The 266,804-nt window shown below is 59.1% G+C and overlaps 16 protein-coding genes, 5 long non-coding RNA genes and 1 pseudogene across 58 annotated transcripts in view; 11 read left to right on the top strand and 11 right to left on the bottom strand.

Moving 5' to 3' along the window:
• The first annotated feature begins 11,088 nt into the window (after positions 1 to 11,088).
• Positions 11,089 to 33,895, top strand: LOC105261353. 17 transcript variants are annotated; one of them, XM_019822407.3, is made up of 10 exons: positions 11,214 to 11,330; positions 11,496 to 11,672; positions 13,930 to 14,001; positions 25,170 to 25,268; positions 25,590 to 25,728; positions 27,560 to 27,789; positions 30,500 to 30,648; positions 31,263 to 31,379; positions 32,919 to 33,120; positions 33,632 to 33,895. In XM_019822407.3, exons 1-7 carry the CDS (start codon positions 11,277 to 11,279, stop codon positions 30,620 to 30,622), a joined length of 894 nt encoding a protein of 297 aa, XP_019677966.3. In that variant the 5' UTR covers positions 11,214 to 11,276; the 3' UTR covers positions 30,623 to 30,648; positions 31,263 to 31,379; positions 32,919 to 33,120; positions 33,632 to 33,895. The 17 variants fall into 17 exon arrangements, 3 of the variants coding, with proteins under 3 accessions (XP_019677966.3, XP_019677967.1, XP_019677968.1); XR_006591721.1 differs by lacking the exons at positions 11,214 to 11,330; positions 11,496 to 11,672; positions 13,930 to 14,001; positions 27,560 to 27,789 and adding exons at positions 18,689 to 18,893; positions 21,879 to 21,994; positions 29,967 to 30,142; XR_006591720.1 differs by lacking the exons at positions 11,214 to 11,330; positions 25,590 to 25,728; positions 27,560 to 27,789 and adding an exon at positions 11,089 to 11,205 and having other exon boundaries at positions 11,462 to 11,672.
• A 13,917-nt stretch (positions 33,896 to 47,812) lies between these two features.
• On the bottom strand, positions 47,813 to 58,441 carry RHBG (Rh family B glycoprotein). The gene is made up of 10 exons (XM_023247170.2): positions 58,158 to 58,441; positions 52,644 to 52,830; positions 52,192 to 52,342; positions 51,913 to 52,060; positions 50,335 to 50,501; positions 49,939 to 50,076; positions 49,683 to 49,816; positions 49,239 to 49,360; positions 48,390 to 48,463; positions 47,813 to 48,189 (listed from the first exon to the last, which is right to left on the bottom strand). The coding sequence occupies exons 1-10, from the start codon at positions 58,342 to 58,344 to the stop codon at positions 48,121 to 48,123; spliced, it is 1,377 nt and encodes a 458-aa protein (XP_023102938.2). The 5' UTR covers positions 58,345 to 58,441; the 3' UTR covers positions 47,813 to 48,120.
• Positions 58,442 to 67,217: 8,776 nt separating this feature from the next.
• On the bottom strand, positions 67,218 to 74,164 carry TSACC (TSSK6 activating cochaperone). 3 transcript variants are annotated; one of them, XM_019822418.3, is made up of 4 exons: positions 74,093 to 74,164; positions 73,282 to 73,332; positions 68,736 to 68,858; positions 67,218 to 67,491 (listed from the first exon to the last, which is right to left on the bottom strand). In XM_019822418.3, the coding sequence occupies exons 1-4, from the start codon at positions 74,109 to 74,111 to the stop codon at positions 67,268 to 67,270; spliced, it is 417 nt and encodes a 138-aa protein (XP_019677977.2). In that variant the 5' UTR covers positions 74,112 to 74,164; the 3' UTR covers positions 67,218 to 67,267. The 3 variants fall into 3 exon arrangements, with proteins under 3 accessions (XP_019677977.2, XP_019677974.2, XP_019677976.1); XM_019822415.3 differs by having other exon boundaries at positions 74,006 to 74,159; XM_019822417.3 differs by having other exon boundaries at positions 67,218 to 67,448; positions 74,006 to 74,156.
• On the bottom strand, positions 71,406 to 71,503 carry LOC111558499 (annotated as a pseudogene).
• Positions 74,165 to 74,301: 137 nt separating the features above from the next.
• On the top strand, positions 74,302 to 88,911 carry CCT3 (chaperonin containing TCP1 subunit 3). 2 transcript variants are annotated; one of them, XM_003999621.6, is made up of 14 exons: positions 74,302 to 74,506; positions 76,304 to 76,365; positions 77,429 to 77,479; positions 77,567 to 77,629; positions 78,391 to 78,487; positions 81,178 to 81,295; positions 82,844 to 83,030; positions 83,905 to 84,054; positions 85,036 to 85,168; positions 85,336 to 85,417; positions 86,246 to 86,426; positions 87,611 to 87,856; positions 88,143 to 88,274; positions 88,582 to 88,911. In XM_003999621.6, exons 1-14 carry the CDS (start codon positions 74,476 to 74,478, stop codon positions 88,684 to 88,686), a joined length of 1,638 nt encoding a protein of 545 aa, XP_003999670.1. In that variant the 5' UTR covers positions 74,302 to 74,475; the 3' UTR covers positions 88,687 to 88,911. The 2 variants fall into 2 exon arrangements, with proteins under 2 accessions (XP_003999670.1, XP_019677973.1); XM_019822414.3 differs by lacking the exon at positions 74,302 to 74,506 and adding an exon at positions 74,748 to 74,885.
• Positions 88,912 to 92,540: 3,629 nt separating this feature from the next.
• GLMP (glycosylated lysosomal membrane protein) lies at positions 92,541 to 95,397 on the top strand. Of its 2 annotated transcripts, XM_003999707.6 has the most exons (6): positions 92,541 to 92,715; positions 93,128 to 93,385; positions 93,581 to 93,778; positions 93,894 to 94,112; positions 94,524 to 94,777; positions 94,902 to 95,397. In XM_003999707.6, exons 1-6 carry the CDS (start codon positions 92,596 to 92,598, stop codon positions 95,065 to 95,067), a joined length of 1,215 nt encoding a protein of 404 aa, XP_003999756.3. In that variant the 5' UTR covers positions 92,541 to 92,595; the 3' UTR covers positions 95,068 to 95,397. The 2 variants fall into 2 exon arrangements, with proteins under 2 accessions (XP_003999756.3, XP_044905130.1); XM_045049195.1 differs by lacking the exon at positions 94,524 to 94,777.
• Positions 95,398 to 95,646: 249 nt separating this feature from the next.
• On the bottom strand, positions 95,647 to 102,295 carry TMEM79 (transmembrane protein 79). 4 transcript variants are annotated; one of them, XM_045049202.1, is made up of 5 exons: positions 100,901 to 101,995; positions 99,306 to 100,108; positions 98,898 to 99,111; positions 97,903 to 98,027; positions 96,471 to 96,608 (listed from the first exon to the last, which is right to left on the bottom strand). In XM_045049202.1, the coding sequence occupies exons 2-4, from the start codon at positions 100,063 to 100,065 to the stop codon at positions 97,928 to 97,930; spliced, it is 1,074 nt and encodes a 357-aa protein (XP_044905137.1). In that variant the 5' UTR covers positions 100,066 to 100,108; positions 100,901 to 101,995; the 3' UTR covers positions 96,471 to 96,608; positions 97,903 to 97,927. The 4 variants fall into 4 exon arrangements, with proteins under 4 accessions (XP_023103359.2, XP_044905135.1, XP_044905137.1 ...); XM_023247591.2 differs by lacking the exons at positions 97,903 to 98,027; positions 100,901 to 101,995 and adding an exon at positions 102,005 to 102,295 and having other exon boundaries at positions 95,647 to 96,608; XM_045049200.1 differs by lacking the exon at positions 97,903 to 98,027 and having other exon boundaries at positions 95,647 to 96,608; positions 100,901 to 101,989.
• Positions 102,296 to 102,365: 70 nt separating this feature from the next.
• Positions 102,366 to 127,840, top strand: SMG5 (SMG5 nonsense mediated mRNA decay factor). 5 transcript variants are annotated; one of them, XM_045049192.1, is made up of 22 exons: positions 102,366 to 102,608; positions 106,234 to 106,332; positions 106,844 to 106,967; positions 107,370 to 107,488; positions 109,593 to 109,682; positions 110,544 to 110,728; positions 111,362 to 111,440; positions 113,503 to 113,628; positions 113,700 to 113,768; positions 113,855 to 114,123; positions 114,780 to 114,917; positions 115,045 to 115,629; positions 117,298 to 117,473; positions 118,467 to 118,542; positions 119,125 to 119,300; positions 120,336 to 120,494; positions 123,686 to 123,745; positions 124,300 to 124,459; positions 124,877 to 124,967; positions 125,840 to 125,914; positions 126,236 to 126,374; positions 126,568 to 127,840. In XM_045049192.1, exons 1-22 carry the CDS (start codon positions 102,535 to 102,537, stop codon positions 126,649 to 126,651), a joined length of 3,153 nt encoding a protein of 1,050 aa, XP_044905127.1. In that variant the 5' UTR covers positions 102,366 to 102,534; the 3' UTR covers positions 126,652 to 127,840. The 5 variants fall into 5 exon arrangements, with proteins under 5 accessions (XP_044905127.1, XP_023103360.2, XP_044905128.1 ...); XM_023247592.2 differs by having other exon boundaries at positions 102,367 to 102,608; positions 113,915 to 114,123; XM_045049193.1 differs by having other exon boundaries at positions 102,368 to 102,608; positions 107,332 to 107,488; positions 110,639 to 110,728.
• A 253-nt stretch (positions 127,841 to 128,093) lies between these two features.
• On the bottom strand, positions 128,094 to 130,450 carry LOC111558357. The gene is made up of 2 exons (XR_006592021.1): positions 129,893 to 130,450; positions 128,094 to 128,696 (listed from the first exon to the last, which is right to left on the bottom strand). It is a non-coding gene; the product is annotated as an uncharacterized LOC111558357 (long non-coding RNA).
• Positions 128,796 to 133,280, top strand: PAQR6 (progestin and adipoQ receptor family member 6). 3 transcript variants are annotated; one of them, XM_045049198.1, is made up of 8 exons: positions 128,796 to 128,944; positions 130,186 to 130,261; positions 130,687 to 130,814; positions 130,890 to 131,095; positions 131,217 to 131,343; positions 131,736 to 131,832; positions 131,912 to 132,062; positions 132,373 to 133,280. In XM_045049198.1, exons 2-8 carry the CDS (start codon positions 130,211 to 130,213, stop codon positions 132,645 to 132,647), a joined length of 1,035 nt encoding a protein of 344 aa, XP_044905133.1. In that variant the 5' UTR covers positions 128,796 to 128,944; positions 130,186 to 130,210; the 3' UTR covers positions 132,648 to 133,280. The 3 variants fall into 3 exon arrangements, with proteins under 3 accessions (XP_044905133.1, XP_044905134.1, XP_023103362.1); XM_023247594.2 differs by lacking the exon at positions 128,796 to 128,944 and adding an exon at positions 129,451 to 129,582; XM_045049199.1 differs by lacking the exon at positions 130,186 to 130,261 and having other exon boundaries at positions 128,800 to 128,944.
• A 150-nt stretch (positions 133,281 to 133,430) lies between these two features.
• Positions 133,431 to 134,308, bottom strand: LOC101085947 (bone gamma-carboxyglutamate protein). The gene is made up of 4 exons (XM_003999711.6): positions 134,173 to 134,308; positions 133,995 to 134,033; positions 133,829 to 133,898; positions 133,431 to 133,705 (listed from the first exon to the last, which is right to left on the bottom strand). The coding sequence occupies exons 1-4, from the start codon at positions 134,240 to 134,242 to the stop codon at positions 133,576 to 133,578; spliced, it is 309 nt and encodes a 102-aa protein (XP_003999760.1). The 5' UTR covers positions 134,243 to 134,308; the 3' UTR covers positions 133,431 to 133,575.
• A 1,376-nt stretch (positions 134,309 to 135,684) lies between these two features.
• LOC101083648 (solute carrier family 25 member 44) lies at positions 135,685 to 168,526 on the bottom strand. 4 transcript variants are annotated; one of them, XM_045049196.1, is made up of 8 exons: positions 168,361 to 168,524; positions 163,400 to 164,037; positions 157,365 to 157,492; positions 155,610 to 155,797; positions 139,058 to 139,163; positions 138,331 to 138,431; positions 137,258 to 137,453; positions 135,685 to 136,130 (listed from the first exon to the last, which is right to left on the bottom strand). In XM_045049196.1, the coding sequence occupies exons 2-8, from the start codon at positions 164,022 to 164,024 to the stop codon at positions 136,077 to 136,079; spliced, it is 1,398 nt and encodes a 465-aa protein (XP_044905131.1). In that variant the 5' UTR covers positions 164,025 to 164,037; positions 168,361 to 168,524; the 3' UTR covers positions 135,685 to 136,076. The 4 variants fall into 4 exon arrangements, with proteins under 4 accessions (XP_044905131.1, XP_003999673.3, XP_044905132.1 ...); XM_003999624.6 differs by lacking the exons at positions 155,610 to 155,797; positions 157,365 to 157,492; positions 163,400 to 164,037; positions 168,361 to 168,524 and adding an exon at positions 152,969 to 153,165; XM_045049197.1 differs by lacking the exons at positions 135,685 to 136,130; positions 137,258 to 137,453; positions 138,331 to 138,431; positions 139,058 to 139,163; positions 155,610 to 155,797 and adding an exon at positions 155,993 to 156,088 and having other exon boundaries at positions 168,361 to 168,525.
• On the top strand, positions 136,129 to 142,253 carry LOC123382890. Its single transcript, XR_006592020.1, has 2 exons — positions 136,129 to 136,949; positions 137,791 to 142,253. It is a non-coding gene; the product is annotated as an uncharacterized LOC123382890 (long non-coding RNA).
• On the top strand, positions 153,764 to 158,248 carry LOC109495831. The gene is made up of 4 exons (XR_006592019.1): positions 153,764 to 154,838; positions 156,012 to 156,098; positions 157,010 to 157,890; positions 158,057 to 158,248. It is a non-coding gene; the product is annotated as an uncharacterized LOC109495831 (long non-coding RNA).
• Positions 168,527 to 173,497: 4,971 nt separating the features above from the next.
• SEMA4A (semaphorin 4A) lies at positions 173,498 to 188,983 on the bottom strand. 2 transcript variants are annotated; one of them, XM_019822421.3, is made up of 15 exons: positions 188,758 to 188,983; positions 187,886 to 188,050; positions 186,204 to 186,364; positions 185,241 to 185,303; positions 184,935 to 185,033; positions 184,608 to 184,713; positions 183,719 to 183,835; positions 183,278 to 183,402; positions 182,932 to 183,104; positions 181,748 to 181,898; positions 177,181 to 177,361; positions 175,690 to 175,808; positions 175,443 to 175,600; positions 175,127 to 175,227; positions 173,498 to 174,739 (listed from the first exon to the last, which is right to left on the bottom strand). In XM_019822421.3, exons 1-15 carry the CDS (start codon positions 188,813 to 188,815, stop codon positions 174,147 to 174,149), a joined length of 2,370 nt encoding a protein of 789 aa, XP_019677980.3. In that variant the 5' UTR covers positions 188,816 to 188,983; the 3' UTR covers positions 173,498 to 174,146. The 2 variants fall into 2 exon arrangements, with proteins under 2 accessions (XP_019677980.3, XP_044905236.1); XM_045049301.1 differs by lacking the exons at positions 185,241 to 185,303; positions 186,204 to 186,364; positions 187,886 to 188,050; positions 188,758 to 188,983 and having other exon boundaries at positions 184,826 to 184,968.
• LOC123382917 lies at positions 186,258 to 191,786 on the top strand. The gene is made up of 3 exons (XR_006592068.1): positions 186,258 to 186,387; positions 186,834 to 188,081; positions 190,779 to 191,786. It is a non-coding gene; the product is annotated as an uncharacterized LOC123382917 (long non-coding RNA).
• Positions 191,787 to 201,535: 9,749 nt separating this feature from the next.
• Positions 201,536 to 226,775, bottom strand: LMNA (lamin A/C). The gene is made up of 13 exons (XM_023247978.2): positions 226,563 to 226,775; positions 218,037 to 218,627; positions 207,920 to 208,076; positions 206,260 to 206,385; positions 205,841 to 206,011; positions 205,623 to 205,748; positions 204,690 to 204,910; positions 204,365 to 204,587; positions 203,853 to 203,960; positions 203,626 to 203,745; positions 203,109 to 203,198; positions 202,181 to 202,450; positions 201,536 to 201,892 (listed from the first exon to the last, which is right to left on the bottom strand). The coding sequence occupies exons 2-13, from the start codon at positions 218,390 to 218,392 to the stop codon at positions 201,866 to 201,868; spliced, it is 1,995 nt and encodes a 664-aa protein (XP_023103746.1). The 5' UTR covers positions 218,393 to 218,627; positions 226,563 to 226,775; the 3' UTR covers positions 201,536 to 201,865.
• Positions 212,200 to 213,853, top strand: LOC102901005. The gene is made up of 2 exons (XR_006592067.1): positions 212,200 to 212,464; positions 213,384 to 213,853. It is a non-coding gene; the product is annotated as an uncharacterized LOC102901005 (long non-coding RNA).
• A 14,720-nt stretch (positions 226,776 to 241,495) lies between the features above and the next one.
• Positions 241,496 to 251,319, top strand: MEX3A (mex-3 RNA binding family member A). Its single transcript, XM_019821388.3, has 2 exons — positions 241,496 to 242,084; positions 245,681 to 251,319. The coding sequence occupies exons 1-2, from the start codon at positions 241,631 to 241,633 to the stop codon at positions 246,787 to 246,789; spliced, it is 1,563 nt and encodes a 520-aa protein (XP_019676947.2). The 5' UTR covers positions 241,496 to 241,630; the 3' UTR covers positions 246,790 to 251,319.
• A 789-nt stretch (positions 251,320 to 252,108) lies between these two features.
• On the bottom strand, positions 252,109 to 258,312 carry RAB25 (RAB25, member RAS oncogene family). The gene is made up of 5 exons (XM_003999627.6): positions 257,995 to 258,312; positions 255,174 to 255,369; positions 253,792 to 253,985; positions 252,897 to 252,977; positions 252,109 to 252,471 (listed from the first exon to the last, which is right to left on the bottom strand). Exons 1-5 carry the CDS (start codon positions 258,035 to 258,037, stop codon positions 252,344 to 252,346), a joined length of 642 nt encoding a protein of 213 aa, XP_003999676.4. The 5' UTR covers positions 258,038 to 258,312; the 3' UTR covers positions 252,109 to 252,343.
• A 1,096-nt stretch (positions 258,313 to 259,408) lies between these two features.
• LAMTOR2 (late endosomal/lysosomal adaptor, MAPK and MTOR activator 2) lies at positions 259,409 to 262,331 on the bottom strand. Its single transcript, XM_003999628.4, has 4 exons — positions 262,119 to 262,331; positions 261,709 to 261,871; positions 259,799 to 259,888; positions 259,409 to 259,597 (listed from the first exon to the last, which is right to left on the bottom strand). The coding sequence occupies exons 1-4, from the start codon at positions 262,184 to 262,186 to the stop codon at positions 259,541 to 259,543; spliced, it is 378 nt and encodes a 125-aa protein (XP_003999677.1). The 5' UTR covers positions 262,187 to 262,331; the 3' UTR covers positions 259,409 to 259,540.
• Positions 262,332 to 263,100: 769 nt separating this feature from the next.
• The window catches only part of UBQLN4 (ubiquilin 4), a 13,977-nt gene continuing 10,273 nt past the window's right edge, over positions 263,101 to 266,804 (top strand). For all 5 annotated transcript variants that reach the window (XM_045048522.1, XM_023248093.2, XM_045048523.1 and 2 more), the window contains exons 1-4: positions 263,101 to 263,259; positions 264,683 to 264,834; positions 265,188 to 265,405; positions 265,981 to 266,243. In XM_045048522.1, coding sequence (XP_044904457.1) covers positions 263,152 to 263,259; positions 264,683 to 264,834; positions 265,188 to 265,405; positions 265,981 to 266,243 — 741 coding nt within the window. In that variant the 5' untranslated portion in view covers positions 263,101 to 263,151. The remainder of the gene's footprint in view (positions 263,260 to 264,682; positions 264,835 to 265,187; positions 265,406 to 265,980; positions 266,244 to 266,804) is intronic.

Here is a 266,804-nt window from a genome sequence, read left to right on the forward strand (position 1 = left end):
TGGCTGACCCTCTTCTCGCGGCTTGTATGCGGGCAGCTCACTTGAGGTGAGCCTGCTCCAAAGTATCCTGAAGGGTTTTTCATCTTTCTTGATCCGGACGTGACTCCCCCCTAACAGAGCCGAGGAGGGCTTCGGCTTCCCAGGTCCGTGATGTTGCGGGCTCATAACGCGAGCTCGTGTTTACCCGAATGTCCAGGGCTTACTGGTACACATCATCGCCAGGCGACGTCTTCCCCACGTGCTGCACCTCCGGGGCCTAGCATCCTTCAAGGACCAGCCGTCCACGCTTCCCTGAGGAAAGCTTTCCCCATCCCACAGTACCCCACGCGTGGTGCTCTCTTTCTCTCTCCAGAGAATTGCGGTCTTATTTTCTGCGCACACGTCATGTCCCGCAACGTACGCCCGCAGTTCGTGTCCTCGTCTGCCCTCTTTGATCGGGGCACGTGCCTCAGTGCTCTTGGTGGCCCTCAGAGCTTTGCGCATACAGGTCCTCACCACACATCTGCCAAACGGGCAAATCTTATAACTTGGGAATTGATATTCCGTCCCAACGCGTGCAAATACTTTGCCCATCCCTGTGGAACTTCTCGAACAAATGCTTTCAAAGCTTCCTGCGGTCCTGGGGCTAGCACACTGGGTGGTACCTCACTGAATGTCCACAGCGGCCCTGCGAGGGGGGCATGACCTTTTACAGGTAGGGGGTGGAGGGTCCGCCCCCCACCCCACGCCGGGGAGTCACCCTGCCAGTGAGAAGCCGCCGCGCTGGGGCCGGTTCAGGCTGAGGTCCTCCCGACTCCCGTGACTTGTTTCTGGCACCTGCTGCTTTTCAGAAGCAAAACATGTGCCTTTGGGGGGACCAAGTGTGTCTGGGGCAGTTGCCCCAGACAGGCAGCCGTTGGGCGGAGCTGGGGAACCCTGCCTCTGCAGGCTGTCTGGGAATCACTTCAGCTCTTTTTATTTTTTTCAGGTAAGCTCTACACCCATCATGGGGCTTGAACTCGCAACCTTGAGATCAAGAGCCGTAGGCTCTACTGACTGAGCCCCGAAAAGGAGACTGGGCCCCAAAAAGGAGAGAATAAAAAAGAAAAAAAAATTTTTTCAAGTAATAGCCCCTTTAGTTTCTTGAGTGGGTTAGAAAACAGCTAAAAGGGTTGGTTGAGGGCCAGGGTGGGGGAGAAGTGGGCACATGGACAAACCTGTGGAATACCCCCTGAATACCCCTCTCACCTAGAAGTCCTTGTTCACAAGCCACCTTTTCAAGGAGCTCCCCCCACCCCCACCCCCCGCCCCGTTTCGGGCCTCATGTACTTCCCTTCCCATGTGACTCCTGGGGCCTGGGTTGCACCTGCACAGCCCCCGGGTTCCAACCATGAAACCCCCTCCAGGCTCCCCTGAAGCCCCTCTCCCCCCAAGTATGAGGCCCCTGTCGTCGACAGAGCAATCACAAAGAAGAGAATAAATGTCTATGAAACAAATGACTTAGATGGAAACAAGTTGGTGCTCGTGTGCATTTTCATGTGCCGGGTGGGCTCCGAAGCTAGATCCCCCCAGGGACCCAGGTGGGAGAGACTCAAAGAGGCCAGGCCAGGGCCGGGCGGGCCAGGGCCGGGGGTGCCCCCGGGCAGCCAGCCCCACACCTCCACGGGGCCGGCCGCCCCTCTCCCCGATTCCCAGCGCCGCGGGCTCCCGAGAAGAATACGGCTCAGGAGCATAAGTGACCTTTCACACCTCAGACAAGCCAAGTTTGTTTTCTCCTTTTCTGTCCAGCCCGCAGCAGGAGGGAGGGGGGAACGGGCTGGGCCTTGTCGAACTTTCTCCTGCTACAATACCCCAGAGGGGTTGAAGTGGAGGCAGTAAAGGATCTATTTATTTTTGGCTCAGGAGGGACAATGTAAGCAGATGGTCTTTGATGGGATTAGCGGCGTAATCTCTAAGACCCTGGTAAATTGGAAAATGATCCATTATATTCCACGAACCTTTGGCGGCTTGGGCTCCTGGGGAGGGAGGGGCAGGGCCCAGGGGCACCTTGTTAGAAAAGACCCCCCTCTGGGAGCAGCCCAGTCCCGCCCAGAGAATTTGGGAAGGGGCTCGTTAGCTGCGCCACCCGGGCCCCTCTCCTCCCAGGGCTCTCAGAGCCTCCTCCTTCCCCGTCGCCCTCCCCCCTCTTTTGAGCGTGTTGAGGTGTCCGCGCTACCGCCCCTGCCCCCCACCCTTTCCATTCCCAGGGTGTCCGGGGACTCTTCTTTGTGGAGAGAATGATATTGGGTCTCCCGCCTTGGAGGGGCAGAACATTCTTCTTAGACTCCAATTTGTATCCCTCGAACTGTACTTCCCAGTCTGCCCCCCCCCCCCCGCTCCCGACCGGACGGGAATAGCCCAGAGGACCCCCTCCACGCCACGCCGGGGGGGAAGCGGGGCAGAGGCTGGGCCAGGGAGAGGGGGAGGGGCAGACCCTCCCCCCTCCCCCAGGAGGGACGGGGGCGGGGAAGGAATGTGGAAGGGGAGATGAGGTGCTAATGAACCAGTCCGCCCAGCCCTCCGCCCTCTTCACTCACCTCCGTCCCCCCAGAGCCCCGGCGCCTCCAGGAGCAGGAGGCCCTCCGTCCGGAGGACCTGGGCGGGGGCGGGGCGCCTGGGGGACCGCGCAGCGTCAGGTGCGGCGCAGTAGGTCCGGGAGCTCTCTGCGGTGTGCCTCTGCGCAGTACCCTGTAGTTTATAGAGAAACTTGGACGTTCAGAAGGTCATGTGGATCTCCTCACCACGGAATGAGGGGGGCATCGGAAAACTTGGGAGGCAGGTCGGGAGAGGGCCGGCGGCTTGCGAGACGGGCCCCGCTCCGTGGGTCCCGGCTGCCTTCGCTTCACTAGCAGACCCGTGGGCGTCGGTCAACACGTGAAATGTGTGTGTTAACCGCCGCGCGATCTGGTTTTGGGGAGTCCGGTCCGAGACCTCGCCTAGTTACATCCATCCTTGAACAGGTGTCTGGTCGTAATCGTATCACATGTATACATTTAATTTGGGGGGATTAAAAGGCAAAGCAGAAACAACCAAAATACGCAGTTTTCCGCACGTAGAATCTCCACGATTCTTTAAAACTAAATGCACAGATAAGGGAAGCTGGAGGGGGACAGACAGAAAGGCAGCAGGAGTTGCCTGGAACAGAATAGAAATTCAACGTTTCTGAGTGTATTAACTTTAGCTGTAAGAGGTGTAGCAGGTGACTGGTGGGGGTTCCAGGAGGAATTACACTTGTACAATATTTTGTTTCAGGCTATTTCAATGTATTAAGATATAGTTTACTTTATTTTAGCATTTTTTGAAAGAGGGACACTTTGTAATGTGTGTATTTTTTAAATATTCTTTTTTTTACTTTACTTTTTTTTTTTTTTTTAATAATCTCTATGCCCCACCTGGAGCTCGAACTCAGGACCCTGAGATCAAGAGTAGATCAAGAGTCACCCGCTGCGTCCACTGAGCCAGGCGGGAGCCCCTAATGTATGTATTTTTTTTTTTGAGATAGCTTGAGCTGACGGGGATTTGCAGACTGGCTGACACAGGAAGGCAGAGTGGAGGGCCATTGAGCTACAGCCCCCCCCCAGCCACCTTTCCCACTGCCCCCCCCCCCAGTGAAAACCTCACAAAGTTGACCGGACAACCCTGAATGGCAAGAAAGCTACAATCTCGTGAATTTCTGTGGATGGCCAAGCTGGCACACAGGCACACACTGGGCACGTTAGTTAATTTACTGAGTTCACGGCCCCAGGAAGTAAGTTTCCTCTGGTCCATTTTCCCTGTTCAGAAGAGAGGCTCAGAGAGGGTAGGTAACTGGCTTAGACTCACACAGCCAGTGAAGTGGTGGGGCGACCATGGCAGACTGTGCCCTTCCCAGCACCCGCACCCTCCACGGGCCCTCGGGCCTTCACATCAACCCTCTGCCGGGAACAGCCCGCCTGGACATTCACCTCGGGGCGGGGACCCTCCTGGGCAGCCGTCCTGCTCCCCGTTCTCCTGGGTTCTCGCGGAAGCACCCACTCTTCAGCCTCACTCCCACAGCTCGTGGTGTCCTCTCAAGTCTGTGTGCACCCTGCCCCGGATTAATGCCCGAGACACTTACTGACCGAGTCCAGAACGTTCTGGGGTGAGATTGAGCCACCAAATCCGGGTCGGTCTGGTTCCCTCCCGGCTCTGGTCACCTTCGCACTGGAAGGACGCTTCTTTTATGGAGGACGGAAGGGGTGGAGGAAACGACGAGGCCAAGGCCACAAGGCTGGTGGTGGCCACAGACACGGGGGGGGGGCGGGGGAGAGGCTGGCGGGGGGCATTTATTCAGGTGTTCTGAGAGTGAAATGCCCCCCCCCCCCCAGGCGGCCGGGACTTGCTCTCAGGTGGCAGTGATCCCAGGATCCCACCTGGATCTGGAGGGCTTGGGCGGGCTGGGTCCCCCTCTTGGCTATCTGCTCTGTGCCCTGGAATGTTAGAGCTCCCCGGGGAGCGCGGCTCTCCATCCCCTTCCCCTGCCCGGGAGAACCACAGACAAGGTCCGCGAGGTCTACGCGGCCCTAACTCTCTGGAGCCGGGCTCCCTCAGCCCCTGGAAACCTGGGTCTAGGAACTACGCAGCTTCGGAAGGGAAGGGACGGGAAGGGACACCCGGCGCCGCGGGAGGAAGGGAGGGTAGCAAGGCCTCCGGCCAAACTCCGTGAGCCTCCCCCCTCCCTTCCAGCGCCCTGTCCGGTCCCTGTGTCCTCCGTTATTTCTCCGTGTCTCTCTCGCCTCCGTATCTCTTCCCCTCCTGTCCCCTCGGTCTTGGCCCCTCTTGCCCCCAGCCTCTGTGTGTCTCATCTTCCTCGTCCCGGGCTCCCGGGGCTCCCCAGGCTCCCCCCGTTGCCCCAGCTTCTCCGGACCCCGAGGCCGGGACGAGCGGGATGAGCGGGGAGTGCGGTGGCCGCGGACCCGCGTCCCTACGCTCTCCACGGTTCTGGCTTCGCGAGCCAAAGCCTGGCGCCGCGAATCCCGAGACGGCGTCTGCAAAGGCCTGGCGGCCAAAAACTCAGACTCGAGGGAGGACCGGGGGGACCGCGGTGGCGGGGGGGGGGGGTGCGGCGGGGGGGGAGGTAGTTCTCGGCTTTATTCCCCCGGGACGGACTCCGCGGCGGCGATGGGGGGCGGGGGCGGACCCGCACAGCCTCGAGCCCGCTTTTCGCCTGACCCGGGTCGGGGGAGCGGGCGGCCAGAGGCGACCCCGCGGCCCCCGCTTCCCGGCTCCGGAGACCCCGCGCCTCCTGCTTCCCTCGCCCCCCCATCCTGCGCCGCCCCCTCCCCGCGGCCTCGGATCCCGCGGGCACCCCCCCCCCATCCTGCAGCCCCTCAGTTCCAGTGCTGCCTGCTTCCCGCAGCACCCGACCCCCGCTCCCCGCACCCCTGAAAGCCTGGGCCCCCCCGGATCCTGCAGTCCCCCCGGACTTCCCAAGCCCCCCCTTTCCTGCAGTCTTCCGACCCCGCGCCCTCCCATCCCGTGCCCCCCTCCCCCGCTTCCCGCGGCCGTTCCCGCGCCCCCTGGATCCAGCAGCACGCCCCCCCCCGCCAGGATCCGTCCCCCACGTTCCCACGGACCCCCAACTCCAACGCCACGTCGCTCCGTCTCCGCCCCTCCCCTCGGGCGCCTCGGAGCCTTTTTTTTTTTTCCATTTTGTTACCTTGCCTTTATCATTTAATTTAACGTTTTTAATATCCTTGTTATGTTTCCCTTTTATTTCATTTAGGGTCATTTCATCCCTTTGGTTTTAACGTTTTGCCTCATTTCACATAGTTTTTGTTCTCCTCCTCCTCCTCCTCCTCCTCTGTTTCCCTTTCCCTGTTTTCTTTTTCTTTCTCTGTTTACTGGTCGCCTGGGCCGTCGCGTCCCCGGAGCTGGCAGAGCCTAGAAGGACCCCCGCCCCCAGCGGGGACTTTGTGGGAAGCGGGCAGCCAGCCACCTGGAAAGCACGACTCGAGTCGGAGGGCAGGGGGCGCGGGGCCTGGCCCCAGGCAGACAGAGGGACAGGCGCACGGTTCACACTGGGACTCAGGGACCCCCAGACACACCCGCAAACACCGACATCGACAAATGTCAGACACGCAGCCTCAAGCCACGCAAACACGCCGCCCTGGCAGAAGCAGAGCCGGGACGTAATGGACAGGGCACGCACATCACTGCGCGCTGTGGAGACAGGACTCAGACGCACTTAAACCTGCGCGCACACCCTGGGCAGCCCAGGGGGGTTTCAGCGCTAACAACCCATCACAGTGTGACACCCCCCCCCCCCCGCAGCCTCGGGGTGCAGAGGGAACCTGCCGGTCTCCGCGGCAGGCACCGCGGCCGCATACACAGCCGCCCAGAGTTCATTACCTCTGCCTCGACTGAGGTGGTAGGGGCTCCAAAGGTGGGGACTACTGGCCGCCTGTTTGGCCCAGGGTTCCGGCCCAAATCCGGGAGGCCCAGCCCCAGAGGTGAGCATCGGACCTGGAGAACCTTCTGTGAAGCAGACAGGGGCCAGCACGGCATCCGGAAAAGGCACTGTGTTAGAGTGGCGGGCATGGGACCCGTGTGCCCGTTCGTTCGTATTCCCGCCTCGCAGATCACGGTGCTGCCGTTTGGTCAGGTGCCCACAGAGGGACCATGATTTCCGTGAAAAGGAGCAGAAAAGACGTGTGCGGTTCTAGGAATAAAAGTACAGATATAGTTACCAAGTAGACACCTAGGGAGATGTCAACAGAAAATCTGTCTCCAGCCCATGGGTGTGGTGACCAAGCGGGCACGCTCGCCGGACCTCTGTGGCGAGGTCTGGGGTGACTGGTGCCGTGGGAGCTGCGTGGGGAAAGGCTGGTTTGTGGGGAAAACACACGTATCAGATATATCATCAAATCAACAAAAAGGGATATTTGGGCAGCCTTGGGGATGAACTCTGGGGTAAAAGACCAGCCGGACCGGATCCCAGAAGTCCTGGGTCTGGAAGGGTCCCTCGGGTATAGCCGCACACGAGTGGTGGCCAGATATGTGGCCAATGGCGATGGCGGCAGAACCTGACCCCAGGCAGGTGTCGGGACACACAGACCCTGCTGGGCGAAAACACAAAGCTGTGGGTGCCCTCTCCAGACCTGCTCCACCCATGGCCCCTGAGAACCATACCAGGCAAGGGGCAGGCAAGGTTACAGATGTCCAACTGGATTGCCAGAGACATGCATTTTGCAGGAGAGAAGAGGAGATGAGAGATGTTCACGCGCACACACACAGCTCCATAGGTTTGGAGGTCAGTCATTGTATGTGAGAGCCACAGACGTGGGCTAGTGCATAGCTCAAAAGGGAAATGCTAGTGAGTCCCTGTCTGGAATGCTGGGTGGCTGGAGGCCGGGTCTCCACGGGACAGCCCTGGGAGGGGGTCCAGCCACCGTCCAAAGACTCCAGATCCAGGCAGGGGGATACGCCTGCTGAAGCCGCCGATCCGTTCGCCAGTTTCTGGACTGAGCCTGGAGGAGAAACAGGCAGATGTCAGGGCCACGTCCCAGGTCGCTAACGTGGGACAGAGAAAGGCAAGCTGGGCCCCTGGGGCCGGCTGGCTGTCAGCCTCCTGGTCTGCCCTGCCTTTGACTGGCTCCTTGGTGCCTTTCTTGTAGGTGTTGGTCTCTGCCTCTCTGGGCTCCTCTCTCTGCTGGGCGTGTGTGTGTGTGTGTGTGTGTGTGTGTGTGTGTGTCTTTCTTTCAGTCCCTCTTCCACTCCTTCACTGTTGTGTATTATACGCCAGAGGAGCAAACAGACCCAGGAGAACACATAGAGACAAATGCATTTCATAGACGTGGAGGTCATTGGCCATAAAGCCCGTCCATCGTGCTGGTCTCTATATACTTTATGTGATCACACATTTTCGTGTTTGTGTAAAAATCTAAGTGCAGCCTCGACATTTTGTTTCCCTGCAGGCTTCTGGCTACTGGCTCTTTGGGTGTCTGTCTCTGCCCGCTTCTTCCAAAGATCCTTCCCCTTCTTCATTCTACCACAGCTTAGGACATCTCCCCAGTATGGCCTTCTTTGAAGCCGGCCTCAGGTGGGGAAAGGTTCTGTTGAGACGGGGGGGGGGGGGGGGGGAGCTAGGTGGCCACTTTAGCAGTACCTAGAGGGGGACATTTGGAATTGCTGGGGCTGCGGGTATCTCTGGGGACGTGAAAAGGCCTTTGTGGCCACTCAAATGGAGAAGTCCCCTTGATCCACTCGGCGGTGGAAGGCCTCTTCCGAGGGGAACGGAGGAAAGGACGTCGGTGAGGCTATGAAGTCCGTGGCTCCTGCCCGGCCAGGCAGAGGGAGGGGGACCCCGAGTCAGTGGGGCGAGTCCTGGGAACGACTGTAGAAAAAGGAGAAACCCCTCAGGTCCCGCTTCCCAGCCCGAGAGGCGGTGTACAGGAGGCCTGAGTGAGACAGGGCTGGAGCTGGGGAAGGGAGACAGTGATGTGGCTCTTTAGAACCCGAGGCGGCAGGGGACATCTAGGTGGGGAGCCCCACGGAGGCCGGACACCCTGGGGGAGGGGAGGGGCTCCAGTGGGACTCTATCCTCCCCGTGGGCGCTCACCCAGCAGCTGGACCGAAGCAGGTGCCAACACCCCGTGCTTAGTGCCCTTGACTATTTACTAGGTGGGGCAAACAGGGCGGGCACAGGGCCTGGGAACGGGGTGGGCTTTGGCAGCAGCTGGGAGAGCGCCCAGCCCCAGGCCTACGACCAGAACGTCCGGGATGAGCCCATGCCCCCCCACCCCCAGATAGGCAGGCCCTCTTTTTCTCCCCCAGTCAGGACGCCCCCTCCGTGGGCCCTCCCGAGTGTGTCCCCGCTCCCCCACTCCCTTGAGCCGGGCGTCCGTCTCTCCACCTGTCACTCTTCACAGCTTCCCTGGCTTCGTCCGCCCCCCTCGGTCCCAGGTCTCTGTCTCTCCACCCTCACCCCACCCTACCTTTGTTAATTCAAAGACTTCTTCCCAGCCCCTCCCTACTCTTCCCAGAAGAAAGCTGAGCAAAATGTCCCCCTCCCTCAGCCCCCTCCTCCAGGCCTGCGGCCCCTCTCCCAGTGTCAGATAATTGCTGGCGTGCGGCTCTGATGCCAGAGCTGGAAAGAGAGGGGGGAGAGAAATAAATAATAATTTGCTTCCATTCAGCGTATATAGGTTACTTGATTTGCATATATGCTAATAATGCTATAATTACCCTGCTGTTCTGGCCTAGGATCAAGTTCTATAAATACATGGGTAGCAGAGTTAGGCCCAGCAACACCACCCCAAATTATAAAGTATGTGTACCCTAAATCCACAAGCCTCTCTTTGTTACAACACAGCCCTCGGAGGTCCTGGCTCCCGGCCCCTCCCGTGTTCGGAGGAGGGGAGACCGGCCCGGATGAGAAAATATTCTAGATCACATGTGATTTGTATGTACTGATGCTATTATGAATCAGGTGTGACCAGTTTTAGGAAAATCGAAGATCTCCCCCCCACACCCAGTTGTTGAATTAGTTGTTATTACCCGGATGCCCTCACCTCCTGGGGGGGGGCCGTACTTTGGGGTGCAGGTTGGGGCGCAGGAAGAAGACACCTCCCTACCCTTGGGTCTGTTGAGATGTTTAGGAAAGTGCCGGCTACTGGGTGCGTTCCCCAAAGCTGCCCCCGCACCTCAGCCCCCCCACCCCACCCCACCCCCCACCCGCGTCCCCCCGCACGTCAGGGGGACGGTGCTCGCGGAGCCGTGCAGATGTTTGGGGGACGGCAGAGGTGGGAGGAGGCGTGGGGAACATAAAAGACGCGATCCACAGCTGTCTGCTTTTAATTATAATTATCCCCTTTCGCTTCCTTTCTGGCTAATGAGGGGGGGGATTCGATCTTTTTCTCCCTTTTCTCCCCCTCCCTCCTTTTCCTGGAATTGAGGGGTGGAGTGAGTTCAGGGTCCTCCTCCCCGCCCCCCAGCCCCCCGCTTCCTGGGAGAAAGGCAGACTCCAGAGCGTGGGGATAGTGTGAAGAGATTTGCGGGAACAAAGGGAGGACAGGTTTGGGTTGCTGGACACGTCCCTGAGTTGGAGAGACCCCCTCCGCCCCACTGGCACCCTCCCGCCGGCCCCCCAGCCCCCTAGACAAGGAACTCAATGTCTTCCAGCCGGTGAGAAAAGGGGCTGAAGGGAGCCCAGGCCTGGAGGGAAGGAGGAGGGAAGGGGTGGGGAGCTGGGGGCGCAAAATTAGTCTCAAAGGATCTTTATTTCTGAGCTAGTGAAGCAGATGTAATCAAGGGGAGAGCAAAGTAATCATAATGGGAGGAATGGGGGGAGGGGGGGCTGAGGCTGGAGTGGGGGGCAGTCTGGCCTTCCCCCACCCGCCCGCCCGGTCTCCCTGCTCCCTGCTCGGGGTGCGGAAGGAAGCTCCGGGCCTGCGGACTCTGACCTAAGCCCTCGGAATCCCGCCTTCAGAGCTCGGGGACGCAGGCCGGAAGGTGGCTGGGAAGGCACCGGGCAGGGGAGAGGCCCCCGCCCCGGCGGCTCAGGGAGGCAGTGGGCAGGGGGGACACCGAGAGCAGCGGGGGAGGGTGAGAGAGGGGAGCGGGCAGGGACTCGAGTGGCCTCCAGGTCTGTGGGACAAAAGTTGGAGGGAGATTTGTGTATGAGAGAGGAGGGGAGGGGGCCTTGGGGAAGGGGGGGGTTTTGACAATGAACTTGAGACAAACTTCATTAGCATGCAGGCCTGCTGTCTGTCACGTCGAGCTCAGACTGAGTTCCCAGGCCGGGCCGGGAGAGTGGGAGGGAGGGGAGGGAGGGGCGGGGTGGGGGTGACAGAGAAGACGCGGCCATTGTGCGATCCTGGGCGCCCCCCCTCCGCGTCCAGCAGATATTGGGACCCCGGCCCTGGAAACCAGCCCTCGAGTGGCTCTCCCTCCTCTGAGAACAAGATAATTTATCTCCCACTTTGAATCTGTGGTCCCACCCCTCCCGTCTCCCGTCTAGACTTCCGAGCGCTGGCCTTCGCCGCCCCCACCCTGCTCCCCCCTCCCTCAGCCCCCAAGTGTCACTTTGTCCTTCACAACTAAGATGGGGACTTGTGATTCGTCCAGCTGACGGAGACGAGACGGGGGTCGGGGGACACCCTGAGACGGCAAAGTGTCCCTCTGCCGTCACTCCTCACCCCCCAACCCGGGACGCTCCCGAGTCCGGAGGTCAGTTCGACCTGGCGGGAGACTGGGGACCGCGCGCTCCTGTCCCAGCCTGTCTCTCTCTTCCTCTGGGGATGAGGGTGGCCGGGAGGAACAATAGCTTCCCTCGCCCCTTCTTCCTGCCTCAGGTTAGAAAAGGCGGCGGGAGGAGGTGGGGACGGGCGAGTGACAAAGACCCCTTCCCACACAGGCGTGGGAGCCGGAGAGGAGGGGGCGTCCTCCGGGCGGGCTGTCATTTCGGTGGCCGTGGTGTCTCCAGACAGGGGCAGCACCCCCTCTTTGCCGCCTTCCAGGGAGAGCGGCGGGAGAAAGAAAGAGCGAGGCGAGCGGAATTCTTGAATGGACGGACCGATGCTACGTCACCGTCACCGGGCCGCACCCCCGCGCCACGGGAGGCTGGGAGCCGCGAGAGAGGCAGTCGGGCGGGCGGCAGGGGCCGCCGAGCCGCCTCTCCTCCTCCCAGAAGCCGGGTGAGTGGCCATGGGAGAGGGTCCTCGCCGCCTCGGCCATGCGGGCTGGGGTGGGATGGGATCCCCTGAAATCGGTCGGGGCGCCCCACCTGGCCCAAGGGCTGATGGAGGCGGGCGCGATCATCAGAGAAAGGAAAGGCTGATAAAAGATTTAAGGGGGGGACCAGAAGGGGCGGGGCGGGTGCGCGCAGGGGTGGCTGGCAGAGCGGGGTCTCCCCTCTTGGGTCCGGGGCGCCCAGGGCAGCGAGCCGAGGCAGCGGCCCTGCCCCGCCTCCAGAGCCTGGGGTGGGGGGGCCCTCCTTCCGCTCGCCCCGGGCGACCGCGAGACAGCTCACCAAGTTTGTCGATGGGATTCAGGGGAGCTTTAGGGTCACGGTGCTACTGATCCCATTAATCTGCCCCTCCCTCTCTCCAGCAGACGGCCAACATCTTAATGCCGGGACCAGAGGAGGGGCGGGAGGGGAGCGGAGTGCGGATGGGAGGGAAGAGAAAATGGTTCTGTATCTGGACTCCTGACCTTTCCTTTCCTGGCCCCGGGCCTCTCCGCCCTACAGACCTCAGCTCTTAGGAAAGGACCAAGTCTGAGGGGCTGGGGGCACGAGGGGGAAAAGGAGCCACGTTCCCACACAGGGGGAGACCAGAATTAGGAAAACAATCCAAGAGCATTTTGTAGGATTTAGATTAATTCAATTCCCCCTTCGTCCCCGCTGGCAGGTGGGAAGGGGGCTGAGGGGAGCCGGAAGGCAGGTGAGGTGTTGGGGCCCGAGCTTTGGGGAAGGCAGGGGTAACAGCCCTCCCCATCCCCTCCCCTGCCCATCTGACGCCGTCCTTAATCTCTTGTTTTTTCAGAAGGGCCAGGGGATGTAGACAGAAGGCACTGGTGTCCCCACCTGCACGGGGCTTCCTGGGGGCAGGCTGGGACCACTGTGGGGCAGTGGGGGCGGGAGGCCCCCAGACCACTTCTGGTCCCCCAGAGGCCAGATTTCTGGGAGAAGCCGAGGCTGTGGGTCACCAAACATACACACGCTCCATGACCCCCCCGAGCACGGACCTTGTTACCGTGTTTCCCTGGGCACTGTGTGTATGTTTTGGGGGTGGGGTGGGGTGCAGGGCAGGGCTCAGCAGGGAGAGGCACACACAGGGACCCCACGACTCTCTCTGATGAGGGCGGAAGGAGCCGGAGGCCCCCAGCTGTGTCTGTGTCCATTTTCCAGGGGGTCTGCAAGCTGGAGGGTTGGTGCCTCTTTGGCTTGAGGATCATTTCAGAGGAAACATCCCTTTATGCATGGGTGGGCTGGCAGAGCTGAGGCTGGGAGCGAGGGGGGGGGCATTCCAAGCACTCCTTCTAGAAATCAGGCTTGGAGGTAAGACTTACTCCTGACCCCTAGCCTTCCTTTTTATGATTTCCTCTGCATTAAGGTAGATTATCTTCCTGATTAAAAAAAGAAGGTGAGGAAGTTGTGGAATTGAGTTTGAGGCAGAAGGATTCACCACCTTCCCCCCCACACACACACACATGCGCGCACACACACCCACACGCACACACAAATACACTTCCCTTAGTGTTTCAGGAGCCGGGTCACCCAAATCATTCCCCTAAATAAAAATTCAGCCCGAAAGCAAAATACTGGGCCGGGAGAGTAGGTTCCACACCCAACATCGAAAGGAAAAAGCTGCTTTGTATTCTCACCTCTTGTGTGTGTGAGCCGGGGGGGGAGCAGAGGAGGAGAGGGGAGGCCAGCTCCTGGATCTGCTCCTGCGGATAGGAGCTCTAGAAAGCTCCCCCGCGATATCCTGAGGGCAGGGCGCTTTACTGCTTGTAATGCGGTCGGATCTGGACGGAAAAACAGAGGCTTGCCCCCGGGGTCTTCCCTTCTGTCCTGAGCAGAGGGGGCTGCGAGGAGAGAGTGTCCGGCTGGGCGAGGGGCTCCTCCTCCGGGAGGAGCGAGCAAGCGAGGGCCCTTGCTTCGCTTCGGACCGAGGCACAGCAGGCTGTGAGTGGGGGCTGAGGACACGGGGTCCAGGCAGCTTGGGGCTGGAGCGTCCCCGGGCTGCCCAGGGCCCTGCCCTCCTGCACATCTAGGCTTTTCTCTCCCAGCTGCCGCCCTGTGCTGCCCGGAGGGCTGGTGATGGACGAGGGCAGGACTGTGGAGGAGGGAGAGATGGGAGGGGGGAGGGTGGCAGGGAGAGGGGGGGGGGGACGGAGAGAACCCGAGCCACTCCAGGACTGTAACCTTCGCATTCTCCTCCTTGACAGGGCTGGGCGTCCGGAAGCAGCGGCCTCGGTCCGGTGTCACCGTCATCGTGGGCGACCACCTTGGCTTTTAGGGTATTTATCTTATTTGTTTGCTTTCAATGGAGGGGCAGGCGGGGGAGCTGGCCCTGTATGGCCTCTGTGTCCTCTCGTTCTCCCCACCTCGTCAGGTCACCCTGCCTCTTCCAGCTGTGGGCTCTGACTTTGCTCCACTCTGATGGCAGTAAGACCTGTGGAGCCTTGATGATGGGAGGGAGCGAGGGAATGAGGGGCCCCCCTGCGCCCGGTTCCGCGAGAGGGAGGAGAGGCGCTGGGGATTCAGGGGGTCCTTCCCCTTCTCTCAGCGGCTCCTAAGGGCGGCAGCCGGGGGACCCCGGGGAGGCGCGGAGATGTCTGTACCTGGTGACAGGTGAGAGAGGAGAGCGGTGTGGGTTGTGCTGAGCGGGATCCGGGAAGCAGGCACGTGAGGGTGTATGCCTCCGGGAGCATCCGACGCTCCCGCTGGGAGGGCCGAGGACATACCCTGGCGTGTGCCCAGGCTTCTGTGCGTGTGTGTGCAGGCACGGCGCCCTTACACACCCACACTTTTGCCCCTCAAGGAGGCCATTTGCGGATGGTGGACCCTCTGCTATCTCTGTCTCCTTGTCCTCACCTCCCCGGCTCCATAGGGCTCGGAGGCGGGCGGGCGAGCGCACCGCCTGTGGGTTTAAGGGAGGACCGGGGGCAGGAGGGGGCAGCGCTCACGGAGGCCGGAGGAATTCTCAGGCTGGCCTCTCACCACGAGAAAAACACTGTCTTGGGGGCAGGGAAGGGCGGCAGCCCCGGCGACAGGGTCCTCCAGATTGTGTCCCCAAGCCCTCAAACCTCCTCTGCCCTTATGGAGGTAGGCGGGTTGGTGTCCCCCAGAGCATCAGCATTTCTTTTCGTGCCAATTCTTGCTTTCCGAGTCGCCATCCCACAGACAATGCAAATATTCCATAGCAAAAGGATAATGGGTGGCAATGTTCATAATAAGGATGCACTTAAAAGGCAGAAATAAATACCTGAACCCACCTCCTCCAACCGCGGCTTCGGCTTCCATCTGTGTCCTCAAGGCAAACTCCTCTGGTGACTGAGACAAAGAAAAAATATGCTTTTTATTGAATTACCTGAATATTTCACGAGCGTGGCCTAACGCCAAAATGTATTCTGGACCCAAAGTGTAAAAATCTGTCCAAAAGCTGCATCCCGAGAGCACAATTGAGGCCATGTTTTTCTCTACGTGGGCTCTTCAGGCACAGACAATGGGTGGGCATCCGGACGGGGACCGTGGCGATGGGGGTGGGGCAGGCACTGGCAAGGGACAGGCTCCAGGCTGACTGAGACACTTCCACACTCAGATCAACGCCAGGGACTTGGGGGGCTCTCCCCCCAGCACCCCCAGAATCTCCCTGGAAGGACGGGGGTGGGGTCTGCAGGCCATGGCTCCAGAACAGCGACCGCAGTGGAGAGTGCTGTGGGCTCGGGTGGAGGCCTTTTTGGGGAGACTGAGGCTGACAGGCCAAGCAAAAGGGGACCTCAGGCCCCCTCTTGCTCTAGCGGCCGCCTCCCTCAGGCCTGCTGCTTCTGGTCCGAGATGGCGGAAGGGTCCCCTGCGGCCAGAGGAGCCGACACAGGCGGCGAGGCGGCCCCACCCCTCCCCTCCCACGCGGATCCCACTCGGGACACGCATTTTGGCAACACCCTCCCTCTCCACCCACAGCGCGTGAGAGCAAACCCAGACTGGCAGGGGCACCCACAGGTGCAGGCTGTCACTCCTGGGCGCCCACCCGGTGTCAGACCCCCGAGACCCCAATGAATGGCTGTGACGTCGCCTCTGTCCCAGGGGGCGGTCTCCTCTGCTCCCCTTCAAGTAGTTTCCTTTCGGAAGCTGGAATGCGGGCGCTGGTTGTGCAAACCAAGCCCGGCTAAGGCGCCAGTGGAGGTGGGGGGGGGGGTGTCTCTGCTTCCCTCAAGGCTTACAGCCCCGTGCCCCTGGGAATGAGCCCGAGGGGACCCCACTCGCCGCCACCCCTGAGCGGGAGCCCTGGGAGTTCCAGTCTGCCCACACAAAACCGAACAGAACGTGGCTTCATCGGGAATCTGGACAGATAGGGTGACTCCGACTTAAACTAATCTCCATTTTCTTTTGGGGGGGACTCCTTAAATGTGGACGCTGTCGGGGTTGAGGTGCTTCTGTAGAACCCACGGCAAGAGGCAGAGGACCTAGCTCTTTATCTAGCTATTTGGGGGAGACTGGGAAATGTACCCATTTCTTCCCAGACCTCAGTTCTTCAGAAGGGCCAGCTGAGTCTGATGTTGGCCAATAGGGGTGGGGGTGGGGGCTCTCCACGGGGCAAAGAAACCTTTCTGTGCTACCTCCCGTACCCCCACAAAATTATAGCAGTGTTGAAAGAGAAGGAAGGTTCATGCCGATCCCCACTCGGAGCTCACAGCGCTGCTGGGTGGCTCTGGGGTAAGGGGGGGGTGGGGCTAAGCCTGGGCCCACGGAGGGGAGGGGCCCCGCTGGCATTGGTGACAGAAGAGAACGGAGCAGAGCCTCTTGGCTAGCGGGAGAGCCAGCTCTTCCCCACCTGCCGCCCCGGCCTCGCAGGCACTGGGCGGCGAGGGGGCTGGGAGGCCGAGAAAGAGGTGCTTTTAAGGGACCTTGCGGGGAGGGTGGGGGCAAATGCGGAAATATCTGTAGGGGAAGCTGGTGTGTGTGTGTGTGCGAAGTGTAGGCCCTATTGAGGGTTACTGGAACGTCTGGAGGGTATTGGGTATCTTATAAGGGGGTGTGAGGTCGTGTACCTAGAAATATTGGGGGAGGTCTGTAGGTGGGAAGCTGGAAGGCTGGAGGGGCCTATAGTTTCTCTGGGGCCTGTTTTGGAGGGTGCATTTAAGGAGTGCGTCTAGCAGCACGCCAGTAGGGTAGGTTTATCTGTGAGTGTTTGGGGAAGCGTCCACTTTTCTGCAACTGAACTGGGGCAACAGAGACCCCAGTGCACGCCCCCCCCATGCTCCATTTTGAGTTCGAGGGGCACCTGGGAGGGGCAGGCAGAAAGAAAGCAGGCAGTGGGCACTTGATCTCTTTTCTTCTTTCCTCACTGTTGGCTGCTGTGCTCCCAGTTCTGAGAGGGTAAAGAATTGATGCTGTGGAAGCTTCTAGAAAGCCTTTCCCTTAGGTAAGGGTCCTGAGACCCTCTGGAGGCTGACAGAGGGGGGGAAAAAAAAGCTGTGCCAAGCACAGTCCCGAGACCTGGGGAAATCAGGCTGTCTGCTTCAGCCCCATACTGCCGCTTGGGTAGGGAAACTCAGGCCCCTGGCCTTTATCCTCTTTCGAAATGTCCCCCACCTCACAATAATGTAGTGGTTATTTTATTCAGACATTCTCCAACCTTTGAGGGGTGCATAAAATGAAACCCATTGGCCACTGGCTTGCATCTAACCAAGGCGAATAGTGTTCAGGCTCGGCTTTGTCCTAGACTGTGCAGAGAGGCGAGGCCCTGGAGTGGATAAAACAGTCTGGCTGGGCCTGCTGGGGAGACCCCAGGTCCCCCGGAGCACTCCTCTGTTGGCACAGCGTTCAAGGACGGCAGGTGATAGGGATCGGCCCTTACCAAGCAGACACACAGGCTCTAGGTATGTAAGTCGTAGGAGTTTTTAGCAAAGGGACGGAGAGTAACGTGGTTGGAGGGGCGTGACAACTCCGGAAGGGAGTTCGCAGAGCCGAGGACCAACGCGACTCAGCTAGGGCCCCGCAGCTCTCCCAGAGAGCTCCGCCGGGCAGGGAGAATCCGGACTCCCCCTGCGGGGAGACGCGAGCTGCCCCGGGTTGGGACGCTGCGTTTTCTGATTCTCTGGGCCAGATGGGGAGCCAGGTCAGGGAAGCCCGGAACTTCAAACCCCAGCTCTCCAGACACCCGGAGCTGGAGCGGAGGTGGGGGCCAGGGCTCGCCGTTGGAGGCGCACCAGGAAGGGTAAGGGAGAGAAGGCGGTGGCAAGAGCCTCCGTGGGGCTGGGTCAGATCTGTGGATGCTGCCCGGGTTAATGCCAGCTGGGACCCTCCAGCCTCCTCCACCTGGAACCTTGGTGCAGCGAGCAGGTTCCGAGAGATGCCCGTCCCCGCACAGCAAAGAGGGAGGCCCTGTCTCGCTCAGACTAACTTCCAGAATCTCTCCCTCCCTGTTTGGGGTTGAAAACCAACAGGACAGGTTTCCGCCCGTCCGGAAAGGTTAGGATCCCAGTCTGGAAGGGATCAGAACACAAGCACAAAGGATATCCTGAGCGGAGGCGGCAGGTGGGGGCAGAATCTCCAGTTATCTGGTTCTTTTTGATATTTCACCGATCTCTCTTCCCGTCTCTGCCCCCACCCCCACCCCCGGACCTGGTGGAACGTGTCTGGGGCCCAAGTGGAAAATGTAGGACCTCCAGAAAGAGGGAGGCTTGAGATCAAAACCCCAAATGGCAGCGGATGGGAGATGGCAGGCGGGTCTCGGGGTGGGTGAGGCCGCAGGAGGCTGGGAATCCGCACACAGAGGTAGTAGTTCCTCCCCCACCCCGTTCTGAGGGGGAGGGGCGCCCCAATTGCGCGCTCCAGCTCTTCCAAGGCAGGGGAGGGGCGGGGCCGGCGGGGAGACGAGGTGGTGACGTCAGACGTGGCGGAGCCAATCGGAGGCTGGCCTGGGGAGGGAGCGTGAAAGGATGAATGAAAAGTCCGGAGCCGGAGCGCGCCCGGGCCAGAGCAGCGGCCGCCGAGGAGGCGGGAGCTGGGGAGGCGAGGCCCGCCCGGCCGCGCTGGCCGCGGCTCGGCGGAGGCTGAGACCCGCGGGAGCCTGCACCCCGCGCCCGATGAGCCCTGGCGCCCCGGACCCGGGCCGCGGCTCTCCGTGGCGGGAACGCGCCGGGAGGACGGCGCGGGAGAGCTCGATGGGCGCCCTGGGCTCCATGTAAGTGGCCTGGCCGGCTCGGGGCCGCAGGTGGGCGAGCGCCAGCGTCCAGCGTGCCGGCGCGCCCCGAAGGGCCGGCCGAGCCCCACACCCTCCTCCGGGCTGCCCGCCGGGACCTCCGTGACGATTCCCGTTCTCGATCGGAATCCCCGCCAAGCCCCAGGGGCACCTCCCGCCTCGGGCCCCCGGCCATTTTCACAGCCTTGGGGGCTTTGTGGACCTCTTTGTACAAAGCCATTTCTGGGGGGGGGGGCGCGGTGGGGCCTGGGGCTCGCTCACCTGCACCGCCTGCCCCATCTCGTGGGTGCTCTCCCGGAACCCCTCCCGGGTGGGGTCTCTGCCCTTTTCTTCTCTCCCCGAGGCGCGCTTGGGAGGCTCTGGGGGCGCCCACCCCGCACCAGCCTGCCTCCCTCCAGGTTGCCGGGGTTTCCTGTTCCCTGCCGGGACGCTGCCGGGGCTTCCCTCATGATTCGCTGCTCGCCCCCCCCCCCTCGTTTCAGCGGGCAGCGGGGTTCCAGCCCTTGGCGAGCTGGGGGTCCCCGCGGCTCCCACGCAGAGGCTTGGGCTGTGGGGCGCGCCCCGCAGCCTCCAAGGGAGGGCGGCGGGGACCCCGTGGGCTGGCCGAGGCCTCCGCCGCGGTCCCTGCGGTCTTCCCGGGTGGCGCGAAAGCCCGCGAGTCCCTCTTCGTGCGGAAGGACCCGCCGAACTCGCGCTTCTGGCTCGGGTGGGGAAACCGGGCGTTCGAAGCTTCTCGGGTCCGGGGGCGATCCCTGGGCCTCCACGCCGCCGGCGCCGCGTCCTTCCCACGCCCTTTTCGGTGTCCGTGGTGCCTGTGTCCTGTACTCCGGGTCCCTTTCCGTCTTGGGCTCAGTTTCTCTCTCCGCCCCCACCTCCACCCCTGTGCCCTCTCCCACCTCCACCGGCGGGCGTCCGGGGGCGGGGGCGGCGGCGGCGGCGGCGGCGGCCGGGAGGCTGCGTGGAAGAGGCAGCGGCAGCAGCCAGGAGGCGGGGTTGGTTGTTATCTTTGGTTATCTAGCTGTATGAGTGGTGTGGAGTCTTCATAAAGCTAGATAACCGAAAGTAAAAATAACCCCATACACTGCGCAGAGGGCCCCGGGAAAGCTGGCCGCACGGACGGGCGGGGGGCGGGCTAAACGAGGGGCTGGGGGCGCGAGGACCCCCGGGCCGCGCGGGCGAGAGGAGGAACCGGTGGCCCGCGGGCCTCAAGACCGCACCCCAACCCCGGGCGGCGCAGAGGCGCCGCGCGATCTCACGCTAGCCGGGTGCTCTGGGGGGGAAGGCGAGAAAGGGGCGGGGTGGTTACTCAGGATGGGGCGTCTCCCCCCCCCCCACCCCCGGCCAGCCGTCTGCGGAGTGGGTCAGTGCGGGGTGGGGGGGGGTGGTGGGAGGGGGGAAGCCGCTCCAAGGGAGGGATCTGTTGAAATCTGGTTGCAGGGTTATTTGGGACAGTGCCTCAGGCTCCGGGCCCAGGCCTCTCCCGGGGGCGCTGGCTTATCCACAGCTCTTGCTGGGGTGGGAGCTTTGGGGGAGCGCCCCCCCCCCCAAGGAGAAAAGGAACGAGCAAGGTCTTTGCTTAAATCGGTTCCTTGAAGCCACATAGGCCTACCCAGCTGGGCTGGGAGCTGAGAATGGCGAGGTGGAGACCAGGGGAGGTTGAACGGGAGGTACAGCCTGGGTTCTGGGCCGGTGGGGTGCTCGCTGTGTCTCAGCCTCCTCGCTTCCGTATCCGTTACTCCTTCCCACCCAGGACCTGAGTCTGGTGTCTTGAAAAGCTTCTCGTGTCAGCATTGTCTTCACTGACCAAATGGCTCGAGTTGGGGTCTTCCAGGACACCCCACATTCCCACGCCATCCTGGCTCTTAGAAATCGTCTCCAAGAGCACATAGCCTGGAGGAGCTCGAACACAAAGGAATTTGTAGCTTAGTATTTATGCTGCCCAGAGAAAGCAAAGAATTAGAGAGATTAATCAGGGCCTTTCCTAAAAGAATCCATTTATCTGGCCTGACCTAAATATTTTAAGCAAAAGTGTTTGGGTGCAGCTGAGAGGAGAGTGGTCCAGAGTGACTTGGTAGAACAAAAGTGAACGAAACAAAACTGGAAGTGGCCCTGCTGCTTTTATCTCCCCGTCCCACCCCCCACCACCTGGCCTTCCAGAACGCGGGACGACTGGACAAAATGACCTTGTACTGCCCAGTTCCCGGTGTAAATTTACAGCTTCCTCCAGGAAATGATTTTACAGCTAGGAGATTATGATTCAATTACATATTATGTGGGAGAAATATTGGGGAATCCAAAGGGAAACCGTCGGGCTTCAGAGAGCCTGGGGCACACGTTTCCTCCCTTCAGAGATCTGGAGGAAGGAGCGATGAACCGCCTCTCGCCTCTCCCTTTTTCAGCTGTTTGGAATTTGGTGTTTTCGGAGGGGGGCAGCGGAGACAGGATTAGGGAGGAGAGAGCGGGTTCAGGCAGGGTCCGGGAGTCCCTAACACCACACCACACCTCCCGGTAACAGCCTCCGTCTACGAGCCTCTCTCGGATCCTCAGAGGCCCTAAGGTAGCTGTCACTAGCCCCATTTTACAGATGAGGAACCATAGACCCCCGTGCGTTGCTAATGTCGCTCCGTAGTTTCAAACCCCAGGGGAAGGACTGGAAGGTAAGGTGGGGATGTATCAGAAGAGAGGGGATTAGCGCAGCAGGGAAAGGGAAGGCCCGGGAGGGAGGAGAAAGGAGAGAGCCTCGGGCCTGGTTGTGACGGGGGAGGAGGGGGAGGAGGAAGAGGAGGAAGGTGAAGCACGAGAAAGACAGGTGCTTTTTTTTTTTTTTTTTTAAACTCTTCTTGCAGCTGGTTGGAAATGCGTATTTGGATCTGCTGAGACTCATGCGCACAAGACTTCCAACTTCTGTTCTAACCACAGTGGATTTATATTGTTATCGTGGGGCCTCATTAGCACGTCTGACCACAGGGTCTCCGAAGGAGGACGAGGACGGGAGGCCTGAGGAAGCTGGCGGGTGGAGGGCTTACACCCTGCAGAACAAGGATCTCCGGGGAGAGGGGACGGAGGCCGGGAGGGACGTGGGGGTGAGTGCGTGCTGCCTGCCTTACGCGTACATGTGGTGGTGCGCGTGGGTGTGTGGGCAGGGCTGCGGGAGAGGGGTGGGTGGCTGTGCCGGGGGCTGTGTCTGCTCATGAGGGTGACAAACTCAGTAACTGCTGTGAGGCTGGGTACGTGTGTGACCCCCGTGGGCAGGAGGCTGGGCTGTCAGATCACGGATGCCTGACTGCACCTAGGTTTAAGTCCACCGGAGGAACAGACATTCTGGGATCCGGGAGGCTCCTCGAAATGCAGACATCGCCGTGACACCATGGAGTCCTGCTGCCTGCCTCCCCCAACCTTTATGGCAGCTGAACCCGCTAGGAGCACTGGTGGAGTGGGGGTGCAGGGGCCTCGCTTGAAAGGGGTTCACAAGGGCCTCACCGGTTACCGGTTAGGAAATTTCTTTCTGGCTATCAACACACTTCTGTCTGTGTCCACGAGTTTTTAGTTCTATTCTTCAGATCTTGCAACATCCACCCATTCCTACTGGGAACCAAGTTCTAGGCTGGTTTCTTTACCCATTTCGGTCCTCTGCCTTCATTCCAGCGCCCTCCTATTGAATTCTGAGTCCCAGAGTTCAAAGGCAATTTTCTCCTCAGTATCTGACTCAAGTTTTACATCATCACTCACACCCTCACCTGGGTCAATTTTTCCCCAATTCGAGGCATTGCAAGGTCTCTCCGGTCGTAAGCATCATCACCATCACCAAGCCTGGGGAGGGACAGAAATGGAAACAGCCTGTGTGACTGAATGGGGGTCTGTGCTTCTGCGTGTCATTCAGCAGCTACGATATCTCTGAGCTTCAGTGGGATGTTCACATAAGGGGGAGAAGAAGATGTGCGCTCAGGATTGTTACACGGAGCAGACAAGGAATTGTATGTAAACGATCTTGTAATATGTTGTGGTATCCATGCGCAGAGAGTAATTCTCAGGGTACAGAAGGGTTAAAGGCCACAGTTTGGAACAAGGTTTTGAAAGCGCACGGTTGATCTCAGAATGCAAACAGGGTAGCTTTTCAGTATGTTCTTGACTGAGGATCTCACAACATTTAAACTTGAGGAAGTTCCTCCTTTTCCAGCCTCGGAGTTGAGGAGGGACTCCTGGGGACCTGGGTAGGCAGTGTCTGAAGCGTGGGGAGAAGGAACAGCCTTCGAGAAGCCTGTTAAGAGGCTAGAGTCCACAAGGACAGAAGGGCCATTGTGTTTTCTGTTCTTTACGGATCTTACCACCTACTGGTAGAGAACTCACAACTGGTAAACTGAGTTATGGAGATAGAGAATGTGGCACGGGTAAATGGTAACTCCAAGTGTATTCCGTTAAGTTTCCAGTGTGACAAAAAACACAGGTGTTAAATTTAAGGACCGGTTAGGTAGCGGGTAGAATTAACCAACCAAATAGAGACCTGCCTACCAGCATATACAGACTGAGCAACTTTAAGAAGAGGTGTTTTCTCTCCTCTTGCCTCCCAGCCCCCACCCCTACCCCAACCCCCAAGTCAATTCCCAAGGCTAGTAACCCACCAGAGAAGCATAGGCCCCTCTGCGTTCTTCTGGGTCTGGAAGTCCTTCTTGAAGTCTGCAATTCCCAAGGTTTGGGAATTGGAATATTCTGATATTTATTTATTCCCCACCTTCCCACCCTAATGCTCTGGGGACAGATTGACCTTTCCGCCTTCCTTCCTTTGCTATCAAGACCTCAGAGATCATGGGGGGTTATGGCGCTGGCTCATCCAGGGGCAGGTGTGCCAACTTCCCTGCAGGATAAATGAATTTAGGTTAATGTTTTAAAAATCATTGGAGGGAAAGAGTAGACAAAAGTATGAAAACGATTCTTGGAGCTTTGAGGAAAATGAGAAGCAGGGTTATAGAAGGTAAAGGTGAGTAGCTGCATGTTCAGGTGGGAGAGAGCTGGGAGAAACAGGGGAGCCCTTCATTGCCACCCAGGCTCTCCCAAGGCTCCGAGTGACACCCCCCTCCTCCTGCCCTAATCCCCCCATTAAGGCTGCTCTGAGTTTGTTATGACAGCGGCTGAAGGCAGCTGAATTGCTGTTTGCTGTGTCTGCTAATTGGACTGAAGGGTTGGAATCTGGACACTGAAAGAGACCATTGTTGCTGTTTACCTTCTACAACTGCCTCCCTGGGGACCTTCTGGGTGAAGGGGAGCAGCATGCCCCCAGGGTCATTGCACCCATGCCCTGTCTCTGCACAAGGGCCTGGGATGGGGACACAGTTCATCTCCCTGCCTCATCTCATTGGGACGGTTTGAGCTTCCACAGCACCAAAGAGACAAGCTCGATGCCTGAGTCGGTCTCCAATCCAGATCAGGCCTGGGGCCACCAGGAGGTCCCAGGAGATGCTTTCCTTCCTGCTTATTCCCTTCCTCTTCAGGGGCCCTGGCTTTCCCTCTCCCTCCAGCTCATCAGGCTTAACCCCTGTACTTTTTCTTATGTGCTTTCTTCCAGGCCAGTGATTCTCAACTTGGTTATGCACTAAAACCACCTGGGGAGCGTTAGGAAAAAAAACCGATGTTGGGGTCCAGCCCCAGGCCAATGAAATCAGAGTATCTGGGACTGAGGCCTAGACATTGGTATCATTTAAAAGTTCTCTCCGTGTTTCTAATGTGCAGCTAGGATTAAGAACCACCGATGTAGGCTTACCTCTCTTCCCTGGGACACACACACACAAACACACGCACCTGTGCACACATACACAGGCACACACATGCCCTTTCCTATTTCCCTGCCTTTCCTCTCGAGCTCTTGATGGCTATAATACAACTGAGCAGATTGCTTCAACTATGCGTCTTTCCCAACCTTATTTCTAAACTCCTTGTAGGAACCTTAGAATTTAGGATGGAATTTAGAGGTCGGTACCCTGTCAACTACCTCAACCCGAGCTCTTCCCCAAGAGCAGGAACGATGACTGTATCTCCCTGTGGATTTCCAAATAGGATCCAGATGGAGACTGAGTTAACCTATGACCCTTAAGTCGTTAGGGATGAAGCGGTGTGAGGTTCAGAGTTGCAGGGACCCTTAGGCTCCTCCTCCCCCCAGGTAGCACTGGCAATTTGGACATCTTCCCAGAGGAGAGACTTTCCCCGGGGGTGTCTGCGCCCTTGCTTACCGTTTCCCAATGTTTCCGCTTCTTCTCTTCCTTTTAGCTTCTCACCTGGGGCGGGTGGGTGCTCGTCACCCTCCCGCCCGCTTTCCTCCACTCCTGGGCCAGAGCCGCGTCCAGCACCACGGACAGCTCCCGGGCGGTGAGTAGCCGGCCTGCAGGCCCCCTTTGGGAGGCTTACGAGGGGGTCTTCTCTCGGTCTCTAGATTTTGTGATCTGTGGGGACTGTTTGCAGGCAGCTGCGGGGTCTCAGGAAGAGGGAAAAGCTGAGGGCAGTTGGCATTCCATCTCCAGGAAATTGGGTCTGTCCTCTTCGGGGAGTGGGAACTGAACGGTGTGGGGGTGGGGTGCTGTTGCAGCGGTGGGAAGGATGAGAGGTGGATGCGGGAAGTGTGTACCCTAGACTCATGTAAGGTCAGCCAGAGCCAGGATGAGCCTCCGCCCTATATCCCTCATTTTACAGATCCCAAGAGAGTGGAAGAGTCATGCCCAAGGTCACTCAGCTGGGTGGTGGAAATGCCAAGAGGCAGCCTCCTCAAGTCCAGCCCGGCCCTGCCCACTGTGTCTGATGTGTCCTGTAGGAACCTCCCTGCCTGACTCGCGTGCGTGCGCAGGCCTAATGCTGGTCGGGAGGGTCACAGGTTGTCCTTGCACGGAAAGGGACAGAGCACGTGTCTGGGCGTGTGAGGTGTCCACACAGGCCGGGAAGAGGTGGGCCCAACTGCTCTCTCTGTCAGAGGTTTGCAGGGGAGGCCTCAGAGAGAAGCACGGGGGAAGGCATACCTAGCAGTGGCTGGCAAACCCATGGGGAAAGGGGCAGCCATCTGCCAGGGCACAGAGGCCAGCGGATGGCCACAAGGAGTCTCCAGAGGCCAGCAAGAGCCACGCAAACTGGAACGGGGCCTGGGAAAGGCCCTTCTGTGTGCCCAGGCCTGCTCCTCCGACACCGGGAGCCCAGAAACAAAGGGGCTATTCTCGCTAGGATGTGATGCCGCCATCTCCGGCTGGCAGTGCCAGGTGGTGGGGGCATCAGGGGGTGTCAGTCTATTATGCCCCCCCCCAACTCTTAGGTCCTCTGGGGCTGGATGTTGGGGAGGTGGGTGTTCCATGCTATGTTGCCATGGCAACCGCCCCAGCCCCCACCTTCCAAAGCACAAAGAGAGACAGCTTTCACCCCCACCCCCAGGAAGAACCTGGGTCTGGTTGGGAATCTTCCCTTGGGAATCCTCCTTTCTGAATCACAAGCCTTGGCATGCATGAGCATCAGCCTCCTTTCAGCACTGGAGCCGCACAGGCAGGGAGGCTGGTGCATCCAGAGACTCTGGGAAGGTTGTGCGAGGGAGCCGGAGTCCCCTGTACTTAACCCTCTCCACCCTCAAGCTCTCCTGTCCCTCACCTACAGCCGAGGCCATCCTCAGCCTTCTAAGGTGATGGGGCCTTGACCTTCTGCTCTTTCCCAGAAGCGAGGGACACCCTGCTACCCCCAGCCAGCCTCCAGGCTGTGGGAACGGGAGAAGAGGAGGGGGGTCATTCCTGCCACCCTCCGCCATTACTCATTAGGCATTCTGCCCCCTCCTTCCGCTCGTTAAGCCTGATTTGCATACATTTGCATAATACAACTCATTTGCATTCCAGGAGGCTCATGGTAGGAGCCAGAAAAAAAGGGGAGGGGGTTGGAGACGAGAGAAAAGGGGAGAGATTTTGTTTTCATCAAAGTGTGTGTGGGGGGGGAGGTGGCAGGAAGAGGACAGACATAAAAACTCACACTACTTTCTTTCTTCCCTTCTGCCGTCCCTCCCTGAGCTGGACTCAGATGCCAAAGAGAGATGCCAAGGGGCCGGCTTTTCTGTCCTTTTTTGTCTTGCTTCCTCCGGCCTTGGCTCCCCAGCCTGGCCCCCCACCTTGTTGGGCTCGGGCTTCAGAGAGAGAGAAAGAGAGAGGCAGGGGTAGGAGGCAATGCTGTGGGAACGGAAGCGGAGGGCGAGTGAGGTCGCCGTGTGAGGCAGCTGGCACCCCTAAGATGGCGGGCTCTGACAGGTGGACGGACGTGGCGGGGGCTGAGGCCCCGGGAACCCAGGAAGGACTTGCTGGCTGGCCGGGAACGTGGCTGAGGCTCCTTGCTAGTAGAACTGGGGAGAGCGGGCGGGAGGGATGAGGCATGGCAGCCCCAGAGGAGAGTGAGGCTGGCACAGGAGCAGGGCTGGTGGGGCGGCCTCCCGTTCACTCACAGACCCCATGAGCACCCGGTGGTCAGAGGACTTGACGGAGGATCTTATGGACTGGGTGATGCACAAAGACGGGGGGGGGGGTGGTGAGAACTGGGGGGAGGGTAAGGTGCGGGCAGGCAGGACCGCCTGCCAGTTTGAGGGTCTCTCTGGGGCCTTGAAGGGCTGTCGTGTCCTCGAGGTGGAGCTCCAGGTTTTCCCTGCTCAGCCTGGCGGTCTGGCTTCCCTCGTCTCTCGGCCCTTGTGAAGCTACACCCTGGAGACCACCCACGGCCCCGCCAAGGGCCCACCGCCCACCCCCACCTCAGGCCAGGAGACCTCTGCAGCGCAGTCCCCGCTGGCCCCGGTCCTGCCTCCTCCTGTGGCCTTTGGCCCTCCTGTTACGTCCTCGCTCATGCGTCCTGGGTTCTGCTCATTCAGTCTTCCAGGTCTTCATTTGTGAGTGCTCCCCAGGGCTCCACGGTCCTGCTACGTTTATCGCGTCAGCCATTGTGGGCTCTAGACTTCTAGAAACCTGCCCGCTTCACAGGTTCTGGCTTCTCTGAACTCCAGATCTGTCCCCTCACTGCTCTGTGTGTGCTCCTGCCCTTAGCTCCTGGGGCAGAGGCTGGAGAGGTGCCCCTGCTTGGGTTCCACCCAGGCCCGAGCAGCAAGGAGGGCTGGGAGCACTCCTGTGCTTTTGGCTTCCCTGGTGGCGAAGAAGCCAGCCTCCCTCCCAAACCGCAAGGTGGCCACTCCCCAGACGCGGTACAGGGTCCCGGTGCTCACTGGCTCAGCATGTGCTCCCGCCTCCCCCCTCCACCTGCGGTGTCACCAAACTGCTAGGCCCTCGGGTCCCTCCCCCTCCACATCACCCACGTGAGGACCATCCCTTCCTCCCGGGCAGCGCCTCTCGCACCCACACCTTCCTTTCGCTTGGCCCCTGCCTCCGTGGCTCGTTCCGTCAACAGGCGTGTGCCGAGTGCCGCTGGGTGAAGGCGGAGGGGGGGTTCGGGGCTGCTCTGTGGAACCAGCAGTCTGGCAGGGAGGGCGGACAGGCACCACGGGATACCGGGAGGACCGTTGTCCTGAAGACCTGAGCCAGGCTCCGGGGAGCATGGGGCCGCGGGCAGGCAGGGAGGGCCTCCTGGAGGGGCCGAGGGGCAAGTGGTGACAGGTGAGCAGGAGGTCGTCAAGTCCAAGGTGTGAGGGAGTGGGCGGTGGTGAGGGGCCAGCTGATGTGAGGGGAGGGAGGAAAGAGCAGGCTGGGCTAGGGGACGGGGCTGTCGTCACAGGGACTCTGGGCTGGGAGGAGATGGGGCACGGAGGCTGAAGTTGGTTACCGAGAGAGCCTCATGTGCCCCAGCAGGGGGGCTGGACTTGCAGGGTGCTTAGCTGACAGCCTCAGATATGCCGTGTATGGGGGGGGGGGGGTTGGACGGCGAGCAGCACACAGCCCCTCCCAGGAGGGACAAGGACACCGCATCCACATCCAGATGCCTGCTTAGCCCAGTGCCCAGCCGGAGGTTTCACTGGCTCCTGCTTAGTTCTGCAAATGAGGGAACAGAGGCCTGGGAGCCCCCTAGGAAGAGTCTCTGCCCCTCCCCCAGACTCACCCCACCGTCCACATGCGTGCCCCCCCCCCCCCCGCTTACACAGTGGGTAGGCCAGTGGGGGCTCCCTGGGAGAAGCACGGGTGCCCCGAGGGCAGCACAGGAGATGGGCCGCTGGGGACTGAAGAGCAGAGAGGGGGCTCAGTCCTGGAAAGTCCCTGGGAGACGGGGTGCGGGAAGGGGTGCGGGCTATCAGGCGGGGAGATCCTTCCTGGAGAAGGTGGCGGAAGGCTGGAGAGGCATCTGAGGAGCCGCTGTGGCCACCGGGGGAGGGGGAGAGGGAAGTGGGGGGGCCGGCCCCCGCCCCTCCCCCAGGCCCAGCCTTTGCACAAAGACTTCTCTGTGAGTGGCCACGGAAGTGGCCTTGTCAGGTGAGGGGGCTTAGCTCCCGGGGCTAAGGGGTGGGTGGAAGGGGATTGGAGGAGGGGAGGGCTGAGGGGCAGCCTCAGGCTTTAACCAGATCTGGGAAGGAAATGGAGAAGCTGACACCTAGCCAGAGCCTCACAGTGAGGCCAGTGAGGCCCTGTCCGAACCTTCCCAGGACAGGCTCCTCTCCACGGTCCTGTCAGGCCCTGCCAGCCCCCAGCAGCAGGGTCCTGCCGCCCGCCTCCTTCCTTGCTGTAACTCCCTCCACCCCGGCCCCTCTAGCCTCCCTTCCCGCCCTTTCACGGGGCTCCCCAGCTCCTGCACGGGGCTCCCCCCCCCGCTCGCTCGCTCCCTCGGGGAGGGCTGTGTTGGGAAGGTAGAAAGAAGCCAGGGCCCCAAAAGAGGCGCGAGCCTGCCTTAGACTCCACACCCAGTCTCGTCCTCCCCCGGGAAGGTTTCTCTCCTTGCCTGACCTGAGTGCCGCCTGCTGTCAACCAGCGTGTGGATAGACCCCTGCCCCACCCCCAACGCCTTGCTGCGCACACTGTTCCTTGTAATAAGTGTGTGGCTTTGGGCCCCGGGAGCAGCAGAATGGCAGCGGGCACCTCGTCGGGCTGCAGGCTGCTCACAGATCGGATAGCAGGGCTCCATCCGCAGGACGGACAACAGAAGGAGGCTTTGGTTGTCGACTCTGGATCAGACAGGCCGGTCAGGAGACCCTGGCTTCCCTCCCTTGCTAGCTAGGTGACCTTAGGCAAGTCACTTACTGTCTTTGGACCCTAACTTCCTTCCACGGTTACTCCGAGGGATCAGCTGGGTCGGTGTGAATGAGGGTGAGGCCATGTGCAGGTGGACAGTGCTAATTCTAGAGGGACACAGTTAGAGGGGCCACTGAGGTGGGGACAGTCTGGAAGGGCTTCCGCGGCTTGGAAATGAGGGCACGGATCGCTGGGGAGCAGGGGGCCGGGAGGGACTCGCAGTCTGTGATGAAGGCCTGTCTGAAGGCGGGGCTGGGCTCCGGGCGCTGCCCAGAGCTCTCGTGGGCTCAAGCAGGCAGGTGTCTCGGTGGCCATCCTCCTCAGGAAGAGCTTCCCCTTAGGGCCGGTGTAGACACCGTCCAGCAGCCCTGGGAAGAGCGAGGGTGGGGTGAGGGTCCCCCACAGTGTCCTAACCCTGCTTGCTTCCCGCAGCCCGCATCTCGTTGTTCTCCAGAGGGAGCGCTAGCCGGACATCGTGACGCTCCGGCGAATGGGCCCAAAGGGGTCCCTCCAAGCCCTGCCGCCCAGCCCAGGACTCTCTCAAGTCCCCGATGATCTTATGCTCCTCAGCATTGTCAGGAGTGAGCTGAATTCAGACTTACTGAGGTCCCCCAGCCTATGGGCCAGGGAGACTTTGAGCAACAGGGGCTTTTGTCTCGGAGCGGTCATTCCTTGTTGTACAAGCTTGAGCTGGGAGGAAGGATGGTTTGGGCATCATCCCCCACTGATAGCAGTGGAGCCTGTAGGCCTGCAGGGAAGGACCAGGCTGAGGCTGGCATATGGAGGGAGAGCCCTGGGCACAGGGGCATGAGCCTCACCCGGCCAGGGCTACCTTCTGCCGGGTTTGTCCATCTGGCACCAGCTGGCTTTCCAGCGCTGCCCCCACAGCCAACCGGACTCCTTCTGCTTCTGTTGCCATAGCAACTGGCTGCCATCTTGTACTCGGGGCACTATCTCCTATCTGGATTTTCCCATGGGGTTCCTGGAGGATGGGACGTAGGTCTCCAGCGATGTATCCCTTCCTCCTGATAGCCATCCGATAAGAACGGCCACGATGGGGGCCAACGACACGTCAGGCTCTGTGCTAAGTACTCCCTAGGTGTTATTTAATACGGCAGAGAAAGCCTCCATGTGATCAATTTAAAAGGTTCCCAGTTTCTTGTTTCTATGACAGACCTTTCCTCTCTCCAACCAGGAAGCACCACGATCTTGCTTATTCTGCCTTGCAAGGTCCTTCCCAGTGTCTAACTGAGACCTGTTCTGCTGAAGTACCAGTTCTCTGACCCTGGGCTTGACATGGCTAGATGGAGAGGTAAGGAACGGACTGTCACCTGCTTTAGTCACTTTATTGGGCTTCGTGGACTCCAACTGATGGCCTAGGGAAACACACATGGGTACCTTGGTGAGGTCTGAGTGCCCCTTAAAGACTTGGGGACACAAGTCTGCAATCTTTTGTTCAGAGGGGCACCTGGCTGGCCCAGTCAGTAGAGCATGCGACTCTTGATCTCAGGGTCATGAGTTCAAGCCCCACATTGGGTGTGGAGGCTACTTACAATAAAACAATGATAATAATAATTAATGAATGAATAAAATCTTGTGGAGAGAAGGGGAGTCAGTGTCACAAAACGCTTTGAAATTTCCCTTCCTTGCCCCCATCCCCACCCAAAGAGAAAAGCCAGAACCAGAGGCCATCGGAAAGGGCTAGTCTCTCAGGCCCTCAGCAGGGGGGAGTCCCCTAGGAAGGCAGGCTCCCCGCTCCTGCCACTGGGGAGGTTCCAACAGGGTCCCTGGGAGATCCTGAGATGGTGAGAATTCCCTCCCTCTGGAGCTCCAGCACAAGGCAGAGAATGGTCACCTTGACCTAGAGGGGCATCTCTAAGGGGCACTGAGCAGGGGCCAGCTTTGCTGAGGGAATCTCCAATGAGGGGCAGGTGGGGAGAGAAAGGAGGCCATTCTCAACTGAGGCAGGGTGGGCTGGCAGGGAGGGGCTGGGGATAATTTATGATATCATTGTTTCCCCGCCCCGCTTTCCCAGCCCCCCTTCCCAGCCCCCTGCTACTGTACTGTTGCTAGGAGATGCTGGCTGTCCGTGTCTGGGCTGGGAGGGCGGAGCCGACAGACCCTGCTCCGTCTGGACTCCTCCTCCCCCCCTGCGGGGGAGGGCCTGCTCTGAGCTTCACCCACCACCCCTCCCCAGGCCCCGACACGCACCTTCTCTTCTGTTGTCCCCCAAATCTAGCCAGCCTGGGGCTCGTGGGGCTCGTGGGGCTCCCGGGCGGCCTGAGGATCTGGGGCAAGGAAAGGGACAGTGAGCAGTGGAGGGAGAGGCTGGCAGACTCAGCGGGGGGTGCTTAGGAGAGGCCGGCTCACCTCAGGGCCTCTGGGAGCCAGCCCGGGGCAGGACGAGCGCCAGGGGAAGCCGGAGGCCTCCAGGAGCCCAAGTTCGAGGGAGACAAGTCTTTCCCTTTGGGGAGCTACCAGTACAATGGGTGAGGCAGACCCCACCCACACCCCTCCACGGTACCGCCCCAGTCAAGGTCGGGGGCCTGTAAAGACCATGTTTAGGGGCAGGGGTGGGAGCGAGAATGGAGGTAGGGCAGGCAGGGACATAAGGCTGGGCCTTCTGGTCTGAGCGGAGCTGGGCAGCACAGGGGCTCGGCCCCCCCTCCTCTTCCGGAGACTCTCTTTTCAGATTTTAAAGCCCTTGGAGAAGTCAGATGGGGTGAACCTCAGGGACTCCCGAAGCTGCTGGCTCCTGACCCCGGCCGGGGCAGGGGAGGGAGGCCGTGGCCACGGTCGTGCCCCTAACGCAGATTTCTGTGTGGCCCCTGCTCGTCCTGTTCATTCCTAGGTGCTGAGGCTCCTAGGTCTCCCCCACCCCAGGAAGGAAGGGGCTGACCTCGATTCCACACCCACTTGCTCACGCGAGCCCTCTCGCAGCCGTCTCCTCTGTCAATCTGCTGCCAGGCCCGGAGTGGTTCTGTCCCCCGCTTGGCAAAGCTGCAGTCAGGGCCCCACGAAGGATGTGTGGGTCACCCCGCGTCACGGGGCTGGTAAGTTGGGCTTCAGATGGGGCCTGGTGGGTCCCCCGCACAGGCTGCGTCCCTCCCCGTGGCTCCAATAGAACACCTCCTAACACACTGAGTGACTGAGGGGCGGAGCCCGTGGGCAGGGAGCCCGCGGCAGGTGGGAAGCCGCAGGATGCTACGGCCGTCCTTGGGGGTGAAGACGGGACTGGAGAAGAGACCACAGTTGCTGCAGAAATCACCCAAACCTTCCCAGGTTTGTCCTTGGCCAACGGAAGCATGTTCCCCACCTGGTGCCGAGTCCCTTGGGCCTTTACCTCTCCCCTGCTGGGGACCTGAGTCCCTCGCCCTGTCATGGCCTTGGGCAGAGCTCCTGGAAGACACGCCCAGTCTCAGCCCTCCCCAGCCCCCTGCCTTTCTGGTGGAGGGGAGCCCCGAGGGCCGCTGGACACTCTCCCTGGAACTCTGTCCTCTGCTTCCTGCTAAGGTCTCCATCCAAAGAGAACGTTTTTTACTCTTGCCATTTTTTTCTTTTCAGACCGAAAAGAAGGACGTATTGCACTCAGCTGGCATGGGTTCCCTCTGAGAAGCCCTCCTGGATTGATCGAAGTGGCAAGACCCCAGCTCCAGCCTGGGCTGCCCGTTACACCCGGAGCCACCCGGGAGAGGACTTCGTCCCACCCTTGCTCCCGTGGCCACCGCTGTCCACCCTGGTCCAGCCCAGTTCCTGTGGCGTCCGAGCTGAGAGTCCTCTGAGATGGCGGTCCCGTCTCAGATCTAATAAAGACTCCTGAATGTTGAACCAGTCCGGGTGGTGGTGATGTACCTGGGCAGGGTTGGGAGGGGAAGGCTCCCTCGGAGAGACCCCTGCTGGGGGAGCCCCTGTTGCAGCAGAAGGGGGCGGGGAGCCTCACTAAGACAGAACTCCCCGCTGTGGGCGTGGGCGGGGGGCAGTGAAGACCTCCTCAGCTCCTCCTTCTGGCAGCCGTCCCAGGGCTCCTGGCAATGCCATCAAGGCCCTGGTCAGTCCCAGCTCAGAGTGCTGGGCAGATGCTCCCAGCAGCTCCCCAAATTGTAGTTTGAAACCTGGATTTTTTTTTTTAAAGCTTATTTATTTATTTTTTTGGGAGGGAGGGACAGAGAGAGAGAGGGAGAGAGAGAATCCCAAGCGGGCTCCGTGCTGTGAGCGGAGTCCTACGTGGGGCCCGAATTCACAAACCGTAATATCGTGATCTGAGCCAGAATCAGGAGTTGAATGCTTAACCGACTGAGCCAGGCAGGCGCCCCCAAACCTGGAATTTTTCTAAATAAAAAGGCTTAAGATCGTGTGCATGGCACACTTTCAACAGCACAAAAGGGAAAGTATGTCTCCTTCCCACCCCCCGTCCCCGGCCACCCACCTCCTGTCCCAAGGAGCAACCACTGGTCCCCGGGTCCTCCCGGAGACAGTCCATATGCATCTAAGCACATATGTCTACAACCTCCCCCACCACTTTCATTTAAACACTGACCACAGCATTTTTAGCCCCCGAGGCCAGGACTCCTAGCCTGAGGTCAAGGTGAACCTCAGAGGAGGCTGGCATCTGCTGGAATTGCATGCAGAATGCTGGCTAGGCACCTGTACCCTGTTTCTTGGAAGAAGGGACACATTAAAGCCACCTGGTCTAGTCCAGCTCTCCATTTTACAGAGGAAACTGACGTCGGGGAGGAGAAGGGCTACGTCCAGGGTCCTCGGCATGGTGGGGGCCCGTCGGAAGAATGCCAGGCTCCCTGCACCTGCGCACCAAAGAGCCCCAGGGTCTCCTGCCAGGACAGGGTCTCTGAGGGCTGACTCAGGCCCAGGATGCAGCCAGGAAGAGGCATTTCCATTTGTATCACAAATGTGGCTTATTTAAGAGACTGAGCTTGGGCCCCCCAGGCCTGGCTAGTGCTTCTAAGGCTCCCAACCCTCCCTTTGAGACCCTCCATGCTGTCCAGCCTTGCAAGGACCCCCTGAGCCCCCCACCCCGCACCCCGCACTGGGTCAGTCTCTGGGGAGGAGGGGTGAACAGGGACAGAGTCTGGCCTGGGGTCAGCATGATGTGCCCAGTTCTGGCCTGAGCACCGGTCTTCACAGCCTCCTTCTCCTCTGGGTATTGGGGACCCTGTGCGGGGAGAGGAAGCCAGTGGCCTCCCGGCTCGCAAAGGAGGTTCCCGGTGAAGGCAAGGCGCTGGGACAGACCGGGTGGGCTGCCTTTTGGAAACAGAAAGACCCAGACCCAGACAGGGGCAGAGTGGGTGGGGGCTCTCCTTCGACAGGGATGCCAGCACTGGGGTGGGAGGGTCCAGGCGGGACACTTTGGAATGTGCTCTCAGAGTCCCACCGAGCTATGCAGATGAGGCCTGTCTGTATGCAGATGAGACCGTCTGTATGCAGATGAGGAGAAAGGGCATTCTCTTCTCAGGGTTACCATAGAGCCCAGCCCACCCCCGGCCCTCCGGGCCCCAGCTGCAGGGCAGCCTGGGAAGAGGCCAGGCTGGGGAGAGACAACCTGTGGTAGGTTAGACTTCGGGAAGGACTGACCCAAGGCAAATGGGCTGTTCTGGGGAAGGAGCTGGTGATAGAACTGAGAATGCAAGAGGGACGGCTGGGAGAGCCGGGGCCGAGATGATGGGGCGAGCCATGACAGAACCCGGCAGACAGCTACGAGCAGGACAGGAAGGAAGGGCTGATCTTCCACTCCACGCCAGGTCCGCTGGGTCTCCTGGGGTCCTGGCGATGCTCCTGTGAGCCTTTCACAGACAGAGAGGCCCCGACAGGCTGACGGACGCGTCTAGGACACAGTTTGCAATGGCGGGGCCCTGGCCCGTCCAGCTCCGTGGCGGGCAGCCACAGCCTGGAACCCTCCTACTCCTTCCGGGGAGGGGGGGCAGGCAGGCACTCGGACGGTTCCCTCTGCCCCGGGAGAAGGGGACAGTGCTCAGGGTTAGGGGGCTGTGCCCGGCCCAGCCCAGGGGCGCTGGCTGGGTCTCCGGCCCAGGGAGGGCCTGTGGGGGGCTGGAGGGGGTAGCTGAGGGCAGATACCAGGGAGGGGACAGCAGGTTGAGGAAAGATGCCAGGGATAACCCAGTGGGGGAAACTGAGGCCAGAGAGATTGGGAGGGTTGCCGTCCTCACTGAGCAGATCCAAGCCCGAGCTGGGCCTGGACCCAGGGCCCCTTCCTGGGGGTGCAGAGGCCCAGAGTGGGGGTGTCTTTGAGAACGGCCTCTCCTCTTCCCCCGGCGGCCCCCGGCCCCTCCACCCCCCCACCCGATGGGGTAGCCAAGGCCTTTGTGGGGAAGTGGCAGGGAAGAGAGGCCCCTTGTCGGCCCTTCATCTCGCCGGAGGTTCCGCCGATGCCAGCCCCCCGGCACCGGCTGGGCTCTCCTTCCTGGGGGTGCCAGCCGCCCCCCGCCCGCTGCCACTGCCCGCTCCCCAGCCCTGCCGTTTCCTGGAGCCTCAGGGCTTTGGCCCCGGGCCCGGCTGAAGGATGGCGGGTGCCCCGGCCCCAGCGCCTCCCGCGTCTCCCCTCTCACACGCTGGCACCAGAGCCGTGGGAACGCCGGGCGGCAGCTGGGCACCGGTGCCCAGCTCTGCCCACCCCCAGCCCAGCCGACCTCGGGGAGGGGAGAGCGGAGCGGCAGGCAGGCTGCCCCAAACAGCCCCTTCAGGACGGGCCCTAGAAATCCTTCGCACTAATTATGAATCTGGGGACAAACAAGGCATTTGCAAGTCAATTAGTGACAGAACTTTCCCAGGAAAGAGTTTCGTCCAGGCTCGGCTTCAGACGGGGCCACATGCTGGGTCATCTTGTCCCTCCTCCTGTCTCTGCCCTGCTCGAAGCTCAGGGAGAGAGGCCGCCCCTCTGCGGCCGAGGGTGCCAGAGCCCAAGTGGGCAGGAGGCTGGAGGGCAGCTGGAGGTCACTCGAGGGCTGCCGCAGGGAGGCGTCCTGTCAGGGTCCACCTGCCTGGACAGGGTGACGTGGGTGGGTTGACAGGAAAGTGGACGTCATTGTGAAAAGGCGGGGGGGGGGGGGAGGAATCTTCCCTGAGCACAGAGACACCAAGAGGAGGCTGAAGCAGGAGGCACGCAGCCCAAGGGGGCTCAGCCGCATCCATGGGAACTTCAGGTGGGCCTAGGGCCATCTGGGGCCACTTGTCACAGAGAGGGAGGTAGGGCGTGGTGTTGCTCTCCGAGGCCTGGGAAAGGCGCTCTCTCTGCCTACGGGACCCCTTAATTGGGGGACGAGGGGGAGGGAAGGGCTGCTGGGGCAAACGCCCCTAGAGCCGCCCCGCTAGCCATCTGAGGGAGATTAAGGGATTACAATTAAAAGGCGTTTGCAGACGAGCAGGTGGGTTGGGGCTGTGCTAGCGATCTAATTGCCCAATTGCTGTGCCCGGGCTCTAATGAGTGGGGGTGGGCTTTTCGGGGAGGGGAGGGCGGGGCCTGGGGGGTGGGGCCTCACCTCGAACACACCTCGGCTCGCGGGGGTCACGCCCACAGGCTCCCCTGCTGCCCTCCCTGAGGACTCAAGAGGAAGCAGCCTGACGGGGCTTCCCGGGCTGGACAAGGGCGTTCGGGCCAGAAATGAGCAAAGAGGGTGCTGAGCTCCCGACCAGAGGCGCCGTGAACACGGGGGACGGTTAGGGCGGACTCTTGTCAATCAAGCGCTGTGCTAAATACTCTGTAACGTAGGTAATCCCCGCGACCACAGTAGAGCCTGTCTGCGCCTCTGCGGGGGTCCCGCTGACCAGGGGCGGCTCCCTTCACACCCACCCTTGCCAGGAAGGGACAGATGGACAAACCCTCCCTAGACTCGGAAAGGCCCCAGGCTGAGGGTCCAAGCACGCCCGGTTCCGCGAGGGCCACCCCTTCCGCTCCTGTCCTGCCCCTCGGAGAAGTCTTCCGCTCCCCGCCATCCGGGGCTCCCCGCTCTTGAGGGTTCTCTCTGGCGAGGGGGTGCCTAGCACACATTTAGGAATTACGTGAGTGGCCTGCAGGCCGGCGGCCCTTCACGTTTAGACACTAAAGGCCCTGATGGAGAGCAGCTCTGGGGGGATCCCCAAGCAACCGGGGTGTGAACTGTCTCTGGAAGGGACCTGGGGGTGGACCCTGAGGCACGAGGGGGACTGCCTACTGTGCGCCGTGGCTCCCGAGTGTGGTGAAGAGATTACTTATTCAGAAACAATTACATTTAATTTAAAATAGTAATGATTGCAGCTTTTTAAAAGGTTTATTTATTTTGAGAGAGAGAGCACAAGAGGGGAGGGGCAGAGAGGAGGAGAGACAGGATCCCAAGCACACGCCGCGGCCATCAGTGTGGAGCCCAAGGCGGGGCTCGAACTCAGGGAGCCTCGAGATCATGACCCGAGCCACACTCAGGAGCCGGACCCTTAGCCAACTGGGCCACCAGGCACCCCGACTATTGCATTGTTTTTCAAGGCTGGGGAAAAACGTTTTGGCGTCTTTTACCCCAAAGTCCAGGGCAAGAGCAAACCTCAAGACTCCTCATTTGGGAGGAAGGACTGGGATTTCAGTTCCTCCTGTCCCCCTCTTCCTTCCTCTGGCCCGCCCTTGCTTCCCCACCCAGGCCATCTGGGTCTGGTCCTTGTGCCCCACGCTCTGCCCAGGCCTTTCGAGACCGGCCCGGAGCAGAAGCAGCATCTCCGCGCACGCGGGCCGGCTGCCGCCCCTGTGAGGGGCCAGTGGTGGCCTGGTCGCTCCGCTACTGAGGGCACGTGCCCAAGGGACTCTTGCTGCCCGGCCCGCGTGGGTCTGCCAACCTGCTGTGTGCCCACTTGCCCTCTCTGCATCGGGCCACGGGTGCCTCCCTGCCCGGCCGCGCTGAGCATAAAGGAGGTCTGGCGGAGGGGGTCTTAGCATCTCACCTGGGACATGGGGCTACAAACGGTAACGATTTGCCGGAGCTGCGGGGGGATCAGCTGTGATGACGTCTGTGGGGTGCTTGGCACCCCACGGGCGTGAAGCGGGGGCTCATAAATGGTAGCTGTTCTTACAGTTATTAAATGGGAGGGCCCCGCAAACGGCCCGAGCCTGCGGCAAGGACTCCTCATTACTGCTCTGGCTGGGGGTAATGAGGCCTGTGGTAATGGCCCCTCACACTCCCAGGCCCACTGACAAAAGGCCCAACAAAGTGGGAAGTGAATGCCTAATGGGACCCTTGGGGGCTCCGCCCAGGGCTGGGGGGCGTCGGGAAGGACCCTCTGGCTGCAGCTCCAGGTGCCGAAGAACCCGCAGGCCAGAGACCCTGCCGATAGGCCGCCCCTTCTCTGACCCAGGTCAGCTCACCATCGGGGCCTTGGCTGAGCGGGGCGTGCACCCCAGCACCCCTGACCTCTCGAGGCTAGCCTGGGAGACCAAGAACCCAAACGAATAAGTGAAGTGCGCCTGATGTCAGCTGGCCACGAGTGATCTGGAGAGAAATAGAACCGGAAAAGGGGACAGGAAGGGCAGGGGTCAGAAGGTGAGTTGCAGGGGCGCCTGGGTGGCTCAGTCGGTGGAGTGTCTGACTTCGGCTCAGGTCACGATCTCACGGTTCATGAGTTCGAGCCCCGCGTCGGGCTCTGTGCCGACAGCTCGGAGCCTGGAGCCTGCTTCACAGTCTGTGTCTCCCTCTCTCTCTGCTTCCCGCATCCCCCCCACCCCCGCTCACACTCTGTCTCTCAAAAATAAATAAATGTTAAAAAAATAAAAAAAAAAAAAGTGAGGGGCGCCTGGGTGGCACAGTCGGTTAAGCGTCCGACTTCAGCTCAGGTCACGGTCTCGCGGTCTGTGAGATCGAGCCCCTCGTCGGGCTCTGGGCTGATGGCTCAGAGCCTGGAGCCTGTTTCCGATTCTGTGTCTCCCTCTCTCTCTGCCCCTCCCCCGTTCATGCTCTGTCTCTCTCTGTCTCAAAAATAAAGGTTAAAAAAATTTTAGAAAAATTAAAAAAAAAAGTGAGTTGCAGTATCAGATAAGGTCCTTAGGGACAGCCAGATTTTGTTCAACGGCTTCTTGTGAAAAATTGTAAATAGACACAACACCGGTCAGGACAGTAGAGCAGCCCCGGCCTCCATGGCTCCTGGAGGCTCCTGGCCACAGCCTCCCCTACTCCCTCCCCGCCACCTGCCTCCCTTGGTAGGCCCAGAGTTGTTTTCAGCAAATCCCACACCTCTCCTTTGGCAGAGGGTTCGGTCTGAGCGGGGACAGAGGGACAGACGGGCGAGGCAGCACTTGGTCACTCGGGAGGCGGGCTCCCAGGCAGACAGACTGCTACGGTATGTGGACGGGGGGCCTCCAGTCTCGTCTTTGTAACTGGCCGTGTGACATTTCACGAGTCTCCTAACTGCTCTGAACGTCAGATTTGCCGTCTGTGAAATGGGGCTGATCCTTTATCCCACAGGGGGTTCGTAGGAGGGGAATGAGTGTCCCTGTGTGTGTTTCATAAAAGTACAGCGACACGGCAGAGCCAGGGTCTGGCCCCAGAGAGACTCAGTGACTTGGAGGTGAGACAAGGCCCCAGGGTACCCAAGACCAGGTGGGGGCTGGGAAGTCTCCTGCAGGAGGTTACCCCTGAAGGGAACTCAGTTCGGCAGGCCTCCGTGAAGGGGAGGGGGCTGAGCCCAAGCTTGGCCTTGTGTGCTGGTCTGCCTTTCAGCCCCACCCCCCATGGATGGGCCACAGGATTCCAGGCTGCTGGAGACAAGGAGGGCCGGAAGGCCTGAATGGCCACTGTTCTCTGAAGAGGCTTCGTCCCCTTTAAAGACCCTTATCACCACCTCCACCTCCCTCCCAGGGTGATTATCACCCAGAGGGGCCTTTCCTAGGGGACATAAAGAGACCCTCAACTCCCATCAGTTAGGCAGGATAATGGGCCATTCACTCAGAGGGGACCCCAGCCCCACACCTGGCCCTCTCGGGCAGCCCTACTCGACCGCCCCATTGTCCCAGGCTGCCTCGCACGCACACATGGGCGTCAGTGGCAGGGGGAGCCCGAGTCCCCAGCTGGAGCGATCCTGGCCCTTCCCCCACCTCTCCAGCCGCCTGGACTCTGGGCTCGATCTGGGGGAGGTGGGCCTGCCATTCATCACACCCCCCCCACTCGGAATTTCACTGCTCTCGAAAGCCCTTACAGAGTGATGGGAAAATGGGAGGGAATAATTAGGAAAATCATTAGCGTCTCAAGGCCCATCTGAGAGGGATTAAGGGATTAAAAGCCTTGCAGCCAATCTCTCCTACTTTAAGGTTGTTGTAGGGGTTTTGTTTTCAGGACTTTCTTTTTCCTCTTTTCTTCTGAGTTGGGGCAGACTGAAGTCTTGGTGGATCCTTCCTTCAAAAGCTATAGGAAAAAGTCAAGACATTGAAGTCCCGGTGGGGAAGAATGGGGGAGGCAGGTGTCTGGGGAAGGGTCCTCCCCAAGCTCTCCTGGGCCGCCTTGGGCCCCTTCTCAGGGCCTGAGTGGTCGGGGAGGGGGTGCTGAGGTCATGTTTGCTGGTCTGCCTCTCAGCGCCACCCCCCATGGAGGAGTGCCCAGCCCTGCCTGTGGGCCACCTTCCACCTGCCCCGAGTGCTGGCTGAGGGTTCAGCAGGCCCCTCTGCCCCCCATTGGGTCCGTCCTGCTCTGGTGGCCTGAGGCTGGAGGCCCAGGGGGAGACAGTGAGGCAGGAAGATCGGGCTGTAAGCACCACGCAGCGCTATCCTTGGGCGGCCCAGGATCCAGTTGGGGCCAGCAGATAGACGGCTCCTTACAGCACGCTGTGAGGGGGACTGAGATGTAAAGGGGGGCGGGGGGTCTTCAGAGGAGGCAGACCCCGTGCAGTCTGGAGGGGTTAGGGACAATCCCCCGGAAGAGGTGGCTGTATTTATTTATGGGCATTCGGTCATTGTGAGGTAGGTGTTCTACTCGAACACATCATCTGCTTTCACCGTGGGTCACTGTCTCCCTGAAAGGGTCCCTGTGTCCCGCGGCCACAGGAGGAGGAATTCAAATCCCACACCACCTGGCTTAAGGCCAACAGGGACGCTGAGGCCTAAGGGCTGCTGGGGCGCGGAGGCACGCGTCAGGTGGACACCCAAGCTCGCTAGTCTTTCTGCCTCCAACCCAAGCCATCCCCCCACCCCCAGAATGTTCCGGAGAAGAAAGATACAGGCCTCACGTGGCTCCCACAGCTCCCTCCCCCGATACACACAGCGGCCTCCCTGGTTCCAGTTCTGGGTCTCCCTCCACTTCTCAGGAAGCTACCCGCCCCCCCCCCCCCAGCCTCTGTGCCCACTGACACTCGCCTGGAAGGGCCTGGGGCCAGGCAGGGCGGCCGCGAAGCCGAGCGGCCCAAGACGGAGGCGGCCAGAAGCCTCCCGCAGCCAGCGCCTTGCCAGGGGTGCGGGGGGGGGGGGGGGTAGACGCTGGCGGCCGTAGCCTGCCGCAACATCAATAATCGCTTTTATTAATGGTCTTAATTAGCAACTGCCGACAAGAAGCCCGGTGCTAATTCCACCAATAATCTAGGCTCGCGGGGCGTGGACAGAAGGGCGGGTGCAGGATGGATGGCAGGCGGCCACCGCGTACGGTCGGTCCGGCTACGGCGAAGCCTGCCTGAGAGGCGAGAGGGACGGGGAGGAAGGGGGACCCTGCCCCCCACCACCTCCCACACCAGGGGTCCATAGCCCCCCGTGGCGCAGCCTCCTCAGATGGTGTTGGGACAAAATGAAGCGTGAGGAATGGGGGTGGGGGGAGGGGAGACCTCTGTCTGCGCCTCCAGGGCCAGAACCAGACAACAGCCCGTGGGATGAAGGCGAGTCTATAAAAGCCTGAGTGAAATGAGCTAGAAGGCGATTGGGAACAAGCCCCACAGTGTCCTGGAGCCACATTCCTCGCTCTGGGGAGGGGGAGATGGTTGATGCGAGCAGGGACACTGGGGGGGCCGCCTCTCCAGCTGAGCCCTCTCCTGCCAAGAGGAGCAGGGTGGGAAAGGCGAGTTTCAGAATCTAGACGATGTCCTAGCACAACAAGGCCACTTCCTCTCTCAGCCCCCGAGCCAAGCTGGGCCCGCTTGGGGCCCCAAAGACCAGCGAGCGGCCCCGAGAGCCCTGGAGGCCCAAGCCAAAGAGAGAGGGCCGCTTGGGGGGGGCGAGGAGCTCCGGTCACGCCTCTTCCGGGGACCGCCCGCCCCAAGGGTGCCTCCTGCAGGTGCCCACGCTGAGGGAGGGTGTACCCGGGGTTCGGGGGGTGGACGCTCCGGCCACATGTGGACTTGTGTTGAGGATGTGGGGCCAGAGGAGTTTCCCTGGGGCTGGGCAGCCCAGATCAGAATGTTCTGGAGGGGTTCTGGGTGGGGCCGGAGGCCTGGACAGAAGAGCGGCTGGCTGAGGAGTTGCAGCAGGGCCCGTGTCCAGAGGTGGGGGTCTGGGGGCAGGCACCCGGCTCCCAGCCCTGGTCCCCTGAGCCTGACTTTCCTCTTATCCACTGGTGTTCCACGTGCTAGTCCCTGAGGCCAGGCTCCCTCCCTCCCCCCTCACAATGGGGTTACTGCACCTGCATCCCCAGGGGAGCCAGGGGCCTGGAAGGGAAGAGCTCCTTCTGAGATGGGGGGGCCCCCCCCAGAGGAACAGGCCTATGATGTGGCGGTAGGACCCCCGCCTCCAGGAATACCAGCGGTTCCACCAGCCTCCTCTCCCTCCTCCTCCTTACTGGGACGGGGATCTGGGCTTCCTGGGACAGTTCTTTTGGGTGTTGCCCGATAGATTGTGCCCTGAGAACATGACGAGTCCCGGAAGCGTCACTGTTTCAAGGGCCCAAACGCCATCTCTATACAGCTTCTCACCTGAGCGGCATCAGCCCCTGGTCAGGAATCTTCGTAGAGGTTTGGGGAAGACGAACTCAGGAGGCCCTGCACCTTGCCAGGCTCAAGCCCAGGTACTGCACGCGCCCAAGAGCAGGGCTCCAGGCTCCTCGCCAGGATAGACTCTGCTCCTAACAGAGCTCCCGTGCCCACTGTCTATTTTTTTTTTTCAAGTGAACTCTGTACCCATCATGGGGCTCGAACGCAGGACCCTGTGATCAGGAGTCACATGCTCTACCGTCAAAGCCAGCCAGGCATCCTCACTGGGCGTTTCAGTCCAGGGTTCGACCGGTTCCATCTGTTAGCCGGACACAGGCCCCTGGGCTGGGGCGGAGGGTCGGACCACTTTCACTTGTGGGAGGGGACTTTATGTGGGACCCCTGTGCCTACATCCCTGGAGAAGCTATTTTAGTCCTGCCTTGGTGAGCCCTTCTCCCAGGCAGAGGCGGGGCCCCTAACTGTGGCGACAGCAGAAGGAGGCAGGAAGGGAGGCCTGCACTAGGCCTGGGGCTCCCTGGTCAGAGAGGATCCCTTGGGGAGTCTCTGTCCAGTAAGCTGCTTTGGGGAAACCATGAGCACTTCCCCCACGGCTCTGGACGGGAACGGGCTCCAGGAACACCTGTAAGAGTCCACTGGGTCAATGCAGTGTGAGGAAATGGACGCAGATGGGGACTGGGGTTTGGCTAACACGTAGGGAGGGTAGGAAGGACAGCGACCGCAGCCAGGTTTAACCCCCAAGAGACGGGTTCAGAGACAGGGACGGACTCCTGCAGACCGCGGAGCTAGTGAGAGGGGGAGGTCAGCTAGGTGCCCACCGCGGTCTGACCCCAAAGTCAAGCCTCTTTGGGGCAAGGGGTAGGTATGGACGGGACCGTTTTGGCCAAGGCTGGTGATCAGACAGTGCCGTGGAGACAATGGCGCTCTGTCCCAGGGCGCTGGGGACGCCAGCTCATCCCTATGCAGTGACTGCCGGCCCCTTTCAGGCGGTGGAAGCCGGCGGCGGAGGGGAATTCTCACAGGCCGGTGGCATTTGCATAGCCGGCTCGCCCGCCTGCCTGCCGGAGACATTGGCCCGCATTGTTCCCACCGGCGGTGGTGGCGCACGGGCCCGGGACGCGCAGGGCGCGGGCGGCAGGGCCAGACAAAGGGGCCGGGGCGCAGAGCCGGGAGGCGGCGGGTAGGGGTCCTGACGGTGGGAGAGAAATATCGGGGTGAGGCGGGGCGCCCGCCGAGCCCGTCTGCCCCGGTACGGCCACCGGCCCCCACTTTGGACACCCAGGCCGTGTCTAATTCCTGCCTGAGCCGGTGCCTCGCGCCGTGATGTGAATCCCAATGGCGCAGCTCAGGCCTTTCCCAGGCTGCGTGGTTCAGGCCAGGTCCTCCAGAGGTCAGAGGAGCCGCTGTGGCCAAAGGGTTCCAGCCCCACAGACACAGAAGCATGGGGCAGAGGGGGATCTTGCAGACCCCTTTGTCACAGACACACAGTTACCCGAAGCCAGAACAGTGGCCACTTCCCAAAGCCCGTCCCTCAATGCCCCAGGTCTGCTGTCTTCCACGCTGACCCCAGTGCGGCCCGTCTCTCCCATCAGTGGGGCCCTGGAGGAGAGCGAGGCCCCAGTGTCCTCGTCCATCATTGTCCCCAGAGCTCAGGCACTGGGGCCGGACAGAGTTCATGAGTGGACAAGTGTCTGGTTGTCCTGCATTGAGAGTGATAATGATGGTGATCAGAGGGGCTGTCCCTGAGGGGCAGGGGCCTCATTGTCCTCAAGGGGTAAGGAAGGTGCCCCCTTGGCCCCTGTCCCTGCCATCTCCTTGACCTGCTCATTGTCACCCTGTTGACCCAGCCTGAATGGATGGGCCACCGTGCAGAGGACCAATGGTGCTGAGCCGGCTGTAGGGAAGATGGGGGAGGGGCTCCATGTTGGTTCAGCAGACGGGTTCCAGGGACACCTGTATTTCCTGCCCTCTGAGCTCCCTCCCTGAAAGCAGTGATGAGACCGTGATCCCTGTCCCCCATCCCCAAACCACAAGGGACGGCTTGCTTCAATCAGGGCTCGGTCTCTGGGGTGCCCACCAGCTTGCTTTGCCCCAGGCACCGGTGGGGAAGGGAGAGGAGAGAATGTGTGACAAACCAGGCATCGGGTTCAGGAAATCTCGGCCCCGGACAGAGTCCCCTGAGCCCAGGTGTTGGGTCCTGTAGCAGAGCTCAGCACTGTCTCCAGGCCACAGGGGACTTTGTGGGGATGATGGAGCTTGGAACGAGTTGCAGGACCTGTAAGGCCGTGTGTTGTGGGGCAGCCCACGCCCTGCCCTCCTTTCTCAGGGGCCTGGGGTGGGCGTCCCACGTCTCCTCCCTTGGAAGCATGTCCCTTCTCCGCTGAGGTGGGAGCAGTGGCCAGCCTGGGCTGGAGCTGTTCATGTGCTCGTGCCGGGAGGAGATCTGGCTGTGGTCAGTCAAGGAGGAACAGGGAGCAGAGGGGAGGCGCCGGCATGAATGACTCCCCAGACCGGGCCAGGGCAGGGAGGGTCTCCTCCCACCGCAGAGTCTCCCTTTCCTGGCAGCCTTTCAGATCCCTGTAAGGACTGCTGGGGACTCTAGTTCAGCACAGGGGCTGGGAGCTGAGGCCCCAGAGGGGGAGGGGGAGGTGGCCTCGGCTCTCCCAAGCCCCCTCCCTCCCCACAGGGGCTGACAGGACAGGGGGCCCTGTTGCAATCTGGGCAGTCATCCTCTGCTGGGCACAGGGTCTCCCCACAGCACTCCCGTCCCAGCCAGCAATGGGGGGTGGGGGGCGCTGCAGGAGGAGGAAGCCCATGGGCTGGGGCATAGTGGGGCCCTGGGGGCAGGGATGGGTCCCAGGGAGCGCCTGTGCCTCTGTGGCCCTCTTCGTTCCTCCCCTTCCCCTCAGCTCCGTGCTTGGCCTCCTTCCCCAGCCAAACTCAGGGCCTCCAACCACAGTGAGGATGAAGCCTGTTCCAGGGTCAGGCCCCAGGAACCTCTCCCCAGTGGCTGGCTCCCTAGGTCCCAACGGGCTTGGTCTTGAGGGACAGGTCCGTGGACAGACTGGCCCGGCTCCCACCAGAAGCCTGGAGGGAGGGCAGGACAGGGCCACGGGGTCCCAGCTCTTCCGGGAGGGGAGAGGCCCTCCGGTCTGCTGCAGGGGTGGTGTCTCTGATGCGTGAGATCGGAAGGCCCCAGAACCAGCCTGACATACAGTGGGGACTAAGAACTGGGAAGCAGTGTCTCCCAGAATGGTGAGGAACAGAGCAGAAGCAGACAGGAAGGCAGGAAGGCAGGAAGGCCGTCAGGCTGCAGGAAGGACGCCGGATCCGTGGAGGGTGGAGGGTGCAGGGTGGAGGCTGGGAGGCCACAGAGGCCTGTGCTGGGTCTGGAGCGCCCTCTGGTGGCCAGAAGACCTCAGGCGGCAGAGGCGCGGCCTGCTTTCCCTGTTCTCTGCAGCCCCTCTCCTGAGACTCTGGGGGGGGGTGGGAGTGGGGGAAGAAGGGGTTCCTGGGTGCTGGCTGCTTCCAGCTTCTGAAGACTCGGTGGCAAAGAACTCCCTGTTCGCCTTCGTTCAGAGACCGCCCAAGTCAGGATGGGAGTGGCGGCCATTCAGCAGGAAGACCTCTCCAGCCCGATTTTCTGGGAGGGAAGAGCTGCCTGTCCCTGGCGGCAGGCAAGCCCAGGCTGGGCACCCACCTCGTGGAAGCTGGCATGCTAGAGGGGGCTCCGTGGGCCCAGGGGGACAGGAGCTTGCTGGCACTGAGGTCCTCCCCACCCGAGTTTCCAACATGGTGCGTTAGAGCGAGAGAGCGAGAGACGAGCTCCCCAGATTCCCAGCGCACAAAAACGAGGCGTCTGAATCCTTGGTGCCAGTGGTGTTTATCACCGGGTCAGCCGGGCTGGAACACACCTCTCTGTGACCGTGTGGCCGTGGGCGGTGGGCTGGCCGTGGGTTGGGCACCTCGCTCACGGGCCACGGGGTGGGGCTGGGGGTGCTGAGGGGCCTCCCCCCGCCGGGTGCAGCAGGCTCCCCCACTCCCCCACCTTCCGCGGCCCTGTCCCCAGGGCCATCTTTGTTCCTGCAGCAGGAGGGATGGACCCAGAAAAGACCTTCCCTGCGGTCACCATCTTCTAAAAAGAGAGTGTCCTCTCACGGGCTGGAAGCAAGTTAGGCCCGGGTGTCTGTCTCCTCTGCCCTCAGAGATCCCTGGGCTTCGTCCTCGCGTTCCCCAGGCACCTGGAAGGTGGGGGGGGGGGGTGGGCAGGTGAAGGGGAAGCTCCAGGGGGCTGGGGACCAGAGCTGGGGGGAGGGTGTCCCCCAGCAGAGCAGAGCCAACCAAGAAGGAAAGAGGCAGGTGGGACCATAGGAGGTGCGGCAGGGTGGGAGCTTTGGAGGATGAGATGGCCATCGGTCCAAGGGGCTGGGGACACGCTCACCTCCCAGTAAATCCGGTCCTCGTAGCACTGGGAGTCTGGAGGGGGGTCCAGGAAGGGCAGCCTCAGCAGGAGCCCTGGTGGTGGGAGGGGAGGGTGGGTGGGGCTCCTGGCACTCCTGTGGGGGAGGTGGCCACCCCAGGCCCGAGGGCACCGAGGGGCTGAGCGGCCTGACACGCCTGCCCCGGCCGAACCGCAGCTGTATTTGGGGAGCCCCTACTGTAGCCAGGCCCCCACGGGTGCTCGTCACCACAGCAGCCCTGCTGGGCGCGACCCTCACAGTACAGTGAAGGCAGCGAGCCTCAGAGAAATCCTGGGCACCTCACTCGTTCGGACAGTTGGCAATGGACCGGATCATGATTCTGTCCCGAACACGGCTCCTGAGCTTCCTGGGGCCCCCTGTCCGGGAGGGGTGCTGCACGAGTTTATTGAACAAATAAGTAAATAAACGAGGGGACGGAATCGAACCAGTTCGAGAATGAAAATCTCAAGATGATACTGAATCAGAAGGAGTAAAGCCAGACATCAGGGAGGACTGTCTGATGGGCATCGGCGGGCAGTCGGTCTCTGTGGAGGTTGGGTGTTCCGGCCCCTCCCTGCCCCTGCCCCTGCCCCTGCCAGGGGAAAGACTGCTCAGCTTCCCCTTCAGGGCCTCAGCCTGAGGTTGGGCTGCCCTCTGGTGGGCAGAGTAAGCAGTACAGGGAAGCCAGAAAACGGGAGAGGGACCCCACTCTGCCCCTAGCCCACTCCCCATCTTCTCTTAGCCCCAGGAGGGAGCAAGTACCCACTTCTGGGGAAGGTTACCCTTGAATTCTGCAACCACACCCCCCACCCCCAGCCAAGGTCACTCACCTCCAAGGCCCCCGCCCACAGAGGCAAACGTCAGTGTGACAAGCAGCCCGAAGAGTTGGTACATGGCCTGAGCCGTGGCGGAGCGCTGGCCCTCGGCTACGAGCGGAAACACACTGCCTAGGCTGCAGGGAGAGGAGGTCGGGGGGGAGACAGGGCTCCTCAGTGCGTCACGCAGCAGCCAAAAGGGCCTCGCGGGAGCCTGGGACACCCACACGCTTTTCAAGACTCAGGTTAGGATCACTTTTGCTTGTTCTCTCCTCTGACCCCTGACGGTGCAAGAATTGAGCCTAAGGGTCATTACATCCTTCTGTCGTTATTCACGAATGAATGCATGAAAATAGACACAGCTTTTTGCGCTGGTCCACAGGAGGAGGAAGAGAGTGAGGGAGGTCACCCCAGGGGGGGTAATGACCTGGGCAAGGGTCAAGGGTGGGGAGGACTCACCCATCTCCATAAGCTTCGTGGGTGGCCAGCCCGGCCACAAGGACCCCCAGGAGGGCTCCCAGGACCCCAGGCATCCCGTGGAGGTTGTGGACGCCACACGTGTCTTGGAGTTTGAATTTCGCCTCAAGGACGGGCTGGAGGACAGGACACCAATAATGAGTCCTGTGCGCCCCTCCCCGCCAGGCTGCTGGAGTCACGGGGGGAACAGGTGCTGGGGGACCCCCTGTTCTGCCCGGGGCCCGAGAGGCATCTATACCGTGAAGAACTTGTACCCCAGCGTGGAGACGGTCCCAGCCAGGAAGCCGGCTGCCAGGGCCCCAAAGGGCGTCAGCATCATTTCACCTGATGTCCCCACTACGACCCCTCCGGCCAGCGCTGCGTTCTGGATGTGAACCTGGGGAAGCACAGGGGAGCGGGGCATCGGGGGCCGGTCCAGGTCGACGCCCCCATCCAACCCCACCCCGTCCACCGCAGCGGCATCTAGGGCTTCTGGAAGTCCCTCTGCCGTCTGATCGCAAACTCTCCTGCTGTTGCGTGGTTGCCTCTTGCTGTTGCCCGTGCCTGCGCCCTGTCCTGTTCCCCTGCAGACCGGGCCTCGCAGGGTCCTCCCCCTGCCCGTCCCTCTGCCCCTCCCCAGCGCCCTCTCCCGCACCATGTCCAGCCGGCCGTGCTCCCCGATGAGGGCTGACAAGGCAAAGGTGCCGAGGGTGCTCGCGGTCAGGGAGTAGTACGTGTTCAGGGTTGTTCGGTGCTGCCCATCCCCCAGCATGGTGGGCGCCGAGTTGAAGCTGGGCCAGAAGGTCCACAGGAAGATGGTCCCTAAATGACGGGCAGGCCGGCAGAGTGAGAGGAAGCAAGTAGCCCCTGGGTAGCCTGGGTGTCCTCGCTCGCCAAGTGGGGGCCAAGCACCTCCAGGCGCAGGCCGTGCGTGGTGGCTCAGAAGGAGCACGCAGCCCAGGCCTAGCAGCCACTAGGTGCGCAGCCAAGGGCCGGCTACCAAAGGGCACGGACACGGAGCCACTCGACTGAGAACCACAGACGGTTGAGATCGGGGTATTTTTAAGCATCAGAAAAGGAAAGAAAAACAGGCAAAGGGCCCTGCATGTCAGGCACTGAACTGAGCTCGGTATTCGTATCAGGGAAACAATATGCTTTAAAACCTCAACCGCCTCCCGGAGACCTGGGCCCTGCAAGGTGCAAGTGAGGCCTCCGCCTGCGGGGCACCTGGATGGGCTCCCGGCCAGTCCTGGAGGGTGGGGAGGGGCAGAGGGACAAGGTGAGGGGAAGGCTGGGGACCCTGTAGGCTCGGGCCACCAAGGCAAGGAGGCTTGAGGGACTGCCCCTCGTCCTGAGCGGTCTCAGGGTGCGTTGTGACTTCTCCCTGCAACCCCGCTGTCTGCTGCGGAACCCAGCACGCTCACACGTGTGTCCTCAGAGGGCAGAGCAGGGGGACCCAGGAAGAGGCAGGGCTCCCTGCCTGGAAGGAGGGGACAGAGGAGAGCTGGTTTGTCAGGCTCCTGGGGAAGCACGCCTTCTTGGGGAAGCCCCTGGACTTCTAGCCAAAGCATCCACCTCATTTCACAACAAACCCGGAGGTGAGCAACAAATATAAATACAATACAAAGCCAGCCTCTCTTTTTAGCGTGGGAAGAGGCATGGACCCACGGAAAAGAAGGTATCCATCTCCTTTCCTGCCTCATTTGCGAAGGCAGAGAGAGGAGCTGAGGCCAAGGTAGAGGTAGGTGCTTGGAGGAAACAGGTGGTGGTGATGGTGCTCGAAGGTCAGACCCTACGGCGCCCAGGGGTGACCCGCTACCTCTCCCCCTGCTCCTGGGCGTGCAGAGGCCTCTGGGAAATCGCCTGGGAGGCATGTGAAGGGCAGAGTCTTGGAGGCAGCAGGTGGACAGCCTGCAGGGGGGGCAAGACCTTGCTGTGCCAGGCTGGCCTGGCTTCTGAGGGGGGAAGGGGGCGGCCCCAGAGTTTTAAGCAGGGATCCGTGCAGTCAGACTTGATTTAGAAAGGCCCCGGGGAAGGGGTCTGGGGCAGGCGCATACTCCAGGGCTGAGTTCTAAGAACCTGTCAAAGAAACTGTTGGGAATGATGAGCCCAGATCCCGGGCTCTCGGCAGGGACTTCCCAGCAGGGACCCCAAGGACCGTAGGCGGCCTGACATCTTGCCCGGGGTCCTCCCTGGCCCCCCCCCCACCCCGGCCCACCCCGGCAGGCCTCACCAATCATGGCAAAGAGGTCCGAATGGTAGACGGAGCCCTGACGATGCTTGCTCTTCTCCAGTTGGGGCCTGTAGAGGACCCGGGACAGGACCAGCCCGAAGTAGGCCCCAAAGGTGTGGATGGTCATGGACCCTCCCGCATCCTTCACCTGGGGAGGGGGCGCGGAGGTGGGTGGCCGGCCCTCTGCGCCCCCCGCCCGCCCCCACTGACCCGTGCTCTCCCTGCTCGGGGCCTGGCCCTGGCCCTCGCCACCCCTCACCCCTGCCCCACCCGACTCACCCCCAGGAGACTAAGGAGCACGAACTCGTTGACGCCAAATAGCAGCACCTCCAGCAGGGCCATGAGCAGCAGCTGGGCCGGCCCCGTCTTGCCCAGGACGGCACCGAAGGAGATGAGCACGGCAGCGGCACAGAAGTCCGCGTTGATCATGCTGGGGACCGGGGGTGTGACGCAAGGGTGAGAGGGGTGGGGAGGGCAGCCCCACGGCCGGGGCGGCGGCGGGGGGGGGGGAAGGGGTCTCGACGCAGCCTGGGGAGGTTCTGTGCCGTGGACCGCACGGCCCGCGAGGGGTGTGAGAACCAGATCCCGAGCCCTGCCCTGGGGGTGGCAGTGCGGACGGGCAGGGCGCTGGACACGGTCTACGGAGGCAGGCCCGGGGCTGGAGGGCCGGCTCCCCCGGGGGCAGGGGATGGGGCGGGGAGGGGGGAGCCGGGGAGGCGGCCGCTGCCCACCTCTGCACGCCAACATGGATGTGGCCGCCGTGCAAGGAGTGGAAGAAGCCCTGGATGAGTGTGGACCACTGCAGGGCGAAGGCGGCCAGGAGGAAGGTGAAGCCGATGCTGCTGAAGCCGTACCGCTGCAGGAAGGCCATGAGGAAGCCGAAGCCCACACACACCATGACGTGCACGTCCTGGAAACCTGCGGGGGCATCCGGGCCGCTCGGCCACCGCCGTCCAAGCAGCCGCCCGGCCGGTGCCCCTGGTTCTCGCCAGCCAGGGCCACCGCCTCCGGGCTGGAGCCGGGCCTGGGAAACTCCCCAGGTGTGGCGGGGCCTCCCAGCCTGGGGTGCCCGGGCAGAGCTGGCCGGCTGGGGGCAGCGGGACCCACGCCGGTCCCGCTGTCCCCGTGTCTCCCGCCCTGTCCTTGGGTCTCCTACAACCGACCGGCGGGACGTCCTGCCCGCGCTCCCTCCGGCTGCAGTTCCTGCCCCTCCGTGCTCAAAATCATCTTCTTCGGGCTCCTTTCAAGTTTCCCTTTCTGCTGGGAAGTCCTTCCTGATGTCTAACCTCCATCCCTCATACTTCAGAATCTATACCTCTCCGTTTTGAGGATTTTAAGGGTTTGGGGTTTTTTTTTGTTATGTTTATTTTTGAGAGAGAAAGAAACAGTGCATGAGCAGGAAAGGGGCAGGGAAAGAGAGAAAGAGAGAGAGAGAGAGAGAGAGAATCCAAAGCAGACTCCAGGCTCCAAGCTGTCAGCACAGAGTCTGATGTGGGGCTTGAACTCACGAACCGCGAGATCATGAGCTGAGCGGAAGTCAGACGCTTAACCAATTGAGCCGCCCAGGTGCCCCGAGAATTTTAAGGTTTTTAAAAATAATTTATGAAATAGCCTTAATTTTTTTATCAAAACTTTTTCTTTATTTTTAGAAAGGGAGAGAGAGTGAGCACACAAACTAGGAGAGGGGTAGAAGGAGAGAGACTTTTTTTTTTTTAACATTTATTTATTTTTGAGAGAGAGAGACAGAGACAGAGAGACAGAGCATGAGCAGGGGAGGGGCAAAGAGAGAGGGAGACACAGAATCCGAAGCAGGATCCAGGCTCTGAGCTGTCAGCACAGAGCCGGATGCGGGGCTCGAACCCACGAACCGGGAGGTCATGACCTGAGCAGAAGTCAGAAGTTTAACCGACTGAGCCACCCAGGAGTCCGAGAGACAGAATCTTAAGCAGCCTCCACGCCCAGCACAAAGCCCAATGTGGGGCTCGATCCCATGGTCCTGGGATCATGACCTGAGCCTAAATCAAGAGTCGGCCATTCAACCCACTGAGCCACCCAGACGCCCCTAATTTTGTCTTAAATAGCTTTAATTGTTAACAGAGATTACCTCCTTTAATTGTTAACAGAGATTACCTCCGGGAAAGGAGCCGAAGGGAGGCGCAGGGCTGCAGGGGCACAGCTGAGCCGCAAACCACGCCCCCTGGAGTTGTGTGATAAGGCGGCTCTGGGAAGGGGGATTTTGCTTTTGCATTTGTTTCTTTCTATAATTTGAATATGTTAATTTTATAGATGCATTAGTTGAAGTCTTTTGTGTGTCAGTGAGGTTTCTGGGCAGGGAGATTGGAGCCTGTTTGCTTTCTATTGTGTATGCATAAAAGACCAAGCTAATACACACGATACACAGTAACATTGAGAGTGAGACACATACAAATACCTGCTTCAGTATCAGTTTGTTCCACACGCCTCCCCCGATCTTGCAAAAAAGGGTTGAAACATAACCTAGTGTGACAATTCAGCCAGCACATCTGGCCCTGTTCTCTCAGCCTCGGGTCTATGTATAGAGTAAGTCCATGCTCTGTCTTTGGCTTTAATTCAGAAATGCTGGAGAAAGGGTATCGTGAGTGCTGTTAGAAATCGGGCAGGGCAAATAAGTTATTGAGAAACAGGGTCAACTCTGACCCTAAATTCACTCCCCTTTTACAGCTCCACGTGAGAAATTTCTCTTGGAGCTTAATGCTAGCATATATCACTTCTCCCAGGGAACCCATCTGAGGTTTACTAAGAGCTCAGGCACCAGGCTCTGGGGAGGGTGCCGGCACCATAGCAGCCACACGCCTGCCCTCACGGAGCCTGGTGGGCAGACGGCAAAGAATCGGAGAATCACTCATGTGAGCCTTCCTTGCCTCCGATGAGAACATGTAACCGGCCGCGTTTCCCTTTTCTTCTTGGCTGCCTGGAAGCTCAGAGCTACCCTGGCATCGCAACCGAAACAACTGGGGAGGCACTCCCAGTGTCCATTATCTCTATCCCGCCCTCCTGCTTTTATTTTTTCAGACTCATGTTCTTGTTGTACACACACACCTCAAATCTCTTGTAGAAAGGGGCAGATCATAAAGAAAAAGGTCATGGTGACTTTTTTCTTTAATCTGAAGAAGCACCTAGCAAGCCAAAAATTTATTATTGAACTTTAGAATGCCATCAGTAATTTTGAGAGGACCAAACGTTTCTTGCCCTTTTTGTGCTGGGTACTGGCTGACAGGAAGTGAGTTTGCAAGCCCCTGGCAGAGGCTTGGGTGGGTACTGGGACTGCGGGTCGGCACCTCAGCTGCCGGCCCCAGCTGCCAAAGGGGGGTAAGGGTCTAAAGGTCCACTGGCTTTGCTCAATGTCCCGACACTGTGCCCTTTCTCCAGCCCTGTGCACTCCCAAATCACCCAGATCTCCCTTCCCTCAGATCCTAGCACCCAACAGAAAAGGAGGAGGAGCACTTCTAACTCAGCCCGCAGCCTAAGTTCTTCGAGACCTCTCTGCCTGGCTTCTTTCCTCCTTGCGCCAACAGTAAAGGGGATGCCGCGTCTGTCCTTTTGTCCAAGGGCAGCAGGGTGGCAAAGGGGGCTGGGTGGCAGGGCTCCCTGTCCCGGACATGCAGAACTGCTCCAGAGCTGGTCATAACTGGCAGTAACATTTACGTCTCCCACCCCGGGTTTGTTTGGCATCACAACTCAGTCCCTTGACCTTTCAAATGGAGGCTAAACATTAAGAAAGCTCCTTCACTGGGGAGCATTCCACAGACTCTCCATTGGCTGTGGCCACCGACCATGCAGCCTCGGTTGAAGAGAAGACAGAAGCCCTCTAGCGATGCCTACTGCCTCCCCAACCCCACTGGCTAGCTCCCGAACAAGATAACATGGGGCAAGGGGACAGTTAAGGCTGGATTGTGTGACGGCTGACAAGCCATTTCGCCTCTGTGAGCCTCGGTTTCCTCATCTGTAAAGTGGGGCTATAAAACGTAAGGAGCAGAGAGTGGTGAGCTGAGGAGGCCCCCTCCCCCGCCCCCCCTCCCCCACCACACTCTACCCACCCCCGCCTTATGAGGGAGGTGGGCCACATTCTCCCAGAAGAGGTCACCGACCAGTCTGGTCCCTGTCACGTCCCCCTTCCCTGCTTCTTCCAAGAAGATCCCGATTCCAGCTATCCTAAATCCCTCTCACCAAAAGTAAGGTCTCAGAGGTATGTGACCCAGGACCTGTCCACACTGTTTTCTTAGAACCCTTTCTCATGTTTGCTTCTGTGTCCCCTGTCACCCTGTCTTTTCTCCTCTTTCTTTCTTTCCATGACTTGCCTCGGGAGGCTTGTGATGTGGGGAAAGGCCACAGCTGGGCAGCCAAGAGACCAGGCTCTGGCCTGGCTAACTTGCTGTGTGCTCTTGGGCAGCCCCGTGGCCTCTTTGGCTCTCTCTCTCTCCACATCTGAGGGGCTCTGAGGGCCCTGCCTGCAGCGACGACAGACCGACCCCGGGAGCAGCAGTGTCCCGGGCACCAGCTGCGCTCTCTTTCATCTCCCGAACCAAAGGGCAGTGGCTACGCCTCCCTCTGACCCTGACCCCCTTCCCTGGACACAAGGGCAGGGGAAGACCCGGCTCATCAAAGCCCCAGACTCCAGAGACCTCAGGCTTCCCTCCACCCCAACCTTCCCCCACACCAGGGTCCCAAGTCCACGGGGATAGAAACCTAGGGCAGCGGAGAGGTAGGATCCCCACTCCCCTCCCCTTACCACAGCCCAGGGAGAGCTGAATGCCCAAGGAACCCCCCCCCCCCCCCGCAGCAGAGGGGCGACAGGCGGGGGGCGTTGCGGGGAGACGAGCAGGGCGCGGAGGCTTGAGTGGGGCCCTTGGAAGAAGCAAACGGAGGACGTGGCAGGCAGCCAGGTCACACCGTGGACAAGAGCTTGCTTCCCTCAGCCTCTGGGCTATTCCCTCTCAACTCCCTGGCTCTCTGGGCAAATGCAGGACCCAGGGGCCTGCTGTCCCAGCTCCCGGGGCTCACCTTGTGCAGACAGGGCTGAGGTGGAACACAAGAGGGAGGAGCTGGAGCCCCTCTGCCGAGGACAGCTGGGGGGCTGGGGGTCTAGCACTTCTTGCTTAGGCCCAAGCCTGCATCTCACTCCCTGTGTCCTCAGCACCGTGTTGGAGTTGGGACTGGGAGACGGTCGGTTGGGGACAGCCTGCTGCCAGCTCGGTATAGGAAAAGCAGGGTAATAACAGCCTGGGATTTTATAGGAGACTCTCACACTGTAGGTCTTGTTGGAATGTGCATCCTCCAAACTGAAGCATCCTTCTCCCCATTGCCCAGATGGGAAAAACCGAGGCTGACATAAGCCCTACCCAAGCCGTGGTGATTAAATGAGGAGCTGTAGTATCCTGGGTCCCAGCTGCTCAGGGCCTGAGTAGCAAGGTAGGCCCCCAACCTTAGAGGGAGAGCCTACGGTCCCCCAGCAGGCGGCAGGGGCTCGGCCCTCTCCTTCCTGGGCCTCACCAGCAGACAGGAGAGCTGTGTTGCTTGGGATGCCTGAGTCTTAGTTCCTTAGCTCTGCCACTCACCCGATGGGCGATCGTGAGCAAGTCACAAGCGTTCTGAGCCTCAGCTTCCTCCCCTATGAAATGGGCCAATGACCCTGCCATGCTTCCTGCTCAGAGCTGGGGGCAGCTGTTCTGGGCTGTGGTGGGTGGTTGTGTGATCCTCTCTCGGACTCTGGAAGGGCCAGTTTTGAGTGACTGGGGCAGGAATGCCTGAGCCCCACCCGCCTTGGCTGCCTTCATAGCTGATACCTGCACTACCACTCCTGCACAGCCCTCCTTCCCTCCCCTGCCCAGGAGGACTGTCTTTGCCGTGATCAGGGTGGAGCCCCTAGAAAAGGCAGTCGCCCTACGAAGCCCAATGAGGCCAACTGGGGGGGGGGGGTGAGACAAAGGAAGCAATTAAAGCTCAGATCTGGGCTTGAGTCCCAGCTCCCTCAATTCTGACAGTTCGAACCTGAACCAGCCACTTCGAGTCTCAGTTTCCCCATCTTTGTCTGCCTGATAGACAAGATGAGACCTGGGACACCGCGGACACCAGCGACAGGGTGTTATTATAAATCTGGGGCACCTTCCTCTCAAAGCCAGAGGGTTGCTCTCCTAGGAGTAAACGTGGACACCCAAGACACCGCGGAGCCTGGGCTTTTCGCTCCCCGCGCCCTCACCCGCACTCACTTGGGTAGCGAAAGTAAAATTCATTGTCCGAGCTACTGCGGTTGCCCGAGTGCCAGAGGGCGGCGTCGGTTTCGGGGTTGTAGCGGACAAAGACCGCAAAGAGGATGGCGGTGGCGCCCTGGAGGAGGAGGCACAGCAGGGGCAGCTGCAGTCGCCGGCCCGCGGCGCGGCGAGGAGACCCGGCCATGGACGAGGGCTCCGAGTCCCTGGCTCCGTCCGGCTCCGGCTCCGGGCGCGCGGGACACACGCTCCCGGGCAGGGCCGGCAGGTTCCACTGGCGCCAGGGCCCGCCCACCGGCGCCAGGGCCCGCCCACCGGCGCCAGGGCCCGCCCACCGGCGCCAGGGCCCGCCCACCGGCGCCAGGGCCCGCCCACCGGCGCCAGGGCCCGCCCACCGGCGCCAGGGCCCGCCCACCGGCGCCAGGGCCCGCCCACCGGCGCCAGGGCCCGCCCACGCCGAGGCTCAGCCCCCACTCCCACGCCGAGGCTCGGCACCGCCCCGAGATGCAACGCAACGCATCTCGGAGCCCCAACCCGGTCCCGCGGGTGCGGAACAGGGGCGCCGAGGGCGTGGGCCCGTGGCCTGAGGCGGGGCAAGAGCCGGCGGAGAGGGGGCGTCCGGACCCTCTTGTCCTGTCTCCCTTCACCTGGCTGCCCCTGGCTGTCTTCGAGTTGGGACAGGTCCGTGGAAATGGCCCTGGAAAGGCTCCCTGTGTTCTGCCCTGATGGGGCACAACCGAGGGACCCGGGGTGGCGGGGTTGGGGAAAGGAGAGGCCCCCTCCCCCTCAAACGTAGTGTTAGTTTACAGAATGTGTCCCAAGAAATAAGAGGCTCTTTAAGGCCCCCGGCCTGGCCGTCCAGGGTAAACACCAGAGAGAGAGAGTTGAGCGGTTACTCAATCTTTTCCCAAGCCAGATGCAAAACGGAGGTGCCGTCCAGGTATCGATGATTAACCTGACTGGGGGAGGGGGGTTCTGAGCCCTCACCTCGCCCCAAGCCTCCTAAGCCTCCCAGCTGGGTCTGCACCCCAGCCAAGCAGCAGCTGGCCACGCTGACAGCTAGGTTCCCTGCACACTTGCACCGGGATAAGGGGCCCGGGGCAGCCTGAACAGCTAGATGCAGGAGGGTCTTCTCCCCCAGGAGTCAGGAGCCACTGGTAACACAAGCAAGGCCTACATCCACGGAGGGGGTGGGGGTCCTGGGAGACAGTAAGGAGACAGACTCACTGACATCTGTGAGCCAGGCTTTGGAGATGAACCACACAACCACAACCCCTCCCTCCAGGAGCCACCGTCCTGTGGGGAGACAGACACCTGGGAGGAAACCGAATGCCCACCGGAGTGAATGTGTGACCCTAGCAGTTGCAGAGGCCCTAGGGGCCCGGGAGGAGAGCCCACTGTGGTGAGGGTGAGCGCAGGCACAGACCTGGAGAACTGCTTCCTGGGAGGTATGTCTGCAGGTAGTCTAGAAGGACCGCCTAGAAATGGGGCAAGTGAAGAAGAAAGGGGATATTTCTAGAAGGGACCTGTGGAGACAGAAGCCTGGCCCTGTGAGTGTCCAGTGTGTTCAGGGACTGAAGCTGGGGGTGGGGAGTCTAGAAAGGCCTCGAAGGCCCTGCTGAGGCACGCGGCCTCTACCCCGTGGGGGCCGGGTGGCTGGAGGACTCTCACAGGGGGGCGACCCCGCTGCTATCAGTTCTGACACCTGCGTGCCACAGGGGCTTCAAGGAAGAAAAGCTGAAGGCCGGTCTCTTTGGAGCTGGTGGAAGGGGAGGCTCTCCGTCCACCCTGCTGCCCAGCCCAGTCTGAGGGGGCTACTGTGTGGGAGGGGCTTGTCCGTGTTAGCAAAGGAGTCCCGGACCCCTGCCGTTCCCAGAAGACGTGGTCTAGGCTCAGAGGGGCCAGCCTCTCCCCCAGAGCAGATTCGAAGTGAGCTCCTCCTAGGAATGGCGCTTGCCGGGTCTCACGAAGGGGCGGGGGGTGGGGGGTGATGGTGGAATCCCTGACCCTCCTCCTTGCTTCCCCGGCTGCCCTTTCTGCAGCCCCTCCCCTCCTCCTCCCCTCCCGCAGTCGGCTTGAGCCTCCAGCCCAGTGCGAACCCTGCGGGACAGCTGGATTCTAGGCGTCCAGCTTCCTGACCTAAGTAAGCGCCCAGCCAAGCGGGCCCGCGAGGGCAGGGGTCACCTCGATAGCACTGCTCCCAGCCGACCAAGCAGGCTCTCTGGCCCTCAGTGGCCCCTGGCCCCTGGCCCAGAGGCTCTCTGTCACTACTTGGTCAGCAAGAAGGCTGTTTTTTAGCTCCTTCGGCAGGGGCAGGGGTGGGGGTGGGAGATGTCTGGTCAGCAGTCTTTGGATAATGATTCTTGGACAATTCATCTGGGGTATCCTTCTAGGCCCAGCCTTCTGCCCCAGGACACAGCTTGCTTCCTGGGCCCTGTCTGGGAGGGGGGGGGCGCTGCTCTGGGCTGTCCAGGCAGGGTCTGGACAGGCTCTGCCAGGGGAAGAGCCTTCACAAGCTGCAGAACCCGAGAGAGCGTCTTCTGGGAGCCTCCTTGCTGATTCCAGCCTCTTTGACCTCTGTCTCACCTGTTGTCTCTCTTAGTCTCTGAATGCCTCTGGATCTCTGATTTCTCGCTCCTCTGTTGTTCATTCATTCATTCAACAACTGTTTAGTACCAACTCTGGGCCGGGTCCTGGGGCCGTGACCTGAGAGTCTCATCAAAATGTGTAACACAGTTGGGTCCTGGAGGCCCCTGGGCCAGGCAGGGTTAACCCTTTATCTACTGGATGTCGAGAAGTCGAGAGGGGGCCCCTGGAAAGGCCAGAATACCTGGGCCAGTTTGTGGAGGGTAGGTATTTGGGCAACATCTATTTACCAACCTGCATGGAAAGATCGTTCTATTTCAACAACTTCGTGGTACCAGCTCATGTCACCCCTCGTCCGGCAGAGGGCATGACCCTGACAGTCCTCCCCTTCTGAAGGTTCCCCCCCCCAGCCCACCCCCTCCCCCAAGGGCTCTCCTGGCGGGCCTCCACCTGTGAGGGCTCCTCTGGCCCATCACCTAGAATGAAGACGCTCCATCCATGGTTTTCTTCTGGAACCCCAAGTGATGTCAGGGCCCTTGTCTGTTCCCTCTTCCTCCTCTGGCCCTGACTCTGGTGGAATGGGGGGCTTTCTTCCTCCTCCCTCCACCCCAGACTCCCCCAAGAGGCTCCTGACTGTGTTACCAGCTCCCATCCTGCTGGCTTGGGGTCTGCCCGGTCCCTGACCTTCCTTGTCCAGTCTCCAGCTGGGATCAGCAGGCCTCCTGAAGGGTGGCCACGGGGGAACTGCAGTCTGCCGCCTGCACTGGCCCAGCGTGGTCAGGCTGTCCGTGGGGACCGGGGTTCGGGTTACTGAGTAACTCAGGGCTGCTGGAAGCTGCTTGGCCCTGGGTCACCTCCTCCCGACTCCCTGCTCTCTTGCCTCAGGAATCCCCAAAAGAGCCACCTGGTTCCTTTAGTTCCACTGAGCTATCCCCAGGGTTATGGGAACAAAGGAGAGAAGTGACAAAGCGCCAGTCTTTAAGACTCTCGTTCGTTCGTTTGTTCGTTCACTCACTACATCTTCAGGGAGGGACCTCGGGCAAGTTACTGAGCCCTCTTTGAGTTCGTTTCCTCACCTCTACGAACTGTTTTAAGGATTCTGCACAGTGAATGTGGAGAGTGCTGGGAGCTTCTCAGCCGTCAACAGATGTGACGATTGTTAGGGTTCTGACGATTGTTAGGGCTGAGCGGAGAGAAGAAGTGACCGTGTCTGGCATACTGTGGGGCACGTGGTGCCTCTGAGGACAGGAACAGGCAGAGGGGCAGACAGTCTCCATGCATTCTCCTGGCATAGCTGGAGGGGCCAGGGGCCTGGGACAAGCACACTGGGGAAGGGCCATGAGACCAGCAGCCCCAGCGACACAACAGCTCTCGAACCGAGGAGATTTGGGGAAAGGCAGAGCCTTCCTTCATTCAGCAGACGTACCGAGCACCTGCTGCGTACCGGGCACTGTGCTTGGGCCAGACAGCCAGCGGAACAAGACAGCCCCTGCCCTCAGGAGGATGTATATGCATAGGTGGTCAGGCTGCAGAGGGCTGTGATGGGGACAGAGCCTGGGCTCACCCGTGGTGGTGGTGGTCAGGGAGGGCTTCCCGGAGGAAGCAGTGCTCTCTCTGAGATTTGGCCTGATTTCACAGCTTGGGTGGAGGAGGATCCCTTTCTGGCCAGCACTCTGGTGCGAAGAGAAAAGGGGCTGTGCTAGAGGGCCCCTCGATGCCCTTGTTCTGGGGCTGCGCAAGCCCCAGGCCTCAGTCTCTCCTGAAGCCACAGGCGCCGTGGGCACCGTGCAGAACACTGTGCTCACAGTCAGGGCTTTCTCCCCCCGGGACTTCGCTGTGTTGGTGTCCACGCGAAAGGTGGTCAGATCACTCGTGTTTAAGCTTACTTCGTTTGTAAAATAAAAATCAGGGGCTCCTGGTGGCTCAGTCTCCCGCTCTTGATTGTGGCTCAGGTCATGACCTCATAGTGGGTTTGAGCCGGGAGTCTGGCTCTGCCCTATCAGCACAGAGCCTGCATGGGATTCGCCCTCTCCTCTCTCTCTGCCCCTGCCCTGCTCTCACGTGTGCATGCTCTCTCTCTCTCTCTCTCTCTCTCTCTCTCTCTCTCAAAATAAGTAAACTTTACAAAATGTGTACTTAAGACAGATTTTTTAGGGACACCTGGGTGGCTCAGTCAGTTAAGTGACCGACTCTGGATTTTGGCTCAGGTCGTGATCTCACAGTTTGTGAGTTCGTGCCCCACGTGGGGCTCTGCGCCACTGACAGCGTGGAGCCTGCTTGGGCTTCTCACTCTCCCTCTCTCTCTGTGCCCCTCCCCCTGCTCATGCACATGTGCGCTCTCTATCAAAATAAATACATAAGCATTAAAAATATAAAAAAATTTAAAGCGACAGTACTTAGAAGTTTGTCAAGAGGCAACGATCTCAAACCCCCAGTTTTCTTCATTCACGAAACTCTCTCCACGTTCCTGCTGTGTGCCAGGGGCTGTGCCGGGCTCTGGGGACTGTCCTCCACACTCCACCGCCACCGCATGGGACAGAACGGCACTCTGTTCTCCGCCAAGTCAGAGGAGATGCTGTCCCAGCTGCTAAGGCCTCACGGCAGCCCTGATTCTGAAGTTTAATCCTTGCCTGTGCTGTTGCAGGTCTGTAGGTCAACCCCCCATCAGTGAAAGTTCTGGAAGACAACAAAATGCAGAAGGTAAGGGCTCTGTCCGAGCTGCTTACCAAGCCTCGAACCTCCGCGTCCTCCCGTTACAGGGAGAGGACTCACCTCACCGGGGTTATTGTGAGGATTGACGTCCACAAAGCACGTGACACCCAGTATGTCTGCAGCAGCGGGAGTCGTGTCCTTACCGCTGTTACTAAGGAAACGTAAATAAACCGTTCGGGCCATTTCTTTTCCTTGGGCTAGCGGCCTAGGGGAGATTTGTTTACGGGGGAAACTGGCCCTCAGTCGCGTTACAAAGGACAGGGTGAACATAAAAGGAGGGCTGTTCTGTGAACTCTCACGTGCCTGGGTGGGGCCTCTTAAGAGAAAAGCCAGAAGGAACGTGGGGTGCAGGGGGCTCACTCGGGGTCGTGGCTCACGGGGATGTGACCGCAGCAAAAGGGGGCGGGGGGCAGAACATCATCCCCACCCCAGTTGCTCTTCCTCAGTTGGCCCAAGGACTCCACCAGCGCCACGGAACCAACCAGAACCGCACTCCACCCTGGACCAGCCAGGAAAGCTGGCTCGGGTCCCACCGCTTCCCTCTGCCAGGAGCCGTTCTGGGGACCGTACCCTCGCTCCCCCCTCCTGGGCCGGCCCCATCCTCCCGGCCTGTCTTCCCCAAACGTGAGGCTGTTGGATGAATACCTCTCTTCTCTGGATAGGGAGCAACTGAGTAGAAATATTCTTTGCATACGACCCAGGAAAGAACAGTAATAAAGCAGGTTTCTGCCCCGGGCCTGGTGAGACGCCTGACCCAGGGCAGGGGGCAGCCTGGCGAACGTGGGGAGGTGGGCGCTATAGTTCCGACAAGGGCTCGTGGCCAGAGAGGGGCTGGATGGGGCCGGAGGCACAGGAGAACTTGGCCCCATCTAGGACACATTGAGGACGAGGGCTGCGTGCTCTGGGTCTCCCTCCTGCAGCCCCGGCCAGCGTACTGAGCCCCTGACTCACAGGGGGGCCGTGAAATCTGGGGCTCTTACTGTTGCTAAGCAAAGTCATAGCCACTCAGCCCCTCATTTCATAGGTGTTGATTGAGCCGCACATTGCAAGGTCAAGCAGGCCCTGCTTTGACCCTGAGGACACTGGCAGTGAATAAATAGACACCGACCTTGCCCTCAAGGAGATGCTTTTCTAGTGGGGGCATCTCAATAAACACACACACATAGCTATATAGAACGCTGCGAGAGGTTTGATGTAAACACGGCTGAGAGAGAGGACAGAGTGACGGAAGGGGGTGGGGTGGGCATGAGACCGGCTGGCTGGGGTACGCCTCAGGAGACTCGCATTCCTCCGAGGTGGAACAGCATGGAGGGCAGGGTGGGTAGGGTGGTGAGCAAGGGGGCGGGGCAGGGAAGGGCGGGCGGCACACGTAGGGATCCAGGCCCTGGGAAGGAGTGTGGCTTTGTTGTGAGGATAATGGGGAATAGCTGAGGAGTTAAAAACAGAGAAGTAATATGATCTGATTTATTATTTTAAAGGATCCTTCTGGCTGCCTGGGAGGCATGAGCTGTAGGGATAAGTGGAAGCAGGCAGCCAGTTGAGAGGCCACCACAACAATCCAGGCAAGAGCCGGTGGTAGTGGTCCCAGAGGAGAAGGCAGAAGCAATTGGGCTCTGGATCGGTTTGGAAGCTAGAACGGATAGGGTTTACTGAAGGATTGGACAGGGGGTGAGAAAGAAGGGAGCCTAGATTCACATTTTTGCTTGTGAATGTCCAGTTGTCCCAACACTGTTGAAAAGACTATCCTTGGGGCGCCTGGGTGGCTCAGTCAGTTGACTTCGGCCCAGGTCATGATCTCACGGCTCAGGAGTTCGAGCCCCACGTCAGGCTCTGTGCTGACAGCTTGGAGCCTGGAGCCTGGAGCCTGCTTTGGATTCTGTGTCTCCCTCTCTCTCTGCCCCTCCCCCGCTCGTGCTCTGTTTCCCTCTCTCTGTCAAAAATAAATAAACATTAAAAAAGAATTTTTTTTTAAAAAAGGAAAGACTATCCTTTCTCCGTTGGATTGCCTTTACTCCTTTGTCAAAGAGGAGTTGCCTATGTTTATATGGGTCTGTTTCTGGGCTCTCCATTCTGTTCCGTCGGTCTATTTGTCTAGCCTTTCACCCATACCACACTGTCTTGACTAGTGTAGCTTTACATTAGTAAGTCTTGAAGTCAGGGAGCATCAGTCCTCCAACTCCGTTCTTCTTCAGTATCGTGTTGATTATTCTGGGTCTTTTGCCTCTCCATGGAAACTTTAGAATCAGTCTGTCAATATCAACAAAATAATTTGCTGGGATTTTGACTGACATTACGTTTAACCTCTAGATCAGGTTGGTGACATCTTACCAATATTGAGTCTTCCTATCCATGGACCTGGAATATCTTCCATCGAGCATGACCTAAAAACAAATTTATTGAATATATTAGACAAATAATATTGTCTAAATTTAAGGCGAACAATGTTACTTTGGTACATTTATATACTGCATTATGAGTGTCTTTGTAACTATGTCACATTACAAACTTATAGTGTGATATTATTGTCTATATTCGTTACACTGTGATTTGATAACTGTGGCTTATTTAACACTCGTTTGCCCCCAACTCCCCGTCCGCTGGTAACCACTATCTTACTGTCTTGTTTTGTTTTTTTTTAGGTTCTGCGTTGTGATATCATATAGTACTTGTCTTTCTCTGACTTACCTCACTTGGCATAATGTGCTCAAAGTCCACCCATGTCTTTGCAAGTGGCCGGATATCCTTCCTCCTCGTGGCTAAACTCCACTGTGTATATGTACCATAGCTTTTTTATCCATTTGTCATTTGAGGAGCGCTTAGGTTGTTTCCCTGCACTAGCTACAGTGAATATGCTGCAGTCAACATGGGAGTGTAGATATCTCTTCAAAATCTTGTTTTCATTTCCTTTGGGTAAGTGAACTTCTCCGTGCCCCGCTATTTGAAAGCTTCCAATGGCTCTCTAGTGCCTCAAATAAAATCAGGGCTTCTAATGGCTGACATTTGTACAACTGCCCAGGGAAAACTGTCTTGTGAGTTCTCAGCTGCTCTATATTCAACCTCACATCCTATTTGGGGAGGGGGGAGTCTCTTCTCTTTCTTTTTCTTTTTTTTTTTTTAATAATTTTATTTATTTTTGAGACAGAGAGAGACAGAGCATGAGCAGGGGAGGGGCAGAGAGAGAGGGAGACACAGAATCTGAAGCAGGCTCCAGGCTCTGAGCTATCAGCACAGAGCCCGACGCGGGGCTCGAACTCACGGACCGCGAGATCATGACCTGAGCTGAAGTCGGACGCTCAACGGAATGAGCCACCCAGGCGCCCCTCTTCCCTCAATTTCTAATGACTTATTCTACTATGCCAAGGTCTTTGTCCAAGCCTCCCAAGTGACATGAAACCAGCTTACTTCATCTATCTATGGCACCCACCCCGCCTCTCCATCGCAGGCCATCATAAGCTCACCTCCTGCAGCCAGAGTCCAAGGATGACCCAGCGGCATCCTCCTCGAGGCCTCTCCCCACTTCCAGTCCCCGTTTCGGTACCACTACATTTTGCAATGGATTACCTGTCTTCGTTGCCTTGTTGGACAGTAAATCCCCCGAGACTGACTCTTCTGTGAGATGTATCCCCAAGTGCTTTGTCCAGCACTTTGTACCCGGTGAGCCCTCATTGTGAACATGTGAACTAACCAACCGTGGACGGGATGCATATGCCCAGGTTCCACCGGGAGTTTGCTGGGGATAAAGGAAAAAACATGCACAAGAACTCTGTTCCACAAGTCATTTACTGGATGGGGGCAGGCGATTTTGCAACAGATTACGTGGTAAGGCCGGGAGGGCAGAGTTCTTGCTTCCCCTCCCAGGAGCCAGATGTGTCATAGATGCTTGTAAATTTTCCAAAATAGCCATCTGTTGTTGGGTGAGCTGGGTCTGAAGCTGGAGATTGGCATACATACGTTCCAGAAGTCCCAGGCATTCCTTGGGCTTGGGGTCGACTCCTGAAGGGAGAGCAACAGAGGTGCAAGGGGCACAGAAGAGATCCTGTAATTGTACGAGGCAGGAAGGGCTCTAGCAGGATGACCGTCTAATCTTTCCAGGCACAACTCGACCCACACACACCTTTGCTTGGCTGTCACCTTCTTGGGGCGGGGGGGGGGGGGGAGGGGGGGTGGCTACCTGGCTACCCTATTTTAATTTGCAGACAATCACAGGACTTTGTTAACCTTCTCCCTTGCCTTATTTTTTCCACAATATTTAGGATCATACAGCATGTTTGGTAATTACTTATTTACTTGCTAAGTTCCCCTCTAGAATGTAAGCTCCGGGAAGACAGGGGTTTTTGTCCTGATTTGCTCACTATTGTATCCCCAGCACCTGGTGCATAAGTATTGAAAAAATATTTGATGGGTGAATGAAATGACCTGAGAGTGAGGCCTGACTCCCCTTTCAGCCTCCTTCTCTTGCCTGACACAGCATCTCATCAGCAGTGACCTGCGGTCCTCCTGTGGTAGCATTTCCACCAGCCTTGCTGCATTGGCCCAGTTTTTTCTAATGTTTTCAACTATGTTACATGCAGTCAGCTCCTAGGTAACCTTGGTGGTTATTTACCTATTGTTCATGTTTTTATTGGTCTTGACTTCTTTGCTAAACTCTGAGGTCCTCAAAAATTGGCGTCATGACTGTCTAGTGCCCGGGTAGGCTCCACACAGGCACCCTAAGTACCCACCAATCTCCCCCATGGGAGGATGAATATAACTGAAATTCAAGAAACAGAGGCGCCTGGGTGGCTCAGTCGGTTGAGTGTCTGACTTTGGCTCAGGTCATGATCTCATGGTTTGTGGGTTCGAGCCCCTTGTCAGGCTCTGTGCTGACAGCCTGGATCGTGCATCAGATTCTGTGTCTCCCTCCCCTTCTTGTGTATGTGCTCTCTCTCTCTCACTGTCTCTCAAAAATAAATAAACATAAAAAGAGAGAGAGAGAGAAAGAAACTGAGCTAATAACTACCATTTCCTTCCCTGGCCCCTTTTGAACTAACATTCCTAGCAAGCAATAAAATTTTCCTCTCGGTCCTCCCTAGCCCTAGTAAAGGTGCCCGTATGCAAGGAAACCACACAACTTGTAGAATCGGGAAGAAAATGACACCAGTAGACAAGCTACCGGTGAAAAACCTAGAAGTGGTTTGAGCCAGAGCTGGCACCAGATCCAGGGCAGAAGGCTCGGGCCCCTTCCTCCGTGCAACCCCTCCCGCACTGAGCCCACTTGGGAAGCCTGGCCTGCACCCTTACCTGAGGGCAGCTTTGCTGTCCGGACGTTCAGGAATGTGGCCAGTGGGGAACTTGCTTGAAGATTAATAAAGCTAGGGGAGGGTTTGGCTCGACAAAGAGGCACAGCATTACTTTCCTCTTTGGCTGAAACAAAATCAGAGGGAACTAATCAGAGCTATTTCCAACAAGGGATGGCCTTTCTAGCTAGATCCCTGCAGTTGGTCTATGAACACAAGTGCCGAGGCCCTGCCCTGGATAGCTCTGGAGAAAGTTAGGTGAGACAAACAAAAAAGAAACCACAGTGGACTAAGGGAAGGCAAGCAGGGATGGGTTCAGATAAAATCTAGTTTGCTTCCATTTGGCAAGTTCTCATGGCCCCGTGCTGCACGCTTACTAGCGTGCTAGGCGACAGGGCATCACGAGATACCTAACACACGGTTTCTCGGGTACTTACTACCTCGTTGGGAGACAACCGGGGCACTGATGAAATGTGACATAACAACCAAAGGACGTAAACAATGCGTCAGACAGTCTGGGTGAAAATGAGGCCTTTCATCTCGTGGCTATACCAAGTGTGTGATTAATGTCGAAATGGATGTTTCCGGAAAAGTGCAAGAGCTCAGTAGGAGCACTGTAGTCAGAGAAAACTCCAGGCAGGTAGAGGATGCTTATTGGACCTTGAACACAGGATGCTTTCGGGGAGTGGAAAAGGTGTTTCGAATGGGAAAAAAGAGGGCAGGAGCACAGGAGCGCACGGTGGGCCACAGAAGACCCTTCACAATAGCGAATCTGAGACTTTAGGCCTTCTCTCTTTTTTTTTTTTTTTAACGTTTATTTATTTTTGGGACAGAGAGAGACAGAGCATGAACAGGGGAGGGGCAGAGAGAGAGGGAGACACAGAATCGGAAACAGGCTCCAGGCTCCGAGCCATCAGCCCAGAGCCTGACGCGGGGCTCGAACTCACGGACCGCGAGATCGTGACCTGGCTGAAGTCGGACGCTTAACCGACTGAGCCACCCAGGCGCCCCTAGGCCTTCTCTTGAGTATGACAATGCCATTGAGCCTTTCAGGATTAGAAAATTGTATAAAAACTGTATCTTATTAATGCAGAGGTATTAAAATGGGCTGGACGTGAAAGAAGTTTCTGAATGGGAACATAAATAAATCAGCTTTGGCAAAAACAGTTAAGTTAGAAGGAAAAATTGATTTGTAGGGAGAAGGTAATGAGTCCTACACAGACGTACGTTATCTTTGTCTAGTGAGCAACACTTCCTCCGGGAAACTATTCTTTCCCCAGACCCTAGGCCACACAGGTGGGACCACAGCAGGCCCTGTTCCCCAACGGAAAACGGTGTGACCCAATCCAGGCCAACCACGGTATCTCATCCTCCGTGGCAACTGTGATTGATCCCGGGGGTAAGTGCAATGGGCAAGTTGGGCCAGGCTCATTCTCTGGGGTCGACACATGGATTCTGTAGTCAAAGAAGCTTGCTTTCTTGTGATTTGCTACGCTGGGAAAATGCAAAGCTGGGGCAGATGAGAGCTACCGAATTCGGCTGGCATGCCGTAAGGAGCAGATACAAGCAAGACAGGAGAAAAGAGTACAGGAGGGAGGTGGATGGACGGACGCCGCTAGGCACAGAATTCTGCAGTTCGGTCCCTGAGGCTCTGGCTTTTACAGGCCTTCTTCCTATTCTGTGACCATCTCGACACCCCTCCCAACTGCACGAGCCTCTGAATTTCCTTTTTTACTCAAGGGAGTCTGAGTTGGGTCCCATCCGACTAACACAACCCACGCTGTGGACACACAGTCCAGACAGAAATGCCTAGAGAAACAGTCGGAGGTGGCACCGAGCTCAGGTGAAAGGTTAAACTGCCAAGCTAGCCACAAAGCGGTGATAAAGAAGCTGCCAAACTAAATTAGCTCTCCAAAGTAAAAGACTGAGAGGGAAAACTGGACGCTGGGGAGCCCCTCCTCGGCAGTTTGGAAGATGAGAAGGAAATGGCAAAGCAGAGAAGCGACAGGCGGAGGCGAGCGGCCGGCCCTCCAAAGGAGCCCAGGATTCACTGCCAGACTGAGGTCAAAAAGGACAGAAAAAGTTCACCCACTCGCTCATTTATACTTACGAGACAGCCGAGTGCCTGTGAAGCGTCCACCGCTGACACCACAGCACGCTAAACACACGTGCTCGTGACCCTCACGCAACTGACGGTGTTGCAGTGTAGACAGTCACTAAGTGATCGAGCACGCACCTTATCGCATCCCGTAAGTGCTAGAAGAGCGCCTAACCTATAACCTTGTCTGTGCAGCTGGGGAACGTGTTCCCCAGAAGCGATCCTGTCTCGGCTGGGATCCAAAGGATGAGGGTACGGGACCTCTTCATGGACAACAGGCCTGGGGGCAGAGGTGTGGCAAGTAGGTCGTATGAAGGAAGATATATTCTTGTCCTGAACTCTGACTGCGACAGAGCAATGGCCTGCTAAGGGGAAGAGGTAGTCACACATGTGGGGGCCGGGCCGAGGCTTTCTATTTGGAAGCTCACTGAGCCTATCGAAATTGAAATCTGTTTTATTCCCGATTACTCCTGGCGAGGGAAATCGGGGTTTGTTTTTGTTTTTGATGCTGGGTTTGTGGATTTTCCAAGCCCCACTGAAGGTCCTCCTTCTCCTCCTTTTTTTTTTAAGAGAAGTAAAAATATGCAGCAATGAATTCGTGTGTCATCTCATGCAGGGGCCATGCTAGTCTCTGTATCATTCCAGCTTTAGTGTATGTGCTGCCTGAAGAGCACGGCCCTCCACTTCCTTTTCCCTTGGTCTCCTCAGCCCTTTGACGGCTCATGCAGAACGGTAAGGAGACAGAAGCTGAAATTCAGGTCTCAAAATTATTCTCACCACGGGGCACCTGGTGGCTCAGTCGGGTTAAACATCTGACTTCGGCTCAGGTCACGAGCGCATGGTTCTGAGTTAGAGCCCCGCGTGGGGCTTGTCAGCACAGTGCCCATTTCCGATCCTTTGTCCTCCTCTCTCTCTGCCTGCCCCCTGCTCATGCTCTCAAAAATGAATAAACATTAAAAAAAATAGTTTAGGGGTGCCTGGGTGGCTCAGTCGGTTAAGCATCTGACTCTTGACTTTGGCTCAGGTGTTGATTTCACAGTTCATGGGTTTGAGCCCCACATCGGGCTCTGCATTGACAGTGCAGAGCCTGCTTGGGATTCTCTCTCCTCTCTCTCTCTCTCTCTCTCTCAAAATAAATAAATAAAAACAAACAAAAAAAAAAGTTAAAAAAAAGATTATTCTCACCATTGGAAAAATATAACTTCAGCTTCCATGCAAATACACTTCCCAATAATTCAGGCCCTTCCTAGGTATATGAGGACAAATTTTCTACCAGGCTGTGAGGTTTGGGGAGTACTTACAACCCATACCACAGGAACCAGATTTCTGACTACACAGTAACGGAGAATGAGGTTGGGGAGCAGTAAAAGGAAGCAGAACATAGAAAATCACAGTAAAAAGTGTTTACCTACACTGGGGCGCCTGGGTGGCACAGTCGGTTAAACGTCCGACTTCAGCCAGGTCACGATCTCGCGGTCCGTGAGTTCGAGCCCCGCGTCAGGCTCTGGGCTGATGGCTCGGAGCCTGGAGCCTGTTTCCGATTCTGTGTCTCCCTCTCTCTCTGCCCCTCCCCCGTTCATGCTCTGTCTCTCTCTGTCCCCAAAAAAATAAACGTTGAAAAAAAAATTAAAAAAAAAATTTAAAAAAAAAAGTGTTTACCTACATTGTGTCGTTCTCACAATGACCCTAAGAAGTAGGTAGCATTAGCCACATTTTATTTGAGAAAACCTAAGTTAGGAAATTTGCTTAACATCCCACAACTAGCCGTGTGGCAGTGCTGGGGTTAAATCCAGGCCTGTGGGCTCAAAGTCGTGCTCTTCACCAATGCACAACATACTCTGTGAAAAGAGCTGGTCCATTACATGTAAGCTATGACATAGTAGGCCTCTCGGATAGAGTCATCTACTCCACTCACAGCCAAGTGGATGGGCTCTGGAGTCAGATGACCCCAGGCCATTTCCCTGGCCACTAGTTGGACCGTCCCACTTAAACAGAGTATCTGTTGACTCTAGTTAACACGATGTCTCCTGGGATCCCTGCACTTCAAGTCCTGTTCTAAGTATTAAGAGGGGAAACAAAGGAAGAATAATGTATTCATTCAGCATACAGTCACTGAGCATCTATCATCTAACAGACCCAGTTCTCAGCACTGGGAACACAGCAATGTTCCCATTTATTTTTTATGCAAGCTCAACTCTGAACATGGGGCTCGAACTCACGACCCTGAGACGGAGAGTTACATGCTCCACCGACTGAGCCAGCCAGGCACCATCCCAGCAATGTTTCCATTTGATGGGCAAGTGCAGGACAGATACAAATCTTTTCCAATTAACCAAGAAAAAGGAAAAAACAAAACAAAACCATACATACAACTAGAATCACTTCCCAAATTTCTGAGTAATTTAGGAGGTCTGCTGTTTAAGGGAAGGGGAGCAGGGCCTCCGACACACACCTTTTCTGTTAGGGTGACTAGCACGCTGCTCCATCTGAACAGGTGTGGCGCCTGGGGAAGAATCATAGCGTTACATCATCAACAACCCATGCTATTATGTTACTATTGACGGCACGTCTCCGGCTGTTCCAGTTTGGGGAGGGAAAAGTGTGAAAAATGTATGGTTCCATTTCACGGCCAAACATAAGCGCTTGGGTTACAGGTCCCTTCAGTAGTGTGGAAATCAGTTCTATTATTATCACTGCTTCCTTTTTTTTTTTTTTTTCTGGACAAAATACTAATTTAGCCAAACCCAGACCTTAAAAGAGTCCCGCACTAACGGGCGACTCCTGTCTGCGTCCTCTCCACGGTCTCCTTCGGCAGCATCAGCCCCTATCCTGTCCTAGGAGGCAGGTTGGAAACCTGACTCCCATCACGTCTAAAGGGCCACCGTGGCCTAGACGGAGGGCGGGGACAGAAGTCGCAAGGCTCCACGGGGAACCCCTGGGACCACGCTTTGGGTGGGAGACCCGGAAGCCGCAGCCTGCCTCAGCAGAAAGCGCCTGCGTGAGAAGGGAGAGGGCACACTCGGCCAGGAGCCCAGGGGCAGCTAAGCACGACTCGCAGTGCGCCCCAAGGAGGCTCCTGGGCCAGCTCCTGGGCCCAAGCTCCCGAGTCGGCCCGCGCCGCTATTCCTCCCGCAGCTCAGGCTGGAAAGGGTGGAGACGGTCACGCTTCTCCTGACCTTCGCGGCCCCAGAAGACCGGAGGCGCCGACCAGCTCAGCGACCTCACCCTCTCTGTTACTCGAACGCCTCCGGCCCGGCACCCACCCGTGTAGTTGATACACATGCGCAGTGGCGCGCCGGCCAACCGCCCCAGCCTCCGCGCTTGCGCCGACGTGCGCGCCGCACGCGGCCGGGAGCGGCCTCTCTCCTGCGCAAGCGCCGGCGCCCTCCCATTTCCAACATCGCGCGCTCTCTATCTAGCTTGCCCTGCCGTTCCTGCGTAGGGAGCGGGGCTAAGAATGTCGATTGGCCAGTTTTGGTGCCGGTCACTGAGCTGGGTGCGGTGATTGGCGGCGACCCGGAGGGTAGCGGGTTGAGGTGTAAGCCCTGAGGAGGCAGCGTTTGCTGGGCTTCTCTCTGGTTCGCTCTCTCCAGAAGGTTCTGCCGGTTCCCGCAGCTGTGGGTGCCCGGCTCCGCATCGCGCCGCCATGATGGGCCATCGTCCGGTGCTCGTGCTCAGTGAGTTGGGGGGAAGCCGAGGCAGGGGCCCCCTTTTCGCCCCTTCCCTCCACACTTGGCCGTGTTGCCCCAGCCCAGCCCCGTCCTGGTCGGCCGCGGAGGCTTCCAGTCCTCGTCCCTTTCGAAAGCCCCTTCTGCCTCTTTTCTCTGTGCGCCTGAGCCCTTCCCTGGCCCCCGCCGAGCCCCTGGTGTGTGGGGACGCGGCGCCGCCCCGCCCCCTCCTCGCGTGGCTTCAGGGTGCGGAGGAGCAGTTTTTCCGTTTGGCCGGTCGCGGAGCGGTGTGTCCTCGGCCGACGGGGTGGATCGTGGCGCTTCCGTCTTTAGTACCGGGGTTGACAGTGTTCCCCGGAGGATTGGGAGGGTTCAGTGGCCCAAGTAGGTAAGCTGCAGAGACGGGGGAGCCTGGCGGACAGCCAGTGGGGTCCTTGGTCGCTTTTCAGAAGCAGCCCTCCAGGATTTCCCTTGACCGACCCCGGTTGGTGAAGCAGCCCCGTTCCCTCGCTGGCCTGGCTTAGTTGCAGCGAGCCCCTCCGTGTCCCCCGCGTGGTGGTCTTTCCCACGGAGTTGCCCCTGGTTTCTGTCTAAGGAGTACCACCTCCCTTGTCCTCCCCTGGCTTGTTTCCGTTTTAACTTCTGGACCCCATGTGCGAACCCGCCCTGGGCGCCTTTCTCCCTCCCTTACCATTTTCTGTATACGAAATGCAGTAAAGCGATTTGATCCATTTTTTTCATACCTGGGAAATAACTATTACCAAAAAAAAAAAAAAAAAAAAAAAAATGCACTTAGGAGAGACAAGGCGCCGTTCCTTCTGATGAGTCTGTCAGAACAGCCGGTGCAGGATTTGAGTTACCACTGCCCGACACAGGAATCTAAATCCCGAGGGTTGTGAGTGTAGACTTGGTGGGACTGCATTGAAAACTTTGCCGATTTAAATTGTACGGAGTGTGTGATTCAGAGAGAGGAGCGGAATAAGCATCGTGTCGGTTTGGTTATAGCCACTGGCTGGTCTCACCGAGAGGCCCCCAGGGGTGAGTTGTGCACTGTGAAACCCTTTTCAGGTCTGCATTAATCCCTGGCACTGGTTGGATGTAACCCATTAGGCCGCGTGTTAAAATACGTGGTCGGCTCTGACCGAGCATTGTTATGATGTCCAAGCATGGAGTGACCGTATCTGGAGAACGGAGACCCTCCGAGAGGATATTCTCACTGCACAGCACGCTGTGGGGGCGCTGGCAGTAATTCCGCTGGGACTGCCTCCTGTGATTCCCCCGTCCGAGTAGGAAAATAGGAGCCCAGACTCCTTCCTCGGGTATTTGTTTTTGAGGGTCACCAGCCCTCTGAGCATCTGTAGATCCTCTTTCCAGACAGAACTGCAGTATCTCCCATTTTCTCGTATAATCTCTGCGAGTTCACCATTCCGCCCAGGCCCATTCATGGATCTCAGGTTATGGGTCCTTGCTGTAAATAGGTGAATGTTTGATTAGTGGGAAAGTGATGACCAGGGATCGTCATGGGTCGTATGTGTATCAAGTTGACGTAAAGAAATAGCTGAAAGTACGTGTACTTTTTTGTGTTAACAGTTTTTTAAGGCATATTGGTATATAATAAGCTACACATATTTGGAGTGTACAATTTGATGAGGTTTGAAGGTATGTTACCTCTGTGAGGTGTGTGTGTGTGTGTGTGTGTGTGTGTGTGTGTGTGTGTGTGTGGTTTACTTTGAAAGGTCAGGGGATAAATAGTATCTATACGACAGGCCACTCCTGGTCTATTGCATTTTATTTTCTCTATTCTAGGCCAGAACACAAAGCGTGAATCTGGAAGAAAAGTTCAATCTGGAAACATCAATGCTGCCAAGGTAGCATATCTTTATTTAAAATCTCTACACCAAAGGGCGCCTGGGTGGCTTAGTTGGTTAAGCGGACAACTTCAGCTCAGGCCATGATCTCGCGGTTCGTGAGTTCACGCCCTGAGTCAGGCTCTGTGCTAACAGCTCAGAGCCTGGAACCTGCTTCAGATTCTGTGTCTCCCTCTTTCTCTGCCCCTCTGCTGCTCACGCTGTCTCTCAAAAATAAATAAATGTTACAAATTTAAAGAAAAAAAAATCTCCACACCCAATGTGGGGCTCAAACTCATGACCCCGAGATCAAGAGTCTCATGCTCTTCTGACTGAGCCAGCCAGGCACCCCTAAAGTAGCTTATCTTTTAAGTAGTTTAGGGTATTATTTTGTCTCTAGCTGCCTTCCTTAGGATTTCTGTATCTATTCGCAAATAGGCAGAGGAAATGTTGACTTCCCTTTCTTTCAGTACATGTCTCTGATGGTGGTAGGTGGAAGGAAGCCCTCCCTCAATGAGGCAGACCTAACAGTCTTCCCATATTCACTTGTGCATAATTCTGTTACCGTGTATAAGTTTTAGAGTCTTTTTGTGTTTGTCTCGCATGCTAGACTGGTTACTTGAGGGGAAGGACCGTGTTCCCATTTGTATTCCTAGTGCCCGCTGTAGAGCCTGGTTAGGTAGTCAGTAAATATCTTGGGATGAAGGAACGCAACAGCCCTAGACCTGAGTCAGTGGCGTGGAGGCCAACATCGTGGAAAGAAGTGCTCACGGGTAGATTTCCAGTTACCTGAGCTACTGAGAAACTGAAACTCTGGAAGGCATGTCCCCCTCTTTTCCTGGGAAAAATTATTTCTGTATACACCACGCTGAAGTCATTCCTTAAGGGGACACACAGCAGAATGGAGCCACATGGTGCCCTATGTCTCAGGTCATCAGCGTGGTGATCATCAGCGTGTGTGGTTATCAGCCTGGCTTTAGAGGGTTAAACACTGGCTCTGCAGGCTCCTCGTGTCCCTTCTCACACACATGTTTGCACCGTCTCCTGATTGGTGGTTGCATGTTTTATGTTTTCCTTTCGACAGACCATTGCAGATATCATCCGAACATGTCTGGGACCCAAATCCATGATGAAGGTAGGCCTCTCATTGAAACTTTGTGACTACAGATTTTCCTTTTCCGTAATCTGGAACAATTAGGTAAAACTTTGGCTTTTCTCCTAGATGCTTTTGGACCCAATGGGAGGCATTGTGATGACCAATGATGGCAATGCCATCCTTCGAGAGGTTTGACTTTCCGTTTTGCTTTCTGATCATTTTATAAGGGGCCCGTAAGTCATATATACACGATGATTAGTTTCTTAGGGCTGGTATAACAAGTTACCACAAGCGGGTGTCCGTAAAGAACAGAAATTTGTTCTCTTGTAAACTGGAGACTAGAAGTCCAAAATCAACTTGTCATCGGGACCCTACTCCTTCTGAAGGCTCTTGGGAAGAATCTTTGCTGCTCCTGGCGTCTGGTGGTTGACCACAACCCCTGACATTCCTTGGCTCGCTAGACTCTTGTCTCCTCAGTTGTTACATGCCATTGTCCTCTGTGTCTCTTGTTATAAGGACACTGGTGGTCGGATATAAGACCTATTTTCATATCCTGTATGATCTAATCTTAACTTGATTATATTTGCAAAGACCTAGCTTCAAAAACATTTATGTTCACAGTTTCAGAGGGTAGGACCAACACATCCTTTTGGAAAACAATCCAGCCACAACAGTGGTGCTCCTGGTAAATAAGCTGAAAGAATACCACTCCGTGTCTTCAAGAAACTTTAATAGCCAAGCTGGCAAATGCGTTTTTCCCCAAAAAGAAAGGGACTTGGGAAGAGGATTTACTTAGATATTTTGGGGGCCACTTTTAATCTTTCAAGCTGTAGTAGATAAAGGATAAAGGAGGAGGTATGGGAGTAAGAAGCCCGAGAGGACCAAGCACAGTGGGTTAAGAGGTCTTTGAGTCGTGTTGATTCAGTGGTAACCTACATTTTTATTTTAAGATTCAAGTCCAGCATCCAGCAGCCAAATCCATGATTGAAATCAGCCGGACACAGGATGAAGAGGTTGGAGATGGGACCACATCAGTGATTATTCTTGGTAAGAGGAGAACAGGAGGTTCATAAGCAAAGTTGGAGTGAAACATGAAGATTTTTGCCCAGAATAGTATTTGTGTCCTATTTTAAGGAAACTGGTACCAATCCACTGGTTATAAATATTTAAATAATTTGTTGCTAATTTTCTGTGTGTTTTCTCCAATTGAGTGTAAAACGTTCATCATAGTATAGGACGAACTGTAAAAGTCTGCTTGAACAAGATACAGAGCAGGTTCTTGTCATTCACGGTAGGTTGTATTCTATAAAGTCACCACAGACACTGAATTAGCAAATGCCATTACTCCTGGGGAAACACAGGTTAGGCTGCTGTGAGCCTCTGTTCAGATACTCTTCAATTGATAAATAAATATATCTTGTTATATGAGGTTTTTTGTGTTATTCATTTGTCTTTTTTTGATATATGTATATTTTTAATGTTATTTACTTCTGGGAGAGGGAGACAGCACAAGCAGTGAAGGGGCAGAGAGAGGGAGACCCAGAATCCGAAGCAGGCTCCGGGCTCTGAGCTATCAGTACAGAGCCCCATGTGGGACTCAAACCCACAGCCATGAGATCGTGACTTGAGCCAAAGTCAGATGCTTAATCGACTGAGCCGCCCAGGAGCCCCTGTTTTATTCATTTATTTTTCAAGTAATCTCCACCCCCAGCATGGGACTGGAATTCACGACCCCGAGATCAGCACTTGCGTGCACAATCAGCTGAGCTGTCCAGGTGCCTCCTTTCTGTTTGTTTTAAAGACACCTTATGTGGTACGTGTTGCTGATTCCTTAACGTTGAATTCACAGCAAGTAGCATTATTAACTCCGGCCAGAATGGAGCTTGTCTAATGTGTTTTCTCTGTAAGGCCCGTCACAGCCTTCCTGCGCTTAGGAAAACTAGGCTATACTTCAGTGCCATACCTAGGGGTCATTTTAAACAGTGAAATCACCAACAAAATGTGTAAAAATGTGAAATTAAATATACCACATAAAGTATGAGAGCTGAAACAAGGCATAGCGTTGCCTTGGTTGACCTCAATCTGAAAATTAATGAGTCAGGTGACAAAAATTTTTCACCTGTGCACCTGTGTGTGAGTGACCAGGAAAGTGCCCCAAGTGAGTGCTGATTTGCAGCTTGCGGGTAACATTGTAGCCAGTGGTTAGGTTGACAGATGCAGAACTTTGACAACACGTCTCGACCAGACGAGTTGGTAATGGTCAATCTTCAATTTTCTATAGGATTGTAAAAGATCACTTCTGAAAACTTGATGTGCTGCCTTTATTTGCCGTGAACACTTTACGTTGATGGTAGAAGTTTCTGATAGAGGCGTTCGGGGCTCCCTGGGTGGCTCAGTCAGTTCAAGCGTCCAACTCTTGATTGTGGCTCAGGTCATGGTCTCAAGGTTCGTGCATTTGAGCATGGGCTCCCAGTTGGGCTCTGTGCTGACAGCTTGGGATTCTCTTTCTCCCTCTCTCTCTCCCCCTTTCTCTCTCTCTCCCCAAACAAACTTCGAGAAATTTTATAAACAGGCGTTTGTTGTGTAAAATCTGATTGCAGCAACACATTGTCAGGAAATGAGAGCTAGGTTAGGGGGTGCCAGTTTACACTGTTGGCCCACATGCCTAAAGATGGAGTCCACACAACAGAATTATTATAGGAGCTTCTTAAAAAGTGACACTTTGGGGGCGCCTGGGTGGCGCAGTCGGTTAAGCGTCTGACTTCAGCCAGGTCACGATCTCGCGGTCCGTGAGTTCGAGCCCCGCATCAGGCTCTGGGCTGATGGCTCGGAGCCTGGAGCCTGTTTCCGATTCTGTGTCTCCCTCTCTCTCTGCCCCTCCCCCGTTCATGCTCTGTCTCTCTCTGTCCCAAAAATAAACGTTGGAAAAAAAAATTTTTTTTTTAAAAGTGACACTTTGAATTAGTTCTGGAATGTGTTGATGGAGATGGACTTAAGTCATCACCAGCTAAGCGCCTCAGACCCAGTTCTTTTGAGGATTGAAAAGTACATGTGGCTGGTTCTGTGCTTTGAAGAAAAACTTGGAGGATGAAAGAGGGAGGACAGACGTGGTGGGATTCTGGGATTCTTTGGGTTGTTGAGGAGCACTAGATATCAGGCCAGATTTTCTAGCTAATAATCTTAGTTCAATCTCCTGGTGAGATTAGGCAGGTTAGGTATGTATTAATTTGTGTGTGTATGAAAAAGGAAAGACAAATTTTTAAGTAGGGGGACATTCCACGAATAATCTCTCATCCAGAGGATAAATTTTGTACAGTTTTATGGCTGTGTTTCTAGGTATAAGGAAACCTGTGTTTTTGTTTTTAGTACCAGCAGTTGGACTGTATCCTAGGTGTTTAGATGATGGTAAACAAGTCTGTTTTCCTTTATACATTTTTCCTTGTTTAGAGACTTTGAAACACAAGTGTTTCCTTTTGTTTAGAAAACTGGTGACAAATATTAGATCAAGAGAATAAAACAGCTTCAATCTTCGATCATTTGAAATGTGTCTGGCAAGGGTTACTTTCTTTATGAATCGCCTTGTAGAAAGTGTGAAGTTCGGCATGGTTATCAACAGCCAAATGGCATGGCTTTTGGGAGAGTCTATTTAGGAAAAAAGGTATTTTTAGAAGCTTGACGAAGTTGCCTTGAAGTCTAGGTATTTGTAAGTAACCTCACGGCATCTGTGTCTTTTTCAGCGGGGGAGATGCTGTCTGTGGCCGAGCACTTCCTGGAGCAGCAGATGCACCCGACGGTGGTGATCAGCGCTTACCGCAAGGCCCTGGACGACATGATCAGCACCCTCAAGAAAATCAGGTACTGAGGACACCAGCAGTGGACCATCAGACGTGGGAGGCCTGGAAGAGCCATCTCTTCTGAGGTGACGAAGGCAGGCCAGGCACGTCCCACGGTGGTTGGTTTGTGAGGGAGACACAGAGGAGAGCAAAGCGAAGAGAGGATAAGGGAAGTAAATGTTTTAGAAAATGACAAAGGATACGGGGCAGACAGAAGGAGCTCGTTCAGTGCTTCAGGGTATCTTGTGGCTCCACGCCGTTTGCTTATTTCCATGTTAGGCACTGCCACAGAAAATGTGTAGCAAAACCGACCCTTCCCGAATTTTAGCTGCTGGTGTGGGGAATAAACTGAAGAGTTAGATGAGTGTAATTATTCAGGACCGAATGTAAAAATGTCCCACCATCAAGTATGATTATAACTAATACCGTAACTAGAGATCGCAGTCCGATCTGAGCAAGTGCTGCCCTGGTGGCAGCCAGCAGTTTTCCGTTCAGATCACAAGGAGTGGGACTGGAAATGCTGTTAGAACCCCGTGTGGGAATCCAGGCACTTGCTGTCCGTGCAGAGCGCTGACAGGGTCACGAATGCGGTATAGAAACGCAGGCCTTCTAATGTCAGAGGATGTTAGGTCATGACCGTGCAGAATGCAAAATGTCTTCCACGAAAAATTTTTGTTTAAAGAGGAAAAGCTGTGATCGACTCTCCTGTGGTTGGGTCGTTGGGTCGTCGGGTACGTAGGGGTCAAGTAATTCGGTGAGCTTTGTCCCGTACTGCCTGTCGTGAGGATGAAAAAGCAGCGTATGGCAACGTGTGTGGCAGTCTGAGGGAATGCCGTGTTTGCCTTGAATTGTTTTTACGAAAGAAGCTGTGGAAGAATGTAGAGATGACCAAAGGGTGTGTTGAGTTTGTGGAGCTGAATTGCTAGAAAAGTTTTCCTTCTCATCAAGCAGTAATGGTCTAAATCCCTTAGATAATACTTGGGGAGCACTTGCTTCTCCTCTAAAACCCATAATGCAACTGTGCAACGATTGCAGTGTGTGAAAATTTGGGCAGGATGGCATCCGAGGCCTCTTACAGCTTCATTTTAGGGTTCTAAGTAGACTTCTGTACAAATTTACGATCTGGTGAGGGAAAACTAAACACACGAACACGGCACTATGGCACAGCATGAAGTAAGATGCTGGATAGAATAGAATGCAGATGTTCGGGTGGATAGTAACGACCGACGGTGAGTGTCAGATGAGCTCTCAGAATTTGCTGGTTGTGGGATAAGGCTTCAAAGACCAAATGTGTCTTGACCCAAGTTAGACAAGTTGAGTATATTTGGTTGAAGCAGAAGGTAAAGAACAAATTATTTTCTGTAAACTCTGCAGGGTGGTCAGCCGTGGGAACCCATGACACAGGGATTTGAGACAGCTTCCAGGGATGGGTTAGTTACGATCTTGCTGAAAGGCAGAGGGATGGACGGTTCTGACTCGTGGCCCACTGTGGTCCCCGAGCTGTAGATCAGGCACTTCCTTAAATATCCAAGGTCTCTGCTGAGCATAGCACCTGTTTTCTTTTCTCCAGTACCCCTGTTGACACCAATAACCGAGATATGATGCTGAACATCATCAACAGTTCTATTACTACCAAAGCAATCAGTCGATGGTCCTCTCTGGCTTGCAACATTGCCCTAGATGCTGTCAAAACTGTGCAGTTTGAGGAGAACGGTCGCAAGGAGATAGACATCAAGAAATACGCAAGGGTAGAAAAGGTAAACTCTTTCGATGTGTGTTTTTTTTAATGTTATTTTAGAGCGAGTAGGGGAGGGACAGAGAGAGGGCGAGACAGGATCTGAGCAGGCCCTGTGCTGACAGCAGAGGGACAGTTGTGGGGCTCAGACTCAACAGACGGTGAGGTCGTGACCTGAGCCAAAGTTGGAGGCGTAACTGAGCCTCCCAGGCGCCCTTCGATGTGTGTTTAGAAGACAAGTTATTCCCTAGTAGGAGCCTTCCCACTTGTGGAGGAAATGTGTTTAAATCGGCACAAGATGTCATTGTAGTTAGAACAACACTTATTTGTTGCCTTGAAAACAGAAACTTGAGAGTCCCAGGGAGGTATTCCCAAAATAGTTCTGTTCCCTTCAGTGCTGTTCTGAACGAGGTTTCCAGGGACTAGAGAAGCGCTTAGTGGTGTCTCCTTGTTCGTGCCTTTACATATGTCCGACACTTGGTGGGGATGGGACACAAAGGCTCTGCACTGTCTAAGCTTCAGAAAGCCTTCTCTACTCCTTTAAAGTCCAAAAGTAGCATTAATAGTGTGGCCTGTAGATGGAGCCCCAAGCCTGGAAATTCTGTGGGAATCTCTTTCAGGAAGTAGGAGAGACCTGCAGCCCTTTAAATCTTCGTCAGTCACTGAATTTCATTTGAGTCTTAGCCGATCTTGAGACTGGCTGTCATGGTCCGAGATTGGTATGCTTCCTAGAGGGGAAAAAATGTGATTGCAACCATATTTGTTGTTGAGGTTCAAGGAAGAAAGCGATGTTGGAAACCTAGAATAGTGGTCATTTGGGGAAGATAAATGTCTGGGAGGGGGTTGAGAAATTGTCTCCTCCTGGTCATGGATGGAAGTGGATCTTTTTTGCTCAGATACCTGGGGGCATCATTGAAGACTCGTGTGTCTTACGGGGAGTCATGATTAACAAAGATGTGACCCATCCACGAATGCGGCGTTATATCAAGAACCCTCGCATTGTGCTGCTGGATTCCTCTCTGGAATACAAGAAAGGAGAAAGCCAGGTAAGGTTCCTGGTCTTTTTCCTTAAAGTCGGTGTAAGAATCTGACTGCTGATAGGGATAAGGGAAATAAAAGATATGTCTGTTACGTTGTAGATTCTGTGTCAATTACTGACCTTTATGCGTGATCTCTGATTTTACAAGAACTTTTTGTTGTTGTTGTTGGTTTTGAGAGAATGAGAGTGCGTCCGTGTGAGCAGGGGGAGGAGCAGAGGGACAGAAAGAGAGAGAATCTTAAGCAGGTTCCATTCCCAGCACAGAGCCTGACAGGGCTCCGTCTCACAACCCTGAGATATGACCTGAGCTGAAACCAAGAGTCGGATGCTTAGCCCATTGAGCCATCCAGGCGCCCCTTTTATAAGAACTCTTGGACATAGTTAATATTGACCCCAGTTTTACAGATGAGGGATCTAAAGCTCAGAGAAGTTTGGGTAATTGTTTGGGGAATACAACTGGTATCGACCAAGTCAGTATTTGAACCCAGCTCTGTTGGCTTCAGTTCCACACTACCACACCACCTTTCCCAGTGCCTGAGTGGAATATAGAGTGGGAATTAATGTAGCTGGGAAACGCTAAAGAAGAATTTCCAGAGGGCAGGAGGGTCACAAGGCTCTATCACCCTCGGATAGAATAAAAGTGATTGGAGCTTGTTAACACGAGAATTGGGAAGAAGATTTAGTTTATTGGTGGGAAGAATTAAGACCCAGAGTTACCATGCAGGGTAGATGTAATGTCGTACTGAGTGGTCAGAGACCTTAGGCCAAAATCTCCACTGATGGCCTTTGACTTTGAATCCTAGTTGAGGAGTACTTCAATGAAGGAGTTCAGCTGGAGTTCTTGAGCTAAACTAGCTTACAGAGGCGTGGGCTCCTGGCTTCAGCAGGACTCTGACTCACTTCTGGGGTGCATGAGAGGACTCGGTAGAGGGGCCTGATACTGGGCACATCTGAGATTTTAAGTCTGTGACTTTTCTTCACCACGCAGACGGACATTGAGATCACACGAGAGGAAGACTTCACCCGGATCCTCCAAATGGAAGAAGAGTACATCCAGCAGCTGTGTGAGGACATCATCCATCTGAAGCCCGATGTGGTCATCACAGAAAAGGGCATCTCGGGTAGGACTCTGTTCGTTTTTCCAACCTCTTTTTGAGGTAGAAGAGGGTGGACAGGTTGGCAGAGACGGCAGGGTGAACGTGGTAGTTAGGGTGCATTGAGGATGCAGCCAGGTCGGAGCCCAGGAGTTCTGGCCTCCCTCTTGACCCCTCTGCTCTTGGGTTTACAGATTTAGCTCAGCACTACCTCATGCGGGCCAACATCACGGCAATCCGCAGGGTTCGGAAGACAGACAACAATCGCATTGCTAGGTGAGTAGGCCACGTAAAAATAAGATTCTTCCTTCCCGTGGGTTCGCCTTGTGTAGCTTTATGATATCGTTGCTGTCTCTGAGAAAGTTTAGCGCCGGATACGGTCAGCCGTGTCAGTTACAGGTGGAACCAACCTGGGTTTTACTGTGTGGTCCCTGAGAAATTCTCTAGTCTGGCAATTATCTACTGCAGGAATCTTTTTTATACTGCTGCTAACCAGTAGGGAACAGCTTATGCTTAGACTCCTGTGGTCTCTACCTTGGGGTCCATGACTGTCTGTCTAAACCACATCAGTTTCCTTGAGGGGATCTTCAGCTGCTGTTAATGCAGCTTAAGATTGTTGTTCCTACTTTTGCACTGGTGTCTGTGCTCACCTATCATTCATTCTTAATATTAATTTATATTTTAAAGAGAGGTCTACCGCAATATCACCTACCCAATCCAAATCAAGTTTTATATTTCTGCTAACTCTGAAATGGCTCTGGGCACACATAGTTGACGACGTGCCCAGGAGTGGGTACATGTTAGGTATACTGAGAACTCACTTGTCTAAATTTTATTATCACAAAATATACTTAAATTAAACTGCGTCTGGTTATAATAGTTGTCTTAGGTACATACGCTTTTATTTGTAAAGCCTCGTTAGTTTAAGGAAACTTTGCCTACATATGTTCGAAAACCAACTTGCTAGGCAGCCAAGACCTCTCTAGTTATGTAGCAGCGTTTCCAGCAATCCGTGTTTGGCCCTCTCCCCAGCCACAGACCCTAGGGACTAGGAAGATGAGTAAAAGTACCTGAAATCCCCTCCCCTTCCCATCTAATCACTAGAGCCTGCGGGGCCCGGATAGTCAGCCGGCCAGAGGAGCTGAGAGAAGAAGATGTTGGGACAGGAGCAGGCGTGTTGGAAATCAAGAAAATTGGAGATGAGTATTTTACATTCATCACTGAGTGCAAAGACCCCAAGGCCTGTACTATTCTCCTCCGTGGGGCCAGCAAAGAGATTCTCTCGGTGAGTCCGCCTTCGAGGTCATTCCGTTTCTTGAGAGATTCCTAGAAGGCCTGAAATTTTCCTGTTACCCTTTCATAGCTATTTAATTTTTGACACATGGCCAAAACTTTAACTTCTTCTAAAATTAAAGCAATTTTGGGGGCACCTGGCTGGCTTAGTCGGTAGAGTGTGTGACTCTTGACCTTGGGTTCATGAGTTCAAGCCCCACTTTGGGTGTACAGATCATTTGTAAAATTAGTTAACTAAATTAAAAGTCTGTAAAGAGTAATAAAAATTATCTTAACCATTTTTAGGTGTATAGTTCAGTATACATTCACATTCTTGGGCAATAGATCTTCAGAACTTTGTCGTCTTGCAAAACTGCGACATTACATCCATTCAACAATGACTCATCATTTCTCCAGCCCCCAGCAACCACTGCTTCCTTGTTTATAAAAGATTGTTTTTCAGGGGTTTTTTTGTTTATTTATTTTTGAGAGAGAGAGAGAGAGAGAGACAAAGAGCATGAGCAGAGGAGGGGCAGAGAGAGAGGGAGACTCAGAATCTGAAGAAGGCTTCAGTCCCCGAGCCGGCAGCACAGAGCCTGACGTGGGGCTTGAGCTCACAAACTGCAAGATCATGACCTGAGCCGAAGTCAGATGCTTAACCGACTGAGCCACCCAGGCGCCCTGTAAAAGATTTTTTTAATGCTTATTTATTTTTGAGAGAGAGACAGAGCATGGGGGTGGGGGAGGGGCAGAGAGAGGGAGACACTGAATCGGAAGCAAGCTCCAGGCTCCGAGCTGTCAGCACAGAACCCAACGCGCGGGGCTCGAACTCAGGAACTGGGAAATAATGACCTAAGCCGAAGTCGGATGCTTCACTGACTGAACCACCCGGGCGCTCCTCAATTTTTAAGTTAAAATGACAATTCTCGCTTTTGTTCCTCAGGTTAAGTAACTTACCCAAAGGTACACAGCGAGTATAGTGGGCGTGGCCCAACATTGCCGAGACACGCCCACTTCTTGGCTCTCTTGCAGTTGTCATTCATGCGTTTTTTCCAAACCAGAGGCAGCTGCCCTGCCCGGCAGGGGTTCCGAGGAACTTTCTTATCTGCCCTGCCTGTTAGTGGGAAGCCCTCCAGTGCCTCCGACGCATTCCTGAGTCCTCGCGCTTTCTACATGCTGTGTGTTCGCTCTCCGCAGGAAGTGGAGCGCAACCTCCAGGACGCCATGCAGGTGTGCCGCAACGTCCTCCTGGATCCCCAGCTGGTCCCCGGGGGCGGGGCCTCTGAGATGGCCGTGGCCCAGGCTTTGACAGAAAAGTCCAAGGCCATGACCGGTGTGGAGCAGTGGCCGTACAGGGCTGTGGCCCAGGCCCTAGAGGTCATTCCTCGTACCCTCATCCAGAACTGTGGGGCCAGCACCATTCGTCTGCTTACCTCCCTTCGGGTGAGTCCCTCCCCTGCTTTCTCCTGACGGGGTAGGGGCACCTGCCTGGCCCGAGAGGCTGGTTCACATCTGTCCACCGGCTTCTCCTGACCTCAGGCCCATTCCCGTAAAGTGTCCTCTCTCGGCGTTGGACTCGTTTGCCGTCATTGCCATTTCCGTTTGTCATTTCAGTCTTTTGGGTTTAGTGTTCGGTTGGTTTCGTTTTGTTTCGTTACGTAATGTTCCCTGCCAGCTCACTTGTTCCTGGTGTTTCCCCTTTAACTGGTGATGCTCCTTCCAACCACAGGCCAAGCACACCCAGGAGGGCTGTGAGACCTGGGGTGTGAACGGGGAGACCGGCACTCTGGTGGACATGAGGGAGCTGGGCATCTGGGAGCCCCTGGCTGTCAAGCTGCAGACCTACAAGACGGCAGTGGAGGTGAGGCGCCCTGAGACCTAGACTGCGCCGTTTCTTTGCAGAGAAGCAGAAGCCAGGGTGCTTGGTGCAGTCTGGAAGGGAGGGGTATAGTATGGAAGGCAGAGTATTCTCCAGAGGTCAAGGAATTCGCCCCCTGCTTCGCCCATGCGGAAAGCAAGGTGACCTAGCATAAGCCGCATCCCCTCTGGAAAGGTGGATTTCAGATAAAATGCTAATTACGTAGGAGGAGCTAAGTGTTGCCTTTAGAAGAAAACAAGTGTCCCTCCGCTCTCTGCTGACCTCTGTGGCGCTGTGGTGTTTCTCCTAGACGGCAGTTCTGCTACTGCGGATTGATGACATCGTCTCCGGGCACAAGAAGAAGGGTGACGACCAGAGCCGGCAGGGCGGGGCCCCCGATGGCGGCCAGGAGTGAGTGGTGGGCAAGGCGGCCTCAACGCACAGAGCCAGCACAGGCTCCCTCTTCCCTGAGCCAGACTGCCAGGGACACTGGATGTCTTTGTTTGGAGGGATCAGGTTGAGGGGCGGCCCGGCCCCTTTCTGTCCCAGCTCGGTTCGCAAAAGGCGCTGACACGTAATTCCTCTCTATTGTAAGCTTTCCACTTAGTTTGCTTCCGATGATTAAATCTAAGTCATTTGAGATGGTTGTTATGTGTTTTTCAACCTGGGTCGTATCTCTGCCTCCTGGCAAAGAGGGAGGAGGCAGAAGACTGTCCTGGGGAGGGAGGGAGGGAGGGGAGGGATGGGAATGAGGTAAGTGCCTCCTTGAAGGTATTTTTCAGACCTTCTCAGAGATGCTGGTTGGGAAGACTCTGGGAGTTCAAGGGATCGTACTTTATTTTAAGTTTTTTAATGTTTATTTACTGTCGAGAGAGAGAGCATGAGCGGGGGAGGGGCAGAGAGTGAGGGAGACAATGAATCGGAACCAGGCTCCAGGCTCCAAGCTGTCGGCACAGAGCCTGATGCGGGGCTCAGACTCACGAACCCTGAGATCATGACCTGAGCTGAAGCCGGACGCTTAACGACTGAGCCCCCAGGCGCCCCAGAGGCTCATACGTTAAAGCTTGAAAAAGCACCGCTTTGTGTTCACCACCCCAAGAACAGGAGGAACCTGTCCAGACCGTGGGTGTTCCCCACGTGTGGCTGTGTGTAGAGTAACACCCAGTACGTGCCAGGGCTCAGGCACTTGTCCTAAAAAACAACATGCGTTTTTTCTATCGTGTCCCGTAACTTCTCAGAATCCCTCCTATCTTACCTGGAACTCTCCTCTGCCGCTGCTCTTTCTGGCGGCAGTCTGTTCTCTGTTCTCCTTGTGTCACAGGCCGGCCTCCGCTTCCCCTGCCGGCAGGAACAGAGGGTTTCGTCTCACTTCGTGCTTTGTTTTTATCCAGGGAAAAAGTGGTGGCCGTGGGATGCTGGAGGCTAGGTGGGGCTAGCCTTTGGTTTCTTCGCTGCCCTTCCTCTTGGCTACTGGGCCTTCCACGTCCCCCTTGTCCTTATGATTCATACACTCAGCCTTTATCTCCTCCCTGATCTCAGGACTTAGTCACGTTAGGTTGAATACTAGGTAGAATAATGGCACATAGTCCCTCCCGTGTGATAAACGTTCTAGCCAGTTTGCACATACCGGCTAATCCTCACAAGACTAAGACTGGCAACATCCCCCGTTTTACAATGGAGAATCTGCCTGACAGAAAGCTGGTGAGTGGAAGACGGAATTGCTGCGTGGGGAGTCTGGCTCCAGAGCCGTGTTCTCAGCCGGCCGTGCTCCCCGCATAGGAGGCGCGATGGGGCTCTGGAGGCCTCTTGTCTGTTCACACCCCGGTCTGGCTTCCTGCTCAGCCCACTAGGAGGTCGTTGGCTTTTCCTCTCCTCTGAGGGGATCTGAGATAAGCCTGTTTTTTCCTGAAATCCCTGCCTCTTTCTTTCTTTTTTTTTTTTTTTTGAAGTTTTTGTTTAAAATTTTTTTATTTTAGAGGGACAGCCCAAGTAGAGGAGAGGGGTAGAGTGGGGGAGAGAGAGAATCAGAGCCTGCCTGACATGGGCCTCGATCCCACATCCCTGGGATGGTGACCCGAACTGAAATCGAGAGGCAGACGCCCAACCAGCTGAGCTACCTGGGCGCCCTCCCTGCCTCTTTACTGGCAGTGCTTGTCATTCTGTCTTCGAGAAAGACAACGGATTAATCTCAAATAAGTGAATAGATGTTGACGAAGTAGCGCTCACAGGACCTGAGAAGTTACAGAGGAAGCTCGTCACACCATGAGGATTCCTCCCTCCCGTTTGTGATTTGCCCTGACGGCCACTCTGGTTGCAGTTCGGACTTGGGTGCCTTCTGGGTAAACGGGGGCTTTCCTGCTGCTGTCGGAGCCTCTCCTCTGGGAGCACCTGTGTGTCCTGGGCCCGTGGAAATCCCTTCTGGCAAGTTCCATCTGGCAAGTCTGTTCCCCCATCTGGCGTTCAAAGGCCCTTAGTGCTGCCCGGGCCGAAACAACATTGGGATTGCGGGCTGCCCACACCGTGTTCTGTATCGCCTGGCGTGAGTCTCCATCACTAAACTGTTCCGTGAACACAGCTTTGCCTCCTCCTTGACTTTGCTCATGGTCCTTCGTACTGTCAGACTCCTAGACTCCACCAAATCCTGTTCTATAAAGCAACATTTCTTTGGGTGGTGGGGAGGCTTGGATTCCAGACTACTCCGGCCCTCTGTACTCAGCCAGCACTCTTGTTTTCGCTTGCCCTTGTCAGGTCCCGGAGTTGAGACTCAGAAGATACAAGTTATGTGTCTCAAAAATGAGTTTTTTGAGAAAACTTGAGTTCATCCTAGAGTAGCCATTTTGGGGGAAAATGAAATTGGATTCCTACTTCATTGTTTGCAAAATTAATTCGAGGCAGCTGAAAGATTTAAATACAAGCAAGTGAAACTAGAAGAAAACAGATTTTTAAATGTATTTATCACAGTGGGGAAAAATAAGGGCAAAAAAATTTACGTGCTGAGAACAAAGTGTGTGGGGGGGGTGATATTTGTACCAATACAAAGGTGAATTTCTTTACAGAATTTTCAGAATGTGGCAGTCAAGACGATTGGGACTACAGAAAAATAGGCAAACAACAGCTCCAGAGTGACTGTAGAACAGGAGGTGTTCCACCTAATTCAGCGGGAAATGCAAATAAGCCTGGTAAAGACTCAGCGAGGGTGGGGGAAAACAGGCCCTCTGGTCTCAGGCAGAGGTCAATTCCACCTGGCAGCTCGAATCCTGACTTTATCTTACAGATTTGGGTTCAAATATATATGAAATGCACTACATACAGGGATATTCATTTCAATGTTCGCCGTAGCCAAATGTTGGAAACGCGAGGTTCTGGTCAAACATATCCATGGGACGTCCCCCTGCAGTGTCACTGAAAGACCAGTGGACAAAGGCAGTGCCAGGTGCACTGATACAGAACAGTCCTCCACGTGCAAGTGAAGATGAAAAAGCAAGCTGCAGAGCGGTGTCTGGATGCCAATGTGTGGTGTCGCCTGTCTGTACATACATGCAATATGTGTATATATGTGGCAAGTAAGCTCCAGGCCCAGCCTGGCGCTTGAACTCACAACCCGAGATCAAGAGTCCTGGCATCCCTGCATAGAATGTCTTCGGAAGGACTCAAAGGTAACAGTGGTTGTTTGAGGGAAAGACCCAAGTCACTGGGGAATAAAGGTGATACCTTTTGCTACCTTATGAATTTTGTGTCCTATGCATTTATTATTAGCCAAAATAATTAGCCAAAATAATTTTAAGCAGAAACACCAAAGAACAACAAAAAGCGGGTTTGTTCAGCCAGACAGGAATTCCTTTGCAAATACTACGTGCTGTTCTCACATCCTATTTACTGACGTCTCTCTTCTCCACAATAAAACCGTGAGCTCTTCTAGGACAGGAACCGGCGTACCCGGGGGCTCCATAAATATGAATAATTGACAAAAAGAACTATCTGGGGTCTGCTGTCTTTGCCCTGGAAGTCCTTCAAATCCCTCTGCCTCCCTCACAGGACCGAGCCAGTTTATTGGGATCCATTCGGATCTTGAATGCAGACACCCTGGCCACTTGTAGGCAAGAGCGGGGCCAGTCGGGTAGGAGAGGCCGCGAGTGTGGCTGTGCACCTGTGCAGGCCGGGATGCCTCGCAGCCCCAGGGGACGAGTTGCTCAAGCCGGAATCTGGGTTGAAGGAGGCGGTCTCTTTAAGAGCTGCTGGCTTGGCCCCGCCCTGCAGAGAGATCAGCTGCATCTGGAAGTCACATGACTGCGGTGTGTCTTCCGCCCTCGGAGGTTGGGGCCGCATGTGCGGCTCCGAGGGGCTCCGCCGGGGCTGGGGGCGCTGTGCCCCCAGCCCCCTGCTCCTCCTGAGTTTGCTTGCGTCTGCAGCTCCGCTTGGCCTGCTGAGGGAGGAGACCCGCCAGGTGAGGGGCTAGAGCAGATGTTTCGGGAAACGCAACCCTGGGAGGGAGCTTGGAATCCGGGGCACCCGAGGCGCAGGGGTGGGGTGGCTGCTTGGAGACGAGTTCTTCAGCCAGGGCTCCTGGGACAGGACTGTGGAGGAGGGCGGGTGTGAGGGTTCCCTGTCTTCCGGTGGAAGCTGGGCCCTGACTCAGCCCTGAGCGACCCAGGTCCGGGCGAGCGTTGGGCTGCTTCTCCCCCTGCCCCTGCCCTGCGCCCTCATCCGTCCGCTGGGGGCGGGGCAGTTGTGGCTCTGCCCTCCTCTCCCCCAGCCCTCAACCCGCCTCCTGCCTTTCCCCATCACGTCCAAGCTGCTTTGCCCTGTGTCTCTCCCCCGACCCTGTTCCCTTGACCCTCCACTGCTCCGTGTTCTAGGTGTCTCTGGAGGTCATCCCTCCCGGGCTGGACGCCCCCCAGAACCTCCTGCACATCCGGGCGGTGGGAACCAACTCCACGCTGCACTACGTGTGGAGCAGCGTGGGGCCTCCGGCCGTGCTGCTCGTGGCCACCGACACCCCCCACAGCACCCTGAGTGTCAACTGGAGCCTCCTGCTGTCCCCTGAGCCTGACGGGGGCCTGGTGGTGCTCCCCAAGGACAGCATCCAGTTCTCTTCCGCCCTTGTCTTTACCAGGGTGAGGAGGTTGGGGGAGAACCAAGGGGGAGCGTGTGCGGAGCAGAGGGTTCATCCGGATTCGAGGGAGGGACTGAAGACGGGGTGCGGGAAGCAGTCAGGTACGGGAGCCTGCGGGTGGGGGCCCGCGGGTGGGGGTGGTTCCGGGGACAGCTGGACTCAGGCGAGCCCTGCCCCACCTCACCCCACCCGCCAGCTCTTTGAATTTGATGGCGCCAACACATCCGAGGGGGCCGAGCCTCCGGGAGAACCGTATCGCCCGTATTCCCTGGCCAAGTTCTCCTGGAACAATATCACGGACTCATTGGATCCTGCCACCCTGAGCGCCACATTTCGAGGCCGCCCCACCGACGACCCCACTGGGGCTTTTGCCAATGGCAGCCTCACCTTCAGGGTAAGGGTGTGGGGAAGCAGAGGAACTCAGAAGGCTGGTTTATGAAGGTGGGGGTGCCCTTCAAAGCCAGGCCTGCCCCCCTGCTTCCCGTCCTCCCCCACCTCCCCCATCCCAGGTGCAGGCCTTCTCTGGATCCGGCAGACCAGACCAGCCCCCGCGCCTCCTGCATTCGGCCGACACCTGCCAGCTAGAGGTGGCCCTGGTCGGGGCCTCTCCCCGGGGAAACCGCTCCCTGTTTGGGCTGGAGGTAGCCACCCTGGGCCAGGGCCCCGACTGCCCCTTGATGCAGGAGCAACATTCCATCGACGATGAATATGCACCTGCTGTCTTCCAGGTCAGGCCTTCAGCAGAGAGGCAGGTGGGTGGGGGGATGCGGGAGAGAATCATGGAACCGTTTATCTTTTAGCGACATAGTTCAGCTCCTTTAAGTGACGGTCACTGTGCTGACAAATCTCTGCCTTCGGTGGAGAAGACGGAAGGCGGGCCTGGGGGCCTGGGGGTCTGGGGGCAGGAGCTGAGTGCAGGTTTGCAGAGGGTTGGGGCTGGAAAAGGACCCAGTGCCCGTGGCCCAACTCCCCTTCCGACAGAGGAGAGATTAAGGCTCTGTGCCAACAGCCTGTGAGTCCTTGAAGCAGACCCAGGACTCAGGACACCTAGTGACAGTTGGAGGCCGGGAAGGGTGGGGGAACAGAAGGGTTGGGCACAGGCTGGTCCTCCTCAGCCTGTGGCTTGTCTTTCTCCCCAGGTGAACCAGCTGCTGTGGGGCTCCCTCCCATCCGGCTTCGTGCAGTGGCGACCAGTGGCTTTCTCCCAGAGGCAGAGGGGCCGGGAATCAGCCCTGCCCTGTCAAGCTTCCCCTCTTCACCCCTCCTTGGCATACCTCCCCCAGTCACCCATAGTCAGAGCCTTCTTTGAGTCCCACAATAACTTCTGTGCCTTCAATTTGACATTTGGGGCTTCCACAGGCCCTGGCTACTGGGACGCACACTACCTCAGTTGGTGAGGGCCTGGGGCAGGGCGGGGGTGCTGAGCCGGGGCTTTGGGAGGGGACGTGGGGGAGCCTGGCCTCCCAGCATATTCGTCTAATGTGCTCACCTCTGTTTCTCACTTGTGCTTGCCTCAGGTCGACGCTCCTGGGTGTGGGCACCCCTCCATTGGACACCTTGTCCCCACTAGTCCTAGGCATCATGGCGGTGGCCCTGGGTGCCCCGGGGCTCATGCTGCTGGCTGGAGGCGTGTTTCTGCTGCTGGGCCACAGGCAGTGCTCAGAATACCAGCCCATAAACTGAGGCCCGCTCTTTCAAGGGCTGGATGTTGATCCCCGGACTTGCCCTGCTGGTCTGACAGACGGGGGGTCAGCTGCTCCCTTCTCCCACCTGGCTTTTCTGCAGAACATCAGGGACACCTCCATCTTTCCGGAGAACCCCCAGATGGGGCTGCCCTCATACTTTGGGGAGGGCCAGGGGCAGGGCGATGGCTGGAGGGAGGGTCCCTTGGCGATGCCTTACTGCCCCTCTGCCCCCATTTCCCTTAAATGGGACTCACAGGCCTAAATGAGAGGCCTTCTGACTGACTGGCTGCCCTGGAGGGCACGAAATAGACTCATTTTCTGCCCTGGGCTCCTCTCTCGGTGTGTGGGTGTCGCGGGCTGCTGTGCGGCCGGTCCTGGGAATGGGGGGCGGTGGGAGGGGCGTGGGAGGCACTGCTCCAGTGCGGCCCCTTCTCACCAGACATAGCTTCCCTCCCTGCATGGGACCAGGCTGCCGCCAGCCTCACTCCATCATGTGGGGAGAGTCTGATGCAGCTTGGGTCTGACGAGGAAGGGACGCTCGAGAGCGGGGGGCGACCACAAAGAAGAGCCGGGGAAGTTGTGGCAGCCATTTATTGTCAGACACATGGTCAGACGGGGTCGACGTCGGCCACTGTGCCTTGCAGCTGCTCCCCAGCCAGCACACACGTGGGTGCTGGCACACACCCCTGCCCTCTGGGGAGGCAGGCCTCCCCCTCCGCACCTCTTCCCATGGGAGGGGCGTGGCGGCTTCTGGGCAGTTCGGAGGCCGGAGGTTCGAGGGGCCTAAATAGGTTGGAAGACCAGAGGCCGCAGCTCTGGCGGGGGCAGTTTTGATCATCTCGACGGAGGCTAAAGATCCTACAAAGGCCAGTCGTGGAGGGTCCTGAGCCCAGGGCCCCAGGAAGGTTTTCACCAAATGTGGAAGTCCAGTTTGGTGGGATGCCCAGCCTTTATCTTGGGCACGGGCAACACTTCCAGTCTCCCCGAGGCCCTCTGCTTGGACAGTGGCACAGAAACGGTCAGTTTGGCTGTGGCTCAGCCCACTTGGTGCCTCACGGGAGGCTGGAGGCTGGAGGCCAGGGCGGGGTGGGGGGGGTGGCCACTGTGGGCATGTGGGCTAGTGGCGGTGCTGGGGGCTGCTCCTGGCCCTGGGCCCTCAGCATCCGTAAGGGGCGTAGCCATCCAGTCCGTTCCCTGCCAGAAACCAAAGTCCCTCCCTCACGATTGCCCCAGGCCCCCAAGGTGGAGGACAATACCGATGGAGGGCAGAAGACAGAGCAGTAGTGGGGCTCGGCCTGGGGTGGGGGCGGTGAGAGGGCGGGCACTCAGCCCCAGGGCCGGGGCCTGTGGTCCGAGGCCGAGCGGGCGTGGTCGGGGTAGTCGAGGCGGCTCTCGGCCGCGGTGAGCATGCGCTCGGGCTCCACCACGAACATGTAGTACAGGTTCCACACCAACATGGACAGCAGGGGCAGGAACGTGAGGCCGTAGCCGAAGCCTCGGAAGGAGCGGCCCACGGCGAAGGTCAGCCAGTATATCAGCCTGGGGGGCGGGGTGGGGGGGGCAAGAGGAAGTCAGGCCCCCGGAGAGGAGTGCACGGGCTAGCTGGCATACAGGCTGGGGGAGGGGGGCACAGGCAGGGGGGTCCACGCGGGTCGGTGCCTACAACTGACACTTCTCAACCCCTGGCGGTTACGCGCTTACTATGTGCTAGGCGCCGCACTGATTCCTCCAGGGGCCTATTTAGACTTCTCCACGTGTCTGAGAGGCCGAGGCGTCATTCCCCTCCCTCTCTGTCTCCTTTTTAAACTTAAGTGTAAAACTTTGGCGTAGGCACCATACAGCCACATGGTTGGAAACGCCAAGGCCGCGGCGAGCGCGGTAAAATGTCTTCCTGTCCTGACTCGCAGCCGCCCTGTTCTCTCCACCTCCACTCCACCCCCTCCTCGGACGTCCAGTGTCACGGTGGCTTGCCCATCAAGGGCTGTTGTACGTGTAGATGAGTGAGCAAAAGATTTATGTTTTCCTTTCCTCAAGTTTGGTAGCATGCCGTGCAGACTGCCCTGCACGCTTTTCCCCATTGACCGTGTCTTGGGCGCAGCTCCATCCGTACAGAAACAGCCTCCTCATTCATTTACGGCTGTAGTACGCTCCACTGTATTTATCTCTCCTTTTGAAGAAGAAACTCAGATTCCAAAGGGGTTAAGTAAAACTGGCCCAAGGTCACACATCAGGGAAATCGTAGAACCGTGATTTGAACCCAAGCCCGTTCATCGCCCTCTCTCCTGCCATTTTAGAGGGGCGGGGGGAAGGGAGGGTAAGGAAGCCAGCTTTGAGAGGGCCTGAAGCCCAGAGGCACGGGACCTCCCCCTCTCGGAAGATCCACTCCAAGTCCACACCCCTCAGCTTCCTCTCAATACGGGAAGGACCCCTTACTACAGAAGTGACGTGCCTCGCTCTTTTCCCGGAGCAGGGCAAAGTACCTGCTGCTTCTGTACTGCCCCGGGGGGCAGCAAGGCAGAATGAAGGAGAGGTTCCCCTGGCGAGCCCTTATCGGGCCGACTCTGGCAAGCACGCTACATGAATTAACTCGCTAGTCCCCACCGCTCCATTTCACAGATGGAGAAGTGGAGGCCCGAGCGTTTGAGTAACTTGCCCCGTGGTAGGGAAGAAAGGGCCCTGGTGACAGACGGAGGGGCCTGTATTCCAGGCCCCACCACTGCTGAGCGGCCTCAGCAGCTCCTCTCCCCCGGTGTGCTGTGCCTTCCCCACGGTGAAGTGGGTGAGGCAGGCTGGACAACCCTGGGGTGCTCTTTAGCCCCCTGACGATTCTTACTGCTCAAGCCGACTTCTGTCTGAGATCAGCACTCCCCAAGACGCACACGGGAGGGTGAGTCACACGAGGAGGAGAAACCAGGCTGCACGCTGGTCAGGAGGCCGGTGGGACAGACAACCACTACACTACAATCAGAAGCGGCAGAGGAGACAGATTCCAGCTCAAGAGAAAGAATGTTCTAGCAGCTAAAGTGACCAGGAATCCCGTATCAAAAGTTAACAACAGGAAATACGTTAGGGGAAAAAATGGGAAGATCTCCGTGTGCCTCCAGAAATTCAGAAGTACTTTCTGGGTCAGCAGCAGTTCACGTGAAAGCAGCCCAAGGGTTCAGGTGACTTCCAAATGAGAGCAGAGGAGTGGGGCTGCCATGAGAGCCACTGTGGCCTCCCGTCTGTAGGAACAGGAGGCCAATGCCTGTGACAACGGACGAGCAGGAGACTGCCCTGGCCAGAGGGAAGGTCACAGGAGCCTGAGGGACCCTGGGGGAGCAGGGTGTTGCAGTGGGGGGACTGGGAGCTGTGGTCAAGTGTCTGAATTGTCTTAGGCAACTCCAGAGTCAAAGTCAGGGGCGCACTTTTTAGCACAATATAAATAAAAACTTTCTAGTGATGGGACTTGAAAAATGAAACAGACACTCTTACAAAGAACTGGACACTTGGTCACAGGGAGTGTTCAGCTAGAGGCCAGTGGCCAGCTGACCAGAGGGTCACGGAAGAGCGCTCCCAGCAACGAGCAGGAGGTTGATCGAGAGGACACCGGAAAGCCCTTCCAGTGTTAGGCGGTACCTGGGTCTCTGAACTCAACTTTATTTGGGAAGACACACCTGCTACCAGGTGAGGCAAGGTGCAAGGGGGACAGTGGAGGCACTGATGCGGGACGCACGTGTGGGCTAAGGCAGAGTCCAGAAGGCTCCCTGCCCCCATCTCCCCAGGCCAGACGCCTGGGCCCTTCCAGCACCCTCATCTCCCCGGGGCCCCACCCGAAACCCCACTCACCGGGAGACGGCAAAGAGACCAGTGAGCAGAGGGAGCAGCTTGAGGGTCTCTTGGGGCAGGTAGGTGGCGAGCACGGCCAGGTTGAAAAAGTACAGGATGAAGAGCTGGACCGACTGGGCCACATAGCGCCGGTGGATCTCCACCTCCCGCCGCGGCTCCCCGAAGGGCCGCAGCGCCGAGAAGCACAAGAGGCTGAGCCCGTACACCAGGAGCCCTGGGGCAGGGGGGAGGGGGGAAGGGCGCACAGGGGGTCAGCGCCCAGCGGCAACGGGAGGCGGGGGAGGGTTCGCGGGGGGGGGGGGCTCCCACCCCGGCACCGGCTGGGCACACCGGGCGGCGGCGCGGGGGAGGCCCAGGGAAGGGGAACTCTGCCCCCGGCCCCGCTCCCTTCTCCCCTGCCCGGCTCACCCAGTACGATGGGGAAGGTGGCAAAGACCCCGCAGCGCAGCGTGTAGATGAGGCGGGAGCTCATGGTAGGCAGCCGCGGGGCGTCGAAGGGCAGGAAGGCGTAGGCCCCGTACAGCAGGCAGGGGAAGAGAACGAGGGCGGCTCCCACCGAGGCCACGGCCCGCACCCCGTCCCGGCCCCCGCAGCCCCCGCAGGCCCCGCAGGAGCGGCCTGGCGGCCTCACCGCGGCCTCGGCCCACTTGCGCTCGGGGGGCTCGGGCTGGGTGGCCCGGGCAGGCGGGCGGGTCCGGTGGCGCTCGCCCTCACCCGCCTCGCAGCGCACAACCAGGTCCTCCTGGGGCCGCCGCTCGATGCACTGCAGGTCGATGGGCACAAAGGCCCGGGCCGCCTTCTCGGGCAGCAGGTTGGCATCATCTTCGGACAACTCCTCTAGCTTGGTGGGTGGCTCTGAGCGGAGGGGCTCGGGCTCGATGTCCCGCCATCCGGGGGGGTCTGGGAACGGGGCACTGGGCTGAGGGCCAGTCCCCCAGGGCAGGGTGGCAGCTTCGCTTACCGTGCTGTCGAGACCATCCTCAGTCCCCTCTTCGGCTGTGGGAGACCCAGCAGAAGACCCCGCCCCGGAGGACTCGGCTCCACAGGACTCAGCCCCACCTTCCCCTTCCGGCTGCCGGCCATTGGGGACCAAGGCCTGGGGCGAGCTCTTCTCCGGGGCCTCAGACCCCTTCACTTCCAGCAGGGCCAGGGTCTCGGGTTCTGTCATCCTGGGGCCTCAGTTCTGGGGTCTACCATGAGGTCCTATCACCCTACAGGGAGCAGAAGAAAGCTCTGTCAAAAGTTCCTGGCTTCTGGCCCTTGGGACAAGGGATAGACTTGGAACTCTCTGGGGCAGCTGGTCTCACGGGCTTTAGCCCCTTCTGGGACCTTAGGGAGAACACGGTACCGAGGAAGGTGTTGAAACAGAAGGAGGTAGGAGGGAAGGGAGCGGCTGAAATGGAGACACCCTTTCGACGTCAGATGCCATCCAGCAGGAGAGGGTGAGTCAGGGGGCACAGGCGTTGGCAGCTGTGGCCTCAGCCAGCTCCCGCCCGTGCCTTCTACCAGCCGCCTCCGAAACCCCCGGGGTCACGCCCACCCTAGTGCAGAAACCAGAGGAAGGTGGGGTGTCCAGAACTTTGCCTGGAGCCCCCTTCCCACTAGGGGCCTCTTGTGGCCAGAGGCTGCGCCTTTACCCTCAAACCTCCCCTTCTTGTAGATCCTTGTTTGAAACTCTCCTGGAAACCGATACCAGTGATTTGCTAATAAGTCTGTCCCAAGGAGCCCGCAACAGCAGTGCGCCCTGTTCTTTCGTCCGCAGTGTGGGTACCTGGGTGGTTTCCATGCTCTTCGCTAGTCCGTGCCCTCCATCCTCCCTCTCCAGGGGGCCTGGGGCTGTCCATTCTGGCTTCTAGGTCTAATTATGGCCGTTCCCCATGCCTCCCCTCCTGTTTTTCTCCGTCTCCCCCATCTCACTGCTTCTGGATGGGGCAGAGTCCCCTCCCTCCACCTCCTCAAGGGCCTTCTCCCCCTTGCCATGTGAACCCATGACACCCTCTTACTTTCCATCTGCAGAGGCGGAGGGTCCCCAACGTTTGGGAAGGAGCTGCCCAGCTCCCTGCTGGCTCTGCAAGTATCCCTCTCAGTCTCTCTCCCTTTACCTGTGTCTCCAAACCTGTCTGACCAGAGCAGGTGGGGCCCAGATTAAAGGGGCAGGCCCTGCCCTGCTGAATCTGCCGACAGAAAAAGCATTGGAGGACGTCACCCTTTCCGAAAGTGGGGGTGCAGCTGGGCACAAGGGTAAGTGTGTGCTCTAGGCAGGTGGGATGTCTAGGAGCTTGAAGCCCCGGAAAGCAGAGGGCACATCAAAGGGTGCTCGGAGTAGGTAGAAAAGGCGGAACTTCTACACTTGTGCAGTATTTGGTGAGCACCTGTTATTGGCTAGGCACTATTCTAGGCACAGACATAGGAGAGAAGAGTGCAGGCAAGGTCCCTGCCCTCGAGTAGCCTGTTCTATTGTGGTAACAGATAATAAAGAGCCTAATCAACAGGACAGTTTGAGTAGAGAAAACCTCTTTGCCAAGACAACATTTGAGCTGAGACCTGACAGGAAATGAGGAGGGCTCCAAGGAGGAGACAGAGCAAGTAAAAGACCCACTTAGGCTGGTTCAGGAACAGAAGAAAGGCTGGTGGCTGGAACCAGGAGCACCGAGGTGGAAGGGAATTTATGTTCCTATCACAACTTCCCCAGACTTCCCAAGATACCTTGCTTTTTTTTAGCCTAGGTTCAATGCCAAGAAAGCAATAGGAATCCAAGGTAATCTTTCCAAGGCAGAAACGTGAGAGAGGGGCTTCTCATTCCTGTGGGACCTCACCCCAAAGTCACTTGAGCTTTGTGAGGGCGGGACAGGGTCTGGATCGCTCTTCGCCCGTGTCTCCAGAACCCAAGGCTGGAAGACAGCAGGCGTTCAATAAATGTCTGCTGGGCTGCTGAGAGACAGCAAGTGGAAGGCTGTGGGGTAGGGGAGCTGAGGGCGAGGCGCCTGCACGAGGGTCACGTCTTGGAGGGGCCTCACTCTTACGGTCCTCCTCCTCTCCCCAGGAAACTCTCACATACACTTTCGTTTGTTCTTTTAAGCACCGGGGGAAAGGGAGAACTGGATCACCTGCAACCTGAGAGAGACGCGACTCAAATGGGGGGACAGGTGTAGGGTCGGCAGAGCGGACCAAATGGCCACCGCAGCGCAAAACAAAGTCTCGCTCCTGGCCCGTGGGCCCATCTGCCGCGACCCTTAGTTGAGCCCCAGCCCCTCGCCGGGTCCACTGTCCGTTCTCTGGCAGGTTTGTCAATAAAGTTTTTCGCAAGGACTTGGAGAGGCCGGAGAGAAGCCGCGCTGCCCAGAGTTAGTTCTGGCAACTTCCCGGGAGGGAAAACGAGCCTCGCGAGACTTGGTAGCATGCGGGCCCCAACCCCCCCCCCCCCACGCCGGCCTGCCGCTGAGCCGCCGCTGAGCCGCCACTATCGCGAGATTTGGCAGGCGGAGGAGGAGCTGTCGCGGGCAGCCGCCTCACAGCGATGGCGGCCGAGCAGGGCCGGCGGCGGTGGCGGCTGCGGCTCCGGCCGAACGCGGCAGTGGTGACGGTAGCGGCGGGCGGCGGGGGCCTGTGACCGGGAGCCGCCCCGGACCCGGGCACCATGAGCCAAGGCCCCCCCCCAGGGGAGAGCAGCGAGCCCGAGGCGAAGGTCCTCCACACCAAGCGGCTTTACCGGTGAGGGGCCGGGGCGTGCGTGCGGCCGCCGGGGGAAGTGGGCGCCGCGGGGGCGGGGCCGCGGCGGGCGGGGCCCGGGTGCGGGCCGGGGCGGGGGTGGGCGCCGGGGCCGGGCCGGGGCCGGGGCTGGGCGGCCTGGGGAAGCACGTGGGCTGGGCCCCTGGCCGGGAGCCTCGGGCTGGCCCCGGCTGTGCGGCGGGCGGGCGGCCGGGTCGGGAGGTGAGGGAGGGGCGCAGACGGAGCAAACCCGGAAGGGAGTGGCGCCCCGAACCCCGCAGGACGCGGAGGGGACAGCCCTGGGCTGCGGTCCGCGGGGCCGGGCGCTTCGCCGCTCGCCGTGTGACCTTGGGCCTCCTGAAGGGGACGGGCCGGGGTGGGATGCGCTCTGAAGCCCCTCGTGGCTCTAATTTTGGGGGGAGTTTGAATGAAGAGAGGGGGAGAGACTGAAGGCTCGTTGTGTTGGCTTGGACGGGCCACGAAAGGCTTTGAGTCCAGAGTGTCCTTAGGTCATGGGAGCCCATTTCAGGGCACCCGGGGACTCCTGATCCTGAGTCCTCTGCTTCCTCCCAGCCTCATGACTACGGTGTCTTGCCAGACAGCTTCCATTCCTGGTTTCTGGTTTCCACAGGGCCACTGGCACTCCTCAGGACACCTCCAGCCCCCGTCCCTCTGTTGGGAACAGGCCCGCATGAGGTCTTCCCACCCAGGGTCAAGGATTGGGGGTGGGGGAGGGGAGGCGGGGCGTTGGTGTGTGTGTTTGGGGGGGGGGGTGCAGCCGGATCATGTGGGCTCCAGAACTGGGTCAGAATGGGGTGAAGTTTGAGACCAAGTTGAATTTTGTGCTTTCCGGTGGGGAGTAGGGCTTGGGCTGTTGGCTGAGCTCTGTAGAACAGGGGTGTTTGCAGAAGACCCCGCTCAGAGCAGGGGGCCCCCTCCTGGCAGTGAAAGAGGCCAGAGCACGTTGTCTTCTCCCTGGAGTGGGCATCCTGCCTGCCGGGGCTTTGTCAGGCAGAGGCACAGGGGAGTATAGGCTGCTCCAAAAATAGAAGAGTGATCCGATCCAGCGGCCCCCGGGCTCCCACTGCGGGCTGCCCCCCGCCGTCTCAGGGCCAGCGCGGACTTGGCTGGGGCTGGCACGTGTGCCTCGTCATGCTGCCGAATGTCACGCTGCCTGTCAGAGCGTGGGCCCTGCCTGCGAGATTCCTTCCTGGTCTCCAGCTTCGGGTAACAGCTCTGGTCATCCTGATCCTTGTCAGGTCTGGTTCTTTTCTCGAGCCGCCACCCTCACAGCTCGGACTGACCTGAGGTGATGCGTTGGCACAGGTGGCCTTACATCTGTGCCCCTGGGTACCCCTGCCTGGGATTGTACGCTCTTGGCTTCGAGCGGGGTGGAAATAAACGTGAGGCAGCAGGTCTCTGTTTTTGTCCTTTATTAAAGCCGCGGTGATTGTTGGAAGGAGCTGGGGGAGGAAGGTCTGACTGCCGTGCCCGAGGTAAATGTGTTGGTAGACTATGAAACTGTCTCTCTGAGCGTCAGTAAATTCGGGAAATTCCCACAGTCTGCTTACAGAAATGAAATTCTGAAATGTTTTAAAGCCCTTCAGAAGAAGAGGCAGCAGCAGAAGGAATGCTGGAAGGGCCACAAATACCAGTTAATTAGGCCAGTTAACGGACTTTACAAAAGATGTTTTTCGGGGCACCTGGCTGGCTCAGTCAGTAGAGCGTGCAACTCTTGATCTTGGGGTCGGGAGTTGGAGCCCCACGTTGGGCCTAGAGATTACTTTTTAAAAAAGGAATTTGCAGTTAGAACTTCCCAAAGTAATGGTTATTAACCTTTTATCTGGATCAAGAATCTAAGGAGAACTCTGAAGCCTGTCCATGAAGACATATGCGCACACTTCCTACGTTCTCGCACGGCACTGACATCAAAAAGCCCCGCCCTGGGGAACTAGGCTGGCATAGAGTAAGTCACACCCCTGGCACCAAGGGCCAGGCTGGCTAACAGGGCTTGGCTCCCCTCTCCAGGCCCAGAGGGTGTTTGGGGAAATGCTGAGCTCTCAGGTTTGCCTGTGAGAAGGCCTAGATCACCGTGCCACCCACTCTGGGTGCTGGCGGTCACCGTGCCCTGTACAAGGTAGCCGTGAGTGGTGAGCCACCTGAGCCCGCACAGCGTGCCATCCTGCGGTGGCCCACTTCCCCTGCCCAGGAGCACATGTTTCAGGATTCCGAAACAACCTTGGATTGTTTGGGGGATCATCACCCTCCCCTTTTTGGTAGCTTTTGTGCCCAGAGCTGTGTCTGATTTCACCTGTTCTCACGGCGGCTGTCCGTCACCCTCTGGGTTTCGCCCTTCTAGAGATGACACCTCCCTTTGGTGCTCCTTAGCCATCCATTGTAGAGTTTCCTTTGTCTTCAGGTCTGTAGTCTCCTCCTTAGCCTTATAGCAGGAAAGATGGAAACTAACACTTACTGAATACTTCCCATGTATGAGGCACTGTTCTGAGTGCTTTGTGTAGTAGCTAATTTAACTCTCACAAAGTAGGTGATGATATTATTTCCATTTTGCAGATGGGAGAACTGGGACACGAGCTAGATATTTTACCCAGCACCCAGAGCCTACACCCTAATATCAAAGAATTCCTTCAGCAGAATCCAGGAGACCTTACACCTAAACAGCTCAGTCCCCACCCCCCGCTGCCATTTTCCCATATCCCATTATTTCAAAAACAGAATTTTATGCTACGAGTGCATTTCTTTTATGTCAGAGATAATAAACCCTTGCATAATTAATTCATTCCATTGTTTATTGAATGCTTACCATATATCAATGTCATATATAAATTCTTTCCTTGAATTCTGACAGCCCTGTGAGGTAGCTGCTACTGTTCTCTCCATTTTTGTGGATGTGGCAACTAAGACTTAAAGAGGTTAGGTACTTTACCCAAAGTTACAGAGTTAGACAGACACAGCCAGGGATCAAACTCTGGATTTTCTGCCTATCACAGTGTAGGCTCTTTGCATTAAGAGAGCCTACCTCCTAGGGCGCCTGGGTGTCTCAGTTGATTAAGCGTCGGACTTCAGCTCAGGTCATGATCTCGAGGTCCGTGGGTTCGAGCCCCATGTCAGGCTCTGTGCTGACAGCTGGGAGCCTGGAGCCTGCTTGGATTCTGTGTCTTTTTCTCTCTCTGCCCCCTCCCCTGCTCACACTCTGTCTCTCTCTGCCTCTCAAAAATGAATAAATGTTAAAAGAAGAGTCTACCTTCTTATATCACAGGATTTCTCTACTTTGACGCTGTTGATGTTTGGGGCTGGGTAGTTATTGTGGTGGGCTGTCCTGTGCATTGTGGGGTGTCTCGCAGCACCCACTAAATGTCAGTAGCAACTCCTCCCACACCCTCAAACCCCTGCGGCAAGTGGAGACAATAAGAGACGTCTGTTGTTGCCAAACGTCCCCTGGGATGGAGAGCTGTTACATTCGGAGGGAGACTGTGTTCGTCTTGTTTTGCTCAGCCTGCAGCCCGCCCACTTCCCCTAATTCTGTAGCTCCTCCTCCAGGATCGGAGGCCCCCCAGCCTGCGTGAACACGTTCATGGCTCAGGGGCTGCCTGCCTGTGTTTCTCTCCAGGGCTGTGGTGGAGGCCGTGCATCGACTTGACCTCATCCTTTGCAACAAAACCGCTTATCAAGAAGTGTTCAAACCAGAGAACATTAGCCTGAGGAACAAGTAAGCTGGAGACTGCAAAACTGCAGATCCTTACGGTTTCTCTACCCCCTCTCTGCCTGAAACTCTGTCGCATATAGACACCTGTTCTCTCTTACCTCCTGGCCTCGTGGTACAATAACGGGCCGTGAACTCTGGCCTTCCTGAGAGAAGAGATGGGGACCCCTCGTTCTCTCTGAAGCTCCTGCATCTAACAGACTGGAGCCATACGAATGGCATTGGAGCTGGGGGGCTGGCCATGCTGCTCCATGACAGGAAAGAAAGATGGGGTAAAGAGGCAGAAAAAAAGGAGAGAAATGTGCAGGGGAAGAAGAAGCCTATTAAAGTTCTTACTGTTCCTGCCTCTATCCTCTGGGGCTCCCACTGTCCCCCCAGAACTGCTCTTTGTCCTGGGTCATGCAGACTGACCCTGGATGTCTCTCGGGAGGCACAGGGACTTCTCGGCCGGGTATTGGCAGAGGCCTCCTTGCTCCGCTCAGGATGGTCAGTCTCTTGTGCTCCTCTGTACCCGCAGGCTGCGTGAGCTCTGCGTCAAGCTCATGTTCCTGCACCCGGTGGACTATGGGAGGAAGGCTGAGGAGCTGCTGTGGAGAAAGGTGTACTATGAAGTCATTCAGCTTATCAAGACTAACAAAAAGGTAAGGGGAGGTCCTGGGTCCTGAGAGGAAATGTGTCTAAAGAGGGAAGCTAAGAAAGGAAGAGACAGCTAGGAAGCGGGCCAGGACATGGCTGGAGAAAGAGGAGCCGCGGAGAAGATGCCAGAAAGGAGGGAGGGGGTCAGGGGTACTTCGGATCGGGGGAGGAGAGGAGCCTCATCCCAGATGGGAAGACCAGAGAAGTGGGTCTACGGGTGTGGGGATCACTCATGAGCGAGAAGAGGTGTGGATGCAGTTCAGAGCCAAGAAGATAAGTTACCTTCCTCCCGAAGGAACGGGGTTAGGGAGGGGGAACCGTCCTCTGAGCATCTTGCTTAGCCAGCCCCTTCCCTTTCCCGACGCCCAGCACATCCACAGCCGCAGCACCTTGGAATGTGCCTACAGGACACATCTGGTAGCCGGGATTGGCTTCTACCAGCACCTGCTTCTGTACATCCAGTCCCACTACCAGCTGGAGCTTCAGTGCTGCATCGACTGGACCCACGTCACCGACCCCCTCATAGGTCAGTGAAATCTGAAAGGCGGGCTTGAGGAGCAAGATTCCGCGCCTCCGCATCTGGCCTTCTTACTCTTCCGGGTCGGCGTAGCTTGTGACCTGGCCGGGCCGGAGGATTCTAGCAAGACCTGCACGCGGCTCGGGGAGTATGGTTCATCCAAGCAAGCGCGTGACGTAGGGTGAAGATGTTCGGGAAAGAGAAGGGTTTCTTTTGTTCTGGGACTGTAGACTGAGGTGTAGTCGGAGGGAGGGATGGAATGATCCAGAGCAGGGCTGGCTCTGGAAGACAATAACATTTATTGGCTTCTCCCAGTTGAGTTTGGCTGGCACTGTTTCTTTTTCTTTTCTTTGCTTTTTTAAAGTTCGTAGTTAAGTAATTACTATGCCCAACATGGGGCTCAAACTCAGGACCCCAGTATCAAGAGCTGCACGCTCTACTGACTGAGCCAGCCTGGCACCCCTGGCACTGTTTCTTTTAACTTCAGAGATTGTTTCCCAGTGTTTTTGTAAGTACAGAAGGTCTCGGAAACGTCCAGGGATTACAGACGCTTCTGCACGGTAGCACGTGTCTCCGTGCACCTGCCCCAGGGTCGGTGGCCGTGCTGTACCTCCGTCTCTCATTGGCGGTTTTCTTTTTAGTCTGGCCACCCTCTGGCACTCCTCCCCTCCACCCCTGAGCCCCTTCCTCCTCACCTCCCTGCCCCTGCCCTGCTGCACCCTCTGGGTCCCGGTTTGTGACCCCGCCACCACACGGTAGTGTTCTCCCGTCAGAAGCACAGCACTGCATTTCGTGCATTTACAAAACATTATTTAAAAACGAAACAAGGGGCACTTGGGTGGCTCAGTTCGTTAAGCGTACAACTGTTGATTTCGGCTCAGTTCATGATCTCGTGGTTCACGGGTTCAAACCCTGTGTCAGGCTCCTAGCCGACAGTGTTTGGGATTCTCTCTCTCTCCCTCCTCTCTCTCTCTCCCTCCTCTCTCTCTCTCCCTCCTCTCTCTCTCTCCCTCCTCTCTCTCTCTCCCTCCTCTCTCTCTGCCCCTCCCCTGCTTGCTCTCTCTCACAGAATAAACTTTTAAAAATAAAAACAAAACAACCTAACTTAAGACCACCCTCACAGGCCTTGTACCAGATGGCCAGCGGGGTCCACAGTCCAAAAACAGGTGAAGAACCCTTACCTCAAAGAATCAGTTCCCCAAACTCCCGTTTTCCTTCTCATCAGTGTTTTCTCATGCAGCCAGCTAAGCGGTGTCTGTAGAAAACACTAGGAAGGGCTTTTCAGAGTGGGAGTCACACAGCAAGCAGAGTGGCTGCGAGGTGGCATGGGCAAGGGGACGGGCTCTGAAGCCGGTCTGCCTTTTGAATCCTGGCTCTGCCGCTTACCCGCTGTGTGACAGCTCTCCGTGATGAGAGCGGCCACCTCATGGGGTTGCTGGAGGGTCGGTGAAGTTGACACTGAACAGCGCTCGGACTGGTCCCTGTCACGTGAGAAAACTGCCTCCCAAAGAGCTCAGGCTCTCTGAACTGAGGTTACACAGCTGCTGGGGGAGGGGGGATGAGAGCCCAGCACATGGGGCTCTGGCCACGCCTGTCCTCATGCAAGGCAAGCTCACCCGTCTCCCTCGTGGGCGGACTGTCCAGTGGGCGGCCTTCTCGGGGGGGCCTCCGCCCCGCAGGTGGAAGCCAGGAGCACTTACCTTGGCCTCATTCAGGCCATTCTTCCTGGGCGGGTCTCGTCTGTACCCAGACCTTTCAGCTTTGGTCCCCCTCACCACTCAGGCAGGACACCCAAGACTGTCCTGACACCAGAGCTTCTCTTCGTCCTTTCTAGAAGCCTTCTGTGATGACCTTTCACGTAGCCATTCCCCAGGGCACTGTCCTAGGTCCGGGACCCTAGCCTGTCTCCTCTGGTTTGTGGTTTTTCCATGAAGGACTCCTACCTGCGAGCCTCTGTCAACCTGTGTCCTGGATGAGTGTCTTCTGTGCCCCGTAACACAGTCTTTTCAAGACTAGCAGTGGGTTTCTGATCTCCTTTCTCCACCTAGGAAAGGTGTTTCCCCTCAGGTAGGAGGCAGGGGGATGCACTTCTAAGTTTCTCTGTCTTTTTCAGGATGCAAGAAGCCAGTGTCTGCCTCAGGGAAGGAGATGGACTGGGCACAGATGGCGTGCCACCGATGTCTCATGTACCTGGGGGATTTGTGTAAGAACCTGAACTCTTTGTTTTCTGTTCGGGGCTCCGGGACAGGCGGCAAGTGGCTTCATTTGTTGGTACCGCCCTTTAGGTGCTGGGAGAGCAGGGGGATGTTTGGCCGCTGTGACTCTTTCCTTCAGTCATTCGATGTTCCTTTCTTTTCGCTGCCTTTCCGTTAGCAGAAAGGTTCAGTGAACACGGAAGAAGGCAAATGAACTTTGAGAAAGTCTGAGTGGCAACTTGGTTTCAGTGGTGGGTTAGGAAGGTTTTAATTCGGTGCTTTTCTGCTTTGGAGTTTTCTCTTGATGGACTCCTAGAGGAGTAGAAGTTAGACTTCGTGGAGGACCTACCTGCCCAACAGATGTTTCTCAGAGGGAAAAAGTGCTCCCTTGCTTGATGGCCCCTGGGTCTCTAGTCCTGGCAGCCAAAGGTTCCTCATTAGGCTGTTGGTGGGGGGCTGTCGGATTCTCTTTTATTTCCTGAGGCTCCTCTCCTTGGCCCCAGCCCACTTCTGGACCTCTGATAAGCAGTATGCACAGGGAGAGGCAAGCTGCTTCGTGTTAGACGGACCAGGTGTCCGTAGGAAGGTCTGGACGTTACAGGACGGTAACAGGACGTTACAGGACGTTACAGGACGGTTGCGTTCTGGATCCAAACACCAGAGGCCTTTGCAGGCAGTTACATCTGCCGTGGGTCCCCTTCCTTGGGGAGAGAGAACCAAGAGCCTGTTATCAACACCAAATAGTCTCTACATTTCGAAGCTACCCACAAGCAAGAGAGAGTTGAACGATTTGTTCATGGTCACACAGAGTTAAGATTGTGCCAGAGACCCAAGCAGCCTGCCTCCTAGCTCAGCTATCTTCCTCCCAGGCTCTTACTACAGCTGCACAGAGTGGACTCCCAGACGAGGGGACGTTTTTCTGAAACGCGGCATCACGGAGTTTTCTTCCTCCTCTCTCCTGCAGCACGGTATCAGAATGAATTAGCTGGCGTAGACACCGAGCTGCTAGCTGAGAGATTTTACTATCAAGCCCTGTCAGTAGCCCCCCAGATTGGTAAGTGGCACCCCCGCTTGGGCCTCCCTACCCAGCCGCGTTTTCCAAGAGGAAGACCACGTTGAGACAGCAGGCAGGCCGCGCCGGCTCCCTAGGTCCCCCCGCGCTCGGTTCCGCCGCACTTCACCTCGGTTATTCGTTGTCCCCCTCGTAACGCACGCTCGAGAGAAATGCAGTCTGGATCTAAGGAGGGAGGCAGAGGGGAAGGACGAGAAGATGGCTTCCCTGTCCCCGAGGTCTCTGTGGGAGGAGGAAACTCCGCTTCAGCTGAGAAGAAGCTAAGAGCTAAGGCTCCATTATAGGGAGAGGTGAGGATCATTAGCCCGTAGGCAGGAGAGCTCAGAGGTGAGAAACCGAGCCGGGGTAGAGGAGAGGGCTCCGTGACGTACCATCACCCCTGCGAGAGCCACGGCCACCAGTGAGGGGGTGACACCCCCGGGGGCTGAAATCCCCGGTAGGCCAGGCCGGGCAGGACTAGACTGATAGGAAGGGAGTCTGCGATCGGCGATCCCCTGGAGACGCGGCAGAGTCCACTGCTCGTCACCCGAGACCCCGCCGCTTGGCACCCGTTGGTCCTGGCAGCTCTGGGTGCGGATCGTGTCCGCAGACCGTGTGATGTCTCTCTCTCTCCAGGAATGCCCTTCAACCAGCTGGGCACGCTCGCGGGCAGCAAGTACTACAACGTGGAAGCTATGTACTGCTACCTCCGTTGGTGAGCATTCGCCCGCCCCTCTCCCGGCCCAGCTGTCACGTCCGTGCTGCTCCTGCTCGGGTTTCTCGCCTCCCTTTTCTAGCTCCTGGCTGAAATAGGGGAAGCGGAGACTGAGGGGTCCCTCCTGTCAGGGGCGCCCTGACACAGCCCTGCTGCTTTTCGCAAGTCCACCTGGATGTGTAGGAACTGGGGCAGCCGGGAACACTGCCCACCGTCTTGAAGAAAGTAAATTCGATCTAGTCAGTGAAATGTTACCGAAGTAACGGATGACGAGAACTGCAGAACTGTAGCTCTTCAGTGTTTTGAGGTGACCCGATGACAGGGTGGGCTAGGGTTAGGGTGGCTCGCTGCCTCCCTGGTGCTGACGTCCCGCTCTCAGAATCAGGGACATCGTTTTCGGAGGCCTGGACTCGGGTGGGCAGTCTGCTGAGTCAGCATACCCGAGTGGGGCCGGGTAGGTGGGGGTGCCACTGACCGGGCCGTCGTCGGCATAAACCGGCTGGGACTCACCTGCTGCCGCCTAGTCAGGGCCACCTTAAACTTGAGCGGCCAGTCACGTGCGGGACAGGCTGATATAAACCCGGCTTCAAGGCAGAGGGAATAAGCTGGTCTTCGTAACTTTGCTGATCAAGTACTAAAGTATAAGATATGGTCCCGCCTCATAATTCCACGTGCCACGTTCCTTGGTTCACCTGGTCCGGGAAAGCTCTCCCTTGTATCAACAGAGTATTTGCTCTCGAGGCGCCTGCCTCCTTTTCTGAATCCGTGCAGGACACCCCCCACCCCCCACCCCCACGGATGCCACCGTATTCGTTCTTAAATATAGTTATCAGGTGTGTAGCCTTCCATTGTATCTTCTCTATGCCTCACATGCCTTCCAGGGAATGCCCTCTTGTCCTTGGTCCCTCATCACACTCATGGTTGTGATTTAGGGTGAATCATTTCCAGAGAGCCCAGCACATCCAGGTTTGGAAGGTGCCCGCTAAGGTCCTGCCCTGCTGTGTGTGCTAAGCACATCTCGTCGTTCCTGGGTCAGGCATTTGGGTAGGGCTCAGTTGGGTGGTTCTTTTCCCCTGGTGGCCTTGTCTAGGATCAGTCGCTGGTGTTCGGCTGACCTGGGGGGCTGATAGGTCTGAAGCGAGGCTCATCTGCCCGCCCCCCCATGTGGTCTTCCTTGAGGAGAGATAGATGTGTTACATGGGAGCTCAGGGCTCCCAACAGTGAAGTATGACCCAAGAGATGTGGAAATAGAATGTCAGTCCTTTATGGCCTGAGCCTGGAAGCTGGCCGAGTCACTTCCACAGTGTTCTGTGGGTCAGAGCACTTGCATTGCGTCGTCCTCTCCCCCTGGCCCTCTATTAAAGGGGAGCAGGCAGAAAACCCACGTGTGGATGGAAGGAGGGTCAAAAAATTTGTGGCTACCTTTTACTCACAAGCAGATACCCTTTTCTGTACCTTGTTCTTTATGACGAAGAGGTTTCTTCCCCCAGGAAAGACATTAGAAACACTATAGTGCTGGTGTCATAGACGCCGTAGTGAGACAGGTTTGGGCTGGGGACTCCTCTCCACCATGCGTTAGCCGTGTGGCCTTGGCCGCATTCTTGTCCTTCCAGGCTCCATCTTCTCGTGCGTATGTGCCGACAGGGTCAGGTGCAGTGCCTGACATGTGGGGACCACTCCGTACACACTCCTCCTATTCAGAAGAGTGTTGTAAGGACACTTAGTTGTGTGTGTAAATACCCTTGTACGTGGTCGCCACTTGTTGACTGCTACCTGTTAAGTGCTCTATACTGTAAAAAAGACAAAGGGTATCTTAGGGACGGTGATGAACTTGAGTTTGTGAATATAGAGGAAGCGAAGGCGTTAATTATATTTTGATTGATCTAGAAGTCGTGTCTGTATTTTATCTGGAAAGATGGCCTTCACCCTGAGTGTGTCCGCGGGAGGGGAGGCTGGGGGTAGCTTGTACTGCTAGAAGCATTGCTCCCTAAAACAGAGCGGAGCACCGTCCCCCCTCCCCCCGCCGCCGAGAGCCCGTAGCTTCCCTCTGCGTCTCCCACAGCATCCAGTCGGAGGTGTCCTTTGAGGGGGCCTATGGGAATCTCAAGCGGTTGTATGACAAGGCTGCCAAAATGTACCACCAGCTAAAGAAGTGTGAGACTCGGAAACTCTCCCCCAGCAGGAAGCGGTGAGTAGGGCCTGTGGGGCGCAGGGGCCCTGCGGCTGCTGGCCTTCTACCTGGGGCTCCTCTCCTTCCAGATGTAAAGACATTAAGAGGTTGCTGGTGAACTTCATGTACCTGCAAAGCCTCCTGCAGCCCAGAAGCAGGTGAGTGGAAGAGGGCCTGCACACGGAGCGCATCCTGCCAGCCCTCGGCGGGGCGGCTCTCTCCGAAGTCTCCCTTGTGTCCCCAGCTCTTGGTGCCCGCCCCAGGCCGCATCTCTGACCTCCCTGCCGCTCCTGCCCTTCCGCAGCCCGGTGGACGCGGAGCTCACATCCCTCTGCCAGTCGGTCCTGGAGGACTTCAACCTGTGCCTCTTCTACCTGCCCTCCTCACCCAACCTCAGCCTGGCCAGCGAGGGCGAGGAGGACTACGAGGGTGGCTACGCTTTCCTCCCGGACCTTCTCATCTTCCAGATGGTCATCGTCTGTCTCATGGGTGTGCACAGCTTGAAGAGAGCAGGTGACTCCCTGTGTGCCCTGCCCTCTCCCCCCGGCATCCGGGGTCCTCGGTGCTCTTCCCGTAGCTCCTTATTCCTGAACTTCCTCCCGTGAGCAGTGCCGTCGCCACCTGTGTCACTGCTTGGCTGTGGGAGCGCGAGGCACGAGGAACCCCACCCTGAAGTTGCTCTGGTGAACGAACGAGGGCAACTGCGTATCTTCACCCCTTCCAGTCCCACAGACACAGTCTTGGCCGTGACCCAGGCAGACGAGAGGGCAGGATAGTGAGCTGAGGGTGCCGACCGAGTTTAGACCTTGCTATTGGGGGCAGTCAGGCAGTTCTGCGGGCCTTCCCGGCAGAGGTGTGTGTGGGGCCGGCCTGGGAGGGTGGGAGAGGCCGGGCTGGGTGTGCAGGTGCTTGGGCTGCGAGGAGGAGCCGGTGTGAAGGCATCAGAGCCAGAGAGGACAGCGTGGCACAAGAGGGTATGCTTGCCCGAGGAGGCACAAAGCGAGCTGGCACATTCTAAATGCAGAGATCTGAGGAGTCTGTTTTCCTTAGAGGAGGCTTCGAGGGGTAGTTGGATCCTTGGAAGGGTTGAGAACACGAGATGGGATTGGAGCCGCGGGCGCCCGCTCGTCGGAGCCCTGGGCCCTAACGCCTGGCTCCCCTGGCTTTAGGATCCAAGCAGTACAGCGCGGCCATCGCCTTCACCCTGGCCCTCTTCTCCCACCTCGTCAATCACGTCAACATACGGCTACAGGCTGAGCTGGAGGAGGGCGAGAACCCGGTGCCGGCGTTCCAGAGTGATGGCACAGGTGCGGGAATGGGGGCGTGGCCGGGGAAGGTTCGCGGGGGGCGCCGCGTCGAGGAGGGGGAACAGGTGTGCTTAGAGGTGGTACCAGAGAGCGCCTAGAATTTCTGGGCTCTGCTGTGTCCGCACAGATGAGCCCTTGGAGAAGGAGGAGGCGCCGGGCCCTGAGCCCCCTCCCGCAGCACCTCAAGCTGGCGAGGTCAGAAAGAGCCGGAAGTTCTCCCGCCTCTCCTGCCTCCGCCGCCGTCGCCATCCACCCAGAGCTGGGGATGACAGTGACCTGAGTGAAGGTTTTGAGTCGGACTCCAGCCATGACTCGGCCAGGGCCAGCGACGGCTCGGACAGCGGCTCCGACAAGAGTCTGGAAGGTGGGGGAACGGCCTTTGATGCGGAGACAGACTCGGAAATGAACAGCCAAGAGTCCCGATCAGACCTGGAAGATATTGAGGATGAGGAGGGGACACGGTCCCCAGCCCCGGAGCCCCCTCGGCCCAGGTCAGAGGCTCCCGAGTCTCTCAATGGCCCACTGGGCCCCAGCGAGGCCAGCATTGCCAGCAATCTACAAGCCATGTCCACCCAGATGTTCCAGACCAAGCGCTGCTTCCGACTGGCCCCCACCTTCAGCAACCTGCTCCTCCAGCCCCCTGCCGAAGCCCCCACCGCGGCCAGCCGCAGGCCCTGTGTCAACGGAGATGCAGACAAGCCCTCGGAGCCAGGTATTTGGGCCTCTGGTCATCGCCCTGCTCGGGTCCACACCTCCCCGCCTTCTTCGCCGCAGCGCCTCCATCCCCACGCTCGCTGCCGTGCCTTCGGCCGTCTGCCTGTGGTGCTGTCCGGGAGCGTTTTCCCGGATTCCGCACTCCTGCTGGCTCCTCACTCCCAGCACCTGTGCCGCCCCGCCTGTTCGTGGTCTTCCCCTCCTCCCACCGCCCCCGCCCTGCGGGTGTGGGGCTTTGCTCCCCGAACGACTGCTGCCATCTCCCCCTGGTGCCAGCCCATGTCCCACCGGGGCAGGTGGCTCCAGGGACCCCGCTCTCCTAGGGTCTTCCCTGCACAGGGGGCACCCAGTTGGCACAGCGAGTGTTTACTGAGCCTGTTGTCTGCCAGGCACTGGGCTGGACTGTCGTCGGGTGTGGTCTTGTTAAAAGACAATGTTTTATTATTTTTTTTATTATTATTTTTTTTTAACGTGTATTTACCTTTGAGACAGAGACAGAGCATGAACGGGGGAGGGTCAGAGAGAGGGAGACACAGAATCCGAAGCAGGCTGTCAGCACAGAGCCCATCGCGGGGCTCGAACTCATGGACCGTGAAATCACGACCTGAGCCGAAGTCGGCCGCTTAACCGACTGAGCCACCCAGGCGCCCCTTAAAATTTTTTTTGAGAGAGAGTGAGCAAGTGTGGGGGAGGGGCAGACAGGGAGGGAGACAGAATCCGAAGCAGGCTCCGGGCTCTGACCTGTCAGCACAGAGCCCGACGCGGGGCTCGAACCCATGAACCACGATATCACGAACTGAAGTCTGACACTTAGCCAACTGGGCCACCCAGGTGCCCTGGGTGTTGTCTTGTTTAATTTTCACAGCAGCCCTTGTGGTGGAGGAGTTGTCCTTCCTGTGCTGTCCCTTGACCCTAGGCATCTGTGGCCCGTGCTCCTTTGGTTGAAACGTACTTTCCCCCCCACTTGCCCAGAGCCTGTTGCTTGGCTAATTCTTACCTGCCCTCTGGCTTTTCCCTCAAATCGCTTGGTCTGGGATTCTTCCAAGGTTAGGTTAGATTTTCTCCCGTGGGCTCCTGTAGCCTCCGCCCCTCCACGGTTTCCAGGCCTTTAGTACTCAGGTGAGGCCGTCTGTTGACTGGGAGTCTCTGAGGGCAGGGCAGTCTGTGCTTGGTCTGTTGTGTCCTCGGAACCTAACGCTGTGCCTGTGTGTGGTTGGGACTGAGGGAATGAATCCGAGAAGCGAGGAGGCTGATGTGCGGAGGCGAAGGGGCCTGCCCGGGGCTCTGACCTGCACAGGTGGACAGCTGGGGGCTGCGTAGTTCAGTTCTGTGTGCCTTGGCTCCCCCCCAGTGGCCCCCTCCTGAGTGTCGGCCCTGCTTTCTAGCACAGAGCAGGTCCTTCATAAATACCGCTCGAGCGACCAGCTACGGACTCTTCACAAATCTGCCGGGATCAGGAAGGAGCATGTTTTAAAAGGCACCAGGGTCCTTGCTTGAAAGTAACCTGTTAGCGGGTGTAGAGAAATGAGGCAGAGTGTGTAGTGAATTCCCCATCTGTCACATCAGAATTCTTCCGAAGAGTCCGGGCGAGCATGCCCCCCACCCCTGGGGCTGAAGCCCGATGCCGCCTGCCTGCGGCTCACCCCCTTCTCTGTGCCCGCCACAGCCTCTGAGGACGGCTCCGAGTCGGAGGGCAGCGAGTCCAGCGGGCGCTCCTGTCGGAACGAGCGCAGTGTCCAGGAGAAGCTGCAGGTGCTGGCGGCTGAAGGCCTGCTTCCTGCGGTCAAGGTCTTCCTGGACTGGCTGCGGGCCAACCCGGAGCTCATCGTCGTGTGTGCGCAGGTGCGGCTCCGGGGGTGTTGGGGAGGTGGGGGGGAGGGGCACAGGCTCACGGTGGGGCGGAGGGGCCCCCTCACATGGTTCCAGCACGTCAGGCGCCTGCTTTGTGCTGGGCCCTTAGGCTTTTTATGGGGAAAGGGTTAGATGTGACCTCTGCTTCAAGAGCCTGTGGCCTGGGCTGAGACACAAATTCTCTGAATGGTGAAAGCAAGAGCTGCTTATTCTGCTTTGTGTCCATAGCGCTGGGCATTATGCCTGTGGTTGGGATCAGGCTTGATGAATGCTGGGGCGGGGGGGGTGGGGGGGTACTGGTCTCTGATCCCGGTCCCAGAGTCCAGAGGGAGGAGAGCACACCGAGTGGGGCCGCGGAGATAGGATCCAGGGGCGGAGGTGTTGGGGCGGGGAAGCAGCAGAGTCAGGTGTCAGGCTGGCGCCGTGGAGGACAGCGGGGCAGCGGCGCCTTCTCAGGTCCAGTCTGTCTTGAGCCTCGATGGCCCTGCGGCCTTGGCCCGGAGGTGTTTTATCACAGCAGCACTCCGCTCCACCGCGAAGGCCCTTGGGTCAAGGCCAGGCACGCCCTTGGGTGTGTGCTTATGTCTGCTGGCAGCTGGTTACTCACCGTCCTTGGTCATCAAGGGAGGTGTGGTGAAGGCGGGGATGCGGGGTCATGTCTCCACACGGGTGCCCCAGAATGGGCACGTGGGGGCTCGGAGAGGTGCCTTCCCGGCACTCGAGCTCTTCCCGCTCCCAAGATCCAGAGGGTCCTTCCTGTGGTCTCGCCCCTGCCCACGAAAGCTGCAGCTGGTGATGAAGTTCAGCTGGGCCCATGGGCCCCCTTCATTCCTCATGGGACCAGCTCCCTATTTTGCAAGTCTTCCATGAGCCCGTCCCCGGCCTCTCTCGTAAACTTTCCCGTCAGCTCCCTCTAGGTCTGTGGCCATCGCCCCAGACCCCAGGTGTAGTCTTTCCTCTCGCTCCTGTCCCGCTCCCCCCCAGAGCTCTCAGAGCCTGTGGAATCGCCTGTCTGTGTTGCTGAACCTGTTGCCAGCTGCCGGTGAACTCCAGGAGTCTGGTGAGTGAGGCCCTGGCACCACCCTCCCTTCCCCTCTCCCTCCTCAGTGGCCCCACAAAGCCCATCCCCCCCTTCCTGGTAACCCAGCCTGGGGGTAAGGAGGTTAATGGGCCTCACTGCCTGGCCACCCTGCCACACAGCGCCCATTGTGGTGTCTGCGTCTCCGGTTTCCCCCGACACTGCCCTGCCGGTCGGCCAGGGAGTGTGCTCCCCGGGGAAGGCAAGGGGATGGGCGGGAGCAGTGAGGGGAGCCTGGGAGGCAGCGCCGGCTGCTGGTGCCCGTGCCTGTCCCTGAGTCAGCCTCCGCCTCCACCTCCACCTCCAGAGCTCATTCTCTCCTGTCGCCTTCCAGCTTTCCCCACCTCTGGCCTCGCCTGAGAGACGTGCCCTCCTCGTTTCCACCCTGCTGTCGGGGAGCCTTCCCCATCCGAGCCATTGGTGCCCCCGCCCAACCGGCTCTGGTCTTTCCGAGCCGTGCGGATGGCCCTGTGTGTCCACCTCTCTGTTTTCAAGGGGAAGAAGGGCCGCGTCCTCCGGGGGCTTCCGTAGGGCAGGTGGTCTCACATGTCTTCTTTCTCCCAGGCCTGGCCCTGTGTCCCGAGGTCCAGGACCTTCTCGAAGGTGGTGAACTGCCTGACCTGCCCTCTAGCCTGCTGCTCCCAGAGGACACGGCCCTTCGTAACCTGCCTCCCCTCCGGGCCGCCCATAGACGCTTTAACTTTGACACAGACCGGCCCCTGCTCAGCGCCTTAGAAGAGGTGAGGATGGGTTTCCTCATGCCACAGCTTCCGTTGTTAGTCTCACCTGGCAGCACAGCAGGCAGCCCTACCGTCCAGGCAGGGAGAGTGTCCTTGGGCTGGGCCGGGCCGGGAGGGCTTCCTCCGGAGAGCCACGCGGCTCGCTTTCCTTCTTGGCAGGATGCTCGTCTACAGGCGAGTTGTTGTAGGACGGGCCTCGCTCCACTGCATCCACCTTTTATAGGGGGCGGAACAGGGACTGTTAGGGCTGGAAGGGACGGTGCTGCTCATCTAGGCCAGCTACCCTTTTTATACACGCACACGTATACGTTTACTTAACGTTAGAGAGAGCGCGCGTGTGCGCAGAGGCGCGCAAGCCGGGGAGGGACAGAGGGAGGGAGGCACATAATCCTAGGCAGGTTCCGAGCTGTCAGTGCAGAGCCTGATGAGGGGCTCGAACTCATGAACCGCGAGATCATGACCTGATCTGAAGTCGCACGCTTAAGTGACTGAGCCACCCAGGTGCCCCAGGCCGGTCACCCGTGAATCTGCGTCACCGCAGGGGCCATCTGGGGACAGCTGGGGAAAGCCAGGCGAGCCGGCCTCCCAGCACACACACGAGCCTCTTGGTTGCTTCTCTCCAGCCGGAGAAGCCTGGCTTTAGTCTTTTACGTTTTAGGATCCTAGAGAAGGTTTTTGTCTGAGGGGAAGGAGTCGTCGTGCCCACCAGAAAAATAGATTGGAAATGTCAGTGTAGCTTAATGCCCTCGTGCCACACACGAGGTCCTGAGGAGGGAGGTGGCATTAGTGCCCAGGTCTTTTCGCTCCCAGTGCAGCGTGCCCTGCCTCCCGTCTTCACCGGAGTTCTGGTTCTCCCAGGAGTCCCCGTTCTGGCACCGGAGGCTCTGGGCCTCGGTGCTCCCCTCTCCTACCCCGCAGAATGCAGGCCCTTCCCAGGAGCTCCTGTGGGCTGAGGGGCTGGGCGGCAGGGGCCGGGGGTGGGGTGGGGCTGGAGAGCCCTGCTCAGCCCCTCCCCCCACCACCGTGTCCCCTCAGTCGGTCGTGCGCATCTGCTGCATCCGCAGCTTTGGCCACTTCGTCGCCCGCCTGCAAGGCAGCATCCTGCAGTTCAGCGCGGAGGCCGGCATCTTCGTCAGCATCGCCCAGTCTGAGCAGGAGGGCGTGTTGCCACAGGCCCAGGCCCAGATCCGCATGGTGAGTCGGCCCGCCTCCCTCCCTGCCTGCTCTGCTTCCCACCAGGCTCACTGAGAAGCCAGCCCGAGGGGCCCAGACAGATGGGGGTGCCCTGGATGGAAGAGCGTGCCGAGTGGGGTTGGCACACCGAGCCCGGGGAGAGGGGGTGCAGGGAGGGCAGTGGCGGGCGGACCAGGGGGTGGGGAGTGAGAGGTGCCTGTGTCCAGACCGCCTGGGGGTCGAGGGCCGCGTCTGTCTGCTCGGGGTCTGAGCTGGGCACGTCACCTGACCTTGCTAAGCCTGTTTGCCTAGCAGTTACATGGCGTCGGCGGGGTTGACCTGGGGCTGTTGTGTGGACAGGATGGCCTTGTGTCTCAGGCACCCTGCCCACTGCAGGGTGTGTGCCCGGCAGGTGCTCCCCACCCTTCTTCCTCTCTAGGGGATGAAGACTGGGACCTGGGCGGGGGGGGGGGGGGGGGGGGGGCGGGGACTGGCTACCAGAGGCCGTGTAGGGTCACTCCCACCTCCAGCAGCCCCACAGAGTAGGACAGGCCTGGAGTTACAGCCTCCTCTGCGTTGGGTAGTTCAGTCCCCGAATTCTGACTGAGCGTCTGCGCTGTGCCAGACGTCCTGTCCCAGTCGGTCCTGTAGGCACTGGGGCTACAGCGGCGAACACGGTGGTCCTTTCTGTGTGAGGCTGGCTGATGCTCCGTGACCAACCTTCGGGGTTCTGCAGTCAGGCCCGCGTTGCCCCGAGCTGGAGGGGGCCAGGGCCTGGCACTGCAGCTTGGCCCACGCGTCGTGGCCAAAGCCTGGGGGCTCCTGCTTGTCCCAAGCCAGTCCCCTCCCCTGTGCCCTTCCTTTCCCCAGCCCCGGGCCTCCCCGCGTCTCTGAGCACCCCGTTCCTGCAGATGCTCTGCTTGGCTGGGGAGGGGCATAGGCTCCCAGAAACTCCCTTCGCTGTGTTCAAAGCAGGCACGTTCTGTTAAAAACAAACCTTTCGTATTGAGGCTTTTATTACTGTTCTGTAGAGGAAAACACAGAATTACAAAAATAATTCTGGGGAAATTACACAGCTTTAAAAAATGTTAGTTTTTGTAGGCATTTCCTTTAGCCTGAAGCTCCCAAAGACTGTTCCGAGGGGAGAGGGCGTTCCTGGAAGCCCCGCTCGGGTGGTTCCGGACACCAGGTCACATCACCTGCTGGGGCTGCGCCCGGCCCTGCCTCGGCCGCGGATGTGCGCCCTGAGGGGTGTCTCCCTCGGCACCGTGGTCTGGCCACACTGTTCCCCTCCAGCCGTGGCAAGGGCTGTGTGCAAAGCCCGCTTCGCCTGCGGCCGCTCGGTCAGCCCTTGGCGCGGCTCCGTGAGGCGCGTGCTTGCGCTCTCCTACCCTGGACGAGGAGGCACCGTGAGCCGAGAGGGAGCGACCGAGGCAGAGCCGGGGCTGGGGGTAGACAGACTGGCTCTGCCCTGAGGCTCCAGCATCGACCCGGGTTAGGGACCCATGTCTCCCCGAGGGGCTCGGAAGCCCGCCTCTCCGAGCTGCCTGGCCCCCGGGTGGACCCCCGCACCCTGCGCTGCACCTCAGGCGCCCCCAGCCCCCTCTGGAACGTGGCGCGTCCCGATTCCAATTCCAGCCTGAGCGTTCATTTCCTGGGCTCGACTTCTACGGTGACCGCGTTAGCTGTTCTCACCAGTCTGCCCACGGGGCCTGTGGGAAGGTGGCCATCACACAGGCTCTGCGCGTCTCCCTCGCTTCCGCCACCAGTGTTTCTCCAAGGGGCTGTTCTTTGTTGTGCAGGACTCTGCGGGGCGGGGGGGGGGGGGGTAGGTGCGTACCGCGGAACCGTAGTGTAATTGTCAGGACAGGGTGTTGGGACCGGACGACACCGTTAACGGTAGATTTCGTTCATTTTCACTAGTTCTCCCGCTGATGTCTGTCTCCTTTTCTGGGCTCCCACATCACGTTGGGTTCTTACGTCTCCTTGTTCTGCTGCAGTCTGTGACAGTTTCTCAGTCTTCCTTTCAGGACCTTGGTGGTTCTGAAGAGTATCGGTCGCTTATGTTGTAGAATGTTGCTCACTTGCCTTTGTCCAGATCCGTGTTAACCGTGTATTCCGATGGTTGGAATGGGATTGTGTGTTCCAGGTTAATGTGTTTTTTTTAAATGTTTGTTTTTGAGAGAGAGAGAGAGAGAGAGAGAGAGCGAGCGAGCGGGTAAGGGGCAGAGAAAGAGGTAGAGGATCCAAAGCAGGCTCTGCACTGACGGCCCAATGTGGGACTCGAACTCACAACCTGTGAGATCATCACCTGAGCTGAAGTCAGATGTTTAGCCGACTGAGCCACCCAGCCGTCCCCCCACTGAGGTTAATGTCTTAAAGCACGCTCTGAGGACTCCCCTTTGCTCATCAGAGAGCCTTCAGTGGCTCCCCCTCCACCCCCCAGTATCTTTTAAGATAAGTCTCCATCCTTAACCTCATCTTCTAGACCCCAGTAAGGAATTGGGACATCCTCCGGAAGACCAAGGAAAGCCATCAGAGGGTTTTAGTCAGGACCACGGTGGGCACCGGCACCGGTGGGCAGACGGCGCCGGCAGCATTCCCTGCCTGGTTGTAGGCAGGGAAAGTGGATTGGGGTGCAGGCGGGGACCAGTGAGGCTGTGCTCGGCAGGGCGGGAGGAACCGGCCTAGACCGCGGTCGTGCAGGGGTGACGAAGGAGGTGCGGTCACCGGACTGGAAAGCGGTGACTTCAGGAGCTGAGAGAGGGAAGGAACAGTCACGGCCAGCTCAGCCTCCTGACTTGGGCAGGCGGTGGCCTGTTACCAAGCTGGGGGCGGCAGGTTGTGAGGAGAGGAAGGGGCCGTCTGGGCTGGAGCTGGTGCTTTGGGGAAGTTGGCAGGTGGGCGGTGATGGAGGCAGCCCCGGAGGGAGGGTCGGGCGGAGCAGAGATGAACAGTCCCGTGCAGCCGGCCGCCGTCCTGCTCCCTCCCGGGGTGTCTGCTCACAAGTTGCCCGCCGGAGAAACCGATTTTCTCCCAAGCCTCCCTTTCCCTCACCACCCGGAGCAAGAGCTGACTCTGTATGAGGCCCCACCCGTTTCCGACCCTGGCAGTGCCTCTTGGATGATCTCTTAAACCTCTCGATGGCTGCGGAAAGGGTTATGGGCCCAGCTCTTGGCCCCGAGCTTAGCACGTGGTGTTTTGCCTCGTAGGCTCAGGAGGAAGCGCGTCGGAACAGGCTGATGCGGGACATGGCCCAGCTACGACTCCAGGTGAGTGGTCAGGGCTCGGGTGCTCCTGCCCCGTTCTCCTGTCCCATCCTCCTGTCCCCCCCACCCCCACCCCGTCCTCCTGTCCCCCCCACCCCCACCCCGTCCTCCTGTCCCCCCCACCCCCACCCCCACCCCGTCCTCCTGTCCCCCGCACTCCCACCCCGTCCTTCTGTCACCCCCCACCCCGTCCTGCTGTCCCCCCCACCCCGTCCTCCTGTCTCCCCCACCCCCACCCCTGCTCTGATCCATGCCTCCCACCCCCATCCTGCTTTGTTCTGCCTCCCCATTCCATAGTGGCCTTTACTTTGACCCAGATCACCTCTCAGACCACCTTCCCTTTCTCATTTCCTCACTGAGTCTTAATGCCCTTTCGGCCTTCATCGGTCTGTTCCTTGTCTTTCTCTTTCCCTTACCCTTCTTTCTGTCTCCTTTTTCTCCAAGGCCCTTGGTACAAGGAGTCCCCCGTCCACACAAGAACCCTCTTGGGTTCCATTTCCCCCTGCCTGCCCCAGGCTGCAGGCCCACGCAGCCCCACACTCTGCCTCTCTCCCCAGCTCGAGGTCTCTCAGCTAGAAGGGAGCCTGCAGCAGCCCAAGGCCCAGTCGGCGATGTCTCCCTACCTCGTCCCCGACACCCAGGCCCTCTGCCACCACCTCCCGGTTATCCGCCAGTTGGCCACCAGTGGCCGCTTCATTGTCATCATCCCGAGGACAGGTAGGCATAGTGGGCAGGTGGGGGGACAGAGTGTGGCCACGAGAGGCTTTGGGTTTACAATTGAGGGACCCTCATGGGGGCCCAGGTTACACACGGCGGCCTCAGTCAAGTCCTGCCACCTTTCTAAAGCTCAGTCTTCTTCAGCTGTGAAGTGTGTGTGACAATCTCTATTTAACTCTGACTTATGAGACAGTTGGGAGAAACAGAAAAGTCTAAGTGAACGCACTTGGTAAATCGCTAGGTACATTGCTCGCAGGTTGTACTCTGAAAGGCCCCGGGAGCCCCATAGGAGCCACAGTCCCCGCTTTCCCTGCAGCACGTGCTGGAACGGGCTCAGATGGCCTCCTGCAGGGCCCCACGCCACCAAGGCACGGGCTCATGTGTTTTGTCCTTCCCCACCTCCACCTCCCCCACCAGTGATCGACGGCTTGGATTTGCTGAAGAAGGAACACCCAGGGGCCCGGGATGGGATCCGATACCTGGAGGCAGAGTTTAAAAAAGGAAACAGGTGAGTGGGGCCCCGGCAGGGTGACTCTTAAGCCCCGTGTCGGTCTCCCAGTCGACAGACGCATGTTTGCTCTCGCTCCCTTGGGTGAGACACACGCTTGTTTGTAATCCTGCTCACTGCGCGGGAAGGCAGGCCGGAGACTGGATGGAGGGTGGTCAGTGGGCCTGGAGCCCCGTGGGGCGTTCTGACCTGCAGTGTGTCTGCCTCTGGGGCAGCCGGGAGAGAGCATCACCAGGGAGATGGGGGCAGACCTCTGACTGCAGGCTGCGGGCTCCTCTGCAGGAGTCGCTCCTGCTCTAGGCTCGGGCCGGTGGCAGAGTTTCCCGGGCTGGGAGCGCCTCCTCTGGCCCGCGCACATCCCGCCCGAGCTGTGCCGGGGCGAGCAGGTGGCAGTGGGTCGGCGCTCTGTCCGGTACAGGCCCTTCTTTCTGGGCTTTGGGGCCAGAAGAGCAGCAGGCGGCGGGTGCGGAAGAGGGAGAGGCCGGCCCCTGCTCCCCCCGCCTCTGCCTCTGCCTCTGCCTCTGCCTCTGCCTCTGCCTCTGCCTCTGCCTCTGCCTGCCCAGGAAGCTGCACAAAGCCCGCTTGTCTGGGCCTGGTCTCCAGAAGCCCTGACTTGAAAAGCATCCGCCGCTTCTCCTCTTCCAGCTCCTCCCCTGGGAGGAACCGAACGCTCCGTGTTATCGGAGGAAAAGCACGCTGGGCTCAGCCGCCAGGAAGCCGCTTTGAAATGGCTCCGAACAGAGCTGCGAAGGGGGAGAGGCGCCCCTCCCCCTCCCCCCCCCCCTCCCCGGGGCCACAATGAGGTGCTTTGTGTGAGGCGCCCGCCCGCCCACTCCTCTGACCCCCGCCTCCCTCTGCCGCCTCCTTCCCAGGTATATTCGCTGCCAGAAAGAGGTGGGAAAGAGCTTCGAGAGGCACAAGCTGAAGAGGCAGGATGCGGATGCCTGGTAAGACGTCAGCCCGGCGCTCCTGGGCCTCCGGTCGCTGCTGCCTCGCTGCTCGCTGGGCAAGGCCAGCCCAGGGCCACCTGTTCGTGTCCCCTCAGAGGGAGTAAGCGGTTGCAGCCCCAGACCCCCCGTCGCCCTGAGAGTCTTGGTGTCCTTGCTCAGTGTACGCGGGCCCGCTGGACACCGTCTAGCATCACCTTCCGGAAACACTGCCCCTGACTGCCTGTTGCCCTCCCTGTCCCCAGCTTCCCCCGTGCCCTGGTGATCCTGGAGTCCAGCTTCTAATGCGGGGCTCGACCCTCTTCCTCCTCCTCCTACCAGGACCCTCTATAAGATCCTGGACAGCTGCAAACAGCTGACCCTGGCCCAGGGGGCAGGTGAGGAGGATCCAAGCGGCATGGTGACCATTGTCACGGGCCTCCCACTGGATGACCCCAGTGCGCTGTCAGGCCCTATGCAGGTGGGTCACAGGGGGAGCTGGGGGGCGGGGGTGAACGGGGAAGGGGTGCCAGAGTAGAAACCCCCCTCCCCCACCCCCGACTACTCTGTACGGGTACTTTTTCCTCTTCTGCCGCCCCTCCCCCCCACCCTGCGAATGGTCCTGGAGTTCAGGAGGTCAGGCCCCCACCATCAGCCCCCCTCCCGTTCCTCAGGCAGCCCTGCAGGCCGCTGCACACGCCAGTGTGGACATCAAGAATGTTCTGGATTTCTACAAGCAGTGGAAGGAGATTGGTTGAGATGGACCCCCAGGCCCTGCAGCGGGGCTGACTCCAGATCTCTCCTGCCCTCCCTGGCAGCCAGGACCGCCACCTGTAGTCACCCCACCACACGCAGACTTCACTCACGCACGCACGCAGAAAGGAGGCCGCAGGGAGGGCCCGGGAGCCGCAGGGAGGGCCCGGAGCCGGCTGGGAGGGCGGGTCCCCTTGTTGTCAAGACGTCAGGAAAGCAAGGGAAGTGCTTGGAGCAGGAGAGGCCTGTGGGCCCCCAGCCCGCCCTTCTGCCTCGGCCCCCTGCTGTCCCTGGGGGCAGGCAGCGGGCACGGGCGTCTGTGTTCCACGGGAGTGGTCTGTGGACCTCCGAGGGGGAGGGGCGGCAGGGCCCCTCTTCCTCACGGTGCAGGGTGGTCGGGGCCGGGGCGGACCCTCCGGCACTGGGGGAAGAATTGGGTAACACCGGACATCTGACTGGTTCTGTGCGGACCCTTTCCTCCTCAAGGACCTCCCGTTCTCCCTCTGCGCAGGCTGGGCAGCTCTGGAGCCTTGGGGACTCTTCGAGAAGAGGGGCCTGGAGCTGCCCGCACCGTTAGCAGAGCCAGGGCTTGCGCCCCTCCTGCCGCCACAGGGGCCCGCCCACCGGTTGCCCCGCGTCTGCTTTCTCTCCATCTGTCCGGTTCCAGGGCAGGGAGCAGGCCTGTGTGCCAGTGAGGGCTTCTGGGCCCACCCGCCCAGTGGGCGTGTGCGGGGCCGAGTGGGATGCCAGTGCGAGGAGGGGGTGCGGTGTGAGGCCGCCGGCCCCCTTACTGTCGAGGCCCTTAAAGCTGCCCGGTCAGGGGCCCGCTGTCCTGGAGGGGCTGAGCCGGGGCTCTCGGGGCCAGTGGCAGGTGAAGTGGGAGCTGAGATCATGAAGAGCTCAGGGCGGTGGGCGGAGCGTCGAGTGCAGGTTGTGGGGGGGCCCCGGCCAGGACCCCCTAGGGTCCCTTTCCCTGGGGCTGGCCAAGGGGGCCTGGGGGTCTTGGCTCTGTTGCCGCCTCCCCCAGCACTAGCCTCGCCTCCCAGGCTGTTCTCAGAGGAAAGCGGGTTTCTTGTCTCCTTCCTCTAAGACCGCGTGTCTGGGACAACCAGGGGGAGTGGGGTCACCCCCATTCCCAGTCCCTGGCAGAGACTGAGACTAAGGCATCACTTAATAAAGACCCCTCGAAGCCCACTCCCTGTCTCCTGGTGCCATTCTGTACACTTTCTTTTAGTTTAAATACATATTTTTTATTTGTTTTTGAGAGTGGGGGGGGGAGGGGCAGAGAGAGAGGGAGACACAGACTCCGAAGCAGGCTCCAGGCTCCGAGCGGTCAGCACAGAGCCCGACGTGGGGCTTGAACTCACCAATGGCGAGATCACGACCTGAGCCGAAATCCGTGGCTTAACTGAGCCACCCAGGCACCCCCGTTCTGCACGGTTGTATTGGGCTGTTGGAGGTTTCTTGCTGAAGCGGCTTTTCAAGATGCCGGCAACTCAGGAGAAAGCTCCGGAGATGCTCTTGTGAAGGACGCCGTCCGGTTCGTTGGCCCCGTGAGCTGAGCTGGCGCCTTTGCTGGGGTGCTGGCTGCGTGGAAACCAGTGAGCCCCCCCCCTCCCCGGGCAATTCGCTGCTCCTGCTGGCCCTTCTAAGACACATGCTCTTCCTCAAGGGGGACGTGGCGGTGAGCCTGGAGAGCAGCCTCCGGGCCCTCGGTCCCCGACCCTCTGCAGGGACAGGCACTGTCAACGTGTGTCTGGGGAGTGAACACGGCGGGCAGTTCCCTTGTGCTTGAACCAGCGTTCGGTAAAGGCCTTTGCTCTGGTCTCTGCCCGGCCCTGGCCGCCGAGAGGTGCTCTCTGAAGTCACAAGTCAGGAGTGGGGTTCCGGTGCCTGGCCTCAGGCAGAGCCACCCGCTCCTGGGAGGACCTGGCACCCGGTGCAGCCTGGTCTGAGAAGATCGTGTCGCCCCGGCGGGGTCTCGGCTGGGGCTCCAGCCGGTTGTGGCCGCTCTGGTCTCAGTGGGCTTGGGTCGAGCTGGAGGGGCTGGCTGTGTGCAGGAGGCCGAGTGAGCTGCCTGCTAATGGGGCGCCCCCCCCCCCCCCGAGCTGCTCCCTGGGGGCTGGACAAGGCTGGGATTGTTCCCTGGCTCCCTTTTGTTTCACTCGCCGCCCAGGCCTGGCCCGCCTGCCACTCTCCCTCGCGGCAGCCTGGCTGGCGGAGCCTGGGACTCTGCCGGAGCGGCCCTGGGCCCGTGGACCCACAGGCTTGGGAGCGCCCCCTCCCCCCGAGCTCTGGGTAAGGACGCTCCCCTGAGGCTGTGACACCCGTTCTGGGGACCGGAGCTAAGGCGACTGCTCCCGCCCCTCCTCTGTCTCCACGCCTCCGGCACAAACTACTCCAGAGACCCTAGGCCCTCCCGCAAAGGGGGAAAGGGACTCTGAGGGGACCTAGGCCCCGGCGTGTTCCGTGTTCGCTGCCACCCGTCCCCCCGGGGGAGGTGGGGAGGTGGGCGGCGCGCAGGATAGGCCACACCACCCCCATCCCACTCCTGGGGGCGCGGGGGTGCCCTCGGGGGCCTCACCTAAAAGCTCGGCCAGGGCACGGGGATCGGAGACCCGGCACCCGGCTCAGGGGCAGAGGGCCTGGCAGCAGTGGAGGCTGGGGGGGCGGGGGCCCAGCAGCGCCGGGGTCCGGGGTTCCGGGCGTGCGCGCGGCGCAGACACAGCCTGGCCCGGCTGGTGGCAGGAAGACGGGCGGGGCTGGGCCGTATTGTTGCAGGGAAGTTGGGGCCTGGGGAGGGAGGGTCTTACTCTCTCTCCCCCGGGGCGGCTCCACCCGCCCGGCTGGCCCAGCCCCTCCACCGGTGCCAAGGAATGTGCCTGGGAGAGGCCGGCGGGGCGGCAGAGCCGCGGCCACCCGGAGGCGGCGCGCAGGTCTGGAGCCGAGGGGTACGGGGCTCAGGAGGGTCGGGGACCCCGGGGTACGAGCGTAGTGTTTAGAGGAGAGCCAGGCATCCCGGTTCCTCGCCCCTCCCGCGGCCATCTGGCCTCTCCAGGAATTCTCCGCCAGCGTCATAAGTTTCCTCTGTTCAGCCAGGCTCTGCGGGCCGAGGGGCTTTCTGATGGTGGCACGGGGGTGCCGGGGCCCTCCCTGCGCTGACCTCCACGAGTCAGGGTTCTCCGGGGACAAAAAAACTGGGGGCTGGGGGCTGGGGGCCTAGATCCAGGGTCTCGGGCCACTCACCGAGGCAGCCTTCCAAATGGGGAGGATCCTGCGCTCGCTCTGTCCTGGGCTGAGGCTGAGCAGCCCCTCTGGGGAACCGAGTGCTCCCGGCTGGGATGGAGAGTCGGGGAAGCGGGGCCACCCCCCCCTCCCCGGCCTGCGGGAAGCAGCTCAGTGGCCGGCTCCCGCCCGCACGCACGTAGGTGCCCACAGCCCACCCCGGGGCCCGGTGACCAGGCCCGGCCTGGATCTGGGTGAGAGGGGCCTGCGGATGCGGAGACCTGATCCCCCCTCACCCCGCACTTTGTCTCCAGGTCAGCGTGGAGGTGCCGGGTCACCATGCTCAGTCTCAAGCTGCCCCAACTCCTTCGCATCCACCAGGTCCCTCGGGTGAGGGGCTTGACCCATCGACTCCCCCTCCCCAGTGCCGACTGGGGCAGAGGCTCCTCTCTTTGAGCCGCTGGGGAAGTCCTTCCTGCTGGCCGGCTCGTCCCTGCCGTCCCCCTGCTGAGGACCTGGCTGGCAACCCCTCCCGGAGCCCAGGACGCTCCTCCCTCCAGCATCCCCTCCTTCCTCAGGGCGCCCAGTCTGTGCCGCCCCCCTCCCGCCCCCTCCTATCTGGTCCCCTCCACCGGCTCTACTGTTTCTCATCTGCTTTCTGGGTATCGGCCGGTGGTAAGATGGGGGACGGTCGGTTTGGCTTTGAGGCCTTTGCGACCTCCAGCCCGTTCTCTTGAACGCTGCTTCCGAGAGCTCTCGGCGAGAGAAAGGGTCGGACACAATGACGCCCCTCTGTCCCACCCGCCGCCGCACAGGTGTTCTGGGAAGACGGCATCATGTCAGGGTACCGCCGCCCCAGCAGCTCCGCCCGGGACTGTGTCCTCAGCTCCTTCCAGATGACCAACGAGACGGTCAACATCTGGACTCATTTCCTGCCCACCTGGTGAGGGGTGGCCCGAGGGGGTGCGGGGCGGGCGGGCCGGCGGGCCGGGCGGCGGCCTGAGCACCTGCCCCGCAGGTACTTCCTGTGGCGCCTGCTGGCGCTGGCGGGGGGCCCGGGCTTCCGCGCGGAGCCCTACCACCGGCCGCTGCTCGTCTTCCTGCTGCCCGCCTGCCTCTACCCCTTCGCGTCGTGCTGCGCGCACACCTTCAGCTCCATGTCGCCGCGCGCGCGCCACATCTGCTACTTCCTGGACTACGGCGCGCTCAGCCTCTACAGCCTGGGTGAGCCCCGCGGGGCCGGGGTCGCTCCGGGGGCGGGGGCGGGGGCGGCGCTCCCGGGGCGCGGCGGGGGGCCCCCCTTCGGGCCTCAGCTGCCGCCCCTCCCCCTCCCCCTCCTCCCCAGGCTGCGCCTTCCCCTACGCCGCCTACTCCATGCCGGCCTCCTGGCTGCACAGCCGCCTGCACCAGCTCTTTGTGCCCGCCGCCGCGCTCAATTCCTTCCTGTGCACCGGCCTCTCCTGCTACTCCCGGTGGGTTCTCGGCCGGTGCGGAAGGGGAAGGCGGAGGGACGGGACAGGGCACCCCGAACACACCGGGGGCGAGCGACGGGGTACCCGCGCCTCGGGGTGGCCGACATGAGTGACGGGGCCTGTGCTTGCTGAGGATGCCACGGAGGGGGGGCGGGGCGCACCCCTCGCCAGCGCCGCGCCTGCCCCGCCCCCTCGAATTCTCGCTTCCCCGCCAGAGGAGGCAGGCGTCCGTCCCCCCCCTCACAGGTGTGGCCGGTTCCAGAGGGGTCACGTGCCCTAACAGCACTGACATTCCATCCTGGCCAAAGGCCCCCTGTCCCTCTGTGACCGCCACCCCCGCCCCCGCCCGGAGAAAGGATGGCGACCGCCTCTCCCTCCCTCCCGCCCCCCAGGTTCCCCGAGCTGGAAAGCCCGCGGCTCAGTAAGATCCTCCGCACGGCCGCCTTCGCCTACCCCTTCCTGTTCGACAACCTGCCTCTGTTCTACCGGGTAAGGGGGCCTGGGGCTCGGACCTCCCCCGAGCCCCTCCCCAGGGCCGTCCCCACCAGCTCCGCTCTCCCTTTGCCAGCTTGGCCTGTGCTGGGACCCGGGCCACAGCTGCGGGCGGGAGGCGCTGAGCTCCAGCCACACCTACCACCTGCTCTGCGCGCTGCTCACCGGCTTCCTTTTCGCCTCGCACCTGCCCGAGCGGCTGGCCCCCGGGCGCTTCGACTACATCGGTGAGAGGGGCGGCCGCCCCGGGAGGGGCGCGGGGACCGAGGGATCGAACCGAGGGGCGAGGGGCGAGGGGCGGAGGAGTGCTCCTGGAAGGGGCCCTGGTCCCGGCGCTCCCCTCCCCCTCAGGTGACCCCGGTAGCAAGGACACGAGGGGCCTCGTGCAGACCAGCTCGTTCGCTGCTTCGTGAAGGTTTTCATATTCCCACTTTGGGGGAGCAGCAGGCCCGGAGGACGAGGTGACGGGTCCCAGGGTGAGTCCGGGCCGCCCTGGGAAGGGGCCGTGGGCCCTGACCTGCCCCACCCTCCCCGCAGGCCACAGCCACCAGCTGTTCCACATCTGCGCGGTGCTGGGCACCCACTTCCAGCTGGAGGCGGTGCTGGCTGACATGGGGTCTCGCCGCGCCTGGCTGGCCGCGCAGGAGCCCCCCCTGGGCCTGGTGGGCACGCTGGCCACGCTGGGCCTGGCGGTGGCCGGGAACCTGCTCATCATCGCCGCCTTCACGACCTCCCTATTTCGGGCCCCCAGCACGTGCCCCCTGCTGCAGGGTGGCCCGCCGGAGGGGGGAATGAAGGCCAAACAGCAGTGAGCCTGCCCTGGGGAAAGGCAGAGGCCAGGCCCCCCTCCCCCGCCCCCCCCCCCATGCCGGGGAGGAGCCCAGAAGGGGCACATCGGAGCCTGGGGCCGAGAGCGACTGAGGGGAGGGGGCACAGGAGAGGAGGGCAGGGGCAGGGGGTGCTGGGCGTGAGCAGGAGGGGTCAGTGACGGTGCTCTCAGGGGGCTGGGGCAAGTGCTGAGGGTCTGAGAGGGGCAGTGCAGGCGTCCGGGGCGGGAGCGCCCCGGCTGGAGGCTGGGAGGGGGAGGCGCTGGGCCCGACACCTGGTCCCTTCCTGCCTGCGAGTCTCTGCTGAGCCCGGGGGGGTCACTAACACGACTAACCTAGGCCTGCCTCGCGTGCTTGTTGCGCCGGAGGCCCGCTGGCGCCCTCGCCTCCCAGACGGGCTGTTGGCCCACGGGGATGTGGTCTGTCAGTCCTGGTCACAGCCGTGCGCTCAAGGTGTCCCGGACCTTGGGTCTAAATTTGGGCGTCGTGGCTGGTGCAGGGGCTCGTGGGGGGAGGGGTGCTGGGCTCGAGGGGGAATCCTAATAAGACTTTTAGGAAGCTGCTTTCGAGGCTTCCAGATGAGGCGAGTACAGTACAAATAAATAAGTCAACAGCGGACTCTGGGGAGCACTTTCTGGAACCAAAAAGCTCACACCGCCCCTCCACTCCCGTCCCCGCCCGCACCTTCCCTTCCCGCTCCTCCCTCCCCTCCCATGCCACGGAAGCCACGGACGTCCACGGGCGGACAGAGACTCACAGCCCCACCGATTCCTCTTCTGGAGTTTATTTTGGAGCAGCGGGGATGCCGGGGGCCCCACACGTGCCGGGCAGGGAGGTCAGGGTGCCGGGAGGGGAGGGGTCCTGGGTGGGGAGCGGCAGACGGCGGGGGGGGGGGGGGGTTGGGGCGCCTGCTCTAGACCGTGCCGTAGAAGCGCCTGTAAGCGTCCTGGAAGCCGATGTGGTCAGCCAGCTCGTCACAGTCGGGGTTGAGCTCACATATTTCCCTCTTGGGCTCCAGGGGGTCCGGGTAGGGGGCTGGGGCGCTGACGGCCCAAGAGAGTGGCATCAGCCTCCAAGAAACATGCCCACCCCCTCCGCCCACGGCCCTGGCCTTCGCCCCCCACCCCAGCCCGGATCCGCGGCCACGGCCACGGCCCAGCACTCACCCCAGCCCGGGGGCCAGGTAGCGCCGGAGCCTCCTCACCACCTCACTGCCCTCCTGCTTGGACACGAAGGCTGTGGAACAGAAAGGCAGAGGTCAGATGGCTCTAGGTCTGGGGGCACGGCGGGCAACCCCGCAGGCACGGCCCCCCACCAGGCCCTGCCACATACCTGCGCCTCGGCCTGACTCTGCACGGCTGGGCTTTGCATCTGCAAAGGAGAGGGCCCAGTTCACCCCTGCTCACCCCCCGGGCCTCCCCTCTCCCTGCACTGGGACTGAGCCTGCAGGAGGTGGTTAGACCGGGAGGGCGGCGGGAGGGGAGGCGCGGGCAGAGGTGGGGGCACTCACCTGCCGGGCCAGCCGGGCAGAGGCAGAGCACTGCCAGGGCCGACAGGGCGAGGATCGTCAGGGGCCTCATGGCGTGGCTGTCAGTGGCCGCCCGGGCTGCTGCTGGACTTCGGCTGGTCTGCCTCTCCCGCCAGCACCATTTTATACCCTGGGCTGCGCCCCGGAGGCGAGGGTGGGTCAGGGGGAATCTGCCAGGACTATTTGGGGGTCATCCGCCCCGGCTCTGTAGGCCAAACCCCAAAGGATGTTGTGGTTGGAGCTGAGCTGCCTGGCCAGGCCCCTGGAAGTGATGGAGGAGGGTGTGGGCCGCCAGCCTCTGGACAGGCCCGGCCCCTCCCCACGGGGGTCACCTCAAGTCTCCCAGTCTCAGTTTGAGCACCAGCTGGGTGGAGTAGGAGGGACAGGAGGGGAGAAAGGGGGGCTCGAGGCCTAAAATAGACTCAAGTAGAGCGGGGCTGTCGCTCTAAGACTGTGATTTCCACTGACGGCCTGTGGGCAGGAGCCAAACCCCAGGGAGGGAGGGGCCCAAGGCGGCGATGCCCTCGTTCACCCGGAGGCACCCTGCCCCGGCCAGACACCAGGGGGAGGCCTGGTGTGGGAGCCGCTCGGCTCCGCTCAGGCCTCGTGTGTCGGGACCGGAACCCAAAGCCAAGAGAGGTGGGCCGGGAGTGAGAGCAGGACGGCTCTTCTGTCTGGGGCCGTGGGGACCCTCTCCCCTGCGCCTCTGGCACGTGGGGAGGCAGAGCCAGCGAGGAGCAGGGAGAGGGCCCCTCTGCCTGGCCGTACGGCCTCCCCAGTGTTAGCAACTGTGGGGACCTGTCTCCCAAGAGGCAGACATCCAGCCTGAAAAGGCCCATCCCAGCACACCTGGGAGCCAAGTCCCGCTCGGCCCAGCCTGGAGAGGAGGGAGGGTGTTCTCACGCCCGGCCCACCGCAGGTGGGGACCTGACCAGGCGCTCCCCGCCCGCCCCACCGCCCCGTGTTTGGATGCCGCGGCTCCACTGAGCTTAATTCGGGGCAGCAGGTGGCCAGCAAGGGCCACCCTGATGTCCGAGTGTTCCCAGTGCTCCCAGACAGACCGCACCTGGCCTCTCCGGGGTGAGGCCCTCTCCGGGGCCCTGCCTGTACCCGTCCCCTCACCGCTGGCCAGAGGAAGCACCCATCCTGCCCGTGGCCGAGCCCCCTCCTGATGCCTGGCTGAGCCCCGGCCGGGGAAGGGGGCAGAGCACCAGCTACTCGGAGGGCGCACCCGCTGGCGTGCATGCTCACCGTGTGCACACCCCGGGGGAGGTGGGGGAGGCACAGAGCCTTTTTCACAATGAACCCAGACAGCAAAGAGGGGTGGAACCCAGGGGTCCAGCCTTCTGTGACAAGGCCTTCGCTGCCCTCCTGCACCTGATGGTCGGGTACGGCCTCCCCCCCACCCCCACCCCAGCCAGGGCTCTGAGAGCCCAAGAGGGGTCTTGGCCTGGGAGAGGCCCTGCGGAGGAAGCATCCTCACAGATTACAGTGTAGGAAGTGCAGGAAGTTTATTTACGGATGTGGGGAGAACATGGCACGGGTCCTCAGGCTGGCCGGCAAGGGGGCAATCAGTGGAGAACGAACACAGACTCCCTGAGTTGGGGGGGGGGGAGAGGAGGGGGTCAGGAGCAGGCAGGGACCTGACTCCTGGGATTGGAGCTGCCCAACAGTCCTAGTTACAAGAAAACAGGGAAGAATCTGAAGTGTGTGTGTGTGTGTGTGTGTTGGGGGGGACCCCAGGGGAGCCCCCAAAGCAGGATAGACAGGCCTCATCCTCCAGCTAATTCCATCCCCACTCAGGGACTGGGCACCGTGCCAGTGGTTCTCGGAGGCCAGGCCCTCGACCTCGACGGCCCTCTGCTCCTGGTCCGGCCGTCGCCTCCTCACTCCGGCTCCCCCAGCACAGCCACCAGCTCCTTCTGTTCTCTGTGCAGGGCCTGGCAGCAGTAGGAGGGAACAGACAGATGAGAAAATCCAAACCCTCTGCCTCCGCTGTGCTGGACTCCGGGCCTATGTCCCCCGGGACAACACAGAGGGGGTCTTGGCTCATGTCACAGACCCATCAGGGGCCCCCCTATTCAGCAGGTGTTCACGGCAGGCTGGGCGCCATGGCCACCGACGCTGGGCCTCCCCAGAGCAGCGCCCATCTTGAATAAGGGTCCCCAAAGTGCCCCTGTGATCCTTTGACCCCCATCAGCGATTTCTAGTGGAGGAACTTTCTTGACCTGACTGTGCTAGTGGCTGGGCCCAGGCTGAGCTCAGGCAGGGACCAGCTTCACATACACCTCGGGCCCGCAGCGGCACCGGGTGAGGTGGGTTATGAGCAGGGCCCAGAGAGAAGAGTGACTGGCGGCCTCGTGGTGACAGAGAGGGATGGTGGGGCAGCACCTTGCCTGAGGACTCAGCAGGGTGGCCCCAAAGTGCCCCTACACGGCGCCAGGCTGTGGGCCCTGGTCACGAGCACGCTGGGGCCTGCTTCCCCGGGGGCCCCGGAGCCAGGGAGGGGGTGATGACAAGAGGGAAAAGGCCAGCTTCTGGCCCTCGTCCTGCTGCGGGCCCTCCAGGGCTCAGGGTCCCGGCAGCCAGGGATCTGGGGACCCGCTGCCCTCCGCCGCAGGAAGGCCCGCCCCAGGAGGGGAGCCATCGGGTGGGAGAGAGGACACAAGCTGGACACCCGGACAGCGGAAGGAGCCCAACAGTGTGGCCACCGCTCAAGCCCTGCTGGCAACCCTTGACCGGAGCCACCTCTCGAGCCGGTAAGAAAACCCATGTTGTCTCTATGGCCGTGCCTGCTCCCTGGGTCCTCAGCCCGGTCACCCACTCACCCGCTTAGCCCCAGGGGACGTGGGCCACTCCCAAAGATTCCCTTCACCCTCGGAGAACACAGTTGTTGCACAGAGCACATGTATTACGTGTGCCGAAGGCTCTAGACATCATCCTGATGTACACGTTTTAAAGCTACTGGGCAGCAGTTGTGTGGGGAACCCCATGTCGCCCCGACTAACACGAGGTCGTGGCCCCCTGGGCCGGGAGTCTGTGCCCGAGGGTAGGGCCGGGCACTCACCTGCCAGGCCTGCTGCCGGGCCTGGCCCCGCCGCTGGAGCTCCTGCACCTGCTGGCGCCCGGCCACCACGGCCTCCGCCAGCCGCCTGTTCTCCGCCTCCTGTTTGCGCACGTGCCGCTGCAAGGCGTCCCGCTGCTGCCGGAAGTAGGGCACCAGGGCGCTGCGCAGGTCCGACTCCGGGTTCCCGCTCGGGCGCCTGCGAGGCCACAGGGGGCACGGGGATGGGGAGAGTGGTGACCCTTTCCCCGGCACGCCACGCCCCCCCTCCCCCGACACCCGGCCCCACGGCCGCCTCCGTCCCCAGAACCACGTGCGCCCACCCCTCAGACACAGGGCTGGAGGGTGGCGTGGGCTGGGGCAGGATGACAGGAAAGGCCCCAGCAAGGGTTGGGTAACAGAGGAAGTTGAGGAAGACAGGCCTGGAGGCAAGAGTGGGGGGCGGGGCCTCTGAAGACCCCAAGTGAGGGGGGGGGCGGGTCTGATGAGCAGCCGGGTGAAAGACACTGCAAATTCCTCAAAAATGTCTTTTCCAGTTCTATAACGTCATTCTCTTAAGTATTCCGGTCACACAGCATAAAAAAATTGGAAAGCGCAAGAAAGGTGTTTCGTCGCTCTGGCCTAACGTGCTGTTCAGGTGGGGAGGGTTGGGGGGAGGCAGGAGCTAAGGGCGCCTCCACCTTGCGCGGGACACCCCGGGAATGCGGCCCCAGGGGGCAGGTCTCTTGGGTCCAGTTCACTGCTGATCTCGGGGCGTGTGGTGGGTGCTCCCTAAACATTTAAGTGGACGAGCGAATAAAACCCGGATGCCCGGGCCAGCCGGCCCGAAGATCGCCAGTCTGCCCTTCCGCCTCCCGCCGGCTATGTGCCCCGCGGGCCAGAGGGGTCCTGAAACGAGTCCCCCCAGGAAGGCTTTCGTCAGCCCGCCCGCGCCTGCATTGGGGCTCCCCTTCCCGGAGGGCACCACACGGGTGGCTGCGCCCCGAGTCTCAGGCGTGTGAGCCCTTGGCGGAAGCCCCGTCGGGATGCTGGGGGGCGGCCTCTTCCCGCGTGAGCCTCGCGGACCACCTTCTCACCAGGCCGGCTCCTCCTGGTCCTTGCGGTCTTCCACGATCTTGTCCAAGGCATTCAAGACGGCTTCCAGGTTCCCCTCTGCTTTGATTTCGGAGATTTCCTCCTGAAGAGAGACCAGCAAAGGGCTGTAAGGACACCACACAAGCCCACAGTGAAAGTACAGGACTCAGTAACATTCTGGCGAATTCCTGTTCCGTGCCTTTGTACCCACATGCCCTCTTCTCTCCAGGGGACTTTAGTAACGAAGAACAGAAAGGGTAAGATGGAAAACATCTGAAAAGAGCCTGCCCATCACCCTGGGTGCCGCAGCCCCAGGCCCAGCGCACCCCGTGCCGGTGGCACAGATGCGTCTGGGTGCTCCCGGGCCCCCCTGGCGCGTGCCGGCAGGGAGACAGAGCCCTCAAGAGGGATCACGGTCACTGAAAGGCCTGAATGCAGCGGCCTCTCTTGGGCTCCCTGTCGTATGCAGTTCCGTTGAATTCAACGGTTTGTTAAGTGCCCTGTCCGTGCCAGGCCCTGCACCAGGTGCTGGAGGTACGAAGACGAGACGACCCAGCAGACAGTCATGATGCAGGAGGACAAGGGCAGGGGTGTCGAGGTGCCCGTCCTTGGGAAGGAAGGGACGGCGGCCACCGTGGCCTGACCACTGGGGACCGGCAGGGGCTGAGCGTACGGCCCCTGCCTGCAGGACCCGAACCAGCACTGCCTGCCGGGCTCCCTGCCACTCACCCGGACAGACGTCTGCAACTGGGTGATAAACCTGTCGTAGATTCGTTGCGTCATCTCAGGCTGCAGCTGGTAGAGGCGCTTGTAACAGTCGGTGAATCTCTGGTAGCTGGTGGGAAGGAGAGCCAGCCCTCAGCAGCCGCTGGGGCGCCCCGCCCCGCCTCCCAGGGCAGGGCTGCGGGCCGGGTCAGCCTCACGGCGCTGGTTAAAGGCCGTGGGTGCAAAGCGTCTCGCCTGCACCTCCGGTCACTGCAGACGGCTCAGCCCCACCTGACCACTCACTGCCTCTCCGCAGAGCCGCAGGGGAGCCCAGGGGTTACCCTCAAGGGTGGGTCACGATGGTCCAGCCACTCAAACCACCGGGGTGGAGGGCTTGCTCAGCCTCAGCGCCAGCCGCCTCCCCGGTTTCCAACCAGCTCCCGGGTGACACTGCTGCCGGTGTGGGTAGGGGTCCCGGAGAAACTGGTCGCTCCAGGCCCCTTGCTGGGCTGGATTAGGACAGGACATGTGGCCTCTGGGAGAGTTTTCCTGCCTCCTCAAAGGAGCCACAGAGGAAGGAACTGATGCCCTTTCTGGAGGACGTGACCGTATCCAGGTGATGCGTCCGGCTCCCGGCCACCGCAGGGGTCTCTGGCCTGAGGGCAGAGTTTATACCCTAAGGAGGCAGAACGGAAGGAGGGAAAGAACTGGGGTCTCTGAGGACACCGTCAAGCTGCCGAAGACGCCAAGCCAGAGTCCGCGCCTCTCGGGGCTGCTCGCTAGTGAAGGGATGGATGCCTCTTGTCGTTCAAGCCATTTCTAATCAGGTCTCCGGCAGCGGCGGCCGAGAGCATCTCGCTGCTACGGCCCTTATAGCTGGAAAGATCGGGGTACCCTGGACACTTCTGATGGCTGGCCGTCTTGCACAAAGACATGCCAGTGAGTTAAAGAAGTCTCTTGCCTTTTCTCTCCCCACTCCTTGCTTGCTTGTCTCTCTCTACCTTCCCCCTCAGGCCCTTCCCCTTCTGCCTATGTCCGTGCTGGCCACCCACGGGCTCCTGGGCACTGGGCAGGAGGGAGGCCACACGGCCCTCCTGGAGCTTCTCGCAGGGAGGTGGCAGCAATCACAGAGACTCATGAGAACGTGGTGATGACCACTGTGGAGGGCACTTAGAAGGAAAAGGGCCACGGGCTTCAGAGTGTCACGGGGATCGCCATTAAGCTGGGGGCGGGTGGGGGTGGGGGTTCAGCGACAGCCCGTCTGATGAAGCAATGTTCAAATGACCTGCTGGAAGTGTCCAAGCCAGTGAGCGCTCAACCACACAAAAGCCCACGTCTGTGCTTGGCTGTGGGTCCGGATGTTCCTCAGCTGCGTGGCCAGGCTGGGATCGGGTCCCTGGAAGCCTGTGCGCAGCCCGCCCCCGCCACCCCCTCTGCCACGGGGACTCACTGCTGGCCCTCGGCCGCCCCCCCCCCCACCGTTCCTGCCCCTGAACAGGGGCTGTGAAACAGGTGACAAGGGAGAGCACACAGAGGCTTGCGAGGGACAGCCGTTACATCTTCGGGAGACACAGCCAGCACGGAACACTAAATTATATAATCTGGCAGTAAGTTACGTTAAAAACAAGGTACTAACTATTCAAAACACACGGCTTCCTAATCCTTCCAGCACATTTTCCTCGCGCGAGGCTGTTGGCGGCGTCCCCGTGGAAGCACTCTGTGACGGTGCCCAACCACCCGTCTTTCCGCAGCTCTAGTGAGTATTTACGCCTCGGAAGCTGGCAAACACAGTCAGCCGGGGCTTTGTTTTCGGAGGGCCGGCTGCAAGCCTCTGCCGCCCGGCCCCTCTGCAGGAGGGACAGTCTCTCCCTGCTGGAGGGTACACATCGGACACTGGTGCACCTGGGGGCAAGGAACGGACGACCGGCACCCTTCGCCCTCGGCGGAGCCCTGGGCATCCTGTGGTGCTGCCGGCCCCCCTCGCCACGCAGTCTGTGGCTCACGAGGGATGTGGAGGGACGCAAGACGCCTGGCCAAGCCGGGCTGGAACTGAACCAGGTAATTGTGGCTTGAAACGGGCGCGGCCTGGACACCGGAGATCCTGCTCCTCCTGCCAGCAGCCCGCTGGACGGCAGAGGGTCTGAGCTGAGCCAGACCCCCTCTCCTGGGGGAGCCTCCAGTGCCGCCGGGGAGGCTTTCCCGAGGCCCCGCTGGGCTCAGAGCTCAGTGAGAGCAAAGCACGTTCGCACACATCCCTGGACACGGAGCGCAGGCGGCCACGCTGGAGGCCAGTGTCAGGGCACAGGAGGACACGGATCCTTGCTTTGTATTTTTCCAGCTTGACTGTAGAAGTTGAAGGCTGCGGCACGACGGGGCCTGGCTCACGTGTGCAGTGAAACGATGGCCGCCAGAAGTGCAGTTAACATCCGTCATCGTCTGGCAGAGACACAAAGTTTTCCCCTCGTGCTGAGGACGACGCTCCGACCCCCTCCCCACAGAGCAGCGTGAATCGTGGGCACCACGTGGTACACCTCGGGGTACTCCCTCGTCCTCCAGCCGGACCCTCGGGCCTGTGTCCCCCTTCATCCAACCCCTCCCCACCGCCAGGAGTTCTTTTCTTGAGAGCAGGTGCGGGCCTGGGAATGGTGTGAACGCCCTTGTGAATTCTGGGAAAAATGCTCTCAGGGAGAAGCAGGAAAAGTGATGCATTTCCAAGCGGCCCCCTACCGCAAAGTCAAATTTTGTCTTGTCAGGTAAACGAATATCCCTGTGGGCGGGGACGCCATCTGCAACATCACCGGGATCTCCAGGCTGTCCAGAGCTGTGACCACCCTGCAGACCAGGGGCTGGGGCTGAGGGGAGGCCATCTCTCCACCCTGGACCCCAGGCTACTGGGCCCGGGCTACTTGGGCGGAGGAGTACTCCCTCGTGAGCTTCCCCGGTGGCCTCTCTGCCAAGCCCCCCTCTGCCCTCTGCTGTTGTGGTCTCCTGGCCTTGGCCTTCCAAGGGGACACAAGGGGCCACCCAGCTATGGGCTGGGCACTGCACACTGGTTCTGAGAACTCCCGGCCTGTCCTTTTGTCTGGGTCCAAATCCTACCTCTACCACTCATCTGATGAGTGATCTCTGACAAGTTCTTCACCTTTATAAGCCTCAGTTTCTGCCTCTCTCAAATGGGAATAATAACTATATGTACCATGCCTAGCACATTGAAAAGCTCCATGTTAGCCACGGTTATTATTTTTTTAATTTTTAAAAATGTTTATTTTTGAGAGAAAGAGCGTGCGCACGAGCAGGGGAGGGGCAGAGAGAGAGGGAGACACAGAATCCAAAACAGGCTCCAGGTTCTGAGCTGTCAGCACAGAGCCCGACACGGGGCTCAAACTCACAGACTGCGAGATCATGACCTGAGCCGGAGTCGGATGCTCAATCGACTGAGCCACCCAGGCACCCCTAGCCACAGTTGTTACTATTAATTTCAAAAGAACGGCCCCCACTTCCCCCTCAGAAGTGTCCAGCAGTAAGTTGGCTTCCCGAGTCAAGACGTCTCCTCCCCTACAGAAGGCAGGCGCTTGGCAAATGCATCCTGGTGGCAACCCTGTGGCAGAACAACACACTGGCCCCACTACAGAGAAAAGGCTAAACTGTGCCCTCCCAAAGGGTTACTTTTGTTATCAATGGAAGTTTTTTCTTCAAAACAAAGATGACTATATTAACTGGTTTTAATCTATTTTTTCTCTTATACTTAAAATTTTTTTTAAGCTTTTTTTTCCATTTATTTATTTTTGATAGAGAGAGACAGAGCATAAGTGGGGGAGGGGCAGAGAGAGAAGGAGACGCAGAATCCAAAGCAGGATCCAGGCTCTGAGCTGTCGGCACAGAGCCCGATGCGGGGCTCAAACCCACAAACCGTGAGATCATGACCTGAGCTGAAGTGGGACACTTAGCCGACTGAGCCACCCAGGTGCCCCTAAATTAATTTTTAAGTAATCTCTATGCCCAACGTGGGTCTTGACCTTACAGCCCGAGACCAACAGTTGCTTGTTCCACGGACTGAGCCGGCTGGGCACCCCTCTCTCTTAAATTCTTACTCTGCAACATCTGAGGCAGCTTCACTGGTTTTGAAATGCTTCACGGAAAAAGCATTGCACTTACTGCACTAAAAACTCACTGCAAATTGAGTTATCACAGAAGTTTAACTTTTAAAAACAATTGACTGCAAAATATTTAAGCCCAGCGTCCAGCCCTCCGTGGTGTGTTAACCTGCCTACCAGCGCCTGTTCGCGGAGTGGCCAGCAGAGGGCGCCCGGTCCCAGCCCCGCCCCGCCCCCCCTCCCGAGCCGCTGCCGGCGGAGCGCCCGCCCCCTCGCCCAGGTGCTTCTCTGCGTGCTTCTGCACCGCCCTGTCCTTGGTCCCCGGGCTGCCACCCGAGAAAAGCTTCCTGGTGACAGCACCGGTCCATGATTGGTGATAACTGCGGCAGAAAGTTATCCTGTAAAAATTAATCTTAAGGCTGCTGCTGGCTCAGTCGGGGGGGGCATGCTTCATCTCGACCCTTCATCTCCGGGTGAGTTCGAAGCCCACCTTGGGTGTAAAGATGACTGTAAAAAAATCTTAAAAAAAAAATCCTAATTTTAATTAGGTCTTTAGGTTTTTAGGCCCCTTGGGCTAACCTAACTTTTTATTACTTGGATTCTTTGTCAACTGCTAGAAGCTTAATAGTGAGAATCTGAAATTGGGATACTTTTTCTGAAAAAGACTTTTTTTTCCAATATGATTTTTACTTGTTTATTTTAGACAGAGCATGCACAGGGGGAGAGGGGTGGGAAGGGGGGGGGGCGAGACAGAGAGAGAGAGAGAGAGAGAGAGAGAGAGAGAGAGAGAGAGAGCATGAATCTTAAGCAGAATCCACACTCAGTGGGGAGCCCAACCTGGTTCCATCCCATGACCCTGAGATCATGACCTGAGCTGAAATCAAGAGCCAGATGCTCAACCCACTAAGTCACCCAGGTGTCCCTGAAAAAGACTTCTGATTTGATAAATATTTGCATGCAGATAAAAATGTCCATCAAGGTAACTCTACAGTAGTCCCCCTTATCCACAGGGGTACATGTTCCAAGGCCCCCAGTGGATTCCTGAGGCTGCAGAGGGTACTGAACCCTACATACACTATGTTCTCCTCCTATGCATACATACATACCTGTGATAAAGTTTAACTTATAAATTAGGCACCATAAGAGATGAACACCAGCACAAAAATAATTGTTCTATATAACATCCCTATAACAGCATACTGTAATAAAAGTTACATGAATGTAGTCTTTCTCTCTCTCTGAATACATTATTATTATTATTATTATTATTATTATTATTATTATTATTATTTTGGTGGGGCAGACAGGGATTTATTGGGGTCTCCTGGATGGAGCTGGGATGGCTGGGGTCTGGAACTACTCATCGGACGCCAGCCAAGGACTGCATGGACCGTGATAAAGCCAGGAGCAGCATCTGGGGCATGGGGGAGGGTGTTCCCATTGGTGAGGGCGACCTGAGCGGTAAGGCGTGGGTGGAGAGATTATGACCTACTACTGTGGCCAGGACTTTGGTCACCAGATGGAGGTGGGGGGAGTCCTATGACACACCAGGCTCACACATCACTTGTCAAGGACCTCAGCCACCCAGAGCCTCAGGGAGCAGGTGCACGCCTCCCTGAGGAGAGAGGACGCTGTCAATGGTGGTGTCGGGGTCACTAGGAGGTCTCTCTCAATATGTGACTGTACTATATTCACTTTCCTCCTGTTGATGAGGTCCAGTGATGAAATGCCCACGTGACAGGTGAAGGAGGTGAAGGGTGGAGGCATGTGACAAGCTGCTCTCTACTCCTGACAGTGAGCAGATGTCAGAGGGAGGAGCCTCTGCTTCGGGACCATGGCTGACAGTGAGTAACTGACACTGCGGAACGCAACTCTGGATAAGGGGACTACTGTATTCGTTCATTCATTCGACAAACACCAAGCACTGAGCATGTGCCAGGCCCAGCCATGGTACAGACCCAAACGTGCCCCAGCGTGGTCCCCGCCCTCAGAGGGGACACTGTTTAAAAGACAGATCAATCCTAAGAAAATGAGGCTGGGGTAGCCGGCGGGTGGGGGGAAGGGGTGGCTTGCAGGGAGCTCAGGGAAGATTCCCTGGAGGAAGCAGCATTTGAAGCCTAAGAGGGAGGCAGAAGTCGAAGACCCAGGCAGCACAGCTGAAGAGGATGTGCGACAAAGTAGCACCGGGCGACATTTGCTGGGCGTGGGCCGAGCACTCACACGCAGCCTCTCCAACCGCCTTGATAACGCTCTGGGGCAGGTTCTGCTCTCACCATCCCCAGTTTTCAGATGAGGGAGCTGGCCCAAGCTTACACGGCTGGGACCTGCTGGGGCCACCCGGCTCGGGATCAGGTGCCTCGGGCCCACGGCCGGTGGGGAAGGCAGGGAAGGGCAGACACAGGAGCTAGAAAAGGGTTTAAGCGGGATGCAGTCTGCGCTGTAGGAGCTCCCGCAGGCTGCTGCGGGGCACGGCTGGGTGATGACAAGACACAGGGGGGACAGAGGGCTGTGGGAAGAGCACGGGCTGAAGCCGCAGTCGGGAGTCACACGTGCTTCAGGGACAAGTCACTGCCAGCAGCACGGCACGTGCACAAAGAGGGGGAGATAGTCGGGAGGCGTTTATTTTGTGGGAACGCTTGATCTGTTAAATCACACTCTTTCCCTCCAGGAGCCGGTTCCTAAGAACAACACTGGGGCCGGCTCCCGCCCAGGGGCAGGCGGTCAGTTCTGCAGAAGTCAGGTTCCACAGACCCGACAGGCATAGCACACCCCTGGGCCAGCCCGGGGACAGCCAGCACTCAACCACTTTGGGCCCCCACTTTGGGCCCCCGCCCGTGGCATGGCACCTGCAGCAGGCCCCGCTTTCTGCCAAATGGGGCCAACCGGTCTTTGCCCGGGCCCCCCACTGCCTCTAGCCAGTGGCCCCTCTCAGTGCACGGAGGGGGAATGGCCTCATCTGCCTGCTTTAGCTAAACAGGAGAAGGGTGGTTTCTCAGCAGGTCCAGGAACCTGTGAGGACAGAAGAGAACCCTTCCTTTTTGACAACAAGGCACAGGTCACAAATGGTAAGCTCCAATAGAGCCGTGTTTCTGTGTTCTGATGCCCAAGACAGGACAGGTGGGGTCTTTGCCATGGCCGACCCAAGGAAAGGAAGACAGTGGCAGGGGGTCCGTCTGATCCGATGGCCCAGCGAGGCCCATAACCTTCCAGGCATTCTGGGGTGCATCATGTAACTTGCCTCTTTGTCAAGCTAATACGTACATGAAAAATACGCTGAGTTGTAGGGAAAATCAATCTAGGGTTTAAAATATCCTTTTGGATACCCAACATGTGAATAAACTAGCTTGCACTACGTAGAGACTCCTGTCCCGGGAGAAGTACTTGGTCTTTGAGAACGAGGACTTTTAACTTAACGGCTTGGGAGAGGGTCAAGTATTTGCATACGTGACCTTTGTCTAGCCCTTTCTGTGTGGAAAGCAGCTGCAAGTTTCTATTTAAGCACACAGAGGGATGGGGGTCCTGGCTAGGAGAAGCGGTGGGGGAGAGCAGGTCGAGGCAGAGGAGCTCCTGTGCACGAGTGCCCGCAAGAGTGCACCTGCTGCCCTGACTGAGCTGGAGACACAGGGAGGGGCCGAGGGGTGCATGGCCTTGTGTGCTGAGCTAAGGAGCTTATGTTTGATTCTGGAAGCAGCCCTGAGCCAAATAACCTTTTTTTTTTTTTTTTTTTTTTTAATGTTTGTTTATTTTTTTTTGAGAGAGAGCGTGAGCTGGGGAGGGGAGGAAAAAGAGGGAGACACAGAATCCGAAGCAGGCTCCAGGCTCTGAGCTGTCAGCACAGAGCCCGATGCAGGACTTGAACTCACTGACTGCGAGATCGTGACCTGAGCTGAAGTCCTACACTTAACTGACTGAGCCACTCAGGCGCCCCACCAATTAACCCTTTGAAGCAGAAGGACCTCCAGTCTGAGCGGTAAGGGAGGGACAGGACTGAGGCTGGAGGGCCAGGGTGGAGGCTGCCACAGCAGTCTAGGCAGGTGGCCCTGAACCTAAGCACTGGTACACAGGTGGAAAGGAGGAGACTGGGGAGGGCGGTGCGAGTCCATGGGGCTGTGGCTGACGGGGACAAGGGACGGGTGAGGACCCTCAAACCTCTGGCCCAGACAATGGGCACACGGTAGTATCTTCAACCCAGTTAGGGAGCAGCCATCCTGTCTCCACCATGCTGAGCTTGATGGCTGTGTGGACACCAAGGGGCCATCTCCAGTGTAGACTGTGGAGACAGAGGTCTGGAGCTTGGCAGAGAGATGCAGCTTGGGAATCCTCGTGCATTCCAAACGCACCTACTGAGCGTCTCCTATGGGCCAGGCACCGTGATAAGCAATGAGTGGAGAGTGGCCAGTGGAATAGACCAGAACCTGTGCTCAGGACCTTACGTTTAATGTGGGGAAGACAGACCCTGGAGCTGTGTCCTGGGGTAAGTGCTGCGAAGGAATAACATCAGGTGTTGTGACCAAGCATAACCAGGGAGAAAGAAGGCTTTAGAGAAGGTCTGGGAAGAAATGGAGGAAACCATCCCCGGGGAGCCTACGTCAAATGCAAATGCCCTGACCTCACAGGAAAGGAGGAGGTCTGATTATGGGTGAGGGGGTGACAAGAGGCAGGCAAGGACCAGAGCGTGCGGGGTCTTGGGAGCGAACGTAAGGAGCAGTGGACACTGAAGCATCTGGACATCAGACGGGACGCAGAGATGACAGGAGGAAAGTCCAATGCTCACATCTAAGGTCAAGGAGAGGAAGAGGAGCCCAGGAAGGCAGAGGGGCAGAGCCTGGTGTGGAAACCAAGGGACAAATGTCAAGGACAGGGAAGTGGTTAACGGGGTCAACTACTACAAGGAGAGCAAGGAGGATCAGGATGAGAAAATATCCACAGGACTTATCGACGAAGAATTACACATGACCTTGAAAGGAACAGTTTCCAGGGAGACAAACCTGGAGGTGGGACTAGAGCCTGGAAGGGGGATCTGCAGCTGCAGCCTTGGGTGTAAAGGGAGGGACGCTGCTGGTGGGGGGTGGGGGGACGCGAGACCAGGTCTCTCTCAACCAGATCCACAGTCAGAGCAACTCCTTCTGCTGACCTCAACTGTCTCTACAAACCGGGTGCCAGGGGTCATTCTCACTGCGAGGGGCTGGGGCAGGGGGCGCAGGGGAAGGGCCTGAGGGATGTCATGGAGATTTACAACAGCTGCCCTGAGAAGGCACCAGAACTGGCCGGGGCCCAGCCTGGGCTCCTTGGAGGCTGGCAGTGAGGAGCTTGTTTGGGATTCTCTCTCTCTCTGTCTGCCCCTCCCCAACCTCTCACACTCTCTCGATCAAAATAAAGAAAAACTTAAGAAAAATTTTTTTAATTAAAAAAAAATGGAGTGGCTTCAAAACAAAACGTTCAGATTAGCTAATATTGTAATTGTTATTTTTAAATGACTATAAAATGTAACATGTCAACTACTCAACTGCAATTTTTTTAATGCTTATTTAAAAAAATTTTTTTAATGTTTATTTTTATTTTTGAGAGAGAGAGGGACAGAAAGAGAGACAGAGCGTGAGTGGGGCAGGTGCAGAGAGAGAGGGAGACACAGAATCCCAAGCAGGCTCCAGGCTCCGAGCTGTCAGCCCAGAGGCCCCCTGGTTGCTTCACCTCCTGAACCGCCAGATCATGACCTGAGCCAAAGTTGGCCTCTTAACCAACTCAACCACCCAGGTGCCCCTAAATGTTTATTTATTTATTTTGAGAGAGAGTGGGGAAGGGGGAGAGAGAGGGGAGAGAGAATCCCAAGCAGGCTCCACACTGTCAGTGCAGAGCCTGATGCAGGGCTTGCTCCCAAAAACCAGGAGATCATGACCTGAGCTGAGATCAAGAGTTGAACACTCAACCGACTGAGCCACCCAGGTGCCCCTATTTATTTGTTTTAAGATCTTATTCTTTTAAGCAAGTTCTAAACCTAACATTGGGCTTGAACCTACAACCCCGAGATCAAGAGTCACACACTCTACTGACTGAGCCAGCCAGGTGCCCCTAGTCAACTGCAATTTTAATACAATTAGATAAAAAGTATATTCAATGTGGGATATGGATGCTTCCTCCCATAACCTGATTTTATTTATTCATTTATTTTAATTTTCTTCTTTTTTTTTTTAATGTTTGTTTTTATTTTTGGGACAGAGAGAGACAGAGCATGAACAGAGGAGGGTCAGAGAGAGGGAGACACAGAATCTGAAACAGGCTCTAGGCCCTGAGCTGTCAGCACAGAGCCTGATGCGGGGCTCGAACTCACAGACCGCGAGATCATGACCTGAGCCGAAGTCGGACGCTCAACCCACTGAGCCACCCAGGCGCCCCCCTTAACCTGATTTTAAAATTTACCATTATAATGTGATAATTTTCCCATGATTCAGTATTATTCAAAATGGAATTTTAAAGCAGCAGAGTACTTTATTAGTTATTACACTTGAGCGACCACCATTCTTCAAATGTTGGATGTTTTAGGTGGTTTTCAAGCATTTTCCACTGAACACTGTCCTATCCTTTGCAGATAAGCTTTTTTGGAACTCATTATTTTGAAATAGAGATTTGTAAGAAGTTGCAAAGAAATGGACCTTCCACGAAGTGACATCTTGCACAACTATAGCACAATATCAAACCACAACCCCACACTGGCTCATTCAGACCTCAACAGTTAGGGTACCTTTGTTTGTGTGGACATCTCTGTAACTTTATCACACGTGTAACTGTGTAGACCTACTTACTACCTCGGTCAAGATACCGGACGCTTCTTAAAGACTTGACGTGAGTTGGAGTCTCAAAACAATCACCCTCGAGGGGCGCCTGGGTGTCACTTAAGCGTCTGGCTCTTGATTCTGGCTCGGGTCGGGATCTCATGGTTTGTGAGTTCGAGCCCCACGTCAGGCTCTGCCGGTGTGTGGAGCCTGCTTGAGATTCTCTGTCCCTCTCTCCCTCCGCCCTTCCCGTGACCTCTCTCTCAAAATAAATTAACTTAAATAAAGTAAACAAATGCATAAATAAGGAAAACGAGTCTGAGAAAAAAAAAAAAAAAAAGCTGGAGGAAGTGAGCAGGCTGTTCACAAGAGAAGCCAAAGGCCTCACGAGGGTACGAGGAGACGTCCGCAGCTGTGAGGGAGCAGGGGTGTGCAAACCACGACAGCGAGATGCCCCTTTGACACCTTCAGAATGGCGGACGCTCGGTGCCGGTGAGGACGCAGGCAACGGGACAGCTTTTCTGGAAGGCAGCCTGACCGAACACGGGCAGGTGTGAACCTCGGAATCCAGGGACCCCTCTCCGTTACCTGCCCGCCAGAGCTGCTAGCTAGCGCCAGCACAAGGGCATTGGCCGTGGCATGACCCGTGGGGGAGGGACCTGGAGGCAAGCGGGTGTCTGCGACGGGCCTGGGTAAGTGCGTGATGCACATCGCGGAACGTGATGCACATCGCGGAACGAAAGGCGGCAAGAGAAGCCCCGAACCATACGCCCTCCCAGAACAGGGCTAGGAGGGAGAGAGAGGGAGAGGGAGAGGGAGAGGGAGAAAGGGGAGGGAGAAAGGGGAGGGAGAAAGGGGGGGAGAAAGGGGAGGGAGAGGGAGAGGGAGAGGGAGAAAGGGGAGGGAGAGAGAGAGAGAGGGAGAGGGAGAGGGAGAGGGAGAGGGAGAGGGAGAAAGGGGAGGGAGAGGGAGAAAGGGGAGGGAGAGAGAGGGAGAGGGAGAGGGAGAAAGGGGAGGGAGAGGGAGAAAGGGGAGGGAGAGAGAGGGAGAGGGAGAGGGAGAGGGAGAGGGAGAGGGAGAGGGAGAAAGGGGAGGGAGAGAGGGAGAGGGAGAGGGAGAAAGGGGAGGGGAGGGGAGGGGAGGGGAGGGAAGGGAAGGGAAGGGAGGAAGAAGGGAAGGGAAGGGAGGAAGAAAGAAAGAGGAAGAAGGAAGGGAAGGAAGAAAGAAAGAGAAAGGAAGGAAGGAAGGAAGGAAGGAAGGAAGGAAGGAAGGAAGGAAGGAAAGGAAGAAAGAAAGGAAGAAAGAAAGAAAGAGAAAAGAAAGAAAGAAAGAAAGAAAGAAAGAAAGAAAGAAAGAAAGAAAGAAAGAAAAAGGAAGGAAGGAAGGAAGGAAGGAAGGAAGGAAGGAAAGAAAGAAAGAAAGAAAGAAGAAAGAAAGAAAGAAAGAAAGAAAGAGAAAGGAAGGAAGGAAGGAAGGAAGGAAGGAAGGAAGGAAAGAAAGAAAGAAAGAAAGAAAGAAAAGAAAGAAAGAAAGAAAGAGAGAGAGAAAGATGGATGTTGGGTGAAAAAAGACAGACGTAGCTCAACAGCACGCACGGGAACCTCGAACGTGCACGGACACAACAACGGACTTTCCAAGGATGCAAACAGACTCCAAGTCGCTTCCGTGCACTCACGCGAACCCAGGCCCCACCCCCATCCCACTGCTCTCTTCCTTTAGCCTGATTTCTTTTCCTCTCTGGCACCAGAATGCCTGCCTCCCCCATGAGAGCAGGGACCTTTCTGTCTCGACCGCCTATCTCCAGCTCCTAGAACAGAGCCTGGGACACTGTCGATGGTCAGTATGCGTTTGTACACGAATAAATGGAGGAAGCGGGGCCTATGGAGAGGGGAGGGGAAGACGAGAATGAGCTGGGGGGTGAGGGGGTATCTAAGCAAACAAACAAGGGAGGAACCCTGCCTGGACGTTTCGTGGTGGCGTGCCATGACGGGCCCATAAAAATCATTACAAATTAGGGGCGCCCGGGGGGCTCAGTCGGTTAAACATCTGACTTTGACTCAGGTCATGATCTTGCTGCTGGTGGCTTCAAGCCCCGTGACCGGCTCTGTGCTGACAGCGCAGAGCCTGGAGCCTCTGCCTCGGATTGTGTCTCCCTCTCTCTCTGCCCCTCCCCCACTCATGCTCTCTCTCCAAAATAAACATTAAATTTTTTTTTAATGACAAACCACTTTATCAAATTCATTACTCCATAAACTACATCTGGCATGAACAGGCCCTCACTTGCCCTCCTAGAAGCCCTCTGCCAGCTCCTAGAAGGCCCTGGCCACCTCAGGGCCTTTGCACAAGCTGTCTCCTTTGCCAAGGAGCTTTCCCCCTAGCTCTTCAAGAGCTGGTTCCTTCTCATTCTTCCAGTTCCTGCTCAGCGTCACCTGGTCGGAGCGGGCTCCCTTTCCCCACGCCGCCCTCTGTCACATCACCTGTTCAGCACCTCCTCAAGCCCAGTGATTATTTTGTTTCCCGCAAGGGGTGCAGGCCCCGAGCCAGGCCCTCGTCTGCTCTGCCGCCTCCCCAGGTCCTGCCACCCCGTGCCCGGCACACGGCGGGCACCCGAGCGTTCGCTGAGTGAACCGGTGAGCGGAGGGGCGATGTCAAGGGCAGGGCCAAGGCGCGGCGCCAGGGGACGAGGCGAGGACGGGGGTCTTGCAGGGACCCCCCCCCCCCCCCGAACACCCGCCAGCCTCAGCCCTGTCCGCCCGGGACACCGAGCGAGGTGGGCGGGGGGGCGCCACCCGGGGAGGAAGGCAGCGCCCCTCCCGCAGTGACAGCTCCGCACTCCCGCGCCCCCCTTATTTCCGCATCCGGCCGCCTCCCGCCACCGGCACCTCCGGCCCGGACCACCGCGCGGTCCCGCCCCAAGGCGGCTGCGCGATCACGCGACTGCCAACGGGGGACGCCAGGCCACGTGAACAGGCCGCCGCCGCGCCCTCGGGGTCTCGCGGGGTCGAGACGCGGCCGGCCCGCACGAGCCCTCCCCGGTCGGCCTGTCGTCCGTCTGGCTCCCTCCGCCTTACCTCCCGGCGGCGACCAGCTTCTGGAGGAAGGTATCCACCAGAGTGTCGAGGAGCTTCACCCTGGGCACGGTGGTGCCGGGGGGCACGGATTCCCGGGACGGCCCGTCAGGCCCCTTTCCCTCACAGCCGCCGCCTGCGTAGCTGCTGCGCGCTTCGGCCATGTTGAAGTCGCCGCGCGAAACCAAACTGGCTCGGCCGGCCCGCCCCCCGTGGCCGGCTATTGGCCGGCCCCGGCCCCGGGCGCTCCCGATTGGAAGCGGCGGGCGTCCGTCACCGAGCCGCGCTGGGGCGCGCACACGCGGGAGCCCGAGGGCGGTGCGGAGCTGGGAAGGGGCGCGCCTCGCACCCGGATCCCGGCTGGGCGGGCGGGCCGCAGAGTCGCAAGGCGAGGCTGAGGGGCTCGACAAAAACTTTTAATTACAGTTCAGAGACCTTGTACAGTGCAACAGGGAGTGTCCGATCTTAATGTCCGTATCTTGGGCCCACTGCGCGCGCGTTCCCGCCCCTTCCACTTCGGGCTGCCGACCAGCCCGCCGGGGACCAGCGGGTGCGGCCGGCCGGCCACGGCCCCTGGGCTCTTCGATGGGAAGGTCACGGCCGAGGTCCCTTCCACCAGATGCGCGTCCTTTCACAACGCGCGCGCGCGCATATGTCGGTGTGTATGAGACCGTGCGTGTGAATGTGTGTGTGTGTGTTGTGTTTGCGTGAGTGAAGGTCAGTTGTGCGTGTGTGTGCATGTCCGTGTGAGGGAGCGGGCGGGAGACCGGCGGGCAGATCCGAGGCGGGAAGGGGGCAGGGGGGCAGGGCCGCCCGCAGACGGGCCACTGGGGAGAAGGTGGGGCGCTGAGCGGAGCCACAAGGGCCTCACTAGGATGGGCTCAAAGAGACGAGGGGTCCCCGGCCTCCATTATGTTGGTGGTTCTTGGGGATAAATGGGTGACTGCGGGGCAGGGAGGTTGAGGGTCATCTGAGGACCCTTGGGGTGACCGTCTGTGGATAGAAACTGGGAGACTCCCGACAAAGGGAAAGAAGGACAAACAAAAGTGGAGAGAGGTGAAAGGGGAAATAACCCTGGGGGGTAAGAGACGGATGGGGGCTGGTGGCGGTGCACGTAGGAACGGGGCCTCCGGGCTCTGACCTGGGCGACAGTGTAGGGCAGCCGTGAGAAGCAGCGAGGCTTCAGGGAGCTAGCACCTTTCAGAAGGGCACCAGGGCCTTTCCCAGGGGCGGGACCCAAAAGAGGTGTGCAGGGTCATCCCGCCAGCCCAGCCGTCTCAAGTACAAGGGCAGGGTCTGCCCTGCCTTCTCCTCGCTTGGGGGCGGCACCTGTCTGCCCACGACACAGGTGCGGGGGAGGAGGACTCGCTGTCCGCCCCTGAAGAGCCTCAACAGAGTCTCGGCAGTATCGGGCTGGTAAACGCAGTGGTCCTGGTATGGGGGACTTCCTGACCTGCTCCTTACTCTCCCCCAGGCACCCCTCGGGAGAGCCACGGCTGGGATGACTCTTCCCGTGGAGGAGGAGAAAACCACAACCAGTCCCACGTCTCAGAGATTCCCATTGGGACACCTCTGTTTCTGTGAGTCCCGGTGATGGGTACGGCCGCGCACGTCATGACCGCCCCAGGGCGGAGAACCTCCCCCGCCCTCTCCGGGTCAGCCTGGGGACATGCGCCGGGTCAGCCTGGGGACATGCGCCGGGGCACAGGCACACGCACCCTGTCCTCACTTTCCAACCTGTTCTCTCCATCTCGCTTTGCAGGGTAGTTCTCCCAGTCCAGCCCGTCAGGACTGGGCCCGCCCCTGCAGTCACCTGGCCGAGGGAGCCAAGAGCTCGCATGTCCTGGGGCTGCTGGCTCTGAAGGAACGTGGGGTAGGTAACTGGGATGGAGGGAAAGCTACGTTTTCCACCTGAGGAGGGGGTGGGCTCTGACTGCAGGATTGGCGCTTCAGCAGGACTGACAGTACCTAGTTCACAGGTGTTAAAAAAAAATACACACACAAAATAAAGTATCGACATTTGTCCCCAACCTAATAACTCTCCGAAGAGAGGACACGTGCTCTGGAGAACCAGAGGTTTTCGCTGCTCCTGCTCCCTGTGCGGAAGTACCTGGCACCTGGCCCCCAGTGGCAGGGAAAACAGAACAGTCGGGTGGCGGCTCAGTCCCAAAGCAAAAAGAGGCAAGCCTACGAGATGAAGCAGGAGAGGGCTGACGACAGCTGCTGGAAATCCGGGCTGGGAGGCCGGGGGGAGGACCGGCAGTAGGAAACCAGCGCCCTGTACAGCTCTCGTCAGGGCCTCAGGGGCACAGATGGCGGGGGAGGCCAGGAGAAGGTTCCGCAGGGGACGGGGGAGTGGGATCGCTGGGGATGGGGGTTCCTTGGATCAGGACGGAGTACCGGGACTGAGCAGAGAGCCCAGTTTGGCAAGCAAATAAAGAATACCAGGGGCAGGGGGTCCAGGTGCGGAGCCTCTTCAGCAAGAGCAGTGCGGAGTCTCTGCCCTGTCCCAGACAGGCCACCTGGCCCCGGGCAGGGCTGTGAGTGTGGCGGGGGCACCTGGAGAGGGTGCTGTCCTCCCCACGCCACCCCCGCCCCAAAGTAGTGTGGGAAACAGCAGGGTTCTCGCCCTGCCACTGGTTACCAGTGTCTCGAGTCCACCAGCTCAGGCCGGAGGCTGAGTTTCTTGAGGCTCTCGTAGCCCACCACGATGACAATGCTGGAGGGCGTGGCTGAGATGATTCTGGCAGAGAGGCCCTTCATGAGGCCCCAAGGCCCCTCTTCTGCCATCAGCTGTCTGAAGGTCAGGATGATGGAGCTCTTGCCTTCAACCTGGAAACGCAACGTGGCGGAAGGCCACGGGCCACAGTCAGGGCCACTCGGCGCAGCCTTGGGCTACGGTGGAAAGAACTGGACTTGGGGCCCGGGGGCCGGACAGGGCGGCACAGTGGTTTATATGGGCTCTGGTATCGGCCTGCCTGGGTTGAACTCTGCTCCTCAACTTGCTCACAGTGTAGCCTCAGGTAACATACCTCAGTTTCCTCAGATGTAAAACAGTAACGAAGTAGACCGAACCCATGTGGTTGTTCCGGGCACCAGAACCGTAACCGTGAGCTGCTGTTCCTGTCATTGGGTAAGCTACTGAGCTAGGGCTCCTTGCCGTGGGGGCCCCTCTCTGGCCTCGGGGAGCCCAGGGACTGAAGGCCCTGCTGGTCTGTCATTTCCGTTCCCGTGTGTCAGTCCCTCTGAGCCCCCGAGGCTGGGCCCACCCCCGACCCCGTCGCCCCCACGCACCCTGGGACCCATCTTCCCTGCTACACTGCAAATTGGGCTGAGGCAGAAATCTCCTCTCTTCCTTCCCAACAGTCCTGCCCCCTGCCCCGGCCCCCCACACTCTGCCACCCAGGTACACGTTTAGACACCACCCCCTCGGACCCTCGGCCAGCGCAGGACAGATGCGCTGCTTGTTGCACACCCCCGTACCGTGCGACATTCACAGGGTGACCTCTGGCTGAGACTATTGCCCACCCATCCCCACCCCGACCCTCCTCCACGCTCCCCTCTTCCTCTCCGGTACTCTCCTCTGACCACCTCTGCTCCCCTGCCCTCCCCTAGCCACAGCCGCGTCAAGGGCTGTTCCAGCTCTGCTCTGGTCCTCACACGCGCTTGGTCTCCTCCAGCCTGGGAGCGCTCAGAACAAGGCTCAGGAGACAACGAGAGGGGAACCTGTGCACTTTGTGGTCTGCAAACCAATCAGATGTCAATTTATTCATTTTCAAAAGCGGGGGTGGAAAGGGCATTCTTTCCTACAGACAAATACACCTAGATTTGCCAGCCATCTCCATCCCAACATCCTCGGATCAGGGAAGCCGACTTCCCCCCAGCCTGTTGAGGTTCTTTTCTTTCCCTCTCCTCCTCACCACAGCCGTGACCCCACTCTCCTGCACAGCTACCCACATCAGATGTTCAACCCCCCGTTCTCATGCAGCAGAACCTGCCATTTGTATGTTACACATCCATTCAGATTCCATTTCCTTGGATTAGGTGCTGGGGAAGCATCTTTGAGCTGAGTGGAGACAGGGACTACGATCTCTGGACAGCACCCCCAAGGGCTCCGTCTCGGTAAAGAAAAGCATCGGCTGTGCTACCGGGGTGAGAGGCAGGGAGGAGCCAGTGAGGCATGGCGGGGACAGGCGCGGGGGCGTGCAAGGGGGCACACATGGTGAGGGGAACGCTCTAGGCGTTTCAGAGGGCTCCGCTGCCTGCTGCACATGGTAAGTCGTAAGCACAAGGAAGGGGCCTGGCTGGCTGGACTAGAAGGCCGTGACACAGAGAGGTCGGGGGAGCACTGGGGAGCACAGGTGACCCTTCTTACCGGGAGCAGGGAGGCCGGTCTTACCTGCACTCGGGTTCGGATGACGTCCATGGGATTGGTCAGGACGGAAGCGGTGGCCGCGGCCAGGGGCCCCGAGACGGCTTGAAAGACAATGTGCGGGCACTCCTTAGGACAGAGGTACGAGATCTGCTCTGGAAGCGAGGGAGAGACAACAGGAGAGACGTGAGGCGCCGTCCCGTCTGCCCTCACACTGCTTCTGCTCATTGGCCCAACGCGGACGGACCCTCTCCATCATCAGCCACCTTAGATCCTGTCACTGCCATCCTCTTTTCTTTGCTTCCTTCTGAACCAAGAAAAAATGAGGACCCTCAGGCCCCTTCCGGAAGCCATGTTGGGTACATTACCCGCTGTGAACAGAGGATTCCCCTGGAGAAGGGGTTTCAGAACCTCTCTGCCTGCCAACTCCCCTCCTCTGACGAACAGAAATCCTTCCTGACGTAACAACCTCACGCGTGTGCTCTACTCCTCCCGACTCCCAGGCCAGACAAGCACGCGCCACGGATTTTCTCACACGGGCACCCCGTCACTGGTAGGAAACATTAAAGCTGGTCTCGCCCACTGTCTCTAAGGAAGGGAGCAGGGTGACCGTGGTGGGTGAGGAGTCTTTTCACCGCGTCCTTGTCTTTCTTTTCGAATTTTGAGCCGTGAGAAGATTTTTTTAAATTGTAGTTCGTTAGCATACGGTATCGTGTTAGTTTCAGATGTGCAGTACAGTGATCCGACACGTCTATACGGCACTCCGTGCTCAGTAAGTGGACTCCTCATCCCCTTCACCTGTTTCCCCCGCCCACCTCCCTCTGGTGGCCAGCAGTGTGTTCTCTGTAGTCAAGAGTCTGTTTTTTGGGGGGCGCCTGGGTGGCGCAGTCGGTTAAGCGTCCAACTTCAGCCAGGTCACGATCTCGCGGTCCGTGAGTTCGAGCCCCGCGTCAGGCTCTGGGCTGATGGCTCGGAGCCTGGAGCCTGTTTCCGATTCTGTGTCTCCCTCTCTCTCTGCCCCTCCCCTGTTCATGCTCTGTCTCTCTCTGTCCCAAAAATAAATAAAAACGTTGAAAAAAAATTAAAAAAAAAAAAAGAGTCTGTTTTTTGGTTTGTCTCTTCTTTTCTTTGTGTGTCCTGTTTCTTAAATTCCACTTATGAGTGAGATCAGATGCTATTTGTCTGTGACTGACCTATTTCACTTAGCATAATACAGTCTAGATCCAACCATGTTGTTGCAAGTTGCAAGTTTTTTTTTTTTTTTTTATGGCTGAATCAGCTTCCACCGTATGTATACGCCCATGTGAATGTTTTTAAAAATAAAAACAATCACAGCCTAAAGAGAAGGTCGTACCCTGCAGTGAGATGTTTTCTGCAGGCTCTATTAACAAAGAAGAACTCAGTTTCCAAAATGCTAATGAAGACAAGGGCATAGTGCCCAGATTCACCCACTCCCAGCATCACTGGGAAGCTGACTGCAGTTGAATTTTTTGCTTTAGCCTCCCTAGAAGCGAGAATCAGGAATTCACTCATTGGTTCGACCAGAGTTGACTCAGTGACTGCCGTGCACCAGCCACCCTGGCTCTTGAGGATGGGATGGTGAATAAAAGAGTCTCAAATCCCTGCCCTTAGGAAATGGGAACACAGGCAATACATAAATAAAAGGCAAAATCGATAGCTATATCAGAAGGTGATGTGTGCTACCTAGAGATAAAAATGAAGCAGGGAAGGGAGACAGGGAATGCCAGGTGAAGGTGGTCATGGAAGCTCTCTCCCAGGAGGTGAAGTCTGAGCAAAGGCCTGAGGAAGAGTGCACGGATCTGCGGAAAGAACTTTCCAAGCAGAGGCAACATCCAATGCAAAGGATAGGGGCAGCAAGGCCCGTATGAATGAGCGAGGGAAAGAACACTACGCAAGGCCTGAGAGGTAAGTCATTAGGACCTTGAAGCCACTGTGAGGCTCTGGCTTTCATTCTGAGGGAGGCTGGGTGTAGCGTGGGTCATCTCGAAGACTCCCTCTCCGTCCGCTCTCTACAGTCCAGTTCCCATAGTACCTTCGAGAGTTTTTCCCTCATGCCCCTAGTTTTCGTAATCTGTGGCCACCTAAATAAAGATGAGGGGCAGTGGGAGGGTGGGGGCTGGCACTGAGCATCTCTTGACGCATCGGCCTGGCGGGACTCCTGAAGCCACAACCCCCGGCCCCCTCCCTCCCCGGGGTCACACGACCCGAGACAGAGCGGCCTGCCGGCACCTCCTCAGCCGTGTCCCGGCTCTCCTGAGAAGGTGGCATCTGGACGGGCACTGCCAGCCTCCGTGGGCCTGTCGGCACTGGCCCCCAGGTCTGCCGGCCACAGCAGGATTCGGATTCCAATTGTAATCACACACACGTGCCCTTTTCCTGTGACTTAGGGACAGGATGAAAAACCAAAGCCAGGCAGTGGGGGAGAAAGCCCCGTGTTTTTGCTCTGTTATTCACTCAGCAAGTGCTTACTGGGCACCTGTTATCTGCAAAGCAGAAGATAAACCCAGGCTGACTTGGGTTAAGTCCCTCCTGGCTAAATGTCTGTGGACAGTAATATAAATGCATATTTATTTAATGCTGCTGGATGCCACGCACTGTGGTGAGCACAGGACATACAACAGGGGAATGAACGGTGTCTTCATGGGACTCACAGTCTAATTAAGGAGCTGTGAGTGAGGGATAAAATGATGGCAAATGGTGACAAGTGCTATGAAGGAAACAAGCTGAAAAGAACAGAAAGAGCCCTCTTTCCAGCTGGGTGAAGAAGTCTGTGCAAAGGTGGCCATGTCAGCCGAGGCCTGAAGCACGAGAAGGGCAGGGGGTGGGGCGTTTCCAGGCTGAAAGAACATCATCTACAAAAGCGGAGAGGGGAGGACAGAGCGTGGTGTATTTCGGGAACCGAGAGAAAGACAGGACGGAGCACAGTGAGGCAAGAGAGGCCGGCAGTGAGGCAAGTGAGGCCGGCAAGAGAGGCCGGCCAGAGGCTGGCCCAGCAGACGGGCCAGATCGCGTGGACTTGCACGGACCAGGAGCACGTTCGGTTTTATTCTAAGTGCCCAGAAGGCAGCATGGGTAGATTTTAAGCAAAAGGGAACGACAAGAACCAATCTCCTCATTCAACAAATATTTACTAAGCACACGTGTCACGGAGCCTGGCACATAGTGCATATTCATAAATGGTAGTTTCCTCCCACTTCCAAGAAACTTCCCAATTTTATCTCAATAAAACTAGGAAGAAATGCATTTTTAAAAAAGGAGGCTTGGGGCACTTGAGTGGCTCCATCAATTAAGTGTTTGACTCTTGGCTCGGGTCACGATCTCATGGTTTGTGAGATCGAGCCCTGTGTCGGGCTCTGTGCTAACAAGTGCAGAGCCTGCTTGGGATTCTCTCTCTTCCCCTCGCTCTCTCTCTACTCCTCTCCTGCTAGCTCATGCGCTCTCTCATGTGCACTCTCTCTCTCTCTCTCTTAAATAAACTTAAAAAAAAAAAAGAAACCTTTCCACATAGTCGAAAAAATAATAACATCAGGCAAGCAATACAGGTGCCCCCCAAAAGATTCAAGCACTGCCCCAGGGGCTGTAAGGAGGGAAAGATCACCTGTTGAAGGTTAAGGGCTACGTAGGGAGATGTGACAGGGGCAGCAAGGAGCACTTCAGGAAAGTCATGATTTCAGCAGGGTAAGTGGGCCTGGAGGGCACCCAGGCAGAGGGGTGAGAAGAACAAAGCAGGGGTGAGGGAGACGGTGCACAGTGGAGGCAGTGTGGGTTATCTGGCTGCAGCAGACTGCACGAGGGGAGGCTTCGCTGTGAAGGGAGGCTGAAGAGACAGGGTTGTACTCAGTGAGCAGTGGAGCCCCAGAGCATCACAACCAGGGATTAAATCGTGAATGTTAGGAGCATGTGATAGGTGGGAAGGGAGAGCAGCTAGAGGGCTGGTGCAGCACCCAGCAGAGTGAAAACTGAGGCACGGTTTCCAGGAAAGGCAGGAGGAATGGAGAGACAGTAGGAAAGGCATTCTGGGGTCACCAGGACGAGATGTGGGGACAAGGAAGAGGGGATGGCAAGCACAGTCCCTAGGGCTTTGGTCTCAGTACTGTGGAGAATGATGAGGCCACTAAGGGAAGGAAGAGGGTCAGAAGGGAAAGCCAGCTCGGGATGAAAAACAGTTAACTATGTAACATTTCAGACGGAAATGCACGCATCCAAGTCAAGAGGGTCCGACAGTCAGAGTGTCTGTCCAGAACTCTGAAAGTTAGTCTGGGGACGGAAAGAGACTTTCTGACGTGTTAGAAAAGTACAACTCAATTATAAATAAAATCAAGTGAGGAGAGAAGGGTGAAGACAGATGCTAGAGAAAATGCTCACGTTTCCTAGAGGTTTGTGGGGGTTTTTTGTTGTTGTTTTTAAGTATTGATTTATTTTGAGAGAGAGAGAGAGAGAGAGAGAGAGAGAGAGGGAGAGAGAAAGAGAGACAGACAATCCCAAGCAGGCTCCATGTTCAGCACAGAGTCCAATGCGAGGCTCAATCTCACAACCATGAGATCATGACCTGAGCCAAAATCAAGAGTCAGACGCTTAACTGACTGAGCCACCTAGGTACCCAGAGTTGTTGTTTTTTCTTTTTTTTTTTAACATTAAGACGACCAGGATCCAGTCCCAAAGAATCTGATGCAGAATCAGGGGTGAAATCCAGGTATGTGAACTTTACCAAATACTCTAGAAAGACTGTGTTAGGGGTGCCTGGGTGGCTCAGTCGGTTAAGCGTCCGACTTCCGCCCAGGTCATGATCTCACGGTCCGTGAGTTCGAGCCCCGCGTTGGGCTCTGTGCTGACAGCTCAGAGCCTGGAGCCTGTTTCGGATTCTGTGTCTCCCTCTCTCTGACCCTCCTCCGTTCATGCTCTGCCTCTCTCTGTCTCAAAAATAAACGTTAAAAAAAAAAAAAATTAAAAAAAAAAAAAAAGAAAGACTGTGTTAAACAGAAGAGAGAAACAGAACTAGCAATAAAGAAGAAGGTGCGATCAGGAAAGTAGTGGCATAGGGACAGAATGATTTTTTTTAATGTTTTTTTTTTTAATTTTTTTAATGCTTATTTATTTTTGAGAGAGGTAGGGAGAGACAGAACGTGAACAGGGGAAGGGCAGACACAGAATCCAAAGCATGCTCCAGGCTCTGAGCCGTTGGTACAGAGCCTGACATAGGGCTCGAACCCACGAACCGTGACATCATGACCTGAGCCGAAGTCGGACACCCAACCGACTGAGCCACCCAGGCGCCCCAGGACAGAATGATTATAGGTGAGGAAGTCATTAAGAAATCTGGTTAGAAAGGTCCCAAGTGGGTTGGATAGAATGTCTATTGCCAGCAGCAGGGATCAGGGAGGTTATAAGCACAGACTGTCCTCATGGGAGTTTGGTGGCCACCTAAAGCTGTGGATGTCGAGGGTGGCAGGCACACTCAGGTCCTGCTCTGGGCAGTGTGGTCTGACCTTTCAGAAGGAAATCTGGTATTATGTTTATTGAGGGCCTCAAAAATGTCATCTTTGGGCCCAGTAATCCGTTCGGGGAAATACTCAAAAAGAAGTAAAATGTCTTATGAGCAAAAATACATCACAGGAGTGGAAACGTTCAAGGTCCTACACCATCTTGAACTTAACAACGCTGAGGAAAGGCATGCAAGTCAAATGCTCATCTGAAACCTGAAATTTCACGTTCAGATCCCAAGTATCCCACGAGTTTTGTGCTTCCTCGTCTTCCACTTCTCTGCCAATATTCCACTAACCCTTGTTGACTCTGATGCGCCCAGAATGTACTTTATGTCCTACAGTCATCGACTTTACTTGTGTGATTCCCCCACGATGATGTAAGCTCCCGGAAGGAAGAACCAGGTATTATGATCCGTGAACCCTCTTGGAGTCAAATGTTTGCTGGATGAACAGCCCACTCTCCCATTAAATCCTCCACCGCAGCAAGCGCAAAACCACAGCAGCTCAGCCCCGTCAGCAGGCCCACCCTCTGCGCCGACTCTCCTGGGCCCCACTTACCTGCATAGAAGTGATAGAAGGGCCACCAGACGGCGCTATTTGGGATGTAGGTAAGCAGTGAAGCCACGTAGCCTCGGTAGAAGCCTCGAAGCCCATCAGCCCGCAAGATCTGTCTGATGATGTCCTTGGTCTGGCCGAAGGCAACCACCCCTCGTCCCTCCGGGCTCCCTCGCACTTGGAAGCGGCCCATTCTCTCGCCCTTGCGCTGCATCATCAGGTGCTGGGACACCACATCGATGGGCACCGTGATGCTCTGGGCCACCAGGGAGGCCGAGCCACCGGCCACCAGCGATTTGACCGTGTTGCTCTGGCTGTAGTCGGCGACAAACTTCCGGGTGAGCTCGTACGTGGTGACATAGCACTGGCCAGAGATGAGGGTGAAGGTGTTGACCAGGAACCCCCGGTAGAGGCCAGTCACGCCGTCTGCTCGCAGGATCTTGATGAAGGCATCAAAAGTCCCGTGGTAGAGGCTCTTGCCTTTCTGAACCTGCAGCCGGGTGCGGATGAGGGTAAAGGGGTAGACGCTGACACGGATCATCATCGTCATTGCCACACCGAACACGTAGAACTTCTTCTTGTCCAGGTGTTCCCACTCGATGATCTGGATGTTGCGTTTGTCCTCCATGGCGCCTGAAGACCTGGAGATGTGAGCGGGTGGGTAGATGTGGGAAAGGAGGCCGGAACCTCGCACTCGGCCCTCCTGGCCGGGCTCTGACCACCCTCCCCCCCAGTTTCATCTCCTGGGGTACTCACGTCCCCAAAGCTTAGATTCCACCCCGTCTAGCTTGGCCAACTCTCGCCTGAGAGTCTTCCTTCACGGATCAGGGTGCTGCCCCTTCTCTCTCCTTTATCAGCCCTGTCCTCACGTCAGTGACTCCCTAGGCTCCATGCCCGCCGAGGCTCCCCGTCCTGGGCTCATCAAACGGCCCATTCCGGTCTCTGCCTCTGCCTGGGCCCCGGTGTCATGGTCCGTTCTCCTCCTTCTCTGCGCACCCAGGCAGAGCTCAGGATGCTGAGGACAAACCACCTGGCCGGATGCAAGGCCTTCAAGTGGGCTAAGGGGACGTCACTAAGTGACACAGCAGGTTCCCAGTGATGAAGGGAAGTGCTCCATTTCAGATGAGGAGGCAAGGCCTTGACCCTTCACCCTCAGCAGGGTGCCTCTTTTGTCACCATTACTAGCTGCCTCGCCTTAATCTCTGGTCCCCAACACCCGCCCCCCATCCTGACCCCACTCACACTACCCTTACATGGCTTCCAGTCCACATTAGAAGAAAGTGTGGCACCCCCCCCCACCGCTCCCCTCCCTCCGATGAAAGGAGTTAGAAAGTTAGGAACAAGCCAAAGGTCGGAGTCCTCTTTGGTTATTAGATAACTCACTCTAGAGAAAGAAAAAAAACAGCAGAGAGCTGAGTAGTTTCCCTGAAGGGCCTTGAGAACGACACAGCTGAGAACGTGTCTGCCCCTTTCACCCCCAAGCGTATAAATAATAACCTCCGTCCTGTATGATGAGGGGACATTTCAAAGTGACACGGAAGATACAGATTCTGCCTTCGAGAAACTCACAGTCTATTCGAGATGACACGGTATCCCTCCGGGAATGAATGTAAGATACAGAAAGAAACCAGGGCAAATCACTGCACGTGTGGCTCTCATGTCAAGTGTATCCTTCGCCTGAGTTTCCAAATAAAAGTAATACTAATAATCGTATAAAATTAGGAGCCTCCAACTCAAGAACTGTCAAATAAGAGGTCACGATACATCGGACATATTCTTCGTGTCAACGCGATGTGTTCCTGCCTAAGAAACTGGACGTTTTCAGCCAGAGGGGAAACTGGGAAGTGAAACTGGTAGTGAACAGTCAGGCTGCCCAGGCTTTGAGAGAAATCCCTACAGGCTGGGAACGGAGGTGGCCACCTCAAAGGGACAAGTCTAGAAGCTGAAGTGCTCCCGCGGCCAGTGCCTTGGCAAACCTCATGTCAAGTGTCTAAACCAATCCTAAACCACCTTCTGCAACCCAAGGTCCCAGCCTAAGGAGCCTCCCGCCTTCCCATGGAAGTCAGCGGAGAAGCAGGGTTGGCTCTCTGGAATGCACCGAGCTGGACAGTGTGAATGGTGTCACCTTCACTATGTCCAGGCTACCTGCGGAGCAAGCTGGCCACGCATGGGCTGCTGAACAAGCGAGAAGATCCCCTGGAGGACGGAGGTATTTGAATGGAGGCCAAGCAGGTAGACAATGAAACAAGAGGACGATGGCTTAGGACAATGAGGTTGCCAGAATGGAGAGTCTCGGCTGGGGGAAATGAGTGAAAGGAACACTACTGTGTCACCTGCTGGGGACAAAAGTGGCCCTTCCTCCCCGGCCTCAGACTGGGACACCCACCACATCCAGCAGGGCAGTCTTCTCCTTTGAGGCCTTCAGGAGAAGGTGGTCACCGTCTGCCCTGCCCAGAGTGTGATCCAGGGTCCCATGGTCATGTTTCCCAAATCACTGAGCAATGAGGAGAGAGAGAGAGAGAGACTCTAGGATTTACCGAGTACCTATCACCTCATATAATCCGTACAACCTAGCCCGTGCACAATTAGACACTTTGGCTAAATGAGAAAACAGAGCATCAGATAAGTTAAAAGGAAGAGGTCCAAGGTCACCCAGCTGGTCAGCAGTGAGGGCAGTGATGAGCCAAGATCTTCTACCTACACTACCACGCCTTCTACCCCACGGGAACTGAGGCTCCGGCACAAATCACACTGCTCAGTCTAAAGCCAAGTCACCCCTACCTGAGGGAGGCAGGATTAATGCCCTCATGACTACCAGTCACCCAAGGGTTCAGCATGAGCTCCTGGCCCCGCCGATGGCCAGGGCTTTCTCTCAGCTTTGTTCCGGAGAAGCCAAGATCTGCCCATGCTTTCCCGGTGTGCCGGTGGAGAGAGCTGAGTGGCCAGTGGGCACATGGTTGTCACAGGACAAACACGGCTGGGCTCAAGCAGGAGGGCCTCCCGCCGGGCTTGTGCAAGCTGTGTGCTAAGCCGGGCAGAGGGGAGGAGCAGCGGAGGCTTCTGCTCCAGGACCTGGTTTTGTGGGCACCTTCTCAACTCGTCAAGCTGAACCACAAAGGACCAGTATCCCCCGCTGAGAAACCCGAAGGCAGGACCCGTGCCCCTTTTCTGCTTTCCTCCGTCTCTTACATGAGCCAGTTGATTTTCAATTCCCAAAAGGAAGGCGGACTCTCCCCTCCGAGGCCAAAGCAGATAACTCCTACCATCGCCGTGGTGACAGGAGGAGCCACTAAGGGTCATGCCTCAGAGGAATAAGCCTCCAAGTTGAAGGGCAGGGGGCACCGCACCCCCTCCCTCTACCCCTTCCAAAGGTGGGGCTGTTCCGCAAAGGTGGGATCTCAACCTGCTCTTTGTTACATAACTCCCAAACCTCCTGCTGAAATATCAAAACCAGTTCTTCTTGTTCTACCCCCTGGAAAATCCTCCTTACAGACTCCTGTACGCCTTCCAGCCTTCCCCTCTCCCAACTCAATCAGCCCCGGTTCTCTATGGCCCTTTCCTAGGCTATTTGTGCACACAGCTCCAATTCTGAATTTCCTCCCACCTTTCAACCCTGCTCAGATGACCCAGAGCATCCTGAAATCATCACATGAGACGTCAGAGGCAGAGCCACCAGCGCAAAGGGACAAACTGGTGGTCTCGGTACACCTCCCTTCCTTCCACTTCCGCTCTTCCTGAACCAGAAACATCACGCCAGACTATTCGCTAGGCTCTGACAGAAGATTCTGGTTAGAGACAAGGCAGTGTCACGGAAGGCCAGGTCACGAGGTGGAAAGAACACTAGTACTCAGGAGATCCGGGTTTGAGTTCTACTTCCGTTACTTACTGGTAGGGTTGGAACCAAGTCGCTTCATTGAAACTCCCTTTCCTCATCGGCGAGAGGGGGCTAGTGAAGCCTGCCACGGCTATATAAAAGTGTGGTGCAACTCATGTGAGGTAATAAGTGTGAAAGCATTTTGTAACAGCAAAGCATTTCTATCATTGCAGAAAGCCCTGTTAGACAATGCTGCACAGACCACAGCATGGACATTACCTGGGAGCTTGTTAGAAATACAGAATATCAGGATGCATGCTTAGACCTTTTGAGTAAGAGCCAACATTTCAACAAGTTCTCTGGGTGACCAGTGTGTGTCAGCGTTTGGACAACAGTGCTTTACGTATAAAGGGCCGTCAGTATTACAACAACGATAAAAACGACTCTACGGGTCCAGGACCATGATGGCTCCATCCTGACTCGTCACCAGAACTGGGCCCAATGATGACTAGCGGACGCATTCAGATCTTTTCCGCCAACCACCCCACCGAAGCAAAAATCCTGGACAACACACCCGTGCGGTTGGGTCTCGGATTCTCAGCTGGAAACAGGATCTTTGCTTCCCCCTTCTGTTCGTCTGCTCTCCCTCTGCATGTGCATCGGATTCTGCTTCCCGGGAGCGACCCGCGACGTGAACGCGAATATATATACATGCTGGCCCACGTGTCCTAATGAATATGCCTGTCCCTAGGGGAGGTCCCTGGCGTTGCCTCCGACCCCTCCTTTGAGGGAATCTCCTCCCTCGGTCGCCGTGAGTTCCCACCCAGCCCTCCTTTGGTCTTCCACCCACGTGACCCCTCATCCTAGACACCACATGACACCCCTTTATGCAGCCTCTGTCCTGCTCCCCGCACAGCCACCCTCGGCTGGGTCTTCAGACGTGGCCCCCGCCACGCCTCTCGCCCCGCTTCTGTCGCTGGCGGCGAGCCTCACGCCCCTCCGACTGCAAGAGATGCTTCGCTGGAGTCGCCCTGCACCTCCAGAGCTGCGTGGCGGGCTCCCGTGGACCTGCAGGCAGCCCTGCCTCCCTGACAGGTCCAGGTCCTCGGAGACCTTAGTCGCCAGGCACCCCACGCCGGTGCTTTCTTACCTTCTCCGATCACGGCGGTTCCGCCGCGTCCGAGGCGAACTCCAAGCCCGGACCTCTAGGCCACAGCTCCCACTCTAGCCTCCATGCCCGGCGACCGCCGGCCTCCGCTCGCATCTTCCCCCATCTCGACCCGGCTCCTGGTACTGCCGGAACCGGAAATTGGGACGCTGTCATTCCCGCCCCCTGGCGGGGATGCCCTGTGAGGCAACTCCACCAATGGAGTACTGAGTCTTGAGCCTCTGCCCCCGCCCCCGAAGAGTGGATGGGCGGGTCCTGTGGCCATATTGATTTCGGGCAGAAGCCACGCCTCCACTGGCTTCGTTCTGCCCTCAGCTCTACGGCGCCTGCGTGTCCTTTCTCCTTCGCCGAAACCGAGTCGCCGGGCGCTTCTGGGAGATACTGATGAAAGTGGGTCACCTTGTGTTTTGGGTCTGTTGGATATCTTAAATTCAATGTAATCTGTAATTTTTGCGTAACTTTTCTCATCTGTAAACCCAAAATAGTAGAGGCCAGTGTGCTGCAGGAGGAAGGACTCAAATGGGTTAGAATAACCCGTTTTGAGGTTTGAGGACTCGAAACATTGCAGGGATGGGGGACATCCTGGAGGTGCAGTAAATGACATTAGGGTCTCTTCTGGCTCTGACATTATTTGCCCATACTTGGATTTAAAAGGAGAAGAGGGCACCCGGTTGGCTTAGTGTTGAGTGTCTGGCTGTGGCTCAGGTCATGGTCTTGGGGTTCCTGAGGTCCAGCCCCGCATAGGGCACTTAGCGGTCAGCGCAGAGCCTGCCTTGGATCCTCTTTCTCTGCACCTCCCCGGATCGTGCTCTCTCTCCCTCTCTCCAGGAAAAAAAAAATTTTTTTTTTAAATAAAAGGAGGAGATGAGGGACTGGGGGGCCAGAGTGGAGAATCAGTTCACTTCAAGAGATATTTCTACAAGTCAGCAGCAAAGACCAACAACCCAATTTAAAAATGAATAGAAGGCAGGCCGCCTGGGTGGCTCAGTCGGTTAAGTGACTGACGTCAGCTCAGGTTATGATCTCACAGTTTTTGAGTTCCTGCCTGCATTGGCCTCTGTGCTGACAGCTTGGAGCCTGCTTCAGATTCTGTCTCTCTGTCTCTGCTCCTCCCCAACTCGCTTGTTCTCTGTCTCTCTCTCAAAAGTAAATATTAAAAATATTTTTTAAAAAATAGACAAAGGACTCGAATAGACATTCTTTTCCTTACCTCAGTTCATTAATAAGTATAGTCTTCCGTTTGCCCAGACCAAAAATCTGGGGGCCATCGCTGAATGTTCTCTTTTTCTCACTCATCACATGCAATCTATCATCAGACACCATTGGTTTTATCTTAAAAATATACCCGGGGGACCTGGATGACTCAGTCCCTTAAGCGACTGACTCTTGGTTTTCGCTCAGGTCATGATCTGACATTTGTGAGATGGAACCCCACATCGGACTCTGTGCTGACAGCACGGAGCCTGCTTGGGATCTTCTCTCTCTCTCTTTATCTCTCTCTCAAAATAAACTTAAAAAAATGATCATTTTCCCTCCCCTTTTCGAAACACTCCGGTGGTTCCCCATTTATTCAGAATAAAAACCAACATCTACGTGGCAATGGCCTACAGGGTCCTACAATCTCTCTCATACCCACCCCCAGTATCTTTCTCCTTTCATCTACCTCTATCACTCCTGCCTCAGGACCTTTGCGTGGGCTTCTGCTTAAGTCTGGAGGCATTTCCTCTGCCATCCACATAGCCCATGCTTTCATTTACCTCATGTTCCATTGTTCAAACTCTGCCCTATCAGTGAGACCTACTCTGAATCTCCTATTTAAAATTGTACAGGGACGCCTGGGTGGCGTAGTCAGTTAAGCATCCAACTTGGCTCAGGTCATGTTATGGTTTGCGGGTTTGAGCTCCGCATTGGGATCTGTGCTGACAGCTCAGAGTCTGGAGCCTGCTTCAGACTCTGTGTCTCCCTCTTTCTCTGCCCCTCCCCCGCTAGCGCTCTGTCTCTTAAAATAATAATAATAATAAACATTAAAAAATTTTAAATTGTACACACTCCTTCCACTCAAGCTTCTTTCTGCCACTCGATTCTTTCCTTCACAGCACATCCCCATCTAATGTCGGTACGCGTTTGACTTATTTATCTATTATTATCTGTCTCCCACACTAGAATGTATGTATGCTCTATGATCACAAGACTTGTGCGTTCTGTTCAGTAGTGTGCCCTCGGCACCTGACAGCGCCTGTCACATAAAAAGTGCTCAGTAAATATTTGAGTGAATGAATGAATGGATTTCAGCACTGAGAGTGCTTACCATATGCCAGGCACACAGACACCCCGCGAAGCAGCAAGCGGTACAAGAAGGGATTGCAGCGAAGGGGGGCGGGGGGCACTAATTCTGCATGGTAGGTTAGAGAAGAATCTGGAGGGGATGATGTTCTAGGTGGGAGAAGAACCTCCCTGTTCGTTCCTTGAGGCAGGATGTCTGTTCATCTCTGTGTTACCAAGACGTGGAATAACGCCGGGCACTCGGGAAAGGTTTCCACAAAACTGCACAGAGGTGCTCAGAAGCTGTAAGTAGCACCAAGGCGTGTTTGGAGGCGCTGGAGGGAAGGCACGCTGTTCCGAGGTTTTCGTTTCTTTATTCTGGATCTAACGAAAAGCCATCTCAAGTGTTAGGAAGATTTTTTTTTTTTTTAAGTAAGCTTCTCTTGACCCTGACCAGAGAGTGGAGACTGGAGGAGAGTGGCAGAAAGGTGGAAGAGACTGGTGTGGGGTCGGCTCTGGTTGTCTCGGTGAAGTGGTCGGGACCCGGTGGGACTGCAGAGGTGCCGAGGGGTTCGAGGGTGAGCGAGGGGGTGGGGGGGCTGGGGACCCACCCAGTGGTGTGGAGGGGTGGCAGAGAGGAAGCGTAGGGTGAGTTCCAAGCCTCCCCTCGTAGGGGAGCATTGGAGGGGAGCAGGTCTGGAGGGGATGACAAACTGAACCTGGGAGATGGTGCGTTAGAGACGCCTGGGGTGTGTCTAGTTACAGGTAAGCAGTAGCTAGAGGGGCGGGCCATGCCCTGTCCCCCACGATACCTCTTCCCGGTGGCCGGCCCTGTTGCTGCGTAGTGAGCCCTGTGAGGACAGGAAGCAGACCTGACTCCCGTGTCTCCCGCCGTCTAGGCCAAGTTCTGAGCCATAGCAGGTGCCGAGTGCATGTTCGCCAGATGGATGGGCGGATGCGCGTCCTTGGTTAAGAGGCGGGAGTGGAAGCGGCAGGCCTGGAGACCTCAGAGGGAGGGAACCCCTGTCCGAGGGAACCCCTCGGAGAACCCCTGTCCCTGTCCGAGGGAACCGTCAGAGGGAGAGAACAGAGCTCGCGGGAACGAGATGCAGAGGCAGACGGGGAGGCAGGTGAGCACGAGGGCACCGCAGCCGGAGACCAAAGGACAGGTGTTGCAGGAAGGAATTGTCGCCGAAGTCTGCAGAGAGGTCACATCGGGTGAGACTGACCGAGGCTGTGCTCTCACAAACGGTAAGCACCCCCGAGACGTCGGTCGCCCGAGCGTAGCGCCCCACGCTGCAGGCTGTGGACCTTCTTTCTGACAGGTGAGGAGCTGGGGGGGTGGGGGGGGCAGAGGGGAGGCTTCTGCACTCACAGCAGGTGCCGCCCCGGAGGCGTGTCCTGCCCAAGGCCCCACAGCCCCAGGTCTCCAGGCCAGCAGGGGAGCCGCAGGAGAAGGCTTGCGGGTCCTTGGAAGAGTGGAAGCCAGGCCCGGGGTAAGAGTGCACTGGGCGGCAGAGGAAGAGGAGTCAGCAGGGGACAGAGAAACCCCTAGAGAAGCCACATAAGGCCAGCAACGAAGACACGGCAGGCGGGATCTGGAGGGGACCCTTGTGCATCGAGTTCACAACAGCCAAGAGGTGCAGCCAACCGGGCGTCCGCCCACAGATGAGCAGGTGAGGACATCGAGGCCAGCGCCCCCGGCGGAGCACGCGTCAGCCCCCAGAGAGGAGGGAACGCATCCTGGGCCCGGGCTACGCCACGGTGACCCTGGAGGATACTGTGGTGAGTGGAAAAAGCCAGTCGCGGAAGGCCAGGCACTGTACAGTTCCCCCTGAAGCCCCTGAAGTGGTCAGACTCGTAGCGAGTGGCATGGTGGCGGCCAGGGCTGCAGGGAAGGGGGCTGCAAGGCGAAAACGCCCTAGAGATGTTGTTACACAGCAACGCGAATACCGTTGACGCTACTGAGCTTAAAAGTGGTTAAGAGGGTAAATGTTACGGTATTTGCTTTGTACCACGATTAAAAATAAATACGTAAATAAAAACAGTAAACCATAGGGGAAGAGAGTCATGGGAAAAGGGGGGCCAGGTGTGAAGGTGACACAGAGGTAGTCTCAGAGAGTCATTTGCGCAGAGAGAGCCAGACCACAGGGCATCGGAGAGGGCGAGGGCCTCCCTGGGGCGGGGGGGGGGGGGGGCAACCAGAAAGGCCCCTCTCTGGCGTTTGGTGGGGAGGGTGGGGGGGGGAGCAGCGTTCTCATGTGTTCGGTTCCCGCAGAGAACACCTAGCACACCTGGGTGGGGAGGGGGGGAGACGGAAGGCAGGGGTCGTGGAGTGAGAGGGCAATGCCGGGGGTCTTGGCAGACAGAGGGAAGGGGCTTGGTTAGCCCGAGGGAGGTGGCACGGGGGTGTGGACAGAGCGCCGCGTGTCAGATTTGGGAGGGGATGGGGTGGCTGTACAGTCTCTCCATAAATCCAGTCCACGAGAGTTGACACCAACTGGGGCCGTGGGGAAGGGGTGCCGAATCGGCGTCACGGGAAGCTGGGACAGCAGGGAACAGTAGCTGCGGGGATCAGAAGCGGCGGGGGTCAGCGACAGGTGAGGCGCGGCCCGGTGGGTCCCGGCTGAGGCTGCCGCCCCCCAGCTGCGCTGGCCTGACAGCGGGGTTTGAGCCACTCTCCTGCAGCGCCTGAGCAGAGGAGAGGGCTGGGGGGCAGGTCCCGGGTGGGGAGCCGGCAGCGCAGAAGAGACCAGTCACCCCACAAACCCTCCCTGCTGACGTCGTGGGACTGCCTGCTCGCCCCACCCCCAGGGTCCTCGGCTACGGCATGCTGCTCGGACAAAAGCACCACTCGTAAGCTTTGTCTTTTTAATAAAAAATAAACTGTCTGTGACAAGCAGTTTTCTGAATCCCAAAATAAAGGAGGGGAGAGGACAAAGATCAAGGGGTCAGCCACAGCAAAGGAGTGAACAAGGCTCAGATGACCCCTGTTACTCCAGCCAGGCCAGCAGGGATCACAGTCTCCCCAGCCGAAGCAAGAAGGAAGGTGGTCAGACTTCCGGAAAGACTTCCCGGGAGTCAGCGGTGCATGGTTGACAAGGGAGGGGGAGGGCGCGTCTCCCTGCAGATCCCCGGGAGGGGGGCGCTGGCGTCTGAGGTGAGGTGGTGGCTGCGACCAGAGTGGGGTCGCCAGGGGTACTGGCGTGCTGTCCCGTTTGTATGTTGGTGTTTATTACCACAGGGTCCTGGAACCTCCCCCCCACCCCCCACCCCCCACCGCCGGAGGGTTCTGGAACAGCCAAGCTGGAGAGCCTGTGTGCGTGGTGGAAGGCAGGCCCACAGGGGGTCAGGCCGCCGTGTCCAGCCCCGCTGAGGGCTCCTGGTGGCACACAGTGGCAGGAAAAGGTGGTCTTTCGTGGTACTCCCCCACCAAGTCCCAGGTCCCCACAGCCGGCATGGCCAGGAGCCCTGCCCACCCTACGGCCCCGGTCTGTGCCCAGAGTTTAAGCCACCTCAGAGCCCAGATGGTTGTTGTCCGCGTCCACCTCGCCGGCCGAGGTCGTGTGGTCCTTGGGAGGTTGGAGGTGCTGCTTTCTGCTCAGGGGGGCCTTCTCCCCAGGAGGCAGGGTCTCACAGCCCCGCACCTTGCCCCGGGCTCGGAGCGCCCCCAGCGGGGAGGCAAGGAGAAGGAGGAGGGCTCCAGAAAGCACGAGGGCCAGGAGCACAGTGACCGTGAGGAAGTGAGGCCAGTAGGACCGCTGGGCGGCCAGGGCGGCCCCGCCCCCGACCCTGGTCAACGGGGCCTCCACACGTTCCCGGGGGATGCCCGCCAGTTCGGGGTCCAGGGCCAGGGGCTGATCCTGGCTGTGCACCCAGTAGGAGACCACAGGGTAGGAAAAGTCGTTCTCCGTGGCCCAGCACTGGTACAGGCCCCCCACCCCGTCCTGCAGCAGCAGCAGCAGGGAGCCGTTGTAGACCGCCGCAGAGGCCTCTGGGACCGCCGCTTTGCCGTGACTCCAGCGGTAAGACGCCAGGGCTGACAGGCGGGGGCAGGGGAGCTCCACGATGGAGTTGGGGACAGACAGGACTTCTTTAACTGGAGGTGAAGGGTGAGCGGTTCAGAGAGGGGAGAGGAGGGCAGGAAAGCTGTGCCAACATTTGGACCCTGACTCCCCTCTCCGGCTTCCATTTCGACTCCCCAACTCGACTCTGACCCCTCCCCTATCTCCAGTCTGGACCCCAAACTGACCTCAGTCCATCTGACTCCAGCTCTGCACCAAAAACAGACTGCGGCCTCAATCCTGAATCCCAGCTTAGAGCTCCTAACCTTCCTCCCTAAGCCAGGACCCAAATCCGTCCCAAATCTGGGCGTTCAGGTCTCCAGCCGGGCAGGTGCTGGGGGAAGAGACTGAGGCAGAAAGGCCCATCCCTGCCCAGAAGTCCCTGAGCCTCCCCGCCCCCCACCCCCTGGTTTCGCACTCACTGATTTCGGGGCGGCTCTGAGGCTGGCGGCTTCTGCCCACGGGGCCAGTGGCACAGGCGAACCGTGGGTTCCCTTGCTCCATGTCCTGCCTCCAGGACTTCCTGAGAAGGCGGGGAGAATAACTCATCCCTTGAAACAGACCAAAGTGGGAAGAGGAGGAGGAAGAGGGGAGGTGAACCCAGGACGGCTTGCTGTGACCCCTCCCCAGGAGGGACGCTGTTGGAGGGAGGAGCCCCTGGAGAGAGGAAGAACCCCGCATGAGGGGGAAGAAGGTCCTGGCGGGCCAGCCTCGCTGCCATCCGGGACCGGCACTCACGGGATAGGGGTGGGCAGGAGGCGGCAGGTCCGGGACTCTGGATCCCAGGCACAGTGGGGGTCCCGGGCAAGGACACAGTCCACACAGCTCTCATAGACGCTACAGTTGGCTCGTGGGACCCGCCAGATGCCCCTTGAGGAGCCCGCAAACACTGCACCCTGCAAAAGAGAGGGAGAGTGACGGGGTCACCCTGCCCAGTGAGGACCCGGCACCCAAGCCCCCCACCTCATCGGAGGGCCCTTGCCACCTGTGCGGGGGCCAGCAGCAGGTTGCGGACAGGTTCAGGTTCAGGGAACAGCTGGATCTCCTCCACCAGATGGACACTGTTGTTCCCACTCCCCACAGCCTTGTGGAGGGACCCCGTGGCTGTGGGGAGAGAGCAGAGACTGTCACGGGTCCACAGACCCTTCTAACTCCAGATGGCCTCCCAGCCGTCAGAACGCTCCTGCTGAGCGCAAAGTGCGCAGACACGGATCTGTCAGGCTGTTGCCTTCGATGCCGCGGAGATCACGTAAGTCCCGTCGTAAGTGGCTCACACCCCTGCCCCTCTGCCCCTCCTGTGCCGGAACCCAGCCCACCTTCCCCACGGACTTGGGGCCGAGGACAGCTGAGAGCTTTCCGGGAAAACCATGTCACCAGCCACCCTCAGCTCCACCGAGTGTCCCTGCTCCGAGGCACTTCAGTGAAGTCCACCCTGACCACCCTTTTAAAAACCGCCATTTCCTTAACTGGCATTCCTCATCTGCCCTCGTGCTGAATCACTTTCTAATCTCCTAACACGCCGAGTAGTGACTCATGTGCCGTGTTTATCGGCTGTCTCCGTGCATTCCACACGGACCGAGCTCTGGGGGCCTTCTGCTCTCTGCTGGGACCCAGGGTGGGCACAGCTGACACAGTGGCTGGAAACATGTCCTAAAAGAAGGAAGGAACCTGCAGGTTTCTTCCACTGAAGCTCAAGGTCACCCCCGCCCGGCCCTCCATAGACGCGCCTGGCAATCTTCCACATTCCCCGCGGGCTCTCTCTCCTCCTTTCCACAACGGCTTTTGAATCTACCCCCTTTCTCTCCAACCCCCCCACCTTCTCTACCCGTCACCCCCAGCCCAAGACCCTGCGTCCTCCAGCTGCACGGAGGGGCCTGCCCATAACCTGCCAGCCACCCACCCAATCCTGCCTGTTCTATTCATTCACCACCAACCCAGCACGGGTGCTGGCCCCCACCCGTGTCCCAGGCTCCGGCTTCCTGCTCTCTCTGCAACTGTAGCTGCCAGTGACCCCCTGGCCTGCCCCTTTCTTCACCACCTGCCCCTCTCCTGGATCCCACTGACCTTTCCTTCTTTAAAAAAAGCATGCAGGCTGCCGCCCCCGCCCCCACAGTGTCCCCTCCCTGCTTCCCCTCACAGCAGACTTCCTAAGGAGGGGCCCTGTCCTGGTTGCTCCCAGTTGCCCTCCACCTGCCCGCTCTTCACCTCTCTCCATGGCTCCTCCGTGAGAGAAACAGCTCCTGCGAAGGCCCCCAAAGCCCTCTGTGTTTGTCACCCCCTCCAGCACTAAAGCTCAGAAGGCACGGGTAACCCCGCTGTATTTTTAGAGCCTAGCAGGGCACCAGGCACATAGCCAGTATTGAGAAAGCATTTGCCGAATGAAAGCATGAGCGAATGAACTCCAGGGCTTCCCTCCTCAGCCGGAAATGCAGCCCCTACGTGGTCGCCGAGGGAGGTCCTGGAGCCCTTTACTCACTGGTGCCCAGGTACATGACCAGATGGCTGTGCCCATCGACGCCCTGGACTGTCTCCACCGCGAGTCTCGTGTACTCCACGCCAGACTTCACCAGCACGGGGGTCCCCACCACCTGCTCGTCCATCAGGAAATGGTCCTTCATGAAGGTCAAGGCTTTATCAGAGGAGGGGCCCACGGAGCACTAAAGCGGGGAGGACGAAGATCAGGTCAGCTCTCTCCTTCCCGTGAGCTCACCACTGCCTCTTCCCTCCCTCCCAGCTGCAAGCCTGCTGCGCCTCCCTCCCTCCAAGCAGTCCTCATCTGAGGAGGTGGTTAAACTCTGGAGCCGCCTGGCCTTGAATTCCAGCCTCCGAACACAGTGCCGCGTATATCACAGGCTTGCTGCGCGCACGAGATGCACGAATACGCGAAAAGTAACTAGAACAGGCGTGACATGAAGAAGTGCTCAGTAAGTGTTAGCGGTTATTACTTTCCTCCTCCTCATCACCTTCATCCAGGGTGCCCGGCAGGAAGTAGGGCGACAGCTACGTGCTGCAGGGACCACGTCTCACTCATATCGGGAGCCCCAGGCATACCCAGCGCAAGACTGGCACACAGCTGGTGCCCAATGGTGTTTGTGGAGTCAGTGACTGCATGACGGGTGTGACAGAAAGGGGTGGTGTAGCAGGAAGCGCTTGTCACCACGGTGTGGCATGAACTTGCCACATGAGTCGGGCAGAGCCCCTTCTCCATTCGGGGCCTCCTTTTTCTCACCCATAAAGTGAGGGGGACGGCGGACGCGGTGGGCCGGCTGTTCTCCAGAGGCCCTGCCAACACCAGCACGCTGTGTGTCCTGATCTCAGTCAGGATCCTTGCCCTCCACACCCAAAAGCACTATGTTAGGGCCAGCCCAACTCTGTCCCCTGCAAGCTGTGTCCTCAGGTAGGTTTCCCCACCCCGCCCCGCTATGAGCCCCCATTTCCTTGTCTGTAAGTGAGGTAATAACATTCATGTTTCATTCTGACGCCAGAATGAGCACACGCACCTATTCTCACTTCCTCCCCCGAAAACGTGGGGGGGGGGGTGGCTTAAGGCAGAAAGCTACAGGGACTGGGAGAACAGGAGGGGAAGCGAAGGCAGCCACAGTTTGGAAGCTGGAAAGCAAATGAACAAACAGTAAAAGACTTAGCAGGAAAAAAAAGAAAGGACTTTTCTTAAGCCAGCCCTGGGGTAGCCAAAGCTGTCTGATTTACAAGGCAGAATTCCTAAAGGTCATGAGTGAGTGGCCCCAGCCACCTCCAGAAGTGAGGCAAGGGAGGCACGGAGTCAGAAGAGTATTTGGAAGTCTGTCCAGGACGGAGGCTGGTCTCCTGCAGCTCCCGTGGCTGGGGGACTGGCCCTGGCAGGGCCTGGCCCAGGTCTGGAGGCTCACTCTCTGGAGAGGGTAAAGTAGAGGGTCTCTGGGCGGAGGGCACGGGCACACCATGAAAGCAGGGGTGAAGGCAGGGAGGCTCAGTGCATGCTGAGACTCCTCCCTCACCCCCTCTCCCCCAACACCAGCAGCCAGGCCGTCCCCCTCCGAGCAGAAGGCTAGAAGAGGGCTCCGGAAAACTGACTGGAGGTCAAAGGTAAGACTTGATGATATTCATATTGAGGGTCCCCAAGAAAACCGCCCAGCCAGGCCACCTCCAGGGGACAACAGTGGAGCCAAGTCCCATCCACCGGTGCAGTTTCCAAACAGCTGCATGGTCCCCACCCTCAAGTACAGCAAAGAGCCCAGGGATACCGGACCAAAACAAACAAATGGAAAACAAACAAACAACACAGCTAAATGATTCAGAGAAAAGAGACCTTCACGCAAAGTAGTATTACCATTTTCAGAGAGATAAGTGAAGAGAGTGTATCCACGAAACAAGAACATGATGCTACAAAAGAGGACTGTACTTCAAAGAGGGAGCCAGACACCACGTGTGTCCTGAAGGAAGACACACGACCACGGTGAAGGGATCAAATCACACTCATGTTACTGAGTCTCTAGACCCAACCTCCAATGAATTTACAGGAATTCCTTAAACTCCACCACAGAGAGACATGGTCACCAAGATCTAGACAGTGAAAAATTCTACATGACAAGTAAATGGCAAGAGAAAATAAGAAGATGGAAAGGGAATGTATAGATTAAAAGAGACTTAAAAGAACAACGCTTGGGGGCGCCTGGGTGGCTCAGTCAGCTGAGCATCTGACTCTTGATTTCGGCTCAGGTCATGATCTCACAGTTTGTGAGACGAGCCCCACGTCAGGCTCTGTGCTGACAGTGCAGAGCCTGCTTGGGATTCTCTCTCTCCCTCTCTCTCTGCCCCTCCCCTTCGTGTGTGCTCTCTCTCTCTCTGAAAAGAAACATTTCAAAAAAATAAGAAGACAAAATTGAGACACTCTCCCAGAACGTAGGGCAAAACTGAAGTCCTGGAAAGCTGGACAGGATTTAAAAATGGAGAGGACCAGTCCAGGAGGGCCAGAAAGAAGCAAGAAAACATTCTAACATGAACGTGTCCACTCCATGAGGGAAGGGACTTCTGTCTGCTCTCTTCACTGGTGTATCCATCCCCTAGTGCTTACAACAGTGTCAGGAAGCCTCAAAAACTGTCTGTTCATTAAAAAGAAAATAGGGGGAAATAGTTCAAGAAAACTTCAAACTGCAGGAACAATTTCCCAGGCTGAAGGGGCAGGCTGGATGTCCAGCACAATAAATGAACAGAGTCCCGTCAAAGCACAATACTGTGAAATTTCAGAACTGGGGACAAAGAAAAGGCACTACAAGATTCCAGTGAGGAAAAAACAGGACATTCAGAGACTTCAGAATCAGAATAGCTCTGGGTATCTCAGTAACCCCCTGGGTAATAACAGGGCAAGCCTTCCAAGTTTTGCAGGAAGCTTAGTTCTAGTCTAGAATTACCTGCACACATCAAACTACCAAATGTGAAAGTCGAATAAAGACATTTTCAGACGCTCAGTCTCAAAAAGTTACCTCCGCTGTATCCCTTTCCAGGAATCTATGGAGGCCACGTTCATGAAATAAGATAGTAAAACAAGAAAGAGAGAAAAAAAAAAAAAAAAAGAGGAAGTCACAGGTTGCAAGAAACGCGAGAATGTCACGGACAGATACAGAGGGAAAGCCCAGAATGACGAGCAGGGAAATTCCAGGATGGCAGCGGTGCCCTGGCCCCGGACGGCCAGCCGCTGGTCCAGGCCGCAGTGGATAGGAGCCGTTTCCAGGAACGTGAAACTGTTTGAATGCCTAATGGCTGTGTCTTCAGAAGAAATGCAGATAATTGAGGAAGAGTCTGAGGTTGAATTAATGATAAGAGCTTAGAAAACAAAGCAAGCAAAAAAAAAAAAAAAAAGTGAGAGAGATAATTACTAACCCCAGGGAAAATTTTTAATTATGTAAAAAGGAAAAGTAATCATGGCCTTCTACGTAGCTCAGTGGTGCAGAAGAGTCCGATATAAATATTGATCTAACCAAAACTGTGACAAAACTACCCTGGGAGATGAGGGGTGGGTGCAGTGGTGTGCTGGCAAAGCAGTTCCGGTGTGGGCGTCGGGGATCCCTGTCTCCTGACTCATCGGGTTTGCCAACTGCCGTGACCTATACTCCCCCCCGTGGCTGACCTCCAGCTACCAGCGTAATGTCAGTGCCCACGAATTTGGAAAGAGACGCACAAAAACAGTTCTTGCTAGCTGCTGCAGGCCACACACTACTGGGGGGCGGGGGGTGGGGTGGCAGGGGGGAGGGGGAGGAACACAGTTAAATCCTCACCATCCGGAACGGGGAATTCAATAGATCCTGCCTGAAACTGAAGCATCAAGAGGCGGCAAGAAAAGTATGTTAGAGACGGGGCGGGGCGCCTGGCGGGCTCAGTCGCTTAAGCATCTGACTCTTGATTTCGGCTCAGGTCACGATCTCACGGTTCGTGGGATGGACCCCCGCGTCGGGCTCTGCGCTGACGGCACCCAGCCCGCTTGGGATTCTCTCTCTCCCTCTCTCTCTGCCCCCGCCCCCCTGCTCGCACTCTCTCTCTCTCAAAATGAGTAAGTGAACATTTGAAAATAAAAGCACGTTAGAGATTTGGAGATAAATACACAAAGTATCGGCTAAGAGAGTTGAAGGAGGTTGTCCCTCTAGAGAGGGAAAAGCCTAGGGCAGGGAATAAGGCAGATTTTTATAACCGACCGTGTAGCTCTCTAGGATGCTTTAGATGGTGACCGTATAGCACTCGGATCAAAAAACAAGAGTTGAGTAACAAACGCAGATGAAGATGCCAGGCAGTCCTTGGCACAGCCCGTGCCCCCTTGTCTCCTCCGTGATGTACTCAGGTAAGTGGTGTGCACCTAGCGGAGGGGGCTTCTCTGTGGGTAGGATGGGGTTGGAGCAGCTGGGCCAAGTGTGTATCTGAGCAGACAGGGCCGGTTAGGGCAGGAAGCACCAACGACTGGACACTCGCTGCACCACGACAGGTCCTTTGACATGGGGGAAGTGTGTGTGCGTATCTGTGGAGGGCGGTCGCTCGGTGTTGGGGGTGGTACTCACGCTGCCTGGCCGGGGACTGATCTCGGGAACCCCGTAAGTAGTCCAGCGTGAAGTCTCTTTGTTCAGCTCCTTGTACTTCCCCTCAAAGACACGTCTGAAGTCCTTGAGAGAGAAGGCACAGACGGCAGAGCTCCTGGTCCCACCGATCTGCCTGGGGACAGCCAGAGGGGACACTGTTATCTCCTCTGCTATACCAGGAAGCCCCCCCTGTAGCCCTGGCCCACCCTGGTCAGAAAGCCCAGGAGGGAAGGGGTGTGGAGGGTGGGGCTGGCCTACTGATGCCTAGTCTCCCCGAGCTGTGGTGGTAAGTCTGGAGGAGTCCCTTGCGGACCGTCTTGGGACCTGAAGTGTGATTATCCTTAAGGAGACGTGATTGGGGCTCAGGCCGTGGGGGTGGCTGCTGCCTGTCTTGCCCAGGCTGGGCTGTACCCATGGGAGGGGCAGTGTAAACAGTTCCCAACAGGCTCCAGATGAAGCCCTGCTCCTTTTGGTCCTACTGATTCCTGACCCTCAGGGAACCAACCAGAGCCTGACCATGAGAATATTTGTATTCCTTCAGCCCTGGCCTGTGGACAACAGGTTTCTCTTGTTCTCTTTAACCTGATTGTGGCTCACATCCTGTTCTCGGTTCTGGATGCCATTGATACCAGCCTCTGCTTACAGCAGGTATTTTTGGTACCTGACACATTGTCAGGAAGTACCTAAACACCGTGTGACCAGATCACAGCAAATCAACTGACTTTTCTCAGCCTCCAAGCAATGACTATTTTAACTTTAGTGATACTGATGGTGTTTCCCTTTTTGCTTTGGCCATTAGGAAGCTCAGAGCTAAATTGTGATCAGCACCTGGCACTGCATAAATGACAAACATCTGTAATGCGTCGCCCCAGTCCCTGCCTTGTCTTATTTTTCTTTTACTCCTGTTTCCTTATCAGTTTTTATCGTATCTTGTCTCAATGTTTGCCTTTGGTAAGCTGTCTCCTATCCTTTTTGGAACCAGGCAGGCTATAAACTAGTAAGAACCTGAGTTTTCTTTTTCCATCTACATGAAGGGGGTGGGTCTGATCCGTGGGACGTGGTGGCGATCACACGCCTTCCTAGGTGAGGTGCGCGGAGTGACAGCTCCAACCCGCCGGCCCCACGACCCGCGCGCGCAGCCCCCGCGTTCCCGCCGCTCTGCTCACCACTGGGAGCTGAAGGTGGCGTAGACGCGGGCGTCTGCGGAGGCAGTGGCGGGCAGCAGCACCGCGTGGCGGACGACGTTGAAAGGCAGCTGCCCCGGCTGCGCGCAGAGCAGCTGCGCCTTCAGGAAGGTGGTCCACTTCTTCTGCAGCAGCTTGTCTCCGCCCACGTCGTTCTAGGGCCGCGTGGGCGGAGTCAGTGGCGCCCCGCCCGCTTCGCGCGAGCCCTGCGCCCCGCCTCCCGCGCGCCCGCCCCGCTCCCATTGGGTCCTGGGCGCTCGGCCCCGCCTCTGCCATCTCCCCATTGGCTGCCCCGCGGCCAGCACCGCCTCCCGCCCGGGCCGCACACCTTGCAGACTCTGGCCACGCGGGACGTGTGGAGCTTCTCGAAGAACTCGAACTCGCTGGCCGTCTCCTCGAAGAAGAAGTAGACGAAGTGGGTCGAGGGGATGGCTGCCACGAAGGAGGCGTCCGCTGCGGGGCGGGGCAGATAGGCTTAAGGCTGGGACTACCCCCGCCCCCACCCCCCCAAGCGCTGGTCCGCAGACTGGATGCCTAGAGGCCGGCCGAGGGTGGCCCTGGGGGGGTGCGGGGGGGGACACCTGGTCCCTGTGTTTACTGACGCTTCGCGGGGCTGAGAACTGCACCCCCAGCAACAGTACTGCCTCGCACGGAGGAGGCCCCCTTCAAGAAGGACACAAGGGGGAACAGCGGGTCTCAGGTTCTTAGGCCTGGCCTCGGCGCTTGCTCTGGGACGGGCCAGACCTGTGCTGGGGACTGGGGTCCTTACGCTGCAGCCAGCGGAGGAAATTGTCGGTCTTGAGGACAGGCTGGGGTCCCAGCGTGCGGATCAGGATGGGCTCACTGCCCAAGAAGTTGTTCATGGTGCCAGAATAGAGCATCCCATCTAGGGCGGGGAGAGGGCGGGAGGCCTCCTGGTTGGAGGGGGTCCCTGCTCTCTTCAGACCTGCCTCTGCCTGGGGCCAGCATTCACATCGGTCTCTGGCCCCCTTCTGTGTTCTACGCCTTCCTGTGGTGCCCAGAGCCCAGCTCACAGACCCCGCTGAGCCCCCTTCTTAGGGAATAGTGCCTCAGGGAATAGTCATGCCTTGTGTCCCTCTGTGCACTGGCCTTGTCCAGCCTTCCTCTGGCTGCTCCCTCACAGGCCCAGCAGAACCACTTGGCAGGTAGAATCACTCCTGGTTCCCCAAAGGTGGCTGTGTTTTCTGCCTCCACCCCTTGGCCCCACCCTTCTCTTCCTGAAGCGTCTTCGTTGCCCATCTACGTATCTTTCAAGGTCCAACTCAAAAGCCAAAGGCCACCTCTTCCAGGAAACCAGGGCGGGGAATCTGTTACGGTCTGTGTCTGGGAGGGCCAGACCTGGAGGGCCGTGATTTCTCGTAAACTCCACAGAAAAAATGGCTGAGCCTCAGGCCTCTCTTCTGCCCAAGACCCTACCCGGACCCTCTTGCCTGTGTGAACCTCTCTATATCTACCTCCCTCCACCTCCTTTGGGGCAGCTTCAGCGGGACCGGGTGGGGTGCCCGAGTCTCTCTCTGATCTGGTGCCCTGAGGCTCCTGGCTTCCCCTCCCTCCATCCCCTGCCTTTCAGAAAACTGTCAGATTCCATAGTTCCCAGAGTGACCTGGGAAGGCAGATACTGGAAACGTGATACTCACCTGCCAAGACAGCCGTGTGCTTATGGGCGGGGTCGAAGGGGCTTTGGCCTTTCCCCTCCACAACTTTGTCCTGGGAGATGGGCATCAGGTAGGAATCTTGGAGTTCCTAAAGGGGGGGGAGAGGCTGGGGGCCAGAACGCCGGGGTCTCATGTCTGGGAAATGAAGGGCTTGAGGGAAGGAGAGGAACATGGAGGGGAGGTGGGGCCAGGAAGCTCACGAGGGTCCTGCATCTGGAAGAGCAGAGTTTTCCAGAGCTCCAGAGGATGGGCCGGGAGTAGGTGTGGAAGGGATGCTTGGGTCCGAGAGCTGGGTGCCCAATAACTCACGATGAAGGTACAAGCGGGGCTGAAGGCGAAGGTGCCACATGTATATAGGTGGGTGGCGTTGAGAGAGACCAGGACACGGATAAAGTTGAAGCACTGTGTCTGGGGAGACAGAGAATTCAGGCTGCCCCTCCCTTGCTGGGGGGGAGAGGGCGGGGCACCCCCGACGCCGTCTCAGTACGTTTTCACAGAGGGTGATGCAGGCGTCCTAGTGGAAACAAGCATCCTCCGCTGCCTGTCCCACCTGAGGTCTTCCGGTGGCGGTCTGGGGGCTCTGCCCAGAGCCCCTGCACCCCCACTTCGGCTTACCTCATTACTCTTCTTCTTAAAGGCACATTCTCTCTTTTTTTGGTCACTGGCCGGCCAGGGTATCTGCAGTGGGGAGTGGGGAGGGAGACGAACGAAAGTGAGGTCTTCGGCTCTAGCTTTGACCTGCTGCCGTCTCCTTGGGCCAGGTGTGAAGTCACCAGAAGGCATGGTGGCCAGTGACATGCTAATGAGCTGTAATAACATCAGCTTGCGACTGTGGCCACTGCTCTGATGATGCTGGCGTTCCTTGGGACGCAGCTCTATGGTAGAACACGGCCTGCAGAATCAGACCTGAGTTTGAATCCAGAATCGGCCTCTTGGTGGGGAAGTGATCTCAGTCAATTGCACAGGCTTCTGGAGGGCACCCACCAGGAACATATGCAAAGTACCCTAGGGCAATGCCTGGTATACAGAGCAGCTGTTGTCAAACCACACGTTTCCTGGAGAAATTGTTTAAAATGTCGGTTCCTGGCTGCCACCTCAGAGAAGCTGCGTCTTCACCCGGCAACCCATACGCGCGGGGGGCCCACAGGCCACACGCTGAGAGGCACAGCCGGGAGATGCTCAGAAATTGCTCCCTCTCTCCCTCCTTCCTTCCTCCCCCCTCTCTTCCTCACACCATTCCCGTTAGGAGGCTGACCGTAATTTAATACACAGGCTTCAGTGATTTCTACCAGTGGGTGGATGTCATGTTATTGATGTCATTGGAGTCAGGGTTTCTGTCGTATGTCAATGATTTCCATTTCAGCCATTCTAGCAGTTAGTATCGTTCAAGCAGAAGGCAGGGTACCAGCAAGTAGGGAGACCACTATGGTATCTCTTCTCTGTTCTGCAGACCGGGTACATCCGACCCGGTAGGATGGGTAGTCGGTCATGTGTAGGCAGACCAGGCACGGGGGTGGGGAGGCACTGTCGGCCCCCTCCCCACCCCCGGCCCATGCCCTTCACCCCTGGCCTGCTCACCATGTTCTTCAGCTTTGGCATCCCTGGATCCTGGATGTTCAAGGCCAGAATGGCCTCCCGAGCCCCCACGTAGAGAGTGCCTCCATCACCACTCAAAAGCAGAGTGTCGAAATCCTGGAGGCCCTTCTGGTGGAAGAGGCTGAGAACCCTGCGTCCGTCCCCTGTTGGGAGTTGAGGAGAAGGGGTGAGTGATGAGGGCTGGCTGGGCACAGAGCTGACTTCCGAGATTGAGGTGGGGAGGGGAAGTGTTGGCAGAGTGTGCCCCCCCCCCCGCCCCAGGCCCTGGCAGCCAGACCTACACTCCACCAGCAGCCACCCCCCCCCCTTCACCCACCCTGCTGGGAGGGCAGGAGTTTTGTGTTGATCCCACAGCGGAGAGAAGAGGCAGCCAGAGACAGGGTAACGACAGCCCGGGGCTGGGGAAGGGTGGCCTGAACCCAAGAGACACACAAAGGGCCCGCAAATAGAGCGAGCCACAATGGACACACTTCCAGGCCTGGCGGGGGTGGGGGGCTGTGGGGGGCAGGGGGAGGAGCAGGGGGAGCAGAAGGCAGACAGACAGGACTGTGTGTCAGGGTGGCTGTAGGCTGTAGGGTCACACTCCCCGACCCCCCTTCCCTTCTCTCGCAGGACATTTCTACCACTAGAATCACTGTCATCAGCTGAACAGAGAGGAAACATTCATCCCCAAAGGCCCCTGTGGGCGTGCCTGGCTGGCACCTATGTGGGGGCAGCGAGCCGGCCACCGGGAGGCAAGTGAGGCCCTCATGGTCACCTCGGGGTGGCGGTGGTGCCGGGGGGATGCTCCTGTCCCGCTGGTACATCGGCAAGGGGACAGGCTCCCCCCCCTCCCCCCCAGGGCTGTGTTTGCTCGTCAGCCCTAGAGGCCTGTCCTGTCTAGCTAAGCGTTCCCTTTGGAAGCGGTGAGAATCTCAGGGCCAAAAGGAGAAGTCGGCAAGGTGCTGGAAGGGGTGGCTCCCCCCAGACCTGCGCGAACCCCTCGGTTACTGGACGCCCCATCCTGCGGCGTGATCTCCGGGCCTCGCATCTGCTTCCCGCGCAGAACCCGGAGGGCGGGCTGAGTACCAGCGTTGCTTATGTTGGGGATGCCAGCGCTGGACGCAGAGGCGTCCTCGCCAACAGCGGCCAGCGTGCGTGTCCTTTACCAGGTTGCCCCAGACAGATACCAGAGACACAGCCGTGCCCAGGAGACCCTGCGCCTACGACCCCTGGCATATCCCTTCCTGAGCCTTCTGCCTGGAGCTGAGAGGGCGGGCGGCAGAGCGTCAGGGCCTGCACCCCAGCGGGCCACCCCGAGTCCTCTTATTCCTGGCGTCTGGACGTGGCGCGGTCCAGCACCCTCTGTGTGGTTGTTGCGGGCCTGGTGTGTGCGGGGCCACCGGGTCCACGGATGATCTTCTGGCGTGGCTGTGGCTTTGCGGGCACGTGGGGGTGTGAAAGCAGTTAGGGGTTGGAAGTGCCCGGCTTGAGGACAGTGACACGTAAGGAGGGAAAGAAAAACCACCAGCCCTGGAGAACCACCCCGGCCCCTTCCTCTCCTCCCTTGGTCTTCCCCCTTAGTCTTCCGGCCGTGGCACATAGTTTCCTCATCCACCCCTTCCTCTGCCCCTCCCCTCCAGCTCAGCTTGCCGCCCTGCGCTACCTGGCCGTCGGACACTTACCTGCGTGGTATATGACCCTGGGTAGGGGCCCCTGCCCAGCGGCCCCCGCGGTCAGCAGCCGTGGCAGCAGAAACAGCCAGAAGAGGAAAAGGCCCGGGAGGCTCCAGGGGTCCGGGCCCGGGGCTAGGAGGGCCATGCTCAGCCAGAGGCTGTCACCAGATGGCTCTGCGGAAACAGACACCCAGACACCCTCTGGGTGAGCAGCCCTCACCACATCCCCCCCGGGGAGCCAATAGGAGAGCCCCAGGCAGCAGAAGTGCGTATGGGGGTGGGGGGTGCCGGGGAGGGGACAGTTTCCTTTCCAGAGTGCCTTCTGAGTCTCACTTCCATCATCCACGGGCACCAGCCTGCTGCCTCGAGCTCCCCTGTGGGTCGGAGTCCAGCTTCCTGCCTGCCCTTCTGATCTTCGGCCCCCAGCAGCCCTGCTCTGCCCTCTCTCACCTGAGTCTCAGGAAGTCCTTCTTGCTGTCTACCCTTTGCCTTCCCTCCCCCGTCGCCCAGAGCCCAGACCTTTCCCTTCCCCGGGCCCAGGCAGGGGACTTTCTGGGGAGCAGCTTCCTACACTCAAAATGTAGGTTAATCAGACCCATCTCTGCTGGGACTTTCAGATCTGTGGCCGACCTCTCCCCTGCCCTCAGAGGACCCAGGCAGGCCTGATTCTGCCTATGCTGACCTCTCCCCTTCCCCTGCTGGGTGCAGGTCTTTGACACTCTGGCCTACCTGGCCCTCCCTTGTAGGGAGGTAATGAGGGGCCGGGCCGCGCCACCAGGCAGCTCTGCGGCTGCCCCTCCCCCTGCTCTCTGACTCCCCGGGTCGCTGCATCAAGGTCCCCAGGATCGTCACCCCCCAGCCGCCCACCTCGTCGCACATACCCTCGAGCCAGCCACAGTGCAGAACCCCAGGTGTCCAGAGTCTTGGGTAGGGGTGCATCCAAGGGAAAGAAGAAGGGGCTTCCTAGGCCCCAGAGGCAGGGGACAGGGGATGGAAGGTCAGCCCGGCTGGGCCGGGAGTGCGGCCCGCCAGGTACCCATAGCGCCAGAGCCGGCACTGAGAGCTCTGGAAAACCAGAATTTCCACCTCTGGAGTCGAGTTGTGACAGATCCCTGGCTCAGGCGGAAGTGGGGGGGGGGAACGCTGGGAGGGCAAGAAAGGAGACACGCCTCTGCCCCCCCCTCCGTCTATCCAGAAAGTTTCTGGGCCATGCCAGCCACCCCACTGCCCTCTGTCGTGCCACCTCTAGTCCAACCAGCCCGGGAGTGGCTTCTTCTCTTGCTCAAGATTTCTCAGATAGGACGTGACCCTGTCCTCTCTGTTCCTCTTTTCGCTCACCCACAAAGCGGGGTCTCTCCACGGCTGTGTGCTCAGAAGTGCCTGCGGTGGTCTCCCCTCGGGACCCCCGCTTCAGGGGGGCCGCAGTCTTGAAAGACTAAGAGGGCTGCGTTGGGCTCTCCCCCGTGGCCGGTTCCCTCCCACGGCCTGGCGTCCATCCCTCCCCGGGGCAGCATCAGGCCAGGGGGAGCCCAGAAAACTTCCCATCTGAGCTCACACCCAACCCCCCAGTGTCTGCTCACCTCTCCCTGGAGGCCCCGGGGCGGGGGGGGGAACCTCCTAATGCAGGGTTAACGAGGCATCTCCAGCCGGGGCGCGCAACCTATAAAGTGGGTAGCTTCCGGCACCCTCGGCCCCAGGCCGGCTGGCTGCTGGTTTAAGAGCACGGCCATCCCAGGGCTAACCTGACTCCAGCTGGTGACCCGGCTCCTTCTCACACTGTCATTGCTCAGGCAGGATGGCCTTCCTGCCGTGTCACTGCCATCCTTCTGGTCGTGGTGCAGCCCGTCATTCCCTAGAATTCCCGGTCAGGGCCCACTCATCTTCCCTCAGTTTCTCTGGGGGCTGGTCCCAGCCGGAGCCCTCCTGACAACTGTTTCGTGGCGACTAGCCTAAGACTCTCCCAGACTCTCATGGAGGCTGGTGGCCAAGTCCTGGGGAGAAGCCAGGGGCCACGCCACTCAGAGAAAGTCTTCCAGACTCGGAACCCAGGGAAGGGAAGATCCCTCCTGGACTCCGCCTTCTGCGCCTCCCCAACCCCTAGTCCAGATCTGGGGCCTGCTCTGCCCCTTGGCCTCTCTGCTTGAACAGATTGGCTTATCTGGGTCACAGGGAGGGGTTCTGACTGCGGGGGAGACGGGGGAGGCAGCCCAGCTCCAAACTCCCAGCCCGACGCCCTGCGTCTGCCCTCTAGAAGTGCTCAGTTCACCTGGCTGGCCCTAGTTCCTCCTGCCCCAGAGACCCGGGGATTCGCCTTCCCCAGCCCCTCCCGCCAATATGAGTAGTTCGCGGTATTAGGCCTTGGTCTCCCCCACAGTTTTAGCAGATGGGCACCACCATAGTCCCATTTCGCAGATGAGGAAAGTGATGTTACGCAGCGAGAAGCCAAGTTAGACTCAGATGGGCCTCGTTCAGAAGCCAACCCCTTGGCCACCCAGCATGGTCCCTTCTCAGCTCTGAGCCACTTGGATGGGGAAGACACCTCGGAAGGAGGGGGTGGCCAGCTCTGGCTCTTCTGGGCTGAGAAACTGTACCTCAGGGACTCCCGATTCCGGAGGGGACAGAGACCTCTCTGGCCATCAGGTACGAGCACCAGCCCCACACGCAGCAGGGCCATCCGCTTCCGCGGGAGAGCCTGCTGGGGGGAGGACACCCTGCCCACCACCGTCCCTCTTGCGTGGGGGGCTCTGGAGTCGGAGGCAAAGTCACACGGCCATCACCCCCGTGCGGGTGGGGAGCCCACGGCCAGGGTGGCTTCAGGGGCACATGACCCGGGCAGTCACGGGGGCCCCCCATTCGGAAGAGCCCACACGTGACCTAGTGCTCTCCTGCTGCCGTCCTGAAGGTGCCTGATCACTGCTGAACGCGGGACCCCACGTCTTCACTCTGCGCCAGGCCCGCAAGTGACGGAGCAGGTCCTGCCCCGGCATCAAGCAAGCTCGTGGCCGCCAGGGCTCCTCAGCTGACCTTCCTCATTGTCCACACAAGAAGCCAAGGCCAGCAGGGAAGTGTCTCGGCGGGGGCTGGGGTCTGCAGGGTTCAGGTGGGGCGGTGGCGAGAAGGGGCCAGGTGTTCAGGGCCCAGCTTTAGGGGCTGTGACATTTCATGGCACCGATGTGGGGGCTCCCCAGCTCCTCTCTCCCCAGCCTGGAGACCCTCCCCCCCCCCCCCGCAAAACAACAATGTCTAGCTCCACCCTGTCACCCGCTGAGGGTCCACCTTTTCTGGGGACTCCTCCCCTCTGGCCCCTAGACCACATCGAACAGTAGCCCCATCCTGCCAGGCTTTCTGGCCTTTGGTAGAGATGTAGCTGTGGGGGTTGGAGTGGGGAGGGGAGATGGAGACATCGTCCTCGTTCTCCACCCTACCCTGTACTCACACCCCTGCCCCCTACCATGTACTCACCCCCTCCGACCCTAACCCATGCTCACTCCCCTGCACCCATACCCTGTACTCACCCCCCTGCCCCCTACCATGTACTCACCCCCCTTGGACCTTACCCCATGCTCACTCCCCTGCCCCCTACCCTATGCTCAACCCCCTGCCCCCTACCCTGTGCTCACCCCCCTGCCCCCTACCTTGTACTCACACCTGTCTGACCCTACCCCATGCTCACTTCCCTGCACCCCTACTCTGTACTCAACCCCCTGCCCCCTACCCTATGCTCACCCCCCTGCCCCCTACCCTATACTCAACCCCTCTGACCCTACCCCATGCTCATTCCCTTGCACCCCTACCCTGTACTCACCCCCTGCACCCTACCCTATGCTTAGCCCCCCTGCACACTACCCTATGCTCATCCCCCTGCCCCCTATCCTATGCTCATCCCCTCTGCACCCTTACCCCATTCTCATCCCCCCTCCACGCCTACCCTATGCTCATGCCCCCTGAACCCTACCCTATGCTCATCCCCCCTGCACCCCTACCCCATGCTCACTCCCCTGCACCCTACCCCATACTCACCCCCCTGCACCCTACCCTATGCTCATCCCCCTGCCGCCGACCCTGTGCTCATCCCCCCTGCACCCCTAACCTATGCTCATCCCCCCTCTACCCCTACCCCATGCTCACCCTTCTGCACCCCTACCCTGTACTAACCCCCCTGCACCCTGCCCTATGCTCACGCCCCTGCATCCTACCCTATGCTCACCCCTTGCACCCCTACCCCATGCTCATCCCCCCTCCACCCTTACCCCATGCTCACCCCCCTGCACCATACCCTGTACTCATCCCCCTATACCCTACCCTATGCTCATCCCCCCTGCACCCCTACCCCATTCTCATCCCCCCTCCACCCCTACCCCATGCTCATCCCCTGGCCCCCTACCCTGTGCCCAGCCCCCTGCACCTCAACCCTGTACTCACTCCCCTGTATCCTACCCTATGCTCACCCCCCACCCCCTACCCTATGCTCATCCCCCCCTAACTCTACCCCATGCTCATCCCCCCTCCACCCCTACCCCATGCTCACTCCCCTGCACCCCTACCTTATGCTCATCCCCCCTGCATCCTACCCTATGCTCACCCCACCTGCACCCTACCCCATGCTCACCCCTCTCCACCCCTACCCCATGCTCACACCCCTCCACCCCTACCCTGTGCTCTCCCCACCTGCACCCCTACACCATGCTCACCTCCCTTCATCCCTACCCTGTGTTCACTCCACACACACACCCTACCCTGTGCTCACCCCTCTCTGCCCCTACCCTGTGCTCACCCACAGAACTCTGGGGAACTCTGTCCCTTTGGGGCTCCTGGCAACATGGATACCTCACTGGAAGGGGCTCCAGGAGCTGAGAGAAAAGCCACTCCGGGCTTCATCGATGACCAGGTCTAGCTCCCCTTACCCCCTCTCCCTCCCAGCCTCAGGGGTAGCCCTAGAAGAGCGCAGTCCTGGGGTACGTCTGCTTCCTGGCTCCCCTTCCTCAGCCCTACCTGCCCTGCACCGTCTTGCCCTGTTTTTATGATCCAATCAACTTATATTTAGGTGCCTACTGTGTGTGAGGTGCTTCCTTAGCCTCTACTCCCCCCGCATCCCCGCACCTCTTCCCACCCACACTGTCTCTCAGCATTCTCACCACCCGCCAAGCCCAATCCCCCCAACCCTTTCCCCAGGGCCTCCTAGGCCTCCTGGATCTGAGCTGGAAGGCTGAGCTGAGTGCCGCACACAATGGCCCGACCCCTCTGTCTGCCCCCTTCTCAAGGCAGAGCCAGCACCAGACAATGGCCCGCCCCCCCCCCCCTTCAGCCCTCCGGCTCCCTTACCTGGAGCTTGGGGATGCACCGAGCTTCCCTCCCCCTGGAATGCCAGGCAGTTCCTGTCTCCCAGTGCCTTCGTCCGTGCCACACCCCCGCCCCCCATCCCCAACCCCATCCCGCCTCACTGGTCCTCAGTCACCATGGCGACCGCATCTCTAAGTGGGAGGGACTAGAATCTCCCCATATTCTTCCTCCTCCTACCCGTGTCCCCCTGCGCCCCACCTTCTGCTGCTCGTGGATCCACAGTGTGGGGGAGGTGGGGCTCCAGATATGGGGGGAGCCCCTGGGGGTCCTTGCTTAGCTCCCTCTCCCCCTGTCAGGCAGGCACCACCTCGTAGATGTCCCCTAGCTGGGTTCAGGGGTCACGTGGGGCCAATTCTTTTATGGTCAATTTCTCAGGGTTTCCCTCTTCCCTGGGAACTGTGTATATGCACGGGGACAGGGGGTCATAACTGGATGCCAGCTGGCCGGACCCCGTGCAAACTGAGTTTGCCAAGGAGGAGGCGAGTGCACATACAGAGATCTGTGCAAACAGGCCGAGGGACAGGGGCTCCGTCAAGCAGGCTAAGAGGCCCTCTTCCATCCTCACTGTCCTGGCTTCCGGGTTCAGGTTCTGCCATTTCTTCCCAAGCCACTGTGCCAGCAGCCTTCTTTGGCCAACCCCCTGAGACCTGTTAGGAGAAGTCTTATGCTCTAAGAGGAAGGATGAGGGCAGACTTCAGAAGGGACTTTCCAAAGGTCGAGGCCAGATAGGGATAAAACAGAGACAGGCTGAGCTATTATTGTTCCCCAGCTACGGAGGAGCAAGCAGGGGCTCTGGGGGCAGTGTTGAAGCTGGGCCTGTGTCCTCTCCCAGCCCCGACCCTGAGCACCTACTCGGCAGAGCGCCCTCCTGTCCCCGCTGGACCTCAGCTTTCTCACTGCTAACAGGAGGAGGTGGAAAAGCCCCTTCAGGGTTGGCCCCTCTCTCGGCCTGTGGGAAGACTGGGAAACAGACAGCCCGGGGCCAGGGCGCAGAAGGCCTGGGTCCCAGGCACGGCTGCCTGTAACTTGCGGTGTGACCCTGGGCAGCTTGCTTGTCCTCTCTGATTCCAGCCTACCTGGGAGCAGCTCAGCTCATTTCGAGACGTCATAGTATTTTTAAGAAGGAAGTAAGTGTGCTGGGACCAGTCCCAGGCTCAGGGGTTCAGAGGCCAAGCCTGGTTCCCTTTCAGGTCTGGGTCGGGGTGGCGGGTGAGCGTTTCCGTCTGGAGCGGGGTGGCGAGGGCAAGGCCTGGGCCAAAAGCAGAAGCGGGCTCTGAGCGGAGCTCTGTCACCACCCCCACCGCCACCATCTCTTCACTGCCGCCAGCACCCAGGCCTCGGGGCTTCGGAGGGCGCCCGCAGGCTCCTCTCCCCCTGGACGGGGCCGTGGTCGCGGGGGAAGAACCGATTGGAAATCCGGGTGGCCAGGCCCAGAGGGAACTGGGCTGGCAGTGGAACAGGAAGGAAGAAGGTAAGACTATAGAAGGACTTCCCGCCCGCCGGGCAGTGTCCTGGGTCCCTCCCCTCTCCTTCCCTCCTTCCAGGGGAATTGGGTGCAGTCTCTAAACGGAACTGTAAGGGCCACATCTCTGAAATACTCCAAGGGAGCAAGGTAGAGGGAGTCTGCAAGCTTCGGCCACATCCAGGGTTACCCGGGTGAGCTTCGGGGAGCATCTCCCAGCCTCGATGTATGGAATCAGGGCTTCCAGGAAGGAGCCCAGACGTCCTGTGAGGCAGCGGGGACCCAGTCTTGGGCAGCGGCTGTGGCTGCGGCTAGAAATGTGCCGGGGTCGAGCTGGACACCCAGTGCCCTGTATCTTCTTGTTCCAGGTGGGGGAGGAGGGAGAGGCTTTCTGCAGCCTAATCTCCACTTCCCCTGCACCTGCTCATACACTTCCCTTTCCTGTGGCTGGCCTGGCCTCAGTTTCCCCACCTGTCAGGGCCCCACGTCTTTAATTGCAGGAAGGGCAGCGAGTGGCTGATGGAGTTGATCAAAGGAGAGTCCCAGGAAGACAAAACAGGGGAGTGGAGGGTGAGGAGCCGCAGGCGCCCTGCCCCGTGGTCCCTGCCCCTCCAGACCCCCGGAGCTGCCCTTCCCCCGGTCCGAGGCCGAGGACCACCCAGAAGGACCCCCTGTGTTGTCCACTGAAATTGGCACAGACACCCGGGGTAGGAGGAAACTGGCATCCCCCCTCCCCTCCCCCTCCCCCAGGGACCACGGTCCCCCTTCCCCACCACTTCCCAGCCTTACCCCCAGCCCAGCAGTGGAGACCCTAACCCAGGCGTCCAAGACTTCCAGCAGAGTCCGGCCAGGGCAGGGGGCGGAGCAGAGGCGGGCTTGGCAGGGGGAGGGGGTGGGGGCCCCCCCCGCCAGCCCCCTCCAGTGCCCCAGTTCCCAGGCAGCTCTTAAAGGAACCAAGACGAATTAGCTAGGGACAGCTTCAGGGAGTGGGTGTAGAGGAAAGTGGGTGGCGGGGAGAGGATTAGACCTGTCAGGGGCAGGAGGGCCAGAGCAGGGGTGCTGACACCCCCTCCAGGGCCCGGAAGCCCTCCAACTCCTCAGTCTAGCCGTTCCCTCATCCTATGTGACCCCCACGGTGGCCGCCCAGCTTCTGACTGCCACCCCCTCGGATCCTGGCCCCTATTCCCCTTGGGCCCCTGCCCACTTCCTCCCCCTCCCCCATATTCGTGCCACCTCAGTCTCCGGTGAGAGCTGCCAGCTGGCACGGACTGGTACTAAGCGCGGAGATCTGGCCCAAGGATTGTAAGGGCCTGAGGCCTGGCCCCAGAGGCGGGGCGGGGGTGGGGAGGGGAGGCCAGCACCTCAAGGTCACTGCAGGGGGCCGGGGACAGGAGGCACCCTCCCCTCCCAATCCCCCTCCAAGTCTTGCCCGTCTGCCCCTCTGGCTGTGGGATGAGGGGCTCCGAGGGAGCTGAGGATGCAGGGTCCTAGCCTGTGGCTTGTTAGGGCGGGGACAGCGAAAAAGCAAATGACTTGGTGGGTTACTTGTGGCCACGGAGGGAAACGTTCAGCAGAGGGAGACAGAAATGGAGACGGAGAGACAGCAGCCAGTTTTCAGCCCTGGCCCCCCAGCGTCCACAGCATGAATTTCAGTCTCTGCAGTGTGGGAAGGCTCTGCCCCAGTCCTCCTGGGCCCCGCCTTTCCCCAGCTTCAGGGAATGCTAAGTCTGCGACCTGCAGCGCAGGTCCTTTCCTTCCATTTCTACCTGACAGAATATTCTGAAAGTCATCTCTACACCCAACGTGGGGCTCGAACTCACGACCCCGAGATCAAGGGTCGCAGGCTCCTCTGAGCCAGCCAGGCCCCCCGCCCCCATAAAACTCTTCCTGTCCTTCCCTGCCCCCCCCAAAAGAACCCCTTCATCCAGAAAGCCCTCTGGCGTCCCCACAGTGTTCTGAGTTGCCACCGTGTTTTGTGGGAGTCAGGAGCCCCGTGCCCCACCACCAGCAAGCTGGGTGACTTTGTGGCCGACCCTGTCTCCTCGCTGGCTTCGGGGTGCTTCACCCAAAGCGAGGACTAGCCCCCACCCCACCCCCGCCCGCCCAGCAGTGGCTCTGCAGGAAGTGCTCACACTGAGCGGTCCCATTCCTGCACTTATGGGTACTGACCAAGTACCTGCTCTGGGGTCAGGCCCTGCGCTAGGTGCTGGGGGGGTCAGCGTGAATAAAACATGAAAACGCCTGTCCGGGGTGGAGGACAGAACATGAGGAGATACAGAAATGAGATACGTCCGGTGGTGCTAAGTGCAGGGACAGGCGCGCAGTATTTGATGGGAAAAGTGGTCCAGGCTGGGGAGCACTCAAGGCGGGCAGGCGCTTGGGGGGTTCCAGGAACACCAAGGCAGTCAGTGCGGCCTGAGGGGCTGGTGAGGGACGCGCTGGGCTTCACACGCGCAGGGCTTCACATGGCGTTCGTGCCTGCTGTCTGGCCTCACACTGCTTTGGGAAGGCTCTGGAGAGTTTTGAGCAGAAGAGTGGCTGGAGCGGTAAAGGGTCACTCTGCCCCTGCGTGGAGAGCAACGCGTGGGGGGCGGGGGCAGGAGACCAGCCAGGAGGGACTGCCACAGTCCCGACTAGAGGCGGAGGCGGTGGGGGGGGGGGGGGGCCGTAGAATGAACTGGATTCCAGATCCACGCTAAAGACGGAGGTGACAGAACGTGCCGATGGACTGAGTGTGGGGCTCGAGAGGGCTTGAGGAGTTACGGGTGGACTCCAGCCTGAGCAGCTGGGGAGAAGGACGGTCAGCAGGTGCCCCGGGGAAGACGACAGGCAGAGCAGGTCGGGGGTGGGTGGCAGTCAGTCTATCTGCTCCGGACATGGCAACTTGGACAAGCATCAGGTTTGGGGTTCAGGGCAAAGGAATGAGTTGAAGGTGTCAACCTGGGAGTCAGCAGTGTGTGGATGGTATCGAAGGCCGTGAGCCTGGAGGAGATGTCTCCAGGCCCCAGTGTAGACAGAGAGGGGTTGGGTCGGGGCACTCGGTCTGTCAGAGGTGGGGGAGAAGAGGAAGACCCAGTAGTGTGGGCTGAGAGGGACCAGAGTCATCGTCCGTGACCAGCAAGGTCAAGGAAGGTGAGGACGGAGCAGGGACCAGTGGGCCAGCCACGTGCCAGGCCCATGGACGCCAGCGACATCAGTGTCTCTGGAATGAAGCCAGAAACGGGTCGGCAGCTGAGCGTGAGGAGGGGAATCTGAAGAGACAGGAGGAGGTGTGATGTGGTCATCTGGAGAAAGGGAGTGACGGGGCTAGGGACAGGAGGGGCAGGGGGCAACGCTAGGGATGTGTGGTCATGACTTTAAAGTCGGCCCCGTCAGCAGGGGAACCACCCAAACTCCACCGTAAGAAATTACCTGGAATATTTAAAAGGTATTCTCTGCCCCATTATTTATAATCACAGAAGTGAGAACAAATTCAAATACCCAGAGACGATTGTGAAATGAGGTGTTACATATACACTTAGCCATTTTTAAGTATTTCTTTTTTTTTGGGGGGGACAGAGAGAGACAGAGCATGAACGGGGGAGGGGCAGAGAGAGAGGGAGACACAGAACCGGAAACAGGCTCCAGGCTCCGAGCCATCAGCCCAGAGCCCGATGCGGGGCTCGAACTCACGGACCGCGAGATCGTGACCTGGCTGAAGTCGGATGCTTAACCAACTGTGCCACCCAGGTGCCCCCATTTTTAAGTATTTCTATATGATAAACATCCTTTATAAAATATTTGCAAAAAATATGGTTTAATACCTATAGATAAAGTCAAGAGGGCTTTCTCCCCTAATCTTAAGAACCAATATGAAAAAGATAATCTTCCCAATAAAAAAATGAGCAAAGGATAGAAACCTTATTCGCACCAGAAGAAATGCAAATAACCATTATACACGAATGAAAAAACAATTTCAACTTCTTTTTTAAAAAGTATATTTTTTACTGTTTATTCATTTTTGAGAGAGAGACAGAATGCGAGCGGGACAGGAGCAGAGAGAGAGGGAGACGCAGAATCCGAAGCAGGCTCCAGGCTCCGAGCTGTCCGCACAGAGCCCGACGCGGGGCTCGAACCCACAAACCGTGAGACCGTGACCTGAGCTGAAGTCGGACGCTCAACCGACTGAGCCACCCGGGCGCCCCCGATTTCAATTTCTTTTCAAAGAAGCGCAGTTGGGAAACAATGACGTGTGATCACTTTCCTGTCAAGTTGGCAAGGATTAAAACCAGCAAAAGCTTGGTGGTCAGGAGCCACTCGCGGAGAAGTGAGCTCAGCAGGTCAGGACAGGAAGTCTCGCTTCTCTGGAAGGTGGTTGGCAACATCATCAACAGCTTTTGCGACGTACACAGCCCTGACGCCGCCAGTCCTGTTCCTGGAGTTGACTTCGTGGAAATGCCCAGAGATGCCTGGGCAGATGTCTGTCCCAGGAAACGTTATTTGCGACGAGCCGCGGAACATGGCAGACGTACGGACGTATTTGAAAATCGAAACTGCACAGAACGGTGGGAGGCCTCGCCCCTGACGGTGGCCGTGGGGCAGTAGTGAAAGTGCCGATAAGGAGGGTGGGCCTCTCTCCCCTTTTCTCCCCACTCTGGGACGACCAAGTATCACTTACATGAGCCAGTGGAGAAAGAATCCGTGTTATTTAAAAATCATGTTTATAAACTTAGAAAGAACCTGAGAAAGGGCTCACGCATGTGAACTGAAAAGCAGAATCAAAATTTAAGCCGCAGTGAGATCTTAACTGTGTAAAGCATGTGTTCGGGGACGACGTCTGCGAAGAAACCCATCAGTGGCTGTCTCGGGGTGACTGCAAAGGGATGACTTCCTCCCCTTCTTTCTACTTACCTGCGTTTTCAGTTTCACTGCAGACTATCACTACGTGATGCCAAAAAAAACCACGTTTTAAAAATTAATCTCTTTGGCCTGCCACACGCGCGGGGCTGCGTCGCGGCGCGGTGACAGGCGTGGGAGCCGGAGGCACCTGGGCGCGAGTCCCCCGCGCCGTCGCCTGGGTCCCCGGGGCCGCGCCCGCAGCCACCGCCCGGGCGGCGCTCTGGCGCCCTCGGGTGCCCGGCCCGGGGAGTGCACAGGACGGACCCTTCGGCCGCCGCCCAGGGGCCCAAACCCGTCGGCCCGCGGCCCGTGGGCTCCATCGCCGGAAGTGGGGGGGGCCCGGAGGGGGTTTCCTTCTCGGAAGCTGCCCACCTCCGGCAGGGACCCTTTCCTCAAGCTCACACCCCTCCCTCTCAGCATCCCTCTTCCAGGGGCACCTGGCCGCAGCCCCCTTAACACTTTTTCGAGAATGTCCCCCATCATCCCAGACCTTGCTCTTTTTCTCACTGACTTGTCACTGCGGCCCAGCTCCTTCGCCCCAGGGAACATGTACTTTAACATCTCTGCTTTCCCTTCAGAGGGGAGAGTGATGTCACAGGAGCAGGGGCGCCTACTGGCCGTGTGGCAGTTCACTTAGAGCCCCCGTTTCCAGGGGCAGAGGGGATGATCCCTCTCAAGACTACGGGGGGGGGGGGTCAAATGAAATAGGGCAGAGATGCTGAGATGCTTCGGGATCTAGAAAGGGCCAGGGGAGCGGTTGCTCTCCGTGGCTCCTGTTCCCCATGTGGGGCCCTCCCCTCGCCCCAGACCCCTGGCTCCTGGCTTATAAAGTCATCTCCCCCTCCGAGGCTCCTGCTCCCCCGAACAGTCCCCTCGTCTGCAGCCGCATGCACGTGCTGGGACGTCGGCTGGGGTGGAGTTTCTCCGAGGACGCGGAGTGTGCGGTCCTGTTTGTCTCCCTGCCCCCAAGCTGAGCACAAAGGGACCTCAGCTGCTGGCTTGCAAAGTCAGACCCAATGCTGTCCTGCTGCCCTCACTCTCTCCTACACCCTCCCCCGTTTGTCCTTGCCCCAGGTCCCGAGGCAGCTCGGGGCCTGGCAGACAGAAGGCTCTCAGGTGGGTGCTGACCGGATGAAGGAGGTTAGGAAGGCGGGGCCCTCCATCAGGCTCTACCCCTCTGTCCTTGGGGACAGGGCCCTGCTGATGTCAAAGCCTCTCCCCACCAGGCACCGGAGGACCCAGGTGTGGATCCGAAGCTCTGAGGGCTTCAGCTCGCGTCCCCCAGAGCAGGGGTGAGGCTGGACGGTCCCGAGCACGAGGATGTGGGTGACCACGCGACGTGTGTGTGCGTGTGTGTCTGCCCCTCCAAACTCTCGGTGACGCCCATCAACAGAGACAGATACCACAGCAGCCAGGGATAGAAACAACTAGTGTATTGATTTGGGGAGAGAGAAGGGTGCAGATGGGAAAGGGGGGGCAAGGGGCTCTTTAGTGTTTGCAAACCCACAGACGCACACCCTCCACCGCTTGTCACCTTCCTCCTCCGGGGTGGGGCCACAGCAGGCTCCCACCCTTCCTCGAACCCTCCCCTCTCCCTGCACCCACTTGACCTTGACCTCCAGTAACAGGGCAGAGCCCTCCCTTCTGGCTTCCAGGTGAGGCAGGCTCAAAGAGCCTTCCTTCCCCTCTTTCCCACCTCATTCCCATCTCTTGTCTAAATAAAATACAGAAAAAGCAAGTGCGGCTGGTACCTGGCAGAATGAGTCGCCCCCGGGGCCGGGGCAGGGGTGGGACTGGGACGGGGCGGGCAAGGAGCCTCAGCCAGGTGTAGTGGACTGACGGGGGCTGGCCGAGGGGCCCGGCTCCCCGAGGGGCCCCTTGGAGGCTGGCCCAGAAGGCTCCACACCCGCCTCGCAGGCACCGTGTTCGTGGGGTCCCCGGGGTGGGGGCAGCAGCAGGGCGCAGAAGCAGAAACTAGGCTCTGTAAAAAGCATCCCTTTCCCTCGGCTTCTGGAGGAAGCCCTCTTTGGTTTTAAGGCAGATGTGAGTTTCCCGGAAGCAGGGAATGGACGGGGGTGGAGATAGAGCTTTTTTTTTTTTTTTTTTTTTTTGCTTGTGTCTCTCCTTCAGTATAAAACCACTGTAGAAAATAAGTTCTCTTAGAAAAAAACGAAACATAGAAGACAAAACCAAAGGGGTATTTTCTTTGGCTTCAAGCCCCCTCCCCTGAGGTGCAGGGCAGGGGGTGGCCATGAGGTGAGGAGGACTCAGGAGGTCTCCACCCTCACCCGGGCCTGGCAGGTCCCAGATTACATGATGCTGCAGTTCTGGGGGCTCTGAGAGAGAAGAGAGAGGGGACGGGTGTGAGCCACGGTGTGGGGGGGGGACTCCCCCGGAAGCCCTCCCGGTGCCCCCGGCCCCGCCCCCGCCCTCCAGTCTGGGGCTCAGACGGGAGGGGCAGGACGCAGGAGCCGACTGTCTAGGATCTGGGGCTGAGGGGAGGAGGCTCCCGCTCCCCCGGGCTGCGGAAGAGAAGGCCTCCCCCCCGACAGGGCCCCCTCGTCTTAACCCTCAAGGACCAGGGTCCTCTGCTTGCAGGGGTGGAGGCGAAGGGACAAACTCACCTGGGTTCGAGGGCTGGAGTTGCCCAGGAGGTAGGAGCGGGTGACCAGGCTGTCCCCGAAGCCGCTCCCCCCACTGCCCCCCACACTGCGGTAGCTTCGGGTGACCGTGACACTGGAGGCGGAAGAGCCAGAGGAGATGGTTCCGCCCACCTGGGCTCCCGAGCCGCTGGCGGAAGCCTTGTCCGCAGGCTGCCCGCACGTCCCGCACAGCACGGTGCGTGAGCGCAGGTTGTACTCGGCGGGGTCCCCCGAGCTGCTGCAGTGGGAGCCCTGAGGAGGAAGACAAGGCTCAGGCGGGACGGCGGGTCTGGGATAGCGCTCAGGCCCGGCACCCGGCTCTGCACTCCTGCGGCACCGCCACCAGGCAGGAAGGCGGGTTCTGTGCTCAGGGCCCGGCTGGGAGGAGGGCAAGGCGTGGAAAGGCAGAGACGGGGTCAGGAAGACGTGGGGACAGGGAACTGGGGTTCTGGCTGGGCTCCGCCCCGGCCTCTCTGGGCTTACAGGGGAGGGCCAGTGAGCAAGCTTGTTGGGTGGCAGGCATGCAAAATAAATGGGGTGGGGGGGGGGGACGGTCCTGCAGGAAAATCCGTGGTATGAGGGACAGGGATGGGGGGGTGGGGGGAGGAGGTGCATGCAGCAGGGGCTGGGGAGAGAGGCAGGCTGGGTGCCCCACTTCTGTCCTCCCATCCCCGTCCCGGGAGACAAATCCACAGCCCCGTCCTCTGCTCCCGTGGGAAGACGCCGTGGCGTCAGGAAGTCCCTCCTCCCAGACACCTGGGCTCCCTGCTCAAGGAACAGGGAGGAGAGAAGAAAAGCCAGGGCAGCGCGTGAAGTTCCAGAACGTTCTTTAATGACAAGATCTTTGGCAAGGGGAGGCCTGGCTGGGAGCCCCGGCGGGGGCTCGGCCTCAGCGGCGGCTGCCACTCACATGGTGGTGATGGAGCAGATCGTCTCCGTCCTCGTCCTCGTCGTCCTCGACCACGGTCACTGAGCGCACCAGCTTGCGCATGGCCACCTCCTGCGGGGACACGGGGCCAGGCCCCAGGGTGAGCGGGTCGGGGCAGGAGCGGGGTCGTGTATCCTCTCACAGTGGCCACCAGAGAGCCTTTCCCACGGTGTGCCCTTTGTCCGGCCTGCTGCCGACCTCTGTGGGGTGCAAGCCAAGGAGCTATTCTCCCCAGAGGGCACTGCCAGGCTCTCTGGGTAGGAGTGTGCTTCTGCCTGTAATGACCCTCGCCGCCCACCTTCCTTCCCTCGTGCTGCTGGGGGAGGCATCTTCGGGTGTGAGCACTGGGTGGAGAGTCTGGCGCCTGGGGTTGCAGCGGAGGGAGACTTAGGGCGAAGTGGCCTTGAACTGGCTCCCCGGGGTTGGGTGCCCCCGGCTCCAGTACTGCCCACCAAGGGGGGGCCCCGTCCAGCCCTGTGCCGGCCCGCGGCACGCTCACCTCCCCGGTGGAGTTGATGAGAGCCGTGCGCAGGCTGTTCCCGCAGCCCCAGGTGTTCTGTGCCTTCCACACCAGGTCGCTAGGGGGGCTGTGGGTGGCCCCGGCTCCTGCAGCCCAGATCTGGAGGGGGGCAGGGTTAGAGAAGGTGCTCAGTCCGGCGTGCCCATCCTCAGGCCGACCCCTCCCCCACCCAACCCGCCCCAGGGTCCCAAACGCCTGCCACTCACCGTCACCACCTGCCCGGCCTTCAGCGTGAACTTTGGTGGGAAGCGGTAGGTCAGTAAGGGGTCATCTCCATTCTGGCGCTTGATCTGCCAATTGCCCATGGATTGGTCCTGCCAGGAAGGAAGGAAGGGAAGGGGGGGGCGGGGGAGGCTCATTCAGACTCCTGGTCCGTCTTGCTCAAGGGCCCAGACAGGGCCCCGTCGCGGAAAACAGCCGAGGGCCGCGGACGCCCAGGCGGGACCGCGCACGCTGGACACTCGGCTTCCAGCAACTCAAAGACCGAGGGGCCGTTACTCATCTCGGGCGCTCAGAGGGGTCGGAGAGCTCACGGGGGCCTGGCCGCCAGGGGCGAGTCCGGAGCCGCTCCCCACCGTGGGGGGACACACCCACCCCCGAGTGCCTCTGGGAGGGGCGCCGCTCTCTTTCTTGGGGTCTGCTCCCTCCCCGAGCTGGAGCCCTTGGGCCTGGGGCTGGGGGGGGGGGGTGACAGGGAGGCGGGGGGGGGGGCACCCACCTCACTGGACTTGTTGCGCAGCCGCACGAACTTGCCCTCCTCGTCCACCTCCTCCACGGCCACGCGCCCGCTGGTGCGAGCGTGCTGGGAGAAGCTGCTCCTGCTCTCGGCGGCCTCCAGCTTGCGCTTCTTGGTGACGCTGCCCGAGCCCTGCGTCTGGGAGGAGTGCGAGGAGGCGCGGCCGCGGCTGCGCTGCGAGGTGGGGCTGGGGGACAGGCGCAGCCTGGCGAGGGGGACAGAGGGGCCCCGTCAAGGTGGGCGGCCGGTGGGGGGGGGGGCGCTCCTCCGCCACCCCCACCCCCGCCCCGGGCCCTCCCGGCCCCACCTCTCCTCCTCGCCCTCCAGGAGCTTGCGGTAGGCGTGGATCTCCATGTCCAGGGCCAGCTTGATGTCCAGCAGCTCCTGGTACTCGTCCAGCTGCTGCTGCATCCTCGCCCGCATCTCCGCCATCTCCCGCTCCTTCTCCGCCAGCAGCCGCCGGCTGGTGTCGCGCTCCCGGGCCAGCGAGTCTTCCAGGTCCCGCAGCTTCGCCTCCTTGGCGGCCAGCTGGGCGAGGGAGCCGGGGTCTGGTGAGCGCCCGCGGCCCCCGGGCCCCCCCCCCAGGTTCTCGAGGCGCCGGAGCCCGCAGGGGGCTGTCACGTGGCGCGGCTGGTGGCCGGGAAGCCCTTCCCCGCATCTGAGTGAAACCCCTGTGCCGAGCCCGGAACCTGTCTCCCGTGGCCACACGCACGGCCAGCCGGGAGGTGGCGGATGCCCGACCGCACACTGAGCCTCGTGCAGGGCAGATACAGCCCCCGTTTTCAAACGGAAAACCAAGGCTCTCGGGAGTGAGGGTCACACGGGGACGTAAGAGGCCTGGAGGAGCGGCCGGGTCATCTCAGTCCGTGGTCCTGGGGGCACATTCTGTCCCTCGCCTCTCCCCTCCCCTCCTCCGGGCCCTACATCCCGCCCGACCGCTGCCACTGGCTCCCGGCGGCAGGACAGAGGTGAGATGGGACAGAGGTGAGGCGGAGCGGGGTAGAGGCGAGGCAGGAGAGAGGCGAAGCGGGGTAGAGGCAAGGTGGGGTAGAGGCGAGGCAAGGAGAGAGGCGAGGCAAGGAGAGAGGCGAGGTGGTGTAGAGGTGAGGCAAGGAGAAGCGAGGCGAGGTAGAGGCAAGGAGGGATAGAGGTGAGGCGGGGTAGAGGCAGGAGAGAGGCGAGGCGGCACAGAAGTGAGGCGGGTAGAGGTGAGGGGGTGGAGAGGCGAGGCGGGCGGCACCTGCTTCTGCAGCTGGCTGAGCTGGGCCGACAGGCTGTCGATGCGGATGCGAGACTGCTGCAGCTCCTCGTGCGCGGCCCCCACCAGGTTGCTGTTCCTCTCGGCCGACTGCCTGGCGTTATCCAGCTTCGGGGGAGGACGCAGGGTTAGGGCCGCGGGGACCCGAGGGGGACCCAGGGGGCGCAGGGCGGGGGCCCGGGGGGCGGGCGGGCGGGCACCTTGGCAGAATAGGTCTTCTCCAGCTCCTTCTTGTACTGCTCCACCTGGTCCTCGTGCTGGGCCCGCAGCTCCTGCAGGGCGTCCGCCAGCCGGCTCTCGAACTCGCGCTGCTTGCCGTTGTCGATCTCCACCAGCCGGGTCTCGTGGCGGCGCTTGGTCTCTCGCAGCTCCTGGGAGCGGGGGGACAAGGAAGCGAGATCAGAGCTCGTCCTCGGAGGACGAGGCGGCCCGGATGGCCGGCCCCCCCCCCCACCCCCACCCCGTCCGCCGTCCCGTCCTACCCCCGATGGGGCCACCGTCACCCCGCCGTAACCTGGGGGCCGGGCGCCAGACACCCCGCACTCCCCGTCCGGCAGCACGAGGCCGGCGGGCGAGCCCTGCCCCCCTGCCCCTCCGGCGGGCGGGGCACAGTCCCCACCTCGCTGTAGATGTTCTTCTGGAAGTCCAGCTCCTCCTTCAGGGTCTGCAGCCTGTTCTCCGCGTCCACCCGCCGCAGCATCTCGTCCTGGAGCTGTTTCTTGGCCTCACCCAGGGCGGCCTCGAGCTGGGAGGGGGGAGGCAGAGGTGAGGGACAGGCCCGGGGGACGGACAGCCTCCGCTGTCACAGAGAGAACGGGGTCCCCTTACCCTCCGGAACCGCCCGCTAAGAAACGAGAGGAGGCACCACACACAGCAAGTGCTCTACAGGACGCACGTCCAGAGTACGCTGGAACCACAGTGCGCCTGGGGTGGTAGGGGGGGTCTGGGAAGGCCTCCGGGGGGCTGAGGCCTGCAGGACAGGCTCTTGGGACGTGCCCAGGACAGAGGGGGACACTGCCTGAGCACAGGAGCAAAGGCCCGTGTAAAGGCCTGGAGGCGCAGAGGCACGGCGAGCTTCAGGGTCCTCGGTTCTGCCAGAGCCGGCAGGGCTCAGGGGTGGCGACATGGACAGCGGCTGCGCGGGAAGGCAGGGCTGGACCGTGAAGAGATGCCCCCTCCTCTGCCACAGAAAGATCTCTGAAGTTTGAGTGGCAGAGAACCCCTCCCAGATTCTGGTCTCCGAGAGGCCCAGTGGCCAGCGCACGGGCCGGCAGGAGGCCTGGAGGAGAAGGCTCCAGCCCAGCCTTAGTGCTCAACCCGCTGGCGTCTCCCGTGTGCCGGGCGCACTCCGGTGGCGGGGCCTGGGAGAGGGCCGAGCCCAGAGAGCCTGGCCCCTGACCCTGGTCCTGGCCCTGCTCTGAGCAGTGAGGCGGCAGAACCGGGAGCCAGTCGGCTTCTTTGATTCTGTTCTGAGCTTGCGATGTGAGAGACGAGAGCCCAGGACAGACAGCAACGTGCCTTGGAAGGAAAGACAGCCATATACACGCCAAGCGTCAAGAACACCCGTCTCGGGGCGCCTGGGTGGCGCAGTCGGTTAAGCGTCCGACTTCAGCCAGGTCACGATCTCGCGGTCCGTGAGTTCGAGCCCCGCGTCGGGCTCTGGGCTGATGGCTCAGACCCTGGAGCCTGTTTCCGATTCTGTGTCTCCCTCTCTCTCTGCCCCTCCCCTGTTCATGCTCTGTCTCTCTCTGTCCCAAAAATAAATAAACGTTGAAAAAAAAAATTTTTTTGAAAAAAAAAAAAAGAACACCCGTCCCGTCTGTGATAGACCATCCATTGCCGACTTCAGGCTGGCTCGGTCTTCCAGAGACCTCCGCTCTCTTACAGGACAGCCACACCAGGGGGGATCCAGGGCCAGGCACGGTTTGTTGCAGACTTACGTGCAAACGTCTGCGTACTACTTTATTTATTAACATAAGCTAGATGCCCAACATGAGGCTCTGACTCGTGACTCCGAGATCGAGAGTCGCACGTTCTCCCAGCCAGGCGCCCCAGCTGTGGACGACCGTAAACCCGCTATGCCAGATGCACGGGCAGGACGCAGCGAGGTGGGGGCGGGTGAAATGGCACCAGGGCGGGCAGATGGCTGTGATGCCCTGTCCGTGTAACGGGACAGACAGGTGCCTCGGAGAGCAACTGGGGTGAAAGGGTGGGTAGGGCGAGCCTGCACTTCTCTGGGGGGAGGAGGGGTCATGGCGGGCCCTGGCGGGCGGCCTCACCTTGGCCACCTGGCCCCGCAGGTCATGGAGCTCGCCCTCCAGGGTGCGCTTCTCGCTGAGCGCGGTGCTCAGGGCGGCCTCCTTGGAGTTGAGCAGGGCCTCCAGGTCCTTGAGGCGGGCCTGGGCGGCCATCAAGTCGCCCTCCTTCTTGGTATTGCTAAAGAAGCAAAGGAAGAGTAGCTTTAGAATCCCTAGAGAGAGCCAGGTCCGCCACGGAGAGACAGAAGCCACCTCCTAGGCGGCCAGCCCACTGGGCCTGGCTTGGCTGTCCCTCAAACTGCCAGGAGAGGGCATCCTTGCTTGTGGTTTGTTAGCATCTGCCCGCCTCTGGGACTGGACTCCCACTTCCCCCAAGGTCCCCAAAACCCCCTTCCTGCTTCTCCACCCTTCCCATGACTCAGTGCTCAGGAACGTGCCCGGGGCCAAGGGGAAAGCGCAATCCCGTGAGATCAATGCTTTCCCTCCCTCTCCTCCCATTCCTTCCCAAAGAGACAGGGCCACCTTTGTCTCCTGCCCCTTCCCACACAGGGCCTTAACCTCCTCCTCCCTGACTCCACCTCCCTCCCATTGGGCCAGGCCTCCCTCCCTGCAGGGACCCAGACAACCAGGCTCCCAGTGTTGGGGTCCATGCATCCCTATAGCTTCTCAGTTTGGGCCCCCAAGGTACTGGTCACCTCTCCTGGCCCCTTTTACACACGGAGACTGTGCAGAGGGAAAGTCCGGTTAAAAGTCAGGGATAAGGACAACTAGGCTCGGTACTGGCCCTTCCCTTTCCAGACCCAGGCTGAGTCCCCTGACCGGGGCCAAGCACGGGGGTCCAGCTGCCTTCCCCCCAGGCCTTACAGAGCTTGAGAGAACACTAAACCCTACCCTTCGGCCACAAGCCTCAGCATCTGGCTCCAGATGTGGCCCCTGAGCCTCCAGGCCCATCTGGGCTCCAGCCCTGAAAGTGGGTGAAGCTTTAGCCAAATAAACACATAAACGGGGGATGCCTCTGCCATTTCCTTCCGTTTTCTGGGCCCCAAAGATACGGAACTGGAGAAGGAGAGGGGTCCAAACTTCTGGGGAACCCAAGAACTTTCCAGATGTTATTATCACCTCACCGGCATCTGGTGAGAGAAAGCAGGAGACCCAGGGAGTTCAGGGAAAGACCCAGGGGGCCTGGCCCCGGCTGCCATCCGTAACTCCTGAGTCGTAAGCGTGGGCCCACGTGGCAGAAGGGAAAAAAGGAACCAAATGTGGGCAGGAGGGGACATTTCTGTCCTGGGAAGAAGCAAAGTGACCCTGCCAGCATTTTTCGCCTCTGCAAAAGCCCTAAGCTCCAAGGGGCCCAGCGGTGACGGTGACACGGGTGATGGTGACAAGGTGCAGTGGCAGAGGTCAGCCTTGAGGAGGCTCTGCAGGGAGGGGCCCAGACAGGCAGCACTCTCCTGCCACCAGCTCAGGACTTTTCAAACAGGCTCCACCAGGAGGGGGACACAGAGACACCCTCGGAGGTGGGGGGAAGATGGGAAGACCTGGAGGGGGCCCTGACCTCCCCCACAATCTTGCTGCTCCCGGCCTCTGGCCACACCTCGGAACAAGCAACAGTGTCTGTCTCCCGTGGAAAGAGGCCCTTCCAGAACTGGAGGATGTCTCCCCTCCTCCGTCTCAGCCAGAAAAGCTAAAAATAAAGTCAAAACCCAGCTCAGGTTTTGGCTGCCATCCGGCCCAGCCCCTGGCTGGGAGCACAGCCCCAACTTTCCATGACTTCAGAACTTTTCCGAAGCTGAGCCAGCTGCGGGGGGGGGGGGGGGGGGGGGGGGATGAAAAAGAAGAAACCGCTGGTAAAGTGAAGCTCCACGGCGGCCGCAGGCTCCCGCTCCTTGGGCCAGTTCCAGGTGCAGGGCCTGCCCCACAGAGGCCTCCTCTGCCTGCAGGCTGATGGCCACGGCCACCGCCACGGCCGGCTCTCAGCACCTGGGAGAGCTGCAGGGAGCTCAGGGTGGGGCCAGCTCAAGCCCTCCTTGAACAGATGAGGAAACTGAGGCCCGTGTGCAGTGCCGCACACGGTGGCAGCAGGGACAGGGTCACAGTCCACGCTGCCGCTGGGGGCTCCTCCCCTCTGCCGCACCACCCTCCTTGGCCACAGGAGGAAGAGGGGTGGCCTGGGCCGGGGGAGGCGGGAAGGAGCCCCCCGCTCCCGAGGCCTCAGGCAGCATCTCTGGGGACACGACTTCCCGGACCTCGAGAACAGAGGAGCGGGTGCCGGCCCTCTGCCAGCCTCAGTCAGCCAACCACCCTCAGCCTCGGGCCGTGGGGTACAACGGCAGTAATCCTAACAACACGACGGCAGCAAATGCCCCGGCGGGGCTGATCACGGAGCAGGCACTGCTCTCAACGTTAGCGCTCGGTCTGCACAGCTGCCTACAGGTCAGGTCATCACCGTGTGACCAGGGACACTGAGGCACAGAGCACGTCCGGGGGCCCACAGCAAGTCGGTAGCCCAGCAGCCAGGGGGTCCGCGGAGCCCTCGGCCCCGCCACCAGGGCGGCCTCCCTAGCAGCAAGGGGTCTAGCTGCCTATCCGTCCCAGAGGCTGGACTGGCTTTGCCCACAGGGGGAAACCGCCAGCACCCGGGGAGGGGAGGGGGGGCCCCCGCGGTTTTCTCAGTCAGGCTGGGGAGCTCCCATCTGTGGGGAAGAAGCCACTATCACCCACAGGCTCATGACTCAGCCCTCAGGAGTCGTGGCCGGGGAGCCACACGCACACCCCAAGAGAGGGTGCAGGGCCCGGCGCCTCCCCCGTCCCCCACCTCCCTGCGCCAGCAGGGACCGCAAGCAGAGCCTGGCCAGGCGGTCAGCGCGTCAGGTGCCAGGGCCACTGGGGCGGCGGGTGGGGTTGGGCCGCGGAGCTAGGCGGCAGGTGACTCATCCTGGGGCAGAAAATACCCCGGCGGGGTCAGGAAATCCTCTAGCGCTCACAGGGGAGACCCTGACTCTGCCCCTGTCCTGCCCCGGCCCTCACGTCCAGGCTCCTCCATCCCAGGGGCCTCGTGGGGCGAGGAGGGCTGGGCATCCTGTTTCTGCCTCTTCCCACGGCGGGCAGCTCCCATCTCGGGAGGGGGGAGGGGGCAGGGGGCGGGGAGGGCAGGGTGCGGAGAACCCGGGCCCAGGGCGGGGCCGGGGGGGGGGGGGGTCTGCCGGGCCTCGGGGGCAGCAAACGGGTCGGCTGGGCACGGGGCCAGGAGCTGGCCCGCTCGCTGAGTCACCCCCCCCTCAGCCCTGCTCGGATGCCAGATATGGAAGCCAGGCCGCCCAGGCCTGTTTGGGCCCCGTTGCTGGGGACAACTCGCAAGGCCCTCGTTTCCTCCCCCACTAGGCTGAGGAAGAGATACGGGGACAGAGACCTGGGGCTGAACACACGAGGGGGAGGGGAAGATGGCCACGGGGCTTCCAGGAGCCGGCCCAGCCCTGCAGGGGCTCCCGCCCCAGTCCCCTCCAGCCTCACCGGCACACAGAGTTCCCCATGGCGAGACCCCAGGACCGGAGAGAGGGGTGAGGGTGAGGGTGGGCGGGGGCGGGGGGGGGGGAGGGGGCGGAAGAGCTAGGTCTCCGAGGGCCCGCAGGGAAGGGCGCCCCTGTGGCGGGGCGGGGCGCCCCCTGTGGCAGGACAGGGCCGTGCAGGGCGGGGCGTCCCAGTGTCAGGATGGGCGGGCGGGTAGGCACGAGAGCCAGGACTGTCCCCTCTTTTCCCTGGACGGCAGAACTCGGCCCAAGCCTACTTCCTGCCAGTGAGGGGCGGCTCCTGTTGGCCACCCTTCCCTTTGTTCCTGCAGCTCCTCCCCCTGCAATCTATCTGCCTCCACCTCCCTGGGCCGCGGGGGCCCTCAGCGCTGCAGCTCTTGTCCCCACCCCTGACATGTGCTCAGCTGTTGTTTTCATCTGCCAGGTTATTATCTGTCCACTAGTGTCTGGGGCTTTTCCAGTCTGTGCCTGGAATGCCTGGGGGCTAGGAGTCCACACAATCCTGGCTTCCAGGGGGCCTCCTCCCGGGCCAGCCTCTGCACCTTTACTGGTGGGGAAACCAAGGCCTAGACAGGAAAAGGCTCAGGCACTGAAAACCTGCCCGCCGGGTCACCTGAGGACACTCACGGCAGACAGGGACAGAGCACTGAGAATGGCAGGGTGCACGGCAGGGTGGGGGGAGGGGAGGTGCGGGGAGGGGGGCACCCAGGCACCCAGGAAGACAGCCTGGGAGAGGCCTCGACCTCCGGCTCCCAGTCCAAGAGGGATGCGGCCCAAACGCACACACTCCCACAGCTGGGGGTGAAGCGGGTTGGACACCCCCCACCCCGAAAGGGAACCACTGCTCGGTCTCTTGGCTGGTCTGTGGGTCTGCCAACACCTTCTGGTAAGGGCAGGATGTGGGAAGGCGGGGACATCTGGCGCTCCAGGCACCAGCCCCGTCGGGAAAAGAGACCTTCAACAGAGGAACTGAGGGGGAACAGCTTTCTTCGAATCCCACCCGCTGACGTTCTGAGGGTCTTACAGCTGGAAAGCGCAGGTAGGCCCCTCGGGGTGGACCCCGACCTCCCCACACAGGCCTGGCCCTGCTTCCACCTGCCGCACACGCCTGGGGTCCGGGGCCCTCAGATCCCGGTCCAGGGGCGCTCGGCCCCAGCTGTCCTCCCCCTAGACAAAGCCAGGTGGCAACTGTAGGCAGAGGGAGAGCTGGAGGAGAGGGGCCGGGGCCGAGAAGGGGACGGGAGGCCTGTGGACATGTTCAGACTCAACTCCGGCAGAGGCGCTGGGGCTGGCAGGGGGCCAGGCCTGAGTCACAGCTGCCGGGTGTATCAACGTGGCGTTGTTCGCAGGCAGGAGGAGCCTACGGCTAGGAGCCGGGCCCGGGGTCCTGGACGACAGGCAGCCGGCTTCCTGACCAACTGCTCTCCTACGGTCCCTGCCAACTCCGCTTTCCTTCTTCTTGGCCTGACTCTCAAGAAGTCACTCTTGACTTCTGTGCAACAATGAAGCGCTGAGGCCTGGGGACAGACCAAAAGAAGGAGGGGCCTGGGTCACAGCCTAGGAAGAGGCAGACTGTCCTGAGGGGAGACAGAGGGAGGCGCCGGCCAGAGTAGGGACATTTAGGGGATCCCCACAAGAAGCTGACTCAGGAGTTCCTTCTTTGGGATGCATTAACCCTCTATCTGGATTATCAACCTTGATGATGGCAAGAGGGGGTGGGAGCCGCACCCCAAGCTCGGCAAAGGAAGTGGGAGGGCCTAGGAGTTCTAGTCCCGCCGCATTCCAGCCCCAGCCTGGGAAGGTGCAGCCTTAGGAGCCTCGGCACCAGGGGGCCTTGGCGATCCCTCTCCCCTCAGCTGCCCAGAAACCGGGCTCCTTGATATGAGGGTCTCTAGCTCCCCCGATCCAGCCCTAAACGGACACACGTGCTCTGTCCCCTCCCTTTGTCCCCCATGCAGGGGCCACCCGGAGCCATCTCTTGTCTGACGGAACAGCTCAGGGTCTCCCGTCCACTCTGCACTCCGCCCTCTGCCGTGACTCAGCTCCTCTCTCCGGCCTGGGATCCCAGCCAGAATGAATCCCGGCTTCCTCTCCCGCCAAGGGACAGGGAGCACCCCTTCCCCGCCCGGCTCCTCCTTCCCAAACTCTGTCCTCTTGCAAGACCCCCTCACAGCCCGGCCCCAGGTTGGGACCCAGGTTGGGAAGGGAACCGGGTAGGCCACCCAAGGTCAGCGTGCGCCTCCCTCCGGCTGCAAACACGTGTGTCAGGCCTTGGCCAACTCTGAGGTAACAGCCCTGCCTTTCCCAGGGCCTCCCCGCGCCCCCAGCACAGGCCTTCTCCCCAACACAGCCCTCGCCACTGTCCTCAAAGGGGAGGCGTCCCAACAAAGTGTCCTTTCCTACTAGCAATAAACACAGCAGAGGCCAAGAGCGTATTGTCATAATTACCTGCTCCTAACAAACTTTCTTTGAGAGAGAGAGAAGCGTGTCCGCACGTTTGACTCCACGACTTGTGGCAGACATTTCTACTGAGCATAGCACTGGCCGCTAATTGTGTTCACATGAAGTATATTTGTTTCTCACGTTATAGCCGGGTATTGTGGAGGACTGACGTCTCACGCCGTGGGTCACGGTTCTACTCCGTGAGGGCTCTCTGCAGACCTTCTGCTCTAACCCCTTCATTTCACAGCTAGGGAAATCCAGAGAGGGGAGGTGGCTTGTTCAGGGTCACACAGCCATTTAGTGGCAGGACCCAGCCTAGGACACCGAGGGCCAGGGCTGTTTCCACTACCTCATGCAACCTGTCGCTTGGCTAGTGGACCACCTCACGTCTTGTTAAGGGACAGGAGACCTGCGACCTCTCTCCAGACATTTCCAAGAACGTGAGAGGTTGGCCTGCATCACCTTCAGGGGCACTGGGGCTCCAGGAGGTGGGAATGGGGTGAAGTTGCTGGGGCCAGGCCTCTGAGCCGACCTGGTGGGGGGGTGCGGGGAGGCAGGCTGGGGGAGGGGAGCGGAGGCACAGCTGGTGGGTGAAGGCGTCCCCTCCCAGTTGTTCCCCCAGCTGTCCCTGGCTTCAGTGTCCCTGACACTGAACTACTGAATCCCTGGGGGGTAGGACTGAGGCATGGGCCTATCCTGTGCAAGAGAAAATCTCAGAACGGAGGCCAGGGGAAGTGCCAGCCAGGGGCCTCGATCACAGGAAAGCAGTCAGGGGCTGAGTAGGAATTACCGTCTCTTCTGTTTTCTCTTGGGCTCCCTAAGCGGTGCTCAGTCCGCGAGTTTAGCTGCACCTTCTTCCCCTTTGGATCAGAATGCAGACTTCAGGGCTGGGGGGCCGTGGCAGGGACAGACAACACCAGGGGCTCCCTCAGGTGAGGACACGAGCCCGGGTACCCTCAAAGGCTGCATCCCTGTCATCCCTAGGTCTCTGCCAATGGGCACAGCCTTCGTCGGAGCCAGGTAGACACTTCCCACGACAGGTCCCAAGACAGTCTCAAGACAGGAATCCCCAGCCTCCCAGAGCTGTGTCTCACGATCCCTGTCTCGGCAGGGTCTTGGGTCTTTCCAGGGACAGGGTAGAACAAAGGATGGGAATTAACAGGACAGCAGACCGTTCAGGTATCACTGGTCCCACTGGTCTCAGACCAGAACCTTCAGGCTGCAGGAGCCTCGGCTACCCCATGCCAGCCTCAGGACCCTCCAACCTGTCCTCTAAGCTAAAGAAGTAAGGCTTAATGATATAGGCACACAACTGGAAGTCAGAAGGCCCGTGCTCAAGTCCTGACCTGTCGCTCTCTTGCTGTGTGACACAGGACAAGGCTTTGCACCTCTCTGGCCTTTGCTGTTCCTGTCTCAGTGAGAGCTGGGATAAGCCTGGGCCCGCACTTCCCTGTCCTTCCCCACTGGGGCCGCGCAAGGCAGACAATACAGGAAGTCGTCAAGCACCCAGCCTCGTCCGGGGGGGAAGAAGTGCTTCTGCTTTGTGGGCCCAGGATCTCCCCACTTCTGACTCAGGCTTCCTCCACCAGTTCCACATGGGAAGACACAGACCTCGGTCCTATGCTGCAGCCCCGTAACTGGACTCTGCTCTAGAGCCACCTGCCACATACTGGCCACGCGGGTCCCTGCTCCAGACCACCACCAGAGGTCCTAAGGAGGGAGGCGGGAAAGGCTCCCAGGACGCACTGGGAAGCAGGGGCAGAGGATGCAGATATTCAGGCCCCCATCCCTCTCTTTAAGACATCTGCCGTCTCCACCCTGTCTCCTGCTGGCTCTCATAAAGCCACCAGGGTGGAAGGGAGGGGGCAGCATCTGAGTCATCTACCCAGCTGTCATGCCTGGGATGGGGCCCAGCTCCAAGCCTGGACCCCAGTGGGGCCCTGCCTGGTGCTCAGCTCCTCATTCTTGCCACACTTAGGTGTCCAAATGTTTCAGACTCCAGAATAGACAGAGAGTGTGTGTGTGTGGGGGGGGGGGACTTGGGGGTGTTGTTTTTGCTTGGAGCCTATAACCCAGCCCAGTGAGAGGGCACCCCAAGCCCCTGGGTGTGGTCAAGGTACCAGGCTGGGCCAGGGATTGCCACAGGATCTTACAGACAGCTTTGCATCCCAACCGGAAGCCTGGCCCTGAACTCTGAGCTCTAATTAAACATTAATCCAGACAACACCTTCTCTCTCGGCTTTAGTGGGGAGGAGTTAGGACAATGCCTTTCTTCCTCTCCCAAATTCCTCATTCTACTCTCCTCCACTTCACCCTGAGCACAGCAGACACAAAAAGAAGCCACAAATCCTGGGTCCTCCGGCTGGGGACACGGAAGGGGACAGACAGCCCAGCCTGAGCCCCCTCTGACTCCAGCCTGCCTCCCATCAGCCTGAGATCCAGGTGTGCAAGCCCACCCCCCTTTTCCGGAAGCCCAGCCTCCCCAGCCAGGATCAGTGGGGGAGAAAGAGAGGCAGGTGGCTAAATATAACAAGTACACACACCACCCCGCCCCTGCCCCACGTGTGCGCACACCCGCCTGGTGTCCCAGGCCCGGACAGCTGCACCAGGAGGCAGAGGAGGCAGACTGGCGTGGCTGGGTTAGTTTAAGGGATCACAGACTCTGCTCATCCTGTTCCCGATCAATGTCCTCCCCACAGAAAGGCCTGCTGAGAACGCCCTGCACAAGAATCCACGAGGGGGGCTTTGCTGAGTGGACTAGTTTCGTTCTCTGGCCACCCCCCAGCTTGCCTGTCTGTCCGGCTAGCTAAGTCGGTCATATCACCAGGAATGACCTCTGTCAACAGTCTCCCCCAGAAGTCAACCTGTCTCTGCAGTTTCCAGTCACCCTTCACCGGGGCATAGCAGAACGAGCACGGGACACAGAGAGGCTCTGAAGAGAGCAGTTGTTCGGAGAATAGGATCAAAAGGGAGGTAAAGAGAGGAAGTCAAGCCAGGGCGGCCCGGCCCAGGGACCTCAAGCACCTTTAGGGCCCTTTGGCTCGGGGGTCCTCGGAGAAAGGGGGAGGAAAGAGGAGGAAAGCAAGTTCTCAGGGGCTAGGGAAAGAGGGCCTACACTCCCAGGCTCCAAAGGCCTTTTTAGACAGGAGGGTGGAGTCAAGTAGGGTGGGGTAGGGTGGGGCAGTGATGGGTGCCGTAGGAGTGGCCTGCAGCTTCCAACGGCTGGATTTCAAAAATGTCACCATACTCCAGCAGTTTCATAAGGCAAAGATCAAGAAAACGTCAGTGGCCCAGCGGATAGGCCAGAGCAAAGACTACTGGGCTTGGCCGGGAAATGAAAGTGGCTCACCCCAAGCAGGGAGGCAGGGAGGGGCAGAGCCCCGAACCTCCGGGACCCCAGGCAGAGAGGGCCCAGGCGGGTGCGGCAGACCTGGGCATAGCACGACCTCCTGAGCCCGCGCCGGGGGCCCCTGCCCTCCGTCTCCCTCCCTCTCTTGCATTCCTGGGCCAAGCAGGCCAAGGGCTGTGGGAGCTGCGGGGGAGCTGAGCTCCTGGAGCTGTTCCGTGGGCCTGTCAGGGCCCAGAGAAGGTCCCAGACGTGGGGCGGCGGGGGGAGAGCTTCCCGACTCTTAGAAACAATGCCGCAAAGAGCTGTGCCCGGGGGGTGGGTCACCTCCGTGTCCCTGACTTGGTAACCTCTCTCCAGCACCACTGGATATCTGCCAGCACGGGTGCTCGGTCTTAGTGGGCATCATGTGTCCAGAGCCGGTCTGGGCAGAGTTGGCACAGTGCCAAGCCCGTCAAGAAAGTTCTAACAGGACCCTTTCACCCACTCCAGTGTGTCCTGAGGAGCCCGATTTCTTAGACCAGCAGGGCCAGCTGTCCTTTGCCCAAGCCCCGGCCCCTGGCTCCAAACGGCCGGCAACCCCCAACGGGACTGAACGTGGGCCGGCCGCCCGCCTTTCCTCGGCCCTGACGCCCCCGCCATTCCCTACACACGCCACCCTCTCCCCGAGACCCCTCCCTTCTCTGTCCGGTCCCGACGGTTTCCCTCGGCACTGCCAGTCACCGCTGGGGCAGTTCCGGGGACGGAGGGGGCGGTACAGCCTAGTTACCAGCCGCCCGCCCCCTCGGCTCCCGCCCGCGCGCCGCCACCTGGGCGCACTCACCGCGCTTTGAGCTCCTTGAACTCCTCGCGCACTTTGCTCAGCTCCAGCTGCAGGCGGGCGCGCTCCTTGGCCACCGAGTCGAGGGTCTTGCGGGCATCCCCGAGCTCGGCCTCGTAGGCGGCCTTGATGCCGGACACCTCGCGGCTGACCACCTCCTCGGACTCGGTGATGCGGAGGCGCAGCCCCGCGTTCTCCGTCTCCAGCGAGCGCACACGGTCGATGTAGACCGCCAGGCGGTCATTGAGCTCCTGCAGGTCCTCCTTCTCCTGCAGCCGGGTGATGCGCGTAGGCGACAGCGGGGTGGAGCTGGCCTGCGCCCCGCTGCGGGTGGCGCGCCGCTGGGACGGGGTCTCCATGGCCGGCAGGGTGGCAACGCTGCCCGCGGGGCAGAGGTCCCGGGAAGGGCGCGGGGCTCGGGCCGAAGGGCAGAGACTGCTGGGGTCGGAGCGCGCCGGCCGGCTGGCTCGCTCCTGGCAGGCGTGGGGTCTGGGCCGGGTGCTGTCGGACCTCGGAATTCGGGTGCGCGGCTGTGGCTGCGGCGCTCCCGCGGACACTCTGAGTCACCGACGCCGGGCCGAGGCTCTAATAGGTCTAGGGAGTGGGAGGAGGGGCCGCCGCTCTTAAAGGGGCCGCCGCACACCCGCAGCGGGAGGTGAGGGGGCGGCGCGGAGGGGCGAGGGCCGCCGGGCGGTGGCCGAGCGGGGCTCCGCCCTGTCCCGCGCACCCGGTGGGCCTGGGGCTCCTCCCGTCTTGATTCTGCCTGCTCAGGGCTCTCGGCTTCAAGCTTGCCCCCACCCCACCGTCTCGGGCCTTCGTGGGTAGGAGGCAGAGCCAAAGGGTGAGAGTGGGTGGGCAAAAAGCAGTGGGGGGGCGGGGGGGGGGAGGGAAAGCGGGTGTGAAGCAGGGGAAGGAACCAGGCAGGCAGATCCAGGAAAGTGGGGGGTGGGGGGGGTGCTGAGGCTGGTGCCCATCAGGGTGACTCACTCTTCTTCCACAAGTGGCTCCCCCTCTCCTCCCCATAGTAATAGTGAGTCACCCCAACCCCCCCCCCTCCACACGTGGGCAGCCCATTCAAAGCTGCATTTCTGTATGCCAGGGTGGGGTGGGGAAGGAATGCCTGGGTTCCCCGGGGAGCTGGGCTGCAGGGAAGTTCTGGATCCTGAGATCCTTTAACTCTCAACTTTGGGGTCCCTCTTTTCCTATCTTGTGCCCCAACCTCTCCCTTCAAAATCAAGCATTGGGTCTTAGACCCAAGCACCAAGCCACAGGCCCCCTCAGAAAGTCAGAGGAGGACCCAGGCACTACCCCCATCCCCTGCCCCCTTCCTTCGGACCCAAGCAATTGGAAATTGGAAAAAGAGACTGCCTAGCGGCCCGCCCCCCCCCCCCCACCACTTCAGTCCCTTTCTACTCCTTCTATCCCACCCCGCCAACTCCAAGACTGTACTTATTTTTTTTTTCCAGGACTGTACTTATTTTAACGGATAATTTAAAACAGATACCAGTGCTGTGCATTCATCACGTTGCCAGGACACCAGGTCCCAGATTTTTGTGGTTCCCAGAGGGGCCTGAAAGGGGGAGCAGGGCAGGGAGCCGGACAGCCAGTGGTGGCTCTCCATCCTGGTTTGAGCCAGAAAGCGGGTAATGGGGGGCAGGACAGCAAAGAGCCCACCACCTGCCTGGTGCACCACACTTACCGCTACATCCCTCTCTGACCAGGTCTGCTCCCCCATGGGCTCAGGGAGGGGCCAGGCCCCCTCAGAAAGCAGGACCACTCAGGCCCCCCACCCCAGGTCTCACCAGCCACCCCTCTGATCAGTCTTCTGCTCCCCTCCCCTAATCCTGGCCCCGGTCCCACCGGCCACCTCATCCTCTCTAAGACTTAGGTGGCCGTGCTGAGGCTCCAGAACCCGTGCGCCTCCCTGCCCTGCCCCTGTGCCTCCCACAGTGGAGTCTCTGGTGGAGAACCCAGAAGACTAAATTACGTTGCTAACTCCCGCAGCCCCAGGACATCGGGGTTTCTGTAATGTGAAAGGGAAGCCTGGCTGGACAGGTCCTGTGCCAGGCCTGAGTCCTCAGGGGTTGGACTGGGGTTAAGACAAGGACTCAGTGTTTACGGAGGGGAACCGTGGAGGGGGGATGCTCAGGGCCCTGGGTCTAGGAGGGTGGCTGGGCATTGTGGTGAGAATCCACATGCACCCAGGTGAGGGACCCATGGTATGGCCTCCCCTCCCTGCAGCTCTCTCCCCCAGGGCGTGGCGCCCACTCTCCGCTTTTCAGACAAAACAAAAAGTCTTGTTCTACTTCTGCTTCCCAAACTAGAGCAGAGGCGGGGTGGGTTACCCTGAAACGTGAGGGACAGGGCTCATGCTGTTCCCACTGCCTCAGCGCCCCCCCCCCCCCCACACTGCCCCACCCGGTCCCAGACAGGCCCCGGCTTCCCTTCCTGGCTGGGGAAGCAAAACCACACTTAACCCTTCCTATCCCAGATCTCCCCATCTCTGCAGAAAAGAGGCAGGAGAAGGGAGGGGGGGAACTTAACCACAAATTTCACTCTAGGCTCTTTCCAAAGCCCCCCCCCCCCCCCCGCCCAACCTGCACCACCACCCTCAAAGGCCTCAATCCTAAATCTGAACTTCAAAGTGGGCCTGTATCCTGAATATTCCATCCTCACTCTGGACTCCAAATGCCATCAGTCTGCTCTTCCCCTGCCAGGGCATAGATCCCCAGGCCCAGAAGAAGCTGGAGAAAGCAGAGGAAGCCAGGTCCAGAGGAGGGAGCCTGCTGGGGTTGTGGCCGGAGGTAGCTGGCTGGTGACCAGGTTCCAGTCCTGCCTCTCCCTTGCAGTGTGATGACAGACCTGCTCCTGAAGGCCCTGGGCCTCCGTTCCTCATCTGTAACATGGGCAGAATGCCTAGAAGAGGCACGGGACTGAGCCACCGTGCCTGCCCACAGGGGACTTGCCCACTGTAGGGACACAGAGGGAGAGGCAAAGCCAAGCACAGCGGCTGAAGAGCAGCACAGGACTCTGGACTGGATAATGAGTTCCAGATGGAATCCAGAGGCCCGAGAGCTGGAGCATGAATGAGTCATATCAGAATATAGGGGTTCAGTCCGAGGGTTGGTTTGGACAGCGGAAGTGCCACTTGCCTTGATGACTAATGACCCCAAAGGGGGGAGCAAAGCATCCTGGGCCTGCCTCCATGACCCTTCCTCCCAAAAGTGCTGTGAGAGACAGGAGGGACCAGGTCTCGGTCATCTGTGTCCCTAACAAATGCATCTGGCCCTGCCACTTTTCAGGGGAGTGACCCCGGGCAAGCGCCTCAGTTTCCTTAGCTATAAAATAAGGGTGCTGCGGTGATTAAGTAATATGCACGTGGGTGCACTGGGCTGGCTCAGTCGGCGGAGCATGTGACTTGCTCTCGGGGCCCTGAGTTTGAGCCCCACATTGGCATAGGACTTACTTTAAAAAAAATCTGGGGCGCCTGGGTGGCTCAGTTGGTTAAGTGTCCGACTCTTGCTTCTGGCTCAGGTCATGGTCTCATAGTTCGTGAGATCGAGCCCTGTGTCAGGCTCTGTGCTGACAGTGTGGAGCCTGCCTGGGATTCTCTCTTTCTTTTCTTTCTGCCCCGTGCACTCCCTGTCATAAATAAATCAACTTAAAAAAAAAAAAAATCTATGCATTTGAAGGGAGGCTTCTTGAAGGAGGTAGATTTAGGAGCTTTAGAGAAATACCCTCTACATAAATAGTGAAGTCACTCACCCGATAAATATTTAGTGGACAACTACGATGGGCCAGGCACTGCTGTAGACACTAGGGATACAGCAGTGAATAAAACAGACAAAAATCCCAGCCCTTACGAAGCTGACATTCTAGAGGAGGGAGACAGTTAATAAACAAAAGAGAAAATTATGGTTTGTTAGAAGGTGGTAAGCGCTATGGAAATAAAGTTATAAAGAGAGACAACGCTCCACAGTGAATCGCTTCTATGTTTCCACACGATTTCATAGCTGTGCGTTTTCACACACCTTCTCAGCTTGGTCCAGAGAACCACCTCACAGCTGGAAGACTATTTCCCTGTTTTACAGGTGAGACTGGCTTCCCTCAAACTAGATAGTAATAGGCTGAGCTCAGGATTGGACCAAGCAGCCAGGACACGCTTCACTCTCTTATGCCGCTTTGACGGGACGCGTGGGAGGTACGCCGTGGCCTGGTGCCCGAGAGGAAGTGTGTGCAGAGGTGCCGGAGTACGAAAGAGCAGAGGAGGGTTGCGGCCTGGCCCGCTGGCCCGAGCAGGGCCACCGGATGCAAAGTGGGAAAGGGTGGGCCAAGAGGGGCGCGGAGGCAGGGGCCTGCTGTGGGAATAAGGCTGGGGTCAAGAGGGACAGCAGGGAGGCACTGAGCCCGGCAAGGGAAGAAAGAGGTGGTGGCCCCGGCCTCGACACCAGGTAAGCCAGAGGGAGTGGGCTCAGAAGCATGAAGCCAGGAGGGATTCCGGAGGCATCCAATAATGAGCAGGGTGGGGATGTTTATGGAGTACTTGCTATTATGAGGCACTGAGCATCCGTGCTACCTTGTTGAACCACCACAATAGCTCTATAAGGGCTATCATTAGCCTATTTTACAGATGAGGAAACTGAGGCCCTGGAAGGTAAAATTATTCACTTAAGGCAGGGTCTCTGAACCGTGGCACCGTTGGCATTTGGGGCCAGTTATTTCTCTGTGTTGGGTGGGGTTCTGTGCCCTGTGGGGTGTCTGGCCTCTACCCACTAAATGCCAGGGGCATCTCCACTGCCAGCTGTGACAAGCAAAAATGTCTTTGACATTGCCAAATATTCCCCGTGAGGCAAAATCTCCCCCAGTTGAGAACTACTTGTCTAAGGTCATGTGGTTAGTAGCACAACTGGAATTTTAACACAGGTTAAAATCTGAAAAGCTAGGGAGTGGCGAAGGGTGGGGGGAATGATTTGGAGATTCCAGGCCATGGTCTGGGAATCCTTTAGTGAGTTCTTCGTGGAAGGCTGGGGTCCTGCAACTGGAAGGACTCCAGGCGCTGGACTAGGGGCTGTGTGGAGGGGGTCCCATTTAATCTTCAGCTCAGCTTTAGGAGGAGTGGGGCCAGGGCTCAGCCATCCTCCCTCACCGCTCCAGCCAGGCCAGCGGGGTGGCGGGTAAATGAGTAGAGAGCCAACCCCTCACTCTCACACCCAAGCGATGTCTCTGGGGTGACAAGCCTTTCACAACGAAGATGGCTATCGTAACCCTCCACATCTCCTGGAGGTGCACAGAGCAAGCACCATGATCCCCACCATACAGATGAGGAGACTGAGGTTTGGGCGGGTTAACTGACTTGTTCAAGGCTCCATAGCTGAAAGGTGACAGAGGCAGCCCCAAACCCCAGGTGTCTGCCTCCAGGTTAACTACATCCTACTGGACCCCAAGAAGACCAATCCAAAAGCAAGATCCCGGAACCGCCCCGGAGCTCCTTCCCAACATTCCAAACCACCCCCAGCAAACTGGGCCCAGGTAGTCGTCCCACCCTCGAGTCTCAGGCTCCCGGAACCGTCAAAATACACGCGGCAGTGCACCTTACAGCCACACGCACACCAGACCAGAGCCAGTCCAACAAAAGTCCCACACCGCCCTCTCCCTCCCCCCTCCCCACACAGCCCCCGGCCCCGGGCCCCGCCCCTGCTGGAGGTGGGGGAGGCGGGTGGGCGGAGAGGGGCGGGGCCCCGGGACGGGGTTGGGGCTGCAATTGGCCCGGGCGCCTCCGGCCCCGCCCCCGGCCGCGCCCGGCCCCGCCCCCAGCCCCGAGGCGCGGCCGGCGGGCTGTGCTGACGCAGGGCCTGCGCGTGGGCGGCTGCGCGTAAGGCTGTGTGCGTCTGTGGGCGCGGTTGCCGGGGCCTCCCCGGGCTCGCGAGCGGGGGTTTCCTCTCCCTGTTGCCAAGGAAACAAACAAGCGCCACAAGCCCGGGGCCCGGGCCGGAGCACAGGGTCCCCAGGCCCCGCACCGCTACACGCTTCCGGGAAGTGAGGCAGAAGAGGATTCCCTCTCACCCGCCCCTCGCCCCGCAGCCGGCCAATCGCTGCTGCGGCCCGAAACTGGGGGGTCAGCGGCCGGCAGCCGTGACTGGGGCGGGGGGCTTTCGGTGCTAGCACCAGGCCGACCGGGCAGTCGGTCTCCCTACATGCTCCTCTTGTTGCGGGGAGGCCCTATTTTGAAAAGTGTGAAAATACCTTTTACAAATTGTCCGCCACTATGTGACCACCTGGGCAGGCCCCTCCAAGCGTCTTGGAAGCTCCACCTTCCTGCCAGTCCCAGCCCCCAAGCCCCTCCGGGTCCCCTCCGAAGGCTCCCCAGGGCCCTTTAAGCGGGGGAGGGGTGGGGGGGGCGTCTACTGGTCAAGTGAACTGTGGCAGGGAGGATGTTGGTTAAAGTGCAGATTTCCTTATGGGTGGGGCAGAGCAAGGGGCACTCGCTGCAGAAGTGGTGGGGCTGCAGGTGGGGCAGGTGAACCGGGCGGAGACCAGGAGCACCAGGAGGGAGGCCCCTAGAGATTGGGAATAGACTGTCTTGGGCCCGTGCTCCCCCACTCAAGGCCTAGAAGCCAGAACTTCAGAGCTGGGAGGAGTCTTAGGGCATCATCCAGGCCAACCCCTCTTTTCTAGCCCTGCCTTGGTCCAAGTGCCCAGATTCCCCCATGGCGCTCTCCCTAAGCTAGCCCACGGGCCTGCCGCGCAGCGCAGTAGGGGCCTCTATACCCAGTAAGTCCACAGATTTCAGGGCACCCTGAGAGCCCACCTCATTTTGGCCCTGGGCCCTCCCCCCCAGGGGCTCTTCATCACAGGGACAGGTAATGGGGAAACCACTGGAGGAGGGGGTAGGGCAGCAGGGGGCCGGCTGGGACAGGATGCAAGGGCTCAGGCTGGAGCACTGTCACGCTGCCCAGGGAGGGGCTGAGGGGGCATCTGTTTCCTCTTGGCCATGGTTTTCCCTCAACTCTGTCCCCAGAGGAGGTGAAAATGGTGCTGGCTTCCTGAAGCAGAGCTTCCTGGGGATGGTGGGTGGAGGATGGACAGGTATCCATCAAAACATCCCGCATCCCTTCTCTCTCCCCTTGGAGCCCTGGGGAGCTGAGCTAAGGCTTAAGGCATGGGGGCATATTCCTGTTGAAGCAGAGAGGTGAGGTCCTGGGACTCAGCACCAAGATCTAGCAGAAGGGAAAGCCAGGCTGGGCTCCCAGTGGGATGTGGCAGGGACCTATTCAGCTCAGGGGTGAGGTCTCCCCCAGGTACCTTTGTGGATCAGGGGCAGAAGGTGGATTCAGAGAGGTGAGCACAGACGGCAAGTGGGAATGAAGGGAGAGATCAGAGAGGGTGAAGGGAGGAGCCTGGGAAGAGGTCTACTGTGAGGGGGGAGGAGGAATGGAGCTTTGGGACAAGGCAGCGGGGGTCACATCTTGAATCCAGGCCAGAGGGCTTTGGAAAGGAGAGCTGGACAGAGGAGAGGCCCAGGAATTGAGGAGAGGGGCCGCTGCCTAGGCTGACACCCACGCTCCAGCCCCAGATCCTGGTGGGGCAAATATTTACCCAGCAACAACGGTTGCTAAGCACGGAGGAAGGAGGAGGGAGGCCAGTAGCTGGAGGGCCTTCCAGGCTCCTCCCTCTCCCTCACAAAAGACTGCAGGGAGAGGGTGAGCCAAACCGCTCCCCTCAGCCCTCCCTCCTCCCGCCCAGGCTCACTCCTACCCCTCCATGCACACAGATCTTGGGGTCACCTCTATCCACCCCCCACCCCAGGCTGGCCACAGGCCAGGGGGCTGGGCTCAGGGGATTTAATCCCTCGGCTGCCAGGCTTTCCCCCACCCTAGGACAGTCCTGGGGGCTCAAACCTTGCAAAAGGCCCCCTTCCCAATGGGCTATTCAGTAGGAGCTGGAAAGGGGGGTGATCCAAGGAGTCAGGATATGTTGAGGGAGGGGTCACTGAAGGATGGAGTCCAGATGTCCAGGACTTAGGAGGTGGAAAGGAGGGGAAGGAGCCAGTCTGCCACTGTGAGGGTGCAGGACAGCAAAGAGGGGTCCTCAGGGGCACTCCCTGCTCAGGCCCCCAGGCAGAGAAGGGGGAGGGACAAAGGCGGGGAGGATGTGCTCAAAGGGAGCCAGATGTGGCCCATGTGATGTGGGCTGTTGCTGGCATGGGCACAGGGGGGCAGGATGTGCTGCCCTGCCAGGAAAGATTAGTCAGACGCCGGGAGGGAGAAGGGAGGGGGACAGCTAGTCCCAGACCCCCGTGAAGCAGACGGGCACTTTCAAGAAGAGCAGGAGGGCTCAGAACCTGCGAGGAGGCACTGGCAGGGCAGGGCCGCCCTCCTCATCCCTCTGTCCACCACCCTCAGGGCTCCCACCCACTGTCATGGCTGAGTTTAGGAGTCTGTGTGCAGGACAGGAATTGACACCCCTTCCCAGGGCACAAGACCTGTGCTGCGCACAGGACAGACACGCAGCACGTTCTTTCTTACCCACCTCCTTGGGGTGAGGTCTCTGTTCTGCAGGCTTCTCCCTGGGAGTCGGTGGGTTCTTACCCCCAGCCACAGGCCCCGTGGAAACTGGGGTACAGAAGTGGGAGGGGAGGGCACCGACAGGAAGCCGCTGGGGCAGAGAGGAGGTTCCTGGAGCCCAAGCTCCCTGGTGCTGATGGTCGCTCCCAAGGGTCGCAGGGCTGGCCAGAGTGACTGCAGGCCCCATGGGTCCGCCCTGAAATGGGGTAGATGGAAGGCTGTTACTGTGCGATGGCAGCAGAGGACAGACTGAAGTCGCCCCAGGAGAGACTTCTCTGGGCCCCTCCAACAGGGACAGCATGGGCCCGGAGGGAGAGAGGGAAGGGATCCCCGGAGATGAAGCAGACCCGAAGGACTGGCCTGGGTGCAGTGGCGGTCAAGGTGAAACCTATAGACACAGAACCAGGAATCCCTGGAGAGCCAGGTCTAAGTTGGCAACCAAAAGGCCGTTGTTTCCCAAACTCCCATCGGAAAGTTTGAAAAATACACATGGAAACATGACTCACTGCCCCCTGCCCAGGCCCCCCTTTCCTGGTTTCTGTGATTTTTCTCCCAGGAGTTAATTCAAATCACATTCTCCCAGAAACCAAGTTTCACGAGGGAGGGCACAGAGCAGGCTGAGGAAGCAGAGAGGCGTGCAGGAGGAGCCTGGAAAGGGAGCGGCCAGGGCGGGGGCAGACAAGGACACAGTGACCGGCCGCTGCAGACCCCCGGACTGGGGCAGAACTCAAGTGCAAGCGGGAACATTCACGTTTCCACCATCGAACTGCCCTTCGGCCCAGAGAGCTTGCCTTCTGGCCTCCCCTTTGCAACCTGTTCCCCAGGGCCACAACTGAGTTCCCCAGGGCCAGAGGCCGGAAGGTGGGAGTGGAGCTCCCGAGAACTCCCCTGCCTGCACCTCTTTTGGGTCAGAAACACGCATTCCCAGAGCAGGCACCCTGCACATCCTGCCCTGTGGGCTGGGGAGGATCCAGATAGGCCTGCCTCAACAGGGTGTCTCTGGGCCAGGGATTCCCAGCCTGTCCCGGGAAGGCCAGGGGAAAGGCCTTCCCTGCAAGCATCCCCACCCGGGAGTGACCCGAGCCTCCGTACCGGCCATCCCCCCACCCCCTGCATGCACCAGATGGAGTTCTTTGCATCTCTCTTGGCCACTGAGCCCCCGCGTCCTGTGGACCCTGCCTCTAGAATCGCTCCCCATTCTAGGTAACTGCTGGAGCCCCCGGGCCAGTCTCCCTGCCTCCACACCTGCCTCTACACGACGCTTTCTCCTCCCCACACCACAGCCATCTGTCCAAAATGTAAACCTTGGCATGTTTCCACAAAACTTCAAGTTACAGTGCACCCAATGTATCAGGGATAAAGTCCAAATTTATTGAGCTGGCTTATTAACGCCCTGGGTCCCCAGAGCCTCCTCACTTGCCCCTAGATTCTCACAATCCTGACCTCTCTGCTGCTTCTAGGCTAACCTGCCTGAACTTGGCACAGGCTTTGCCCTCTGACCAACTCCTCCTCACCCTCTAGGCTCAGCTGAAAGTGCCACTGAGGCCGGGTTAGCTGTCCCCGCTAAGCCCCCAGCATCTCTTGTCACACGTAGTGACACTGTGGATGCCTCTGTTTATCCCCCCATGAGGGGAATTCCTTGAGAGGAGGGCTGGAGGGGTCCTGCCCCCCCCCCCGTACCCTCAGGCCCTGGCACAGTGGCGGACGCATGCTCCACCCACACTTGAGCCCAGCATGTCACCATACTCCTTCCTGAACCTGCACACCCCCCTCTTTACCGCATGCCCTGCAGCGAGGCGCCTCCCCACCCCCAGCCTGGCGGGTGTCGCTGTTTATAGAGCACTCACTGCGTCTGGGCCTGTTCTAGGTTCTTTCTGTTCATTGGCTAATTTGATTCCAAGCAAGAGCTAACGAAAGACATTAGCCCGAGACCCTGACTTGTCCGATGGGTCAGGACCAGTCGCTCTGGGAGCTTAGAACTCAGTAGTCACTGTGTGTAAAGGAGGTGGGGTACATGCTAGGTGCTCAATAAATGCCTAGAGCGGGAGGAAATGCTAGGTGCTCAGTAAATGCCTAGAGCAGGAGGAACAGGATAATTGCCCACCTTTGGACCAGGCTCTATCACTAGTGATGTTATCTCCAGGGAGGTGAACACAGCAGGTTACTATTCTCATTTTATAGAGGAGGACTCTGTCCAAGTGAGCGGGGAGGGACCTGCTTCCGGTGTGGGCAGGTGCACGTTGCTGCGGTGCAGGGCGGCAGGTGGGTGGTGGGGGGGCGCATTACTTGAGCGTGAGTGTTCAGGGGTCAGGGCTGCGGGGGAACCTTCCGTCCAGTGCTCTCAACCCTCACTGGGCGTCAGAATCACAAGACTGCCAGCACCCGACGTCTCAGATGTTTTGATTCCACGCTCTGGGAATGGTCTGGGGTGGGACCTGGGGACACGTCTCAGTAAACACCACTTCAGTCTGTCATTTTACAGAGGAGGAAGCTGAGGTTGGGGACGGGGACTGTGCCAGCGGCTGACAGAGTGCTTTCGCGGCTGGGCCCTGTTCTAAGTAGCACAGGTGCCTTATTTACCTGGCCCTCCGCAAAGCGGGCTCAGTGAGGGGTTGTTATTATCAGTTCCGTTTTAAAGATGAGAAAACAAAGCCCACGGGTTCAAGGTCACATAACCAGTAAGCGGTGCAGCTGGAATTCGGACCCCAGAGACCCAGTCGAAGCCCACACTCTGAACCGTGACCCCACCGCAGAGGAGCCAGGGGTGGGTCCAGGCCCAGATCCCACATCTCCTCTGGGCAGAAAAATGAGAAAGCCCCCAAGAGTGGGGAAACTGAGGCCAGAGGCACCAGATGGGAGGCCGAGAGGCTCCCGGCCCCCTCCCCCACAGGAGCAGAAAGGCTGGGCACGGGCCCACCCACGGGCCGCCTGCCTCCCTCCCTTCCCCAAGGGGAGCCCTGACCACCCCCCCGCTGAGTTGTCACCCTTCCCCTGCTAAGTGATGCAGTGTCTTAAATGCTGAGCACAAGGAGGCAATTAAGTCCAATTAGGGAGGGAGAGCTAATTAGTGCTCAGCTTCCCACAGCCTCTGGGTACCTCCCCGGGTCTGGGGAACCTGCTACCCACCCCCCACCCCCAGGGGAGGAGACTGCTGCTCCTATAGAACACAGCAAAAATTCATACGCCCTCCTTGCTCTCCTGAGGGGCAGGGGGCAGGCACCTTGCTCGTCCCCAGCCTCGGCCCTGCAGGGCGGCTCTGTCTCCCGGTCCCACAGGACATGACTTGCCTTCCCTGACAACCAAGAACATTCAAGGCACCCCGTAATTCCTAAGTGCTCCCCTGCCACCTCATCCACCCTCCCTGCAACCCTGGAGGTGGGTTAGCCCTGGGGCCCAAGGTCACACAGTCCACTTAGCTCCCCGACACTGACACCCCTGACGTGCACGCGATGATCTCCCCTCCGTCATCTGAGGTAACAAGGTAGAGAGCTGGGGCTAGGTTATGCCAACTAATCTGCCCTCTCTCCCTCTGTTCATCCATCCGCCTCACTCCGTTCTGAGACCCCAGTGCCATGTTCCAGAATATTCTTCCTGGGATCACAGGATGTAGTGTCAGGAGTTAGGGGATCTAGTTTTCTCTTCCAGGGATTCACTCCGTGACCTTGGAAGAACTGCTTTCCTTCTATGGGCCTCCGTTTTCTCATCTGCAAGACAAGAGGAGGCCTGGAATGGAAGAGCCCCAAGGCCCTAACAACCTCGGTCCCTGCCACTGCAGGTGGAGAGATGGGGACTGGCTGGGCTTCCCTCTTGCGTGCCATCAGGGCCTGGGGGCAGGAGAGGATACCCCTTTCATACTGAAATTGTGGGGGCCCCCGTGGCTTAACAAGAATGAAACTGTCCTGCCAGCAACAGAGAGGCCAGGAACTCCCAGGCTCTAGCAGGGGCCCGGAGGGTAGAATAGGGGACAGATATGACGCCCTCCCAACTGTCCCTCTCGTCCCCAGAACCAGGGAACAGGGAAAGTGATGGGGGACGCTGGCTCGACCAGACCTGGGCACTGCTTTCTGGGGCTTGGAGGAGAGGGAGGGAGGCAGGATGCCCAGTCTCTGGCCCACATCCAGCCAAGCACTGTGCCAGCCTCCCTCCCTATCAGTGTTGGGCTCACACAGGGCAGGGCAGGCAGGAAGGCCAAGGGAGCTGAAGGGCCCTCTCCCGTCTCGTCCTGGGTCTTAGCCACACTCTATCTCCCATGCCTCTCTTCCTCTTTTTCTGCTTTCTGGGTCTTCACAAGCACGGTCAGGGTGAGACTAGCCTGGGTTCTAATCCTCATGTCCCACCCATGTCATCCTGGTGCAGGTGACTGCTGCCTTTTCTCTAAAATGGGGTAACAATAGGGGCACCTGGGTGGCTCAGTCAGTTAAGCATCCGACTTTGGCTCAGGTCATGATCTCACAGTTCGTGAGTTCGAGCCCCGTGTCAGGCTCTGTGCTGACAGCTCCGAGCCCGGAACCTGCTTCGGATTCTGTCTCTCCCTGTCTCTCCCTCTCTCTCTGCTCCTCCCCTGCTCACATGCTGTCTCTCTCTCAAAAATAAATAAAGATTTAAAAAAAAATTGTTTTAATGGGGTAACCATAATTCCAGAGGGCCGCTGTGACCATCAGTGAGCTGTGCAAGTGCAGTGAGGAGCAGGGGCTCGGTTCCCCACCTGGCATCTTCCAGAGCCCAGGCCCTGGGGCCGCGCTCGGGGTGCGTGCGCTGAGCACCGAGAAGAAGCCACAGGGCATCCGGGCTGCAGCACCCAGTCCCTCCGAAACCTTCCCTTTCCTGTACTGAATCACTGCTCACAAGCCTGGGGACCCGGGCGTCCCCGGCTTGCCACAAACACTACCGTTGCCATAGAAACCGGGCCTCCCCTTCCTCTCACTGATTGATTTCACCACATCGTCCCCCACGCTGTGTCTGGTTCCTGGATCTCAGCTTTTGACTCACCGACTGAATGGCCTCTCATTTCACGTCCCCACCGCACGGTCTGTGCCCTGAACCCCTCAGCCAGGCCCCTTTCCCCAGCATCTCCACCCCCTCCCGCCGAGTGAGGCTGGACACCCCGACGGAAATGTCTGTCCCTGAGGCCGCCAGCCGGGGCTCCTCAGCAAGGGCAGGGAGGTGGCCCCGGGCACAGCCCCGCGGGCGCTGGCGCCACCTGCTGGCCTCCCGACTGGTGTGCCGCGTCCTCCGGGCAGCCCGTGTCCACTCCCTCCCTCGCTCCTTCACCGACGTTACCACCTGTGCCCCGGCGGGCTCGTGCCCTCGGGAACCACGCACGTGCAGTGAGCGCCCCGAGCCAGGCCCCCCCCTCCCCCCAGGCTGCATTCGGGAGGAAGGGATGACTAAGGTGAGCCCTGAGCATTTAGGAAGCACCTTCTGTGCACTAGACGCGGTGGGAGTTTACATGCCTCCTCCCACCGACCACGCAACAACCCCGGGAGGTAACTGCTGCTATTATCTTCATTTTATAGATGGGGAAACAGGTTGAGAGAGAGAAAGAATTTGCAGAGGGCCCGCAGGCAGTAGGCACCTAGAGCCCGGCTCGGGGGACAGCCACACCCGGGGCTTCCGCTGGGACAGCTGGGCAGAAAGGGAGCCGGAAGCGTGTGGCAGAGGAAGCGACTGCAGGCAGGGGATCCACTGGCCGGTGACACAGGAGGAGAGGTGGGCAGAGGAGACGGGAGAGGGGCACCCAGTGGCGGGGGGAGGGAATAAAGAGTTTGGAGGAGGAGGGTGTCAGGGGTTAGAGGTCAAGCGAGAGCAAAACTGAGCCTGGACACAGCCCCAGCTTCCAGGCAGCCTGGGTCAGGTCAGCGCAGGCGGGAAAGTGGGGCACACAAACACGGGGACCCGGCACAGTCTGATGTCAGGGCCTGGGCCAAGCAACCGGCCTTAAATCGTCTGCAAAGGCTGCTGGGGAGAGTCACAGAGAACTGTCCGCCCGGAGGGCACGGAAGCGCCCTAGGATACTGGCAACAAGGGCACCGGGCGGCCCGGGTGCAAGCGTCCGGATCCCGGGACTGGATCTAAGAGATAATTGGGGGTGCTGGGGGTGGCGACGAGGGCGGGGAGCAGCCTGCCCCCCTCCCCCCAGGCTCCCAACAGGGGCCCTCGTGCAAGGACGCGGACCCAGTGAGTGCCGTGGAGGCTCGGGCCCTTCCAGGCCGGCCTGCAGTGGTGAGCCAGACGCGGCTTGCACCTGCTAGTGAGAGCCCGTTGTTCACACCGCAGTCGGCCACGGCGACACAATTTACACCGTGGGAATTGGCAGTTGCCACAAACACAGGCTCTTTCTCCCCTTGGTTGTTAAACATGTGCAGGCACGTCCTTGTTCCCTCGTTCTACGCTCTCTCGCCCCCACTTGACAGAAAACGGAACTGAGGCCCAAAGATGGAGACTGGCCTGTTCAGTAGCATAAAGTAACGTTCTTCCTTTTATTCGCTCAGTCATTCACTCAACAAATCTTTACTGGGCGCTCCCCCACCCCCCCGCCCCACACTAGGCTTTGGAGAGACGCGTCCCATCCTCGGGGGGGGGGGGGGGGTGGCGCTTTCGGTCCGGGCGGCCTCCAGAACATGCTCTACGCTACGTTAACTAAGCGCTAAGGAAGGAGTAAGTCCTGGGCGCACAGCTGACTCTGGAGGCGAAGCAGTCAGCGTGGTCGGGAAGGCTGACCGGGGCACAACGCCTCGGCTCAGCTCTGAAGGATAAATGGGAGATCGCCGCAGGGAGTGGGTGAGAGGGGGCCCCAGGCAGAGGGAGCAGCAGCCACAGAGGCCTCGGGGGAGGACAGGAGCCTGGCAGGAGGATAAGACCCACGCATACCTGGCACTCTCACAGCCTACTGTGTGCGAGGCTCCTTTTACCAGCGGTGACCGAGGCGGTTACGTGATCAGAGGTCCGTTCTGAGCCAGCGTCTGAAGCCACACTGGTGGGTCAGTGCCATGACTGAGCTCCTGCCGTGTGTGAGCTCCGGGCTAGGTGCCAGAGGGGAGACCGGTGAAGGCACATCCCAAAGCCCGTGTAGACAGCACCCCCTTGGAGATCAGATGAGGGAGGGCTGTGAGGGCCCCAGTGTGTGTGGCGGTGGGGGGCTGGGGGTAGAGCCGGGTATGGAGGGTGACAGGTAAGACGGAAAAGACAGAGACAGGTCGAATCTTTGGTGGGGGTGGAGGGGCGTGTGAATGAGCATGCCCAGCTTCCAAACAGCAGGCATTGAGAACCTACTGTGTGCCAGGCACGGGGCGCGGAACTGGGAAACAGGAGTGGGCTAGATGCAGTCCCTGTCCTCAGTGAGCGCCCAGTGGGCTGGGGAGCCATTATAATAGTGTGTGACAGGTGAGGGAGCCCCAAAGGGCCCCGAGGGAGATTCCCCAGGGAAAGTGACACTGCATTCCAGTCCTGCAAGATGAGCCAGCATTAGGGCTGCGAAGGGCAGGGCGAGGGGATCATAGATGGCTCAGCACAGGCTGGGTGACCAGCAGAACGCCCCTGAAGCAAGGCCAGTCTGTGGCTGGAGCGGAGAATGGAGAGAGGGCAGGGCCGGATCGTGAACGGCGTTCTAAACACACGGAGGAGTTTGCTCTTGGATCTAATGGCCGTGGGGAGCTACTTCAGGGTTTAAAGAAGGAGTTTCAGGATCGGATTCGTTTTTAAAACGATCTCTCCGGCCACCATGTGGCGAGCGGTTGGGGGGCACCGAGGAGGCAGGAGTGGAGGAGGGAGAGCAGTGGGAGGCGGCTGCAGGCGGGGGTGAGGGGTTGGGGGGGGGGCCAGCTTCGTCAGGAGGGTGGCAGCAGGGACAGGAAGTCAGTGGGCTTGGGAAATGTCCAGAGGTGTCCAGGGAGGTCTGGTGGATGGGCTGGATGGGAGGAAGTCCAGGGAAGGTGGGAATCACAGCCGGCTCCAGATTTCCAGCCTGAACCACCCGGTGGGTTTACCGGAAGCAGGGAGCTGGCCGGGAGGGGCAGGTTGGGCCGTGTGGCAGGACCCAGTCCGAACACTCTAGGACTCCCGGCTCCCGGCCGGCACCTGTTTCCCCCATGGGGGCTGCCAGGAGAAGGCACGGAGAACGCGGGCCACAGGAAGGGAGCAGGGGGCAGAACGGGCTGGAGCACGGGGAGCAAAACAATAGCGATGGCTACACAACGTCAGTGTTGATGACGTGCCGCTAAGTTCTCACGACGTGACCACCTCTTCCGAAGGAGCCGCCTCACGCCTTTCTACCCCACCTCCCGCCGGACGTGTCTACTGTCTGTCTGTCTCCCTCCCCCGCAACGTATCCGCTCCGCGAGGGTAAGGCCTCCGTCTGTCTTGCTCAGCGCTGTATCTCCAGTGCCCAGAACAGTGCCTGACACAGCCAGTGTCCGGTATATATTAACTGGATTAAAATTAATAATAATTAACTCCTTGGTGGCTCAATCGTTTAGGCGTCTGACTCGTGATTTCAGCTCAGGCCACGATCTCACGGTCGTGGGTTCGAGCCCCGCGTCGGGTTCTGTGCTGACAGTGCGGAGCCTGCTTGGGATTCTCTCCTTCTCTCCCTCTCTCTCTGTCCCTCCCTCATGCTCTGTCTCTCAAAAATAAGTATATCAACTTAAAAAGAAAGAAAGAAAACCTCCTTATTAGGTACGTATTATTATTTTTCCCCTTCAGAGCGAGGCCAGCTGGAGTCAAATGTCGGTTTCCTTGGCCTGTTCCTTGAACCGTGTCTCCCAGGGACTCAGGAGGGCAGGTGGGCACGAGGCCAGTTTTTTAAGCAGCTGGAGGGGGCTCAGGACAACCTGAGGAGCTGGTCTGACCAGCCTCAGCCACCTGGGTTTTCACCTTGAGTCGGGAACAGACTGGTCTCCCCTGTGCTGGATGCCCCGCCAGAAAAGGGCAGAGTGGAAGCCCCAGGTGACACCTGAGGAGGCGGGGCTGGGCGCCGAGCCCCAGCGGGCAGGGAGGAAACATCTGGGCCCCGTGTCCAAGTCCAGACCGGAGCGGCTCCCAGCAGTCGGCCTGCAGCGCCACCTCGTGGTCAAGGTTCAAAGACGTGTCTCCTCCACCTGCGTGCCCCACTCAAGACCCAGGCCAGCTGGCCACCTGCCCCACCGGCAGGCCTCCCTGGGCACCTCCGGCACCAACCTCCGGGCATCCCTCCAGTCCTCTCCCTTCAGATTAACCTCCCTCATCCCTCTGGGACTCCGGATCCTGTTCATCCAGGAAGCCTCTCCAAACTTCTCCAGCTTCAGTGATCACTCCCTGCTCAGTCTCCAGACACTCACTGGGTGTCACTATCTTACCCCTGGGGTCCTAAGCTCTGGGGTCAGATAGACCCCTCTGAACACCGGAGGGTCCACTTACCAGCTGTGTGACCTGAGCAAACTATTTGACCTCTCTGAGCCTTAGGTCCTAATGTTAGGCAGAGGTGTGTTTCCAGCCTCACAGAGCCGTGAAGAGGGTTGAACGAGATCAAGTCTGCAAAGGCCAAGAAGAGGGCCCAGCAGTAAACAGGCAGTCAGCAAAGGGCAAGTCCATTCCCACCCCTCTCTCTGACTTCCTCTTCCCTTTCCTAAAAAAGAGAGCATGACAGGACAGAAGGCACAAGACAGTCATAGGACCTGGGTTCTCCTTCTCTGTAAAATGAGGCCATCGGATAATTGATGAATCTATTCGAATACTGATTGATTGATTGATTCATTCATTCATTCATTCATTCCACTTCCATTCCACCTGTGACATTCTACAGGATGAGTATGACTTTTATGTCCATTCATTCATCCGTGCCAAGCTGTGTCTAATGCTCCAGTGTCCCCTGTTAGTATCTAGCACAGTTCCCGGCATGGAGAGGGCACTGGAAAAGTCCTTCCTCAATAACCTACCAAGGGCATGCTTGCTGTCGCCCCCCCCCGCCCCCCCCCGGCCCCAAGAGAGCAATCAGCCCAGCCTGGCACCAGGCGCCCCTCCCCCTCCCTCTCCCCAGCCCGAAACCAGAGCTGGCGCCACTGGGTGAGGAATCTGGGGACCAACTGTCACAGCTCCGGTGTCACCCGCCTCCCGGACGCCGGGGTCCAGCCCTGAGTCCCAGAGGGGCCCTGTCAGCCAGCTGTCCTGGGGGACCCTGGCTCCACCCCGGCCCCTCTGAGTTGCTCTCCCTAGGGAAATCAGAGAGTGCAGGGGACCTGGTGGGGGGTGCTGGAGTGGGCGCTAGGGAAGGGCAGGGGCCTCTGTCCAGGCCAAACCTCAAGCTGGGTGTCAGAGCCCGTGGAGACGGGTCCACAACAGCAGACGGACCTGTAGTGGCCTCCTCTCTTCTCCGTCCCCGTAGCCCTCCAAGGCCCAAAGACCGTTCTGCCCTCACATGCAATCCTGTTTGACCATGTTCTCTGAGTCACATAGGCTAGTTTCTGTGTCTTGCTGAGAGCAGAGATCAAATCTGGTATTTCTTTTGTGTGTCCTACAGAATTTTACTTAATACATTCTGAGGGAAATTAATTCATTGTTCCAGCAACAGAGGGAAAACTGGCTGCACTGGTCAGCAGGAAACACGGTGTTTAGATAGGTTCCCAGGAGGAGGGGTGTTAGGAAAAGAAAATGGAGACCCCGTAACACATAGCAGGGGAGGCTCCTCTGATGAGGACAGATGGAGAGGACGGGGGAGGTGGCTAAGAGGACCTCCATAAGGGCCAGCCAACTTGGTGGGGCAGCCTCCCTGGGGCTCCGGGAGTAGGGCATGGGGGGGGGGTGCGCAAGAGCTAGGTATGTGCCCCATCACTTGGTACTCGGACAGGTGGTGACAAAGGGTGCCCACGTTTGCCCAGAAAAGAGAAGGGAGGTGCCTGGGTGGCTCGGTTAGTTAAGTGTCCGACTCTTGATTTCAGCTCAGGTCACGATCTCATGGTTCATGAGTTCGAGCTCCACAGCGGGCTCCACACTGACAGTGCAGAGCCTGCTTGGGATTCTCTCTCTCTCTCCCTCTCTCTCTGCCACCCCAGCCCCACCGGCACTCTCTATCTCTCTCTCAAAATAAATAAATACACTTACAAAAAAAAAAAAGAGAGAGAGAAGAGAAGAGAAGGGACAGAGCTCCACACACAGACAAGCACGGTCTGCATCACCCTACCCCACTGCTGTCCTGAGCCGCCGCACAAACCCTGGGCCACTCTGCTGTCCTGCCGTGTTTCATGGCCAGGCCTGTGTGCACACAGGGAGACGCACACAGATACACCTGGACTGAGCCACGCACTGCACACACAGCCAACTCAACAGCTCCACGGGGTTCTTTGTTCCTCAGGCCCGCGGCTAGAAGCCTGCCCGCGCCGGCCACGGAGACAGAATTCGCTTGCATCCCAGCACTCGACAGGAATTATTTTTGGAATTATCTGCTGGTTGTTTGGGATAATCTTTTTTTCTACGAGGCCAGATCTAGAACTGGCTTTGAGTGACTCACAGTGGGTCAGGATCTCCTCCAGGGCCTGGCACATCCTAAGAGCTCAAAAGGAAGTAGTTAGCTGAAAGAAGGAATGAATGAAAATTAATTAACGAAGAGCGCAATCTAGCCAAAGTCCACTGCGAGGAGAGAACAACAGGGCCAGAGCGCTAACATCGACTGAACACGTATCTTGAGTCAGGCACTGCGCCGGGGGCTTGTTTTTCCATTTCAGAGACGAGGAAACCAAGGCTCGGCAGCACCCGATTACTCAGGAAGCATGTCTGCCTCCAGAGGATTGCTCCGTCCTCTCACACCATGAAACTTCGAATATGCAGTTAACTGGACACCCTCTTACTGAGCTTCTGCTCTGGGCAGGGCTGCGTGCTGGGCACTGGGGGGCCAGGGAGGGGGACAATGACAAAGAGGAAAGACAGCCCTGTCCTTTAAGGCCTTGGAGTGGAGTGGAGAGATATGCCATGCACACACCTTTCTGGTCACAGGCAGACAGTGAGGGGTGGGGTGGGGTCGGCACGGTCGTCTATTTCCAAGCAAAACTGTTTAAGTTAAGGCCTTCGGCCTGAATTCTGGAGCTGGCAGGCAGGCGGAAAGAGGAAGAGAAGGGCCCTGGACAGAGACCTAGCTTGTCCAATACAAGTGTCAGTGGAAGAGGGGAGTCCCCTGAACAAAGGAGGCCATCAGCCTCTGGGAGCAAGAGAAGGACTCAGCAAAACCCCGCCCCATGAAAACTCTGTCACCTGGGCAGTCTGGTGGTCCCCACTGTGGGTGGACATACCCCAGACCATCTGCAGGCACACGGTCCTGCGCGTGACCCAAGTGCCACTCACGCACGCACCCTGCCCTCCAGGGGCACACGGTCACGTTGGCCTCTCCTGCCTCGGTTATCTGTCTGGAGTCTCAGTGGGACCCTGAGGGCGACACGTGGCGCATTAACACACCCAGGGCGGCGGGGGGAGGGGGGAGCTGACTTGTCTTTGTCGGCTCGGTGAGGTGGGTCCAGCAGGGGCCTCCGCCTCCCCTGCCCCACTCCTTAGTCTACCCTTCCTGTTCAGCGGCTGCCCCCTCCCCGCACACACACACACTTGTTTCTGTCCTTTGTTTTCCACCCGGGGCCAAATCCCCGGGGCTTCTTTGGTCATTAACCTCCTGCTTTAATTAGCTTAGTGGGGAAGCAGAGCAAATTCAGGGGTGGGTGTCAAGGGGGAATCTCATTTCGGTGGGGACAGGAAGGCTCGGAGCAGCTGGTGACAAAAATGCCTGGCACACAATAAGTCCTATACAAGTGTGTGCTATTTCTATTAATGTGAAAAACAGTCACCTGGTCCACAGAGCAGGAGCCTCCCCCCACGAGAGGGCCCCACGGGCCCCCAGGAGCACAGGTGGCCCAATCCACGTTCCTGGGGCAGAAGGAGAGGGGACAAGAGCCTACCTCTCCACTCCCTCTGCCGCTCAAGCCCTAAAGCTTGCTGTTAATGTTCAGTCAAATCCCCAGCGCAGGGGGTACCAACTCTGGGGCCCTCCAGGGGTGCCTGGCCACGGTTCCCCTCCCTTTGATCTTCTGCTGAACAAGAGCCCTGCCCCTCCTGGGATCCTCCACTCTGGCCCCCAGCCTCCTGCTGTTCAAATCTCCTCTTTCCAAGAACCAGCTGAGGGAACTGGGCTTCACCGCCCGGCCCTCAAGGCCTCACAGTGGCAGCTCTGTGAGGTCACCTCATCTCTCTGTTCCCCGCCTCCAGGCAGGACTTTACCTCACAACCCAGTTCAGAGTTTGGGTTTCCAAGGCCCTGCAGAAAAGGACACCTTCCCACTGTAGCTCACCCCCACCCATTCTCACGAAACGATTTTGGGAAGTTCTTCTGAAAGTCCAACCTCAAGCCCTCGGGCTGCAGTGCACCCCTCTCTCCCCTTGAGAAGGGCCCAGGCATAAGAAGGGAGACAAAAGAAATGCTGGAGAGGCGGCGTAGGGAGGGAAAAGGTCGCAGTACACCCCGACTTGCCCCAACTCCCTCTAGAAGTACCCAGCTGTCCAATTCACGCCTTAAAAACTTATTTTTACTTTCACCGAACGTCCAGAGTGCAAGGAGCCGAATTAACGGGCCCGGGGGTGGGGGTGGGGGCAAGTGCAATGACGGCGGAGGCCGGAGAACAGATCACCCCCAAGGCGTCTGCGGGGCCCGGGCCCGAAGGAAGTTCGGGTCCCGAGCGCACCCCGTCTCTCCTCCCTCCTTGGGTCGCGCCCGAAGCCCGGGGCTGTCCCCCGAAACTGTTAAGTCACATCTCGCCTCCAAGCCTTCGCCTGCCTCCCCGCTCGCTGCCCTCCGCCCCCCCCTCCCGCCCCGCGCCCCGCCGCCGCTCGGAAGGACCAGAACTAACTCACCTCCCAGTCGCCGCCGCTCAGATCTCCGAGCCTGGGGGGGAGGGGGGGAACGGGAGGGCACGGGGGGGGGGGTGGTGGCTGGCCGCTCGGCGGGGCGGGGGGGGGGGGCGGTGAGCGGACCCCGGCTTTGGCCAGGGGGTCCCGCCCTCCGGCCCATCCCGGCCTCCTCGGCGCGCACGGCCCGGCGGCGCCCGCATCGCGCTGCGGGCTTTGTCTGCTCTGCGGAGAGGCTGTCTCCGCGGCCCGCAGCCGGGACGACTCCGCGGGAGGGAGGGGCGCCGAGGCAGCGCGCGGGGAGGGGGCGCGGCCAGGGAGGGGGCCGCGGCGACCCGGCCGGGCCGCTCCCGCCCCCTCGCCCCCCTCATTACCATAAGAAAGGGGGACACCCCACCCCCCACCCCCCCGGCCGGCCCGGACGAGGCGGGGGCGGGTGGCGAGCCCGTCTGGGGAGGGGGCGCTCCGTCAGCCTTTTCCGACCCGCTCCGGTTCCGTCCCCCGCGCGCGCCCCTCCCTCGGGGAAACCAGGGACCTCGACTTCCACCACCCCCACCCCCCACCCCGCTGCGCCCCGGAGCCGGGCTGGAGACCGGAGGCACGTCCCCATCCTCCGCGGGGCGAGGAGCCCGAGCCCGCGCCCCCGAGGGCGGGAAACTACAACTCCCGGCATGCCCCGGGCGCCCCCGCGCCCCCCCGCAGTTCCATGCTGCTCCATCCAGTTCATTTAAAACAAAAGAGTTTGAGCGCTGGAAGGGGCTGGGCTCGACTGGGGGCCACTGGGCGCCGCTCCCGGACCGGGGCTCGGTGCGGGAGCCTGAGGGGGGCGTCTGGACGGCGGGGTCTAGAGCCGCCCGGGTCCGAGGCGGGAGGGGTGGGGGCAGAGATCCCGCAGCCCCCCGCCCCCCGTCACCCCCGGAGCGGAGACGAGAGCGGCTTCCTCGGTTTTGCTTCTCTTTCCCCCCACCCCCACCCCGGGGGCTGGGGCGAGGGGAGTCGGGTTACAGGGTGTTTGGGGAGGGGGGCTTAGGGGGAGGGTCTATCTTTCTATCTCGCTTTCTTCCCCCCTCCCCAGTTCTTTGTTCCCCCCTCCCCACACGCCCCCCTCCTCTCCCCTCCCCTCCTCTCTCCTCTTTTCCCTTCCACCACCTCTCTCCCTCTCTCCCCCAGCTTTTGTTTCGCCATGCCTAGTCTAGTGGTATCTGGAATAATGGAAAGAAATGGGGGCTTTGGAGAACTAGGATGTTTCGGGGGAAGCGCTAAGGACCGAGGGCTGCTGGAAGACGAGCGCGCCCTTCAGCTGGCTCTCGATCAACTCTGCCTCCTGGGTTTGGGGGAGCCCCCCGCCCCCACGGCGGGCGAGGACGGGGGAGGTGGGGGGGGCGGCGCCCCCGCGCAGCCGGCCGCCCCCCCGCAGCCGGCCCCGCCGCCGCCGCCCGCGGCGCCCCCGGCCGCCCCGCCGGCGGCCCCCGCGGCGCAGACGCCCCAGCCCCCCACCGCCCCCAAAGGGGCCAGCGACGCCAAGCTCTGCGCTCTCTACAAAGAGGCCGAGCTGCGCCTGAAGGGCAGCAGCAACACCACCGAGTGTGTCCCCGTGCCCACCTCCGAGCACGTGGCCGAGATCGTGGGCAGGCAAGGTAAGCGGGCGCCGGGACCGCGGAGACGGACTGGAGTGGGGGGCACCCCATCCCAGCACGGAAAGTTCATTTCCTCTCTCCTTGCCCGCCTCTGGCTCTGTCCCTTCCCCACAAAGGGGGACCCGCCCCCTACCCCGATTTCCAAGTGCCACAAAGTTCCCTGCCACCCCCAGTCGGGACTGTTCTTCGGATCCTTCCTTCCCCAGGGCTCTCTGCCTTTAGACAAAGAAATAGCCTCTCACGGAGAGAGGGAAAAGGGAGGGGGATCGGTCTCCCAATCCTGGGAGGCTGTCCGGAGGGGATGTCCACTCCTAGCCGGAAAAACTGGAGGAATGCGCAAAGAGTTGCTCAGAAGCCCCTGCTCCGGGATCTGCTCGTGGGCTGGGGAGGGGGCACCCCTGGGACCCCCTACAGCTGGAGTTACAGACTTTGGGGGAGACCTGGCCCGGGAAGCCAGACTGAGTATCTGTCTCTTTGTTGGGCTGAGTGCAGGAATGGAAGGGGGTGTGGCTCATGGGAGGGTCCCAGCCCAGGGGAGAAGTGGGGAGGGGGGCTGCTGGGAGGAGGGAGTCCTGTGGTCACCCACACACCAGAGTTGAAGGATCTGTGGGGTTTTGGAAGGGGTGCCTCCAACGAAGTGCCACGTCCTGGCGTGGACCTGTCCTCATCCCTCTCAGGCTTTTGTTCTGGGCTGGCCACGGCCAGGGGCCAGAGGCCTGGAGAGGGGTCTCTGGTAGTGTGAGAGTAGGACAGGGCAGGAGGGGGCCTGCAGGGGGGGTGGTGAGAAACCTTCGGGCGGAGGTTCGGTTGGAGGGCGTGCGCCTGGGTGTGTTGTTGGGGTGGGGGGTGTAGAATTAATCCAGTGTGGTGTGTCTGATACCACACCCTCCTCAGCTCCAGCATCCCTGGGCGGGTGGGGGTGGGAGTGTTGGTGAGGGTCCAGACTGAGCAGACGGGATCTTGGGGACCCTTCCCTCTCCCGGTTTCCCAAAGGGGAGTGGGGGGGGCGGGATTTGGAAATTGCAAGGGGGCTGGGCTGGGAGGTAGGGGTGGGGGAGGAGCAGGGGAGGAGCTGTCCCACAGTGGGGAACAATAGAGGAGCTGCTTTCCGGCTGGGAGTGAGGGAGGAGGCCGGCTGCGGGCAGGGGAGGAGGGGAGACCAGCCTGGGGGGGGGCTGCCTACCGGTACACCCCACCTCATCCACCCGAACTGCTTGGGGGTTGGGGGCATTTTGCAGGGCGATCCAGAATGGAGGAGGGAAGATGCCACTCCCCTGCACAGCCCTCACCACCCCCCCCCCCCCCCCCCCGGGCGCTCCATCTCGAGATTCCTGGTTCAAAAAGTTGGATTTCCTCTTGTTGCCAGAAACTAGGGACCCCGAGCCCTGGAATTGGGTGGGGACACTGATAGCTCTCCCTGGATGCGGGGGTGGTCTTGGGAGGGCCCGGGATTTCATGGAGTCATCTGCCTCTGCAGCAGACGGATGGACCTGTCTCTCAGAAAAGTAGGGGGATCTCTCCTATTCGGGGAAGAGCAGCCCCCCTCACCCCTGAAGCACGTGGAAGTCCTCCCTCTTGTCTAGCCCCCCTCCCTGGGCCGCAGCGCCAGGACTCCTCTTTTTGACCTCTAGAAAGGTGAAGCCCCGTGGTCTTCCCTTCCAGAGATGCTTCTTCGGTGTTCCAAAGCCCAGGATCCCGTCCACCAGCTCTGCACCTCCGGGCCCCCAGCTTTCTTCTTACTCTCCTGCCCTGGCCTGTCTGCCCCACCCCCACCCCCCACCCCGAAAGATACCCCATTGCTTCAGCTAATGGACCTAGAACTCAGAGCCCCCGGGTGCCCAGCAGACGCCATGTGAGTGGAAGTTGTAGGAGAGGGAGTCACTGCTCCTCACACCTCCAGGCCTCACAGAAAGGAGGACCAGCATTTACTGATATTAGAGCAGCGAGGATGTGGGCTTGACAACAGGTAGGACTTCTCAACTGCCAAGAGGCCTGAAGACAAGAAGGGAGGAGCCAGTTCTCCTTCCCGAGGTCTCTTGAAGGTGAGGAGCACTGCCCTCAACGCACCCCATCCTCCCCCCTGCCCAATCTGGTGGGGCTGGAGAAGAAGCCACCTGGAGAGAAGGGAGGAGAGAAAGCCCCCCCCCCCCAGCTGCCCTCAGGCCCGTGGCTGGAGGGCTGGGGCCCAATGGGAGAGCTAGGACCGCTGGCATGGGTTTTGGGGGGAATAGGGCACGTGGTGGGGGCTAGAAGAAAGAGCACAGTATGTACCTGCAGAGCGGTGGGGACGTGTCTCCATGTGCGCGGGGGGCAAAAGTTGTGGGCGTGCAGAGGAATGTGCTGTTTGAGGGCTGCGGGTGATGGAGATGGGAGAGCAGGGTGTGCGAGAGGTTCAGACACAAGCAGTCCGTGTGTGAGTGTGAGTGTGCACTGCGTTTGCACCACGAGTCGTGTTTAGATAAAGGCACACGGTGCATCACGGCTCTTAGGTCCATGTGTGTGCAAACTCACACGCGTGTGGCATGTGTGCTTCGAGGAAGCACGTGAGCCTGGCTGCGTGTGAAGCCAGGGGGCAGAGAGACAGAACTTGGGAAAGAGGAGAGAGGCTTGGCCTGTCAGCCATCAGGGGGCTGCGGCCTTCAGAGATGCTGTGTCCACGCCAGCCTCCTGGACCCTTCTCTTCCCCTTCGCTGTCTTTGTCTCTCTTTGTCTCGGCTCTCCTCTTTCTCTTCCTGCCTCTCCCCCCAATCTCCCAGCTTTAACCCCCTCCACTTCAGAGCGTCAGTGTGGGTGCAGAATACCTTGTCTGTCACCTCCTCAACGCCCAGCCCATCTCAGCGCTCCTGCCCCCAGGGGACAGTGTGGCTGGAGTGTCCATGGGCTCGGGTGCTGTCCCTCACACGTCATTATTTTTATCTTCATACTTCTTTCCCTCTTGAAACTGATTCTCAGACCCTTCCCAGTCTCCCACACTCCACTGGTTGCTGCAGACGTGCTATGAATTTGGGACCCTCTGAGACGCACTAATGGGTGGAAGGCACAGGTCGGGGGGGGGGGGGCGGGTGATCATAGATCACAGAGCAAATGGGTGTCAGTGGTCCCTGAGTAGACTGGAGGACACGATTAATGAATGGAGGTCAAGTCGGGAGATTGTGGGGTTACCGAGCACTTCGGTGCCCTACAAGGTCAGTGTCAGCCTTGGGGGTGCGGTGGTGTGATTAAGTGACCTGGAAGTTTGTGAGCAGTCAGGAATCAGTGGAGACATTGAGGGAACAGTACGTGGTTGGGCGGAGTTAGCAGATTTGAGGTTAGCAGCTTGTCCGGGAGGGTCCGTGATTATCTCCCGGTTTCAAGAAGTGATTGAATTTGGAGGGTCCTGGCTGGAATCCGAGCGAACAGTTGGTACATTTTGAAATCTGTGGTGGATAGAAGCGTTGGGGAGACCCGAGACGGGGGACGGTGGAAGGCAGGGGGCATTCGCACCTGGGGGCCTGGGTCTGAGTAAGGATCAGGAGCCGACTGGCCCCAGCACAGACCTTCTTGCCCTGTGAGTTTCCTTCTCTCTCCCCTCCCCACCCCCCCACCCCCCATCCCAGGCTGCAAGATTAAGGCTCTGAGGGCCAAGACCAACACGTACATCAAGACCCCGGTGCGCGGCGAAGAGCCCGTGTTCATGGTGACCGGGCGGCGGGAGGACGTGGCCACAGCCCGACGGGAAATCATCTCGGCGGCCGAGCACTTCTCCATGATCCGCGCCTCCCGCAACAAGTCGGGCGCCGCCTTCGGCGTGGCGCCGGCCCTGCCGGGCCAGGTGACCATTCGCGTGCGGGTGCCCTACCGCGTGGTGGGGCTGGTGGTGGGCCCCAAGGGGGCAACCATCAAGCGCATCCAGCAGCAGACCAACACGTACATCATCACGCCGAGCCGCGACCGCGACCCGGTGTTCGAGATCACGGGCGCCCCGGGGAACGTGGAGCGCGCGCGCGAGGAGATCGAGACGCACATCGCGGTGCGCACGGGCAAGATCCTCGAGTACAACAACGAGAACGACTTCCTGGCGGGGAGCCCCGACGCCGGCCTGGACAGCCGCTACTCCGAGGCCTGGCGGGTGCACCCGCCCGGCTGCAAGCCGCTCTCCACCTTCCGCCAGAACAGCCTGGGCTGCATCGGCGAGTGCGCGGTGGACTCCGGCTTCGAGGCCCCGCGCCTGGGCGAGCAGGGCGGGGACTTCGGCTACGGCGGCTACCTGTTCCCGGGCTACGGCGTGGGCAAGCAGGACGTGTACTACGGCGTGGCCGAGACCAGCCCCCCGCTCTGGGCGGGCCAGGAGAACGCCACGCCCACCTCGGTGCTCTTCTCCTCCGCCTCCTCGTCGTCGTCGTCGTCCGCCAAGGCCCGCGCCGCGCCGCCGGGGGCGCACCGCTCGCCCGCCGCCTCCTCCGCGGGGCCCGAGCTGGCCGGACTGCCCAGACGCCCGCCGGGAGAGCCGCTGCAGGGCTTCTCCAAACTGGGGGGCGGCCTGCGGAGCCCCGGCGGCGGGCGGGACTGCATGGTGTGCTTCGAGAGCGAGGTGACTGCCGCCCTCGTGCCCTGCGGACACAACCTGTTCTGCATGGAGTGTGCAGTACGCATCTGCGAGAGGACGGACCCGGAGTGTCCCGTCTGCCACATCACGGCCACGCAAGCCATCCGAATATTCTCCTAAGCCCCCTGCCCCAGGCCTCCTGCGTCCCTCCCCAGGGGCCCGCCCTGGATCTGTTTTCCACCGGGGCCTTTTGGAAATCAGTGGTCTGAGGGGCAAGGTGCTTAGAGATACTCGCTCCGTGGGGAGGGGGAGGGGAGGCGATGGTGGCTGAGGAGGGGTAGGCCACTTTCAGAGCCTCTGGTCACCCCAGTCCTGGAATGGTGGGGAGGGGGCCAGGCAGGAGATTTTACTAGAGTTACAACTCTGATACCTCAACACACCCTTCAATCTGGAAGCAGCTAAGAGAAACTTTTGTTTTGCCGGAGGTGACCGTTAAGGCACCCTGACCCCCTCTGTCCACCTCCCCATCTGCATCACACTGCCCCTCCCTCTGCGGAGGGGATGGGGAAAGGGAGGGGGACAGGTTCCATCTGTATCTAGAGGTGCTCTTTCCAATCCTCAAGCCCTCTCTGGCCCTGACCTTTGACCTCCCAACATGACCCTTTAGACCCTCCACTGCCATATCCTGTTTGGGAATCTGTTCCTGGGTTTCCAATGGTACAAGGGGGTTGGGGCCCTTTCAGAAGTCTGCACAGATATTCCGGGCGGGGGGGGGTGGGGGGAAGCATGTCAATCTATAAAGGGCTCAGAGCTCATCTCCCCGACAGAGCTGGGTGCAGGGGTCTGGAGAGAGAGCTCCTCTCTGCCCCTCCGGCTCCCCGCCCCCACCTTCCCTCCATTGGGCTCTCCCTTCCCTTTACTGTTTCCACCGGCTCTCCTCTTCGCTTCCCCTTGATGGCTGCCCTTCCCAGCCCTGTCCTCCTCCCCTCTCTTCCCTTCTCCCCCTCCCTCCTGCCCCTTCTAGCCCAGCTTTGGGTTCACCACCTCCCCTGGGGAGAAATAGGGGAGAAGAGCATTTGGATGGACCCCCCCACCCCCATTTAATTCCTCTTCTGGCATTCGGAGGCCCTCCCCACTCCAAAGAAACACCTCTCATTCTTGATGGAATGTATCCCCATTCTCAGTGACAATTTGAGGAGGGAACGAATACTGGGGTACATCAAGGGTCGAACCCCCGCCTCTACCGTCTTTGGGCATTGCATTTGGGGAGCGGTTCTCGGGCTGGATTTTCTAGCGGCCGGCAGTGGTGGAGAGCCAGGGTCGTGTGTGTGTCTGCTGTTCAAGGGGACAGGAAGGAGCCTGAGGCTGGTGGATGGAAGGGCCCCCCTCTCCCCCTGCAGCTCCCACCCCTGCGCCCCTCTCTGGGCCTTACCCGAACCCCTATCAGCGGGCGAATCATGAAGTCTCTGTCCCACCCATTGTGGCTGAGGAGAGAGGCTGGGTCTTCAGAGAGAGCTCAGTCCCAGGCCGGTCGGGATTGTGGTGCCGCAGGGCCCCATATTGCTAACAGGCCTTGCATCGCCCCTCCACTGCTTCCCTGAGGCTCACTTGGGGCTGCCACCAGCCTGCCACCCTCCTGGTTCCGCTGGCCGGGCCAGGAGAGGGTGGGGGATGGGAGTCCCAGGAGATTCTTGTATATAGTGGGGTGGGACTCTTCCAAGTGATCTCTGAGCACTTAGCTCGGGAATCCCATTCTATCTGATGGAGAGGGAGTGCAGGGATGGACGTACAGGGGGGATTTCCTCCTCTCCTTCCTCCTGTTGTGAATTAACTCACCTCTCCTCGGCCTACCCCTCCAGACCACCAGCCAGGGAGGGGAGAGGAAGGAGGTCACAGTCAGGAAAACTGGCCGCTGACAACTTCCCTCCTTCCCGCCAATGTGAGCCATCCTGAGATGTCTGTACAATAGAAACCAAACCAAATGGGCACCCCCGGTCGCCGAGGGGGGGTGGGGAGGGGGGTGGGAAGAAGGGATGTCTGTCTGTCGATCCCCCTCCCCCTCTCCACCTCTTACCCACAAAGGCAGAAGACTGTTACTCTAGGGGGCTCGGAAAATTCAATCCCACCCTTACTAATTGAGCCAAACCTAGAAACCAACGCAAAAACACATAGTGAGAGACAAAACAGAGGAGAGAAAGCGTGAGAGGGAGCGAGATAGGCGACCAACGCAAAGGAGAGAAAACAAAAATAGCAAAAAAAAAAAAAAAAAAAAAAAAGCAGTTCTTTATAATTTAATATTCTATTTTAATAAAGGCGTTTATTACCGTATAAATGTAGCAAAGAACCTGGGCTAATATGAAAAAAAAAAAGACTTTTTATTAGGTAATTTATTATATGAAAAGGATATTTTATTTTATGATAAAGTGATCCTTAAAAAAAATAAAAAAACTTTAGAAGGTTTAGAATATATGTAGGGAGAGAAGAAGAAAAAAAATACATTTGTATTCAGAGTTAAATCTTAAAAAAAAAAGTGTTTTTAATATATGTTCGGGTTTACGTTCCTTTTTTCCCCCACTTTTTTTTGGGGAGGAATGTCATTTGCTTTTCGTGGGGAGCATCCTGGGATGTGTGGTGGAGACAGGGGCTGGGGGAACCTGGTCCTTCTGGGGCCCCACAAGTAGATTGGATTTCACTCCATGGGCCCCCTCCCCGCTCCCCTCCCCCTCGGGGGAGCTGGCAGAGCCAAACAAAGCAAGGGATTAACGAGAAAGGAAGACGCACTAGGACTGAGGATCCTGGGCTGCCCCCCCCCCTTCCCCTGCCCTGTCCCAGGGGCGAGTGAGGAGGGGGAAGTCCAGAGCTGAGGCCTTGCAGGCCTGCGGGAACCCTCAGAGAGGTACAAGATTTAAGAGAAATAGTTTTGTTTTGTTTTGTTTAACCAAAAATGAGAGAGAGAGAGAGAGAGAGAGAGAGAAGAAAAAGAAAGAAACCGAGGGGTTTAAAAGAAAAGAATACTACAAAATAATAATTATTAATAATAATAATTCAAATTTATTTCATATAATCCTAGAGAAAAAGAAAGAATTACTAGTTACTTAGTAGACAATATTCAGATAGCTTAAAGTTTAGTAGCATTGAGGGCCCCTGGGTCCAGTAGAATGTATAAAAGTTGTAACGAAAAAGGAAAGTAGGTGAGGGAAGCGGTCAATTCCACCCTGCATGTGAGAACTCGCCCATGTCCAGGTATCCGGGTGCGAGCAGGTTGCTAGTTCAGGTGGGGAGCTTCCAGTCTGCTGGGGTTGATTCTGAGAATCCTTGGATTTTTAAATTGTAGGACAAATAGATGAGGGGCTCGGTCCCCAGGGTCTTTGAAAGATGGCATTGATCATTTCAACCGCATGGGAGCTGGGCGGGGCGGCAGAGAAGGTGAGCACATTTCTCCTGCTCTGTGCCCTTGCACCTGGGGGCCTGCCATCAGGCGCATCCCTGGTCTCTGCAGAGCAGCCCTTACTCCAAAGTGGGGTGTCCTCTCGGGGTCTCAGGGAGGGTGGAGCCTGCTTCTCCCAGGCCCAAGGAAGTCCTTCTTGAAGAGTAGCCTCCATCCACCCCGCTACGGATTGATTCAAGAGCCTGGTAGGTCATTCTAGAAACAGATTCGCACACGCTCCCCACGGTCGTAGAGCTTCGAGAGGACTGAGGGGGTCGGCACCCCCGTCCTCGTTCCTATCCAATATTCCACGTAGCTTTTGGCCTCCGAGGCGGTGGTGGAGGTCGCAATCTCGGTAATGGTTCTTTACAGCTGCCCTGTGCCCCTTTTCTCCACAGGTTTGCTGTATTGTCTCAAAGAAGTTAGACTCCAAGAAGGACTTCCCACCACTGGGGTACAGGGGAGATGCTGTCCTTGAAGGCCTGGGAGAACAGGGCTCCCAGGGGTACGAAGGCAGGGGGAGGGCAGCAGGGACTTCGGGGGACCCTGCCTCTACCCCTGTGTTTCAGCCCACCCCCAGCTGTGAGCGGTCAGGTAGAGGCCACCCGCCGAGCCCTGGCCTGGGGGACAGCACCCTCCCCACAGAAGACTGGGGAGCTTGGCTTTTGCATGTAAGAAACCCGCGAATCTTTCTTAGCACTTGCCTTCTAGCGGCCCCAGCTCAGGGTGGGCCCTCCTGTCCGAGGGGGTGGCGGGGGCCCCTCAGCTCTGCTTTGGGCACGTGGAGGCTGCTCCTTGACACCAGTGACTCCGTCATGCCCCTCCCTGGCCCTAGGCCCGCCCCCATCACATCTCCCTCTCCCCAATTTACTCTTCTCACCCCACCTAGGGAGATCCCCCCCCCCTGCTCTTTTTGTCCTAGAAACCCCGCTAGTTCGGGAAGGTAGTCTGGGGTGGGGAGGGCTTCCCCTTCCCACTGGAGGGTGCGGGTGGGGTAGGGTGGGGGGGGGAGACGGCCCTGGGGCAGGGGGACGGTCTCTCCACTGTAGAAAGTAGCGTAGGATTGTGGTCAGACTTAATTTGAGGCATCTAGCGAAGACACATACAAACCCACCGAGGAAAAAGATTTCAAAAGCAAAATAAAGGCGGGAAATGAAACGGACCCATGAATAATCAAGTCAAAGTAATGTTGCACAAAATGCAGAGAAACCAAGAAGGGGGAGGGTTAATGTATTAAATGTGCTATTAAGAACTTAATTTTATTAAAAGTATTATTAATTAAGGCTCTGGCCTCTTTCTCTGCATCAGAGTCTGACCCACTGTGGGCTGGGTGAGGGGGTTTTCTCAGGGGTGACTGGGTGCCCTGCCCCCCCCCCCCCCCCCCCCGTGCAGTGCAGGGGAGGGACAGCTCCCACTGCTGTCTACAGCTCCCTGCTTGAGTCTCCAGGTGCTCAGTCCCCTCCTGGGGGTGGGTAGGGGTGGAGGGGTGCATGCACCCTGTCCTGCAGAACAGGGGAAGGTGAGGCTGGGTGACACAGACCCTGCTTGGACAGCTTGGACTCCCCCTCCCACCCTGCCAGGTTGGACACCCCCTTTCCTCTGTGGGTCTGGGGGGCGGTCGGGCGGCAAGCTGGATGTGAGACTTGGACCTTCCACCTCCCAGGCTTCAATCTTGCCCAGCACACGCAGGCTGGCCCTGCCTCTCCCTTCCCTCCAACCCCTCCCCTGCCTCCTCCCCTCACCCCTGGCATTGGAGCGACCTCAGTTCTTGGCATCAGGGCCCTGGGCACCAGATGGTACCTGCCGGTGATTTCCTTTGTCTCTCCTTCCAGATACCCCATCTTGGCCCTGCTGTCCTCCCTCCCCCACCTGCTCTGGGGGTTGGCACAGGGAAGGCTGGGCACCTCCCGCCCCCTTGGCACTGTCCCCAGACCACAGGACTCTAGAGGCAGCTGGCCCCGGGGAGGGGGGGGGGCGGTGGGTGTGGTGGGGAGGGGAAGGAGGGGGAGGGAAGCCCAGAGGGGCCAGAGGTGAAGGGGAGTCAGGGATGGGAGCAGCAGGATGGCCAGACGTTGGTACAAAACACAGCTTTATTGGAAGACTGAGTGTGTGTGGCGGGGGAGCAGGCAATGGAGACATGGCAGGTGGGGGGACCGTGCTGACCTCAGGGCCCTGTGGTCTGTGGGGCTGGGAGCAGGGAAGCATCCGCTCCGACATCGACATCTGGAACCACCACGGGGCAGGGGCAGGTCCCCGAGCCGGTGGCGGTGGGGTAAGCCTTGGGGGCAGGGTTGGTGTGAGCCCAGGTCAGAGGCTAATGCAGCAGGCCCTCTTCTCACCAGGGCCCGGCTCCTGCCCAGCCTGGGCACCGCCCAGGGTGATGGCGTGGGTCCGGGTGCTGTTCTGCCTCTGCTTGGACACTTTTGCGAAGATCTCTGAGGGGGCGGAGGACAGTGATTGGGTCAGAAGACTGAGAACCCATGCTACACACACACACACACGCACACACACACACACACACACCCCACACTGGCCTTACCGAGCACTGGGTGTGGCCACACAAGGAGGTTTTGCTGGAAGGAAATGGAGTTTGGGCACCTGAGTCCCTTCTACTCACCTGGGTGAAGGGCTAATGCTTAGCTCCCTGCGAAGTGTAGCGTTCTGGTTCCTTCCCCAAGCCTCAGGCTTGGAGAGGAGAGGGCACTAGGGAGGCTCTGAGGAGGCTGGGGGGGCCCCCAGAGGGGCTGAGGGATCATCCGGGGTGGGCAAGGGCTGGGCGTCTGCATTCCCACTGCTGCCCACAGGAGCCTCAGGGACGGGATGGGGGGGGGCGTTGCCAAATGCAGGCAGGGGCTCTAACCTTTGAGGACAGTCTCAAACGCCAGCTCAACATTGGTGGAGTCCAGGGCTGAGGTCTCCAGGAATAGCAGTCCATTGTTTTCTGGCAGGAAAAGAAACACAATAATAATAATATTTACTTAATGTTTACTATGTACATTCGCAATGTGCTAAACCCTTGGCACGTGTTGCTGATTTAACACTTAAAACAACCTGTGAGGTGGGTTTGAATATCATCCCTTTTTTACAGAAGAGGACAGAAGACCAGAAACACCGAGAGCGTCCACAAAGGACTTGCTCACTGTCCCCTATCTAGTGAGGCTGGGCCATGGGACGCCAGAGCCTGCACCCTTAACCGCTGTGTCCTGCTGCCTCTGACCCCATAAGACTCCTGGGGAGGGCGTCACTGGAGATGGCCATGGAGATCTGGATCCCTGAGTGGCCTGGCCTCTAACACCAATGACAAAATTATTGCCCATAAAGACAATCTTGGGGGGGGGGGGCGGGCTCATGGGGAGCTCAGTTGGTTAAGCATCCAACTCATGGTTCGCGAGTCCGAGCCCAGAGTCAGGCCTCTGTGCTGACGGCTCGGAGCCTGGAGCCTGCTTCGGATTCTGTGTCTCCCTCGCTCTCTGCCCCTCCCCCACTTGTGTCCTGTCTGTCTGTCTGTCTGTCTCTCTCTCAAAAAATAAATAAGTAAATAAAGACAACGTTGGGGCAAGCGGTGAAACATAATGAGGGACGCAGGGTCCGGAGAAGGGGAGTGCTGAGAGACTGGGAGAGAGGTGAGGGAGGTAGGGGAGCCCACGGAGGAAGTCCAGGCTGGGGCCCTAGGGTGGGAGCAGGGGCCGGGAGGCAGGAGCTGGATGGCACGGGCCGGGCTGGGGGGGCCGGACTGGGTGGTGGAGGGCTCTCACCAGCGAACATTCGGGCCTCTTCAGTGGGCACCTCCCGGGCCTGGCTGAGGTCACTCTTGTTGCCCACGAGCATGACGACAATGGTGGCCTCGGCGTGGTCATAGAGCTCCTTCAGCCAGCGCTCCACCACGGCATAGGTCTGGTGCTTGGTCAGGTCAAACACCAGTAGGGCCCCCACCGCACCTCGATAGTACCTGCGTGGGGGGCGGCAGGAGCGACAGAGGCAAGGTCAGAGCACAGCCCTCGAGCCGAAAGGTCAGACACGAGACCAGAGGTGGGGTCATATGAAAGCTGAGGTCCAGGGACCCAAACCTAGACAGGGCAACTCCAGGGTCCTGTGTCTGATGCCGAGAGCCCTCCGGGTCACCAGTATTGCAGCCTCCAGAGTCACCTTCCTTCCTTCCTCCCGCTTTTTCTAGCCCACTGTTTCCTTGGGTCCTCTGTTCTTTTTTTAAAGTTTATTCATTTATTTGGGGGGGGGGAGGGGCAGGGAGAGAGAGGGAGACCGAGAATCCCAAGAAGGCTCGGCACGATCAGGACGGAGCCCCGTGTAAGCTCGAACTTACAATTGTGATCGTGACCTGAGCGCCCCTTGGGTCCTTCGTTCTGATGTTAGCCCTGGATGGCCACCAAAGAGCACCTGCGCCCCACTCGGCCTCCTGGATGCCCCTTTCGGCGGGCACGTTCCTCACGTGGCTCCTGCACCCGCACCGCCCTCGTCTCGCTCGCGGCCACCTCTCTAGGACCAGCTACAAGCCCACCCCACGCAGCAGTCCCTGAGGTGACCATCTGAGGCACCCCTGCAGGCATCCAGCCTCACTCCTGGGGTGAGATGGGGCTTTTTCAGGCTGTGATATCTGATTCTTCCGTTTTACTCATGTGTCAACCGAGGCTCAGGAGAGGCCAGGGGACCAGCCCAGGAGTGGCGAGCGTGCGTGTGACCGAAGCCCTGGACTCCTGCTTCCTGCCTCTTGGCAGGTGCTGTCCTCCGTCACACCCACAGACCACCCCCCTCGCGTCCAGCCGGACACTGGCAAATGTCTTGCATGGGCGTCCGGAGGCGGAAGGTCCTCCGTACCCCGAATGTTTGTAAAATGCAGCTGAAGGGTCCAGCCCTTCAGGTCTGTGATGAAATGGCAGCGGTTGCTGAGTGTGAAGCAGAAGGGAGTCAGGAAGGGCTCAGGGGCGGCTGCTTCCCCTGCCACTAGCAGCCGGGGTCGCTGCGTCCTGCCCCCGGCTGCGTGGCTCACGGCACCTACCCGTGTCTCGCCGGGGCCACGGCGTCCCGGGATCCCCCCAGTGCGCACGGGGCCCGTGGCCTCTGCTCCACAGGCCCTCCCTGACTTCCCCAGCGCCCCCCCCCCCCCAGCCCCCAGGCTCACGCGGAGGTGATGGCCCGGTACCGCTCCAGGCCGGCCGTGTCCCAGATCTGAGCCTTAATGGCCGCGGTGCCCAGCATGACCGTGCGGGTGGAGAACTCAACCCCGATGGTGGTGCGGCTGTCGTGGCTGAACTCATTCCGTGTGAATCGGGACAGCAGATTGGTCTTCCCCACGCCTGACTCACCGATCAGCACCACTGAGGGGGCAGAGAGACAAGGGCTGAGCTCGGGGGTCTGTCCATCCGGAAAGGGAGCTGAGCTCGGGAAACTGAGGGGGACCCAGGGGACTGCAACTCTGCAGGACCCATCCTCCCCGGGTGAAGGGCCGAGAGTCTGAAATGGGCTGCGGGCCCGTAAGGCTTCTTGGCCTGGTCCGTGGAGACACGACCGCGCGGTCAGCCCCCATTTCTGTGATGGGGTGCCGTCTGTCTGTGGGGGTCAGTGTTCAGGGGCCGTGAGGCTGGCAGGGTGTGTGAATGCGGACAGAGACGTAGGCACGCTGGGGAGCGTGACAGCGCCGTGCCTGTGTCTGTGTGTGAGCTGTGAGGACGAGGAGGAGGCTGGGCGTGCACGTGCGCACACGCGTGTGGGGAGCCGTCGTGTGAACGGAAATGTGGGGAGAAGAATGTTCGGCGGGTGATCCTCACGGAGGGACACAGGTAAGGACATGATGGGGCCGGGTGTTGGACCGGCCCACCCTGACCTCTGTCGTATGACAACTGGGAATAGTGATACTATCTATTTTACCGGTTGTTGCAAGAAATAAGTGAGATATCGCCCAGGCTGGAGTGAGTGTGCCAAAACCCGTTACCATCGTGATCGTTGTCGGCAGGCCGGTGTTGTCACCGTCAGGTTTCCAGAGCCAGGATCCACCGGTGGGGCCACAAAGAGCCTCGGGGCCGGTGGAAAGCGTCCAGGGCCCAGGTTTACCCACCGCGGGTGAGCGAGGGGCTGGAGGAGGGCGAGGGGGCCGATGCAAGCATGACCCGCTAATTGCGCAACGCTGAGCACGCATCCAGCGTGACGGGAGGCCCCCCCAGGTTCTGGAAAAGCAGGCTGGCGCCTTGGGAGCCACACGCTCTGGGCGCTGCTCCCCACTCGGCCTCTCACTAGCTAGTGACCTCGAACAGGTGGCTCAGTTCTTCTGGCTTTCAGTTTCCTCGTTTATAAAATGCGTCAAAGCCCCTCAGACTTGGGCAGGGCAGGAAAGAGCTGGGAGCAGCGTGGGGGTGTGTCCCTGCCTCCTCCCCATCTCCCCCCTCCCGGTGGGAGGGGCTCAGCCTGTCCTCAGGCCCAAGAGGTGCTCAGGGCAAGGGCTTTGGGGTCCGACAGACCCGGCTTCGAGTACGGGCTGGGTGACCATTTGTCCTGTCCTCGGCTGTGAAACGGAGACGCTGACTGTTCACACGGACTGAGCGCCTACTACGTGCCGGACGCCATCGTAAGAGCTTTACGCACGTTCACTCGTGTAATTCTCGCCTTGGTGCCACGAGGCAAGGCCAGTATTATTATCACCCCATGTTTACAGACGAGGAAACGGAGGCACTTGGGCTTCGGTGGCTGCCACCGCTGGTGTGGCAAACGCAGAGGCGCCCTGCGGGGGGCGCTGGTTGGCCTCGCTTGAGGCCCTGGCGGTCCTGGGCCGCCTGCACCCAGCGTCCGGGCCAGGCCGGGGGCACAGCGCTCCCCGCCCTCGGCCGAGGCTTTGTGACCCTGGGCCGCACAAAGCTTCTCCCCGCCGCTCGGTCTTGCTTCCCCTCCCTTCCTTGCACCGGTGTTGATCCACAATAGACGTCTCATACCCCAGACTTCTTAGAGTCAGCTTCCGGAGACCCCAACCCGCACCAACTAGTGACCGACAGAGCTGCCCTCTCACAGTCGATCTGGCCCCTGACCGCTTTCAGAAAGAGAGATGCATTTTGGGGTTGTTACGGTGGCCAACGAGCCAGAGCGGGCACACGCTGAGGGCTCAGTAAAGGGCAGTTTCTAGTAGCACCGTTTGTCCCAGCCTCCCCTTCCTGGGAGAGAGGCCGGGACAGCACGGCTCCCCCGGCCCCAGCAGCCCGAGCCCCAGCTTGAGCGAGGGCGGGGTTGAGGCCGGGAGAGGCGGCGGGGTGGGGTGGCTGGGCCGGGAACGACGGCTCTGCCAGGGAACCCCGCCCTGGAGGAGGGGTGCGTGGGGGCTGGGGACACCAGAGGGTCCGACGCAGGGGCTGAGGTAAAGGAGCGGGAAAGGTCATGCTCCCGGGGCCAGCCAGGTTGAACCCAGGCGCCTGCTATTGGGCCCGCGGGGGCTGCCGAGGGACGGCCGACGGGGCCCCAGCCCTCAGTCTTCCAGGTTCTATTGGACCCTGCTCTCAATTTATGAGATCTTCCCTGTTTTCACCCCAAAATGGACAAGGCGCTCCTTCTCTTTTCTTTCCTGCACACGCACCCAGAGACAGGACTTTCTTCCTCTGGAAGTTGTTTCCTCTTTCTCAGGAGGGAAGTCCTCCCTGAGGTCTGACCTCCACCTCCTACGCTGTGGTGGCTGACGACTCTTAGGGATGTGGGCTTCCTCTGCGAAGGGAGCAGAGGGGCCTAACTCGGCGCTACGCAGCCTTGCTCAACATCCTTATTTACAGCAGCAGAGCCTTCCCGAAGCCCCAGGACTTTTGCCCTAGTAACCGGACCCTCCCCAACTCCCTGCAGCTTCCTTTCTAACCCAAAACGAATGAGGAGCCCTCAGGGGTCCAGGTGAGAGATTAAAAAAAACAAAAACAACAGAACGGGGCGGGCGCTTTCAGGCTCTGCGGTCTCTTTTTTTATAGACCCCAACTCACCCTTGAAGACAAAGTTATAATCTTCCTCGGCTCTGTTCCCCATCTTGGCTCCACATGGAGGGTACGAGTGTCCTCAGGGACAGAGGTGACGGGACTATGCGTTGGCGCAGTGCCCTCAACCCTCAGCTCTCCAGAGACCTGGGTCCGCGCCTCCTCTCATTGGGGGTGAAGAAACTTCTGCAGGCAGAGGGACTGAGGGCGACTTCAGACTGGGCAGGGCCCTGGAGGCTCAGCGCTGGCAGGTGGGGTGCTGCGAGGAAGCCGAGGGGACGGAAGCTGAGAACAGGAAGAGCAGGCGGCAGGAGACCTGGGGCCCAGGTGGGTGGAGAGACGATGACGTCAGACAGGTTAGGCAGGTTGGGTGTCTGCTCCCAGCCTGGGCTCCCGCAGCGGGGCGGGCCGGCAGGGGGTGTGGGGGGGGGGGGCTGGGGTTGGGGGAGGGGAAGCTGGGGCCCGCACGGCACCTGCAGAGAGCCATGCTGCTAGGCTCCTGGGACCCGGGATACACCTGGGTGGCCACCAATGACTGAGAAATAGCCTCTCAGGGAACGGAAACCTATTGGCCTCCTGCATTTCCTTCGGACCTTCCGGGAGGGGTAACTGGGGGCAGGAGGGGAAGGGCTGTTGGGGCGAGGGGCTGGGGCTGACGGCTGCCCATCGCTCCCAGAGTTCGGGCAGCTGCTCCTCCCGAAGGCCCAGGGCCTGGGATGGGCGGTGTCCCCCACCCTGGGTGGAGCTGAAACTCGCCACCTACCTCTCCCCTGGGATGGGTCCCTTCCTAAGGCCCTGGGCTAGGGGCTGGTGGTTCCCTTTCCACGCCTGCTCTAGAGACCCAGGGTACGGGGGAGACCCGGAGAAGTACATGGAGCGAGGAGTTTGAGCGCCGGGCAGGATCTAGAGATGAAGGGCTTTGAGAGCTTCTGGATTGCTTATACTCCCGCCCCGGGATCTCAGGCCTCACGAGGAAGCCATGCCGTCTGCACAGGGCCTTGATGTCTGGAGGGTCTGTGTGAGCCCTTGCAGGTGGCTAGCAAGCACTCTTCCAACTCCAAGAGCAGAAAAGGCATTCTACCCCCCACCCCCCACCGCCAAGGTGGGACCGGAGGACACTGGATCTGCAGGGCCCCATAATCTTGCTGACAAGACCCCCACGGGCGCCCCGCTCCTCCAAGATCACTTGCAACGGTGTGACAGTCGGACGGGTAAACTCACTCCCAGCGGCAGGGCCGATGATACGTCCTGTTGCTGGAAAGGCCAAGGCGGCTAAGGCATCACTGCGGGAGCCACTTGGCTGCCAGAGGGCAAGGTGAGGGGCCGGCAGGAGTCGCAGGCCCTCAGGGGTCTCCAGAGCACTCCGTGCTCCTTCCCACCTCTTTGGACTCCTCCCATTCAAGAAAGCAGCCATCACGCAAAGTAGATAGGAGTTCAAGTTTATTCTTGGAAAAAAGTCTCAGCCTCCGGAACCGTCCAGAAAGGTTTCCCCAGGGAGCCCCGCCCCTCCAAATGATCACTGATCTTTTCTGACCCCAGCTCCAACCGAGGCTCGCTATGATGCCGCCACTTGGGTAAGGGGCTCCTCCAGGTACTGCACCAAAGCCTGGGCCTGCAAGAGGGGAGGAGTGATCAGGCCCGCACAAGTCTGCCACCAGAGGAGTCCCAGTCTACGTGGGCTCCTCCGCTGGGCGCCCCGCCCCCACCACACACAGGCTGGGTGACAGGACTCCAGGAAGGCGATGGGGTGGGAGCGGACAGTGAAAAGCCCAGGCCTGGGCCCAGGGCTGCAGACAGAGGGGCACGTACACACCTTGGCCTTGAGCATCCCGAAGCCCACGGTCTCCTTGGCGTACATACACAGCAGGAGGTTGGCCACCCGCGTGATGGCTACACGGCCCTCCTGGTGGGGCGAGATCACGGGATGTAATGTTCTGCCTGGCACCTTTAGCCCTTTCCCCCAGGGCTCCTCTTCAGAAAGGTTATCTTCCTTCCATGCCCTGGGCATGGCAGGAGCTCCAGACCAAGGGCTCTGGCCACAGCCCTGGACGTGGGATCCTGAGTTCAGATTCCAGCTTCAGCACAGCTCTCTACGACTTACTATGGGACACTCAATCTCCCAGCCGCTTGGTTTCTCTTTCTGCGACCCGCCCCCCCCCCCCCACCTCATCCCAGCTGGTAAGGGTACCCAGGAGGGGGTTTTGAATCTGCAAAGGGCTGTCCACATGGGTGATGTTTTTACTGTGGGTTCACCCCAACCAAAGACACTGCGAGGAGCTAGGGAGCAGTAGCCTAAGGTAGAGTTCTCTTTTCCCCCGTGGTAATGTTTCTCAAATAGCAGGTCTGACTCTAGGGTTAGATCAGTTAAGGAGATGGATTAGCATTTAAAAGAAGAGAAATGGAGTGCGTTGCATGCGGTAAGGGAAGTACTGTTTCGAGAAACTTTTGTTTTAGTGGGGGGGGGGGGAGGGGCATGCATTGGGCTCTGACTTAAAAGGCATTTCTTACAGCTGGGGTGTGGACAAGATGTTGGAAAACCACTGCTCGACAGCACCAACCCCAGGTTAGGCACGAAGAAGGAGTCATCAGCTGAACTGAAATGGCGTCCTTGGTTGGGCATGGGGCGAGGATGAGGCAGACAGCCCGGTTACAGTGGGTTACAGCCCAAATCCTTCGGGGAGACTTCACTCTTGGGCCTTTTCAGTTTGGTTCGCGAACTTTCCCTGGCCATCTGCTGTGTGCTGGGAGCCAGGTGCTTCACTCCCTGCCTCTCTGGCCTCACCTCTACTCACCTCCCCCACTCCCATGCTGTACCAGCTACATCAACCTTGTCCATCCTTGACCAGATGCTACTCTGCCTCAGGGCCTTTACGCTTGCCTTTGTCAAAAATGTTCTTCCCCCAGACAGCCACAGGGCTTGCCAACTTCCTTCAGATCTCTAATGAAATGTCACTTTTCCAGTGAGATGGTCCCTGACATACGCCCCACCTCACTTCCTTTCCCATCGCATTTTCAATACCTAACATCCTAGTTTTTTAACTTAGACGCGTTTTACAGCACACACAAAACCGTGAGCTTCTGTGAGGAGTTAGAGCTGCAGTTTTTTGTTCCATTTGCTACTTTTTCCCTAGTCCTTAGAACACTGCAGGGACGTAAACATTTGTTGGCCCAACAAACACAAAGGTGAGCGAAACAGTTTCTGTCCCCCGGAACTTCGCCGTCTAATGGCTACTTCCCCTTTCTAGACTGCAGCTGTTTTCTGTAAACGGAAGGAACAGGCCCAGGGTCTGGAGACTCTGCTGTGCTGCTGTGCTTCTGTGAGTCTGCGAATCTGGGATGATGACACCGCACAGCTTACGTCCTTTCTTTTGGTCTTCACGACAACCTGTGTGCATGTGTGCACAGGTAATCGGTCATCGGACGGATTACCGCTTCCACCTTGGAGATGTGCTAGGGAAGCTTAGAGAGGTTGAGTGACTTACCCGAGGTTCCACAAACGACAGGTGGCTGGCTGACACCAGACGCCCAGTCAGACCCTGGGTCCCTGGCTCCTTCCTCACCACCACTTGAGGCACAGGGTCCTGCCCTACCATAATGCAGCAGCAGACCAACTCTTAGCCCTCAGAGATCCTGTCCCTGCCCCTCCAACCATCCAGGATGGGGTCCAGGTCGCCCCATGGGGATCCCCTTGGGGGACAGAGGAAGTGGCTCTCCTCTCCATACCATGCAGTCCATGAGGATGAATTTGAGATTGTCTTCATTAAACGCCTGGTTCCCGTTCCGGTCGTAGGCGGCCCAGATGTTGCTGGCGATGGCCGCGGTGACCCGGGCGTCCGTATCCCCGTAACCGGAGTAAGCCAGCAGAGAGCCCTCGTTATTCAGCAGCCTGGCGAGTGGCGGCAAGGGGTTCGGACGTGCCCGCGGCGGCGACAAAAACGTCCCAGCTCCCGCCGGGGCGCTTGCAGAAAGCAGGGGTCTGGGCAGAGCCTGTCCAGAACGTGCCCCGGGATCCACGCTCCGGTCTCCCCCCACCCCCACCCCTCCGGCCGCGGCCGCCCCGCCTTCCTCCCCTCCCCGAGACCCTTCCCCAGCGCGCCCCGGGCTCGCCGCTCGCCTGCTCCGTCCGCACTCACAGCGTGCTCTGGACACCGCCGGTGTTGGCCTGGCTTAACACCTGGGTCAAAGCCTTGGGACGCAGCATGCCTGCGGCTCCCAAGCCCCCGCTTCCGCGCCAGCCCCCGAGCCGTCTCCCGCGGGCCTCCGCGGGCACCTCCCCGAGCTCCGGGCCGCTCCGGAACGCCGCGCGACCCGGAGGTCCCGGCCGCGCTCCGCGGTGACGACGCAACACCGCCCCCCGCCGCAGGGGGCGCCGGGAGTTGTAGTTCCGTGCGGCCTTGCGGCGCACCCTGGGAACTGTAGTTCGCCTTTCCCCGGGGAGCACGCGGTGGAGGGGGGCGGAAAGAGCGGGAGCGAAAAGGACAGCGGCAGTACTGGAAGGACGTTTAACCCCTCCCCGGGGGCAGAAGCGTCATCATGCCCGCTTGACAATCCACGACCAGTAACTGAAAACAGCAATCCCCGTATTTGTCAGGCACACGTTTGTTACTTTTGAAAGCAGTTTCCTACGTTATGCACGGCCCTGTGGGATGAGACCAAGGCTCAGAAAGGCCGCGCCTGCCGAACCCAGGCCCCTGGAGCCGTACTTAGTAACGTCGTGCAGGCCACGACCTTCGGGGGCATAGTCAGTCCTAGAGGTGAGATCTTGGGTGGACGTCCAGAAGTGGGCGAACTCAGCCTCCGAGGCGGGAGGGGCCCGGGAACGGAGCCAACGCGGTGACGGGGACAGCGTTTGGTCCGCGAGCGGGAGTCCCCGCGGAGGCGGCCGGCCTGGGCTGGCTGCCGGCTGTCGTGGGGAGCCCGCCCCGCCCCGTGAGGCCCGGTGCGGCGGCGCGGCCCCGGCTGCAGTGCCCCCCCAGGCCGCCCGGGGCGCTGTGGGCGCCGCTGGTCCGGAGGGCGGCGCGGCCGCGGGGAGGGGAGGGCAGGGCAGGGGGGGTGCGGAGGGGCGGAGGCCGGAGCCGAGCCGGCCGGCCGGGCGGGGAGGAGGAGGAGGAGGAGGAGGAGGAGGAGCCGGGGCGGGCTGGCGGGCGGCCGGGTGGCGGCGGCGGCATGGCGGAGCCGAGCGGGGCCGAGGCCAGGCCCCCCATTCGGGTCACCGTCAAGACCCCCAAGGACAAGGAGGAAATCGTGATCTGCGATCGAGCCTCCGTCAAGGAGGTAGTACGCGCGGCGAGGGTCGCGGAGGAGGGGTCTGCGAAGAGAGGGGTGGCCCCGAGGCGCTGGGGCGGCGGGCGGGGGCCCCGCAGGCTCTCGGAGGGGCGGGAGGCGCGGAGCGGGGCTGGGGGCGTCCGGCGAGAGGGAGCCGGCGAGCGCGGCGCGTGCGGCGGACGCGAGGCCGGGGCGCGCCTTGTGGCCTGGGCTGGGGGCGTGGCGGAGAGTGGGGAGGGGGCACCTGGCACCGCGCAGGGGAAGGACCAGGGCCTTGAGGGCAGCGTGCGCCGCGGGGAATGGCCGGGGGGCCGGGGGGCCGGGGCGCCGAGGCCGGGCGGGCTCCGGGCACGGCGCTGCGCCAGGAGAGCGGGCGGGGGGCGCCTCCGGGTTCTGGGACGCGGGGCGCCGGGGGAGCATTTCCCCGGGCCCGTATCCTTCCGACGCTCCCAAATCGAGGGGGTTACGGTGGGCCCTCGGCCTCTCTGGGACTTACGGTGTGCAGTAGGTGCTCAATAAAAGTGTGTTGAATGAGTGAATGAGGGAGCTTTTCCTGTGTTCGCACCTCCTGTGGCTGCTCCACAATTTCACGCAGGCGGGGCTTAACACAGGCCATCTGGTTGGAAGGAAGGGCTCTGGAAGCTGCGTTTGCTTAGCAAGTGCACTCTTTACTGAGAGTGTCTGTTTTGGTTTAAGTTTGTTTTGGAGGGGAGAGCTGATAGATTTGGGGAGTCTCACTCTCCCAAGCCAGTCTTTAGTGCCATCACTGCTCCCTCTCCCCCCTTGTAAAGTGACTGCATTCCAGAACTTACATTCTCTGCCCTGCAAAGCTGAATTTGAAGTCAGCTTGAATTGCGAGACAGTGTGTTTGGTCAAGAGCTGGGGCTTTGGGGTCAAGTCCTGCGTTCCGGTGCAGTTACATAACTGCTCTGAGCCTCAGTTTTCTCATCTTTAAAATGGAGATAATGATTCATACGTATCTCATGGGACTGAGACTCTTAACTCCTGAGGAGTCACTGCTGGGGTGCGTTTGTCCTAGTTGTTGCAAGATGGCTGGGCGTGAGGAAAGTTGGGGTCTGAGAACGGAGGCGGGGCGGGGGTGGGGGGGTGGACAGGGCCTGGGTGGAAGGCTGTTGCAGGAGTTGGGATGGGCAGGGGCCAGCAGGGCAGGGCCCTCACAGGGATCTGGGCAGAGGGACTGCGGAGGGGGTGGCAGGAAGCAGCAAGGGCCTTCTGGGGTGGGAGACCCCAGGAGCTGAGCTGAGAGGGGACGTCACCGGTCCTTCTCTTTGGTTAACAAAGGGGCCTGCTTCTCGCAGCAGGCTGGATGGAGTTGAGACTGCGGAAGGGACTTCCCCTGGGGGCTAGAGGCAGGGTCCCTGGTGGGTGGAGCCCAGGAGCCTCCGCAGTGACTTCTGCCTCCTGACCACAGTTCAAAGAGGAGATCTCCAGGAGGTTTAAGGCTCAGCAGGATCAGCTGGTCCTGATCTTCGCAGGCAAGATCCTCAAGGATGGGGACACCCTGAACCAGCATGGGATCAAGGATGGGCTCACTGTCCATCTGGTCATCAAGACCCCTCAGAAGTAAGTCCAGGAGAGGAGCACATCCAACTTCTGATCAGGCCTCTTTTCCCCCGGTGTCTCACCCGTCACTCACCTGTACCTGGAGGGCCCTGCCGAGGTCCGGGAAGAATTGGCAAGCCCTACCAGGGGAGGGGACGGGACTCACCTCTCCCAGAATGCCCCGGAGGCAGCTGGTGCTAGCTTCTCCCTCGGCCTGAACTACTAACTGCCCCCAGCATTACCACACCCCCGCCTGAGGGCTGCTCAGGAGGTGGCTTGTGATAGGGTAGTAGAGGCACCGAAAGTCCTCCTCTGAGATCCCCGTCTTCCCTCTGGGGCTCACCTCAGCTGGGACTTCATTTCTCTGTCCTCAGGGCTCCAGATCCAGCTGCCACCACTGCTTCTTCCCCCTCCACTCCAGACCCTGCCTCGGCACCCTCCACCACGCCCGCTTCACCCGCCGCCCCGGCCCAGCCCTCCACCTCTGGCAGCGCCACTTCGGATGCTGGCAGCGGAAGCCGGAGGAGCAGTGGGGGGGGGCCCTCCCCTGGGGCTGGGGAGGGACCCCCCAGCGCTACTGCATCCATACTCTGTAAGCCCTGAGGGAGGAGGTCACAGTCCTGCTTTGGGCTAGGGCGCGGGGGGAGCCAAGAGGAGGCAGAAACATGGTCCCTGCTCCTGGTCTGATGGGGACAGGGAACCCCTGGACATAGGGTTCCAGACATTGCTGCTTGAGCGGAGCAGGGGAGGACATCCGTCTATGAGGGCCTCCCGGAGGAGGGGAGCATGGGTGAACGTTAAGGGGACGGGAGAAATGAGGTTGCGGACGTGGCGAATGCGGGGTGAGGATACTGGAGTTTGGGGACAGAGTGGGTCCAGCAGCAGCCAGCTGGGCAGTGTTTAGGCTCATTCAGCAGGCCGTCGCTGGTCGCCGTCTCTTTGCTCAGTGCCGTGCCCGGCTCTCGGCCTCGGCTTCCAGAGAGGTCTCGGTCTGCTAGGCTCCCGTCTCTGCCGGCAGCGGGCCAGGGCTTGGGCCCGGGGAAGGGTTGGAAAGGGGAGATGCCAGAAGCAGACAGGGCCCATCGCGGAGGCCTGCATTCGGCGGCGGCTGTGGCCGGGTGGGGGCAGGGTTTTGCGGCGGGCCGTGACCCTGGCCCCTCCCCGCAGCTGGCTTTGGGGGCCTCCTGGGCCTGGGCAGCCTGGGCCTGGGCTCCGCCAACTTCATGGAGCTGCAGCAGCAAATGCAGAGACAGCTGATGTCCAACCCCGAGATGCTGTCGCAGATCATGGAGAACCCCCTGGTCCAGGACATGATGTCCAACCCCGACCTCATGCGCCACATGATCATGGCCAACCCCCAGATGCAGCAGTTGATGGAGCGGAACCCTGAGATCAGCCACATGCTCAACAACCCGGAGCTCATGAGGCAGGTGGGTGTGAGAGAAGGTTGGGGTGGGGACGGACAAGACACCGGTGGGACTTTTCCCACCTCGCCCTGCCTTGGCTTATTTGGTGACTTACTCATCCGGCAGCCCTGTTTGGAGCACTGGGGGTGTAGTGACGACAAGGCACAGGCCTAGCTTTCCAGGAACTTCTGGTCTCAAAAGGAAATGGGACAAGCAAGCGTGCAGTAGTAACGTGGCGTGGTTGGTGATGTCATAGTCGCGGGATCCCCTAAGAGAAGGGCTCCTGGCCCTACCCGGGGAGTGGGGGGGAGCGCTCAGAGGAGGCTCTGGAGGAAGTGTCAGCCACGCTGAGACCCAGAGGAGGAATCATGAGCCAGAGGAAGAAAAAGAGGAGAGTGTTCAGGCCTGAGGGACAGCACGTGCAAAGGCCTGGGTGTAGGGTGTTCGGGGAGCGTCATGGCTGGGCCGGGCAGGGCTGGTGGCCGAAGGACGCCCGGCAGCGGCGGCGTGTCAGGCTTCGGGAGCCCTGTCTCATGGCCCAGTCCCCCGGGGGAAGAGGAGAGATGACGTCAGCGGAGCCGTGGG

This window comes from Felis catus, chromosome F1 (assembly GCF_018350175.1).
Source record: "Felis catus isolate Fca126 chromosome F1, F.catus_Fca126_mat1.0, whole genome shotgun sequence".
Taxonomy (NCBI): domain Eukaryota; kingdom Metazoa; phylum Chordata; class Mammalia; order Carnivora; family Felidae; genus Felis; species Felis catus.

What these genes read in the sequence shown, in the direction of transcription:
- LOC105261353 (XM_019822407.3), top strand. Translation starts at nt 11,277, where the DNA reads ATGAGGGTGGCCGGGAGGAACAATAGCTTCCCTCGCCCCTTCTTCCTG. An exon ending in CGACCACCTTGGCTTTTAGG is followed by an intron (nt 14,002 to 25,169) that starts GTATTTATCTTA and finishes TCTTCCTTTTAG; the next exon opens with CTTCTCACCTGGGGCGGGTG. An exon ending in AGTCTTCCAGGTCTTCATTT is followed by an intron (nt 27,790 to 30,499) that starts GTGAGTGCTCCC and finishes TGCTTCCCGCAG; the next exon opens with CCCGCATCTCGTTGTTCTCC.
- RHBG (XM_023247170.2), bottom strand. Translation starts at nt 58,344, where the DNA reads ATGGCCGGGTCTCCTCGCCGCGCCGCGGGCCGGCGACTGCAGCTGCCC. An exon ending in ATCCATGTTGGCGTGCAGAG is followed by an intron (nt 52,343 to 52,643) that starts GTGGGCAGCGGC and finishes CCCGGTCCCCAG; the next exon opens with CATGATCAACGCGGACTTCT. An exon ending in CACGAAGCTTATGGAGATGG is followed by an intron (nt 49,361 to 49,682) that starts GTGAGTCCTCCC and finishes CTCTCCCTGCAG; the next exon opens with CCTAGGCAGTGTGTTTCCGC.
- TSACC (XM_019822415.3), bottom strand. Translation starts at nt 74,111, where the DNA reads ATGTGTATCAACTACACGGGTGGGTGCCGGGCCGGAGGCGTTCGAGTA. An exon ending in GGTCTTCTGGGGCCGCGAAG is followed by an intron (nt 73,333 to 74,005) that starts GTCAGGAGAAGC and finishes ATTCTTCCCCAG; the next exon opens with GCGCCACACCTGTTCAGATG. An exon ending in TAGTCACCCTAACAGAAAAG is followed by an intron (nt 68,859 to 73,281) that starts GTGTGTGTCGGA and finishes ATTTTGTTTCAG; the next exon opens with CCAAAGAGGAAAGTAATGCT.
- CCT3 (XM_003999621.6), top strand. Translation starts at nt 74,476, where the DNA reads ATGATGGGCCATCGTCCGGTGCTCGTGCTCA. An exon ending in CACAGAAAAGGGCATCTCGG is followed by an intron (nt 85,169 to 85,335) that starts GTAGGACTCTGT and finishes TTGGGTTTACAG; the next exon opens with ATTTAGCTCAGCACTACCTC. An exon ending in CCTACAAGACGGCAGTGGAG is followed by an intron (nt 88,275 to 88,581) that starts GTGAGGCGCCCT and finishes TGTTTCTCCTAG; the next exon opens with ACGGCAGTTCTGCTACTGCG.
- GLMP (XM_003999707.6), top strand. Translation starts at nt 92,596, where the DNA reads ATGTGCGGCTCCGAGGGGCTCCGCCGGGGCTGGGGGCGCTGTGCCCCC. An exon ending in TGAGGGAGGAGACCCGCCAG is followed by an intron (nt 92,716 to 93,127) that starts GTGAGGGGCTAG and finishes TCCGTGTTCTAG; the next exon opens with GTGTCTCTGGAGGTCATCCC. An exon ending in GACGCACACTACCTCAGTTG is followed by an intron (nt 94,778 to 94,901) that starts GTGAGGGCCTGG and finishes TGCTTGCCTCAG; the next exon opens with GTCGACGCTCCTGGGTGTGG.
- TMEM79 (XM_023247591.2), bottom strand. Translation starts at nt 100,065, where the DNA reads ATGACAGAACCCGAGACCCTGGCCCTGCTGGAAGTGAAGGGGTCTGAG. An exon ending in CACCTTCCCCATCGTACTGG is followed by an intron (nt 99,112 to 99,305) that starts GTGAGCCGGGCA and finishes CCCCTGCCCCAG; the next exon opens with GGCTCCTGGTGTACGGGCTC. An exon ending in GGTCTCTTTGCCGTCTCCCG is followed by an intron (nt 96,609 to 98,897) that starts GTGAGTGGGGTT and finishes CCCGCCCCCCAG; the next exon opens with GCTGATATACTGGCTGACCT.
- SMG5 (XM_045049192.1), top strand. Translation starts at nt 102,535, where the DNA reads ATGAGCCAAGGCCCCCCCCCAGGGGAGAGCAGCGAGCCCGAGGCGAAG. An exon ending in TTATCAAGACTAACAAAAAG is followed by an intron (nt 106,968 to 107,369) that starts GTAAGGGGAGGT and finishes ATGTGCCTACAG; the next exon opens with GACACATCTGGTAGCCGGGA. An exon ending in TGCTCAGCGCCTTAGAAGAG is followed by an intron (nt 119,301 to 120,335) that starts GTGAGGATGGGT and finishes GTGTCCCCTCAG; the next exon opens with TCGGTCGTGCGCATCTGCTG.
- PAQR6 (XM_045049198.1), top strand. Translation starts at nt 130,211, where the DNA reads ATGCTCAGTCTCAAGCTGCCCCAACTCCTTCGCATCCACCAGGTCCCT. An exon ending in GCATCCACCAGGTCCCTCGG is followed by an intron (nt 130,262 to 130,686) that starts GTGAGGGGCTTG and finishes GCCGCCGCACAG; the next exon opens with GTGTTCTGGGAAGACGGCAT. An exon ending in ACCTGCCTCTGTTCTACCGG is followed by an intron (nt 131,833 to 131,911) that starts GTAAGGGGGCCT and finishes TCCCTTTGCCAG; the next exon opens with CTTGGCCTGTGCTGGGACCC.
- LOC101085947 (XM_003999711.6), bottom strand. Translation starts at nt 134,242, where the DNA reads ATGAGGCCCCTGACGATCCTCGCCCTGTCGGCCCTGGCAGTGCTCTGC. An exon ending in AGAGTCAGGCCGAGGCGCAG is followed by an intron (nt 133,899 to 133,994) that starts GTATGTGGCAGG and finishes TCTGTTCCACAG; the next exon opens with CCTTCGTGTCCAAGCAGGAG. An exon ending in TACCTGGCCCCCGGGCTGGG is followed by an intron (nt 133,706 to 133,828) that starts GTGAGTGCTGGG and finishes TTGGGCCGTCAG; the next exon opens with CGCCCCAGCCCCCTACCCGG.
- LOC101083648 (XM_045049196.1), bottom strand. Translation starts at nt 164,024, where the DNA reads ATGGAGGACAAACGCAACATCCAGATCATCGAGTGGGAACACCTGGAC. An exon ending in AGTTGCAGACGTCTGTCCGG is followed by an intron (nt 138,432 to 139,057) that starts GTGAGTGGCAGG and finishes GTCTCTCTTCAG; the next exon opens with GAGGAAATCTCCGAAATCAA. An exon ending in CCCGGCAGCAGGCCTGGCAG is followed by an intron (nt 136,131 to 137,257) that starts GTGAGTGCCCGG and finishes TACTGCTGCCAG; the next exon opens with GCCCTGCACAGAGAACAGAA.
- SEMA4A (XM_019822421.3), bottom strand. Translation starts at nt 188,815, where the DNA reads ATGCACCCCTACCCAAGACTCTGGACACCTGGGGTTCTGCACTGTGGC. An exon ending in TTAAGAAGAAGAGTAATGAG is followed by an intron (nt 185,034 to 185,240) that starts GTAAGCCGAAGT and finishes CTGTCTCCCCAG; the next exon opens with ACACAGTGCTTCAACTTTAT. An exon ending in GGTCATGTACCTGGGCACCA is followed by an intron (nt 175,809 to 177,180) that starts GTGAGTAAAGGG and finishes CTCTCCCCACAG; the next exon opens with CCACGGGGTCCCTCCACAAG.
- LMNA (XM_023247978.2), bottom strand. Translation starts at nt 218,392, where the DNA reads ATGGAGACCCCGTCCCAGCGGCGCGCCACCCGCAGCGGGGCGCAGGCC. An exon ending in TCAGCCAGCTGCAGAAGCAG is followed by an intron (nt 204,911 to 205,622) that starts GTGCCGCCCGCC and finishes TCCCTCGCCCAG; the next exon opens with CTGGCCGCCAAGGAGGCGAA. An exon ending in TGCGCAACAAGTCCAGTGAG is followed by an intron (nt 203,961 to 204,364) that starts GTGGGTGCCCCC and finishes CCTTCCTGGCAG; the next exon opens with GACCAATCCATGGGCAATTG.
- MEX3A (XM_019821388.3), top strand. Translation starts at nt 241,631, where the DNA reads ATGCCTAGTCTAGTGGTATCTGGAATAATGGAAAGAAATGGGGGCTTT. An exon ending in CGAGATCGTGGGCAGGCAAG is followed by an intron (nt 242,085 to 245,680) that starts GTAAGCGGGCGC and finishes CCCCCATCCCAG; the next exon opens with GCTGCAAGATTAAGGCTCTG.
- RAB25 (XM_003999627.6), bottom strand. Translation starts at nt 258,037, where the DNA reads ATGGGGAACAGAGCCGAGGAAGATTATAACTTTGTCTTCAAGG. An exon ending in TTATAACTTTGTCTTCAAGG is followed by an intron (nt 255,370 to 257,994) that starts GTGAGTTGGGGT and finishes CTGCCCCCTCAG; the next exon opens with TGGTGCTGATCGGTGAGTCA. An exon ending in TACCGGGCCATCACCTCCGC is followed by an intron (nt 253,986 to 255,173) that starts GTGAGCCTGGGG and finishes CCCCCCACGCAG; the next exon opens with GTACTATCGAGGTGCGGTGG.
- LAMTOR2 (XM_003999628.4), bottom strand. Translation starts at nt 262,186, where the DNA reads ATGCTGCGTCCCAAGGCTTTGACCCAGGTGTTAAGCCAGGCCAACACC. An exon ending in TCATCCTCATGGACTGCATG is followed by an intron (nt 259,889 to 261,708) that starts GTATGGAGAGGA and finishes TCGCCCCACCAG; the next exon opens with GAGGGCCGTGTAGCCATCAC. An exon ending in TCGGGATGCTCAAGGCCAAG is followed by an intron (nt 259,598 to 259,798) that starts GTGTGTACGTGC and finishes CCCCTCTTGCAG; the next exon opens with GCCCAGGCTTTGGTGCAGTA.